General features: G+C 46.9%; 4 protein-coding genes and 2 non-coding genes across 27 annotated transcripts; 1 reads left to right on the top strand and 5 right to left on the bottom strand.

Annotated features, from left to right (window-relative positions):
* The first annotated feature begins 22,816 nt into the window (after positions 1 to 22,816).
* On the top strand, positions 22,817 to 54,006 carry OPRD1 (opioid receptor delta 1). Its single transcript, XM_038377961.2, is given in 4 exon segments — positions 22,817 to 23,306; positions 45,054 to 45,403; positions 49,058 to 49,555; positions 49,558 to 54,006. Coding segments are annotated over 4 exon segments (1,227 nt in total). The 5' UTR covers positions 22,817 to 22,959; the 3' UTR covers positions 49,590 to 54,006.
* Positions 54,007 to 130,354: 76,348 nt separating this feature from the next.
* On the bottom strand, positions 130,355 to 143,798 carry RCC1 (regulator of chromosome condensation 1). Of its 4 annotated transcripts, none has more exons than XM_038377915.2 (10): positions 143,666 to 143,798; positions 141,172 to 141,256; positions 139,153 to 139,340; positions 137,753 to 137,932; positions 137,577 to 137,673; positions 136,714 to 136,836; positions 135,748 to 135,903; positions 134,466 to 134,585; positions 133,152 to 133,304; positions 130,355 to 132,164 (listed from the first exon to the last, which is right to left on the bottom strand). In XM_038377915.2, the coding sequence occupies exons 1-10, from the start codon at positions 143,741 to 143,743 to the stop codon at positions 131,989 to 131,991; spliced, it is 1,356 nt and encodes a 451-aa protein (XP_038233843.2). In that variant the 5' UTR covers positions 143,744 to 143,798; the 3' UTR covers positions 130,355 to 131,988. The 4 variants fall into 4 exon arrangements, with proteins under 4 accessions (XP_038233843.2, XP_038233841.1, XP_038233844.1 ...); XM_038377913.2 differs by lacking the exon at positions 143,666 to 143,798 and adding an exon at positions 143,011 to 143,037; XM_038377916.2 differs by lacking the exon at positions 143,666 to 143,798 and adding an exon at positions 142,777 to 142,985.
* Positions 143,799 to 149,085: 5,287 nt separating this feature from the next.
* On the bottom strand, positions 149,086 to 160,209 carry LOC122458284. Of its 12 annotated transcripts, none has more exons than XR_006278260.1 (6): positions 159,897 to 159,911; positions 159,542 to 159,574; positions 158,402 to 158,434; positions 157,354 to 157,384; positions 155,208 to 156,384; positions 154,987 to 155,001 (listed from the first exon to the last, which is right to left on the bottom strand). XR_006278260.1 is itself a non-coding variant. In XM_043506130.1 (5 exons), the coding sequence occupies exons 1-5, from the start codon at positions 160,198 to 160,200 to the stop codon at positions 149,249 to 149,251; spliced, it is 1,695 nt and encodes a 564-aa protein (XP_043362065.1). In that variant the 5' UTR covers positions 160,201 to 160,209; the 3' UTR covers positions 149,086 to 149,248. The 12 variants fall into 12 exon arrangements, 10 of the variants coding, with proteins under 10 accessions (XP_043362065.1, XP_043362067.1, XP_043362066.1 ...); XR_006278259.1 differs by having other exon boundaries at positions 159,542 to 159,571; XM_043506130.1 differs by lacking the exons at positions 154,987 to 155,001; positions 155,208 to 156,384; positions 159,897 to 159,911 and adding exons at positions 149,086 to 150,578; positions 159,933 to 160,209.
* Positions 157,520 to 157,726, bottom strand: LOC119845587. The gene has a single exon (XR_005289641.1). It is a non-coding gene; the product is annotated as a small nucleolar RNA SNORA73 family (small nucleolar RNA).
* On the bottom strand, positions 158,556 to 158,762 carry LOC119845586. The gene has a single exon (XR_005289640.1). It is a non-coding gene; the product is annotated as a small nucleolar RNA SNORA73 family (small nucleolar RNA).
* A 2,998-nt stretch (positions 160,210 to 163,207) lies between the features above and the next one.
* PHACTR4 (phosphatase and actin regulator 4) lies at positions 163,208 to 263,704 on the bottom strand. Of its 8 annotated transcripts, XM_038377773.2 has the most exons (15): positions 263,569 to 263,621; positions 224,708 to 224,781; positions 222,445 to 222,491; positions 184,232 to 184,408; positions 183,577 to 183,657; positions 179,980 to 180,144; positions 179,493 to 179,861; positions 173,643 to 174,225; positions 171,882 to 172,099; positions 170,346 to 170,502; positions 168,795 to 168,850; positions 167,759 to 167,820; positions 166,580 to 166,717; positions 165,686 to 165,762; positions 163,208 to 164,955 (listed from the first exon to the last, which is right to left on the bottom strand). In XM_038377773.2, exons 3-15 carry the CDS (start codon positions 222,458 to 222,460, stop codon positions 164,940 to 164,942), a joined length of 2,115 nt encoding a protein of 704 aa, XP_038233701.1. In that variant the 5' UTR covers positions 222,461 to 222,491; positions 224,708 to 224,781; positions 263,569 to 263,621; the 3' UTR covers positions 163,208 to 164,939. The 8 variants fall into 8 exon arrangements, with proteins under 8 accessions (XP_038233701.1, XP_038233700.1, XP_043362061.1 ...); XM_038377772.2 differs by lacking the exon at positions 224,708 to 224,781 and having other exon boundaries at positions 263,569 to 263,704; XM_043506126.1 differs by lacking the exon at positions 183,577 to 183,657 and having other exon boundaries at positions 263,569 to 263,654.
* Positions 263,705 to 288,358: the final 24,654 nt, after the last annotated feature.

Raw genomic sequence — 288,358 nt, 5'->3', positions numbered from 1 at the left:
GGGATGTTGCACTAGATACCTCCTGAGGTCCCTTCCAACCCTGATATTCTATGATTCTTACGCCACACTGGTCACTGGGTCAGTTCTGACTCACGAGAGAACGTGCTGCCTTCTGAATCATCAACCACAGCTGGATTTTCCTGCCAAATCACTTCCGAGATCTAACAGCGATCGCAGCCAAAGCCTTCGCTTTCCCAGTGAAATACAAAACGACATGTAATGAACTGGGCATTAAGCGATGCGGTTCCCATCCTGCCTGAACCCAGGTCTCACAACGAGAAGCAAGGCCAGAGAGAGTTAAAGCATCGTGATAGGTATCAATGCACAGACTTTAATGGCCTATTGCCTTTAAAATGGTTCTGAGCAGAAAGCCGACCATATGAAAAATCAGCAGTGACTTCCTGCTCAAGTTTGTCCCAATCTTTTTAGCTGCATGCTCAGCATGATAACAAGCTCCATATGATTGATGGATAGATGGATGTTCTTTCTGATTCATATATCATCACCATCTGTAAAGATTCTGGAGCCACAGCTGAGTGCTCATGGGGCATGGGACAGACTAAAATACTGCTCCCTCTTCTGCAGCTGCCATAAATCAGGTGTGAGGGGTTGGCCGTAAGGGGGAAAAAAGCCCCAAACCTTTCCGGCCTGGTTGTTAAGGTGCCGAGCACACAGACGCCAATAGGAAGTCTGGGCGCTTAGCAGCTCGACTAAGCAGGGCCTTTGGGGCTTTGGCAGTAAACTAGGCAGCTGTGACTCAGAAAACATATGGGATGAAATTTTCTGCTCGAGTCAGGGGTGAAGCTCCATTAACTTCTGTGGAGTTTTGCTGATTTGCACCAGCGGGGAGTTTTCCCCATGGGGAGTGAATATGTGCTACAGAAAGGAGCATTTTAACAGTCAGGACCATACTCCAGGACTCGGCTATTCCCTATAAGAAGATGCAAGCTCAACAAGTTCCCAGGTGGGTCGGGGAAGCCAGAGAACTCCAAGGTGCCACAGAACTTTTCGGGACAATATTTCAAAGCAGAAAGCCCCAGATTCAGGGCCCAGACCCCGCCTTTCAATGGCTGAGTTAGTCACACAATGCTGTGTGGGAGGCAAATGTAATCTCTACTGCCTTGGTCCCCTCTCTCCTTCCCTGGTGTGGAATTTGAAACATGCAGAGGGCTCAACCATGACTTGGGCTACAGATGGGCCTATGTAGGGGAATAAAAACCCCTTCTACTTCCGTTCAGCTTCCCTGCATCTTGCGTCCAGCCAGGTAGATATAAAAGGGACGACACCCATCTAAGGTACTTATCTGGCCCTCTTTACCATTGGATGTGAGGACTTCCCAATCTGCCATGTATGTACCCTCACCGCCCCCATGGGAGGGAGGGCTGGGCTATTATCCTCACTGCACAAAAGAGGAACTGAGGCACATAAAGTCTAAATGATATGCCCAAGGTCATGCAAAGAGTCAGTAGCAGGGCAGGGAAATGAACCCAGATCTCAGCTACAGCCCTTACCATTGGATAATCCTTCCCCTCTTACCTGCTTACACCCTCCCAGGAGGTGGGTGGGAAATGGGCAGTGTCTCGGCTCCACCTCTCTGCTTACTGAGTCCCTGCATGCGGGAGGTGGGAACTTGCTGCCATAGCAAGTCTGAGGTCACTCCCTGAAACTGTAGCTCCAAGATGTGTGAACTACCATATTCATCTCGGTGGACTGTTAACGCTGAAACCTGCTGGCTGCCCCCCAGTTGACACCAGCCCAGCAGAGGATTTTGTTTGCAGGGGCCCCATGCTGCTACTGCTCTAATTTGGCTGCGCTGGGGTGATGTCAGCACAGACCCCCAACACATATTGAGTCCTCTGTTTGGTGGACGTAGAGTCCTCCCTTCTCTGAGAAAAACCCCAGTCTGCTTGAGGAAAGGCCATGGTAGCATGGGGAATTGAGGGAGGGGTCCCCAACAGCCTAGCAGACAGTTCTTGCATGGGTGACTCCCGCCACTAACACCCCCAGGAGAGGCACAGCCACAGCACAGGGGCAGAGCCATGGGTCTGTGCCCAGGGTTTTGGTTTGCCTGAATCTGGCTTGGGTATAAAGTACCAGAGAAATCTGGTCAGATGGTATTTCCTTCCCGTCGTGACTAGAAGAGTTTGCTACGGTCCCAGCAAGTATCTGAGCAGGTGCTGAATTTGCTGTCGAGCTGAGCCCCAAGCCTGGGCTGCTCGATAGCCTGCAGTCAGCGTGCAGATTTATAGCACTGCCATGAGGAGGGCTAGATGCTAAACCGTGCTCCCAGGAGTCTCATTGATCATAGGGAATTAATATGGCATTAACAAGGGCTAGGGATTATATGGAAATTCAGCTGCAATTCAGCATTAGTTCTCGTATCATCATTTTAACGTGCTGTCACCCTCTGTTTAGTTAGAGGTGGCAGGCAGGCAATAGCAGTGGATCTCGGTCTAGTGGCTAGGACTTATGTCTGGTTCTTTTCCCAACCTAATGTGTCACTTGAGCAAGTTGCTTTGCTTCCCACTCTTTGTCTGGTTGAGCATTCTGGAGTAGGGACCATCTCTCACTATGCATCTGTTTGTACAGCACCTGGCGCAATGGGGCTCTGATCCCGGATGGGGCCTCTGGGTGCTCTCATAGCTGCCTGGTGCTTTCCACGTGAACCTGTTGGTAACAGAACAGTCATGGGCCAAACCTATCCCTGCTGTAACACTAGTGAAGTCAGTGATGTTCCAGAGGCATGTTTGGCTCTGTGTCTGCAGGCGGAAGAGGATTTAGGAGCAGATCTCAAGGGCCCCAGCTTTCCCTCTGGCACCCGCAAATAATTCTGAGGGCCAATTTCAACATGCAATGATTTGTGGGGGCATTCTGAAGCCATGCCGGTGTTAAAAAACACCTCCCTGCACCCAGGTCCTTAGATCTCTGTGTGGCCTAAATTAGCAGTGGTTTGTACCTGCAAACCTGTTGGTGCAAAAAGGACTGAGCTGAAATCAGAGCCTTAGTGAGGATGAGTTAACTCTTCATTTATTTTGACTTTTATTACAGTCGTGCCTAGAGGCCTCAGCTAAGATTGAGGCCCTGTTATGCTAGGAGCTCCAAGTACACCCAGTGGGAGACAGGCAACCCCTGCCGTAGAGAGTTAGCAATCTAACCAGACCACGCACTCCCCTAAAAAGATGGAAGGGGGAACAAAGGCAAAGTAACTTGCCCAAGGGCACAGAACAGGTCAGTGGTAGAGCTGAGACTAAGACACAGGTCTCCTAACCCCCAGGTCAGGGCTGTACCCATTGGACCTTGCTATCCCACGAACTGCTGTTGTCAGAGGGAAGATCAAATGTGTGTCATTTAGCACCTTAAGCTGAACTCAGAATTGAGTCTTGGACAGAATAGACAAGTGTTTAATTCACTTAGCTACACCCTTCCCTTTGAAGTTACAACAGACATGCTGGTGACGGGTTATAATAACAGTGAATTTCATTTCTATTGCACCTTGTAATGTAGAGGCTTCCTAAAACACTTTGTAAAACTATACATAGACAAAGATCACTTCCACACACTCCTGGAATGCAGTCACCTCTGGGGTGAAGCACCGCAGCCCTTGAACAGTATACCGCAACACTGCTCAACAGACAGTAAGCAGAAATACTCATGTCAAACAGGGATAATTCCAGTGACATCAGTGCATCACTCCTGTGCACAACTGACTTAAGAGCAGAATCAGTCTTGAGGTAACCAAAGGAAACTGCGGGGAGGAAGATGGTAATTACCCACATTGGGTAATTATTAATTAGTACAGTAGTACCTAGAGATTCCAACTGAGCTCAGGGCCGCATTGTGCTGGGCTCTGTACAGACACATAGGACGAGACTGTCACTGCCCCGTAGAGCTCACAATAAGAAAAAAGGGTGAGAGGGGAAAACAGAGACACAAGCAGGTGAAGGGACTTGCCCATGGTCTCCCAGCAGAGCAGGGGCAGAGCGATGAAGAGAACCCAGCTCTCCTGACTCATCTGCTAGGCCCCAGGAACACCCCTTGTTTTACAAGAACTGCCCCCGGATCTTTAGCAAGTCAGGACTTCAGTTTGAGCCCCTATCAGAAAGGAAGCATGTCCCACAGCGAGGAGCCCTCAGGGCACCAACCTGCATGGAGCGTGCAACATACTGAGTCACCACCCCACTTCCTGCAGCACCTGGGCTCTTTTGTGCCCCATCCGAGCACTGACAAGGTAACAGCCTGCAGTGCCATGGCCACCAGCTACCTTGAGCTCTAGCTAGCAGGTACAAGCATAACAGCTTCTGTGGGAACAGGCCAAGTGTTCATTCTGATCATGTCCAGCTTGCGGACACTGGCACGACAGTAATGGCTTGCCTGCACTTCTGCCTGGAGGAGGATTTTGTACGGGAGTCATTGTCCTCCCCGAGAGAGAGGCGATAGCAAGCACTGTATGTAAGCACATCAGGAGGTTTTTATTTGAGGTGGGCAGGCTGGGAAACAAACCACACCCGCTACAATTTCACCCCCTGGGGAAGACTGGAAACATGGAAACAAAGTTCTCAACCGGCTCAGATCCTCCCCTGGTGTAAATCAGCCCTGGATCAGGCAAAGCGCCTGGTGGAATCCCGCTGCTAGAGCAAGGGCTGCGGGACTGAGCCCACCGATTTTAAGGCACGTTGCACGGGGTGCTGCACGAGCACGTGCAGAGTGCATCCTTTGCTTTCTGATGCACCCTGTGCAACGGGGCCTCTTGGGTGAGACATGAAGAAGGTCCCAGGTCCAAGGGAAGAGATGATGTTTATGGCAATGCAATCAAGGAAAAGAAAGGGAGAAAGGGCGGGAAGAGACGTTTCCTGGAGGGGAGGAGGGACAGGTTATCCCACCACCTTGCACCTTCTGTGGCATGTGATGCCGGCCCCTCTTGGAGACAGGATCCTGGACTAGATGGGCCATTGGTCTGATCCAGTCTGGAAATCTCCACATTCTCCTATGGCCGATCCTGGGAGTGATGCTATCAAACATCCCAGAACATCATTGGAGTTTTTCTAGCCTGTTCCTTTGTGCATAGGTTGCTTTCTTCCTTAGTTACCCAGTCTGTCTTCTCATTTAACCAATATCTCCTCCTGTCTCTTCCACTGTCATGTTTGCTTATTATGCTTACTTCCATTTATAGCCTTTCCTTACAGAACCTAATGATATGTTGAAGGACCCATCAGGAGAGATGGATTCCTATGACCTGAAGGGGAAAGAACTGGCGGGTTTGACATACAGCTTTCTTGTGGGTGCCACATTTGACTCCTTCCTCACAAGAGAAGATGTGTTTGCTGGAGGAAGGAAATGCACTCAAATAAAGCTCCTCTCTCTGCAGGGGGAGGATTAAAGATTCAGCAAGCTTCCCAAGTGGCTTGTTATTTTTTGCATTCACTTACTGCTACAATGAGGTTATCCCCCACACCGCCTTCCCCATTCTCCCAATGCAACCAGGCGACTGCACTCTGCTGTGTCCAACAAGGGCATTGTTACAAAACACAACACGGTCCATTCGCAGGAAAATGGGATTGCATGTGAAGACCCTGAGACAAAGGCTGTAGCAAGATGTGTTTCACATCCTTGCTAATGTCCTAATGACTACACATTACCAAAAGGCACACCAGCCTCCGCTATGATTTGATTAAGAGGTTACACAAGACAAAGAGATTGGACCCACATTTGCTGCTTGGGCTTCCAGAGATCTGTCTAAAGATGGCAGGACTGGGAGCATGGGAGGGATGTCACCCCTCTTCAAGGAGATGGGGCTGGCAGGTGGGTTGGAAAAGCCTGAAGAAGCATCGAATCAGGTTCACATTCAGGGTACGAGAGTCTGATTTGGGCACTTGGCCAAGCACTTCCTCATATGAGTTGTCCCACTGAAGGGACCAGGTCATCAGCTGGTGAAAAGGCCATTGAAGCCAATGGAGCTACACAAGTTTACACCAGCTGAGGATCCAGCCCTGTGAGACTGCTTGTGGGAGTAAAGGGCTCACTGGTGTGACTGAGAGCTTGCACATCCTGCCCCACCGTCTGGCAAACCGGGACTTGTTCTGCAACGCAGTGCGCTCGTGGGAAGGTCATGCAATGTCATTGTGATACAACCCAACCTCATGTCAGAGGCCCCAAAGAGGCCATGTCCCTGGGGTCGGTTGATAAGTTGTATCATCAGTTGCTTGACCACGCTTTGGTTCATTATGAAATATAGTCAAGAGATCAAAGAACCAGCATCAGTCAGACTTATTATTAAAAGCTAATATGAATATAGTACAAGGAAAAGGTTCAATATGATACCAGTCTCTGGGAAGCTGTCTCATGCAGTGTGGTCACATTCACCTGACAAAGACGGTGTGCTCCCAAAGCTACACTCCTAAAGCTATTGTTTTATACCCGGCCTATTTACAATTAAGAGGCACAGTGTACATCATCTGAAACTTGATTTAACCAATCAGCTTTCCACCTTTTTTTCCTGTTATCAAGGACTACCCTTTATCTTTCTGTTCTGAACACATGCATTCTGGGTACCCAGGGATGTGAAAGCACCTGGTAGGTCTGTACTAGGGTAAAACAATCATATGTCTTGTCATCTTCCTTTGGGGCATTCCAGTGCTGGCATCTGAGAATAACTCCCCCTCTGTTGCTATGGAAAAGCTCTCATCTGTCCTGATCTTGACAGCTTCCCTATTTGCTCAAGCCAAAACATGCTTCTGTGAATGCAAGAGGTTATGGGATATTTAGCATAAGTGAGCAGGATTATATGGAAAGCATAGGCCAATTTAGGCTATATAACTGCTATTATATTACTAGTATGTGCTTAATACATACTGATATATGTATGGTGCAGATAATAGTTGCTGGGAATGTGCCACACAAATATGCTGGCCCAGCATATATTAGTCAACAGGCTCGTCAAGAGGGAAAAGCTGACATTATGGTCAGGGCTCATGGTTTTACAGCCCAAAGCATTGTACAAATATTACTGACTGTACAGACCATAGGTCAGATTCCAATCTTCATTACATGCGTATAAATCCAAATTAACTCCACTGACTTCACTATGTAACTGACCCCCAGGTAGAGGAATCACACTGTCTACCACCAAAATGCAGTCACCTCTGAGCCACAATGCAGCAGCTGTTTATCAGAGCATGGAAATGCTACACACTACTCAGAGTCATAGAGTTTAAGGACAGAAGGGATCATCAACCCTAGTCTCACCTCCTGTGTATTGCAGGCCACTAAACACCACCCTGCCACCCCTACACCAAGCCAACCACCAGAATTAGACCAAGGTATTACAGCCCTCAGGAGACTAGACTGTTACATGTTACAGCAGAGAACAGAAGGGTCAGAGGTGCACCAATGCCTGAGGCCCTGCAATGGCAGGGCATTGATTTGGTGGGATATACCTAGATGAGCCTGGCAAGTGACCTGCACCCCATGAGGAAGGCAAAAAAAACCCAAGGTCCCTGCCAATCTGAACTGTGGGAAATTCCTTCCCAACCCCAAACATGGCAATCACTGAGACCCTGAGCAAGACTCACCGGTCAAGAACCTTAGAAAGAGAATGATCAGCACCACCCTAGAGCACCGGCCCACTCTGACAAGTGTCCCATCTCCAGCCACGGCCATCTCTGATGCTTCAGAGGAAGGAGGAAAAAAAGCCCAATACACAGAGGAAAGAAATTCCCTTCCTGACTTTCACAGGTGACTGACTGAAGCTTAGCACTAGCTTAGCACAGGGAGCACAACAGAAAACTGTGCAATGCAGGGCAGGATCTACATAGGCAGAAGGTCGAACAAGATGCATCTGACCAGGGCTAACATTTCTACTCTTGCAAAGAGCTCTCTGGGACCTGGAATAATGGTGTAGCCCCTCCCCTGGTGCATGGCTCAAACCTCCTCCCCAATGCCTGATAATCAAAGTGGCTTCTCCGTGCTCCTTACATGGGCTGGGGCCTTTCTTTTGGTGCCTGGTGCCTCTACGCAAGGTGACTCCTCCTCTCTGTGCTGGGAGCACAAGAGGTGCTGTCCCTTAGGAAAATGACTAATGCAGCTACTCTGGACATCAGGAATATAACCCACTACCCCAACACCAAAATACATTAATACAAACCCCAATCAATGAAATGCCATCCTCAAAAAGAGCAGTATAACACCAGGGACATTACTGGGGACAGGAAACAAAGGCTCCATTGGAAGGAAAGAGTTAAGATCAACGGAAACACTAAAACACAATTCTATAACAAATCCCCCCCCCCGACCTTCCTGCGTTCACCAGTACACACAAGCCACTGCTCACTCCCTAACACCATTCTAGGTGGAAGTGATGCTGAGGATAAGTCCTGTGAGGAGAGCTGCAGCGCTGTGAATGCTGGCTGCCTTACACACAGAAAAAGGGGGATCCCATACAGTGTCTTCACCCCTGAGTGGGGCAGAGTCCCTTTCTGGCTCCCTGCTGTATAGTCCTGAGGAGCTCTTGGCTGACTCTAGGTAACCAGCACTGGGTGGGTTCTCTGCCTTGCTGATCGCAGGTCTCCGCAGGGCTGGCCCCGATCCTACACTCAACCCCCCCACCCCATCATTCGAAGTCCCCCTTGGAGTGATTACAGACTCCCCAACCTGTGCTGCTGCTCTCCCCGCTCCGAACTGGCTCCTTGTTGGCCTAGCAACCTGTCTATGTAAGTCTCTCCATCCAGCTCCCCACCAGCTTGTGGAGGCATTGCCAGACTAGTCTGTCCCCACCCCAAACCCTAAACAGGGTGGGAAACAGTGTCCAGAGGCTCTGGAGCCATAGTCCAAAGAGTAGGACCCCGAGAAGCTCCGTTCAGCGTTCCAGGAGCTAGCAAACTCCATAGCGGTAAGAGACCAGGAGCTCAGTTTTATGGAAAGAAGTGGAGTCTGAATCTCACACCTATGCAAAGAGGGTGTCAAGTGCTGCCACACCAAATGGGCATGTTTTACACCCACCTTGTACAGGTATAAATAACTCCACAAGGTGCAGGGCAAAAGGAGAATCAAGCCCAGTTCCTCCGGCATCAGAGCACCCCCGGACGCCCTGCTGTGGCCCTGGTTCAGTACGGACCAGCACCACTTTCTGCAGCACCCACCGGTCCAGGATCTCCTGTCCACCTGCTCTTCCCTAGAGGTTTCCATCTATTAAGCTGGCCCATCTCTTGCTTTGCTTGTTTTGCTTTGTGCTCAATGCAACCCTGTGTTTTTCAGCAGCGCATGGATTCTGTCTTTCAAGTCTCTCTAGCTTTGATCTCTCATGCTGCGCTTTGTTTCTGAGTGGCATTTGCTTTAGAAACCAACCACCAGGCAGACACAATGTGTTTGCCTACCATAAAGGGAGCATGTGATGATAGCACTTATGTCCCTCTTTACCCAGACAACTTCCAGTTATTTTGAAGGCCACTATATCCAAGTGGTTTTGGGTCGCTCTTAAAAAAAGCTACATCCAGTCAGGGAGGTATTTCTCAGTAAAAATCTAAAGCGCATCACAGACCAGTGGAAGAAACGGCAGCTCCCCCTGTATATATTACTGTAACATATTGTTACAGCTGGGTCAAAAGCAGGCTGCCTCCCCAGCCCTTCCCATCACTTTCTTGATTCAGAGTCCCCGTAGGTGTTGATTCGCTGATGCAATGTTAAGCTATGGTCTGGTCAGTGCCAGGTTGATACCCCGGACAATTTGCAGCTTGATTATTTACAGCACATTATGAATTTAGCAGCACAGAAAAGATGCAGCCGTTGCAGCTCTTGGGCAGGTTTCAGACATTGCAGAACAGAGATTAAAGAATAAACCGTCTGACGGAAACGGCAGCTCCCTAGGCCACAAAATACTTCCAGCCCCTCCTGACAAATGCCCAGGGTAGCACCCAGGCTCTGCACTGAAGCTCAGTAAACTGGAGTATGGTAGGACCGTGTGTGTATATTAATGTGTGTGAATTGCTTAGTCCAGGCCAGTTTTTCTCAACCTATTTACCATCATGGGCCGCATATGCAGCTCTCTACGTGTTATGTGAGCCGCAGCCACACAGCACATAGGCTACCTGTATGGCCCTGAGGATGTCACGTGGGCCACAGCTGTGTGCTGACTGGGCTGCAAGCTGCCCGTGGGTTGAGAACCATGGGTCCAGTGCAACCCCTTTGAGACTGCCTGGTACCCGCCTCCCTCCGCTCCTACCAAGGAGACTCCTAGTTCCAGGTGCTGATTTCTAGCCATCAGCCAGAAAGAGGAGCAGTCCTGGAGAGCCCAAAGAGCCCATCTCGCTGCAGTGTTCCCAACACATCCCCAGGGAGCTGTGTAAGGGCTGAGCAACGTGCGCCTGTGGGTTTGTTTTAGCCACGGCCCGGGGCCTGCTCCTGCACTATGGACGTCAGTGAGGGTTTTGCCATTGGCTCTGATTTGCGAGTGGGGCTGAACTGTCCTCAGAGCAGGATCCAAAGGCGTGAGGAATAAAGGTGATTGCACACAGCTCTGGTTTTTGGGCTAGCCAGGGATTGGTTTGGTCCCCTGCCACCCAATGTAAATTACAGCAACCCTGAGCTCCACCCCAATGACTAGGGCCTCCAGGGGTTGGCTGGGCAGCCAGCAAAAGCAGGAACTCAAAGATGTGCTGGCCATGTCCCTTTTCTCCTGACTATTCACTCTATGCCAGCTCTACATCACCCCAGGGATTCCCCTTATGATGAAGGAAATTCCCAGGTAGCCAGTTATGCCGGCATATGGCCATTTTGCTCCATACTGACGCAGTGACAAGGGGACACAGCAGATCTGAGAACTGGCCCATTGATTTCAATGGGTGCAAGATCAGGACCTTAGTTACTGACTTATTGGGTGACCTTGGAAGAGTCATTTCAATCCTTGTTGCCTCAGTTTCCCCATATAGCAAATGAGCTTACATAGCTATTTCCTAGCGCTGATGTGAGGCTTAATTCATCAGTAATATACTTAGATAATAGGTGCTTTATAAGTACAGAGTATTATTACTGTTATTAAGATAAATTATTAAGGGCAGAGGAAATCTTTGGCGAGAAATCAACTCTCATTATGTTTCCCTCCTTATGAACATTTAGAGGTTGCTCCTGGAACTTGACTGAAATCCCTGAGTGGTATATTAATTATTGCTATATCTTAATTTCTGAGCATTTTAATTAAAGCCAATAAATTCCAGGGGGTGGGGGGAGGCGGGAGAGGATCTTTCCAGGGTGAAATAGTCTGTCTTTATCAAACATGCAACCTCTGACTAAATCAAAGTGCCACTTTTAACAACCGTGGCCATAAATTGTTTCTGGCGTAACAGCCTGGGCTGACCCATCACTCCTCTCCCAAGTACTGATCAATATGATTTTTTTCCCAGCAGCTCCAAGATGGGGTCAGAAAACATCGTTTAAGTCCATGTGGATTTCACCCAACTCAGTGGCTTCCCTACACCTTCCTCACACCCTGCGTTAGTTTCATGTGTGATGACGTGAGTGGAAGATCTAACAGAAGCCCCTAACTGAGATCAGGGCCCCATTGTGCTCAGTGTCGGACACACTTAGACAATCCATGTCCTTAAGATCTTACAATCCAATAGACAAGGGGAGCTTTATTACCCCCATATTACAGAAGGGGGATCTGAGGCAGAAGGTGATTAAGTGACTTACTCCAGGCTGCACAGGGAGTCTGTGGCAGAACCAGGAACTGAACCTAGATCACAGGAGGGAGTGTGGCCACAGCTGGCATCCTGCCATGCTCTATAGGGCACCAGATGCCTGGGCTATGGGGTTCCCTTGCCCCCACATTTCTTAAATCGGGGAGAGGCATACAGCTCCCTTTCCATCCCCACTGGTGGATCTGCCCCTTTTAGGGTGTCAGTCCACATAATGGGGAGGGAAGCATTCACACCAAGAAAAGGGAACTCTGGATTGTCAGAATGAGTAATAATCTCAGTGCCCCCTCCCTGCAGACCCACCACTCATGTTGCTGAAGAGAAGATGACAGGGGTGCTGGCTGAGGGGCATGGAGCTCAGGAGTTTGCCTTCTAGAAAGAAAAGTCAGCATGGGGCATGGGTGAGGACCGCTGGCTGGTTGGAGGCCCAGAGAGGGCTCCCTGTTAGTGGCGAAGAGGCCAGGGGTGGCAGAATGGCTCGGATGGTGAATTCAGAACTGCTGCAGCTCAACAGCTTCACCTCCAATGCTGAGCTCTCCTAGGCTGGGATGGGGGGACTCTGACCCCATCACGACTAGATGATCACAGTGGTCCCATCCGGCTTTGGAATGTGTGACTGAAGGGTCATGGGAAGAGCTGGGATTAGCCCAAGGGGTGGGGTCGGAGGAAAAGGCAGTGAAGTTTGTTCTGGGATCTAGAAAACTGCAGCTGCATCTCTCAGTTTCCTGCCAGGGTGCATATAATTTTATCCCATTGACGTGTAATTTACTGCACAGATGACAGCAAGTTAAACAAACCAATGTAAATAATTTCCATTAAAAAAAAAATCTTCAAGGGGGAAAAATGGGCTAGGAATCAGCAGGCTCCACTTCTGGTGGGTCAGAAGTTCAACCCCTCGGGGCTTGCTGGCACCGGGGGAGTTCCAGTCATTTCAATCCTGCCCTTGATATTGCAGATCCAAAACGTAACACCTCCCGCTTCTCCATCGCCATTTCTCTGAGAGGGCTTCTCCAAGGTGGGGAGGCAGCTCACAAGAGAGGTAAGGGGAAATGCAGAGAGGTTAAGGTGATCATATGGGGCCACTGGTTTAGGGTGCCTGCCTGCCTCCAAATGCATCCGATGAAGTGAGCTGTAGCTCACGAAAGCTTATGCTCTAATAAATTTGTTAGTCTCTAAGGTGCCATACGTACTCCTTTTCTTTTTGCCTGCCTCAGAAGACTTTGGCCTGATTTTCACATGGTCTGAGCACCTGCGACTCCAGAGAAAGTCAATGGGAGCTGGGGAGTGCTCACAAGCTACGGTTAAGGAGGCCCTATAAATAACATTATGGATTTATCAATGGATAGACAGATAATGGGTATGTAAAAGGGTATGTAAGAGGATAGATAGATAGATAGATAGATAGATAGATAGATAGATAGATAGATAAGGCCCTGCGTGTTTCCAGCTAGACACCCAAAAACTGTATTTTCCACTGAATGCATCCGATGAAGTGAGCTCTAGCTCACGAAAGCTTAGGCTCAAATAAATTTGTTAGTCTCTAAGGTGCCACAAGTATTCCTTTTCTTTTTGCAAATACAGACTAACACGGCTGCTACTCTGAAACCAAAAACAAAGGCTCTCAAATTGGATGCTTGTGAAAAAATAGACTCCAGGTCACACAGCAAGCCAATGGCCGAGTCTGGCAGCCTCCTGACTCCCAGTTCTATGCTCAGTCCATTCGACCACAGCAGACATTAAGCCATAAATCATGTTGCCATGTTCGCTGGGCTTCTGCAAGCTTTTGATGGCTTTTCTGTTCTGTTTTCTCTTCCTGGCTCCTACTGTGGGCTTCCCTCTCTCTGAACAGGCCCTGGCTCTGTAAATCGCTGTTCCTTCACAGACAGTCTGACCCCCGAGCTCAGCCACAACACACTGGAAATGGGCCAGAATCAAAAGTCCAGATCCAATCCCCCCACCATGCTTTGGAATTGTTTGGGTCTAGAGGCAAGCCTCCCAGCTGGCCCCCATGTCTCTAATGGGCCAATAAAATGCCCACAATTTCAATTTAGAGCCAAACTTCGTGACTCAGGCCCATAAACCCAGCAGTGCATGACACCCATGCACTGGACTATTAGACAACAAACTTGATTCACCCTTGATTTATGCCAGCTCCCATTTAGACAACAGCATGGGGCCCCGGGTGGCAGATCATCTGAAACTGGTCAGAACCTCTGCCACAGAAGGCAGACAGCCCAAGAAATGGATGGGTCTGGCTTTAAAGTGGGCACAGCCATGTCAGCCTGGGATGCATTGGTTCCTATGGGAAGGCTGTTGCATTAACACCTCCTACCTTCTCCTGGGATTGCTGCCAAGCCGGTGCAGGGAGATTCACCCTGACCCTAGGAAGAGAAGTATCAACAGCTCACATCCATCTCTCACAGGTGCTGCTCTTGAGACAGTTTTTTCAGCCTACCCAGCACTTTAGTAGCCGCATGACTCATTTACTCCGGGTCCGACGTGTCAAAATCGGCAGGGTGCACAAGTCTTATGCCCATCGACTGCCCTTTTCATTTCCCGAGGTGCCGCAGCAAGCCCACCCCTACGCCACTTCCTTGGCTCAAATGCAACTCCCTTTCAAAGGAACCCAGCACAGACAGCAGGAGCAGCCTTCAGAAATGAAAGGGCTTATCTGAGTGGGGAAAGAGAAGCTGCCTTGTACTGCTCTCCGGAGCAGAAATGAGAAAATAAAAGCTCATAAGAAGCCGAGCTGAGCTGCTGGAAAGGATTTCCCCCCAGACTTTGTATTTCATTATAAATAAAATACGGGGAGCATTTGACAATAATGGAGGCAAATGCAATGACTTATCAATGCTGGCTGACGATGGCCTTTAAATGAGTGGCTCTCCCTCAAAGGAGCAGACCGCACAGATGCATCCTGGTGGTATCCCCTCCTGTGTGAGAAGCCCTCAATCCAAGCCTTTTGCAGCAGCTGAGCCGGTGTTGTACACAACGAGGCAGCAACTTTACAGCCTGCTACATTATCCTCCCTGGCATACTCCACTGCGTGAATGGAAATCACTCACCCGGGCTGAATGAAAGAGCAGGGGTTTGTTGTCTTGCCTTCCTTTTTTGCAAAGAAGGCTCCATTAAAATACCAAGGCCATTTATACCTTGGCAGGTATAAATCAGTGCAGATCCAGTGAAGCCAACAACCATCTCTGCCAGCGGAGGATATGGCCCTTTAAAGGCCTGACACTGAGGCCTTGAGCACCCTGGATTCTCACTGAAGTCATTGGAGAGGTGCCCAGCATCTTGCAGGATCAGACCCAAATGGAGTCAATGATTCAAAGGCAAGGAGAAGCAGGGTGGTGCAGTGGAAACAGGCCCAGGAGGTACAAGACCTGGGGTCCATCCCAGGCTCTGCTTCCAAGCTGCTGTGTGAATTTGGGCACTTGGCCATCTCTGTGCTGCTGCAAAGTGGAGATAAATGGCACATGTGCTCCTGCAGACAGTGCTTTGAAATCTCCAGATGGGAAAGGGCTGAGTATTACACTCTGCAAGTCATCGGTCTGCTATACAGATAAATTGCCATCAGCTGCAACAGATGAAACAACAACCTGGAATTTAAGGCACAGGACCGGCAGATCGGAGGCTTTTGTGTTCTTAGCCAAGCCCCTTCATCTCTCTATGCTGCCATTTTCTCCCTAATGAAAAGGGGATGGTGACACTTACCCACCTGCTGATGGGGTGTTGCAAGGTCAAATTCATGCGTGCGTTCCATGTGCTCTGAGGTCCTTGAAGGGGCTATCCCCAGAGGGCAGTGTTGTCTAGTGGATTAGGCAGTGGGCGAGGAGTCAGGAGAGCTTGCTTCTATTTCTGGCTTTACCGGCTGGGGGACCATGGGCAAGTCCCCTCCCCTCTTGACTGGTTAGATCACGAGGTCTCTGTCTCCGGCTATGCACATGCACAGTTCCTAGCATAATGGAGTCTCAGGCTTGGTTGGGACCTCTAAGGGTACGTCTACACTGCAAAAAAAAACAAACCAAAACCAAACCCCGGCAGCAGGTCTCAGAGCCCGGGGCTCCAGATTCAGACCCGTGGGGCTCACACTACAGCACTAAAAATAGCCATGTCAGCGTTCCCATTCAGAGTGGAGCCTGGTTCTGGAGCCCTGGACTTCAGAGCCCGAGCAGGAACATCTACACGGCTATTTTAAGCACTGTCGTGCGAGCCCCAGACTGTAGACCTGAGCTCTGAGAGTCACTGCTGCAGGTTGGTTGGTTGGTTTTTGCAGCGTAGACATACCATAACGCAACTGCAAAACAAATAATAATAATAATAATAATAATTAATAATAGAAGTGCTTAACCGTGCTATTGTGCCATGAAAACGTGTCCTTTGGGTTTATTTTTTAACAATCAAGCTCCAGTAAAAGGTCAAGGAGAGCTGAGAATAAGTCCCTGCAGGAAACAGCAGGCATTATGATTACTCTTATAATCTTTTATTCAGGAGTGCCCAGAGGCACCAATCAAGAATGGGTTGTGGTCAGAGCTGTGTGAACGAATAGGAAGAGATGATCCCTTTCTCAAAGAGCTTGAGATGCAGTTTAAGCATAAGAACATCAGAAGCCAGACTGGGTCAGACCAAAGGGCCATCTAGCCCAGTATCCTGGCTTCTGACAGTGGCCAATGCCAGGAGCCCCAGAGGAATTGAACAGATCCATCCCCTGTTGCCCATTCCCAGCTTCTGGCCAAACGAACAGAAACCTTCATTGTTTATCTTCCACAGAGGGTCAGATCCTTACCTGGGGAGAATCCGAGATGTGCCAATTGACACCAGCTGCAGATTTTACCTAGTGTCCATTTTCATCCTATTAAGGGGAGATGACTATCCACATTGCTTGTCCGGGCTAGCTGTGCCTCTGACCCCGCTCTGGTCTTTGAGTGCACCCCCTTGGGTGTCAGGCTCATGCCTTTCCTGGGCTGGAAACCCCTGATCCTCCCATGCTTAGATCTGGCCCTGGGCTAAAATATCTTGTGTCTCCGCTGGGCTTACCCTGCAGGTCTGATTGGGTTCCGCACTTCCGGTTCTTCCCTTTGGGAGGTTGTGAGCAGTGACCACAATTGCCTCATTAAACTGAAGCATTGTTAACTCTTCACAGTAGGAACGAAGTGCAACAAAAGAGAAAAGTTTCAGAGTAGCAGCCGTGTTAGTCTGTATTCGCAAAAAGAAAAGGAGTACTTGTGGCACCTTAGAGACTAACAAATTTATTAGTGCATAAGCTTTCGTGAGCTACAGCTCACTTCATCGGATGCATTTGATGGAAAAAACCTAATGAAGTTGACAGATTTCCACTCTATACGGCTAAATTCAGTGCCTTGCATAATGACAAGTTTCAGAGTAGCAGCCGTGTTAGTCTGTATTCGCAAAAAGAAAAGGAATACTTGTGGCACCTTAGAGACTAACAAATTTATTAGTGCATAAGCTTTCGTGAGCTATAGCTCACTTCATCGGATGCATTTGGTGGAAAAAAACCAAATGTTTTTTTCCACCAAATGCATCCGATGAAGTGGGCTGTAGCTCACGAAAGAAGAGAAAAGGGATTTTCAAACAACAATAGGTCTCCCTGCGTGTCTATCTCACCTGGGCTCTAACCACCCTCCTTGGGGACCCCAGTAGGGGCGACTTCCCAGACACCCCCAACCTCTGAAATCTGGGTTCTCAGTCTCAACAACCCCTCTCTCTTCTCTGTAAAACCTCCTGGATCCTTGTTCTTCCCCACTGGGACTGAGTCACTCCGGGCAAATGGGTCAGGCAGGCCCAGCAGGAGACTGAGCCAGGGCAACCTGAATAGCTCTTGCATTGGCTCTCAAGTGTTTGCTTGAGAAGTGTCTATCGGAATCCACCTCCCGCTTCCTGGGTACATTTCCCACACCCCTGCTACTGAATTCACTCAATATATGCACAAAGTAGACATCACAATAACCAGGTCAGCATACGGTATTCCTAAACTATTACAGGCAGTTTCAAATGCATAACAGTGGGGTTCAGCATGCCTGCATGATGAATGCATGCTGGGATTTCAGAGGAGCCTAAGATTTGGGCACCTAACTCCCTCAGACTCCTTGGAAAATCACATCCTAAACTATTCATCTGCTAGGAGAACAAGGCATTCTCCAGACCATTGACTGCTGTGCTCTCTGTGATGCTGAAGTGAAAGACTTACTAGCAGCAAAGCTCTGAATCAGCTCTTCATTAGAACATTATGCTCTGGAGGGGGAAGGCAGTTTTGTTTACTTGAGGCACTGAAGTTCCCAACCTGAAGTGCTTGACTGGGTGTTTTGCCTTGGGCAAAGCGCTTCACCTCTCTGTGCTTCAATTTCCTCAGCTGTAAAATTGTAGGCAATCATGTTTATTTGCCCATTTCTGTAAAGCCCTTGGAGATCTGCAGATGGAAAGTGCAATCTGTATGCAAAGTATATAAATTATAATTGTAGTACACACCAGCCCCAAAAAAGCTACATTATCATGTTGCAAATTCAAGCACTTGAAAGTTGGGAAACGCCAGAAGGCAACATGTACAACCTTAATTCAGCCCCCTTGCATGTATGCATGGTGATACAGTCTTTAATCACCTAGTATTATTTCAACAGGACTACTGCCTCATTCAGTGAATGGGTAGTTGTTCAATATTTCTTATCCCTCCTTTTCAATGTGTGGTCCCAGGCCTTATTTACCACACACCATCCAAACCCTGCACTGAATACAAAATGGTTAATTTTCTTCTGGGTATTTCTAGGATAGTCTCACCATAGTACCTGAGTGCTTCACCACCATTATTGAATTTAGACACACAACACCCCTGATTAAGAAGCATTCTTATCCCCATTTTACTGAGGGGAACTGAGGCACAGAGCAATTCAAGCCAAAATTGCTGAAAGTGTCCATTGATTTTGAGTGCCCAACTTTGGGTGCCTAATTTTTCAGAGTATGGAGCCTCTTGAATGCATTTCATATGTTCAAAGCTCAGATCCAATTGACTTCAGTTGCACTTCTGAATGCTTAGCACTACTATAAACCTGGCTCCATATATCTCAAGTTGGGTGCCCAGAAAATGAGGAACATGCAATCAGTGACCAACTGTAAACCTTTTGGTTCAACGACTTGCCCAGCATCAAATAGAAATGCTGCGGCAGAGGCAGGGGTTTCAGAATCCATTTATCCAGGGAAGCATTCAGCTGCCTAAGCCACAAGCTCATCCTGTCTCTTCCTGAAATCCCCCGCTTTATGTACCACACAACTTCCAGCTTCTGCAACAAATGAAGCCATGGTCCTTAAGACAACTGGCTTATTTATAAGACAACTACACAGCCCTGATGCATCCTCAGAGCAGGTGAATCTTGTGGCAGGGGTCCTGTGGAAAAAACAGTATGTGATCATGTAAGTCAAGACTGTATCATAAGGCATATGCATAAGGGGCCAAACTAATATTGCACAGGCAAGATTTTCAGAAGTGACTAGTAGATGCTTCCACTTTTGGCTGCCCAATGTGACATGATATGGAGTTGGACATGCAAACACTGAGGTGCACAAAATCACTAGTCCCTTTTGAAAATCTTGGCCCACGTGACTGCACTCTTGTCTTTGTTGCAAAAGGCTTCTGTGTTTATATCCTGTCAAGGTTCCTTCCCCACTCTGAACTCTAGGTTACAGATGTGGGGACTTGCATGAAAGACCCCCTAAGATTATTCTTACCAGCTTAGGTTTAAAACTTCCCCAAGGTACAAACTTTGCCTTGTCCTTGAACTTATGCTGCCACCTCCAAGCGTTTTAAACAAAGAACAGGGAAAGAGCCCACTTGGAGACGTCTTCCTGCAAAATATCCCCCCAAACCCTACACCTCCTTTCCTGGGGAAGGCTTGATAAGAATCCTCAACAATTTGTACAGGTGAACACAGACCCAAACCCTTGGATCTTAAGAACAATGAAAAATCAATCAGGTTCTTAAAAGAAGAATTTTAATTAAAGAAAAGGTAAAAGAATCACCTCTATAAAATCAGGATGGTAAATACCTTACAGGGTAATCAGATTCAAAACATAGAGAATCCCTCTAGGCAAAACCTTAAATTACAAAAAGACACAAAAACAGGAATATACATTCCATCCAGCACAGCTTATTTTACCAGCCATTAAACAAAAGGAAATCTAACGCATTTCTAGCTAGATTACTTACTAACTTAACAGGAGTTGTAAGGCTGCATTCCTGATCTGTTCCCGGCAAAAGCATCACACACACAGACAAACCCTTTGTTCCCCCCCCCCCCGCTCCAGATTTGGAAGTATCTTGTCCCCTCATTGGTCATTTTGAGTCAGATGCCAGCGAGGTTATCTTAGCTTCTTAACCCTTTACAGGTAAAAAGGTTTTGCCTCTGGCCAGGAGGGATTTTATAGCACTATATACAGAAAGGTGGTTACCCTTCCCTTTATATTTATGACATACCCTTTATTGGCTTCTGGTTTATAGACGGTCTCTGCTGTCATTAGACCACAATTGACAAAGAAAGCCATGCATGGCAAGCTTGCAATGCAATCCTCCATGAAAAGAAACCACAGATCTAAAAATACCATACTCGACAGGGACCACATCCCAAAAGAAATCTTTCCTGAACCCCCTTTTTTGGCCTTCAAACCACTCCCCAACCTTGCCAAGCTCATCATCAGAAGCAAGCTCCCCACAGACCAGGACACATCAACTCAAAGCAGCACCAGACACTGCCACAACCTACAGATGTATCTCCATTGCTACAATGATAAACACCACCCCCAACACACCTTGCGAGATCCATTGCTCCCATACATGCCTATCACAACATGTGGGGTACCTCATCCAGTGCACTAAATGCCCCAATAACAACTACGTGGGTGAAACCAGACAAACACTGCGCTCTCGAATGAACACACAGAGAAAAATTATAAAAGCCAAAGCACTGTCTCACCTATGACAACAGAGGTGTTAACTACCCACTTCACCCTGAATGGTCTCTTTCAATGTGTGCCAACTCCTTATGTTTAACCATCTGTTCCACCTTGTATTTAGCTGTGGTACTCTGGTTACCTTTCCCAACCTGAAGAAGAGCTCTGTGTAAACTCAAAAGTTTGTCTCTTCCACCAACAGAAGTTCGTCCACTAAAATATATCACCTCACCCATCTTGTCTCTCTCAAAAATATCAACGTATCCGATAAGTTAGAAAGAACAGGAATACTTGTGGCACCTTAGAGACTAACACATTTATTAGAGCATAAGCTTTCGTGGGCTACAGCTCACTTCATCAGATACATAGAATGGAACATACAGTAAGAAGATAGAGATATAGATATAGATACAGAGAAATTAGAAGTTGCCATACAAACTGTAAGAGGCTAATTAGTTAAGATGAGGTAGGTCTTCTCCGCCAACAATGTAAAAACAATTCTCTCCTAGCCTGTCTACTAATGAAAGTTCTGCAAAGCAGAGAGTGGGGAATCATCCCTTTATTATATTTCCCAGTTCCCTAGCGACTTTAAAGAAATCTAATTTAGAACATGCTGTTTCATCTTGACTTCCCTGATCTGTAGGCCTCGAACATTCTGGAGCCCCTTGTGGCAAGGTAGAGAGTAATCACGTCTCTTTTCATGAGGCTTAACCAAACAAAGGTTACCCCTAGCTTAGCTAGATGGAAAGATAGGGAGGGGTGCCTTTGCGTGTGTCAGAGAGCAAAAGAAAGAGAAAGGTGCCAGGTCTATAGGAAAACTGATGTCTATCAAGGGATCTAGGCAGAGAAAAAGCTTCACAATCCTACCAAGATACAGTTGAGAAAGCCCTGTTTTGCCTGACTGTGAGGTATAAGCAACCACACAGTGTGGTGGGAAGCAATGAGCATCCATCTTTCTGTCTCTAAGAACATTTCTGTGGATGTGAAAGTAAATATCCCACTGAGCAGCCACATCTGCTTCCCTTGGGGGCGGGGGGGGGGGGGGAGGAGAATGCTGCAAAAGGAAAAAATAAAAATCCAACCCCTTATTCCCCCTCCCCTTAAGACAAGAAGGCCTAACATCTGTTTTGTCCTGTGTCCTAGTGCAGGGGTCTCTTGTTTAATGAGCACAGGTCTTTGCACATTCTCAGCTTATGAATTTTTATGGCCATTACATAACCAGCTGGGGATGGGAAAATATCTTGCCCTCTTCTAGGAGATGAGCTCTGCCTTTGGTGAAAACTGTCTCTGTTACCACTGGCCTCTCTGCTTGGAGCAATGAGGTGAATAAGGGGGGGGGGGGCAGGATCCCAATGTCTATGAAGAGAGGTGGTTGAGGAGTAGAAAAAAGGGAGAAAAATTAAATAAAAGGTGCAAATGTAAATGGAGCTGAACCGGGGGTGGGGGGATTGCAATTGGTGAAATGAGGATAGCCTAGAAAGGGATGTAATATAGAATCAGTCAAGTCTCAGCAGGACTGTGGTGGCTGACTGGTCACTGGGATGTGGGTGGAGGTGGTGTGGTTAACTTCCCCTTTACAGACTTAATTTATTTCCCCAATGATGTTAAATTCACACACATCCCTTTACACCCCCACTCCCACCGATGGCATTCTGAGGGCACTTGCTGGGGCCGGGAAAGGCAATGCTTCCTTGCATGACTCCAGCCCCACCGGTTCTCAAGCAAGGGCCTCAATCGCTGGCACAGCAGCCTCCCTAGACCGGACAGGACCTCCAGCCCACCTTTCCCCTCCATCCCGCGGCTACCCAGGGAAAAGGGACCTAATGTGCCACTGAATTCCCCCTCTCCCCATCGATTGCCCAGCTGGGCTGCAATCCTGGCTCCTATCCTACTTGGAGCTCCTTGGCTCAGCTCCAGGGACGACCCCCTCCAAGGCTGGGGTGGGGGCACTTGTTGGCAAAGGGGAACATTTCACCGCACATCCTCCCCCCCCCCACCCCCCGCCCATGGGTTTTGATTGACAGGCACGCCTTTTGGATTCCCTGCCACCACGTGGGTGCCGGCGGCCAAGGGAGTTGTCAGGTTTGACACGAAATCACTCTGGCCCCAGAGGCGGCACGGTACCCGCTCTCCGCTCCCGAGCCGAGCCGGAGGAGGAGCAGCCGTCGCGGCGGGTGCGCAGGCGAGCGGGGATCGGCGTCGGAAGCGACTTCCCCGGGGCCGGAGCCCGAGCCAGGCTCCCGGTCAGGTGCAGCCCCCCTGTCTCGGGTGCAGCCCCCCCCCCTCGCCCCGCGGGTCTAGGGAGGAGCCCGGGAGTCGGATGCACTTTAGGGGGCGGCGGCGGGGCCAGCCAGCAAACACGAACCCCCCCCCCCCCGCCCCTTCCAGCGGTGCAAGGAGGTGGCGGCTGCTTGGAAAGTCTCGCACCGCCATGGAGCTGTCCACACTGCCCGGGCCTGAAGCCGACGCCGAATTCTCCTCCAACGGCAGCCGCCTGCGCGACGCGCCCTGGGGTCCCTGCCCCAACCAGAGCTTCAACCCCACGGGGCTGCCCGCGGCCAAGGACCCCACCTCCATCGCCATCGCCATCGCCATCACCGCCCTCTACTCCGTGGTGTGCGTGGTGGGGCTGCTGGGGAACATCCTGGTCATGTACGGCATCGTCAGGTACGGGCAGGGCTCCCACCTGGGCCAGGTGTGTGTGTGGGGGGGGTCACCTGCACGGCTCCGGGGGGATGGGGGGACACTAGGTGACAAGCCGGTGCAGGCTGTCCAAAAGCCAGCGTAGGTGTAATGGAACGGGATATTATGTGTGTATGGGTGGGGAGGTGTTTGTGTACAGAATGAGTGTGTGTGTGTGTGAGCATGTGTGTGTACAGAATGGGGGGGGTGTACAGAATGTTGTGTGAGCATGTGCGTGACCAGAATGGTGTGTGTGTGTGTGTGTGTGTGTACAGAATGCGTGAGCATGTGTGTGAGCAGAATGGGGGGGGTGTACAGAATGTTGTGTGAGCATGTGCGTGACCAGAATGGGGTGTGTGTGTGTGTGTGTGTGTGTGTGTACAGAATGCGTGAGCATGTGTGTGAGCAGAATGGGGGGGCTGTACAAAATGTTGTGTTTGTGTGTATAGAATTTTGTGAGCGTGTGTGTGTACAGAATGTTCTGTGTGTACAGAATGTTGTGTGAGCATTTGTGTGAGTGCAAAATGTGCATGCATTTGTGTGGGAACAGAATGGTGTGTGTGTGTGTGTGTGTGTACAGAATGTTGCATGTTTGTGTGTGTAGAGAATGTTGCATAAGCATTTGTGTAGGTACAGAATGTTGCATGATCATTTGTGGGTGGATGTATAAAACCTACATATTAGAGTATGGTGGGATATATGTGAAAACTAGTATTGCATATGAGAGTGAAGCCACAATATGTGTGTGTATGTGTGTGTGTGTGTGTGTAACAGAGCACTGTGTTCAGAATAGCAGCTGTGCTAGTCTGTATCCGCAAAAAGAAAAGGAGTACTTGTGGCACCTTAGAGACTAAGCTGTAGCTCACAAAAGCTTATGCTCAAATAAATTTGTTAGTCTCCAAGGTGCCACAAGTCCTCCTTTTCTTTTTTTAGAGCACTGTGTGTATGTCTGTGAAGCACCAGAGTATTGTGTGCGAATGAAAAAAACACTTGTGTGTGTGACAGTGTGTCTGTGTGTGTACAGCATGCCCTGGGGGGGAAGGAAGGTAAGGGGAGAATACAGAACCACTAATGTAACTGGTTCCAAATGCTGCAAGTTCCTTTAGTTCCTAGTTGTGATTCATACAGTGTTAGTGTTGAAAGCTGTTTACAACAGAAGGTCTAAAGCTGACCATGCTGTATTTCAGAAAAGGTGATGGTTGGAGGTTAGCAGAACGTCAATGCAATCGTAATGTCCTGCTGTAAAAACCAATCCTACCAAATCAGTGCCATCAAATGTCAATGTGATAAAATCAGTTGCTCTCAAATCTTAAAGTTGCAGAAGGAGCTCTGCGTAAGAACTGTGTCTGGTATATCTGTGGGTTGAAAGCTTAATCACCAGCGAAGAGGAGAGGGCAGAGGGCTCAAATCCTCAGCTGGTGTAAACTAGCGTCGCTTCATTGAAGTCAATGGAACTACTCTGAGGGTCTGGACCAGTGGGCATATTTATTTCCCACCCATGAAAATCTGACACAGCCTCATAAACGCATTGTTAGCCTAGAGGCTATGAGTCACCACTCACGTGTGTCTATGCACAATCTGGAAATAAGCAAGGTGCCCATGTGTTTTTCCTCGTTATTTTTGACACATCTGAAATATACAATGCCTAGCTTTGTTAGCAGGGAATTGATCTGTGCATGCAGTGAATTTCAGAATCCTCATCAAGTTACTGAGTCTCACAGCTAGGCTGAGTGCCCTGGCTGTATATTGCAGTTATCGACTAAAACACCTTACAGATAACTGAATGGAGATTTTCCTTATCAGTGGACAGTCACTCTGATCACCGCAGATCTCAGCCTAATGATTCTGGCCTCAGGTACAATCTATTACCTGAATAGAGACATGTGCTATTGCTTGCTATAACAGGTGAATAGCTGTGCTTTTCCCATGTAGGAGCCTGATCCAAAGCCCGTCAATGTCAATGGGAGTCTTTTCATTGCTTTCAGTGAGCTTTGGATCAGGCCCTTAGCCTGGCTCACTAGAATTCATAGCAAATTGGGCCCTGGAAATGTAGAGCCAGATCCTCAGCTGCTGTTGGTGTATCTGTGGCTTTCAGTGGAATCATACCTGTTTACACCACCTGAGGATCTGGCCCTTAGCCTGTAGAATCTCTTTTGAGATCACATTCTTCATGGTTCTCATTCATCTCCTTATCAGTCTTATAGCACACCCTCACTCCTGATCTGTCACAAGGATCAGGAGTTCTGGGGACTCCTGGATGTCCACACCGTAATGCTAACTCCCTGTCTATTCTCTTACAACAGTCTGTGTTGGCTCAAGAGCACAAGGGGCTGTAGCCACAAAATGAATGCCTTCACTCTAGGTTTCTAACTCCTGTTGGAAGGGCAAGGACAATAATCTCGCTGGCTTGGCATAGGGAGCTTAGAAGTTCCTTTACTCAAGACAGCAATTCTGTCATCAGCTGTTTGTTCTGTAGGATGGTAGACAGTGTGCTTAAAACAAAAGCCATGTTCTTTTTGTACCCCCCACTGCTCACCATAACCCTTGCTGCACTGCATCACTGGGGCTGTCACTCATCTGGTACCAAATTTACCTCTCTCCCACACAAACCTACCAGCACTTCCTGGGTGATGCCTGTAAATTATTGATACTGGGCATGCAGAATCATCAAACTTGGGGCCAGATGCTGATGCCCTTACTCCATTGGCCTCACTGAAAATGTCTGTGAAGTAATGCACTCTTCAGGGCTCGGGTAGCAGCATCTGGCCCTGAGGTTATAGAAAACTCAGTATATTTTAGTAGATAAATCCTGCATCATCTCCAGCTTCTCTCTTGGCTACTATTGATTAATTATATTAGCTGTAGTAATATTACTGTAGCATCTAGGAGCCCTGGTCATGGACAAGGAGCTTTTGTGCAAGGTGATGTACACGTTTGCTTGTGTCTTTTCCTCATTTGGGGGTCTTTATCTCACCTTTTAACAGTCAGTTTCACACATTTAGAACCTGGGGGGTCGTGAGTTGTGTACTTTGCTCTTATATAGAGTTTTGCTTCTGTGGATCTCAAAGCACTTTACCAAAGTAAGTATTATCCCCATTTTACAGGTAGGGAAACTGAAGTATGGAGAGGTGAAATTATTTGCCCGAGGTCACACAGTGATTCAGTGGCAGAACTGGGACTAGAACCCCAATCTTCAGACCCTGAGGCAACATTGCCTCAGATTTAAGAGGCAGCCATCCGCTTGAAACTTTCACTGTGCATTTTTCAGTTGCAATGTAAAAGACCTACAAGTCTGTCATCATTGCTCAATCGCCAACTCCAGTATAACCAGACCTTTGATTGGGACTTGGACACAGTCTTGGGTAACCTCGACAAGTAACTTAGAACATAATTTTCAAAAGTGCCTAAGGGACTTAGAAGCCTATATTGGGACTTAGCTCCCTACGGCACTAAGGGCCAGATTTTCAAAGGTATTTAGGTGCCCAAAGATACAAATAGGCGCCCGGGAGGAGTTAAATATCTGAAAAACTAGTCCTTGAAAGTGTTGCCCTTCAACTCTAAGGGCCTGGTTTTCAGGTGCTGAGCCCCCCTGCAGCTGAATATTCTCAGGCACCTCTGAAAATCAGGTCCAGGATGCCCCAGTTTGTTATTCATTTGCAAAATGGGGCAATGGTGCCGACATCACAGAACACTGTGCGGCTCCAGTTAATGTCTGTGACATGTTTTGAGAGTCTCAGGGAAAAAAATTATCTAAGTGTTGTTATCAACATCATAACATGCACATAAGAGGCTAATGATGGATAGCAATCAGAGGTAGGAACTAAATAAGCTGCTCATTATGTGGGCTGTTGTAAAATGGCAGCTTTATTCTACATTGCTTTGATTTACAATTTCCACCACAGCTGCAGAAATTAGCAGAGATTTGTCTGGAGTGTGGGTTGGAAAAAGAAGCCCTCTTGCTCCCCCTTCAACCCACTACTCTGTTTGTCTGAAGGGCTCATCCTGCTGATGAATGGCAGTGAATGAAAGCTGCTAAGTTCCAGGAGGTTAATGATTCCCTGTGTTGTGGCATAAGTGGCTATTGCGAAATCTCTGGTTTTCAGTCCCAGAGACGAAATATACCATTTCCCCCAATCTGACCATTGGCAGGCAGCAGAACCACACTCTCGCATGCGGAGCCAAGAGACAAGTTCACAGGAATTTAGCGCAATAGGGCAAGATTGAATAAACCCCATAAAAATCCCAACTTTTAGCTATTTTCAATTTTCCTCTGCCAGCACATTCAGTACATAGCAACCAGCACACCAGGTTGTTCCAGCCTGGCTTTGGTTGTGCAGGAAATAAATGGTGTGACTCACATGAGGTAAGTTACCCCACAAAACAGACTGCATCAGGGCTGGAAGAAACTGAATGAGCTGTGCATGACCCATCCTGCCCAATTCTGCTCCCATTGAACTCAATGGGAATCACAATCCAAAAAGGCCCCTTTATAGGGAGGTTTTCATTCTGTAGTGAAATCAAATATGTCAGTGCAGGATTCCCCCCTCTCCACCCTGTCTCAGATATAGACTTGAAAAGGATTTTTTAGGACCTGATTCTGCACCACTGATTCAGCTCACATTGACTTCAATGGGAGCAGGCTGGGCCTGATCCAAAGCTCATTGCAATCAATTGAAACACTCTCCTTTGGCTTTGACAGTAGCCTTTGCAAGATTGGACCTTTACTGATTAGTTTTAGGGGGCTGGAGTAGGAAAATGTATAGCACCATGAAGCCTCGACTCTTGAAAGAAAGGTAAAGTACAGGATGGTTAAACTGCTCAAACATTAGCTATCATGGTATGTTCTCTGCAGCATCCTAGCAAGTAAAATAACAAAGGTGTGCATCAGTGCCTGTATAATCTTTAGCTTGTCTCTGTCATGTATTTTTAACCTTTGCAAGCCCCGCGAGCTGGCTCTGTGCATGGGAGGGCAGACTGTGTGACTAGCAGATCAAACCGGGCCTGATCCAAAGTCTGGGGGGGATTTTCCATTGACTCCAACAGGCTTTGCATTAAAACATCAAAACAATGCAGTGTCATTGTGAAGGATGCACGTTACTGGCTCTTTAGATACCTGAAGCTGGTTCAGGAAAGAATTGTCCAGAAGGGCTCTTTAAAAATCCATTCTGATTTAACCTATTAAGTAACCTAATTGTTACCCGCTACCTCTAAAGCTTAAAAATCTATCTAGGTTCATATCTGGAGCCTATTGCTGTGGGCTAATGACCAGCGGTCTAAAGAAAAGGAGTACTTGTGACACCTTAGAGACTAACAAATTTATTTGAGCATAAGCTTTCGTGAGCTACAGCTCACTTCATCGGATGCATTCCTTGAATGCATCCGATTGCCCCTTTCTCTGGGTTCTGCTCCCTGGCAGCATCCCCACCCTCTGGGTCTCCCCTTCCTAGGGGACCCCGAGCCCACTATCTTCACCTTGCCTCAGTCTGGGCTACTGCCAGTCATCACCAAGCCCCCACTCCCTGGGGCAGACTGCAGTGTAAAGGCCACTCATCATAAGCAAGGGGGTTCAGATCTGTTGCCTTCCAGTACCTCTATGGGCCTTGGACCAGGCCTTACAGCCTGGGGAGTTGCCAGCCTGGAGCACCCCGCTCTTTCCCCAGCACTGCATCACCCTCAATACCCTGTCAGGCAGGCCCTGCTCTCTCCCAGCTGGGAGAGAGACTCCTGGGGCCCCTGGCTCACAGCCTTTTTATACAGGCCAGCTGGGGCCTGATTGGGGCATGGCCCAGCTGCAGCTGCTTCCCCAATGAGCCATCCCCAGCCACACCCCTCTCCAGGGCTGGTTTTAACCCCTTCTATTTTGGAGCAGGGTAGCCACCCCGCTACACTCCACTTAAATCAATGGTGTCACCAGGGCCGGATTAAGACCTTAAGAGGCCTTAAGCACTGAAAAGATTCTGGTGCTCCCGCCATATGTAATTCAAAATAAAAACAATATTATACTGTAAAATAAAATTTTATTTTTCAAAATGTCACAAAACTTACATGTATGCTGAAATTAAAATAGCTTCTTTCTAGATTTTCTGATCGCAAAATTCTGGATACGTTCATTGAAGCTGACTTGACGAAGCATGTCCGCTTCCATACACAACAGGGAAAGTGAATCAAGCCTGTCCTGACACATTGTTGTTCTCTGAGGGTTTTTTATTCTTTTCAGCTAAGAAAAAGAGCAGTTAGTAATCATCAATGTTAGACAAATACGTAGTGCGATCTCCACATTTGGAAGTACACGTTGTATTCCATCTTTCAATATTGTGTCGTGAAGATCAATGTGTCTGAATTTCATTTTTCTTGTTTCATTAAATTTGCGCGCATATAACAGTGGAACTGCTGTATTTCATGTTCAAGTCAACAGGGTATGAGTCAACTAGCTTTTGGGAACCCTGTGAATATTGTTCATCAAATAAGTCCATTATCATTTAGAAAAGAAAATCTACTTGATACGTCTTTGTACACTTCATCTCTTCTCTTCATATGAGCTTCAAGTGTATCAATTACAGCATAGTAAGTAGATACGAGAAAATTTGTCTCTAGGATTCAATGCTGTTTCTGTTGCACTGCTATCATTTGCTTGTTTTTTCCTGATTCGCTTGCGGGACTGGGCTTCTTTGTAGTTAGTATCAGGCGAGATATCTTTTGATAGGTCTTCACATCTTTCGAAATCATTCCTCAAAGTGTGTAAGTGGTCTGCTAATGATTGACAGAGGTCTGCACATGTTATCAAATCCAGTTCTTTTTCTTGGAGAGCTTGACTTGTGTGGAAAAAGTGTTGTAAAATTTCATTCTACAGGGTCAACATGAATACAAACTCTTGTTTGCAATGTTTTCTGCCTCTCATATTGTTTCTCCCTTTTGTGATTGGTCTTCAGCTATAATTTCTAACGCATCCACAATCTTTGAGTAGGACTCCAGAATTGCACTTGTTGCCATTTCACATGCCTCCCAGCGAGTATTAGAAAGAGAGTTCAACACATGATCATTGCCCAAATATGTTTTAAGAACTGCCCATCAGTGTGTTGAGGCAGAGAAAAATGTATAAAGTAACTGGACTGTTGAGAAAAAAAATGTACTGCCACCGGACAACAATCAACAGCACTGCGGCCAACAAGACTGAGAGAGTGTGCAGCACATGGTATGAATATGACATATTTGTTCTGTTCTAAAAGCTTCTTCTGCATTCCTTGATATCACCCTGACATGTTGGCAGCGTTGTCATAAGATTGACCTCTGCACTTTGAGAAATTTATTTTGCAAACTTGGCACAGATAATGCAGTGCTTGATTTGCCATTTCTTCTTCTGCTTGTGGCTTTTCAAATTGAGGAATATTATAAATGACAGCATCTGATTTCCTCGCATTATTTCGATCTACGTTAGTAGGACGCCCCCCTGGTTTAGGTGGGGATAAGTAATAAAAAGAGAACAGAGAAACGGGGGAAGACTGTGTAGTGGAGTGTAAGGAAGTCTAACAATATTCTGATTTTTCCCATGATGACTGTTTCAATGCTTTTTTTGAAATATCAAATATCAAATTTTTTCAAAAAAAAAATCTCATTTTTTTGGTGCCCCCTGCTTTGCTGGTGCCCTAAGAACACACTTAGTCTGCCTACTGGTAATCCAGCCCTGGATGTCACTCCAGATTTACAGTGTGGGAGCTGAGGGCAGGATCGAGCCCATGGTGTACCTGGGACTCACCTATTGATTTCAAAGGGAATTCCACACATCCATGCAGGATAGGGCACTAAAACTGCGTCCAGCATGCCATTCACATTCAAAGCTCACTTCAAAGCTGACTAAGGGGGGCTGGGGGACGATCCTGCAGGTCTGTGCAGATGAGTGGGGGGGGCAGGAAGAAGGGCAGCAGGAAGGTGAAAAGAGCCCCTCCCGCCTTTTTCACAGATGCATGAAGCTCAGGAAGCAGGGAGGGCAGGACCTAGGCTCAGGCTGGCCAGTGGCAGGAAGGAGGCCAGGGCACACGCTGGACCATGTGAGAGAATGTAGCAAGAATTACTAAGGCTTATGCCTTGATTGCTCTCCCAGAACCATTGTCCCTGTCTCAGCCCAGGTGAGGCCGCTGCGGGAGGGGCCTGGCACCCACCTCCTCCTCACCCCCACTCTCTTGCTCCCAGTCCTTAAATCCAGGGGGCAGGACTGTGCTGGGATCCCAGCCCTGGCTGATCCAGCAGGGGGGACAGAGTACAAGGACTCTCCTCGTTTACGTCCCCTCGCAGGGGATGGAGCACCTTAGTCCTGGCATCTCAGGAGCACAACGACAACTCCTGTCTAGTGCCACCGGTGGCGGTAGAGTCCCAGGCTGGGTATTTTTAGGGCGGTCAGCAGGTCCATGGCGGATCCCTCCCACCCTGGGCTAGGGAGCAGAGCTGCAAGGGTGGGGAGGCAGCCATGCAGCCTGAGGGGTCCAAAAGGCACTGGGGTACAAAGCTCCCACTGAGCTGTTGCCCTCTGCCACTAGAACTGACCCAGGGATCTTGCCCAAAGTGGATCGCACAGAGGAAAGGAACGTCTCTGCCAAGTGCAGAATCCAGTGGCCCTCATGCGAAAATGGAGCCCAAAAGGTCCTTTGATGAGTGATTCTTGCCCAAGTTCAGAGACATGCAAAGGGGGAAGCTGGGGCTGTGTGACACGTGCCCATGGGCTTCTAGCCAAATCAGTCAATTCTAACGGGAGCACCCTTGGCCTTTTTTGTTCTGCATTTTTGACATGACCGTTGTCCTGATGTCAGATCTTTAAAATATCCCTTGAAACAACCCGGCAGCTGCATAACTGCCCCTGCGAATGCCCAGCGCGTAATGGCACTGTCTGATATAATTGCAGAAAATTAATCTTGGCGACTTCCACTCCTGCAGGAGCCATGTGTTTCCTCTACGAGTGCCTGATGCCCAATTTGCTAAGAGAACATGTGCGTTATAGAGGTGGAATTCTCAGATCCGCAGTGAAGTTCCTGGCAGTGTTTCTCTTTTAACCCCATCCGGGCATTTGAGGGTTTGTAACGCCTCCAACTAACTATTTAGAAAAGGTTTCGGGAGCGGAGCTTGCGCTGAACAAGGTAGAGCTGGGGGTAGAACTGGGGCTGGAGGCAGAGCTAGGCTGGGGTCAGAGCGGAGATGCAGCTAGGGGCGGATCTGGCCTGGAGGCGGAGCTGAGCCTGGAGGCGGAGCAGACTTGGGGGCGGAGCTGGGCTGGAAGCATGGTGCTCACTCCACGCCCCTGTGGGGACTGGCCCGGGCCCCATCACATGCCCCCCTGAACATTCCTTTGGGACACGCCCTACAGTTTGGGGGCCACTGCTGTAGTGAGCGTCTACCCTGAAGCCCTACAGCTGCTGTAGTGGTTTAAGTATAGACGTAGCCTCAGAGATGTGTGGGTGAAGGGTAGCCTCACCTCCAGAACTTCTGTTCAGAGAAACCTCCCTTCAGCAGGGAATCCAGGGACAAACCTCCAGCAGGAGAATGAACTAAACTGGAGATTAGAGAGACAAGGTGCAGGAGGGAATATCTTTTGTTGGACCAACTTCTGTTGGTGAAAGAGACGAGCTTCTGAGCTCTACAGAGCTTGTGTCTCTCTAATATCTTGGGATCAACACGGTTACAGCAACACTGAACTGGAGATGACCATAGAACTCACACAGAATAGGAGAAGGACGAGGTTAGTCCCACCCCATCCACAGCCAGATGTAAAACCCACCCTCTTCACCCAGATGGGTGCCCTCAGTCCATAACCAAACAAACCCTGAGCCTGCTTCTTGGTGTCAAGGAAGGGGGAGAAAGAGAATATAGCCACTGGAGGGGCTCAGATACCATAGAGATGAGGGTCGTGTAGACAGGACTCAGCTCCCTATTGGTACAACAGGGATAAGGGGCCTGATTGGTACCAGAGATCAATAAATCCAGGTTCAGTTCCTGACTGGGCCGCAAACTTCGTCCCTGGGCAGGTCACTTCATGTATGGTGATGCGTCGTCCTTGAACTAGCACCTGATTAAGCCCCCCTGTGGTGCTGAATCAGTCCTGTGCTAGGTTCCAGCAAATTCACAAGCCAGGAGCTGGTCTGGTGACTCTCAGGGCAGGTATATAAGCCTCACAGGAGAAAAGAGCAGCTCAGTCTGCCACAAGTCACTTCATGGCTTGGAGCTCACCTCTGCCTGGTAGTGGGGACAGAATCCACAGGTCTCAGCCTGCTCTGGCTCCTAGCCATGCTCTTGACTCCTGTTTCCAGCTCTGAGTCTTAGCTCTGACCCCTAGGACCGACTGCCATTGTTCCAATCACTAGGCCTGACCCGCCGCACCTCGTTTTCTGCTACATCACCTCCTTGTGCCTCAGTTTCCCATCGGTAAAATGGATATATTCCCCTCTCCTATCCTTTGTCTGCCAGGTCTATTTGGACTGCAAGCTCTTTGAGGCCACGACGCTGTCTCTTACGACATGTACAGACTGTGCCCAGCACAAATGAGCAGAGATTTTCATCAGGGCCTGTAGAAGCTACCGTAATTCTCCTAGTAATAATTTCACGGGATGTTGCAGGGCTGTGTCAGGTATAAGATCAAATCTGAAACTCATGCTCTAGTGGGACCTTAGCTGGAGAACTAGAGATACCAGCTGTGCTGGGGTTCCCTTCCAACCTGGCTCTTCCAATGCATGGAACCCCCTTTCCTCATTAGGCAATTGTGTGGGAAGGACAGTGTCTCCTCCTTGCCCTTCAGCATCCAGCTCTCCATCCCGGCGCGGGTGCACATGGGAAATAATCGCGTCAGTATCGTTTCATTACCAAAAACAGTTCAAGAGCAGTGTCATAGTCCATTAAACCTCTTAGCAGCTGAAATCATTAAGCAAGGGGAAGGGATTCTCAGTGGCTGGAAACCAGGATCAGTCCAGTCTTATTTTCTCTTATGAACTAGAGAATTGACATTTATAAGCTAATTAGGGAAAGGGACAAGATCATAAAGCTGGATTTTATGGGGCTGCAGAAAAACAAAAGAGTAATGAGCTAGAAGCCCAGAGTGATCTTGGCTGGGACAGATCCCCAGCCTGTGTAAATCAGGGCTGCTCTATTGACTTCAACAGACATATGCTGATTTACAGCAGCTGAGAATCTGGCCCCTTGATTATTAAGTCCATTGTATCCCACGGCTAAGGAAGCAGCTCTGAGTCTAGAACCATGTGGTGAAGACACACTGTCCCTGGTAGAACTCTTGTGAGCCACTGGGGAGCAAATTCTGCACCCCAACACTACAAAGGGAGGCTGGTGCAAGGCAACTAACCTGTCCATCAGCATTCCCCCTGTGCAATGGGGACACGGACGCAGCAGGGACATCTGACTCCACTGCTCCTCTGCAGCCTTTGGGGGAGAATTCATTCTGCCCCCCTCACTTCCTGATCCCCCCCAAAGACATCCCTAGGGCTCCATCCAGCTCCCAGCAGAAGCAAAGTTCTGGTTGCCTCTAATTGGAGTGGGAGCAGGCTCAGAAGGGAACAGCCCAGTTGCTCGGCCTAGAGTTTGCCTTTACCTGAACACTTGCCTGTGAATTCAAAGACCATGTGTTTCTGCGGAGCCCGGACTTACAAGAAGCCCCGAGCGTGTTTATTTGGAATGCGTAAAGCCTCCAAACCAATTCTGCCTTTCACTCCTAGTTTGGCAGTGACCTCTGTGCGAGGACTAACGGGGCCACCGCTGGGCTGTGCATCTTGGAAGTGCTGACTAACCCAGACCTGCTGGAAACCCTAGAACACCACGTCCGCACTGCAGTCAAACTGTGTGCAAACCCATGTTCAAATCCTGCTTCCCCTCAAGCAGGGCGCTCTGACAAGAGGCTTTAAATATTGGTGAGGACACTAATGGCCCAGTTTGCAAAGATACTCGGCAAGCCATGGAAGTTAATGGGAGCTACAGGTGCTCGGCTCCTTTGAAAGTCAGGCCATATCTGTATTAGAAACCCACACTCCTTCCCCTACCATGACTCCCAGGTTGCAGGGTGCACAGAGCCTTGGGTTTAGAATATTCTGGGGATGAGAATCAGCATCCTTGTGAATCTGACTGTGATTTTAAGAGAACGCAGCCTGAAATTATTTCCCTAAAACCTCCTTGTTCACCCCATTCTTGTATCACCCCGACGATAATCAAGGTTTCACATCCTCCTCCACATCATGAAAACTGCTCCTTGTGGGTGATCCCATAGCCTTTGCTGCAGACCGTCTCCGGTCATTGGGTGGGGGCTTTGAGTGTGACGTGCGACATACGCTAAGCCAGTTCACCAGCTTTAAATCTCCGGTGGCAAAGAGAACGTCGTGAGAACGTGCTTGTGGTCTTGCGACGGGGGCTACTGCTCTGAGGGAGTCAGCTAAGCTGGTTAAGTCTCCCATCCAGTGATTGTGCTGCAGGACTGGCCAAAGAGCGCCTTGAACACAGCCTCAGTGGGCTAATGGTCCCCAAAGTCATGGGGGAGTCAGACAGGCCAGTTAGTGCAGGTACGGGAGATGTCACTGGACATGCCTGGGAGAAAATCATTGACCCCAAAGGAAGCAGCAATCATGAAGGAGGCAAATCCACTCCCCTGCACCTAGCCCATATGGATGGCCTGGACCCTGGGAAGATGCACAGAATCCTGCGCTTTCCAGAGACCACAGAGCTGTACAGCCATGAAGTCGCTGCTATGACCCAAACCCAGCCCTTCTGCAGGGGGAGGGTGGGAGAATCCATAGAACAGCCGCTCCCCCAGCCTAGTGCAGGCCTCACCTCCACTTGATCCCTCCCCATTGCTGGTGTGAAACTCGGCACCACACAGAGGGTGTGAATCCCCCAAAATCTTGGCTCCCCCTGACTTGAATGGAACCACTGTGTGGCTGTCTGGATAGAGCCAGGCAGGCCATGGCAGGATTTGCTCCTGGATAATGTATGAAAATCCATGTACCTAGCTGTGCATATTCATAAGGCCAGTTTTGCCACCGTCCTGGCATTTAAGTTCAACAACCCAAGAAAGTTTTGGAGCAGGGTGCTGCAGTCAAACATGCCCACAGCTCCCACATGCACATACAGAAGGCATGAGTGCCTATCTATGCTCCCTTCCCGCGGGGACAGTTTTGCTGCTGGTATAATTGGACGGGGCTCTGTTGCACCTGCTTACACCAGAGCTGAGTTTGGCCCAGAGTGTTTCGCAAGGTGCTTGCAATTTGCAGAGCTACATTGATCGCCAGGTAATGAGCTAAATAACGGCTGAACAGGAAACAATAATTAACACATAGATAGAGGAAACTAAGACAGGTGTTTATAGGCATCTCCAAACACCTTGGGAATGTGTAAACAGCAGCTTTCAACTTGTCTGGATTCATGTGGTACCTAGATACAGACAGAAGATTGCCCTGGTGTCCTAGATCAAAAATTTTCCTCACCGCCCCCTGTCGGCATGGCTAGAGAGACAGGATAGTCTTTGTTGATTCTAGCTTCAGTTTCCATCTCTCCCACAGACTGTCTGTGTGACCCTGGGGGAGGTCACATGGGGCCAGATTCTCAAGGGCTGTGCACTCACAGCTGGAGCCCGATTTTCAAAATAACCAGCCTACCTGGCTCTTATCTAGCGCTTTTCCCTCTAACACAGCCACACCTCCTGAGTCCCACCCCAGCGCTCTATCCACTAGCCCACCCTGCCTCCAGAATAAACAGCACCCCAATGGTGTTGCCTAGGGGTTGAACCCGCATCAGCTACTGGGAAAGAAGTGCTGTACTCTCCACACGGTGCAAAGAGAGGAAACAAAGTAAAGCCAAATTTGCACTAGCATTGTAAAGAGCTTGCTTAGATCAACAAAGACAAATACTTTACTCGCCAGACAACAGGCTGGGAACTTGCTGCTTTAGTCCACTGCAGCCCAGTAGAGCCTGAGGGGAGAAGGGAGTACTCCCACTCACACACCAGCAAGCAAGGGAAGGGTGGAGCATAGTGCCATTCCATAAGCTCTTGGTAACCCTAGCCTGACCAGTGCAGAGCCACTGGCTTCCTTGGACTTACCCCTGATTGACATTGGCGTGTGAGAGACCAGAGCTGAGTGAAGCGGGACAGATCCTCAGCTGGATCTCTTTCTTTCACGCTCAGGGTGCTAGCATTTTACCCCAATGTTGCATAGGGATAAATGGCCGCTCAGGGCAGAGGTGGCCAGAACCAGGCCCTGCTAGTTTTTAAGCCACTGCATTTTAAACCAAAGGTAACTTTTAGAACTGCCATTCTGGGCTGGGCTCACCTGAAGCCCTTTCATTATTTACCTGTAAGAACAGGCACAAGCCATGCAAGAATCCTTCCTCCCACTTTGCCACTAACCTGTCACTCTAACCGGGAAAGACCACTTCTGTGGGAGGACGCTTAGCTTTTTTTCTGTCTCTGGGCAAGACTGAGGCTTTAATGGTGACAAAACATGCACTGGTTTGCTTTCCTCCTTCCCGTGGGATTCTGCAGCCTTTCTGTTCCCTTTTTCCCAGGCCTAAAGTCTGTTTCATTCTCACACTTCAATCCACTGCCGATTCACTGCCTCGTTAGCCCGGCTGGTTTAGCAGCTGGAGCAGTGTATGTGTGCCCCTCTCATAAATGCAGACTGGTTGTGCTTTCCATCTGGGGGATCAGGGGAGAACCCCTGACTGGATTATCCAGCCCTCTGGGGTGAGAATATGGCCCATGCCCCTGCTTTGAGTCTTTTCTGTGCTTTGACTATCCTATTGATCATGGTGGTTTCTCCCTTTGGTCTGATTTGTGGCTCACCCCTACACTTTAATTGGGTGGATGTGCAGCCGTGTCCTTGTTTTAAATGCTTTGCATATTTTTTTAACCAAAGGGTTAGTTGTCTCCACACCTAGTACGTGTGGGTTAATTAGAACGCTTGGGGCCAAATTCATTGCTGGGGTAACTCTGGGTGAAATCGGGGAAGGTACATGTGGGACTGAATGTCACAGTCCAGGCATCTCTCAGTCTGATGGTAAGGACGGGTTTGTACGTGAGACGACAGAAGCGATATTAATGTTCTAGCTTCATAGCTTGCACTTGTGTTTAATTAGCGAGGCTAGCTTTGTGTCAGCCCAGCGCAGCGGGGAGGCGTGCTGAAGAGTTGTGCTTTGCACTGGCTTGAAAGTGACTCCTGGCTGGAAGATGGTTTAGGCTCCTGTTTTATCTCTCCCTTAACTGTTTGTCATCATGGGTTTGAATAGACATGAAGGCTACTTTGTGATTCTTCGCTACACAGCAACTCCTCGGTAGGCTTAGGAAGAGCCATGTTTCTTCTGTCCCACCTAACAAAGTCACATTCATTCCCTCCCTCTTGAAAATCATGGGGAACCCAACCTTTAGTCCTTGTAATTTACCAGTGTCAGAGGGAGTCTGCTGCTTCCAGGTACCCCGCCAGAACATTATCTTTTAAAGATATGAAATGACTTGCATGGCCTGGTGTCATGCACAGATCAAGAGGAGGTGAGACACATGGTAGCTCAGGGCATATACTGGACACAGAAAGGGTTAAAAGTGAAGTGAATGGAAGCAATCTACCTGCCCCTCCACCCGGGGATCTAATCTCCTTTCCCTATGCACAGGTACTTCCCCATCCATACTACGGGAGTGATGGGAAGGTGACCAGGGTGTTTTGTGTTCTTGCACCCTCCACCCCCCACTCTATTTCAAGGGTTGGCAAGCATGGCAGTGTGGTCTCGTTGTCCAATTAGCAAGGCTGTGCTCTTGGTCTTGAACTCTCTCATTAAGCGTACGCACAAGGGCGAGCACAATAGGGCCCTCATCTTGGCTATGGCTTTTAGGCACGACAGTAATATTCAGGATCGTCCCTAGGCATACGCAGAATACACAGCTGTGGCCCAAATTGTCCCAAATTTCATGGTGCCCTAGGCAGACGTGGCAGCATGAGCTCCGGTGGGCAGCCCTATCCCCCAGCCACCTCCCACGGGCTGCACCCACTGCAAGGGGCCGGGCCGTTCCTAGGGCGGTGCGGGGACTGGGACAACTCCCTCCGCCCCGCCTCTTAGTCTTCACCCCTGGCCCGCCCCCATTCCACCTCTTTCCCCCAAGCCTCTTCCCCCAGTGATGGATGCAGCCCGGAGGATTAGCAGGGGGCCTGCGCCGGCAGCAAGGGTCAGGCCCGACCCTGCACTCACAGGCAGCGGTGGGAAGCAGAGCAACCCGGCCCCAACCCGCTCCACTCTGCCAGCTCCCAACCGTGTCCCGCTGCCAATGAGTGCGGGGGGCAATCCTTTCCCCAACACCCCCAACCCGAGCAACACGGCTGGGATGGAGGGAGCGGAGCAGGCTGGTGCTGGGTCGTTCTGCTGCTGGCGCCGGGCCTCCCCGCTAATCCCCTGGTCCACTCTGGGCCTGTGGTGCCCCCCAAAGCAGCCCCCCACAGATCCTGCCTCCCCGGCCCTTCATGGGGAGTGCAGCTGGTGCTCGGGCTGTGTAGCGCACCATAATTGGTAGGGACAGCCCCGGTAATATTAGTTATTAATCACCATTATCATCCCTGCCCAGCAGGGGCGTTGTGGAGATTAACCGGTTAACATGGCTTCTGCGCTTTGAATGTGGGTGAGGAGCGCTCAGGGTTAAGGAACGACTTTCCAATGGGAGAACACATTAGGGGCTCCCCCACCGCCACAGGGGAGCGAGGTGAGAGACTGCACAGCCCATTTCCCCCCGTTACAATTTAGTGTGAGAACAGAGTGTTTCCTTTACAAAGGAACCATCATCTTGGAATAATAATTTCTCCATGACCAGAGGCCCGTGGCTGGCATTCAGCCAAGGAAAGGTTTCTCTCGCTCTGCCCGCATGCTCAGCCAACCATAGATCAAAACCTAAATGACACATAATCTCCTCAGGCAGCGCGTCTGCAGGGATCACTGGTGTTCAGCAGTTGTAGGCAGTGCCGTAAACTCCTGCTAAGCGCCAGAGCCGCGCCCTGGGACTGAGAGAGGATTTCCAAGCCATGAATCTTGGAGGGAACACAGCCTCTTCTCTTTCAGCATGCAGCTAATGCAATGCTGCAGTCAGCCACGTGCTCGCTGAGCAATAGATGTTACACTAACTAAATCCACAGACCTCCCAGTAAAGTGCCCAGTTAGGGACAGACAGTGGCTGCCAGCGACCGGCCATGTCAGACTGGAAAAGCAGAGGGAGCCGCAGGGCAGGGCTGAGCTCTATGTGCAGGAAGGCCAGGTCTGGGATAGCTGGGTGGGGGTTGTAGGTCAAGACTGGAGGGCATGGTTGGAATTGCATGGGGAGCGGGGGAGCTCCGGGGTTCCACAGATGAGGGCTGGGCTGCGTGTTGGTGGGACAGGGCTGGGGCACAGTGTGGTGGGCGTTCCCAGCTGACTCAACCAGAATTCCCCTGGAGGCTGTAGGGGAGCAAAGGCTAGAGCATGAGCTCTGCCACTCATTTAAGGGGTTGCTGATGCCCTCCATGTGTAACACACTGGCACAGTGGGTGTCATGTCCGTCTCTAGGGTTGGTCCATATAACAACCTACTACTGCAACCAGCTGACAGAGTTACTTCTGTAGCTCACAAAGCAGAGGGGCCATGCTTTTATTGTGAATGGTACTGGGTTCAAATCCTGCTCCCACCCAGGGGGTGATCACACTTGCATTCAGGGAGAGTAAGGCTGTGGCTGGCTCCATTGAAAGTGGGTCAGGATCACTGGGCCCACTCTTGCTCTCCAGGCTTAGGGCAGCCGCAATGTCAAGTTCACTAGGGAAGAGTGTGTAGGGAGCTACTTCCTTCTGGTGGGTCTTTGCAGCAGAAGGGTACCCAGATACCAGACCTGCACCACATGACGGGGCCTAGCCGCCAGTCAGTTAGTCCCCAGGCTGAGGTGCACATCACTGATCAGAAAAGGCAGGAGCCCCATTGTTACTTTGAAACAGGAAGGGCAAGATGCTATCACGTATTGTCCCTTTCATTCCACTCCTACTACCCTGGACCACCTGGCCGTCAGATGCCAGGACAAATCATGCAGCGTAACATACACAGCAGACCCTGCCTAAGCCTCTGGTGCCTACCTGTCCATAAAACTCAATTTTCATGGTTCAGCTCATGACTGACCACAACACCTCCCAAGGCTGTGATGACCCCCTTCCTGAGCAGTCATCAGAATCGAACACCGATCACGCCTCTTCTCCACTTCAAGCAGGTCTGGTTTGCAGCATGCCCCTGTGGTGGACAGACTCCGCAGCTCTCCAACCAACTGGGGAAGTGAATTCCCAAGTCAAGAACACTTGGCCAAGACCAGACTGGGGCTATGTCCATAGATCTTTATGAATGCTGGGAGCTTCATAGATCCCACAGTTCAGAACCTTGAAGACCTTGGAACCCTTTAGAATATTCAGGGTTCTAGATTTTGACTCATGCAGGAATGCGGCCTTTTAGACCTTCTGAGGGTGGGATCCCATCATTTAAAGGGCAAAAGGAAAAAAATTAATTTAATTCATGTTCTGAACATTCTCAATGTTTCTTGAGGGACCCCTGGGTCTGATGGCCAGGGACCTCATCCCTAGTGCCGTTATGAAAATAGCTAATTGCATTTGTTTCTACATGTTTAATATGCATTGAAACATTCTGCAAATAGGAAGGAGCATCTTAGTGGTTAGTGCAGAATATGGTGAGAAGGCAAAACTCTTGAGCTCTCTTCCAGGACCTGCTAGTCATTGGCTGTATTGATTTTGTATAAACTGCTTAATCTCTTGGGCCAGATTTTCAGAAGAGCTCAGCTCCCATTTAGGCATCTAAATAAATACCCAGATTTTAGACATCCTGAACAGTGCTGTGAAATAAGCAGCTAAATTATTCTGGCATCTCAATAAGCAGACAGATATTCAAAAGAAATCAGCATGTCTGGTGCACATTGAGTGCTGAGCACTTCTGAAAAGCTAGCTGTAAGTGTCACAATAGGAGCTGCTATACACAGGGAAAACCTGGCCCTGAGCTCTTCTGGAAATGTGTCCCTGAATGCCTCAGTTTACCTGCTCCAAAATGGTTCTAATAATCATGTTGTTCTGGGCTCCATTATATAAAGTTTGTAAAGTCTTTGGGGAAGCTGAGGTGAAAAAAACTACAATTGCAAAGAAATATTATTAATCATGATATTTCAGCATGCTAGTTCCCTTAGGTAGCTGAATGGATTTCTGCAAGCAATCTGGTAGAAAAAAAAACTGAGTGGAAAGAAAGAAAGAAAGAAAGAAAGAAAGAAAGAAAGAAGGGAAACCAGCCAGCCATATGAAGAAGGTTGCCTAACTGCTTCTCTAGCTGCAGAGATAGATTAAATTGGTTTAATTTGAAACGAGGCCTTGTCTGAAAGACTTTTCATGCATTATTACTTCATCTTACTTTGAATTCTCAAAGCAATAGGTTTTCTCTCCAGTCTAGCAGAAATGATTACTACCTCCTTATTCAGCTAATGGGATTAGAACCTCGGCAGGGTCTGAACTTTATTCTACTCTTTCCTAATTAGAGCCCCAATTCAGCCAAGTATCTAAGCATGGGTGTAATTTTAAGGAAACCACTTAAGCACGTGTTTAAGGCTATGGGCTAGTCTACACTGGCAACGTTAAAGCGCTGCCGTGGCAGTGCTTTAACGAGTCTTGTGTAGTCGCGGTGCAGTGCTGGGAGAGAGCTCTTCCAGCGCTCTAAAAAAACCACCTCCACGAGCGACTCCCAATGCTGGTGCACTGTCTACACGGGCGCTTTACAGCGCTGAAACCTGCTGCACTCGGGGGGGTGTTTTTTCACAGTCTACATTACAAAGATAAATCGACCTATGTTACCTCTTGTCTACACTGGCAATTTGCAGCGCTGCAACTTTCTCGCATTAATTACTGAGGTGGCTCATGTCCACACTACCGTCCTTCTGTCAGTGGTATGCACCCTCACCATGAGTTGTTCCACCAACTGAAGTGTGGAGGACTGAGAGCCAGGGATCTCAGCTCCACGCAGATCCCCAGGCCTGCTGGGGTTTCTTGCCTTCGGCTGAGAGATCCACAACCAGAGTTCAGTCGGCTGCCCTGCTCCTGGCAGGGGGCAGTAGGGTTCACAGCAGGGAGCCCGGGCAGCAGCCCAAGCCAGAAGCCTGGGTGGCAGCCTGGCTTGGAGCGGAGGCCGGACAGCAGCCTGGCTTGTGAGCCAGCTTTCTTCTCAATTTCATGGCTTCAGCGGAGTCGTGAAATTGACAAGAATGACAGCCAACAGGGGATGTAAGGAATGGAGTGTGGACACAGACACTACATCGGCCTAACTACACCCACATAAGCCTTATGCCTCTCGTTGAGGTGGTTTTATTATGCCGACATAGCAGGGGAGTTACATCAGCGGGAGGAGCATTTCAGTGCATACACCTTCACTGTTTTGTCAACAAAAGCTGACTTTTGTCAACAAAACTGTGTAGTGTAGACAAGGCCTTGAACTGATCCTAGATGTACCAGTGTTGATGAACTATGGACCCAATCCTGTAAGGTGCTGAGCACCCTCTGGGGCTGCTCTTCACTAACGCTGTAATTCGATCTAAGTTACGCTACGACGTAACTGAAGTCGACGTAACTTAGATCAACTGATAGCGCTGTCTACACCACACTATGTCGACGGGAGATGCTCTGCAGTCAACTTAGCATATCTTCACCAGACCCGCTAAATCGACACCGCTGCATCAATCGTAGCAGTGTTGATTTAGCTGGTAGTTTAGACGTGGCCCTAGTCCTGTTGAAGCCAGGGTGCTCAGCCCATGACAGGATCTTGCTCTAATGCCCCAATTTAAGGTCAATGGGATTTAATCATGTGTTTAAAGTTAAGCAGGTGCTTAAGTGCTTTGATGAATCACATCCTGAACTGGGACAGATGCTTCATTTCTTACTTCAACAAGTAAGCCAGGAAAGATGGATTCATACCCAGTATACACCTAGGTTCTGATCCAACACCCACTCAAGTCTTGAGAAAGGCTCCCATTGGCTTCAATGAGTTTTGGATCAAGCCCTTAACCCGTACTATAGTGGATTTTGAAGTGGATATTTGCCCAGGTGATGTTTTGCATCAGTCCCATGGAAAGTTCTGTTTTGATAAAATGAGAGGTGAGGGGTGGGGAATGGGGGGGTTGCATGGAAAATTCTCAACCCATTTCTAACGGTCACCTTATAGATGAGGGACTGGAGCCCAGACCCGCAACGACATAGATGTCAACTCCATAGGTGCTCAGCAACCACCAGCCACCCACCAATTAGCTGCTTGGTGGGCCTCAACCATCAGATGCTCAGCAACCCCTCTGATCAGCTGTTCGGTGGTGGGTGGGAGGCACTGGGGGGGAGAAGGCGGAGCAGGAGCGGTAAGGGGCGGAGTGAGGGTGGGGCATGCTCAGCGGAGGGGGCGGAGTGGGGGCAGGAAGAGGTGGAGCAAGGGTGGGGCCTTGAGGCAAGGGACGGAGTGGAGGCAGGACCTTGGGGCAGAGTGGGGGGTGGAGCAGCCATCGGAAAGAAGAAAGTTGGTACCTGTGCTCAACAGTATTTAGGGGTCTTAATCCCATTGGTTTCAATACCTAAATACCTTTGAGGATCTGGGCTTTAGTTAGTCTCCACCCAGCACCCATCTCCCCTTGACACTGAATAAAACTCTGATGCACTTTAACATTTCTCCTTCACGTTGTGCCCTCAGATACACCAAGATGAAAACGGCTACCAACATTTACATCTTCAACCTGGCCCTTGCAGATGCCCTGGCGACGAGCACGCTGCCCTTCCAGAGTGCCAAATACCTGATGGAGACCTGGCCCTTCGGGGAGCTGCTCTGCAAGGTGGTCCTCTCCATCGATTACTACAACATGTTCACCAGCATTTTCACACTGACCATGATGAGCGTGGATCGCTACATTGCCGTGTGCCACCCGGTCAAGGCTCTGGACTTCCGCACCCCAGCCAAAGCCAAGATCATCAACGTCTGCATCTGGGTCCTCTCCTCTGTGATTGGCGTGCCCATCATGATCTTGGCTGTGACCAAGTCAAAAGGCAAGTGCACGTGGCCCTTTCTGGCCCTCCTGCTGCGATCCATTGACTGGAGTGTATGCCAGCGCCAATCAACCTCCTGTAACAGGAGGGCGACACCAGAGGTGAAAGGAAACCGGTACGGCATACCAGCAAGGACCAGTACACCTTGCTGGACCGGACCGGGTTCCCCAGGCTTGGCCCGCTTTAAAGGGCCCCAGGCTCCCTGCAGCGGCCGGAGCCCTGGGCTCTTTAAAGCGTCGCTGGAGCCCTGCCGCCGCTACCCCAGGGGCTCCGGCAAGCGGGGCTTAGGGCACTTTAAAGGGCCCGGGACTTCCAGCCGCCTCTGCAGTTGGTAGCTTTGGGGTGATTTAAAGTCCGGAGCTCCCAGCGCGCAGCCAGAGCCCTGGGGACCTTTACATCTCGATTTAAAGGGCCCGGCTGCATCTTCTTCTGGTTGAGGCCATGCCCCCCTGCTCAGGACTCCTGAGTACAGCGTGAAAGCCCTTAAGTTACTTTCACCCCTGACTGACACTCGGGCCCCATCTACACTTGTTGGCGGCTACGCACCCCAGTGAGAAAGAGGCTGCATCTTCGCTGCAGGGTGTAGCTATAATGCAGCAGTAGAAGGCTCTGGCCGGGGAGAGGCAGTGGCGAAAGACTCCAGCAACCTGGAGCTCCCAGAGCCTTTTCCCTCTGCCTTCACCCAGCCAGAGCTTTCCCTGTGGTGGGAAAGATTCCGGCTGCAGGGAGGCAATCGGGACACTATACTCCATAAGTAAAACTATTTCCCCTTGTTTTATTTCCCCTCCTACTGTTCTTGTAAACTGCTTGGAAATGGCCCACCTTGATTATCACTACAAAAGGTCCCCCTCTCCCCCTCCCCGCTCTCCTGCTGGTAATAGCTCACCTTTCCTGATCACTCTTGCTGCAGTCTGTATGGTAACACCCATTGTTTTCATGTTCTCTGTGTATATAAATCTCCCCACTATATTTTCCACTGAATGCCTCCAATGAAGGAGCTGTAGCTCACGAAAGCCTTATGCTCTAATAAATTTGTTCGTCTCGAAGGTGCCACAAGTCTTCCTTTTCTTTTTAGTGCTAAAAAGAGCAGTGTAGCTGGAGGAGGTGCTGCGTGGGCGTGTAGAGAGCCATTCGGGGTACATACCCTAGGGCTCTGGCATGTTTGTATTCTACTCACCTAACCAGTGTTTCACCATTCACTCTGCTGTCTATACCGTGTCAGCTGGGGATAAGTGTAAGACATACGCGTAGATGCAGCTTCAGAGAGCTGCAGGCTAGAGGGGAGGGATGGTGCAATTAAGGCTTTGGGCTAGGACAAAAAGTGCTGGCTTCCTTTCTTGCTTTGCCCCAGACTCCCACTGTGCAGATCACTGAATTCCCCCCTAAAACCATCCCACCTCCCTTACATGGCTGTTTTAATGCCCTTGATCTCCCAGTGGTTCCTCTCCTGCCCTGTCTCTTAACGAAGGTGATTAGTTCTGATCTAGAGCAGGCTGGTTGGTAGTGGGATGTCGCCATCAATGTCCATTTGGCAGCTTCTCTGCAATGAGTCCTTGGCCCCATTTTCAGAACACAGGCATCTGCATGACAGGGATCAGTGTTACAACTGGCAGTCTCAGACACCTCCGCAACTGAATGGGGCCTGGAGGCCTTTCAGAGTCGCTGACTCTAAGAACGGATTTGTGATCAGAGGAAGGGCTTTATCATTACACATCCATAGAGGCTTCTGTTTAAGAATCTCAAGGCATTTATCATTTGTACAGCAGCAAGGCCCAGAAGCCCTAACTCAGAATAAAGGTCCCACTGTGCAAGGTGCTGTACACACATCAAATGAAAAGGTGACCCCTGCCCCCAAGAGCAGTTAGACTGATTTTACAGATGAGGAAACTGAGGCACCGATAGATGAAATGTAGCACTCCAAAACTCAGACCAGACCCACCCTGAAGTTTGGAGCAGGGCTTTTGGATCTGGGTCTTTGGTTCTGTACCCAGATCTCGTAAAAAACTTGCCCACGGCCATTAATGTGTCAGTGGTAGAGTTTGGAAAGACCAGTTGTAATTGCAAACAACGATCCTTGGTTAGTTTTCATGAAGGTTACAGATCAAGTAAAAGAAAAGGAGTACTTGTGGCACCTTTGAGACTAACAAATTTAGTACAGATCAAGTACATTCTCATCTTAACACTAACACTTTTGATCTAGGTAATTTCAGGGATATACATAAAGTAATCCACAGGTTATAGATAAGTGAAGACAATACTATTAACAGTTCCTTTGAACTAAACTAACACACAAGTGAAACTGGGCTGATTATATTACAATACCTTTTGACACTCCTTGATTTCTATTAGCATGAGTGAATTAGCCTGCAGCCCTGTCCTGAGCTCACACCTGGGTAGACAGCATCACACCAAGTCACCAGCACTAACCACTAGTCTCATCCAGTCGGAGAACACTTCAATCTCTTTGGTCACTCGATTACAGACCTAAAAGAGGCAATTCTTCAACAAAAAAATTTCAAAAACAGACTCCAATGAAAGACTGCTGAATGCATCCGATGAAGTGAGCTGTAGCTCACGAAAGCTTATGCTCAAATAAATGTGTTAGTCTCTAAGGTGCCACAAGTACTCCTTTTCTTTTTGCGAATACAGACTAACACGGCTGCTATTCTGAAACCTGCTGAATTGGAATTAATTTGCAAACTGGGTACAATTAACTTAGGCTTGAATAAAGACTGGGAGTGGATGTGTCATTACACAAAGTAAACTATTTCCCTATGTTTATTTCCCCCCCTCACACACACACACACACACACACACACACACACACACACACACACTGTTCCTCAAACGTTCTTGTCAACTGCTGGAAATGGCCCACCTTGATTATCATTACAAAAGGTTATTTCCCGCTCCCCCTCCCCGTGCTGTCCTGCTGGTAATAGCTCACCTTACCTGATCACTCTCCTTACAGTGTGTATGGTAACACGCATTGTTCTCTGTGTATATAAATCTCCCCACTGTATTTTCCACTGCATGCATCCAATTAAATGAGCTGTAGCTCACGAAAGCTTATGCTCAAATAAATTTGTTAGTCTCTAAGGTGCCACAAGTCCTCCTTTTCTCCATCTCCGAAGCACTCTGTTTAGCCAGCATTAAATCAAACCAAGAGCAAATGTTAGGAATTTAGCTGGATCTGTTCGGAAACTGACAGATGCCAAGGTTGGAAGCTGCATGCACACAGACAGAGCTGTCTGCTGAAAACGGGTGCCCGGTGGGCTACATGGAGGATTGTGGGGGTGGCAACTTTGAGACAGTCTAATCATTTGAATACAATGGGAGACACAGCATGCAAATAAGGCCCTATTGTATGCAAAAGCAGGATCCTACTCTGGTGCAAATTAGGCCTGTTGAATTAAACTGCAGTTCCAATTATCCTGCAGATGTGATCCCCCTTGGTGTAAGACTGTTAAGAGTATTTAATTATGTTGATGTAGAAATACGGGAATACATTAGGAGTTCCTTGCCTATGCCATTTTAATAAGCAGAGGGGGCTGTAAATGCACACCTGGGGCAGCTGATTAAGGGGGTATTCCTCCGGCTCTGGCTCTCTCTCCCACCTATCCACCACTCTCCCTTACCTTCTCTCCCCTGCAGATGGGATCGTGCTCTGCATGCTCCAATTCCCCGATCCTGCCGTGTACTGGGACACGGTGACCAAGATCTGCGTGTTCATCTTCGCCTTCATGGTGCCCATCCTGGTCATCACCATCTGCTACGGGCTCATGATCCTACGCCTCAAGAGTGTCCGCCTCCTCTCGGGCTCCAAGGAGAAGGACCGCAATCTGCGTCGCATCACCCGCATGGTGCTGGTCGTGGTAGCAGCCTTCATCATCTGCTGGACGCCCATCCACATCTTCGTCATCGTCTGGACGCTGGTGGACATAGATAAGAAGAACCCCTACGTGGTGGCCAGCTTGCACTTCTGCATTGCCCTGGGTTACACCAACAGCAGCCTCAACCCTGTCCTCTACGCCTTCCTGGATGAGAACTTCAAGAGGTGCTTCCGGGAATTCTGCCTGCCCTTCCGGTCCCGGATCGAGCAAAACAGCTTCTCCCGGGCAAGAAACACCACCCGGGAGCGCGTCTCCACCTGCACCCTTCCGAAGCCCTCAATAAGCCAGCATGACTAGACATGGACAGCCACCAGCGGGCTCCCGTGGCCACAGAGGGGAGGAACTATTCTCGGAGGTGACTCAGGTCACCACCACGGAATTCTAGTGGAGGTGGCTGGAGGCGATGTGGGCGGGTGGGGAGGGGCTCATCAAGGACTCTTTAAAAAAAAAAAAATTTGCAAATGCTTGATTTTCCATGAAGACACCAGGGTGATGGGGAATTGGGCAGGGGGCGGGAGGATCACAAAGCAACAGATCCCTGGCTGAACATTTCTAAGAAACTGCAGAAAAACAGACCGCGGCATCGGATGGGCAATGAGGAGGATCCACAGGCTGCAAAACACGTCGTCAGATGACCACCAAAACTGCACCACAAGGCAGCCTGGAGATGGACAGGCCCCGCCATCAGGATGGGGGAACCTGCCGCTGCTTTCGTGGGGGTGGGGCCGCTTCTTTAACTCTCAGCGGATTGTAAAAGCTCAGGCGCCCTTCAACCCCGGTTGGCGCGATGCAAATTGCAAAGCTGCAACCTGTGAAGTGTTGTGCCATTCAAGCGATGGGTTTTGTTCCCCGATGCTGGCACCGGTGGCGAGAAACCTCAGCTCGCAGATGGGCAAGCTGCTGTGCCAAAGCGCATCATGCTCTGGGACCCATGCAAGGTAGAACTGGGGTTCGCCAACAGCCCAAGGCCTCTGGGGAGGAGCCCTGCGCTTTCTTTGTGCCCGTTCTGACCTTGCACACAGCAGGCCCCGGCGGATCCTGCTGACCCTTTGCTGCTGCCCTCTGGGATGGCTGCTCAGGACCCCCCTCGTAGGAGAGCAGAGCACACACTGACTGCCATGTCTTGTACATATGTACATTCCAACAGCCCACCTGTCCAGAGCGGCCTGGGACGTGTGGCTACTTGTCTCATGTGCCCGCTTCATTCCTTTCGTCGCATTGTTATTGCTCTGTACAGCCTTATGCAATGCAAAGCGGGATCTATAGGAGTCAGCCAACTCCCCTGCCTTACCCCGGGCCACGGAGCTCGGAGCGTCACGGACACTCGTGGAAGGAGTGCCAGGATCTGCCCGGTGAGGAATGCACCCCCGCCGCCCCTCGCAGAGAGGCACCCGTTGTGCGTTAAGTGTCACAGTAGGAACTGGGATTGTAGCTGTGCACCAGCAGCGGGAGGGTGACTGCGCTGGTAGAGGGGACCCTCCTCTGCCTGTCTCGGGGCAGGTTAATCACTGAAGTTAAAGATCCTTCCAGGACTTTCTAAAAGAGATCTGGGATCCCTGCCATACCTCCCGCTCTTCTCACTTAGGGCCTTTGCCAAACCACAGTCAAGTCAATGCGAGTCTTTCCCAGGACTTCAGTGGGGTTTGGATCAGCCCTTAAGTGGGCTAGAGGGGCCCACATTGTGGAGAGTCATTGGTAGGCACACAGTGGGTCTCACATTTGCCTGCCGCAGCAGTCTCAGGGCCCAACTCTCCAACCTGGGCCCAGAAGCTAGGGCTCCCACTTGCTCAAGTGGGCATTCACGGGCCCTGGTACTATCCCAGGCGATGACATGCTGATCGGCGCATCCACATGCAGAAACTAGGGGTCTCATAGTAGTTTGCAAAATCGGGTTTCTGATATCTTGCAAAGTGCATTGAGATACTCTGAGCATGACAGGCACCACCTTAAATCCAGCTCCTTCTATGCTCTCTGTGTACATATGCACATTGGAATACCAGACACGGGCTCTGTTGTTATTTTTTTTATTTCAGTGGCATCTAAATGCCTTATCTAGGTCATGGCCCCCATGTGTTTGGTGCTATATGTTGTGCTCAAGCCACTGAATTCAAACCCAGGGCCAAATCTCAAACATGCTAGCAATCGGACGCAGGATTTTCATTCTCCCGGTTCTAAGATTATCTGCATGATTCCAGGTGGGAGCCCTGTTAGGAGTTCATACAGCTGGACAGCGTGTTGGGACTTGAGCTTCTGGGCCAAGCTCAGGTCTGGTTAACAGATAAACCTGCAGAACTGGTCAGCCTGGTGGGGAATGGGCTGTGATGATTTGATGGGGAGGAAAAGTGCAGGCACGTAGCAATGAGCAGAGCTGATCCAGGCCAGAGGCAGGCCAGGGGCTGCACCAACACTGTGGGCTGGATTCGGCTTGCGGCTACACTGGTATAAATCCAACAAAGTCAACAGAGTTGTACCGGACTCACACTGGAGTAAAACAGTCCTGGGGATCTGTGTCCTCTGTCCACAAAACAGGTCACACTGCAAGCTCCCTGCCTGCCAATGTGCCTTGACTCTCATCGGGGGGGGGCACACTCCTTTCAGGGGTGAAAGGGGCTCTGTCTCCTTAGCCCATTCAATGCCAAGGCATTGCTGCTGGGAGGGCTCCCAAGGAGACCCATCAGTGCCAGTAGAAGCGGTGGGTTTTGTGATGTGTCGACCTGCCTGCTGGGAGCTGGGCGGACCTGATCCCACTCATTTCACACCAGCCTGGGGACACTTATTAGAGAGAAGCTACTTGTGGTCATTAGCTGTTTTGGATTGCAAACCTACAGGTGAAAGGCTCTTCATCATAAAAACAGACACACATATGTGTGTGTGTGTCTGTGTGTGCGTGTGAGAGAGAGAGAGAGACTTACGTATACATGTGTGTTGCTTAGTAGACATTGGCCTTTTACTACAAATTAAGAATAGTTCTGGCAACCTAGGTGTGATGCATAACACAGAGGGCTGTCCACTGCAGCTGGTCCTATTACTATTATGACCACAGCACCTACCTGCCCCATCTGAGCTCAGGGCTCCATTGTGCTAGGTGCTGCACACACCCCCAGGAAGAGATCGCCCAACTCCAAAGACCTCATAGTCTAAATAAACAAGACTGACGAACGAGGCACTATTTTTCCGGTTTCACTAATGACATGCAGGGAGTCTGCAATAAGAAATGATCCCCGATCAGCTGAGCCTTACACCACAAGACTGTCCATCCTCCTTAACGCTGGCCCCACTTTCTCTCTCACTATCCATTCGAGATGGCTGCACTACGCCTGCAATGAACCATTCCGTTCAGTGGGAAGGTGCCAGTTCAGCTGTGCATCTGGAGCTGAGCTCTGCGGTTCAGGCCAGTCTCCACTATGTCTGTAAAATCTGAGTGGCTTGTCCAATACATTATGCACCATAGGCTTATTTTCCCCCAAGGGACAAGAGCTACCCATTCTTTCTATATTTCAGCATGTAAAGGTTAATGAAGCAGCCTTAGACAACTTTCCTAAGCTGCATAATTCTTAATTTAGTTTCATAATAAGAGAGACTTGACAGTAATAATACTCTGTGCTTCTAGATAAGAACCTTGGTAGTATTTGCAAACAGGAATTAATTACCCCTGCTGGGAGAGAGGCGCATGATCCCTTTTCAACTGTTTGGGGAAACTGAGGCAAAGAGGCAGAATGATTTGCTTATGTTCACGCAGGAAGTCTGTGACACAGCTCGGAGTTCAACCCAGATTCAGTAGCATGTGCTTTAACCACTGAACCCTCCTATCTCTCTTCCCATACTTATAAAATTGAAATGAAATGTATTCCTGCACACACACAAGTATACATATATATAAACAACTCAGATTCCTTACCACTAGGAAACACTTAGCTTACAGACCAAGGCAACTATGCAAAGATTAAATCCTTCCATCTTTGCCCTTTATCTTTGCACAGATCTACCCCAGGCATGGGCTCAGACCCAATAACTAGACAAGCACTCGGGATCCCACCTGAGCACCCTATTATTATGTGTAACAACAAGATGGCAAGCCGCAAGCCCTGACTGAGTAACGTGATCCATCTCCTTCCACAATCCAGTCAGATCCAGCCACCCGGCTGGAGCCTTGAAACTCAATTGGTTAAAGATCAGACACGGGATGCCAAGAGTGAAAAGTACCAGCTCAGCCCAGAGCAGAAGAGATGCAGCAATGGGCGTATCCTCCTGAGGCCTGAGTCTCCACTGCCATGCATCCCATGCCAATATTTATGCTAGGGCAAATTGAGAGTAAAATGCTACCAGCAGCATCTTACATCCATGTGGCCAGGTGCAGGTCAATGGAGAATCAGTCCTCTAGTGGCCGTTAACTGCAGCAAGATTCATTACAGAAACAATTAATGAGGCCTTCAGGTTTCCCTGTTAGAGTTAAAACAGTTGGTATGGATTAGCACTGCCACAATACTCTGCAGTCTCTCACCAAGCAGCTGAATCCGGTTGCCTTAGTCAGTCCCAAAAGGAATGGAGAGGATTTATAAAACGGTAATTAACAAATGAGAGAATCTGGTTGATGAGTTTCATAATAGCAGCCGTGTTAGTCTGTATTCGCAAAAAGAAAAGGAGGACTTGTGGCACCTTAGAGACTAACAAATTTATTAGAGCTTAAGCTTTTGTGAGCTACAGCTCACTTCATTGGATGCATTTGGTGGAAAAAACAGAGGGGAGATTGATATACACACACAGAGAACATGAGACAATGAGTTTATCATACACACTGTAAGGAGAATGATCACTTAAGATAAGCCATCAGCAGCAGGGGGTGGGGGGGGAGGAAAACCTTTTATGGTGACAAGCAAGGTAGGCTAATTCCAGCAGTTAACAAGAATATCTGAGGAACAATGGGGGGTGGGGTGGGGGGGAGAAATAACATGGGGAAATAGTTTTACTTTGTGTAATGACTCATCCATTCCCAGTCTCTATTCAAGCCTAAGTTAATTGTATCCAGTTTGCAAATTAATTCCAATTCAGCAGTCTCTCGTTGGAGTCCATTTTTGAAGCTTTTTTGTTGAAGGATAGCCACTCTTAGGTCTGTAATCGAGTGACCAGAGAGATTGACTACGTAAAAGAATGAATGGACACAAATCAGACATCAAGAATTATAACATTCAAAAACCAGTTGGAGAACACTTCAATCTCTTGGGCTTGAATAGAGACTGGGAATGGATGAGTCATTACACAAAGTAAAACTATTTCCCCATGTTATTTCTCCCCCCCACCCCACCCCACCCCCCACTGTTCCTCTGATATTCTTGTTAACTGCTGGAATTAGCCTACCTTGCTTGTCACCATGAAAGGTTTTCCTCCTTTCCCCCCCCTGCTGCTGGTGATGGCTTATCTTAAGTGATCACTCTCCTTACAGTGTGTATGATAAACCCATTGTTTCATGTTCTCTGTGTGTGTATATAAATCTCCCCTCTGTTTTTTCCACCAAATGCATCCGATGAAGTGAGCTGTAGCTCACGAAAGCTTATGCTCTAATAAATTTGTTAGTCTCTAAGGTGCCACAAGTACTCCTTTTCTGGTTGATGAGTGAAAATGAAAAGCCCTGGAGACAAGAGGAAGAATGGCTGCTGGCCAGTTTGTTTCCATTGCTCCCCGCTGCCCCAGTGACTCAAAGAATCTGTGTAGTGCTTAGGAATTGGGTTGTGTCCCTTTAAATACTTTGTGAGCCTTCTAGTGGTGCTCACTAAGTTTCAGAAGGCATCTGAGCCCTGCCAGAGCAGCAGTGCGTATATGTAGCTGGGCCTTGCTGCATGTTGTATATAGTTAGTGAACATGGGTATTCGGACCCTACTGGGCCTGTGTGATTCCTTCACATTACACGTTCGAAACAGCTGAGTTAGGGAGCTCCTAGACTGAGCCATTTTGGAAAGAGGACCCAAAAATATTCAAGAATTTTTGGAAAACGTGAAGGGCAGGTGACAGTTCAAAAAGTCACCATGTATTCAAAATACCATTTTTTTGAACTATACCAAACTTCTCAGAAAAGCTCTACCCCATGATGAGATGGGACATGCAACATTTCAGGATGATTGGTTTTCTTGTTGGCCACTGGATAACAACCTGCTATTGCTGCCAGCTTATGTAGCTGCTCCTTTAGCTCAAGTGCTAGAGGTCTGTGTTTTGGTGCTGAAAGACAAGTCTTGATGGCTATAGTTACTCCACATGTAGTGGAGGCCAGAGAATATCTGGCAGCAGGCAGGCAAAACCAACCCAGTAAGGCCCTAGGTCAGTAAAGCATTTAAGTTTCAGCTTAACTTTGAGCTCTACTGAAGCCAAAGTTAATGGCATTGCTGACTCAGAGCCTAAATCAGGCTGAGCATCTGCGTACAACAGCAACCACTAGGTAACAACCCTACTGGATGTTTTTCTAAAACATGGGCTAGAGCTCAAACAGAAGTAATGGGCCTGATGTAGGAATTAGTGATTGAGGTTCTGTGGCCTATGTTATACAGGAAGTGAAACTTAATGATTGTGGGTGGTCTCTTCTGACCTCAAAAGCTAGGAATAGTGTATTGACTCAAACCATGTGAGGTAAACCCTATATCCTAAGCAGCCTCCACTGCAGAAGGCCTTTATGGCTGTATTGGTAAAGACAGGCTCTTTTGTTGGAATGAGCATCTGACAAGAATGTAAAAACATTATTTTCCTCCCAAGGACAAAGTGAGAAAAATTGACGTTTGGATCTCAGACACACAGTGTGAACAACCTGTCTTCTCTCCCCAATACTTGTCTCACTGGGAACAAAACTGATCTTGCCTATGTCAGTTTCACACCACCACCAACGCAGCACCCATTTCAGTTCTTCATTACCATAGGCGAGTGAGCCATACTGCGTGTGCTAGCATCTCAAATCTCCCCCCGGTCAGAGCAGCAAGCATAGGCTGTGGAGATCTGCTCTGGTGAACAGGACAGCATAGTACCCCTGAAATGTGTTGGCATAGAACTTCATGACGGCAGAGCAATAACTGCACGACTGGTGTCTATCGCCTTCCCTGGTTCTGAGCTAGACCCCGCTCACATTTATCGGCAGCAACCTGTCAGTCTTGTGGCACCAGTACAGATGCTAGTAGTGAATCCACCATCTATGAGAGCGCGAGCTGGATCCTATTGTAGCTCCATGCATCGGCAACAAAATCGCCCAAGTCCCAGTTGGAAAATCCTTATGGATGGTGAGGCTGTTAAAGTGGGCAGGAAGGACCCCAGCTGGGTTTTTCAGAGCCCAAGTGAGGTTTGCAGGGCTGGGAATACGACAAAAGGAAGCTCTGGGTAGGTCAGCATGGTTGATTTGATCCAGATGTCACCGACAGAGACTAGATGGGAAACTTTATAGTCCCACCTCGCTGAATATGATCACACTTTACAATTTTGAAGAAGAAGTAGAAACTCTTCAGATGCCTTTAAAAGCTTCCTCCATACTCAGTGCTGAGGTCGAACAAAGCAGATCATGAGGCCAGCTGGGAGTGAGGTGAAGACGCAATTTTGAGCGATTTAAGAAGCCTAAATCCTCCCAACTGACTCCTGACACAGGAAGAAAATTTGTGGGAGACTCTTTGAGAGGGACATCCATTCTACACGACACCACGGCTACTTCATAGAATCTGCTGCTGCTGCTGCTCTTATACTCCAAGCAAGAGGCCTTGGTTTCATCTCATTGTCTGTCCATATAGGGGTCTCTCTGCCTTTGATGTGCTCTTATTCATCATGTTGCCACCAAAGGCATTTCAGTGAGCCCTGCTTCACTTTGTGAGGTCGGATCCACATGCTTGTATGTTGTCTAGTGGTTAGATCTAGTATCAGGACTCCTGGGTTCAGCTCCAGGTTCTTCCACCAAGTTCATGCATGACCTTGGGCATATCACTGGTTGTCTGAAACTGGGGCCCCAAAAAGGCATTCCTCCAAAATCGTTGGCCATCCTTGAAAATTTTGGCTTCAACCTCTCTGCTTCAGTTTATCCAGGAAATATTGACCAACGTATTACGGTGATAAACCTCACTTAAATCATAGCAGCGTTTCCTGATCCCAGCAGCAGCATGAGGGTTATTCAGTGTTTGTCAAGTGCTTTGAGATGCTTGGATGAAAGGTGAGATCTGTTGTAAATGTGATGGGCCAGATGCTCAGCTGATAGAAATTGGCACAGCTCCATTCATGTAACCCCCATAGCCACTAGTGAATGGAGCGATGACGGTTTACACCAGCGGAGCAGCTGTTCTTTGCTTCTAGGTGATTATTAGAGAAGATGGAATGGCTCATTTCTTCCTCATTGTGATGGCGTGCATATACAGAGAACCTCCTGAGATGTGTATCTCACTCGGACACCCAAATCTCTTCCCACGTAACAGAAATCCTAGCTGGAGAGTAGCTATTTCACCAGACTGGTTGATGGTGTGGGAGGGCAGTAAAGCAGACCCCCTCAAAACCAGGAAAGGCCAAGAGAGAGACTGGAAAGGGAACAGGGATTAGTATGGGTAACACACCGGCCTTCCACCTCTGCAGACCTGGGTTCAAATTTTTCTTGGCAGACGGAAGTAAAACCACGAGTCTGGTGTTCATCTCTTCCTCTCTCTGAGTCTTATTCTCCAACAGGGAAACCACAGCACAGTTTGCCACAAGCGTCACTCTCTCTTCCCAGGAGATGCCCAGCATTGAGATGCCACAGGGTGCTGTAGGTCAGGGCTAAGATGCACAATGCAAGAGCTATGGATGGGGAGAACCTTTCACACATCTGCCCAGGTTATATCTCACTCTGGGCACTGCTATCAGTCCCTTGCTGTTTATAAACACCAAAAAGGCAACCTTTTTTATTGTTTGGTTTGGTTGTTGTTTTTTTTTTCCAATCAGTCTTATCACTAAGGGAGCCTGTATTGGCTTTGGCCCGAATCCGATCACTGGCAAATATAAGACTCTTGTAATGAACTAATTTCATTTGATGCTGGTGAAACACCATCTTGCCCAGGGTAAAGAAACAAACATCTGTTAGCCATTCACTTTGAACATGGACATGAATAATGTGTTTTCTGAACATTCAGGGGCCTGATCCAAAGCCGATGAAAACGGGGCAGTCTTTCACATTGACTTCAAAAGGCGTCTGATCAGGCCCCATCGGCATTGGCTATGGAAGTTTTAATTATTACTTTTTCCCCTAATCATTGAAGCAAATGGTCACATGCATAACATCCCTACTTTAATTTAAAGGGACATTGCCAATTTTCACAACACACCTAGAAATGTTTTCACTGTTTCTTGAAAATGGATTAAACAGCTGTTTTTTTTATTCACATATTCCCATATAGTGCTGAAAGCCCAAGACACAACAACAGTGGGTTAGTGCAAGAGAAAGAGAAACTGACTATAAACAGAAAGCAAAACTGACCTACCTGAATTCAGAGTGATCAAATAATATTGACAATAACATTAGAATTTGGGGGGTTGTTTATATATATTTCCATTTTAATTATGTGATGCAGCATTGCCAACTCTTGCAATTTTACTGCGAGTCTCACAATATTTGGTGTTTTTCTTAAAGCCCCAGCTTCTGGAATCCTGTGATTACATGAGAATCTCAGCTTTTCTTAACAAAACAAACAAACAAAAAAACCTATGTTTCTACCCTTTGTAGTTGTGGGGAAAAGCTTGAGAACATGACCCTAACAACTCAAAAACAGAGAGCAAGTTAAAACAACTCCCCCTAAAATGAATGTTTAATCCCAGGATTTTTAAGCAAAGCTCATGATTTTGGAGGATCCAAATCATGATTTTTGACCATTTTGGGGGGCAGCTCTCTATGCTGATTGACACCAGATAAGGACCTTGGTAGTAAGCAAGCCAATGGAGTTGTACTAATTAGCATCACTACCAATAGGACCTGTGATTTTTATTTTGACAGGGTCTCTTTAAGACCTAAGGCCTGATTCTGATTTCATTTACTCTGGGAAAAAACAGCAGGAAGTGCTAAAGACAATGGGGCTGAACCAGTGTGAGACCAGATGTCGGTCCAACGTCTGTCTGTCCAGCTGCAAACACACATGTAACTATATCAAAGCCAGGCTGAAGGCGGTTGAGAGGGAAGAACAGGGTTTTATATAAGCAGAGGCTGTTTGCTATCAGCACCACTTGCTTCATGTGGATTTGCACAGCGGAAATAAACAGTATTTATGGCTGTACAAAAATGTACGTATCTCTGTCTCTCTTTATGGACGTCAGCTGAAATTAACCCAGCCCTATCCCAGCTCTGCTGCCAGCCTGCTCTTGTGTGCAGGAGTCAGGGATCCCAAGTGAATTTTCAAGCCTGGGACAGGTGTTGAATCAGTAAGGGTGTAATGAGCGACCTTTGTCCTCTTTCAAGCACTTGAGCCAGTAGCTCTAGCCCTGGCCTCTGGGAGGGCGGCGTTTTGGTGATGTTTCTGTAAGGGACACACATTTTCCTTTCTATCTTTTTTTGTTTGTTTGAATAAGGTGAGTTGCAGTTCCAAATCCTCCCTCAACTCTGGGCTGATTGTCCCCCTTTCAGCGCTCATTTAAAAAAGAAGACGGGATATTGGCTGCCATGCAAGAGGAAGGAGAGGAGAATGAGCAGACGGTGGGCTCAATGCTCAGCACATTTGAAGGGGACGCAGCAATGCTAATTCACTTTTAGACCCAGCCCGTGTGTTGGCAGCTGTGCTCCCAGGCTGCCTTCACTTACAGCAGCTCATTCGGTCCCCATTCCACCAGCTGAGCATGAGCTGAGTGCGTCTTCCTCTTGCGCCCCCCTCTCCTGTCTCTACACTAGGACATACCTCCCCGCCCCCAGCCGGCTCTGACCCTCCTCTCAGTGCCAAAGGGGGTAGGGGGCTGATATAAATCTTTATGCCAGACCAGGATTCCCTTGCACACTACAGGAATCCCTCAGCACCCCTTTCAGGAAGGTCTGTGGTCATGTAGTGAAACCCAGCAGGGTCCAGAATCCGACCCAAAGATTCAACTGGCTTTGAGTAGCCAATGCCCAAGCACCCTTGCCATCCAGCTGCATCACCCTCACCAAGTTACGTGGAGAGCTTGAGTCCCTGCGAAGCAGACCAGACTGTACCAAACTGGGGGGTAGCCCTAGTAGTGCAAAGCTCCCCACACTGGGTGGGATCTGGCCAGTGGAGCTTTCCCCTTGCTTAAGGGAACCCCCTAGTGGGGTAAGCCCACTAATGCCACCCTTCCACCCCCAGTGGCCAATGGAAACAGGGCAGGCCTGAGATGGTCCCAGGTCCCGGCAGCCAGAGTGGTCCTCTGGGGCAGTGAGGGGCTGCTGTAGCACACAATCCTTGTTTGCAAGTACGCCCATAATTTCCCAAGATGGACGTCCCGCCACACACAGTGAGATCAGCTATCTTTTCACCATGCGGATCTTTTAACTGATCCGTGTCTTTCGATCTTCAGGTTACCAGCTTCTGTCACCAGGACTGGGGTCTCCTCTTCAAAGCAATTAACCAGATGATTGTGTTTGAGTGTTTGTTGGGATGCTCCTTATCCAGGCCATATGGGGCCTTTCTTGCTTAGTATCCTTAATTGCTCCTTTTTGCTCTAACTCCACAGCAAGCCACCCGGCTGTCACATTCTGGGGTGCGATCCAGACCAGTGAGGGCTTGTGTCACCACCTGCCCTGTAATCCTGAGTGCCTTAAATATTCTAGTGCTGTGGGTCATGGCCTGGACTCCAGCAGACAAGCATGTGCTCTGATTCTGCATGTTACACCCCAGCCACACTCTGGTATCCACCAGCCTTGGTTACTAGTAGCCAAGTGACCCCAACACACTCCCAGCCCCCAATTTTCCCAGAACCATGTGCTTTGCAATGTCCAGCACTCTCCCAGACCATTCGGAAGAATAATAAGATGTGTTTGCTCCTTTAAAGCAGCCTGCCACATTCACTGAAGTTAACAATCCCTTCAATTCAAACACAGCACTTGGTTGCTTTAGATTAAAAGTAAAACAAGTTTACTAAGAAAAGCAGATCGGATTTTAAAGTATAAGGGATAAAATTAGTGGTTACAAGCAAATAGAAGTGAAAAAATGCTTACTAGTGACTAAGTCATAACAAAACTATAGTCCTGGTTCAAAGTCAAATTCCTACCACATGTCTTCCCATCAAGATGGCTGACCACCTGCATGGTCAAGATCTCCCACAAAGTTCAATTCCTTTGTCTCCTTAGGTGAAAGATAACTCGGGGTTCCTTGGCGCTTTCTTTTATAGTCCAGTGAACCTTTGAAATGGATTCCTCTGAAGGTTACTCTACAAATAAAGGTAATTCAAGCCGTGAGGAAGGAACCATGGAGTCTGGTGGTGAAGGAAGTTCCATGCTGGTTTCTTCCCCCACTGGCATTTGCCATAACACAAATTGATTTGTTCCTGCCCCCTCCGATGAAAACGAACCATGTGATTGCAAATCGGCTCTGACAACACCTGGCTGAAGGCGTCTGCTTCTCTTTTGTCTGAGAGAAACCTGTTTACCCACTTCCCAGACTTGTCTGGAAACACATTTTAGTTCCATGTTTCTGTCACATTTGTACATTTACCAAACACACACCACACAAGAATATTAATGATCAGTATGTTATATATTTCCCAGTGACACCTTCCATGACACACATCAGATACCGGTTACAACATTAGTGAGATGGGGTACACTGAACTGGTCAGGCCAGCCGAAGCTCACTACCAGATACCACTGAGCCTCTTGCACTCTTGTGGCCATTAGGGTCACACCATCCTAAACACAGAGGCGGGCACAATAATCATAAGAAATAATACAGCTACTTCCCAGTTCTCCATGCTGAGCACCCATCTCGGAAAGGGACCACTCAGAGCAACATGAATCTGTCTACTCACAGGATTGCAGGCTGGGAAGTTGCTGCTTAATTTAACAGCATCCCAATGGGAGTGGGATTGAGGAAGAAAAGCTCCCACAGATTGCACTGGAACTGAAGGAGGAGGTGGACCATGGTTCCAATCCACAATACTGTGAGTAATCCACTTAACCCTATCATGAGCACTTCACTGCAACTCAGCACTCCAGCTGAAACAGATGTGAGCTGCAGGAGCCCAGCACCTCTGCAAACCAGCCCCTAAATGAAACATCCGAGTGTGATCAGGGCTGGGAACGCCCTCTGGCACAGTGCTGGGGTCCCAGCTCAGCCCATTACCAAGGGAAGGGTCAACTGGGAAATTCAGATCCAGACCCTAGCTTGGATTTCAACAGGATTCTGGGTTCAGATCCGGGGTTCTAGGTGACGTAACCCCAAGCTCGCCAACCCTCCATTCATGGGTCAGGATGTGGAACTCCCCCGGATGTTTGTGGTTAGCTGGGGGCAGGGTTTGTGCAGAAGGCTAGTTAATGTCCACTCAGCGCTCTGCAGATGTCAATGCCACATCAGTGCTCAGCATCCCACCCTGGGTCCCTGCTGCCAGGACGCTCCTCCTCTGACCCAGCTGGGCTTTGATCTTTTTCTTTCAATGAGCTGGGACGCTTCACCCCTTTCTCTGCAGGGATTAAAGATGAGCCCTCAATTGCATAATTAAAAATACTTCCTTGAGAGGCTCCAAACTGAGCATTAAACAATTAAATATGATCCAATTATAGCATTACAAAGTAAATGGAGTCTCATTAGCACCTTTTTGGGTGGCAATATTTATTTCCAGCCATGCAGAGAGAACAGATTCCTGACTCGATTCTCCGCTTTCCCACCTGTTTTAATTTGAAAAAAATGTTTCGGATTTTAGTTGCCAGAAACCAAAACAATTTCAGTTTCTATTTTTTCAATGAAAACCCCAACATTTTCAGCAATAATGGAATTTTTTTCACAAAAATTGCTGTTTTGACCAAAAAGGGAGCAACTTTCCCCCTGCAGGCTGGGAAGTATTATAATCCCTATGTTACAAATGGGAAACTGAGGCACAGAGACATACCTATCATCAAACAGGAAATCTGTGACAAAGGTAGATTTTCAACCCGAGCTCTTCTGATGGAGCTTTAACTGCAAGACCATCCTTCCACCTCTTGGCAGCTTCACGCGGTATTTTCTGTAACCTCTGCTTGTCATGGCATTTATGGTCAAATTCAGTTACAACCATGATAGGGAGAAAATGTTTGTATTGGGGAGGGACATAAAAACTGGAGATGGGACTGGACTACACTGTTCACATCTGGATTTCCCCAAATATCCAGGGTGTTCAGATCTGAGAGCTTTGGTTTGGCCCATGATAGAGCTCAGAGCCAATTCCCAGCTCCGCCAGGGACTCCATGTGTGAACTTGGGGAAGTCAATTCATCCCTCCGTACCTCCATTCCCCACCTGTAAAATGGGGACAATATAATTTCCTCTCTCACACCCTTTCTCTGTATCACTCTCCTGTGGCATGCCGTCTCGGTGTCTGGAACACTACCAGAGGTTGATAAGCCTGCTACAGCCTTCATTAGCCAAAAGGGGGTGTCTCTTAGCTTAGGCAGTAGAAGTTCCCGCATTTAAGATTCAGAGTCATCAGTTCAATCTCTGGTGCAGCTGACGTCCACAGGTGCATCATTACAAGCACCTTCATGTGTTCTCCAATGCTACCCCTCATGTTTAGAAGACACTCCCCATGAACTTCTGCAAAGTTATCTCATTATCCACCTTCAACACCCTCCTTATTTCTGTCCTCTGTCCTGGTGCCTACAAAGAACTAGAGAACAGCCAGGCTGCTGGTGTGCTGAGACCACTGACCAATACTGTCTCCTTGTGCTCCCCCATCCGTCTGTCTCCATCTGTTGTCTCTTTTCTTAGACTGTAAGCAGTGGCAGATTAGACACTGGACCAATGGGACCCATGCTGGGGCCCCCCAGAAAATGGGCACACTTGCACCCCGAGCCACTCCGCCTGCCTGGCACTCCTACCAGGGAAATGTGCTGGGTGGGGGAGCAGGAGAAGCCCCCGCACCCGGACCCCATTTCCCAGCCAGAGCACCAGGGGGGATGACTGCAGGCGGATGGGGAGAGGGGCCCAGGGCCCCACAAACCCCTTATTCTCCTCTGGCTGTAAGCTCCATGGGGCAGGGACCATCTTTTTGTTGTGTTTGTACAGCACCTTGCACAACAGTCCTGGTCCATGACCAGGACTCCTAGCACTACGGTAATACAAATAATCAATCATTATAAATGTCTATTTAGATTGCCACTGTCTTTCACGCTGGGTCTGTACCACACTTTGCATAATGGAGTTCTGATCTCAACTGGGGTCTCTGAGTGCTACCATCAGATTAACACCACCACCAGTAATATTAAACAAACTCAAGTCTGGATTTCACACCAGATCCAGCTCCGTCTCCCCCAGCTCTTTGGCAGTCCAGCTTTGGAGGGCATTCTGAGCCCATCTCTAATTAAAACCCATCTGGCTGGGGATCCCCATCCCACCTACCTCCTCCCTTTGGAGAGGAACAAATGTTCCAGCCAACCCAACTAATATAAACTATGCTTGCAGTTTCAATTCTCCAGAAGTTCTTTATTAACAAACTTGTTACAATGCGAGAGCAGAGGAGGGCGAGAGAGAGAGAGAGAAGCTGGTGGTTTTAATAAACACACACAAGCTCCAGGCTCATCAATTAAATCAGAGCATAAATGAGAGATAACACCACTTCAATATTGATGCAGGCTGGTTAAATACGAACCCTTCTGGCTGAGAGGATGCTGATATGTCACCTCCGACAGACATGCAGCTTGTAATTTATATGCAGGGACAGGCATATACACTGCTGGGTTTGTAAACTCATTAATAAGACACAGAAGATGTTGCAGGCTGGTGGGAACAAGCGTGGGCTAACGGGGCACTGCACTGCTCATTAAAAGTTCAAAGGAAAACATGGCTTAAAGCGCTGGCTCCTGATTAAATAATCATCCCAGATAATAATCACCAGTGTTCCTAATTGGTCTCCAATAGGAACATGCTGCCCAATTCATGGAGAACCAATGGCTGTTAGTCAAGATGGTCAGGGACAAAACCCTAACAGATAGAACAAAGATTCAGCTTTTCCTTTGGACACTGACCTTTCTGAGGCTGCTGGACACAGACAAACCTGTGGCTCCCTCTGGCTTTCCAGCTCCCAGAAGGATGGTCCCAGCCAAAGCTGCCTAGTGGCTGTTTAAATCCTGGCCTGGATTATGGATGAGATTGCAGACTGTACTAACGAGTGAAATATACCCATCTTTTCCAACCTTTCTCAAAAGCTGTGATGGGAAACGCCCATCATCCCTCCGTGGGGATCCGCCAGGTAGCCAAAAAGCTCACCTGATTTTGGGGTTGAGGGAGTAAGGAGAATAGCCATAAAAGTCACTCTTGGAGCTGGGGGTAAAGAGCCCTTTGACCTCTGTGTACCCAACAGAATCCAGCTGGAAAAGGGAGACAGAGGGCAGGAACCTCTCAGAGAACTGACACCACATCTGAACTGAACTTTCGTGTAGAAAATGAAATTACCTTTAAAACGTCTGCAACTCTTGGCCCAGGGCAGCAGCCTATTGGCATTTCCACACAAGAGGGCTCTGTGCAATCATAGAACATTAGTCTTTCCACCAGGTTTACACCATTCCCTTTGTCCTCCTCATGGCTTCTCCGGATATAGCTATACAAAGCAAAGAGCCCCAGTAAGCAGGAGCATTACCAAGGCCTGGGGCTGTTTGGTCTGCGAGTCATACAGGGATTAAAATTTTCTTCCCACAGCCCCTCAGCCAACTCAAACTGCCATGCTAAATACCTGGGTTCAGAACTTCAAGGGTAGGTAGGCTCCTAACTTCGTTTGATTTCAAAGGGAGTTAGGCACTTAAATACCTTTGAGGATCTGAGCCAGGGCTCCCAGGCTGAGAGCAGGTGAAAGCAAGGCTGAAATTAGGCTGCCCCTAAGACCTGATCCTGAGTGATGATGACCGAGGGCTTTTCTGTTCGTCAGCCAGGCTGAGGGGCCCAGCAAGGAAAGGGTGGGGTGGGGGGGTTCTCTCTAAATCAAGCATGTGGGTAGCAGGGCAGACACAGGATTGTTTGACCTCAAGGTTAAGGATTAAGGCTCAGGACCTAAACAAGACATAGTGAATCATTCAGTAACAGAAAAGAAAAGGAGTACTTGTGGCACCTTAGAGACTAACAAATTTATTTGAGCATAAGCTTTCGTGAGCAACAGCTCACTTCATCCGATGAAGTGAGCTGTAGCTCACGAAAGCTTATGCTCAAATAAATTTGTTAGTCTCTAAGGTGCCATAAGTACTCCTTTTCTTTTCTGCGAATACAGACTAACACGGTTGCCACTCTGAAACCTGCTATTCAGTGAACAGCCATTTCTCACCCCAGGGTGCTGGGGACAGTGTCTTGGCCAGACCTCTCTTTTTACAGAGTAGCTACCCTGCCACCAGGCCCACCTGACCAGAGAGTCTCCCCCAATAGCAGACCAGGCCTCCCTTAGGAACTAGCTCTTTCTACCTTCTCTGGGTATAGGGTTACCATACGTCAGGGTTTTTCCCGAATGTGACCTCTTTTTTGGTCCTCTGATCTCCATCCGGGCTGATTTTTTGAAATATGAACAAATGTCTGCATTTTTTTCCTTGCTTGTCCTTTTTCCAACATCAATTCTGGCAGAACTGCAATTACCAGCATGCCCTAGCAGTGTGTGTGTGTGTGTGTGTGTGTGTGTGTGTGTGTGTGTACACTGCCTTGCCGCCCTTGCTTCTGTGCTGCTGCTGACGGTGGCACAGCCTTCAGACCTGGGCAGCCAGAGAGCGGCGGCTGCTGGCCAGGAGCCCAGCTCTGAAGGAGCGCCGCCACCAGCAGCAGCGCAGAAGCAAGGGTGGCATGGTATTGACTGTTGAGTCACTTGAAGGGATCGTACAACTTCAGGCACATGTCTGGCAAAGACTTTCATGGCTACCCGATGAGCAATCGACCACTGCTGAGAAAGATACGCTCTACGGAGAAACGTGCTTGGGCACAACAGGAAGAAGCACTGTAGGAAAGGGCTGACTGTATGTAAAAACGTACATTTAAATTTGATTCACATTTGTTTCTGAGGCCGTTAGACTTGTTATTTATAAATGTTAGATATTCAAAGCAGAAAGAAACTGTACAGTAGGAACTGAAACACACACATTCTCAGCAGTATCTCTGTTTGGGAACTATGGTCACCCTAACTAGGTAGGACAATGGCCCCTTTTCTCCATTGCCATCTGCCCCCTGGAGAATCCCTGCAGGGAGATTTATAGTAGTCTCAAACACAGGGGACATGTTGGGGGCAGGTAGGGAGAGGGTTTGGCTAGAGCTGGGGTCAGCAACCTTTCAGAAATGGTGTGCCGAGTCTTCATTTATTCACTCTAATTTAAGGTTTCGTATGCCAGTAATACATTTCAATGTTTTTAGAAGGTCACTTTCTATAAGTCTATAATATAAAACCAAACTATTGTTGTATGTAAAGTAAATAAGGTTTTTCAAATGTTTAAGAAGCTTCATTTAAAATTAAATTAAAATGTAGAGCCCCCTGAAAATCAGTGTGCATGCTGCCTTCGGCACACGTGCCATAGGTTGCCTATCCCTGGGCTAGAGAGCTGCTGCACTGCAACTGTTTTTTGCTCCCCCAGGAGCACAGGGGCCACGGGCAGCATAGAAATAAGATAGAGCAGCCCTAAGGCTGCTCTAATTCACACCAGTGGCCAGGCAGACCATAGGAGAATGCCAGAATGCTTAAACCCACCTTTGCCCCCTGCCCCATGTCAGTTTCTGCACCAAGCACAGAGACCAATGAACAGAAAATGGGGCCAATTGTCTCCAATCTCCACTCTGAGAGCCACATCAGCATGCACTGCTGGGCTGAGGGAGCGCTGGTCCTTTTCCTCATCTCTTTATGCCCCCAGCAGAACCTGTTCCCAGCCTTAGAAGCTCCCTGCACACACAGCTCCCAGCTCCTGGGCCTGATCCTTTCCCTTTCCCTATGGCAGGCAGCATGCAGGTTCCCCCCAAGCACAGAAGGGCTCTTCTTCTGCTCTGCTTCTCCACCTCCTTCAGAGACCTCATTCGGGCAGAGGAGAAGAACACGCACTGCCTTTAATTTCAGGCAGCTGGTCTGCCAAGAAAGTGCTTTAGAGAAGATGAAACAATCCACCCAGAGGAGAGGCGGGGCTGGGTTTGTTGTTGCCCCGATCACTGCGCATTTGTTTCATCAGCAGATTAAAGAAGAAGCAGGCCTGGCTCTCAATTTAGTTACGGCTGTCCCTTTGGCAGAACTCCTCCCTGGCCCTGCACCTATTCACCCCACAGGGGCGATGCCGCTGGAGACAGGGGACCTGGAACCTGGTAAGACTCCCACAGCAAAGTGCAGCTGAGTAAAGCTCAGTAGGGCTGGAGGGTTCATCCCAACTGATTTTATGTTCCTCCTTGGGTGGGTTCACCTCTGCCGATTGCGCATGGGGACCAAAACCCAACCATCAAGTTCTGTATATCTGCTGCCACACTAGGAGCTGTGCTGGTATCACTATATCCATAAGCTATGCCCATACCAATATAGTTTAACAGGCGTAAAATCGGTGTGTATAGCAGGCAAAGTGCCTTGCCAAGGTTACCCAGATATTCCATGGCAGAGCCAGGAATAGAATCCAAGTCCTAATCCACTGTCATACCCACAAGAGCAGCTCATTGATTCCAGTGAGAGTGGAGAGGACTGAGACCCATTCTGGATTTGGCCCACTGGGTTATTTGACTCAGAAGGGCCTATCAAGAGGCATTTACAGCCACTGGTGAAACTGATGCTTCCCCCCCTCCTCAGTCCCCCCACACCTCTATATGTGGGTCTGGTTCAGATCTCTTCTTCCAGCCCTACTCAATATTTATTTTTGCCCAAGTCATCTCTTTCCACAAAGCAGCTGAAATCAGATCACCACCACTGAAATGAGAAATGTTCTCCTCTCCTTGCTCAAATATCTGCTCTGTTAATCCTCTTCCATTCCTGCCCCTTCTGCAGCCACTATTCAGGTCCCCATTGGCACCACAGATTTAGGATCACTGTCATTTTAATTTTGCTGGGCAATTGTTCTCAACAGTGGGAAAGTAATAAAAACGAAAGCTTTATCCTGCCCGGTCTCTTTGTTGGCGTAGCACACGCCTGCTGGGTTTTTTTCCTTTTGACTATAAAAATGGCTTTTGTGTCATGAATCTGCAATTGTACCGATAATAAAGCTATTTCCTGAAATGTGACATACACATTCTCCATACACATGCTGCGGTGGGCGAGTGTGCAAGGGGCACGTGTGTGGGGGATGAGCTGATGGTGTGTTTTGTGCATGGCCTCTCTTCTCTAGTCTGCAGCTGGGATTTTATTCACACTCGGCTCTTTTTTCTCTTGCACCTGGGAGGGGAGTCGAGCGTAATCTGTAAATTACACAGATGAGAATGGAACACTGCTGTGGCTTGGTCTCAAAATTACTGTATCTCCGCAGGGTCTGTACAGGGATGAGGGGCTCCCATGGGGACCCTGACATTTCCCCATGCATGGGGGAGTCGGGGACTATATATAACCAGAACATTTGGAAAAGCCTTTTGATCTCACAAGTGTTGTGGGGAGGGGGATATTTAAAGGAGCCATTGGGAATCAGACAGCTTGAATGTAGATGGGATTTTCCATTGAAAATTTCAGCCTCAAGAATGATTTTCAACCCCTCAAACACGCCTCCACAGTTGATCTTCCCTGCACAAGAGAGGTTAAGGGCTGGAGCAGCAGGATAATTGTGGGTCTAGAATGAGTCATGCTGGCCGGTCTGAGCGGGGTTTAAAGAGCAGGACTTGCAGCGGGTTGGGGTTGAGGCACGTCAGAAAAGCTATGAGGGAAATTTGCACTAATCTCTGGCTTTAATCAGGACTATTAACCCTCCCGTTTACGAGCAACAGTTGAAGATGGCTTTATGTCCCATGGGCCTGATTCTCCTCTCGCTGACACTTGAGAAATGCAAGTGACTTCCGTGGAGCCAGGCCTGATTTATATCAGTGTAAAGAAAACTCAGGCCGGACTTTCAGAAGCCACAGTCGGAAGCAGATTTTTCAAGAGTTCAGCATGTTGAGTGCTCACTCTGAGCCCTTTAGCCCATCTGGCTCCAAGTAGCCCAATGGAAGCTGAGGAGTTTTGAAAAATCTGTCCCCATTTATGGGTGCTGAGCACTTGAAATCATGGCTATAGACTCTAATAAAAAGTCCCAGAGTACACACAGAGAATTTAATAAAAATATAATAAATACTCTTGCTGGAAGGCTGCGGAGTAACACTACTTATTTCTTAGAATTCAGAATGACAACACACAAGAACCCAAGAACAGAGAGAAAGAAAACAGGCTGCTCCCTAAGGCAGCAAGGCATGACTCACCCCCCCACCTTGCTGCAGGCCGGCTCTTTTTCCAAACTGACTCTAATCACACACTTTCCTAGAGCGCTTTTTAGCCCACAAGCATGATCAGGAACCATGCCCACCCGCACCCTTAAAATGATAGCTTGCAATTCCAACACGATTGTCAATACACCCCAAAAAGCTGTCCCTTCAACTACAGCAGCCACACTCTTTACTGCAGGTCCATGACTCCTCTATTCAGATGCCTTCCCTCTGAGCCTTTTACTTTGAAAGTGTACGTGATCATTAATGTTTGCCACTGAATCGACTATACATAGACTCCCTTTGCAAACACAATGTGCTATACCCAGACTTTTTGATATGGTTTTATTTTAATAGCCTGGTTCAACTCTGGTAAAATTTAATTTGTAATTTAAATGCAAATGAGGATTTATTGAAAATGCAATAGAATAGTTCATATCAGCCTGCTCCTTTCGCTCTCTGGTTAATAAGTCTTTGGGAGTTAAGTATTTATTACTTCTACCATTTCCAAGTATAAATGTTTTTCTTTTTCTCAGGAACAATGGAAAGAGTGCCAAGGTGATGGGATTAGAGAGAGGTAGAGTTTAGATCTACAGACACTTCTGTCATGAATGAACAATTGTCTTATTCACAGAGAGAACTGATAAAATTATACCCCGAAACGTCACCAGTGAAAGGCTGAGAGCAGCAAAAGGTTTAGGGAAGAATGGGCTCTGGAGCTGGGCTAGTGCTGAGCTTGGCAGGCTTCGGATGGACATTTGGCTGGCAATTCTGTTCAGTACGGGCAAGGTTCCGTCCTGCAGGTGCTACAAGGAAAATAAAACGGAGTCTGCCAAAAGTCGGGGATGCTCTGGCTGAAATGGTAGCCCCACCCCTTTGAGACAGGCACCACCCACAAAGGCAAAAGCAGAAAACACACTGCTTGAAAATCTGGCAAGCTGCAGAAGCTTGTGCATCGTGGCAGGCTTCTTGAGCCCCATCGCTCCCTGGCACCCCCAGAGAGAGATAAGCCAGAACCTGGTGCTAACTAGGACCCCAATCTAGCAAACCATTTAAGCACGTGCTTAACTTTAAGCAGGTGAGTCAGTCACAGGGGGCCACTCACACTTGAAGCTATTCACAGGCCAACGTGCTTTGAAGGATCTGGGGCCTAGGGGAATGGAGATACAGATTAGGGCAACGGATGGCTCAGGGGATTGGTAATAGGATCTAGACGGTTTGAATCTGGCTTCAGTTGGAAGCACCTGGAATTTGGGTCTCAGTCATAGAACATCAGGGTTGGAAGGGACCTCAGGAGGTCATCTAGTCCAACCCCCTGCTCAAAGCAGGACTAATCCCCAATTTCTGCCACAGATCCCTAAATTGCCCCCTCAAGGATTGAGCTCACAACCCTGGGTTTAGCAGGCCAATGCTCAAACCACTGAGCTATCCCTCCCTACCCTTATCAGAGGAGATCAGAAAGCAGGACAGAATCAAACTGATCTCCACTGAAATATGTTCATTACCATCCAGTGTTTCCTACCCAGACTCTCACTCACTTAATCAAACCCTTAGTGAAATTCAGTAGGTGGCAAACAAAGCTGTGAGTTTAGAAACTCCGGTTAAAACAGGCAAACAAAAATCAATCTCTCACCAGTGAGGTAAGCTCGAGCAGTCCCATGGCTGCTCTAACTGTACGGGGGCCAGCACAGAATCAAGGAGCCACAATTGGCTCCTTGACAACTCCCCTCCTCACTTTTACTAAGCAGAACTCAGATGCAGAGGTTAAGCGCTGTGCTTGGTTAAAGCAGTGTTAATCTAGAGTTCCTTTATTAATTCTCAGGGGAGTTACTCTGCATTTACACACATGTAACAGCAGAATTTGGTCCTACATGAAGCTGAGCAGGGGAGTTTGCCAGGAGCCATTTTCCTTAGGGCTTTCAAGAAGGTACGGGGGAGGATGGGTGAGTGGGGAGGTGGCTGGGGCAGGGTTTGCTTCCTGTTGTATGTGGAAAAAAAGGGCACCCCTCTGCAAAGCCCTAAGTCCGGCTTCCTGGGACATGAGGGGAGAAAGGGTCAGGAGCTGTGCTGAACTGCAGGCTTCAGTTCAACATCTGGCTGAACGATGTTTGTTGGTGCATAGGACTACAACACAGGGAGCTTCCTGGGAACTGGAGGTCTATTGCTTGCTTTCATGTCACACATTAAATTCCAGTGCACACCGGCTCCCAGCCCCGGAAGTGGCAATTCCCAGAGGCAAAGCCCGTTCTAGCCTGTTGCTCTGCATCTCTCCACTAGGATCTAACAGCCTCGCTGAAAATGGAACAGAATGAAATGGAGTGACTGGTGAGAGGAGGAATGGGATGCACATGTGCCCTCAATGCAGCAGAGCCCCCAGCCAGTACTTGGGTACGTGACACCAGCTCTTTGACTGGCGGGTCTCAGAGGGGCTGTATTTTCATGCCACAGCCTCCAACGTGCCAAAAATGTTTTGCTCTTTCTCCATCAGCTGGTGTCCTCCTATCCAACTGAAATATTGCCCTCCGGGCAGATGTCAGCCTTCTGAAAGAGACACCTCCATTACAAAAGGCTAATGAAATGCTCTGGCTAATCCCTGTAAGACCCAGGGTCAGAGGGGATAGGAAAATAAATAACAGAACTCCCTCCCCCACCCCATGGCAGACTCCTTCTTCAAACCACTGAGGAGTCAGGCCACGCTTACACTACAGAGCCTGCCAGCACAGCTATGTCGTTCATGGAGGGAGGATAGGTCCATCAATGGCGGTTAGCCAAGGAGGTCAGGGACCACCCCACCCCATGCTCTAGGTGACCGTAAATCTCTGACAGCTAGAAGCTCAGACTGGATGACAGGAGATTAATCACTTGATAAATTGCCCTGTTCTGTTCACTCCCTCTGAAGCACCTGGCACTGGCCACAGTCAGAAGACAGGATACTGCGCTACATGGACCCTTGGTCTGACCCAGCATGGCCTTTCTTAGGTTCAAATTAAGCAGCGACATCTGCCATTGCCTTCAACGCCAGGGCAGACTGGATTCCTGGAGTTTGTGACACTTCTTTCCACCTGGTTTGATGAAGAACAAGTATCATTTTTGGTCCATTCAGATCACAAGCTATTCACCACATTAGCTTTCACGTGTTATGTGCGCCTGTCTCAAAACGACCAGTGCTTAAACATACTGATGCATTCGTCAAGCACGCCTCGTTCCGACGTTCGAATAACATGAGGGGGAAACAAACACTTTCCCTAAACCCCTTTTTGCTTTATGGCTTTCCGAAGGACAAAACCATGTTGGATCAGATCCTTGTGTGTACAACAGCTTTCTACCTCACGCCTGGGAGGTGTTCTGTAAACATCTGCCAAAACTTGCAGGTGCCATGGGGCCCAGAAAAAGCTTGGGAACAATTTGGTTGCTGGTGTGCAGAGATCACTGCCACCATGGGGACCAACAGCCTCGCATTGTTCCTCTGTCCACCCCCATTGGCCTGTCTGCTGTCTCGGGTCTTATACTTCGATTGTAAGCACTTTGGGGCAGGGACTGGCTTTTGAATCTGTGCTTGTGCAGTGCCTGGCACAACGGGGTCCTGGTCCGCAACTGGTGCTCCTAGGAACTACTGTAATACACCTAAGAGCAGTGGCGAATTACTGCATGGGCCAATGGGGCCCGTGCCAAGTTGCCCTGGCCCATTCGGGTGCCCCAGAAAAAATCTTCCTCCACTGTGTCCCCAGGGCTTGAGAAGCTCTCGCTCTTCGCCACAGCCCTGGCAAAGACCCTCTCTGGTCTCGGGGCCACAGTGGGGTGGCGGGAGAGGAGCAAGCGGTGGGTGGGGCAACAGGGAAAGGGTGGAATGGGGGTGGGGCCACGGGGAAAGGGGCAGATGGGGTGGGGCTGTGGACAGGGCCACAGGTGGAAGGAGCAGAACCGCAGGTAGAAGGGGTGGGGCCACAGTTCCGGCACTGGGACCCCCCCGCTTGCTCTGGCCCAGGGCCGCAGGAGACCTTAATCCACCTCTGCCTAAGAGCAATAAAAATATACCGCACCTAGTACAATGGGAGCCTGGCCCAAGACTGGTGCACCAGGGAACTACCATAATACTGTAAATATACCACGCCAAACACAAGGGGTGCCTGGCCCACAACTGGTGCGTCAGGGAACTATCATAATACCGTAAATATTCCGAGCCTAGCACAATGGGAGCCTGGCACAGGACTGGTGCGCCAGGGAACTACCATAATGTTGGATCATATTAAAGAAGTTCTGTATTAAAATCACAAATGAGTTTGATTCCCCATAGTTTACATTCCAGGGTATTACTAATTAAGAGGTCTCTTGGTTTTTGGTACTGTTTCTCTCCCTCTCTCTGTGAAACTTGCAAGCTGCTAATTGTGTTAGTATATTCTAAGATAGGTTTCAGAGTAGCAGCCGTGTTAGTCTGTATTCGCAAAAAGAAAAGGAGTACTTGTGGCACCTTAGAGACTAACAAATTTATTAGAGCATAAGCTTTCGTGAGCTACAGCTCACTTCATCGGATGCATTTGGTGGAAAATTCTATATTCTAAGATAGAGTCTGTTCTCAAAGCAATTCTTTGTAACAACAACTACTAAGAGAAAGAGAGACTCAAAGCAATACTCTGTAACAACAGAAACAGCACCCAGAGACTCCCCGCCCTTTTGTTGTATTCATCTCGCTTTGTTAACAATTGTGATTAAAATAGAGATAGAGGATGTATGTGGATGGATGCTTAATGTGGATAATAACTGAATGATCAGGGAGGTGCCAGCCTAAGAATCCAGTGTCCATCGGCTAAAGAAGGCGTCAAGTGGAAATAACCAGAGGACCCCCGGAGGGCAGACTGGAATCAACCCAACAGCCTCAAGAATGGGAGAACCAAAGAACAAGATAACATCTGGCAGCACGGAGCCGTCAGGAATGTGCCATCCGCTGATTGATTCAGCAACAGCATGATGAAGCAATTCCCACAGACTGGCACAGGAAGAAATTCCTATAAAAATGAACTCTAGAAAGTGAGAACTTTGGGGTCTGATTCTGCAAACCAACTTCCAGAAGCATCAGATGAGCATCTGACAAGGCCCTGCTCCCTCCTCACGTCCAGGCCACCTGGCCAGTGGCTTGGCATGAGCAACTCTAAGGCTGGTAACTATGATAACAACCTTGCAGTACCTGTGTGTGTGTGTGTGTGTGTGTGAATAAACATGAAATTGAATGGAATGTTATAGCTATAACTAACTGCTTACTATGATTCTTTCTGTATTCACAATAAATGTAGCATTTTGCCTTTTCCTCTTTAATAAGATCCTGCTGGTTTTTATTTTATTGATATAACAATAATACTGTAAATATACCATGCCGAACACAAGGGGGGCCTGGCCGACAACTGGTGCGCCAGGGAACTACCATAATACTGTAAATATACCACGCCTAACATAGTGGGGGCCTGGCCCAGGACTGGGGCTCCCAGGCATGATGGTAATACCACTAATAATAATAATAGCCTGCATTATATTCTTAAGCACCAAGCATCCAGAAGGGATATTTGCATATCTTCCTACAGTGCTCCCTGGGCTCGTAGCATTCAGGCCATCCTGCTGGGCATTTGAGAGGATTCCAAAGTCACATCTCCTTAATGGTCCAATTGCAACCACGTATTGACTGCAAGCAGGGGGCTACCTAGGCTAGCATTTCTAATGACAGGCCTGCGGCCCGTGTTTTGGCAGGAGAATGCATACTGGCCTTTAGAAAAGAAGCCAGCTTGTAATTACAGCTGAGCAACAAGCAGAATGTCTGCCTTGTGTCTGACTCAGGGAAAAGGAAATGTCTCTGCCCCTTGTTAATCAATAGGGCTCTCGGTAACCCCAGTAAACACAGCTGTATAGGTGACCTAGGGGCTGGTGACTGGGGAAAAGCCAAGCTTTGCCTTCGATATTTGCTTCCAAATGGCAGCCAATCTGCTGCTGCCAGAGGGCAAATATAAGCACCAAATTAAAAGGCCTCATTTTAAAAATCCACACCCGCTGATATAACCCTTCAGTCTCAGTTGAGCACATTTGCTGATTGAATTGGGGGAGGGGGAGCAGGCGGGGTGGGGAAATGATTTGCCATTGTGGGAAAGGGGGAAAAAAGATAGAAAAGCTATTCTGCATAACAAACCAGGCTGCTTTAACACTGCCTTAAAACAGGAGAAAATGGATATGAGCGCACATGGCAAGAACCGAATTCAGGCAGCTGCTTTAGACCAAACCCAGGATGGCATCTATTGATCTGTCCTCCCGTTATCATAGTCTCTGGGCCTGTTGCAACTTTACCCTCACAACACTTCTGGAAGGTAGGGAATGATGGCTATCCTCATTTTACAAAGGGAGGAAACTGAGGCACAGAGAGATTAAGATCAGCAAATTTAAAACTGATTTGAGGAAATCTTTTTACTCAGCTAGCCAGCGGCAATCATGGCCACAAGTTAGAGCTGAGGCCAAGAACTTATCAGGATTCGGAATGAATGGGACATAGCTATGGATAACATGGACAAATTGCAATAATAAGGATTAGAAACAATCCTGTAAAAATTATTCTAGGGTTTTGGAAAAGAGACAAATTCCTTATGTTTCAGGGCATACATCAACCTCCAAATAATAGGGGACAGGAAGAAACTTTCCCAGGGGCAGGTTGTCCCATAACTGTCCCCCGCAGGGTGTCTTGCGCCCTCCTCTGAAGCAGCTGGTACCAGCCATTGTTGGAGACAGGACACTGGTCTAGCTGGACCCCTTGGGCTCATGTATGGTAATTCCTATGTTTCTGTGGACTAGAGATTCATCCCATTACTGCTACACTCATTAAACTCAGAGAGATTAAAGAACCATTCACCACAGCCTATAGGATCAGGTCCGCCGCTGTTGTGAATCAGCCCATTTCCACTGGAGATATGTTGATTACCACCAGTTAGGGATCTGGCCCACGGTAGTTTTGCAGACCTGGGACATTATTTGCAGAGGTGCTGTGTGCAGCAATTCCATCTGAACTCCATGGGAGCTGCAGGGGCTCAGTACTACTACTTCTAACATCTATAATGCCTCTTCCAGATCAAGGATCTCAAAGCACTTTGCAAACACTAGTGAGCCCTCTCAACCCCATCTCCGAGACACACTCAAGTATTAATGGTCCCATTTTGCAGATGGGGAATTCAGGGCAAATGTGGATGTGCACATGCAAGTGGGCCCAATTGAGGTTGCATAGGCAAGATGGACTCTGGCATTTCCTAACTTTTGAGTGCTGGACTTTGCAACCTCAGTAATGCTCTTTTGACATAGATTGTGTGTGTGCAAAGTAGCTGGTGTTGACAAAAAGCCACTTTTGGCTACCAACTCAGGACTAATATCGGACAATCAATATATTATATACATTTAGCAGCATTTGTTAACTTGTTTGTTTAGCCATTTTTAAAGACTAATTTTTTTCTTCAAAATTCACCCAAAAGTATTGCTTGCAAAAGGTGAGTATGCACAGATGCTTTATGTATGTAAAATGCATGCACAAGCCTACCAGACAGTAATTATCCCTGGTTTTCATTTGCAAACCCAAAGTTCAGCCTCTTTGCATATACACACACACACACAGTTTAGAAAATCAGGTACCCATCATTAACAGTGAGGGTGATTAGCTACCAAGGAAAGAGGTAGATTCTCCATCTCTGGCACTTTTCATATCCGGATTGGATGCCTTCCTGAAAGATATGCTTTAGGTCAGCCAAGTTACTGGACTCAATGCAAGGGTAACTGGGTGACATTCTATGGCTTGTGTTATACAGGAGATCAGATTAAATGATCCCTTCCAACCTTCCTTTGACTTCAGTGCAGTTACACCCACACAGAATTTGGCTGAATAGTTCAAATTGTGTGCCTGTAGATGCAATTTTAATAGAGAAAGACTATATTTATACACAGATCTAGGTATATTTTTGTATATAATATTCATATTGTAGCTCAATTACTTTTGCAGGCAATTTCTGAATTATTTTTTAATTAAGCCACCAGCTAATTAACCCTAATGTAATATTCTTTATTCTTAAACATGCAATTAAATATACAGCTGCCTGTTCCTTTGTCTGAATCTCAAGTCTAGGCTGACTTCATAATTACATTATATGCATATGTAAATGGTTAGCACTGGCTTCCCTGGCCATGGCTCAGGAAATACTCTCCTCTCTTCCCCCCCACCCCCACCCCCGAGGAGCTTGAGATGTACGCAGGCTCTCAGAAAACCTGAGGAGAGGGATCTTGACTCAAGATGCATCATTTAAAAAAGCACAGATGATAATTACTGTGGCTTTGTTCACAGAGGGTGTTTTGCACGACTTGATATTTCTGTAACCTGAAGCTTGCAGAGCATGAAATGATTCCATTAAGCTAGGATGACCACACACCCACACCTGTTGGGTCACTAATGCCATCACACGACAATATGCAGGTAAGACAGCTGGATCCCCTACTGCAGAGTTAGATGCCACAGGATATTGTACTCAGGAGGGATTTTAAGTACTTACGGCTTGTCTACATCGGGAAATTGACCATCAGAACTATAGCAGTATAATTATATTGCAGTATAATTATAGCTATAACTATGCTGATATAACTCCCCATGCAGACATTGTACTTCATGTGCTTCTCCCCCGTAGGGTGAGGATAGCATATAACATGTGACGGATGTGTAGTCACATTGCTGAATGCACTACTGGAAGAAGTTCAGATACTATGGTGACGAGCGTGGTAACAGAACCTATAGAGACGAGAGAATAAAAGTGACTTTATTACAGCGTAAAATTATACAGTACGATATAATTATATTATAAAACTCTGCTTTGGCATAGAATTATACCGCTTATAGTTCTGCTTGTCAATTCCCCCTAAAGTATCTCTTGTGCAACAGATATAGATAAATATAGTTAAGCATGATTCAGAGAGATTCTTGATTTACACTGAGAATTTGATAATCCAGGAGGGATCTACTTACCAATAGCAAGGAGCTATTGTGGGTAATAAGGAAGGGTGGGGTTTCATTGCCACAAGACATTCAAATTCAATATGGTGAAGAACCGGTTAATGGAATGGATTTCAAGAGGGGAATTAAGACGTCTGATGCGTGAGGTACAAGGGCAGGAAGTTGTAAGTTCCCAAGTCTGAGAGAAGGTTGGAGCATCTTTAAAAGAGGCCAGAGAACTAATGCAAAGGCGTGGAAGGCCGGATTCTCCATTGCCCTCCATCTTACACAAGCATTTACACCAGTGCAAAGTGAGAGAAAAACCACTCCAGCGTCCAGGAAAGGAAGTTCCTTAATTATCTAGGAATGGTAAGCCCACACTTAGAGCAGTGAGTTCAGTTCTGGGAACTGCCATCCCAGAAATGTGGAGTAATTGTAGGTGTCATGACCCATAGGCCTCAAACCCAGGTCCACAAGAGCAGTCGCACGTCAACCCTCCACTTGGCAGCCTGCTGACAACTGCTGACCCAGGATCTATGGAGCCCAGTCCCAGTTTGAGGCTCTGCTTCTGAGGTCCTATTGGCAGAGTCCCAGAGCAGCCAATTGGCCCACTGGTCCTACTTAAGCCAGCAACGGGAAGCTGTCTGAACAACCGGGATCCACTCTGCTCTAGGTTATGTACCTTGGGCCTCCAGGTCCCTGGCTTGAGTTGATCCTGACCTGGGCTGGCCCTTGACCTCTGACTTGTGGTTCTGATCTCTAATTTATCTCCTGCTTCTGCTCTTGCAGAGTCCCGACCCAAGTGACTCAACTCCTGTCTCATGATTGTGGACTCTGGCTCTGACCTCTAGGTCTGGCTGCCCACAACCCAGCCGGGACCGATCGGAACTCAGAAGAGCAACAAAAGTTCCTAAGCCACTGAAGGCAACAATGTACGAAGAAAGATTACAGAAGCCAGGGGTGAGCATTTTCGTTTACCATGACCCATCATCCTGGGTAAAGTCACTTGACAGACTCAGATCTGGGTTCCATACCAGGCTCTGACTCAAACACCCAGTGTCTGTGCCAAGTCAAGCATCCCTCTTTGTGCCTCTGTTCTCTCATCTGTAAAGTGGGGATATGGATACTTCCCTACCTCACAAGGGTGCAAGGATCAATCATTAGCACTGGGGGCTATAAAAGTCCATTCATATAATTGTCTATGCATGTTTGAAGAGTGTAAATAACAAGGAGGGAGAGAGTTGGTAGAAGTGGTGCATGGGATAGGGGACAATTATGGGATATAATTAAGTAGAGGAAGATTTAGGCTGAATATCAACAGTCTCCTAACAGTGATGATGACAACAACAGTGGAGAATAATCCCCAAAGGGAAGAAACTCTATTAAATCAGGCTTGGACAGAGCACTCAGAATAATGGTACAGATCCTCATGTGTGTCCCTAAACTTCCAACTGCCAGATGCTGGAACAGGACGATGGGATGGATCTCTCAAAATTGCCCTGTTCTGTTCATTCCCTCTAATAGACAGGCTAGTGGGCTAGATGGACCATTGGTCTGACCCAGTGTGGCCGTTTTTATGTTCTTATCTGGTGTATATCAATAGAGTGACACTGATTTACACTAGCTGAGGATCCAGCCCATTTTCTGGAACAGCGCTGCATAGGGTCAGATAAGATGATCCAAGGTCTCTTCCATCTCAAATCGTATATTTCATTTGGGAAAATAAAAGAAAGCTACACCCACTTGGGGTATAATGTGACTCAAGTTTACAAGCATATTACTGCTTGTTCATCTATTTTTGCAAAAGAAAAAAAAAAGCTGCACCGTGCATCCTAGCAGATAAAGAGCTTAAACACTAGAGTGGTTTGGATTGGCTTGAAATCCTGTGATGACGTTAGAGGACAGATCACTCTTTATGGGTTAGCGCTGTGCCAGTGGTACTCATCTTTATAGGGCAAATGTCATCATTAAATCTAGGGTTAACAAAAATGTAACAATAGTTTCCACTATCAGCACAGCCTCATGTCAGATGGCCTGACTGCTGGAGCTGGAGAGGGAAGAGGTTGGAAGAGAGATGATGCGACTATGAGAAAATAATTCACAGCTCACTTCTAGTAAACACTTCATTGTCTGGCTCTCTCCACTCATTATCTACAGTCAAGGTGAACTGCACGCTTTTCCCTTAACTATTTCACTGGCACAGCTTCAATGAGTCTCTATGAACAAGGAGCCAACTGTGCACATATTGGTGCTTTTCTTTCTGTAACTTCAGCCAGTTGCATGGGATTTGGACAAAGCATTTCCCAGATGGAGGGCTTTGCTTCAAAAACCCAGCCTGCATTTTCCTGCCAAGTTCTTGGTGGTGAAGTATGCAGCCATGCAGAGAAAATACCAGGAACAGCCATGGAGGAAGCTTTAAAATGTACCACCTCAATTCTTTTCTTCAACCCAATTCTTTTGTTTTGCACTCAGGGGCTGCAACAGACCTAGGTGCTGTATATAAACATAGCTAGGACTAGGGACTGCCTCTTACTAATAATCTAAACAGGCAAAAAGAAAAGGAGTACTTGTGGCACCTTAGAGACTAACAAATTTATTAGAGAATAAGCTTTCGTGAGCTACAGCTCACTTCATTGGATGCATTTGGTGGAAATAAACAGAGGAGAGATTTATATACACACACACACAGAGAACATGAAACAATGGGTTTATCATACACACTGTAAGGAGATTTCAGAGTAGCAGCCGTGTTAGTCTGTATTCTCAAAAAGAAAAGGAGTACTTGTGGCACCTTAGAGACTAACAAATTTATTAGAGCATAAGCTTTCGTGAGCTACAGCTCACTTCCGATGCATCCGATGAAGTGAGCTGTAGCTCACGAAAGCTTATGCTCTAATAAATTTGTTAGTCTCTAAGGTGCCACAAGTACTCCTTTTCTCACTGTAAGGAGAGTGATCACTTAAGATAAGCCATCACTAGCAGCAGGGGGGGGGAAAAGGAGGAAACCTTTCATGGTGACAAGCAAGGTAGGCTAATTCCAGCAGTTAACAAGAATATCAGAGGAACAGTGGGGGGTGGGGTGGGGGGGAGAAACAACATGGGGAAAGAGTTTTACTTTGTGTAATGACTCATCCATTCCCAGTCTCTATTCAAGCCTAAGTTAATTGTATCCAGTTTGCAAATTAATTCCAATTCAGCAGTCTCTCGTTGGAGTCTGTTTTTTGAAGCTTTTTTGTTGAAGTATAGCCACTCTTAGTCTGTGATCGAGTCACCAGAGAGATTGAAGTGTTCTCCAACTGGTTTTTGAATGTTATAATTCTTGACGTCTGATTTGTGTCCATTCATTCTTTTACGTAGAGACTGTCCAGTTTGGCCAATGTACATGGCAGAGGAGCATTGCTGGCACATGATGGCATATATCACATTGGTAGATGCGCAGGTGAACGAGCCTCTGATAGTGTGGCTGATGTGATTAGGTCCTATGATGGTATCCCCTGAATAGATATGTGGACAGAGTTGGCAACGGGCTTTGTTGCAAGGATAGGTTCCTGGGTTAGTGGTTCTGTTGTGTGGTGTGTGGTTGCTGGTGAGTATTTGCTTCAGATTGGGGGGCTGTCTGTAAGCAAGGACTGGCCTGTCTCCCAAGTCTACATTAGACTCCCTCCTCAGGCCCTTCGTTACCAGCACTCCCAGCTATCTTCGAGACACCACTGACTTCCTGAGGAAACTACAGTCCATTGGTGATCTTCCTAAAAACACCATCCTAGCCACTATGGATGTAGAAGCCTCTACACCAACATTCCACACAAAGATGGTCTACAAGCCGACAGGAACAGTATCCCCGATACTGTCACGGCTAACCTGGTGGCTGAACTTTGTGACTTTATCCTCACCCATAACTATTTAACATTTGGTGACAATGTATACCTTCAAATCAGCGGCACTGCGATGGGTACCTGCATGGCCCCACAGTATGCCAACATTTTTATGACTGACTTAGAACAACGCTTCCTCAGCTCTCGTCCCCTAATGCCCCTACTCTACTTGCGCTACATTGATGACATCTTCATCATCTGGACCCATGGAAAAGAAGCTCTTGAGGAATTCCACCATGATTTCAACAATTTCCATCCCACCATCAACCTCAGCCTGGACCAGTCCACACAAGAGATCCACTTCCTGGACACTACGGTGCTAATAAGTGATGGTCACATAAACACCATCCTATATCGGAAACCTACTGACCGCTATTCCTACCTACATGCCTCTAGCTTTCATCCAGATCATACCACTCAATCCATTGTGTACAGCCAAGCGCTACGATATAACCGCATTTGCTCCAACCCCTCAGACAGAGACAAACACCTACAAGATCTCTATCGTGCATTCCTACAACTACAATACCCACCTGCTGAAGTGAAGAAACAGATTGACAGAGCCAGAAGAGTACCCAGAAGTCACCTACTACAGGACAGGCCCAACAAAGAAAAGAACAGAACGCCACTAGCCATCACCTTCAGCCCCCAACTAAAACCTCTCCAACGCATCATCAAGGATCTACAACCTATCCTGAAGGATGACCCATCACTCTCACAGATCTTGGGAGACAGGCCAGTCCTTGCTTACAGACAGCCCCCCAATCTGAAGCAAATATTCACCAGCAACCACACACCACACAACAGAACCACTAACCCAGGAACCTATCCTTGCAACAAAGCCCGTTGCCAACTCTGTCCACATATCTATTCAGGGGATACCATCATAGGGCCTAATCACATCAGCCACACTATCAGAGGCTCATTCACCTGCGCATCTACCAATGTGATAGATGCCATCATGTGCCAGCAATGCCCCTCTGCCATGTACATTGGTCAAACTGGACAGTTTCTACGTAAAAGAATGAATGGACACAAATCAGACGTCAAGAATTATAAGTTTCAGAGTAGCAGCCGTGTTAGTCTGTATTCGCAAAAAGAAAAGGAGTACTTGTGGCACCTTAGAGACTAACAAATTTATTAGAGCATAAGCTTTCGGAAAGCTTATGCTCTAATAAATTTGTTAGTCTCTAAGGTGCCACAAGTACTCCTTTTCTTTTCAAGAATTATAACATTCAAAAACCAGTTGGAGAACACTTCAATCTCTCTGGTCACTCGATCACAGACCTAAGAGTGGCTATACTTCAACAAAAAAGCTTCAAAAACAGACTCCAACGAGAGACTGCTGAATTGGAATTAATTTGCAAACTGGATACAATTAACTTAGGCTTGAATAGAGACTGGGAATGGATGAGTCATTACACAAAGTAAAACTATTTCCCGGTGTTGTTTCTCCCCCCCACCGCACCCCCCACTGTTCCTCTGATATTCTTGTTAACTGCTGGAATTAGCCTACCTTGCTTGTCACCATGAAAGGTTTTCCTCCTTTCCCCCCCTGCTGCTAGTGATGGCTTATCTTAAGTGATCACTCTCCTTACAGTGTGTATGATAAACCCATTGTTTCATGTTCTCTGTGTGTGTGTGTGTGTGTGTGTGTGTGTGTGTGTATATAAATCTCTCTGTTTATTTCCACCAAATGCATCCGATGACGTGAGCTGTAGCTCACGAAAGCTTATGCTCTAATAAATTTGTTAGTCTCTAAGGTGCCACAAGTACTCCTTTTCTTTTTGCGAATACAGACTAACACGGCTGCTACTCAAACCTAAACAGGCAAAACAGACAAAGGCTCAGAGAAGTGGTGACATTGCCATTTTACAGAACTGGGCCCTGAATGATGAAGTGACTTACTCAAGATGACATAGGAAGACTTGGTTAAAGGCAGGACTGGAACCCCCATCTCCTGAGCCTCCATTTAGTCTTTACACATAAACCATCTTTTCCCAAACCATGCTCCAGCCACAGTACGTTGTGAAGAAAGCTTGGGAAAACCGGCCAAATGATTCACCAGCCAGTTTTTATTCTGAGGGTTTAACTGATGCAGAGGCCTCATGCTGGAATTTGAATTTCATCCCATTAGAAAAGCCTGTGAACTGATGTTTCTCTCCTTGGTACTGGGTAGGAAACTTACACCGTGACTCTGCCATTAGCCACACTTCAGGACATTGAATTAAATCATTGATTTCTGAAGTCTGGAGATTTTCCTCAAAGCAGGACAACTGGCAGCTTTGTGCACCTCAGAAGGAAATTGTGAAAAATTTACAGGTGCTTTCAGTTTACTGCAGGAAAAAAATACCTGGCCAGTCCACCCAAATCATGCTTATTTCCTGGGGGGGGGGGGGGGGGGAAGGAGTGATTTTCCTGCAGATCCCTCAGGAAAACACACGTCAAGTTCCTCTCTATCCCAAAATCTCTCATTCAAACACACAAAATGCTTTTATTCTACAGACAAAAGAAACTCCCAACACGATCGTTCAAGTCTCCCTCAGATGCTAGAAGCCAAAAATCACATGTTCCAAGCATCTTTTGTCTGTAAGCAAAAACCCAATTATGTTATTTGAATAGTAGCGGATGGGGTTTTGGAGTGCAGGGATTTAATGAAGATTTTAACTGCTGATGAGGTCAGATGGGCACTGGAATAGCAACTCATAAGAGACAGCAACTGAATGGAACGACTGTGTGCATGTGAGATCTAATTGGCATTTTGTAGCAAAATATTTATCCAGATGACCGACAGCATGTTGCAGGCCCCTGTTCACTCCAAAAACACTGAAAGCAGTATGTAGGCCTGATTTGGTAAGTGCGATACACAGAGATATGGAACAATGCCTCTCCTCTCCCCCGTCCACTAAATACAATCATAGCTTGAAATGGATGGATGGATTTCCCTGCAGCCTCCTAGTACTGATACAGGAAACAGGTTTCAGAGTAGCAGCCGTGTTAGTCTGTATTCACAAAAAAGAAAAGGAGGACTTGTGGCATCCGATGAAGTGAGCTGTAGCTCACGAAAGCTTATGCTCAAATAAATTTGTTAGTCTCTAAGGTGCCACAAGTCCTCCTTTTCTTTGATACAGGAAAGAAACAGAATAGCCTTGCTATGAGCAGGGTGAATGAAACTGAGTTAGGGGTTGAGTTAAAAATCTTGCTGAGATTGATGGGTGTGAATGCAGGCTTCAATTAACATAACTGTAAGGATAAGTTAACCACAAACTCCCACCTAAGGCTATGGCAACACTTACAAGCTTACAGCGGTACGGCTGTGCCACTGTCAGAGCGCTCCTGTAGCCACCTTGTGCCGACGGGAGAGAGCTCTCCTGTTGATATCACAAAACCAGCTCAAAGACACACGAGAGCGTACGCTGACAAAACTTACGTTGCTCGGGGGAGAGGGAGGTTTTCACACCCTTGAGTGACATAATTGCTAATGACATAGCCTAAGTCAGAAGGGGTTGTGAACTCACCCAGGAGTTCTGGCGGAGCGGGTTTGCTAAGGCCAGCTCTACACAGAAAACGTACATTGGCATAATGAGGTCTCTCACAAAAATGCACACCCCTGAGAGATGTAGATGTGCTAAACTAAACCCCAGCATAGAGAGAAGACAGAATTCTTCAGTCAACCTAGCTACTGCCTCTCGGGGAGGTGGATTAACTACAGCGATGGGAAAACCCCTCCCATCCTGTAGGGAGTGAAGCATTCTGGTGGCCCAGCTGCAGCGGTGCCGCTGTAGCATTTTGAGCATAGCCATAGCCTGAGCGTTGTTTGTTTGTGTGCATGTGGGACTGGGAAGGCAGAACACACAGAAACCGAGTGAGAACACGTGCAGCGGAGAGAAAGGCAGAGGCACAAAGTAAGAAAGCCAGGCAGGAGCCTACGGGTGTGGCACACGGCCCTGGAAAAGCTAGGGCGTGTGCTTTTGGGTTTGGGTGTTGGCTAAAGAGGCTTGGGGCTCTAAGCTAAGAAACCACTCCCTTTGTTTCTGGTTCCTCCTGCATTCGGGGAAGCAGGACTTTGTACATCTCTTGTAAAACAACAAGACGACATCAAAGAAAATACCAGCCTCCATCCATTTCTGCTTCCAGCTAGAACGACATCATGGCCCAGAACTTTGACTATAACTGCTTGGGTCAACACCTACATCTTCCTTTTCCATAGACTGCTCCCCCATTCTGACCTAGAGCTTGGCACACCAGCGACGAGCACTCTAGCCCCAATCCAGCAAAGCACTTAGGCACCTGCTGAGCTTGAAGCATGTGAGTAGCCCCATTGACTTCAGTGGGGCAGCACCAGTTCATCCCGTCTGCCCTATTGAGCTTCAGTGACGTGCTAGATCGGGTCACGAAGGCCGTGGTTGTGCAGCAGAACCCACGGCTGGTCTCAGTCCAGTTCCCAGCTATCTGACAGCTACATTATAACAGCACACATCCAAAACAGCAGCTTCTCTCTGCTCCCAAGAGACAGCCCTTTCAGGTCAGGGTTAAAGTACATTGCACTCAGCAACTGCTTATACTATGGTTTAGATACTTGGAAGCTGATTTACCGAGAGCGGTGACTATCTGGCCAGGAATACTCGTCTCTGACTCTGTAGCCTCAGCTCATCAACAGAGCTCTCGGGACAGTCGCCCGAGGCAGAATAACCTCAGCACGGGTAAAATGGGACGTGGAGCTATGGCACTTTATCCCAGCCAGGCATCTGGCCAATTTCGTTTAACATCTCAGCTAAGAGACGACAGATCTGGCGGTGATGTGCAAGCCAGCTGCAAGCTTCCTATGCTGTCAGACGCGGCTCAGGGCATGAATGTGGCTCTGCCATCCCTGTTTATCGTGCTGTTTGCTGGAATGCCCACCTTGCTGTGTTTCTCTAGCTTACGACGGGAGTTGGCCTATTGTTCTACTCCCAAGCTGGAGGGCCACTGTACTGCTTTTGTCTACCCTATCCTCTGAATTGATAGAGCCACAGGAGTTAAACTCCCGCTGGCATTGGCACACACAAGCCTTCCCACTGTGTCAAAGTGCAATCCCCAAGGAAGGGGTGTCTGCAAACAATGCCTGCCCTTTGGAGAGAACTGAACCCATGAGCACCCGAGTCCCTAAACAAAAGAGCTGCCACAATGAACGCTGACCTCACCTTAAGCTTCATTACATCAGAGGGAAAAATCATCATTTAGCTGGACTCTTTCGGTCAGTGTGACCTCATGTCAGAGAAATAGAGAATATACTAGGCCGACAGTGCTCTGGGCAATTATTTAAAGTCAAGCCTGGCTCGTCTCTCTCGCTCGCTCTCTGATTGAAAAATGAACTTTTGTTCTCTCTGAAAACAGCCATTAACTCTGCCTAGAGAAGCAGCCACATGTACAAAGGTCATAACTGTGAGGACTCAGAGGCAATGCAGTGGGGACAAAGCAACAGGCAAGAAAAAGGGCAAAAATATAAATATGAGCCATGATCCGCCCCCACATCAATTAGGAAGAGTTGGGTGGTGGACTGTTTGCTGCATAGAGCCATAGGGCCTGATAAAGAGAGATGGCCAGAAAAATTTTGGCTAAATCATTTTCCATCAGAAATGCCATTTCAACAAAACTCAAAATTTATTTTTTCACAAAACTAATTGATTTCAACATTTCTGGCAGCAAAAAAAAAATGTCAAAAGCAGGAAAAGGTTTGTCATTTTGGAAAGTTCCTTTTCAGAGACATTTCAAAATTGCATTTTAAGATGAAGTGTCATTTCCATTTTTTCCCCCCACATTATTCTATTTTTAGACTATTTTAGGACAGGTCATAAGAACTTAAGACGGGGTCAGACCAATGGTCCATCTAGCCCAGTATCCTGTGGCCGGTGCCAGATGCTTCAGAGGGAATGAACAGAACAGGGCAATTATCAAGTGCTATTAATAGTGCATAATATGCCATAACGTGTGATATCAGATGGCATATCACGCACTACTACTACTACTGGCATATCATGAAATAATGGAAAACTAAACGCAATGTAAAAATTGGGTGCAGGGAGGGGAAAAACACACACACACACAGCGCCACTGGAAACAGCCTCAACCCAAAAATGAAAATAATCCAATTATGTGCATAATCATAATTGTTTCATGTCATCCTAGAGGGAGTATAATATAGAGGGTAATTACCATCCTTAATGATTTGCTGCTTATGTCATTGCCTGCTGCAGCTAATAAACCTAATTTATTCTCCCCTCCCCCATTTCTCAATGGATGGCTTTTGCTGGGAATATTTAATCACTCGATCGTGTAATGTGTTCACCAGAAAACTCCTGCCAGCCAAAGTTTAACAACTCTGCTGCCTTGCAGGGGGTTGGAAATGGTTGCGTGGGTGGATGAGCTCTAGGGGCTCCCATGAAGAGCTAAGAAGCATTTGAATTGGGGGGGATTGGTTCCCTCTATTGGGGGGGGCAGGTGAAAAATTAAAATTTGGGCTGGGATGTCCACCCACTCTGAAGCTTGGGAAGGCTGGAACCTGGCCCCCATCCACCGTGACAATGCAAAGTTAGAAATTGACCATCCTAGGGTCACTCGAAATCAGCCGGAGGTTCTTCAGATGGGGAGGGACCGACTGGATGATGGCATTTCCAGTAAAGAAACAAACAATCTCCTGAGGGGCTGAGGGATGCATTTGGAGTGGGGGGGGGGAGGGTTAGGGAGTGTGGTTTTGCTTGTGGGGGAGTGAGTGCAATTTCCACCCATTAATTCTCTGACCATTTCTTCCATAATATGAAATTTACCCCTGTGCAGAGCCTAGCTATCACTCAACTCCCACAAGGTCTAGCTCTCCCTTAAGGCCTTGGTGACACTTAAGTGGTGTCCGGGGCTTGTACTATTGCCTTTGCATGAGGGTGAATTTCACCCTCTTTGCTGTTTATCATCTTCTTTCCCCTCCCTCCAAAATAACATCATCTGCCCCCCAACCCTTGAATTGATGGCACAGATCCACAGCAAACAGAACATTTCCCTTTCCGCAATTAAAAGCGGTTTGACTTCACACACCCCCACGCCCCTCCCGCACTCATCCTTCTCACTGCACCCAGCCACTTCCCACAGAAATGTCACTCCAGCTCCTGAAACAATGAAGTCTGATTCACCAGCCACATTCATTTTAAACATTGTTTGTCCTATTGTTCTTCCCAGTCTCGTTCCCACTCCTTCCTTAAAGAGCTTCTCCCCCCACTTTTCCTTTCAACGTCAACCCAGTCTTTATTCCTCCAGGCTGCTCGCTTCCTTTTTTTTTTTTTTTTTTTTTTTTAAATGTAGGTGTTTGATGCCTGTGACAAGAAGACATTTAAACCATTCTCCATCCCCTGCAGTTTAAGATATGAAGGCCAAAAGGGATGATTCGATCTTCTAGTCTGTCCTCCTGTCTAATGCAAGACAGAGAATTTCACCCAGTTACCTCTGTAGTGAGCTCAATAACCTGCGTCCCTTCCCGAAAGCCATCCACACTTGAGAAGACATCAAGAAACAGAGAATCCACCACTTCCCTTGGGTAGCTTGATTCCAGTTCTGCCCATGCACCCTGACTCTGGCTGGCATTTTCTTCTGTTCTGCCTGTCCTAGCTTCCTGCAATAGCTCTAATGGAGTTAGTTTTAGCCCATGAAAGCTTATGCCCAAATAAATTTGTTAAGTCTCTAAAGTGCCACAAGGACTCTTCGTTGTTTTAGCTCTAATTAACTCACTTTCATCCTGACCTGCAGCACCATCATCATTAGCTTATTTCCCCCCTCCCTTGGCCTATGCCTCGCCTCCCAGCATTGAAATAGTGGCTAGGTGTGGGTTTGCATTGAGTTCACACTCCTAGCAGAGCAAAGGCACAAGAGTTTTTACATCAGTGTAACTTGGGGAAGTCAACCCTCTCCCAACCAGCTAGGGTTCACCTCTGGGCTTCGCAGCTTATTCTGTCTGCCTGGCATCTGGTTTGCTTCAAGCATAAACTCTCTGGCTCAGGGACTGTCTCCACCTCTCACACAAGGCTGAGCACATGATCAGAACTTTGTGATCATTCCCATCTCATGAGCTGAAACTGGGGTAAAACCAGTCAGTCAATGAACAGGAAGGATCACAAGTGGTTAACTGAGACTGGACCTGCAGCTGTGCCGGGAGCTAGACCCCTTTGGGAATTCGCTGGGAGAACATTCGCAGGGCACAGGATTATGGTGGCTGAGAACCGGGGCCGCACACAGAGACTGCTGCTTTCATTGTCCCACGCTGTGCAGTGCAGCTGTGAGAGGGGTCAGCTGCAGGGAGACCAGACAGCAAATGTGAAAAATTGGGACAGCGGGTGGGCGGGTAATAGGAGCCTCTATAAGAAAAAGACCCAAAAATTGGGACTCTCCCTATAAAATCAGGACATCTGGTCACCCTAGTCAGCCGTCAACTGCTCTCTCTGCATTGCCACACCAATGCTTCTGTGACCCCTTTGGAGCGGAGCAGTTGGCCAAACGTTGGGAGTTTGTAAGCTGCTCCACCTGGAAGGAGAAATCGATCATCAAGTCTGGTACCTCTGATGCAGTCAAAGAATGTACATTTGAAACTGTTTGGACCACGTGGTTCCGTTTTTTCACGTGCCTGTGTTTTGTATGCTGCTGCTTCAGCCACTTCTTTACAATTATCTTGACTACAAAGGGGTCAGTTACACCCAAAAAAACTTAATTAACACCACAGTGAAACAGGGGGGGCTTGGCGCTCTTAAGCCTCAGGTTTGAAATACAGCAGCACTGACTCAGGCCTGCAGCCTTCTGAAGTAGGTAGCATCACGTAACAGAGTATCCCAGTCCTTCTTAAACCAGGAAGCACTTATTAAATACTACAGGTTTACACACAGCTCAAATCCCTGCATTGTCTCCCTGGCTCAACAGGGAGTAAACCCTGCCTGGTATTCTACACTGCACATGAGGACACCTACTGGCCGAACAATATATCTAGGTTCAGTGGAATTTGATTTTTTTTTAAATAAATTTGACCGATAATATCAATATTTATTTAAGCATTTTTTTTTATTTTTAGCCATTTAAACTTTCATGGTTTGGGGGCATCTGACAATAATTTAATGACAGTAGATGTTGAGATTCCAAAAGTTAAAGCTTTGTAACCATTCGCACCCCAAATTGTCCAAACACACAAAGTCAACAGGCTTAAATCAAAAACTTTGCTACGTTCTCAAGCAGCCTTGTTCTCCCTTTGCCCCTGTGAATTTTGATCAGCATAGATGGGAATATTTTTTGCACTGGTTTGTGGGTGTACGATGAAATGTGTACAAATATCAACATTTCTCGATAAAAATTGATTACTTCCAACCCTAAATCTATTGCAGCAGAACTTTATTCCATGTAGATGATGGTTACCGGGAGCAGGGGCAAGATCTTTAACACCCTAAGCTCTTTCCTACACAGTGGGGATGCAAAAGAGCCGATGTGACACAAGCGACATTCCAGCAGCTGTGCTCCAGCTGGCTGCCACACCACATCCCAGAGGTGGGTGACATGTGCTCTGATGGCAGCAAAGAAGTGACAGGATATTCTGTTACCTCCAGTCTGGCTGCAGCGTGGGCAGGAGCACGGGCAACCTCATGCAGCTGCTGGTCGCTTGGCTTTAATGCCATATGAACCCATTGTACAGAGATGGCACAGGGTCGGCTCAGCCCAGGCTGCGGCTCAGCTGCTGCTGAATTTTTCAGGGCAGACATGTTGTGGCTTATTTTGAAAAGAATCCCCAGCGGGAACCATCGACGCTTGTTCCTCCCTCCCCCCCACCCCCCAAACAGCTCCCATCCACTGACTTGCTTTCTCCTCCAGTCATTCATTCCTTCCCTCCCATAAATACCTCAAAGCAGCCAGCCATCAGGGCAGAGCTCTCAAGGAAGATTTGTGTCCGGAAGGTGAGGGACAAGTTCCCAGAGCTGGAGGGAAAAGTCCAGAGCCCTGTCAGCAAACAAAGATCTCCATGTCACCTCAGCTGTGACTTTCGGGGGGGGGGGGAATTCTGTTCCAGGAGCCTCACTCTCTTCCCCGACCCCACTCTTGAAGCCATGCCCCTGCCGGTCAGGCTAATGCTTTTAACCAAGGTGTCCTGAATGAGACAGTTACTCCATTGACCCATTCCAGGCCATCATTGTCGACACACCTACACAGGGTCCCCCTAGCATATTCTAGGCACTGGCTGCGGACAACAGGACATGCAGGGCTGCAGAACTCACGGCCTGTCTATGCTACCTGGTGTAGGATGCACTGTCATGAGCTCCCAGAGTAGGCTCTGTTTGAGCCTAGCAGCCCCGGAGCTGGGGCAGCTGCTCCCTCCCACAGGCTTGTCCTGTAATTTCTTCAAGCTGGTCCAGTGTGAATTCGGGCCAGCTTGACAGCCCTGGAGCACAGAGTCATGTTTATTCTCTTACAGCATGGGCAGAAGAATGAGCTTCCCCTGCTCATGTGTCTCAGCCCTCAAGGAGGTTTCACTCCCCAGGACCTACTCAGTCATTTCTTCCGAGATCTGGACGGAGATCTCCCCCCCACCTCCAACTCATCTCACCTTATGCCAGCCATCAGCAGAAGCATAGTCAGGCCATGCAACATGTCTGGAAATAGCATCCTTATCCTGGAAAAGGGCTCAGGAACAGAGTGCGGGCCCCTCACCTAAATATAAATGTTTATCATTAATACGCTCATTTAAATCCAGAGCAGCTCCGGCAAAGTCCAGGGAGCTACTCCAGATTCACATCGGTGCAAGTGAGATCAGAATCTGGTCCCCAGACCTTAGCAGGGGCAGAACTGGGTCCTCAATGAGCAGGAGGAACTCGAAGAGCAAGTGTTAATTTCCAAGGGGAGGGGTCCGTTGGTCAGAGAGAGGCATCAGAGTTCTTAAACTACAGGCCAGTGTGTGCTGCAAGGTCACCTCTCTGAGCCACAGGGGAGTGCAATTGTCTGTCACAGGAACCCGACGCTAATTAAAGCACAGGAGAGGCTGGCAACAGGAAATAAAGCAGCTGTTTAATGGACAATTTGCTAGATGAGAATCCCACCGGATTCCATGACACAGGTATGCAGAGAGAGGAGCTTGGCGCTTTCTGGGAAAACAGGGAACTCTGTAACCCTGGGACAATGGCTGTTAGGACAACCAGGAGGTGAGTGATGCTCTCCTATAATTAATTAGCACCTTTATCATCAAGTGCCTCACTCGCTGTATCCAAGGCCTCACTGCACCCACTGTTGGAAGGCAGCCACCTCTGGAGTGGAAGGCAGCAGCTGTTCACCATCGCACTCCAGTTTAGGCTAGGAAGTGAAGATTCCGTCAGCTCTTTAGAGCAGGACGGTTGATTGTTCTGTTTGTACAGCCCCTGGCACAATGGGGTATGGTAATACAGATGAATAATCACTGAACTCTTAGAAAGGCAGGGCTAGAAGGGACCTTGAGAGATCAAATAATTCCTGTTCCAGGGTGAACTGCAGTCAGAAATTTAGAGAAACAGAATATAAAATTACCAAGCTTGGGATGTGCTTGAAAAGAGAACCGCCAGGTCACTCCCTTGAGTTAAATCTCCTCTGAAGGACGGCACACCTGGCAATGCATTGGTGTGGGCACCATTGTAGGTCCAGTGTAGTGTGGGAAGACTACCCCTTTCCAAATTACCGGTGCTCCTTCCTGCAGCACCTGATCTTTCCTCAGAGTTTCTCCGCCCCAGCTCCAACCTGTCTTATCTCAGGTGATGGCGACAAAAAGCAAAAACAACCTGGCCCACAGGATGCAATATTTCAAGTCCATTTTGAAGAGGAGCCATCATCGGGGATAAAGTTGTTAGCACAGCGAGTGGGAAAGAACGCTGAAGTCATGGTCCATGCAGGTAGAGGAAGGAGAAGACGTTTCAGGTTGTCCACATGAGAGCAAAAAGAATTAGAAACGCCTTGAGAAAAACACTACCCAGTTATGCGGCTATTTATCCTCATGCTAGCGCAGTGAGAGCTCGTGTGAGTCGGGGAATGTGAGCAGGGGACTCGCCGCCCTCGCTCGTAGAAACAGCAGCGGAGGGAGGGCTCCACAGAACTGGGCGAGAGAGCTGGTTGCATGGGAATGTCCCATGATGCTGTTCCAGCAGGAGGCGCTCCGATAGCCTCAAAGCACAGGCTTTGGGGTCAACCTTACAGCTTGGCTGCATCCATGGCACAGCTACAGAGTCAGTGCTAGGATGTGGCAACAAGCCACTGAGCCTGGGCCAACAGCCTCAGGCTCATGCCACGGTGCTTCAGATAGCTGTGTAGACAGTGCTTTTAAGTGGCAGCTTGGGGTCTGATGGCCACCTCCCTTCCTAGCCTTCAAAGCCCAAGTTCCAGCCCAAGCCACAATGTCTACACCAGATGTGAGCCATAAGTAGACTAAGCAATTGCTTAGGGCCCCGAGCAGCTCAAGGGAGCCCCCTGTTTATTAGTACGTGTTGTGTGGTGAGACCCTCAAAATATTCCTGCTCATGGCCCCCACTGAGCTAGCACCGGCACCGATCTACACAACTATCTTTAGCGTGAGCCCAAGTCTGTCAACCCAGGCTTGGAGGCTCGCTGTGACAGGCTGCGTAGACATAGACCCAGTCTCCCACTGCAGGAGTCAGAGTGTAGAGACGAGGGCAGGAGCCCTGGCCAGGGAGGAGAGCTCACAGCAAGTAGGGAACAGCATAGGGGGCTCACGTCCATCCTGCTCCCAGCATCCCTGCCGCAAGCTGCTCTCCATGCATCAGTAGCAAGAATTCCTGACCTCAAAGCTAGCAGTAAACCCACAAATGAATAAACCAGCTTTAAAAAAGAGTCAAAAGGGAACATTGATCCCATCAGGGAACCACACAGATGGGAGCCAGGCAGGCATTGTACATTAGTGCAACCTCACGTCTGCTATTGGATTCACAGCTCCCTGCAGTTGTCACAGAGTTTGCTAAGAGGAGAGAAAACCCGCCTGTTGACAAGAAACAAGGGAATGGATTCTATGCATCTTCTCATCCACTTTTCAAAAGAATGCTAGGTAGCAATCTTGGATGGGTTAGACCAGCGTTTCCCAAACTTTTTTGGCCACGGAACACCTGGTAGATATTTACAGAACACTTATATTATTTTGTAGTCATTTGGTTTTAAAATAAAAAAATTGCGTTATTTATGCTCAAATATATTTTATAAAACAGCAAAAATACAAATTTAAAATAACTTGAACTAACAATTTCGAACTGGAAAGCACATATAAAATAGTACAGAAATCAAGTGCAAGACCTTTTTTTTTTTTAAATTAAAATTTTTTCACGGAACACCTATTCACATCGTGCGGAACACCAGTGTTCTGCAAAACACAGACTGGGAAACGCTGGATTAGACAACAAATCCTGCATCTTGGCAGGGGGTAAGACTGTCTATAGGCTGGGGTACACTTACCCCTAGGGGTATGCAAGCGCTCTTCAGGGGGTACGCAAGAAAAATCCTGTAATGGTGGACAAGGCACTTTATCCAGTAAGACTTGGCAATGTAATGACAAGTACATTATGACCCTATCTCAGATGGGGGGAATGCAGTAGACGACCTTTGAAAAGGGGTACGCAGCCTAAATATAGTTTGAAAAAAGAAAAGGAGTACTTGTGGCACCTTAGAGACTAACAAATTTATTTGAGCATAAGCTTTCGTGAGCTACAGCTCACTTCATCGGATGCATCTGGTGGAAAATACAGAGGGGAGATTGATATACACACACAGAGAACATGAAACAATGGGTTTTATCATACACACTGTAAGGAGAAAAGAAAAGGAGTACCCGTGGCACCTTAGATGCATCCGATGAAGTGAGCTGTAGCTCACGAAAGCTTATGCTCTAATAAATTTGTTAGTCTCTAAGGTGCCACGGGTACTCCTTTTCTTTTTGCGAATACAGACTAACACGGCTGCTACTCTGAAAACTGTAAGGAGAGTGATCACTTAAGATGAGCCATCACCAGCAGCAGGGGGGGAGGGAGGAAAACCTTTCATGGTGACAAGCAAGGTAGGCTAATTCTAGCAGTTAACAAGAATATCAGAGGAACAGTGGGGGGGTGGGGTGGGGGGGAGAAACAACACGGGGAAAGAGTTTTACTTTGTGTAATGACTCATCCGTTGTTTCTCCTTACACATCCTTACAGTGTGTATGATAAACCCATTGTTTCATGTTCTCTGTGTGTGTGTATATCAATCTCCCCTCTGTTTTTTCCACCAAATGCATCCAATGAAGTGAGCTGTAGCTCACGAAAGCTTATGCTCAAATAAATTTGTTAGTCTCTAAGGTGCCATAAGTACTCCTTTTCTTTTTACTGTCTTATAGACAGGCGACTTGCATGGTTGTCCACACTAGGTCAGATCTCCATATGGACCCATCCCCTGCAATGATCTCACCACCACAGGATGTGAAGTTCTGGGCCACGGGGGGCAGATTTGTTTGAAGCGGCAGAGAATGGAGAGGCTGCCAATCAGCTGTGGGGATTGGGCTGGCACAGGGGACCACGTGAAAGAGATACGGAGGGTGAGTGTTATGGTGTGCGCACTAAGTACTCCTTTTCTTTTTGTGAATACAGACTAACATGGCTGCTACTCTGAAACCGGTGTGCGCACTGAAGCAGAGCTAAAGGGGAGACAAGAGCAGAGAGAGGAGTAAAAGCTACGTTGTGCCGGATCTTCAATGTCATGCAAAAGAGAAAGGGGAAGCCCAAGAAGGGACAGACTTGAGCAAGGTGTTGTTTTGAGGGCAGCCTTCAGGCTAGATGGAAAAGGAAGAAGAGAGGCAAGAGTTTGGGATGCTGCAGAAGAAGGTGAGGGGAGTAATTTGATTCCAGCGCTTCTGTTCCTAAGCAAATCCAGAAAATTCAGAGGCACTTGAAGAAATGAGCAATAATTGAGAGGAGTTAAATACTTTTAAACTCAAAAGGCGTTTGGCTGGAGGCTGGGTCCATTCTTCTTTAACCCAAGCTGGGTTTCCCACCAGTGACCCTTCCTGGGCTAGACTGGAGGCAAACGCTACAAGCATACCCATGCCGTCCCCTCCTGACAACAGATCCGTGCTTCACCATGGATTCCCGGGAACACGAGTCACAGTGGGTTGAGGAAGACGCACAGAGTCACAGTGGGTTTTTAAATTGAAAAGGAGTACTTGTGGCACCTTAGAGACTAACTCTAAGGTGCCACAAGTACTCCTTTTCTTTTTTGCGAATACAGACTAACACGGCTGCTACTCTGAAACCTTTTTAAATTGACTGTCCCAAAAAGTTGTTGACAAGGAAAGGAAGAAAACCACACACACACCACCTTGCAAATTAACATGAAACAACAAGCCACCTGGTCTCAGCCTGGGATCTGTTGTCTATTGACTGGCTCCTGGGAGCTCAGGGACTCTGACAGAGGATGACAAACAAAAAATACCTCTCTGGCACTGGGTGAAGAAGGAAGGGCAAATCTGGCCTCCAGTCCCCAGGGAGGGGAGGTAGACATGAGGCTGAAGCTCAGGGGTCAGAGAACACTTGCAGTTTCAGGCTCACCCCTCCCACTCTCCCCTACCTGTAAAGTACCTCAGGAGAGGAGTCTAGGGTGGGACAATGGCTGAATAGAACTGGAGATGGAAGCTAATCTAGTATTTCACCCCTGGCAGTTTCCTCACAGAAAGTGAAGTGTAGCAACAGAGGTGGCTCTTCCCCATGGGAACAGGCTACATAGTGTCCCGTGGTGCCCATGGGACCACTGTACAAATAAAACTTGAAATAGGCAAACAAATTCCTGGTGGGATCCACAAAGGTAGAGAGAGGCCTAATTCCCCAGACATCAATGGCAATAAGCTACTTGGGCCAGAGTTGCTCATTTGATTTCCACCTGATCTGGGGGTTAGGGAACGGAGGGAGGAAGAGAACTAACATCCAACTCATGCCTACCCCTCTGCACAGACCCCGTTAGCATGGGAACCACTCGTAGGACAAGACCCTTCTCCATCCCGCACCTCTTCATCCATATAGCCCATTATTATAGAACCTGATAATGGCAGTTCTGTGGGATGCTCATCCTCCCACCTCCCTCATTTTACACATAGAGAAACTGAGGCACAGAGTGATAAAGTGACTTGCCAAAGGTCAAACAGCCTATGGCAGAGCCAGAAATGGAACCCACAGCTCCAGAATCCTCGTCCAGTTACTTACCCCCTGGCCAAACCTTCCTCCTGTGTGCCTCCGTCACATTATTCTGGTGATCTTGAACTTGGAATGAGATAAGTTTTGGGAAAGTAACCAAAATTGGAGAAGGAGCAAGGAAGCAGTGTTTTGGCTTTGTGAAAACACGTACCACTCAGCTGGGTTCCTTCTGCCCAACCAAAACTCAAGGTTACTCCAAATCCAGGTTCCATTTAACTAGAAACCACCACAATTCAGGGGCTCGCCACAGGCAGAGGGGCCGAGTTTGTCCTGTTTCTAATTGGCAGTGCATTATACCCAAAACTCTTCTTCCGTGACCCTGGGCATGTCACTGAATCTGTCTGGCCCTGCTGGCCGGCCATCTGTAAAATAGGGATATATTTCCCATCTCCCACCCTTTGTCAGTATTGTACACACAGTCTGAAGTGTCAGGACAGGGGCCAAATCACACTACGTATCTGCACAGCACCTAGCGCAACATGGCTCTGATCTTGCTTGGGATCTCTAGGCATTACTGCAATATGAAACAACAAATACGGTCCTCTTTGCTTATCAGCCTCGCTTCAGTCCAGGAGGGTTCAAGTGTCTCCCCATTATTAAGCTTCCCTGCTTTTATCTCCTTAAACAAACACAGATGTTAGAAGAGAAGCATGAGAACGCACACACTGAACATCTCTGCTACCAGCCTCTGTCTGACCAGCACTTTGCAGAGCCGTCTGTGGCACTGTTCTGCAGGGCTACTAATGAGTTCCAGGTTTGCCTTTGAAAAAGAGTTTAGAGCACTACAAAGCAAGGCTGGCTTTTCCAGAAAGGGAGTAAAAATAACCAAGTGGCTCTTGGAAACAAGACTGCATGCCAAGTCCCTGAGAAATGGACCATTTTCCTACAAGGTATACAAATTTGAGTGATGGGGAAGAGGCATGTCCACAAGGAGTGGGGGTGTCAAATAGATGGCCACAGTCCTGGTGGAAACAATTCTCTGCAACTTTTGTGACTAGTTTCACTTCCAGCCAGCACGACTAAAAAGTTCATTCCAGCCAATCTCAACAGGGAAACTATGACTTACTGCTGAGGAAAAAAAAAACAAACAAGTCAGTCACTTTAAACAGCCAGCAGAGTCTTGCCCTTTCTGGAAAAGAGTCCCAGGGGATTATCTAGAATACAGTACCCTTTCTCTAGTGTTTTTGAACCACCCTGTAGAAGGCAGTAGAGAATTCTATCCCTGCTCTGGAACTAGATGTTGCTAATTAAAAATCTTAGAGCAAGAGTAAGATGCTTTTTTGAAAGTGGCTAGGGATTTTGGGTGCCCAACTTGACTCCTTAAAGGGATTTTTCATAAGAGGTTGAGTGCTCACCCTCTGAAAATCAGGCCCTTTAAGATGTCTTATGTTCTAAGATCACTAGATACTACTTTAAAAAAAAAAATCTCTAGGTCTCATTCCCCGGAGATTTTTAATAGTAATTTCTATAGAACTCTTCTGGGGTCCTACCCATTACACATTCTACAGCACTTCTCCATAAAGGGGCAGGACCAAGGGGAAAACCCAGGAGGCTGCATCCACTCAAGTGACAGTGGGGAGGTGCCACCTAGACCAGAGTTGTGAGTTCAACTCAAGGAAGGGCAGGCAGTGTTGATGCAGAAGCCAGCAGAGTTGGGGCTTCAGGTGACCATGCTGTTCTTTGATTTGAGTTTTCACCACATTTGTATGGAGGATAAATATCACCTAAGCGGAAAAGCTCCAGGATCCTCTCCACAGCGTATCAGGACACTACAGGAGGGTTTTGACGTCCCTCTGCAAAGAGATCAATTCTCTGCTTGCAGCTGCCACACCACCTGCCTTGCCCACAGATGCAGAGTGATAATGTATTTGCCCATCAGGAGATGCCAGTTTTAAGTCAGAGTATTTGCAGAAGCAGGAAGAGCCTAGAGCTGTTGAGGATACAGGATCATTTTATTAGGCATGACCTGGCTGCTCTTAGAGTGTAAAAGCAGTTATTGGGAAGATAAGAGTCAGACATGTGCCAAAGCCATTGAAATGGAACAGCAAGAACAGGGAGGTAGGAAGTGCTGCAGTTGATTAGACTGGGAGTTGCAGTGCTGCTTGGGGACTGGTGGGAGAACTCAATTTGGTCACACATTTTGGCATAGGCTATTAGGATGCCAGAGGTCCTAGGCAGGAATACAGTTACTCCCTCCATGCTTCTTGTTGCAAAGCAACGCCAGATAGTACCATGCTAGGGGAGGAAACAGCGGAAACAGAGCCCACACTGAATATGTAAGAGGAAAGCCGAAAAAATAACACAGCTGGCAAACCGTGTGGTCCCATATTGTCAAGGAGAAAGGGGCTTCTTGACCTTAGCAGGTCAGCCAGTTTGTGCCCTGAAGCATGAGGATTGGGAATCATTAATCTTTATCCTTGCTCAGTGTCACTGCAGTTACTATTGTAAATACATAAACCGGCGACTGCTACCAGCTGATGGAGTTACTCCTTTGCCTCAAGGGCTACTTCTGGAGCTTGAAGGCACCAGGTTCTATTCCAGGTGAGAAGCCATGTCAGGGGCATCAGGCTTCCATGGGCTCTGGACTTTAGATGCTCAGTATGAGCTTCTCCTGACATGGCAGTGCATGATGCCCTGGCTAAGTGTGTCAGACCTACTCTTCCTGTACCTGGCCCACAGAAGATAATACCTATTGCTGCTGCTAGGTTAAGAAGCCATTCCTTTAGTTCAGCCCCAAAAGCACAGCCCTCTACCACTTGAAGGTTCAGCTTCAAATCTCACTGATAACTTATGGTGAGCAGTGGGGGCACTTTTTACACCAACCCCCTTTTGGGACCTTTCCAAACAGTATTTTGTTCCATAATCCTGCATGAGTGAGTTCCACGTGTTAACTGTGCTGCATTTTCAAGCACTCATTTTCTTTGTTCTGTCCTAAATCTGCTCAGAGTGCCCTCTTCATTTTGCATCATTGAGGCAGGGTCAAGACCGGCACCCACATGACTTTCACAGACACACACCTTGTCATAATGCTTCTCAACTCACTTCTGGATGACGTAGTCCTGTCCATTTTAGTCTCCTTACTAGGGGAAGCCACCGTGATCATCAGAATTGGAGATGGGGTCCAGGTCAAGGATGTGGCACATTGGCTCGGACAGAACATGCAGGGGAAGCTCGAGGAACACCATTTGCTCCCTCTAGTAGCTGATCCACGAGAAGGAGAGCAGCCTACTGCTGCAACCAGCTAATGGAGTTATTCCTTTACCTTAAAAGGGAGGATGTCTGTACTGTGGGGCTGGAGAGCCAAGGTTCAAACCCCGCTAACAAGCCAGGCATGGCGGTCATTATACTTGCACAGCCACCCCTGCCCTGTGGATTATCAGACATGGTCAGTCCCTAGACAATCGACAGCCCTGAGGGGCTACAACTCAGACAGAACTTACAGGCTTGATGTAGGAATCACTGGATGAGGGTCTCTGATTGTATTCTACAGGTGGTCAAACTAGATTATCAGAACAGCTCCCTTCCAACCGTAAACATTTAAGGATCTGGCTCCTTCCGGTGCTGTTAAAATCTGCCCCTAAATGTGTTAAATTTTCTATTTTCTTTCAAAAAAAAAAAATCAGCCTTTTCCTTCCCTTGCCACATTACAGAGTCCACTCCCCCTAGTAATTAAGGCCAAACAGAAATGAAAGACATCACACAGGCACAACAGTTTTCTAACACACCAGAATGAATTTGCTCCCTGTAATGCCTGGTTTCCTATACACCGGGGTGAATAAATGGCTCTGGTTCGGCTCCATTTCCATTACCAAATGCTCTGCGAGGGCATGAGGGCAAAGCACTTGTTTCGTGAGGCGTCACTTTGGCCAACTCCTTCCCACCACAAAATATTTGCACCTTGGGTGTGTGACAAAGTTCCTCCTCTACTTTGGTGGGTCTTGCGCTTATTGGCGGATTTGCTCGCCTTGGAGCTTCACAACAGCCCTCAGTTTGGCCGTTTTCATGAACCCACAGTCCAGGTTGACGACTCCTGTGTCTGACCAGGAGTTGGGAGGAACCTGGGCCTAGCCTCCACTCTGGGTTCCAGCCTAGGGCCATGTGGACTGCAGCTGTCTAGAGAGCCTCCTGGAACAGCTGTGTGACAGCTGCACCTCCCTGGGCTACTTCCCCCTGGCCTCCTCCCAACACCTTCTTTATCCTCACCATAGGACCTTCCTCCTGGTGTCTGATGATGCTTGTACACCTCAGTCCTCCAACAGTCCACGTTCTCACTCTCAACTCCTAGCGCCTCTTGCTCCCAGCTCCTTACATGTGCACCACAAACTGAAGTGAGCTCCTTTTTAAAACCCAGGTGCCCTGATTAGCCTGCCTTAATTGATTCTAGCAGCTTCTTGATTGTCTGTAAGTGTTCTAATCAGCCTGTCTGTCTTAATTGTCTCCAGAAGGTTCCTGATTGTTCTGGAACCTTCCCTGTTACCTTACCCAGGGAAAAGGGACCTACTTAATCTGGGGCTAATATATCTGCCTTCAATTACGCTCCTGTAGCCATCTGGCCTGACCCTGTCACAGTGGGGAGAACGTCCCTTCCTGGGGCTAGGGCACTCTTCTGATGAAGGGGAGGGAGACAGCACATTTCACTTCCTGAAAGCATGTATCATATTTTTCCCTTTGATATTAACAAGGGTTTGGAAGCCTTGGCCCAGCCCTGCTCTCCCACTAAATTGCAACATCTACAAAGGGGCCAAGCAAATTACCCACTATTCAGGATATCCCGGTACTGCAATGTTGGCCTTGGCCACATTTTAATTAATCCTCAGAGACACGATACAACCTTTCTTCCTCCCTCCCCCTCCTCCCCCAGCTCGGGCTCAAGGGAGCAGAGGAGACGGTGCAGGGCCTACCGCTGATCCTTCTGTCTGCGCAGCCCACAAAGAGCCAAGAGGGGACCTGGCCCCTCTACGTCTGCCTGCCTGAAATCCCTGGCCCACTGGCACTTTCCTAAGGCAGCGTTTACATACCTTGGAAGAGCCAGACGCAGCCGGTGCTGTAATGACACCCAAAGTGTGCAGCTGCACTAGAAAAGAGGGGATGGAGACTGGCCTCTTTTGGAAAGCACTTCGAGATCTACAGCTGAAATGTGCTCTGTAAGAGTTGGGTATTTACTCAAGTTGTCCAAACGAGGCTTCTACCACCTGTTCTTAGGGTACATCCACACTGGAGCTGGAGGTGTAGACAGACCTATGCAATCCCTCATATCAAGCTAACATGCTAGAAATAGCGTAACGGTGGCAGAGTGAGGGGCAAGCTGCCCACGTAGTTACCTAGGCTCCCGGGAAGGATTGTACTTGGGACAACTCACCCCTCCGGCCACCCAGGCGGCCATGGCTAGACTTCTATTTTTAGTGCACTCGCTTGATCAAAGCTAGCCTGGGCATGTCTAAAGGAGGTGGCAATTACACAATCAGCTCAAGCATAGGCACACCCTATGTGAATACCAGGGCATACAAGGATGGGAACTGATAGGTCACTTCAGGTTAGCTCAACTGGGCTGAGTTGGGGCTGTTCCTGAGTGTGCCCCAGTCTAACCCCATCAGTACATCGATCCCAGCATTCATATTCTATTAGCTTTGGTTGCAGAGCAGACCACCATGGTCATCAGTTTGAGATTCATGCTGCAACCAAGGTCATGAGTGCGTCAGATTGCCAACAAAATACAAAGCATCTCCCATGTGAGATAAGAGACAGTGATGCAGTGGCTGTATGGGGATTCTTTAGTGAGGCTCATGGACACAGGCAGAGCCCGGGTTTCTCTCTGTCTAACATAGCCCACGTTGCTTAGCATCCCCACACATGGTCACCCTGTTACCCGGGGTTATCTGAACCCAAAGCTCTGGTAAAATTGCTGTTTTCCAGGCAGTGTCAGAAAATAAGTCAGTGAGGGACACAGCACCTCTGTCTGCTAAACAATTGCTACACATGAGTACTTCTGCTCAAAAAATTCTTGTTTTTAACTGAGTACAAAGCACACATCAAAACTAGCAATAGCCTAGAAGCACCCCAAAAATAGTTGCCCAAAGTCTGAGGTGGTATTGAGTGACAGCGACAGGGTTCCGGCGGCCAGCCTTGCTCCCAGCCACAGGAGAATGTGGTGCCATTCTCCTTGCTTGTACAAAATCCAGACTTCACCAAAGCACACACTCTGACAAAACTTTTACAGCACCTCAAAACAAAGCACTCACAGTAACTTCTAATAGGCTGGGCTTTCCCTAGCAACAGCAAGAAACTCAGTTTCTACTTATCAGCAAATTAGTTTGCAACAACTTACAAACAAAGGCACACAGACTCAAGTCAATTTTCCACTTCCCCTCCCCACCATGGATCTTTCCTTGTTAGTAACACACTGCAGCTGTTTTCGCCTGCCTAAATGAGGCCAGATTTTCCTGATGCTTGTGGCATCCTCACTTCTAGCTTATGGGGGCTAAGTGCACAAGATGGTCACAAATTGTATCAAATCCAGTTCTTTCATAACAACCCCAAGTCCTGACCTGGGCTACCCGGGAAGGGAGTGGTAATGGAGATAGAGGTGTCTTTCACCTTCGGGGTGCCAGCTTCTAAGCCAGCCCAGCAATCCCATGCACTGGCAGGATTGGGCCCACATGAAGCGAGTTTGAGGGGGGAGTCTCAGCCCAGCTCCCCAGTGGCTAACAAAGGCTATTATGGAGTTAAACTGAGGAACAGAATCCATTAGCAGGGAACATGGAGATGAAGCCACTTATAAGCGTGCTGAGGGACAGCATAAAGACATCATGATTGCAGCCTCCGCTGAACCCCCCAACCGATTCCACAAGCCAAGCATGCCTCCTTGGCCCGCTGATTACACCGCCAAAGGACCCAGCATGGCCGCATTCTGACTACTAGTGGTAAATGGTAGAGCTCAGCCAGCCCTGAGACCGAAAGCATGAAGAGGAGAGATGGCAGGAGACGCTCTCCTGTTGACATAGTGCATCTTCACCAGACGCACTGCATTGGTGCAGCTGCACCGCTATCGTGCAGGAGTGAAGATAAGCCCAAAACGACTCTCTCTGCACAATGGGGATAATAGCAATGCTGTGCCTCACCGGAGGCTGGGAATACAAGAGGAGAATTAAAGATTGTGAAGTGCTGAGATGGTGCCATCTAAATACCCCCAAGTAGATAGGAGCTGCAACAAACTGAACGGTCCAACGGACTGTATATCCCTCAGCACCAGGACACTGGTTGGGCGCAACTGAGGCCATCCATGAGTGGAAGAAATATCAACCCTTTAGCTCTTTGACGAGCTAGAGAAAATGAGGAGACACTAGAGTGGAAAGAAAGATCTGAAGAATTAAAAACGTCTTTCTGATGTTAAATTTAAAAATGCAAGGAAGAGCTGGAACCCTTCCCACCCACCCTTAGGTTTTAAACGGACTACAAACTGCTCAGGAAAGAGACTTGGTTTTCCAAGACAACCACTTAAGGAACACATCTTTGCAACATGCAGCAGAGGTCAGAAAAGCAAATAAAATATTAGGAAGCGTGTTGGCTGCTGGATACGGATGCTTGCCATTATAGTCATGAAGATAATGACAGAAAGGGTTTTTAAATTATATAAAACACCTAAAAGTCCTAAAAGTCTGGGTCAGCCACGAACAGATGAGGGTTCCTTTTTGGGCAGTGTATTCCAACCATAAATTGTCCCTCTCACAGCTCTGGGAGCCATTGAGGCCTTGAGTTCGTGTGAGATGGAGGGAAGACTTCAGGGTTTGGAACCGGGAAATAAACCCAAATTAGAAACCGATCCCACCAGGGACTGAGCTCTCTCGCCCCTCAATGATTTGGCATCTCTAGCCAGCCCAGCTTGCAGCAGGATGTTTCATTGCATGTCATCCTCAGTGTTGCATGAGGGCCATGAAGATCAGAGCCAAATACCCAATCAGCTGTGTTATAACAGAGCATATCTCTCACACATACGTGTCCTTGGTCACAGATGACATCAGCAGCTTAACAAACAGGCATGAGCCTGGTCATCAGTGACCTAGGGCCCAAGACAACCCTGAAGCGAGATGTAAGGCCTATCTAAAGCATCTGAGGACAAGAGCAGGAACGTCCCCTCACCCATTCCAGATTGGTCTAAATATCACCATCAGCAGAGAAATTCATCCCCATTCTAACTTTGCTCTTGATGATCCAGGGAAGAGTTAGTAGCAAGAAGCCCTGCTGAGGAGTTCATGAAGTGAAAAGACCAGATGGTCCTTTATCTATCACTGCCTGAAGTGTCTTACCGTGGGACTTCATGTAGGACAAAATCAGAGAAAAGATCCCCTGATGCTGCTTTCCTGGTTCTAGCTGCTTAGCCATCCTGCCTCTCATAGCCACCCTCATTTAGGGCTATTCATTAACAATTTATTTGGTGCCATCCTGTTTATTGACAAACAATGTTCAAAGCCTGTTTCCCTAAATGCAGCAAGGGACAACGTCTTTGCTCACACGTCCAAGCCCCATTTCAGCCAGCACTTGGCCCAAAAGCTCCCTCTAGGCTTCCCCCAGGGCTGTGCTCCTCCCCTGCTTCCCCAGTGCTTGTTCCAGCTGCATCCTTGGCTTTCTGCTGATTCTCTCTGCTGTGTTCCCTGCTATTTTCATAGAGACAGATACACCCCCTCCAAGCAATCCCCCAAATCCCTGCCGTTACATGCCTGTGTTTTCAGTGGAGACTATATTATTCCGGCTACCTGGTTCCATGCAGGAGCTTAATTGTTTCTTGCATTTATTAATGAGGAGCAGCTGTTACAGTTGTTTCAGTGAGGTTCAGTTGAAACCATAACACCATGATTACAATTTCTCAACGTCTTGACAGATCCCCACACAGACACTCAACATGCATGCTTGGCCATCACTACTCATCCAGAGAACGAGGCACGGCCATCTCATTAGCCTCATGGGTCACGATGGAGGCACTAGTGCAAAGCCACCAGGAGTCTGTGGGGGCAGATATGTACACTGCACTTGGCATTATGCCATTTATGACCACCTACGCTCACATGGGCATTACAGGGCACAGCGTGCACTGTCGGCACATAAACAATATGGATTAGATCCTGACAACTCCATGGACTTCAGCACCAACTTTCACCAGCTGAGGATCTGGCACTGTGCGTTCTGCAATATGTATCCTCCCAGGAGCCCTGCAGACAGACACACACAATCCAAATAGCAGATCGATCACTCTAGACTAGAGATTAGACCTGAGGGGTCAAATCCTGCCTGGAAGTTTTGCAGCTGACGTTAATGGAGACCAGGGTCTGGCCAACGGGGGGAAGTCAGTTCCCCAAGTGAGTGATCCACTGGTTGCTCCTTCTGTGTGTTCATGCATTTGATTTTTCAGAGTCCACATGGACTTCCCTTACAATGAACCCGCTGGTCCCCTCACTGCACAAAGACTGCAGCAGTCTCACATAAAACGGTGTTGCTGCTGCACAGAGGAAGACCATGAAGTAACAGTCCCCTCCCTACCTCCCACCACACCCCTACCTCCCTATTGTCCTGATCCAAAGCCCACTCAAGTCAAAGACTTGCAACCGATCTCAACGCGCTGTATATGGCTGCAAAGCCAGAGCCGAGATCCGTGCAATCAATGGGAACCTCTGCAATTAGAGTTGGTGGAAACAGCTTCTCCATGCATCACGTTCCCCATTCATTTTGAGTTACTGGTGCACGCTCCCACTTCTGGTGCACGCTCCCCTCCAATCACTTCCACAGCTCCTACCAGCCTGATAACTAGGAGCCAGGCCACGCCAGCTCTCACAGAAGCTGCAGTCTCCCTTCTGGCAGGCAGGGTCATATCATGCAAAGATAGGTACCAGCTCAGGCAAAAAGTTTCATTTTGCAGCTGTCAGAAAGCATCAGCGACCAGCCAGGAATTGCTGCATGTTCGGAAGGGGCTGCGCTTTGAAAAGGCCACGGAAGATCTAAATAGCATCGGCGTGTTTCCCTGCTGACTGACTCTGGGACAGTTACAGAACGAATGCAGGGAAAGAGGGGAATTCACACCAGCAGTTAATAGAGCCCAGTGATAATTGCTTTCCCCAGAAACAGCACCCAGGCCCAGATGCGCAAAGGTATTTAGGTGCCTAACTGCTACAGCTCATTGAAACCAATGAGAGTTTAGTTCCTAAACCCCTCTGAGGACAGGCCCAACTCCTGGAGCTCTCTGAGATGCCACAAGTTTCACATACTCCAGGCACCATAACCCACAGTCCCTGTCCTTTAAGATTTCCTCCTCTCATGCAGAAAGTCCCTTGGTGGACAGGAACGTGACGATATTCAATGGATTTCACTCAACAGAGGTGTGCGCCGTTTTTAAGGGGCCGGGAGCATATCAAGTTCAAATTCTCTCCCAAATGAGCATTCGTGCAAGAGGAAATTTTTGGTTACATGTTTACTAGTGACATTACAGTAGTGACTTGGGGCCTTCTATTTCAGTGGAGATCTCCTTGTGCTGGGCAGATATGGACACACAGTAAGCGACAGTTCCTGCCCAAAAGAGTCTAAACACGCAAGACAGACAAAGAGTGGGAGGGGAAACTGAGGCACAGAGCACAGCAATGACTTGCCCACAGTCATACAGCTGGTATATGGCAGAGCTGGGAATAGAAGCTAGGTCTCCTGACTTCTACTACCGTGCCCTACCCATTAGCCATGCTGCCTGTATTTAGCAATAATAGTATCTTGGTCTCTCTCGATGAGAGACAAAGCTCCCTTCCAAGGAGTGACATGGCATTGTCAGAGCAAGGCACTGGGACCTTGCCACCGACTTCCTATTCCCCATCTGTTCAATGGGGCTATGACTCTCTCCATCAATAAATACATTGGGGCAGGAACGGTTTCTGGTTATTTGTATGCACAAGCACCTAGCACAACGGGGCCCTGATCTCCGTTGGGGCCTCTCAGTGTAACTGTAAGAACAAGCAGAAAGTATTGCTAGGACACGCTTCAGGGGTGTCTATTTAAAATGGAAGCACTGCCTGGTGTGGATTAATTCCCCATGCGTTGATCCATGTTTATTTTTCCATCAGCCTTGAACAAGCAAGGCCAGAAGAACTCCGTAGGCAAGGAAGTATTACAACCAGGGGCCTATTAGGTGGAGATGGCAGAACGTGCAAGAAATTACAGGATGCAGAGCAATAACTAACCCGCTGTGGAAGTACAGGATCGAGGAGTGCGAAGGGAAGCAGGCCTGCTGGTGACCATTTTTGAGAGCGGACGACGACAGCGAGACCACATTTAATGAGACTCCTGGGATCTGCAGTTCAGATCAAAGCTATGGGTGGGGTGCTCTGCTCTGCGCCAGGCTCCTGGGCAGCAGTTTTGATAGCAGGGCTGTTTCACTGAAGAGCCAAGTTCAGCCCTGATGTCACACATTGGGCTGCTGAGTGAGTTTACACCAGGAATGGATTTTGCCCCCAGTTTTCACTGTTCAGTGCCTTTGAATATGCCAGGCAAGGGGCCTCCTCAGAGGCCAGTCACAGCTGGGACAGGGCTAGGGGCTCATCGTCCCTTCACATTCAGCTGGAGTGACCCTTTGGGAGCCTTGTGCATTACCCCTGCCGACCCACCCACAGTCCTGCACAAAGGACCTGATCCCATGCCCACTGAAGTCAGGGGAGAAGTCAAGCCAGGGACTTGGATCTGGCCCTAGGTCAGCAACACATAAGAACAGCCATCCTGGTCCATCTAACCCAGTAACCCGTCTCGGACACTGGCTGGTGCCAGATGCTTCAGAAGGAGTGAAGAGAACAGAGCAATTTATCGAGTGAGCCAACCCCTGTCGTTCAGTCTCAGCAGCTCACCTGGCAGCCTGCAGCTCTCCCCGCCCTCCGGCCACTTTCCAGCAGCAAGGCTGGAGTCGTGGAAGTGAATTAGCTCTCCCCTCCTCTTCATCAGCGCAAGGAAGTTGGCTGTGTGGCCCTGATCTCCCTTCTGGAGGAAAGGGGAGAGCTGAGGTGGAAACAACTTGCATTTGCCCACCAGTATCCCGACTTCTCCCACAGCAGACCAGAGTCCAGGCTGGTCACAGGTTTGCTTAGCCCGACTAACCAAAAACACATGCATCACCACCCCATTATCATCAGACCAGCGAATGGAGGAGTCAGACTCCTAAGGCAAAATCCTGGCTCCATTGATGCCAGAGGTAAGACTCCATTGGTTGCAATGGGCCAGGATTTGTCCTAAAGATATTAAGGCCCGACAGGACCACTAGCAACCATCTACTCTGACCTTTCTGGACAGCAAGGTCAGAAAAATCAACACAGCTAGAGAAGCATCAGCTTTCTCCATTTCCATTAACCCCTTGAAGCAATTAGGCTCCTCAGCAAAATAATAAAGAAATATAATAAACCCAGCTCTTTTGTAAGGTGCTTTGAGATCTACCGATAAGAAGCTATAGCAGATCGAGCACTCACCACCCCAGCACCTCCTGTGGGTCATCTGGGAATTAGCTCTTTCCAGCCTTTGAGCACCTCCTGCTGGCCAGTGTCTCATCTGCCTCAGGCCCCCCCCACATCCCTCCCAGACTCCAGTGCCCCTTTCCATGGGGTGCTGCCCCTCATCAGGGCCTCACCCCCTGGGTCTCCCTTCCCAAGGGAACCCCCTCCCCCTATACCCACCTTGCCCCAGTGGCTACTGCCAGTCATCCTCTAGCCCCCTTTCTCTGGGGCAAACTGCAGTCTGTAATAGCTCATCATTGGCAAGGGGGTTGGACCTGCTGCTTTTCTAGGCCCGGCTGTCTCCCTGCAGCCCCAGTACCCCCTTTGGCCTTCAGTCAGGCCTCAGCCTGGCGACTTCCCAGGCCAGAGCCCCCAGCTCTGCCTGCCTTTCCCCAGCCCAGCTTCAGGTGTCCTGTGCTCCTAGGCAGCCAGGTCCTTCCCACACCAAGGCTGGAGTGAGACTAACCCAGCTCCTCCCTGAGCCCTTATATCAGGGCCAGCTGTGGCCCGATTGGGTGTGGCCCCAGCTGTGGCTGCTCTTAACCCCTTTTCTAAGTGGCTCCCAGCTATAGCTCTCTCCAAGGCCTGCTTTTAACCCCTGCTCTCCTGGAGTGGGGCAGCCACCCCATTACAGAAGGGCTTTGCAAAAGAAGGTCAGTATCACTGTCCCCATTGTACATATGGGGAAACTGAGGCAGGGAGGTGCAGTGACTTGCCCAAGGTCACCCAGGAAGCCAGTGGCAGAGACAGGAATAAAACCCAGGTCTCCAGAGTCCCAATCCAGTGCTCTGTCCCCTAGGCCCTGTTGCATCCCCACAGAAAAGCTACCAAACCAAATCCTTTATAGCAAATTAAAATTATCTCCTTATCTAAAATCACAGGCAAGAATGATAGGCTATTTTAAATGAATGAGCAGCTTCAGATTCCTTCCCATCCCTTCCTGCTTCTGTTCTGGCTTAATTAGTGGCGGATAGGCACACAAAAAACCTATTTCTTAAATTATCAAAATGAATGAGGCAGGATCTAATTGGGAAGATAAAGATCCCTAGAACTTTGTAGCATTTCCTTTGTGCTTAAACAAAATGATTAAACTTAGGGCAGGAAGGAAGTGGCTTTTTTTAGTCAGATTTTAGCAAATCCTCATCACAGACAGCCAAGCTTTGGTTGATTTCTTCCACTCAATGCCAGCAACAACAAAAAATCATGGAGAATGAAAAGAGATTTCGCTATCTCTTCTCCTCCTGAATCTGCTCTGTAGATAAGAGGAAGAATTCAACCTATTAATTTCTCTCTCCTTGGGCGTATTTGTCCTTGCCACTGGGCAGAGCAAGTTGAAAAGGTCACCAAGTTCTCAAGTGGATACCCGCACCGGTCCCTGAGATCTCCCGATACAGTTTCAGGCAGCAGCAAGCCAGTCCCTGGTATCAAAAAGGTTGAGAAGCTGCCCTGTAATATTCATTCATTCACACACATCAGGTTAGGCCAGGCTGTGGGAATTCTTAGTGCAATTAAAATATTAGCGGCTGTTATTTTTCTTTAATTACCGTGTTAATGCTGGGGGCTGCCCACAGGGAAATCTAGTGTCAGCATGCTATAGTATATATATATATATATATATTTTTTTTTTCGCTCTGCACAGAAGATCTGGCATATGCCGCCTGAAAGAAAGGTTGGCTTCCAGCTGCGACTGCACAGACAATCTCTGCAGGAGGCAAAGCTACCTTGAGATGTAATTCTGCTCCTGTGCTTCCCTGCAGGAGGACAGCTCTTGCCTGAGCACTTGGCCTCAAGTTAAGCTCTGGATTTTCCTCCAAATTGCTCTGGATGGTGATGGGAGTGAAGGGGAAGTGGGATGGGAGCAGCCCAGGGGGAGACCAAGCCATTCAAGCCCTGCAGAACAGGGTTTGGAAGACACTTTGATCAGGCATGGACATTGCATTAAACCTTGAGTAGTCGATCCTCATGTAATGCAATGGCAGAGTGCGTCACATCCCTGCTCTAGCAGCCGGTTTCCTAGAGGATAATAGCCTACTACTACTACCAGTCAATGAAGTGACTCAATTGAGAGAGATCTGTGCTGCTGATGGTCGCTGGTTCAAGCCCATAAGACGACTGATGCAGGGGCGGGGTCATGTCACTTGCAACCACCCCATGTGATCTATTGGATAGAGCACTAGACTGGGACTCAGGTGACCTGGGCTCTAGTCCCAGACTGGTGGCTGACCTACAGGGTGACCTTAGGCAAGTCACTTCCCTTATCCATAAAATAGGGATGACAACATGCTTGACAGAGGGGTTATCAAGCCTGGGGTCAGCAGATCCAGGCCCACTTGTCCTCCAGCCAGCTGTGTGCGCTTCTCATGGCACAGCGATGGGTCTTGGCTGCCAGGTCCAATCCCATCTCAGCAGCCGAGCCCCTACAACCACCCCTCAACACAGCAAGAATCCTTTCCCTTGTGGGCCCCGCCGCTCTCCCTGTGGTGGAGGCACACGCTGGCTTGCCATATGTTCTTCTTTATTTGGAAACACAAGGCCTTGCGTGCGCACGATGAGTGGGCTGGCAGAAACGGAGTGAGGGGTTGGGGGCAGCAGAAGGAGAAGCCATGCGGAAGCTTCCCTCACAGTCTATCTATAGCCAACGTTAACAATGGGGAGTGAAAGCAGGGGACCACCCTGCTATTGTTTCTATGTTAGTATCGCTGGGTTTCTCAGGCCCCCGTCCCCCCGCATTCTTGTCCATGCTGCAGTCATCACTGCAGCCAGCCAGCCACCGGGGTCTTCTTTGATCCCACAAGCCACGCACAGGATCTGGACCCCATGCCTTCAAATGGGGCAGCACAAGCATCAGGATGGATGGATACGATGCAGGAGTCACAGAGAACCTAGCTTGACTCTCCGAGCATCTGGCAGTTCAGCAGGGCTGGCAGCTGGGAGGGGAAAAGTTTTTCTTCTTCCTCTTCACTTTTCAGCTTTGCTCTGGATTAATAAAGATGGAAGCCCTGGAGGCCTTGTTTTCTTCCCCCCAGAGTCACTTTTCAGAGCAGAGTCGCACTTCAATGAAAGTTTATGCAGCCCTTTGATACCGTTCGTCTATTTCAGCTCGAGAAGCACACACTGGGCCTCTTTCACGGCTTTCGGCAGCAGATCTCAGATCTCCTTTTGTCTGTGCCACACCCAAATTCTGTATATTCCTTTTGAAATTCCCCTGCCCTTACAAGGACACAGGCCTGCTCAAAGGAGCCGTTCCCTGCAAGAGGGCTCTGGGTCTCAAGGCTGCTCCGATCTGTTCTCTCATAGCACAAGGGGAGTTCCACAAGGCTTCGGTGCCTTGGAGTGACGAGCCATTTCCAGCGGGAGGGAGGGGAAGACGACACCGATATGGACAACCTAAATTTCCCAGTTGCCAAGTGATATCCCTCGATTGCAGCTTCAGGCTCAAAATAGTACCCCACAGCCTGTGGTGTGAGCCCCTGCCCTAGAGAGTTTATAGCCTAGATCAGGGGTCTCAAACACGCAGCCTGCGGGGTGCATGCAGCCCACGGGACTATTTCCTGCAGCCTGCCAGCTCCCCGCGGCACCCCCGCCCCCCCAGCATTTACCTAGAGCGGCTCCGGCACGCACAGGAAGCAGAGGGGACCTGGGGAAGCGGGGCACAGGGGTCTGCGTGTTGCCCTGGCCGCGCCTCCAGGCACCTCCCCCAAAGCTCCCATTGCAGATCCCCTCCTGCACCCCAACCCCCTGCCCTAGGCCGCCTGCTGCACCCTGCACCTTGCCCCGCTGCCCTGAGCCCCCTGCCACACCTGCACCCCTCCTGCACCCCCTGGGGGCAGGGAGGGGGCAGAGTTGGGGTGGGGATTTCAGGGAAGGGTTGGGAAGAGGCGGGGCCTCACGGAAGGGGTGGAGTGGGGGCAGGGCCGGGGCAGCGGGGGGGGGTGGTCAGTGGTGCGGCCTTCTGGCCAATGTACTAGTCCTCATGTGGCCCTCGTGGTCATTTGAGTTTGAGACCCATGGCCTAGATCAAGGCAAAGGGGAGGGGAAAGTGATATATAGAGGGACAGAATTCAGATCTCCTGACTCCCAGTGAAGTGCACTATCCACTAGACAACACGGTTTGTTTCCCTCGGTTTTTCCCCCTCCTTTCATTTCCTTTACACCGTGCTTCAGAACAGCTCATGGTTGGAGCTCTCTGCCGACGCTTTCCTTGCAGGTCAAACGGGGCCCAGAACAGAACCCTGCTCATGCAGTTTCCACCAACCTCCGAGCCGAGAGCAGCCAGTCACTGCTCACGCCTGCATAACGGTCAGGCCAGGTCGGCGCCAGTGTGGAGCTGTGATTGACAGGGCACAGGAAGCACCGAAGTTCTGATACCTCCATTTCCATGACGATGAATGCAACGACGGTTGGAAGCAAAGGCAGGGGAGCTCCGGCTGGTTAGTATAATTGCAGTCGTAACACTATGTCCTCCTCATACACGTCATCGCACAGCACTTGCCTGATCAGCCAACAGTCCCCCGCACACACGCAGACCTTAAAACCACTGACACCAGCTTCTTTGTTTTAGGAGCACAGAGCACAAACTAATTACTTTCTCCCTTTTGCACTGGCCCACAAAAGAGGGGGCCAAAGGAATTGATTTAGAGCAAAGCAGAGGACAATGTTGCTTCCTCCAGCATGTGGTTAAGCTGTGGAACTCATTGCTGCAGGAGGTCCAGAAGTCAAATTCTGTAGCTGAGGTTTTAAAAAGAGGGCTGGACAATTTCAAGATCACTAATGGCCAAATCTTCAGTTCTTTATTCAGGTAGAACTCCCACGGACTTTAGTGGCAGTCAGGGCCGGCTAAAGACGACACGATTTGGTCCAGCATTGGTAGCTAAGCGCCTGATCCAAAGCCCATTCAGGTGAATGGAAAGACTTGGATCAGGCCGTAGATGAGTTAGAATAGGAATATATTGTAGTGATAGGAAGACAGCGGCTGGCTGTGTCATTTGATTTTCAAGCTGCACTTTCATCCAGCCCACTTCAAGGCCGGGTCTGCACTAGAGATTGGAGGTAGCAGGATCACACTGATCTGGCTGCACATCCACACCAGCCATAATGCTTTGCTTCCCCTCTGGTTACCTGCTTCCCCTCGAGCGACCCCTCTAGGTACCCTGCCCTCTGGATACCTACCCCGGAGTTCCTGGCACTATTCCCTGAAGCAGTGGCTTATGGGAGATTTCAGAGGGCCATCTTCCAAGAGCCTTGCTGCTAAGAGGGGCGTTATTGCAGGATAACCACAATGCTGAAGACAGCTTCGGTCACTGATGTTGTTACCCGTGGATGTCAGAACCCGCATCGTAACTCTTTCACTCCAGGCAGTGTAAGGAATAAATCAAGAGGAACGCAGCGATTGTCTGATCAAGGAGTAATACAAGTCAGCATGCTCTTGTCTAACACTGCAGTTGATTAGATTTAAGCACACACGGACATAATCAACAGGTTTAGAACATCCCAGATATTGAGTATTGAGTATTCAACGACAAGTTAGCGCTAGCCAAATGCCTCCCTGCCGGGGAGTAAAGATGTCAAGAAAACGTCTCTCCCAGGATAGCTCCCCAAAGTACACTATTATCTAAACTTTTTAACCCTAACTTCTACAAAACACAGAGGCCATAATGATCCCTACTAAGTCATCACTTTTCTTAACTTCCAAGAAATTTTTACTCTCAGAGGCGTCTAGACTCAAGGCTGTTCAGCCACATATCTTCTTCCAGTCTCAGTTGTTTACCTTTTCCTCCCCTCTTCCCATACTTACTGGCAGTTTTGCTAATCGTTATGACCTTGCTTCTGAAAGCCTGTCTCCAAATTAACCCTTAACTATGCGGTGTTCTTTTTCATTCATTCACAGTGGCTGAGTGCACATAATATGGCTGCAAATAGCTTGATCACATTCTGGGGTATATACACCCCACAAATCTAGAGCAACAATGTCATAGTTCCAGGGCACACTGTGCTTTAGACCCCCTCGAGTGCACCCCTTTGGGGATAGACCTCGCTACCATCACCCCTTTCTGAGACCAGTGCAGTTCTACCACCCTGGGACTGGGTCCCTCCCAAACACTGCCCCCATTTCTCAACCAGTGAGCACAACAGCCCTGACCAGGTTTGGCTTCACTCCGGGGATCTGTGACCAGTGAGCTGATCAGAGCAACTCAGAAACAAAGCACTTGTTCTTCATTCATCCAAAGGTCCAAGACAAGTGGAGAAAGGAGGTAAAACCATTTAGGGGCTATATGCAGATTCCCCCATAATCTTTCCTTGCAAGCTTTAGTACATTTCATCCAGCTCATGGGCGGTGAGTATCGAAGGCCAAGGAGGACGGAGCCCTCCCAAACAGCCGTGTGTGGTCCTGCCCACGCTGGGGCTAATGGGGGCCGGCCTGAGCTCCAGGCTGGGGACACTTGGGCAGCCCGTGCGGGAAGGGGTGGTGGCTGCGTGCGGGGGCACTCTGGGCTCCAGCGGGAGAGGCAGGGCCTCAGGAAGAAGGGGTGGACCAGACTAGGGGCTAGCCTCCCTGAGCCCGGGGTTCACCCACTGCCCATGATCCAGCCCAGTTACCTCCATCTCTGAGTTGACCCAAGCAGAGTGCCCTCCTGCAGTGTCTGTCTGTCTCTCTCAGCTTTCACTGCCAACGCCCTCCCCTTTTCTAGGCCCGAGATGCTTTCATATCCTTGGCAAGAGTAAACTCTTCTCGCCTGGATGAAGTCAGGTAAGGAAGAGAGGGCTGGGGGAAGTCCTCTGGCCCCAGCCCGGGGGGAGCCTGCCTGCACCCCAAACTCCTCACCCGTACCCCACCCCAGAGCCCACACCCCCAGCCAGAGCCCTCACCCCACCCCTCATCCCAACCCTCTACCCAAGCCTTGAGCCCCCTGCTGCACCCTGAACTTCTCATCCCCAGCCCCACCCTAGAGCCCTCACCCCCAGACAGAGCCCTCACCCCTGCTCCCCACCCTCTACCCTACCCTTGGCCACCTCCCCCACTCCTTACCATAGGCTTACTAAGGCTAGTGTTAGTTATGTAAAGTGGGTTACACTGGAATGTACTGCAATATTATGATTTTATGAAAACTCTAGTCAAAGATATAATTATGTTGGGTCACTGACATCACCAATTTTCTTCAACTGGGTCACGAGGAAAAAAGTTTGAAAACCACTGCCTTAGGGTACATCTACATTGCATTGGAAACCCAGGACTGTGGGGCAGGTTTGTGGACTCAGTGTTTCCAAGCCCACGCTGAAGCATCCACTCTGCCTTGTAAGCCTGGGTTTACAATTGCTGGACCTGGGTCTCACAGCTGCGCGAACGTGGCTATGCTGCACCGTGCAGATTTTCTGACTCGGGTCTGCGGCTTGAATCCACACTGCAAAGTGACAGGGCTTGGGCCCGAGCCTAAGTGGGACTTGGACTCAGACCCCTCTCTCTCCTGGTGGGTCCTAGGACCCAGGTCCTGAGCGCTTCTTGACCTGAGCCAGACGGGTGTGGATGTGGACAATAGTGGGGAGGGGTTGGGCTCAAACATGAGTCTGTTTGTGCAGACACATCTTTAACCACAAAACCAGCCTTCCTGAAAGGCCTTGATTATTTCCTTTTCAGTGAACTGTGCCCGCCAGTAAATTTGCACAGCAGAATACTAGCGTGAGTTGGCCATGGAAGGCCAAAACAAGTTACTTAAATCACGTGAGCAAGTATTTATGGAAACCTAGTTAATTATTAGTAAGATTGAGTGCCTCCTAGAAGGCCCTGTCGTGATCCTATGCTACGCGCTGTACAAAATCCAGGACATTGCAATATGCCCCCCGAGCACAAGTTCGGTTTAAGCTTCAGAGAAAGCGTCACACAAAGGAAAGCAACAGAAGCATCAAGCTCTTTTTCAAACTGCTGGGCTGTGCACGTTTGATCTGACTTCCAGCGACACCATAGCGCGAGCCTGCGGAGCATCTTCCATGCCAGCACGGTCCCCCAAATGCTCTAGAGACACCGGTTTTAAAAAAGGAACCGAACACACAAAGTGAAAAGGCAGGCCCCCTCCAACGAGGAGAGCGCTGGATTCAGTTCCTGTTGGAAAGGAGATGGAGAGCCCATGAGGCAGAGAGAGACAGAGGAAGATCATTCCAGGCAGCAGGGACTGCAGAGGAGAAGGCTCTCGCACTGAAGCGCTGTGGTGAAATTGCAAGGAGGGAGGGCGGTGTGGTCAGAGGGAGCGCGCAGCAGAGATTCACCCAGCTTAGCTTTGGGCCTGTCCACTGCCTCACTGTTCACCCTGTTGGGCTCCCCAATAACTTCACGTGTCACAGGATACCCCTTTGGGGGTCTGGTTTATTAACAGAAGAACTCTTCCCAGCTCTCCTCCTCTGGTCTCTGCAGGTCCTTAGACACACTGGTCACCATGTCTCTGAGCACCAGCCACACGACTGATATTTGCTGGCTCACACCCTTGGGGTGGTGTTCTTGGCCCTGGCCCGACTGTGGTTTCCCTCCCCCAGGCTGGCTCCTCTCCCTGCAGGCCTCCCCCAGGCAGAGCAGCTCACCCAGCCCTTCTGCTCCTGGGAGTCTCCCCCTGAGCCCCAGGTTCCCTTTCTATCTCCCAGCAGGCCTGGCCCTGAGTCACATGCTGCCCTCGCCCCCCAGGGCTCATTCTCTTCACCTGGAGAAACAGGCTACACCTGAGGCAGGTGAGGCTGAGCCCCCAAACCTCTTAAAGGTCCAGTTCCCCCTGTCACACGGAGAAACCCATAAAGCGTCTCACTTAGATGCTTGCTGAGGAAGCTCAGTGTAAAGGCAGCAGCAATCAGGACCAGTGTGGCAAATCCTGGTTAATCCATCCAAGCCAGGGTAAGTGCTTCCTTTGGCCTAGGGAAAGCAGAATTGAACTGCTTTGACCCAGCACATCCGGCTGCTGCCCGCGCTCTCTTAGTGGAGCTGAGTTCTCCAAGCTCCAGGATACAGCTCTGCAATCCTAAACAGGAAACCCACCTGCCCTGCTGAGCCAAAGCAAGAATCAGAGGAGCCCAGCTACCGGCCTGTGTGTCTGGAGTGCAGCAGGCAGGGGGGTGTCCCGAACTCCGAAAGAGCCTAGGGAGACAGACATCAAGGGCCAGAGCCATCCCCGGTGTAAACCCCAGTGAAGTGGGGTGGAGTTTTTTTGGCCCAGAAAGTGAATTAAAATATTTGTACACCCAGTGCAATGTTACAAAACGAGAGGCAGACGCTGCCGTTAACATGTCGAGCCAGCCGCACTTGCCATTCCCAGGTGCTGAGTGGGAACGGTGCCTAACATAGACAAGATTTCACACTCCCACGGCAGGCATGGGCTGCGAGCCCAGAACAGTGGGGGGGCGGGGTGTGTGTGGAAGTATTGCTCATGTGGTATAGCGGGGGGAGAGGGGGGCTAGGTACTGAAAGGGGTGGCCCAGTCGCATCCCCTTGAGAATCGGGGCTGGAATCCATTCCAACCCACACCCGGCTTTGTGCGTTAGCGGCCCCAGTTAGCAGGCCTCAGTCTGTTATTCCCGGGCCAAGGGACCCCTTTCCCCATCTGACGCTAACGTAGCCTCTTCCCACCCCACACTAGCACCCGTTCCACTATTCGTAGTGGTCTTCTTCCATCTACCCCCTTTCCATTCCCACCTCCCCTTTAACGACACACCCAGGGCTGCTGGGAGCCCTTCTCCGCCTGCATGCGGCACCACCCCACACATCTCAGCCATGCTCCCCACAGGAGGGCAGGACTCCTACAGCCGGCTCCCTCCCCTTCCTGGAATCCTCATGGTGTGAACCGGGGCAGGACCGTGGGAGCTACCTCACCGCCCACCGGCTTTGGCTACAGGCTGGATGAGCTCCTAGCAGGCCCTCTTGAACAACTCAGGTGGGGGGGAGGGTTGAGCATTGGCCACATTTATGAGTTCAATCCATGTAGGGATCTGGGGCAAAAATTGGGGATTGGTCCTGATTTGAGCAGGGGGTTGGACTGGATGATCTCCTGAGATCCCTTCCAACCCTGATATTCCATGAACTCCTGCTGGTAGACTCAAGAACAAAGGGCCTCGCGGGTGAAAGCCCTCACTGCTTGATGGGCATCTGCCACAAAGGGATATCAGATAGGGGCAAGTCTAACTCTAGGCAAACTAGGCAGATACTCAGGCTAGCAGATTTCTGGGCAGCTGCCTAGGGCTCCCCTTCATCCTGACGGAGGGGCAGCTGAGCCAAATTGGAGCATGTGGTAAACTTGAGGGACCTGGTGTGCTAGCTCACAACGCCACTCAAGTTTGGCCCCCTACACCGGAGTCATATTTGGCAGACAGCCCCCTTTCCCCACAACACATCCCAGCTCCCGACCCCCCTCAAACTCGGGGGTACATCCCCCATCTGGATCATAAACTTGCTGCTTGAGCCTGTCACTACGCCCCCTTCTGCCCAGCTAAAGGAGAGGAGAAAAGAGTCGTTCTGCCTTTTCCTTAGCGTGGGCCTCAGGCAACACCCAGGAGCAGTAGGGAGGACAAGCCTGAAATCAGGGTCACACCGGGATATTACAGGATCTAGGGCTTCCCTGCCACAGAAACACCAGACACTCTAGTCAATGGCGACCATGCCCTGCCCCCTCCCAGAATGAGACATGGCTGGGGCTGCCAGCCATGGCAGTCAGGAGGGGAAAGTGTCCAGTCCACCACAGGAAACCTCCTTGCTTCAGCTTGTCAAGAAGCATCCTTGCTGCTAGCTTCTCATCTTGTCCCTGGACCTTCTGCTAGGCAATTAGCAAGTTAACAAGGGCCTGATTGTTTAACCCCGGCTTATTTGTATGACAGCGGCACGTAAAGGCCCCCGCCGAGATCAGGGCCCATTGTGCTAGGCACTCTAGGGACACAGAGCGAGGGACAGTCCCTGCCCAGAACAGACAAGGGACAGGAAACTGTGGCTTGGAGAGGGCTTGGCCAAGCTCAGTGGCTAAGCCCAAACCCAGGTCTCCTGAGTCCCTGTCCAGTGCCCTGTCCACTAGCCCACACTGGCTCCTTTTATTCAACACTGCCCATTAATTCTCCCTTCCTACCACTGGCAAGTTCCTTCCAAGTATGTTAGTTAAACATCTGTGGGCCACATTGTGTGTCTAACTTGGCTGAGCCCGGACCACGCTCATCATCGTAGGATATGAAGGCCAGTTTCTGCCCAGTTACCATGCTGAGTAACACCGTCTCGGCCGGTGGCCCTGTTGACAGTAAGGGGCTGCTGGGCGTGCAACCAGGCACACGTGCGCTGAGATTCCTCTGGGGCACGCGGACCATCCCTCGCCGCTGGTGGGAACAGTAACCGGGGCTGAGCTCCCTCCAGCTCTGGGTGCCCAGAACCAGAGCAGAGATGCCCACGGGCCACGAGGCGGGTGTGACACTGTATGGAACATGGTAGACACTTTATGTTATGGCTTGCCAGGTCTGATAATCTTGTGTATATGTTTGTATCCCCTTTGTATTATGAGTTAAAGATATGTAGGGTTTAGCTGTATTTCCAAACTTGTGCCATGTTCTGGGTGACACACTCAGACAGACTGGCATCGGCACTGTCTAGCCTGTTCGATGACCTATCACAGGTCATCAGCAGTACGATGAACCCATGGAAAGGAACCAGGGAATAATACCTTATGAGTGTGCAAGACATGTAGGGGCAGGCCTGGGCGCAGAACTCTAAGGCTTTTCCATGTTTGTGTTTGGGACACAGGAAGTACCAGCCACATGGCCAGAAGAATATCAAAGGCAGCTACGTCATGTCCATTTTGTCTTCATTCCTGCTTCTTGCCCATCGGTGGCGGGTACAATAGGCAGGGAAAGCTAAGCCTTCCCTGGTGCAGCCACCACCGACCCACCAACAGACACCTGGGTCACAGTGGCCCTGCCCCTTCCCCGAGGCCCCCACGTCTCTCCTCCTCGGGGGCACGGGAGTGAGGAGGGAACACGGCAAGCCAGGGGTGGGCAGGAGGGTCTGGCAGGGGAGTGAGGCGGCTCACTCGGCCATGTGCTGAGGCTGGCCATGGCCTGCGGTTCAGCCCAGTGGCTCGACCCCCTCAGGGCTCTGCCGTGCATGGGGGCGGGGCCTCAGGTGGAAGGGGCGCAGCCGGTGGGCATAGCCCCCCCAAAGCAGGGATTCATCCATCGCCCATGTTCTTATCTCTGGAGTAACTTTTTTAAAAACAAAGCCCTGAACAAAGGAGCGAATGACCCATCTAAGCTGTGGACGCGTTCCAGAAGGACTTTCAAGCCAGCAAACTCACCAACACTGCTAAGAACCTGATATACGGACTTTGAAATCTTATGTATGTGTCTGATTGCTTTACTATTTAACAAGTCTCTTCTGGTGCTTTCTTTTTTTTTTCTTTATAATAAACCTTTAGTTTTAGACACTAAAGGATTGGCTGGCCGCGTGGGATTTTGGGTAAGATCCAAATTAATACTGACCTGGTAACGTGGCTGACCCTTAGGGGTCAGAAGAACATTTTTTGTAATGAGCAGAGTTTCAAATAACTTCTCACGGTACTGGGCTTAGGTGCTGATTGGGAGCCAGAGAACTGGAACGTAATAAAGAGGGCTGTGTGATTTCTTTTCTTCTTCTTTTTTGCTTCTTGCTAACCAGCGTGGGGGATCAGGAGCACAGTTTGTGACTGGTTGGTGAGTCTAACTTCAGTGTTAACCACCTGTCTTTGGGACAATCTGCAGATGGTTCACCTTTTCGCAGCCTGCTCTGACCTTGGCATTTTCAGTGAGGGCTGCCCCAGACACCCCGGGCCCCAGCGGGGGCTCACCCTACACCAGTCCATGTCGCTACGTGAAGTGTCAGGTGATGCCTTGTTTGTTTTTTAAAATCACAGCGAGACAAAAAAATCCATGAACAAGACATTCATAAAGCAGCAGCCGCAATGTGGGGGGAGGAGGGGTGGTACCCTTCAAGGACAGGAGCGTCTGGGGTGAACCCATGCCCCTACACTGGGCTAAACTCTCACGGGAACAAGCCAAGCCAGACTCAGCATCTGGGGAGTAGAGCCTAAGAATCCATAGCCAGCTCCTGCCATCCCTGAACACATAGCTCTGCACGGCCTCCACTGGTATCATAGGAGCGCTAGGGGAGTCCCTGCTCCTAAATCCAAGGCCGCCAGAATTGCCAACCCATGCCAGCGTCACCCATAGGAGTAATTCCTCGCAGCTCTGGCCTTTTCTTCTGGGAACCCAGCTGCAAGACCACCCCCAGGACCAGGCTGCGTCTGGAGACGTGCAGATTGGACAACTGAGGCACCGGTCCCAGACCGGTGTCTGCCTCTCTCCAAACCTTGACGGGATCCGTGAGTCAGCGACGGGGTGAGCGTACGGCTGACAACAGCCAAATGCACCAGCTCTGAGCGAGCAGCTCCTGTAATGCCCTGGGTGCTGCGCTCTGTTCCTTTCAGTGACATATGACCAGGACCGCTGAACATCAGAGCACAGGGGAAATAGACAGGGGAGAGCAGACAATGCAAGCAGCAGGTAGCCCCCTGGGCCGTGACCCCTCACCACGAACCATCTCCCAAACCCACAGGCAAGCCTCAGAGAATCTTGTCCTTGTTCTCGACAGAGACATCTTGAGTGCATGGCTAACAGGGGCCGGGGAGGGTTTGCTGACCATAACCCGAGCAGCTAGGGGAAGGCCCTGCTACCTGCCATGACTCCTTTCAAACAGGTCCCCAGCAGGGGGAGTCCCAGAGCTAATTCCTGCCCTGCTAGAATGAGGCGACAGCTGCTGGGGGAGATCCTTGCTGTCCCAGGGGCATGTGCACCGGTGGCAGGATCGGGGAGCCATGAAATCTGGGCTCTATGCCTGGCTCTGCAGCCCCAGGCCGGTCACACTGCACCTTTCTATAGCAAGTCGCCCCATTGGGAACTATTCCCCACCTTTGTAAAACCCTGTGAGCGCCTGGGATGAGCAAATTCTGTCCAAAGGCCCAGGCTGTTCATTAGCAGCAAAGTGGATGAGCCCCTTGGGCAGCTGGGCAGCCCTGAAGAGCTCCTGCTGGCCAGGATTTTGTCAGCCTTGGCCATTTTCTGACGTGAAAGCCTCTCGCATTGCAGGAGCTCAGCCTGGGGTGCAAAGTGCAGCAATTACCTCATCACAGCCCCCTGCTGCCGCTTTGCGCCCTGTTAGCTCCTGCGTGATTAATTCCCTCCAGCTCTTTAGACGGCCCGGAAAATAGCAAATTGCCATTGATTTCAGGCGCTGGAGCTGGGACTCTCCACTCCTGTCTTGTTGCTGCCACCGTGTGGCCACATCCCAGAACTGCGGGTGAAGAAAGTGTCCCCCACGGGGAACTCCAGCGTTTTTGACCCCACAGCTGTGACTCTGGTAAGGTTAGACACCGGGGATGGAGAGTTTGAGGCCGCAGGCACTGAGGTGGCAGCCCGAGCTGCGGCTGGGCGGGAAGAGGGTTGATTCAGACCTGTAAAAGCCCAGACAGACTTAACAGCTTCGGCTGGCGTGAAAATTCTGATTCTGGGTGGTCGCCGAAGGAAAGAAAACTCGGGGGCCAGCCCCTCAGCTGGTGCAAGCCAGCGCAGCTCCATTGATTTCAAAGGAGTCACACTGATTTACACTGGCTGCAAATCTAGCCCCATAACTTCCAAGATTTCATAACTTCCAACTTCCATAACCTGCCCTTTTTCATCAGTATCTCCAAGTTTATACTCCTTGCTCCAGCCACTGCTAAGCAAAGCAAGACTGGATCTTAGCAGCCTTGGGACAGGAGGCCCAGAGAACCCAGCCTGCTCCTGACAGGTTTGCTGGCAATTCAGTAGCTTGGATGCCTCCCTGGGAGTCAGTTCTTAACCAATTCACCCAGGGCAGAAGCCCTTCAGATAAGCTACAAGCCCACGCTCTCTGCCTTTACAGAGGGGCCAATGGCAGGCCCTGACCCACGTGGCTGGGGTTCTCCGCCACTGTCTTGCACAGCAGCTGCCTGTGGCAAGATTGCTCCATTAGGCCCAATCACTCTAAGAGCATGTTCCCCCCTGTGCAACATGAGAAGTGGGGCTCTGCCACTCCTTTAGTGCTTTGAGATCCACTGATGACAGGCACTTAGAATTGCAGCTGGGCTCCCCAACCACCTGCGTTTTGCAGGGCAAACCAGCCTCATACTGTTCAGACCCATGTAAATGGCTTCCCCAGCACCTGGCCCCTAACCGCCCCGTGCCAGCAGCGTGCAAGGTGAAGCAAATCACATCAGCCACACAGCTTGGCCTTCAGCCTCGGGGAGATTAGCCCCACAGCTCCCTCAGCCTGGGGACCCGCCCTCCTTGGAAAGCGCCCAGCCCAGCATGAAGAGACAAGTCCAGCCTCGCCAGGCTGCCACGGGAGAGATGCCATTTTCATTAAAAAACTAGAACAATACATTAATGTGGCAGGCATTAATTGGTTTAAAACTGGCTAAATGATAGGCCTCAAAATGGGACAGGAACCGGGGAATTGTCTTCCAGCGGGTTTGTTTCCTGTGTGGTCCCACTGAGATCAGGTCTTGGCCCTATGGCTATTTACCATCTTTATCAATGACCTGGAAGAGAAATTAAAATCATCACTGATACAGTCTGCAGCTGACAGGCCAGTGGGAGGAGCAGTGAATGATGAAGAGGGCAGGTAACTGCCGATCATCGTGGTCCCTTCTGGCCTTGGACTCCATGAAGCGAACAGAGGAGCCCTGGAGCAGGGGCTCAGACTAGCTTAAGGGCGTGAAAGTGCCTCACACATTCACTGATCAAGAGGAAACCGCAGTTCCCAATAACCCCAAGGGTGGAGTGGCTTGATCCTTCACCACTAACTCCATCCACGCAGAGCGAAGCCTTTGGTGAACCTTTTAACTCCCAGCCGCCCCTGTGAAGTCGGCGCTAGCCCCACTTATGCACAGGTTAAACAGACAAGCCAAAGCCACAGAAATTGGGCCAGGAATAGGATCTGGGAGGCTCACCCCCCTCAGCCTTTTGGTCAAAGCTCTAGGCTTTCCTGCCATGCTTTTCAAAGCTACCCCTATTTTGGAAGCAGAGATGAGGGCTGGAGAATGGAAAGGAGCTAATAGGGCCTCAGCCTTAGCAATCAGTCAGATCCACAGCCTAACACAGACAAGGCCCCGTGTAGTCCACAATTCCTCAGCTAGGGAACGCACCCCCCCCCCCCGTCCCATGTATCTATGCTCCAGTGGAATTAAGCTTCTAGCGCTGATGGTTTGAAACACAAAGGTGAGCCTGGCCACAGCAGACAGCTCTGCAGAGACAGCAAGGGCTGGAGGCAGAGGAAGGCTATCACAGACGGCAGAGCTGCAGAGGGCAAGGCTCTTGCATCTAGCAGAGAAAGGAGGCTCATGCTTGGTGATCAGAGAGGAACGTGGCCAAGCGGATGGGCTGGTGCAAGTTTCAGGAGGGTTTTAAAAACAAGGGGAATGAAGTGGATCTGGAGGGGCCAGGGGGAGCTAGCCAAGAAGTTTGGGGTGAGGGTGACTAAAGGAGACCAACTAGAGCTTACAGAACAGTGATTCAGGGACATAATGGCAGTTTGGACTGGATTTGCTTTTTTAGTGACCGGGGCTTGCTGGGAAGGTTCGTGCTGTAGCCAACAGCTCCCAGCTTTGCCTGCCCCAGTGCCGCCAATACCCCTGCTGCACCAGACGGGAAGCAGAGATCACTGACGCCCCAGCCTAGCAGCCACACGCCTGGCTAGCAGCTCATCCTGGGGGCCACGGCGGAGCTGGCTTGCGATGCCAGGCACTCTAGTCTCTCCGGTTCATGAGGAAGTTGTTGCTTTCCCATGCTGCACTGGGCAGACTCTCCCTTGAAGCAGCCAGTTCAGAGCTGGGGTTGAGCAACTGGGGTGTGTGTGTGTGTTGGGGGAATAAAAATATGTTTTTCCTTCCACCAGCAACGAGTTCAACCTTTCAGAGAAGCAGCACCAGAAATGTGTACAGAGACCAGGCACCCCAGGGGCTTTAGGAAGCATCATTAATCCATCACTTGAAAGCAGAAAGACACTACGGCCAAGGGGGGAGAAGGGGAGGGTTCACCCCTATAAGTGGCTAGGTATTTTTCTGACACCTGTTTAAAAATAAATAACTCCCCAGCTTCCACCTGCCCTGCAGCAAGAAGTGCATTTCTTAAGCCCATTGATGGGCGGGGGCACCAGCGTTAGAAGGAGCCATAGGTCAGACTGAAAGCGAAGCGCTCGTCAAGGCGGGATTGGGTGCCTTCTCTCATGAGCACATGGGCGCTGGAGAAACTCGTGGGTTGGGGAGGAAGTGGCATCTATTGAGCTAAAGCGCAGGGCAGTGAGCATTATCCAATTACGTGCTAACACTGTCAGACCCAGACTGCAAGCTCTGAGGGAGGGACCATCTTTGTTCTGGGTCTGTACAGCGCCGAACGCAATGAAGTCCCGATCCATCATTGAGGCTCCTAGGCATTCCTGCAATACATAACCAAACTCAAAACACACAGGGCCCACGCCTGCCTTTCTGCCACGCCAGGAGTTCTGACTCCCAAGCCCTGCCCTCACCTCTAGTGCACACTACTGCTCAACCCAGGGGCAAGTTTGGATAGGAACATTTCATTCAGACCAGCTAGGAAAGGCGCAGCAGAAGGCTCGGTTTGTGGCTGAAGGAACTGGAACCGGGCCTGGTTCTCAGCTGCATGAGCACAGTTTGCACTGGGAGAGTTAGAGGAGCCCTGGTACCCAGACAGCGCCGTGATGGGCACCCTAAAGATACCCAAAGAAGAGAAAAATATTGTTAGATGTATTATTCTGTGCTACAATTTAAAAATTCATATTTGAAAAGCAGCTGCCCAGGGTAGTAAAACAAAGCCAACTGCTCTGGGTTAGTCTCCCAGCATTTCACAGGGCCCAAGAAACACAGAAAAATATTCCAAATTAAACCAAGACATCTCTCCTCTTCAGCGATGAGCCACACTAGGGGTTATCAAAACTCGATTTATTCCAAATGTTAAAAGTTTACAGTTTCCTGCCTCTCTTCCCCACTCACCCTGCAAAATATTTTTAAATTCTTTTATCCTTTAAAAAAAAAAAATCAAAACTAATATATATGAGCCATTGTACAATTTCCCTGTTCCCTCCCTGATATTGCTATAACTTAACATATAAAACAGTTCTTTGCAGAACTGCAGTTCTTATTCAAGGTGTTTGGAACGCAGCTGCAGAAGACAGAGTGGGAGAGGTGTAGATGGCCTGGCTAATTAGACACACACACACAATCATCGAGGGTACTAAATCAGGCTGGTTACCTTTGAGTGATCTAATGCATAGTTGGAATTGGTTTTTCTTCCTCTTCTTCAAGGCCTATGTAGCAAATTAAAACCCTAACCGGGGGGAGGGAAAGGCACAAAAGAGTACGAACAAAAAGCCATCAACAAAAATATTCTCTTGCTGCCAGTCTCCAAAGCCGATGGATACAGGGAGTGAAGACCGGCTGTTGCAATTCTAAAAGCAGGTGGACACAAGAGGGAGTTCAGCGATGTGAAAACATGGCTCTTCCTAGCTCTTGTCTGCATCCGCTAGGGAAATGGAACTATTTGACTAAACAAATTATTTGCTCAAAACTTCACCCACCTGCAGGGTTTAGTCTAAGACAATGTATTCAAATGCAAGTGTCTGGGGTTACTCTTCGAAAGTGGCCTGATTTGCAAAGGTCTTGAGCGCTCCCAACTTCCAAGGGAACTCCAGATCACTGAGCATTTTGCAGCTAAAAACGAGGCCAGCTACTTAGGAACTTAAACAAGGATTTCGGAGACTGACTTCAGAGATTCCCGGTTGAGGAGTTGGGCCTGAGTCACACTTCGCGTGACATTAGAAAACCTCCCAGGAGAGACCAGAATGCTACCTCCCACCCCTGTCTGCCCTACGCCCCTCCCCAGGTTAGATTCTCTGCCTCCGGACCTTACGCTGCTCTGAGAGGCACGTCCGCTGTGATCACACCGGCTAGCAAATCATGCAAGAAGTGGAGGGAAGGAGTTGGGGGAGGGATGGCCGGCCTCAGATATCTACAGTAAAAAGAGACTCGGCCAACAGATACATAAAAGTGACTCAAATCACACGAGGCCTGTGGGAGAGCGCTAAGGAAATGGGAGGAGGGGAAGACAGGGACTGGGGGATTTGGCTTTCGGGTGTTGTGGCCTTAAAAAGTTTGAGACACCCAAGTCCTGTTGCGTATAAAGGGGAATGCCAGCATGGCTGGGCCCAGAATTGTTTAAAACAGTGAGGAACCCACTTTGCCATCATGCTGGAAAATCAGCTTCGAGGGTGACCAAGCAGGGAGGAGGAAGAGGAAGAGGAGGCAGTAAGCCCTGAATACGCCAGCAAAGCCGCACACTTCCAGAGGGGAAAGGTGTCTCTGAAAAGCCACACTCCAGCCATGCAGACTCTGCCCCTGGGATTAGAGTAAGAGGCAGCTGGTGTCAGTTGGGGGGCTTCCCCCCACAACTCTGCAGACAAATCAGAAGGTCTCAGGAAACTACCAGAGGCCAGTCTCCCAAACCCCACCCCTGAGCCACTCGGGGGGCATCCCCGGCGTTACTGCTGCACAATGCTGCGTCATCAACTCTGCTCCTTTTCTCTGACCAGCAAGACGGTGTGCTGCCCCCCACTGGACACAGACAGGACCACGCGATTCTCCAGCTGCTTGCCAGTCATCTCCACAGGGCTCCAGACGTCCTCCTCTTCCCCTGTGCCCAGCTGGTAGTTGGTGCCCATGCCCCAAGAAAACGCTCGCCCTGAAGACAGACAGAGGGACAGACGCTGATTGCCCACCCAACGCTGGAGGCCGTGCTGCGTTCCCGTAGCACGGACAGATCCGAGCGGGTTCCTGGGGCAAGGAGGGGAAGTGGTTTTCGAACCCAGCACTTGGGCGCGGGCAGAGTGCTAGCTTCCTGTGAGCACTCGTGTTGCCAGGACTCAGCCTGCGGATGCTCCAGGGAACGGCGAGGCCGAGACTTCAGATTAATACTGGCTTTTCTTCACATGAAGGCTCCATTCATAAAGGGTAAATAAGTGAACCAGAGGTGGTTTCATATGTGGTTAATCAATTGCTGGGGGGGATCCAATAGGTGGCTTGGAGCCACTTCTAACACCCAGTGCGCATGTCCAGTTTCCCCATTAACCCTTTATAAACAGCGCCTTCATAGAAAGACATTTTTGCAGCGTTTGCCCAGCTCGACCTGCGTGCAAAGGGCGTGCAGTGCCAGGGTGCCCGCCACCCACCACCAGAGGCTGTTCTGCCAGGGGACTGGATCAGTAACAGGAAATGGAGTCTTTCCCCTCTAGGTCGGTGGTTCTAATCCAGGTCAGGCAGCGACAGGGTTGTTATTAACCTTGTTGGCTGACAGCTGGGGAGCCGGGGCTACGTAGCAATTCGACTGTCTCAGTCTCGGCTCCCCGCATACTGGTGTCTATCCTGCAAAGATCTGCCTTGTCCACCCTCAGCACGATGGGTCAGGATTGCGTGGGTCTCCCCACCCCACCCCCACCTTTCTCCTGGGGGCTCTGCAAATCAAGGCTGGGGCCCAGTGGGCAGGTGGGAAAGCCCACAGCTTCCCTGGCTAGAGGATTTTAGTCTGGGGGGCTGTCACAGCCCATCGCTGCTTGCCAGCCAGGTAGGAACAGGTATTAGCTGCATTCCTGGCATCCGAACGGAGGCACTAACTGACTAGGCTCGCCTGTTACTAACAAAGACATTCCCCCCTGTCACTCCTTCCACTTACCTTCCTGGGTAACAGCATAGCCAACAGATGCCCCGCAGGCGATGGAGGAGACGCTTGGCAGCTCTGGGATGGGCGTGGGCATGCTCTTCTCTTCTGCCCCTTCTCCAAGCCCTAACCGGCCATACTCTGCCCTGCCCAGGCTGTAGGCTTTCCCTGGCACAGGTGGGACACGCAAGAGATTCATTACTCCTCAGGAGCCGAGACCACCCCGGATGCATAGAATTTACATCACTCGGGTACCTACCTCGGTCACCCCACATACATCCGGCCCCCTGCCAGTCAGATCTGGCTAATCTCAGGCATTATTCCTTCCCCGAATTGCCCCATGTGGAACCCAGCAGCCTGCAGACCGCTCCCGGCCAGCAGCGTGCAAATTGAGCCATGGTGAGAGGACACAAGATGGAGACCGACATCCGCTTAGATGCCAGGGTCCAAAGCCAAGAAGTTGCTCCTGATTCCCGTATTTGCTCAGCCCCGTCCCACCCCCACTGCCTGCTTGGGAGAGACGAGCTGCGTTCTTGGGACATGTGCAACCGGAGTTAGCAGGAGGACTTCAGTCTTTGCTTGCACTGAACCTGGTCTTTTGGGGGAAGGCCAAGGGCATGAAGCACTGGGGGGGGGGGCGGGGGAGGAGGAGGAGAAGGGTCTGTGTGTCTGTATGGGCCTCAGAAGCCCCCCATCAAGCTTCTTGCTCTCTGGACACACAGATCCAGCCAAGTCAAGGCCCTCCTGCACTAGAAGCAGTTACTTACTTCTGGTTATTAGCAGCATCCATGAGCCTTTTGTGATTCTGTATGTAATGGAATCAACGTTGGGACTGCAGCATGGTGTCCTCTCATTTACCAGAGAGGTAGCTTGGTCTAGTGGATAGTGCACTGAACTGGCACTCTGGAGACCCGGACTCTATTCCTGCTGACCTGGGCAAGTCCCCCAACCCCCTCCGTCCCTCAGTTTCCCCACCTGTAAAATGGAGATAAGGACACTGACCTCCTTTGTAAAGCACTTGAGAGCTACGGGTGAAAAGTGTGACAGAAAAGCCAGGTGTGATTCCCACAATCTTGCTAGGTAAGAGACCGAGAAGTCCCCGTCACATTCCCACCTATGGACTATGCTGAACATCCCAGCGGCAGCCACAACCCACGTACCAGCTCAGCGCAGAGAGCTGCCCATGACCTCATGAATGCCAAGGATCTTAGGCTCAACCGTCACCCCAATCCCAGTGCTCTGGCACTGGGAGACAGTGGCCCAAAACCAAAGGACTGCAGATCCCTGCCCCCCTTCTCCATTTGGTTCACAAGCAGCTGCCCCACTCACCTTCCGAGTCCATGCACACCGTGTGGTGCTGGCCACCCGAAAACCCTACCCAGGACTTGGTGGAGTTCTTGAACGACGTCAGGTTCTGGGGAGCAAAGCAGGGCTCGGTGTCCTGCGTCCCTGCAAGGGGAGACAAAGAAAGCCAAGAAAGTCAGAGACAGGTGAGCAGACGCCCTGTCCCCAGCCGGCAGGTCACCCCCAAGCCTGCTGCAGGAGAACGGACACAGTACACCACGAGACTTAATCTACGGTGCTTTGCCTGGACGGAGACCATCAGGAGACAATCCAAGAATGTCCCACCTGTTCTGTATCCTGCAGCCGTTATTAAATGCACAGGCTTGTGCCATGCAAACCCTCTGCTAAAGCCAGTGGGCTTTTAGGGTGCACCTGGGAGGAAGGGGGTACTTGACAAGAGCCTGGTACAGTAAGAAATCCCCAGAGAGAGTCACCTCCATTACTTCCAAATACACGCTCCTGGAGGTCTGAGGAGCTGAGAGCATCTGTGCCCAGATATGGGAACAGGCCGTGTGTGGAGTTAATAGCGCCGGAAGGAGCCTTCTCATCTACCCCAACTGTGCCATGAAGCCCAGCTTCCAACCATGTCAGGGAGCAGGATGCAAGCAGGCACCTTGCTTTAATGGCACCTTTCTTCTGCCACCGGGACCGACCACGCACGGACGGGACAGAGCATTTAGTAGGGCACAGGACCTACCGATGCCGCCGGAGGGACCGGCCTTGAACACCTTCTCGCATTGAATTCAATGGGAGCCATGGGACAGCCTGAAAATTCAGCACTTTCTCAGCGGACAGGTCCCTCTAAGGCGAAAGACCGCCCAGCCCCGGTGTGGTCAGGGGCAGGGATACAGCCCACAGGGGAGCTATTAGAGATCCCAGCAGCCTGGCCACACCCGGGCACTTTGGAAAGCGTTAAACAAAGCCAGAGCAGTGGGCGCGCCCAGCTTGCTGGGGCCCAGCTAGTTAGTTTGGCGTTTTCCTTCATTAGCCAATTACGCTCAACTCAATGCTTGAACAGCGGGGGCAGAGAGGAAGGCTGGTCCATGGTCAAGGCGCTGGATGGGGCTTAGGAGGCCTGGATTCTTTCCCCAGTTCTGCTACACACTCCCCATGCGTGACCTTGGGGAAGTCACTTCATCTCTCTGCACCCCACTTCCCCCTCGGTGAGACACCACTCCCTTTCTCCCCTCCGCCCAGGCGTCTGCCTGGAGATTCTCTCACTGTGCACACGTACAGCACCTAGCGTGAAACACAGACAACACCTCACCCAGCTGGTGGTAGTTCGAGAGGCCGAAGCCGTAAACGTGGCCCTCCTGGGTGACGGCGAAGGTGAAGTATGCCCCGCAGAAGGCTTCCTGGAAGCGCACCCGGCCCTTGCCACTTCTCCCCTTGAGAGGGACGCGCTGAGGCACAAGCAGTCGTTCTACACGGGAGACGAGAGAGCAGGCTGCAGCGAGGAGAGCCAGGGACAGGTGCCCTCCCCACAGACACATCTGGGGGTGGCGGGGGACGACAAGCCTGGCTGGCCTTTCAAGTGCTTCAGTCAGTCAAGCACAGCGTCACTCCAAGCTGGACAGTGCCCCCTCTTGGGGCCTTAGTCTCCTGGCGCTCTGTGGGGTGGAAGTCCCCCCACGGGCTCATCCATCAGCACCCAGTCCTCCCTTGCCCTACACAAGAGATCTGGAGACTGAACAACTCAAGGCGCTTGTCTAAAAAGAAACTTGGTAGCCCTCGCAGAGCCGGGGCTGCCCAATACCCTCTCCTTGCCATCAGAGGAGTCAGCTGGTATAAGAGAGACTTGCCCACGTGTCCTGCCCTCCGGCAGCGCTGCAAACCCACCCCCTGCCTCTGATCTATCCTGTTTCATTGCCACCAAAGAGTCACTCAGCCAGCCCCCGGCAGGACAGGGCTGCCATCGAACCAGCTCATCTCCCCAACTCGGGACCGAGGGTGCCCACCTGTTACATGGGGGTTGTAGCTCCCAGAGCAGGAGGGATCATCACCAACAACACGTGCCAGGGAGCTTAGCTCCGGCAAAAGGAGCCAGCTTGGCACCCTGGAGACTGCAGTCCAGCCAGCTTCTGCGCCTCCCTACTCAGCGAGCCCATGTCCCAGCCTGGCTTGGGGAGGACATCAGTGTCTATAACCCCCCTAGCCCGTAGTGTCTTAGCAGGCACTGGCTCAAGGGGCCCCACCAGCACGTATCCCTCTCGCGGCATCAAGAGCAACTCACGTAAGCCTTTCCTTCCTCCCCGGTTGGCAAAGAGCTCCGGCACCCTTCCCAGCTGTCCCTGCTCGCCACAGCCACATGTGTACAGGTCCCCGTCCACAGTCAGCAGCACTAAGTGATCATTCCCTGCGAGGACGGAGAGAGGGTTAGCACCAGCCTTGGGACGCCAATCCCCGTGCTGTGTGCCCGCTGCTGGTACCCCTCTCCGGGGCCAGCAGCACGGCTGGATAACACTAGGAGATTGCCGGAGAACAAGCCTCGCACGTGAAGTCCCAGGCTAAAGCGTACCAAGTATGAACTTGGTAAGAGCCCCAGGAGTTTAACGCCCTGCACTAACCCTGGAACAGCAAGAGGACAGTTTCTATTGGCATCTAATGCTAACTCCCCGAGTTATTTGCTACCTTACCAACCATGGGCACCAAGCCACCTCTCCCATCTGACCCCAACCCACACATTGACATCAGCTGAGTCCTAACCACCCCCAAAATGGTGGCACTGGAAACATTACGATTAGAGGCACTGATGACTCCCCATCTACATCGTGGAAAAGTCCCTTACCTGCCCTGCCTCAGTTTCCCCACCCACAAGAGGGAAAATACTCCTACTCCGCAAGGATTCGTTAGTTCACATTTGCAAAGTACTTGCAGAGAGACTGCACCGAGAACCTATTATTATTAACAGCCAGTCAGGGGTAAGACAGGAGGTGCGCACTGGACTGGCGGAGGGGAGGGAACAGCCTTCTGCAGCTGGTAGAAAAAGATCTACTAATCCGGTTTATTCTGGGCCTGATTTTGTCATGGCTGCTGGAGCAGGGTTAGTGGCTTGTCCGTCAGCCTGAGTCACCTGCGCACCGAGCCCTCGCTCACCTGAGACTATTTTAAGGACAGGCACATCTAGCTGCAGTGGCACCGGAAGGGCACTCTTCTTCATGGGCTCCAGCAAACCGATGACTCCATTATTATCCTGGACGGAGAGAGAGACATTTAGTGGCAAAGCCCGGGAAGACGCATCAGAGCTCCCCGAGCCAGCACAGCTCGCATACCCGGAAAGAGCCCCAGAGGAAGACCCTGCCGTCCTCTGTCAGCGCTGCTGTGTGACTATCGCCGGCAGACATCTGCACCACCTTCTCCTGCAGCTCCACCAGCCCCGGGGTGGTCTCCGAGCCCTCCTCGGAGGTGTCGCGTCCCAGGGCACCTTCGTCGTTGCAGCCAAAGGAGTAGATCTGGAAATGGAAACATCTCACGGTGGGAAAGAGGCCCAGAGCAAGGAGGACAAAGCCAGTGCAGAAGAACCCACCTGGCTTTAGTGACCATACGCGTAGAGCAGCTGGCAGGGAGCTCAGCCGCCAGCTCCCAACCGAGGGGGATGCCTTAGTCTCAGAAGCCGCAGTTGGAGAGTGAGGGAGGTCGCCCCTTTCATCTCAAAGCACTTTAAAAGTTAGAGGCTTACAGGGCCAAGGAAACAGTCACTGCTAGCGGGAGGAAGTCAACACGCCACGGCATACTGGTGAGGAAGGGGGAACTCTGGGCAAGGACTCGGGGCAAGCGCCCCCTCTCCTGGAAGGTATTAGGAGACCTTTAATGTCCCTGCTGGGCAGAAAGACCGTGTGGTTTCCAAGATCTCACACAAGAGGATCTGCCTGGGGAGCACAGAGACAACTCCCTCTTGATGCTCTCTGAACCCGAGGCTTCGGTTACAGATCCGCCTCGCTCTCTGGCACAAAGCAGACCAGTTTGCCATCAACCCACAGCAGAAGTTGCACAGAGAGGCTAGGAAGCAGAGAAGTCCAATCACTGCCTTCATGGCTCATGCCCCAAACAAGGGGGAAAGAGAGCCCCACCAAGCCCAGTTTTCTCCCTTGCAAGAATTCATTAGATTGGGTCAATCACAAGGAAGGCGGCAATGGAACCAGACGGAAGGGTCCCATGATGCAGTAGTTCAGTGCTGTCACAGAGCCGTCCCATGGCGCTGATTGCCACCGGGCCACATACAGTACAATGTTAACAGCTGGAGTCGTACAGCAGCAGGATCCCCCTGCACGGTTCATTTCAAACCCAGGAATTTTACCAACTCAGAGCTCCCTCGCTGCACACCGCAATCTGCTGCTCAGAGCGAGGGACCCCAGGACAGCCCCCCCGACACTCTAAGCGTCCAGGCTCTGACCAGAAGCTACGGAAGGTCAGAAGGCTGCAGAGTGAGATCACGGTAACGTGCTGGCCCTTTAATCAGAGAGACTCTGGAGCAAGGAACCTGTTCGGGGGGGAGGTTCTGAAGGGTTTTGACCCATTGCACAACAACAGCAATTAAGACTGTGCTTACAGTCCAACAGCTCAGTCAATCTGCTCAAAGAGTCACCCAAATGAGCGCCCCCTCCCCCCATTCGATTTCATGTCCTCACTCCTTTCCCGCGATCAGACTCGGATAAAGGTGCCGCGGACTCACTTTGCCCGTCTCGCTAAGGCAGACGGTGTGCATCCCCCCTGCTTCTGCCTGGATGATCTTCTCGGGCAGCTGCACCAGGGCTGGCCTCTTCCTTTCCATCACATCCTCTCCCAGGCCCAGCTGCCCGACGTCCCCCTGTCCCAGCGTCAGCACCAGTCCAGGCTCTGTCCGGTGTGATGAATGGAAGACTGGAGCACAGGAGACAGAGGGGAAAACATTTGATAAACGAGAGGCCAGATTCACGTTCATGCAGTATCACAGCAGTCAAGACGTCCTTCCCAAAGCTCCCAGAACAAGGGGCTGGCTCAACAAAGACAGCTGTCATGCTGGCCTTTCCATTGCAACCTGCACTGAGCTCATGGGACCGACAATCCCTCGCACGAACCCCACAGGAGGGTTCATATTTAAGTAGCAGCAAGTCTGGACTCCTGGGGTTCTCCTGCATCTGACTCGCCGAAAGACCTTGGGCAAGTCAGCCCAAGCCCTGCCTTGCTTCAGAGTCATCATCCATACAATGGGAATACAACTCCCCCTCCTCAAAGAAGGACGGAAGGATTCAGAGCAAACTGCTTGCAGATCCTTGGGGGGCAAGGGCTCTAGAAGTGCTTAGCATCTTTGTTATTTAGTTTGGGGTTTCTCAACCTCTTCAGGCTGGCCACAGCTTATCCTACATCAACATTTTTACACAACTCTCCCCCCCGCTTACATCTACTATTAAAGCGAGAGTCAAAAAAAAGCCCTAGCAATGTTAAGCCTGTATTGCTTCTTGGCGTGTGAAGGAGGTGTCGACAGAAGACTTGACTTTGAAGAGAAAGGCTGCGTGGGGAGTGAAATTATCTTTGCGTTGGATTGTAATTTAGTCTATCGCATGTCTGAATGCAATAAAAAAATAAACGCCGTTCACATGTGGTTGGAGTGAAGAGTAAAGAAACCTGTCGCTTTGGGGCAGTATCACCCAGCGTTCTAGGAGGTCCTCAGTGTCCTCCACACAAACTGAACTAAACAACTCGAAAGCAAGATAACCTCTAATCACAGCCTCCCAAGGCACAGCTAAGACCCTTCTCATCCACAGAAACCTCCCAAGCATGAATGAAAATGGGACCTTTTAAAAAAAAAAATATTAAAGTCTCCCGGCGTAAAGCAGAATTGCAAAGCACAAACTGCACCCTCGCCATCTTCCCAGGTTGTTAACCGCACACACAGTACAAACCAGAAGACAACCCAAGGTGTGCAGGGAGTCAAGCTCCGGGAAAAGGGCAATTTGCAGTACTGCACGCTTCTGGAAGATGCCATTTCTGATGCTGACCAGCAGCGAACACCCACTGAATGATAGGGAGCAATCAGAACCAGAAAAACTGCAGAACAGAGAGAGGAAAAGTCACTTTAGCCTTGTTCCCGATGGAATTTGTCCTAGTTGCAGCCATTGATGTCCAGCAAAATGACACAGCTCCATCTGTTCAAACTCTAGGGTAGACAGACAAAGCCGCGATCTACATCCATGGAGCAGTGATCCTGGTTCCAAGTGGGGATAAACTGTACTGGCGCATATTGTGGCTTCAGAGTAGCAGCCGTGTTAGTCTGTATTCGCAAAAAGAAAAGAAGTACTTGTGGCACCTTAGAGACTAACAAATTTATTAGAGCATAAGCTTTCGTGAGCTACAGCTCACTTCATCGGATGCATTTGGTGGAAAAAAAATCCTGTCTCCTCTGTTTTTTCCACCAAATGCATCCGATGAAGTGAGCTGTAGCTCACGAAAGCTTATGCTCTAATAAATTTGTTAGTCTCTAAGGTGCCACAAGTACTTCTTTTCATATTGTGGCTTGAAACTGTCTACACTAGAGGTAGAACCAGTGCGGACACAGCGATGGCTGAAATTCTGGGCAAATCCTCATTGTAGACAAGGCCAAGAATTGTCAGACTGGATCAGACTGTGGTCCATCTAGTCCAGTACCCGGTTTCTCACAGGCAGCTTCAATGTTTCAGAGGAAGGTGCAAAACCCTGAAAAAAGCCACTTTACCTTTAATCTTCTTCCTCTCAGGAGACCCTTCTTCTGGTGTCGGGCTCTTCTTTGCAGCGCGCTTTCCCGGCATATTGCTATAGAGCTAAACAATTGAAAACGCTCCACGTTAAGATATGCATTAACCCAGAGTCTGGGAGAAAAGCAGGAAAATTGCAAAGCACAAGCTTTTGAAGGGACACTGTCAAGTTCTCCCCAGTCCTCTTTTTGCTAAATCACTGACACGGGAGTTTTGCAAGAGGCCGCTGGGAGATGAAAGTGAAATGGGAGTTGGGTGTCTAATTACCTTAGCCCACTGAAAATCCCACTGTTACACTAAAACCACCTGGAATTTTTAAAATCTAATTTACTTTTCTCCATTCTGCCCACTAATCCATCTCGGATGCAATTGTGAATTCCCAGAAAGTCAAAGCCCCCAACTGTTTCATGGCTCTATTTCCCAGAAACACTGTTTTCCGGTCCCTCGCTACAGGAGAGGTCAGAGACACAATTAGTCCTTAGTCCTAAAAACACCCATTAGCCCATTACAACAGTCCATGACTTGTGAAATATCGACATCTGAAAGCGTAAGAGGAGGAAAATGATGTTAAAGAAACAAACAGCCCACTACTTCAAGAGTCTACTTCTGCTTTCTAGAATCATATTTTTTGTTATAATTTTATGGCCTGATCCTACAACCCTATCTAAAATGAGTGCAATCAGTGCTTCTCAACAAGAGGTCCGGGGCCCCCTGGGGGGCAAAGAGAAGGTTTCTGGGGGTCAGCGAAAATAAACCAGAGAGCAGGGCCAGCATTAGATTCACTGGGGTCCAGGGCAGAAAGCCAAAGGCCAAACAACTTAGTTTTGTGGGGCCCCCTGTGCCGTGGGTCCCTAGGCAACTGCCGTGCTTGATAAGCCCTAACACCGGCCCTGGTATTTAATCTACTGTATATGCAGAAGAACAGTTGTGGCACAGGTGGGCTGTGGCATTTTTGTAGCATTTTGAGGGGGGGCCTCAGAACAAAAAAAAGGTTGAGAACCCCCGAGTGCAATAAGACACACACAAGCAAGGGCTGTAAGAGGGAATCACTGGACTTTAACACCTTAACAAAAGTTTAAACTGACACTTCAGGATTTTAGGCCCAACATTTCGGGTGCATTTGATGAGTTTTCCAAACCTGTATTTTTAAATTTTTCTCAAAAATATTTGTTTAAAGAGGCCCAGGCAAAGTTGACACCTGAAACATTGCAATATTGTGCTAGCAGTAAGAAACTGACTAGAAATTCAAATGAAAGTGGTTAATCAGTTTTCATTGCCCAAGTTAAGCAAAAGGTAGAATGTAAACAATGAATAAAGGGTGAAAAGGAGATTCCGTTTTTCCAGTATTCTCAGTTTTAACAAAGTAAGATGTTATTAGAAATACAGCTGAAAAACAGAAGGTTTCAGTAATATAATCATTTTATGCTGCATCCCCTTTCATATTTGTAAAGTGTTTTGAGACCCCCAAGTACAAGGTTATATGAGCAAAGTGATATACTCCAAGACACCGGCATTGCAATACAATACAGCACAATTTTAGCTCACTTGGTGTCTTCCACGTAAAATTTGTTCTCAGTTTTACTAACCTGGCTATACGAGTTCCATACACCACAAAAATCATGCCACCCACTGCTGAAATGCAGCTATACCTGGAGTGGAGCGTGGCCATAATGCTTTCTCCAGTGACCAATATTTGAAAAAAATTGCACGAAAGGACAGAGGTTCAGATGAGATATGGAGAAATGCCCGAGTAATCCAAGCTTCAAAGGTGCAAGCAGAAAGTGCAATGCAATGTGCAAACCCCTACTACCTTTGCCCACCTGCGGAGTCATTGCTGGATGACACCCTTAGGAGTAGGCAGGCGAGGCAGTGTCCCTTCCTGCACCTCACACACCTTGTCTGGCTAATATCCTGGGATCAACAAGGCCACAACAACCACCCCGCATCCAGCCCTGACAGCGCCACCCCGCAGCACGACACCCAGAGAATTACACCCCCCCCCCCGTCACAACCTGCAACCCCCAGGAATTAAGGGCCTCGTGGCCCCTTCTCCCCCACACGCTCCCCTCTGCAGGCGCTCACTAGCCCCCCGCGCAAGGCGCGCGAGCTGCCCCGGGGTTTGAAATTCCCGCGCTGGCCCGGGCCCTGCCTGTCGCAAGCTGCCGCAGCGTCGCGCCGGAGGAAGGGGGAGGGGACTGCGCGAGCGGCTCCCGGGGAACGTTCGGAGCGCGCCGGGGGGGGGGGGGCCGCGCGCGCGGGCTGACACTCGGCGTTCCACGCGTGGAACCTTCGGACACAGCCGCGCGGCGGCCACGTGGGGCCGGCCCAGGCCTCGGCCCCCCCACCGGGGAGGGGGAGCCTGAGACCCAGGGGGCGGGGATCGGTGCATCCCCCCAGCCCGGAGCCTCGCTTCTACCCTGGCTACCCCGGGGCGGGGGTAGGGGGGGGGACGGGAAGCGGCGCCGGGGCTCTCACCTCCCTGCTGCTCCGCCACCCCCGCTGGCCCGCTCGGTCCTCTGTGCGCCCCCCCCACCCCCCCCGCAGCCGGAGCATGCGCGAGGAGAGCCCCAGCGCCCGCCAGCCTCCTGGGCGAGCGACAGAAAATGGTGCTAGCGACCCCTGCTGGCCACTGCGCGGAAATGCCCCGGGGAGGGAGCTAGAAACCCCAGGCGGGGGAGAAGTCGGGGTGAATTGGGGCCAGGGCAGGGGGGCCGTGCGGGGTGCAAGGTGCGCGCTATCGGGCCCGGTCCTGCCCGCGCTCACCCCCGGTTGCAGCGTTGGGGGTCGGAGGCAATGTCAGTGGGACTCCTCGGTGTAGGCAGCTTTGCAGGATCTGGCGCTGTGCGCCCCCAATTCTGCAACTGGACCGGCCCACGGACCCGAAGGTCCGCCCCAGTGGCAGAAGCTTCTTTGTGCAGATACAGTTGCAGCAGCGCGCAAATTCTGCGCACACGCTTAACTTTAGGCTCCAGCCATTGAACTCCATGGGACTCATCGCACACATGGTATGAAGCACATGCCCAAGTGCTTACAGGGTGCACTGTGCATGTAACCAATAACCACACCTCTGCTGCAAAGGGACATTATTCAAAGGGATATACCTTAAGAATTCAATTTTTGCACCCTTGTTTTGCTTGTCAGATGTTTACCATTCTGTAACTTCTAATCAATGCCATTTGCCCAAGCCCAACGCTACTGTCCCCAGGGCCCAAACACTGAAAAGGGACATCTTTTTTTTTTTTAAATTGGAAACATTGACATTATTTTTATCGTTCACAGTGCTGTAGAAATATGAACTAGTCCACAAAACTGCCTTCTCTTGGCCCCAGTTTACTGAGAGGAAACTGGGCTATGGTGAGGTTAGATGGTGTCCCAACTCCGCTGTAAATGGCAGATCCATGAGGCAATTCCTGTTTCCTAACTCAGTGTTTTGTTCACTGACCCAACTGCTTCCTTTGAGGCAATAATGGTATGTCTTACTATACGAATGCATTGTTTACACACTACAGGTTTGCCGTGCCTGTGACTATCTATGCTTTAGGTTGGCTACAAGCAGCAATTACGATCTGTAGGCTTTAGGGTTGCCTCAATTGCTTTTTTTAGGGCAAGTACCTGTTTATTTGTTGCTTACGGATGACACAAGGGGAACAGCATGTTTCCTTCACTCTCCACACCTTATACAGAGCACACGCTTATCCTTAGCAGCTCAGGAAGTCACACATGTAACTTTCCTTGCATAATGGGTGCCCTATGTAACATCTTGTTGTGACAGTCACTCACATTAAAAAGTCATCTCCTTTACTATTCTGGTGCAAGACAAACTATAAGCCTATCCCTGCACTGAGATCTTACAGCATAAAAATGGCATCTTTGAGGAAATCACAAGTAATTTGGCTTATCATAGCCCATTTCTTTCCTAATCCTAATTCCTAAGTATTTTCCTGTCCGGATGGGGAAGAGGAAAGATGTGAAACAATTAGTGTAAGCATTTATTTCACAAGTGTTTGGGGTAAACTGTTCACCAGTTTTTGTGGCACAGCTATACACTCCCCACAGCAAGCATTGCAATTGCCAGTCGAGTTCCCTTAAGGCTGTAAAATGTACGGCTGCACTGACAGCTTTTGTATGGAGTGGACTGATGCCTAGTGCTCAGAATTGAAAACCACTAGGTCTAAACTGGTCATGAATAAATTTAGGCTGGAAATTAAGACGTCCAACCATCGGAGGAGTGAGGTTCTGCAGCAGCCTTCTAATAGAAGTGGAGCAAACAGCCTAACTAGTTTTAAGATAGATACTGATAAAGTTATTAAAGGGATTATGACAGGACAAGGACTGAACTCAGTGACCAGGAGATTCCTCCCAAACCCATGTTCCCGAGTCAAAATTCCTACCCGTTGATTACTGTGACATTGGCAAGTCATTTCTATGTCTCACTTCCCCCTAGTTCCGAAAATACGGGAACTACACATCAGTCTCACAGGAGTGTTGTGAGGATTAACTAACGCTGGTAAAATGCCTTGAGGCCTTTGGTAAGCAATAGAACAGCCCAAAGTCATATTAGTCATAATTCAATAGAAACGCAATATGTTCTAAAACTCAGCACAGAGGCTGTAGCAAGGATTGTCCAAACAGGTGTTCAGGCAACATGGCTTCATAACCTATTACACACATTTCACTGCAGAACTGAGTCATGCTTCACTTTAGGGCCATGTTTGCAGGTCTGTTGCAAAATGCCTTGCCTATTTAAAGGGAAGCCATTTTAATGCTCTGGCTGCACTGGAAATTGTGCTTCCTTAACACATTTAACATGCTGCTCTTATTTGCTGAGATGTGAAGATTGTAGCATCATGCTTAAATATTTGCAGGTTTCAGAGTAACAGCCGTGTTAGTCTGTATTCGCAAAAAGAAAAGGAGTACTTGTGGCACCTTAGAGACTAACAAATTTATTAGAGCATAAGCTTTCGTGAGCTACAGCTCACTTCATCGGATGCATTTGGTGGAAAAAACAGAAGAGAGATTTATATACGCACACACAGAGAACATGAAACAACAATTTCCCCATGGTATTTCTCCCTCCCACCCCACCCCCCACTGTTCCTCTGATATTCTTGTTAACTGCTGGAATTAGCCTACCTTGCTTGTCACCATGAAAGGTTTTCCTCCTTTCCCCCCCCTGCTGCTGGTGATGGCTTATCTTAAGTGATCACTCTCCTTACAGTGTGTATGATAAACCCATTGTTTCATGTTCTCTGTGTGTGTGTATATAAATCTCTCCTCTGTTTTTTCCACCAAATGCATCCGATGAAGTGAGCTGTAGCTCACGAAAGCTTATGCTCTAATAAATTTGTTAGTCTCTAAGGTGCCACAAGTACTCCTTTTCTTTTTGCGAATACAGACTAACACGGCTGCTACTCTGAAACCTGCAAATATTTAAGCATGATGCTACAATCTTCACATCTCAGCAAATAAGAGCAGCATGTTAAATGTGTTAAGGAAGCACAATCTAGGACTAGGGCTTGGGCCTGTTATGACATGATCAGACGCCTGCCTGCTTAAACACAGATTCTGTAATGTGGACGAATTGTCAGCACGGTTGAAAACCACTTTGCCCTATGTGATCTAAAGACAGCTACATGGCAGTGTGGAGAAAATATCGTGAGAAATGTTTCCTAGACTAGGCAGAAAAAAACAGCATAAATTGTGAGCCTTTTGGGGCAGAAATCATCTTTTTGGCCTGTTTTTGTACGGCACCTAGCGCCATGGGGGCCGTGTTCATAACTAGGGCATCTAGGCAGTATGGCACTACAAACAGAAAATCATATGCATGGAAGGAAACAGGTTTTAGACAGCAATTTAAACATGAACACAATGAACCATGTAAAGCCTGCTACACGGAAGTGGTCTTCAACTCTTTTCAGGTTTCTCCTGACAGTTCAGGTCCCCATGTAGTCAGGGCCTTTCAGCCATGGGTCCATCAGCTCCAAATCCTAGACAATCATAGTAGAGAACTTCCCCCCACTCTGCAGCTAACTTTTGAGAGCCTGACTCCATGGAACTGCTGTGCCCTGAAGGTTTAAAATACACATTGGTTGGGCTTTGTATTACGGCATTTGGATGCCGTCTCAAGCCTCATCCGCATCACACATTAGCTTGGTAGTAGGTACTTTTGAGACATTCAGAGGAACTAAAAAACGCTCAGACCTACATTACTCTTGGTTTAAGCCAATGCTTTTAGGTTCCCTTCACCTTATAAAAGTCATTCCACAGAACATTAGATTTAATAAATTCAGATATGCACAGCCCCGGTGATCAAATGACAACAAACACTAGGTCAATTTTCTGGTATATTTCACTTTGGACAATGTTACTTAGGTATCCCTACAAAATAGCCAGTTTATATTTCTGCCTCTCCTAGTAGCTTGCTAATATCTTGGAACTTTAGCCTTGAGTACAGCATGGATGTCTTACCAGAATGTAGTTTGAACTACGCTAAGCTTTTGTTCACTTCAGCTCTCCAGTGTATTCTGCGTTCCTTAACATTTGGACTGTTTTCTAAGGAACGTTTTCCTCCTTTAAAGAGTCACTATCATGACAAAAACCCTATTTTCTTCTTACCCATCAATAAAATCTCAAGCTATTAAACCTTACTTTAAAGATTTAGTTTGCCCAAGTTTCATATCATAACTACTCCTGTCGCTTATGAAGAGGATGGAAATTAGTTTCCATTGCTCATATAATGCGTCAACAATTTGGTTACTCATATAGCAGGGGGATGGTCAAACCCTCACCAAAAACTATTTCATTCGAGTCATATAATGCCATAGGTATTCATGAGAGACAAGGTGCGTGAAGACATAATTTTTCTTGGACAAATTTCTGTTGGTGAGAGAGACAAGTGTTTGATCAACACAGAGCTCTTCTTCAGGCATTCATGGCATTTTACAGAGAAATAAAAATGTAGGTCTCTGTCACTTACAATATTAGCAGAAATATTTTCATTAAATATTACTAATGCTATGTTTTGTAACAAGAAGTTGGTAAAGCCTACACTTTGGCTCTGATAATGACCCCTTAAAAGCTCATCCTGGGCAATCTGGTGGCTAGGAGCCCTATTAAGAAAGTTGCCAAGCAAGGTTGCTTCATAAATCCAACAACCACATCTGCTGGAATTTCATCAGCCAGTTTGGCATCAAGGAAGCCTCAGTTTGGTCCATTTAGTCCTGACGAGTTGATACCACTGGAGATGAAAGACTTAATCCCCAGACATCCAAGGACACAGGGAGAACCCAAGTGCATACAGCTATTTGTATGAAACACGAGAAGTCATCTGGTGTTCCTGAGTTTCACTCTGAGTGAATGGAACATTTAACCAGTCACATCACTGAACGATAGATCAAGATCCAAGCACCACTGTTTAAAACCAATTCCTTTATTGGTCATACCACTGAACCCCTCAGTCAGTGTCCATAAGATTCTTTATGAAGAAATATTGCAGACTCTCCTTAATACAGTACACATGGGACCTTACCTCCCAACCTCCCACCCTCTCCTAGTATCTAAAATGCAGTATTACCCTGGATTGGGGAGCCCACTGGAACATTTCTATTTCTTTCCAGTTAACATCTCTGACTTTTTTCCTGTTTTACTAAAGCTTTGTCTAGACTAGGAGTATGGGTATGCTGTTAGAACACATTAGCTAGTGATCTACAAGTCTAGTGTAGACATGGGCGAGCAACAGACACCACTGATTCGGTTAACTTAATGTACCATCTTGACACACACACACCCCATAAATCATTTCAAAGCTTATGTCTATTTTAAGATGAGGTATGATGTGGCGCTGCCAAGCGGTGCCACTACTACAGAAATAACACATTAAAATGATCACTTTGAAATATTCGCATGTTTCTGTTAGTTTAATGATTCTATGCATTATTTCAAGACATAAAATTGGATTTGTGACCTTAAAGCATCACAATAACCATTTAAAGGGTGAAATACACTCTAATAATAAATTTGTACAGGTATCATTGACATTTAGTAGCGCTGGTGACATTTCTAGTCAACATCACTATCTTGTTCACCATTATGATCTCTGTGGAGAGTGCATGGGTTACTATTAAACACTATGCACTCTGCAATTGAGCGGCACCTTCTTTGAATGTCTTCTGGAGGAAGATACTCATTGCTGACTGAATTATGTGCCTCTTTATCTATCAGCCGAAGGACAAATTCCTGCACCAACTGGGGCACAAAAGTAGCTGGTCTCTGAAAATTACAATCACCTGTCTTTGGATAATATTCTGAGGCTTTCACTTTGGCTATTTCAGACCGAAGGATTGAAGCAGCATTATACAAAACCACTTGTTCATTTGAAAGCCGATGATCAGCTTCACTCACCGGAAGCCCATCCAAAAAACACTTGGATGATTTAAGGGCCTGCTTCAGATTACTAGAAGCTTGGATAGCATCAGCTAAAGTTATTGTGCTGCATAGAACAATGGTAGACTTGCCTTGTCCGTGCTGAGCATGGAATGAAATTGCAGACCCATAGTGTTTTACTAATCTTGCCTGTAATTTGCTACTGGAATAGCTTGCGGTTTCTATCTCTGAGGGCAGTAGGGCTTTGTATCTTTGAAGCAGCTTGGATAGGAGGAGAGCTTTCTTGTTGTCCATAAGATCATTGTCTATCTCTTTAATCAGCTGATAAAATGCAACATCATAAGGTGACTGTATTGTTGCAGTGCAACTTGATTGTTTTGCTTTAAGATTGGTTTTACTCAAATAGGAAGAAATGCATGTTGAGTGATAAACGGCCTCTTTAGCAATCAAGTCTTCCACCGATACTCTGCACATCATGTCAGCATCTCCTCTTTGAACTGCCGCCTCCCACAGATTGGCTGCTCTCTCAGATGTTACTATTCTATGAAGTTTCTTGTCTTTCTTATGTGTTTTTCTTAGGCAAACAATGCAACAGGACCAATCACTGGAGGATGTGCTTAAACCGGTGGCTACAGACTCGGATGAGCATGCTGCTCTCTGATCAGATTCAGAGTTTGTTTTCCTCCCTGGGTTCAACATAACTCTGACATGTGCCAAATTCGACTTGCTTGTGTATTTCTGAAAGCAACCCCTGTGATAGAGTATTGGTGGCACAGCGTCTAAACTAGAAAACTCACCCAGTAGCCGCCAATACAATTCATCTCTCCTGGCTTCTGCTGCCAGCATCACAGAGTTCTGGCCAGCACTGGTGGCTTTTGACAGTTTTGCATTCTTTTGATTTTCTTGACAAACAACACATTTTTCAAAGTTTGTGGACAGTCTTTTTTTCTTTAATCTAAGCTTTAAGGGGCTTGTATCCACCATGTCTTCACATATCGTAACTGCCCTGTAGAGGTAAAATTCCCAAAGTATATTGTTAGCATTACTCACCACTACCACCATTTTTCATTTTCTATGAGTATATAGACTATGCTAACTTGGATCTACGTTAATAGAAAAATGGCCAGTTTTGCTTAGTGAGCACTTTGAGTGAAGCCCCACTGAAGCTGTGGATTGTCATCTCTAACCCTAATACTGACCTGTGCATAAGTGTCACTGAATAAAAAAAACTAATTTCTAGAATATTTCAAAGACTAGTACTGCACACATATGCAATTACAGATTAAAACCTTCTGCCAGGCAGACTAGATGCTACATTGTATGTACACAAGCTTACTAATGAAGAAGCATTAAATTATGAATTCATACACATTTATACAAGATCGGCCATATTGGGTTGGACCAATGGTCCATCTATCCCAGTATTCTGTCTCTGGCAGCAGCCAGTGCCAGATGCTTCAGAGGGAATGAACAGAACAGGGCAATTTCGAGTGATCCATCATCCTGTCCTCCAGTCCCAGCTTCGGCAGTTTGGGGTTTAGGGACAACTGAAGCATGAGGTTGTGTCCCTGACCATCTTGGATAATAGCCATTGATGGGTCTAGAACCCCCTGAACTTAACTAATTCTTTTTTGAACTGTTATACTTTTGGCCTTTACAACATCCCATGGCAATGAGTTCCACAGGTTAACTGTACGTGTGTAAAGAATTTAAGCGGGTGACTCCTAGCTCTTGTGTTATGTGAAGGGGTAAATAACACTTTCCTATTCACTTTCTCCACCCCATTTATGATTTTATAGACCTCGATTATATCCCCCCCTTAGTCATCTCTTTCCCAAGCTGAACAGGCTGTCTTTTTAATCTCTCCTCATATGGAAACTGTTCCATCCCCCTCATCATTTTTGTTGTCCTCTCCAATTCTAAAGTAGCTTTTCAGAGATGGTGTGACCAGAACTACATGAGAATGCCAATGGATTGATATAGTGGCATTACGGTATTTTCTGTTTTATTATCTATCCCTCTCATAGAATATCAGGGTTGGAAGGGACTAGTCCAACCCCCTGCTTTACCAATCCCCAATTTTTGCCCCTGCTGCCTAAATGGCCCCCTCAAGGATTGAACTCACAACCCTGGGTTTAGCAGGCCAATGCTCCAACCACTGAGCTATCCCTCCCTCCTAACAATTCCCAACATTCTGTTCGCTTTTTTGGCCGTCACTGCACATTGAGCAGATGTTTTCAAGATCTCTTTCTGGAGTAGTAAAAGCTAATTTAGATCCTATCATTTTATATGTATAGTTGGGATTATTTTTTCCAATGTGCATTACTTTGCATTTATCAACACTGTATTGCATCTGCCATTTTGTCACTCCATTTTGAAATTCTGCGTAGCCTGCTTTGGACTTACCTACGTTCAGTAATTTTGTGTCATCTACAGCTTTTGCCACCTACCTGTTCCAAATCATTTACCAATATGCTGAACAGCACAGATCCCAGAGGCAACCCCACTATTTATGTCTCACCACCGAACACTCATCATTTATTCCTACCCTTTGTTTTCTTTTAATCAGTTAAATGAAGAGGAGTCCAGTGGCACTTTAAAGACAAACAGATTTATTTGGGCTTAAGCTTTCGTGGGTAAAAAACCCCACTTATTCAGATGTATCCACAAAAGCTTATGCCCAAATAAATCTGTTTGTCTTTAAGGTGCCACTGGACTCCTCGTTGTTTTTGTGGATACAGACTAACACAGCTACCCCTCTGATACTTTTAATCGGTAACTGACCCATGAGAGGTCCTTCTCACTTATCCTATAGAACTGTAAGACTGGAAGAGGCCTCAGTTCATCTAGTACAGTCCCCTGCACTTAAGGGAGGATTACATAATAGCTACACCATTCCTGACAGGTGTTTGTCTAACGTGTTCTTAAAAACCTCCAATGATGGAGACTCCGCAACCTCCCTAGGCATTCCAGTGCTTAAACACCCTGATAAGACTGTTCCAACCTATACCCACCCTGACTGCAATTTAAGCCAATTGCTTCTTGTCCTAGCCTCAGAGATTGAAAACAATTTCTCATCCTTCCTCCTTGTAACCTTTTACATACTTGAAAACTGTTATGTTCCCCTTCAGTCTTCTCCTCTTCAGACTGAACAAACCCAATTTTTTCTGTCTTTCCTCACAGGTTGTTTCCTAGACCTTTAATCAGTGTTGCTGCTCTGGACTTTTTCCAATTTGTTCACATTTTTCCTGAACTGTGGTGCAGAGTTTGACACAATACTCCAGTTGAGATCTTATCGGTATGGAGCGGAGCAGAAAACACTCCTGCTGATATATCCCAGAATGAGGTTTGTTTTTGCAACAGTGTTATATTGTTGGCTCATGTTTAACCTGTGGTCCCCTATAACACCCCCAGTACTCCTTCCCAGGCAGTCATTTCACGTGTGTGCAATTGATTGTTCCTTCCTAACTAGAGTACTTTGCATTTTTCTTTATCGAATTTCATCTTCTATTTCAGACCATTTCTCCAGATAATTTTGAACCAAAGCACTTGCAAACCTTCCCAGTTTGGTATCATCTGGGAACGAAGATATTGATTAGAACGGGATCCAGGAGCAATCCCTGTGGGACTCCAGTCAATATGGCCTTCCAGCTTGACTGAACTACCCCTCTCTGGGAACAGTATTCCAACCACCATATGCACCCACCTCACAGGAGCTTTATCTACACTATATATGCTTAAGAGCCTTTGGTAAGGGACCTTGTCAAAGGCTTTCTGAAAGTTCAAGTACACTACAGCTACTGGATCACCTTTCTCTTTCAAAGAATTGTAAGAGTGGTGTGGCATGATTTCCCTTTAGTAAAATCCTGTTGACTCTTCCCCCGCATAACATTTGTCCTTAACCTAGTTTCAACCAACCTGCCTGGTACTGAAGTTAGGCTTGCTGACCTCTAACTGCCAGCATCACCTTTGGAGACTTTAAAAAAGTAAGTCTTTAACTATCCTCCAGTCATGTGGTACAAATCCTGATTTTAGTGATCCTTCCCTACTGACTCTTCAATCCGGGACAATTCCTCAGATGTTACCTAAAAAGGAATGGCTGGGGTGCATCGATCTCCCCTAAATCTTCTGCAGTCAAAACGAACAAAATTCATTTAGCTTCTCTGCAATGGTCTTGTCTTCCTGGAGTACTCCTTTAGCACTTCAGGCTTCCCACTTCTGTACTTAAAAGAATCTATCTATCTACTACTACTACTACTACTACTACAGGTACACAACCTTCACTGGGGGACTGGCCTGGTCAGCCAATTTCATTTGAAAAATCAGAGATATTCACCATTTTCACTTGATAAGCAGCTTCATCATTCCTGATGAAATTTGCCTATGCAAACCCAGTAAAAGTATTAATACATTAGGTAGGTTAGACCCATAAATACCACACTAAGATGTTGCAAGGAACAGTAAAAACTATAGTCAGGCCTGTTGAAGTGTTTCTGGAACTGTGCAAAATCTGACTACATTGTAGTTGTGTTAGTCCCAAGCTATTGAAACAAGGTAGATGAGGTGGTAATTTTTCTTGGACCAACTTGTTAGTGAAAGAAGCTTTTGAGCCTCACAAGCCTCTTTTCAAGACTCTGTGTAGCTCAAAACCTTGTCTGTTTCACCAAGCAGAAGCTGGACCAAGAAAAGGTTCTCACCTACCTCATCTCAAAAATTAGACTCATTTAGGGCCCATTGTTTCACTCACCTACAGGCTAACAGCACTGCTTGACAACTCTATACCTAAATATAAGCTTTCAAATGATATGATGTGGATGAGTACATTAAACTCACTTTGGAGAATTGCCACACACTTAACAAGGCATGTACTAAGCCGAATTAAAGCCTGGGCTGTAGTTAGTGCAGTTTAACATATTTAGGTAATAGTCAATGGAATTTTTAGAATGTGTTATCCCAGGGGTTATCAACCTTTTTCTTTGAGGCCTCCACAAAACGATATAAAAACTCCATGGTCCAGCTGTGCCACAACTGGTTCTGCACAAAAAAAGCCAGGGCAAGCATTAAGGGGTAGCAAGTAGAGCAATTGCCTAGGGCCCCCACAAAGGTATGTTGCTCAGGCTTTGGCTTCAGCCCCATGCAGCATGGCTTCAGCTTTCTGCCTTGGGCTCCACCCAATCAAGTATCTCTGGCACTGCTTGGTGGCCTCTCTGAAACCTGCTCACAGGCCCCCAGGAGGAATGGACCTCTGGTTGAGAACCATTGTGTTATCCAACATGCTGTAACACACCACCCATAATAATCCTTGTCTAGACAAACCTGAGTTTAAGTGTACACTGACAAAAATAAGACATGCGACTCATGAGTAGTTGTATGTATATATGTAGCAATTGTGGAAAATGTAGTGACAGCAGGTTACAGAACAGGGTGAACTGAAATGTTACAAAAAGAAAAGGAGGACTTGTGGCACCTTAGAGACAAATTTATTAGAGCATAAGCTTTCGTGAGCTACATGCATCCGATGAAGTGAGCTGTAGCTCACGAAAGCTTATGCTCTAATAAATTTGTTAGTCTAAGGTGCCACAAGTACTCCTTTTCTTTTTGCGAATACAGACTAACACGGCTGCTACTCTGAAACCTGAAATGTTACACACACTTGAGTCCTCTCTATATCAGTTTCCACCACTAATGCCACCAGTGCGATCTACACCTGGGGGTATCTGTGGCAGGATGGATTGATTTAAATCAAGGCAGTTTAAAGCATGATGTAAAACGCCCAGTGGAAAGCCTGTTTATATCACTGATTTTAATCAATCTTTAAATTTGTATTTCAGTTATTTTCTAAAGTTAAACATGTTGATTTAAAACTAAATAGAAAAGCCTTTACACCAGATTTGGTCCATCATTTTCTCTAACTAGAACAGTACACAAACATGTATTTAAGCAATTATATAGCTTAAAATTCAGATTTTTAGTAATTTATAGTCCATTTTTATGATAGCAAATGATGGGTGATAAATTGCTTATTTACTAATTAACTTTATTCATGATTTGTGTCAAGCTGCTTTAAATTGGCAACTGAAATTTTTAACACACAACAGCATACAAATTTTATTATTTTTTATTAAACAAGCCCTTACAGTACATGACCTATTGTGCCATATCTATAAAGCTTGACCTCAAAAGCAAGATTTTTCCCTGTTTCTTTCTTTACATTGGAAATCAGCCTGTAAGGTTTTTTGATAGAGACTTATGGATTCAGTATATTTATTAAAATGTTTTTAGATTATTATAAATGTAAGTCTTAACATTTTGTATTAAACTCAGATTTCATTTAACAGAGACATAATTTAAATAAAAAACATTTTTATCCACTCTGTGAATTATGAAACCCATTTTTGCCAAAGTAATCACAGCCTTATTGCATTTGTCAGGCTACTGGAGACTACACAAAGCACTATAAAGGAGTAGAACTAAAATCAGAACTCTCCTATCCAGGCAAAACATAACACATGACCACATCTACATTTTTCCTTTGCATAACCTTGTTAAACCTCTTTTCACTAACTCCTCTTGTTTTCTTTAATTTAATCATGAGATCAAATCCTGGTGTTAACATACCAGGTCATTAGAATAACTAATCCACAAAAGGGAATAAAATATAGTACTAAAATACTATCCAGTCAAAAGAATAAGAGACCAGGACATGAATGTGAAGAACTGCAGGAATCCTGCTGGAAAATGGATCCAAAAGAGAACTCAAATATGGAACCTGAAAGAGTGAACCCTGTAATCCAGCTGCTTCTTCATTTTACCTGGAGAAAGAAAAAAGCTAGAGGTCAGTGGTTTTGTTTTATGGGATTTTCCTAGGTATTTTAAACAAAATTATCAGTGTTAGTGTAAGACAGGAGAGCGCTGTGGTTAAAGCCTATGACTAGTCAAGAGACCTGGATTCTATTCCCAGTTTTGACTTGCTTCCCGTGCCTTATTTCACACACACACACACACACACCCTCCCCTCCCATCAGTAGTAGGCTAATGTTGATTCTTCACAGGGAATGTAGCAAGGTTTAATTCAAGAATAACTGCAAACCTTGATAAAAATGCATATTTGGAAGTGCAAATGATTTCCAAACAGGTAAGGCAATATTGTAGGGATTTCACTCCCTCTTGCCTTGCTATAATATGCAGACTAAATCATGGCCCTCAATCCCACAGCTATGGGAGACTATTTCATAGGTTTCAAGATTCCTGCCTTCCGCTGCTCTGATGCAGTACCCAAACTAGGCAGCCCCGTTGTCTTCTCTACTGGAAATTATGGGAGATTAGGTTACCTTAACCCAGCCTCAACAAATTTACATGGGAACCAACTGATCATACATATTGCAGGGTGTAATCAAAATAATTTAGCCCCACACTAGTGATTTATGCAGATTCTCATGCTTTTCAGCAAGGCAGGTTTTTTTGTAGTTTCAATTTCCTCATAGCAGGTTATAATCTACATTTGAGGACCACACCATGGTCACACAAGTTCAGGTCTCATCTGCCCCTTAGAAGCTACAAGGCTTGAAGGCTAACCTTGTGTTGGCCCAACAGAGCAATTCCTCTGGATAGCTACAATGAAGTGAAACTTTATGACAAACTAAGGTACTTTGCATCTGATTCCATACAGCTCTTTTATATACTAATCAACAAAGCTAAAGAGCTTGTGCTAATAAACATCAGCTATGAAATGCAAAAAATCTACATGTCTATGAACAAGTAATGGACAGTACATTACTCACCTTTTCAACTGATGCAACATAGCACCTGAAGCTAGAAGAAAACACAAAGTTTTCAGATGAGTTGATAATGCATCCCTCTTGCATCAGATTTCCTTACAGTTCACTGAAGAGTGTTTTTAACATTCACATGCACAACCCTGGCAATAAAGCAACTATCTGACTGATGCAATGTCTCCTGCATGGTTTATCTCCTCAGTCACAGTCCGAAGACTCAGAGAAGCAGTAGGAATATGCAGGCTGCAGACCAGAGGCCCAAGCTTATTCTCCAACGTCATGGAATGGGACTATACGTCATGGAGCCCGAAGGCCTACGCTCCCATATGCCACACGGGCAGAGCCAAGAGAGAGCAACTTCTCCGGATGCCCACGTTGGATTGAAATAGTGTACTCTAGCACTGTTTTACACTAGTGTATACACAATTGAACTGCCCACCCAGTTAGCTTCCCAGATGCTAAACTTTACTGAATTCCACCCCATCCATGCAGTGGCCCATAATCCACAATGCAAAGCATGGATATACATCATGCATCAGTTACACAAATGTGCTAGACAGACCTTTGACCAAATGGGCCACACAAAGGCGGTTTTATAAACACTGAAATGGCTGATGTAGGTGAACTAGAATTCATATTTGATCTATATCAAAATTTTTATGGACCTGCACAAAAATCTATAGTCAGTCACCGAAAAGGCAAAGGGACTACAGCATAGCTTCTTGATTTCAATTATACAAAACCATACATGCATTGGGAACACTGCTGTTGACACGAGATTTCAAATATACCACTCCATGCTCTCCCAAAAGCCTGATCCTGCAACCAGACAACAAAGTGCTCCTCTATTGTGAGAAAGTAGGATCACCATTTATGCTTATAACAGGGGTGGTTCAGGTTTAGTTAAACTTTGCTATCCTTGGTGAGCCTTCTCCATCTCCAGGATTCGATGTTATTTTGGGTAAACTGGGCTACTATGCAGAGCCAGCCCAAGAAAACAATACTAGGGAGTGGAAGGGTACCTTTATGTACAAAGAAAATTGTAAGTCCTCACCTTGTGGACAGGCATGTGCTGCTTGCAAAGCTGCTGAAACAGAACAAGCAAACATGTTAGAACAACTGAATGAATCCCTGCTCAGTCTGCCTTATGGAGTTTGATAGGGTTGCAGAACATGGCTTCTCAGAGCCAAGAAACAACCTGAGTAATGCAATGTCTCCTGCATGGTTTATCTCCTCAGTCACAGTCCAAGGACTCAGAGAAGCAGTAGGAATATGCAGGCTGCAGACCAGAGGCCCAAGCTTATTCTCCAACATCGTGGAATGGGACTATACGTCATGGAGCCCAAAGGCCTACGCTCCCGTATGCCACACGGGCAGAGCCAAGAGAGAGCAACTTCTCCGGATGCCCATGTTGGATTGAAATAATGTACTCTAGTCCATACACAATTGAACCACTCACCCAGTTAGCCTCCCAGATGCTAAACTTTAATGAATTCTGACCTCGTAATGCAGTGCCCAAAAACCCTCAATGCAAAACACGGGTATACACCATGCAGCAGTTACACAAATGTGTTAGACATACCATGGGTAATGCTGTGAAAACTGACCTCTGACCAAATGGACCACACAAGTCTGTTTTATAAACACTGAAGTGGGGAGATGTAGGTGAACTAGAATTCATATTTGATCTATACCAAAATGGAAATTTGTATGGACCAAAACAAAGATCTATAGTCAGTCAATGAAAAGGCACAGGGACTACAACATAGCTTCTAAATTTCAATTATTACACAAAATCATATGCATTGACTCAAAAGCATATTAGGGCTGTTAGAGATCTCAGGAAGTCATCTAGTCCAATCCCCTCCTCAAAGCAGGACCAATACCAACTAAATTGAGAATACTTGTTGACACAAGATTTCAAATGTGCCACTCCACACTCCCCCAAACGCCTGATCCTGCAACCAGACAACGGAGTGCTCCTCTACTGTGAGAAAGCAGGATCACCATCTATGCTTTCTAACAGCGGCGGTTCAGGTTTAGTTAAACTTTGCTATCCTTGGCGAGCCTTCGCCATCTCCAGGGTTAAGTGTTATTTTGGGTAAACTGGGCCACCATGCAGACCCAGCCCAAGAACACAATACCAGGGAGTGGAAAGGTAGCTTTAGGTACAGAGAAGGTTGTAAGTCCTCACCTTGCGGACAGGCATGCGCTGCTTGCAAAGCTACTACCCGGGAGCAGCACGCGGCGCCGCCTCCCCACCCGCGAGAGGCGCCGGGGGACGGGCCGCGCTTGAGGCCCAGGCTCCGGTCAGGGGAGGGCCCAGGCTGCGGCCTTGCCGCCCCTGCAGGGCCTGGGGCTCCTGCCCGGCGTGCGGGAGTGTCCCCCCCCCCCATCCATCCATCAGCGAAGCGGGCCCGCGAGCAATCACGATCCCCGCCGGCCACCGTCAGCAGCGCTAACCCGCTCGCCCCAAGCCCAGACTCCCCTTGGCCGTGGGCGAGAAAGGAATCATGACCCCCCGCGGCCACCATCCCCTTCCCCCGCACGCGCCCCGCTAGCCCGGCCCCTCTCCTGCCACCCACCTCGCTCCGAGAGAAAAGAGCGACAAAGGCGGGGCAAGGAGAATTTATAGCACCCAGGGCACGACGGGAAGAGCTGGTCCAAAGCGCATGCGCTGCAGCGGTGAGCCGGAAACGGCGGGGCGGGGCTTGCGTGGCGTCGCGTCGCTCGGGGCGGGCCCAGGCGCCAATAGCTCCGTGGGGGGGGGGGGGGCGAGACCGCCTGCGGCGCGCGCTGCGCCCTAGCTCTCTGGCCGGGGGGCGGAGGCTCCCTGAAGCGCATGCGTACCATCGATCTCGGGCGGGGCAGGGGCTCGGCCTCAGGGCGGCGGCTGCGGGGAAGCCCCGACAGCGCCCCCTGCAGGGCCGCCCGAGAGCAGCCGCGGGTGGGGGAGGGGCAGTGGAGGGCAGGCCCCGACAAAGAGGGGGAGGCTTCAGCCAAGGAACGTTTCGGGGGCCCTCGTGGCGCGGCCACCAGCCCTTGCTGAGCAACAGAGCACCCAGGCCCAGCCAAAGCGCTGCCATTAGCGTGCGGGGGGGGGTTCCGGCCTGGGGGGCCTGGATCATAAAAAGAGGGCTGGGAAAGGTGACATGTGCCTGTTTGGGGGCGCCAGGCTGGGGGGCGGCTTCTGTTAACGCCAAAAGGGGAGATAGAAGGGCAGGAAAGTAGCTCAGGTAGGCCCGCGGTGGATTCATTGCCCCCTGACCGAGAACGTTCTGGATCTTCGTAGAAGCTCCCGGAAGCCTCCAGAGGCCGAGGATGGAGAACGACGCTGTCCGTGAAGCGCCGAGAAGGGGGGGGGGGGGGCCGCCGAGCCCCCAGCGCCTCTAGAAGGGGCGAACCGGGGGGTAACGGGCGACGGCGGTCAGCTCCTGCAACGCCCGTTTAATAGCGGGCCGCCTAATGTTGACGCACGGTTCGACTTCTTGATGGCGTCGGTACATTTCAGGTTTCAGAGGAGCAGCCGTGTTAGTCTGTATTCGCAAAAAGAAAAGGAGGACCCGTGGCACCTTAGAGCCTAACAAATTTATTAGCGCATAAGCTTTCGTGAGCTACAGCTCACTTCATCGGATGCATTTGGTGGAAAAAAACCCACCAAATGCATCCGATGAAGTGAGCTGTAGCTCACGAAAGCTTATGCGCTAATAAATTTGTTAGTCTCTAAGGTGCCACCGGTACTCCTTTTCTTGGTACATTTCAGTTATCCCCAAGATGAAAAAGTTTCCGTGTCCTTGGAGCAGCGGTTCTCAACGTGTGGCCCGCGGCCCCCTCAGCCCAGAGCTGCCGCGCACGTGACATCCTCAGGGCCATGCGGGTAGGACGGGAGGTGGAGGCGCCCCCACCAGGGTCAACGGGTTGAGAACCACTGTCTTACAGCAAAAAGGAAAGGAGGACTCGTGGCACCTTAGAGACTAACAAATTTATTAGAGCATAAGCTTTCGTGAGCTACATGCATCCGATGAAGTGAGCTGTAGCTCACAAAAGCTTATGCTCCAATAAATTTGTTAGTCTCTAAGGTGCCACAAGTCCTCCTTTTCTTTTTGCAAATACAGCCTAACACGGCTGCTACTCTGAAACCTGTCTTACAGCAGCGGTCTCCAAACTTTTTTGACCACGCGCCCCCATCCGTAAAAAATGTTTGAGCACGCACCCCCACTATATGTATGTGTATAAATTATGTACATGTAGTACTGTACTATTATATTGTGTAAGTTATAAAACAAAAACGATAAGAAAAACTTTTAAATTTTTATTTATTAACAGTACAAAAAACCTTTTTGCTCTCACTAAAAAAAATTAATGTTTTTAGTGAGAGCAATGTGATTGAATACGCTTTATTTTTGAAAATCTTGTTTTAAACACTGATACAGCAGGCGCTCAGGGTGGGGTGCAGGGTCTGGGAGGAAGTTAGGGTGTGGGAGGAGGCTCAGGGCTGGGCAGGCAGAGGGTGCAGAGCACTAACCTGGGGCAGCTCCTGTTTGGTGCAGGGGGTGTGCAGGTGACTCTGCGCAGCACAGCACCCTCCCCCCCACGGCCGCAATTCTGGGAGCTGCCCCCCCCCCAGCAGGCAGGGCCACCCGGACCGCAGGGGCTTTAGGGGCCCTGGGGCACTGGCCTGCAGCTCTAAAGCCCCTTTCAGAATGCAGCCCTGCAAGCACGGGCTGGAGGACTCAGGAGGAGTAGGGGCAGCCAGCGGCCAGAGAAAAGCAGCGCTTTCCCCTTCAAAGCGCCGCTTCTCTCCGGACAGCTTTGAAGGGGAAAGTGCCGCTTCGTTCCAGCTGCTGGCTGCGCAGCTGCCCCCGCTCCTGCACAGACCAGAGGACTCAGGGCCACCCCCCCGCAGTGCTCCTCCTGCCGCACCGCCCTTTTGCTCTGGCGGCACTCCTCCTGCTGCACCCCACAATAGATAGTCTTGCACACCCCACTTTGGAGACCCCTGTCTTAGTGAAAACTAGTTTGTTGCTTACATATGGCATGAATAAATACAGGTTTAGTGTGCAAATTTATCGTCTTATATGACGACTAAAATCATGCCTGCAAATCATGCATCGAAGTCATGAAATGGGCTACAAATGCAATAAAAATAATTTATTCAGAAGTTTAACAAATGGGTGGGGGGGAGGGGTGCCGAAGACACTCCTCGCCTGGGGCACCATTTGGTATAGGGCCAGTTGGGTAAAACGGGGTAGTGTAGACCAGGCCTAAAGGTTTGGAGACATAGTCAGCAGTGGAGACCAAAGAGCAAGATGTCAGCAGACCTCAGTAAGGGCGCACTGGCAGAAATCAGTCTCTACTTCATCCCACAGAATTTCAAACAGGTCCCTAAATCCTGTGAGCAGATGGACCTCACTAACCTAATGGTTCTCCCCAGGCCCATTCATATACAAATGCACAGAACCAAGTGTACTCCAGCTCACAAGCTACCGTAATATCTATTAAAATAGCATGTCATCTTTAAGATTCAAAAGGTCTTAACCTACTATATAGCAACATGGCAGAAATGCTATTGCTCTTGAGGGTGGAGGCCAGCAGCCAGCTAGTACACAGTCTGCTGTACAATGTGGGTGAGAGGAAATTTTGGTCAGAGGCACTAGGACAACAACATTCTCTATCCTTACAAACAACATCCTGAGGATCTTCAGTCGAAGGTGGACAGGACCTTAATCATGGTCTCATCTGACAGACCTGCAAAGAATAAAACTGCACGGAACTTAATTGCTCCTTCTCAAGAGGGATTTGAAGTAGTCCCCATTATTTCTCACCTTCCTGTTAGTGACACAAAATGAAAGACAAGTTGTTTTGTTTACAAAAAAAGTCCTAAAATACTTTTATTTAATAATTAAAATTTGTCAACAGGAAGACAGATATACAATGCAATCATTTAGTCTAGAGAGATTCTGTACATCAGGGAAGCAATCTGCAAGTGTAATGCACCAGGTTCCATATTGTTTTCTATAAAAGGGAACTTCAGTCTTTGCCTCTTGCTTGTGAATCATTGTTTTTGGGGACTGTGAGGGAACCCTGAAGAAACAAGAAATTATCCCCAGTGACTCCTTGCTCTAAGAGTATGATGACTGAGATGAAACAAAGATTAACTGGATCTCCTGTGTAAAGGTAGCAGATGAGGGTGCCACATTACACCCCGTAGGACTGACCCAGCAGATACTTGGCACATCATAGAAGAAGGGCAGTACCAAGAACACGAAAAGGCCTCCACACTAGGCAGACATACATAGGATTCATGAGCACAGACCTCAAGCACACTAATGCCGATGCTAGTCGGCACAAGCTATGAGTGACCTCCAGCAAAGAGAGTGAGCAAGCAACAAACAAAACACGCCAGTGATCCAACAATACAGAACCCTCCACCCCCCTGTAAAATCCCAAATCCCCCATATTCTTGAGTAACATCTCCCCCGCCTCATTCCAAGTGTCACTTCACCCCCACGGGACAAGTGCTGTGCACATCGCTACAGTAATAGCTTAAGTCAGCATTAAAGACATTCAGTAAGAATTAATAAGAGAACTTTCTCAGAAGACTGACTGGTTTTAAGGTCACTTTTTAAAACCTCTTCCCCTCCACAGTGTAATTCTCAAAATTTCCAGGAGGTTTCGCTATGAGAATAGGAAAAGGCAAGTTTCACCCTGATCTGGGAGAGTGTTTTTAAAAAAAAAAAAAAAAAGAGGAAGCCACAATCAACGAAAAAACTTATTACATACCACAACTTCCTGAAATTAAAAACAAAACTTTAAAAGGAAATCATCATTTTCTGTGTCTGTAGCTCCCGTTAAACAAGACTTAATTGTCTCAAGACAAGGTCTGTTAGCACAGGAGCAGGTTCGTGGGTTTGGTTTTTGTAAAATAAAAAATTAAGTTTACAAGATGCAGCATATGTTGTTAAGGTCTATACATTTCCCTTCCAGGGCAACATATCATTGGTCAGTAGTGATTCAGAATATTAAGTACATTAAAAAGAAGCAAGCAAAACCAAAAAATAGTCACATGTCAGTTTCCTGCCAGGTCAGCATTTTTTAAAAAGGTTTCCTTTGTACACAGCAAATATACACACATGCTTCCCAGCTCTCTGGAACATCAGAGCTTAGATTATTTTTCCCCCCTTCCCAAAAAAGGGAAAAACAAAAAGTTCCAACAAGCTTGTAAGGACTATTTACAGCAGAGAACAGGGCTCATCGGGAGCAATAAAGGGAGCTGGGGGAGGAGTGGAAGAGCTCAGTTCCAATGCCGGTGTCGTCCTCAGGAAGGTGAGCCGGGATGCCCTGGGGAGTATTGCTGTATCATGCGAGGTATAGTGTTCAGTTCCAGCCTGATGGCACTCGAGATGCGTTTGTTCCAGTGAAATGCTACATTCATAGGATGCCCCAGCTCAGAGCCCTTTTCTAGGTATGTTTTCAAGACAAAGCTTGGATGAGCCCCAAGGTTCTCCTCCACTATATTGCTCAGGAGATGGAAATAGCACGCGCTTTCAATCCTCTCTCCTCTAGTGTCTCTCATTCCCTCTTCTGGAGGATCATGGCCGATGGAACCTAAAATAGAAGAGTAAAACCAGTGTCACACCTGGAATCTGGGTAAACTGTAAGGAAATGTTATGGATGTTAAAATATCAGGAAGTCTTTAATAAACTAGTAGTGTCCCCACACTGACAGTATGTAATCACTGGGCTGTCTGAGAATTTTAGAGCCACTTTAGGTCCCTGCATGCCAATCCACCTCAGTGGGGACTGAGAGAAAGAACTTCTTCTGCACTGCCAAGCCAACACACTCCCAACTCTAGCCTGTGGGGAGCAGCTTTTCATTCCCCATTCACTTCTATGTAGAGAGACTGTGGATCGAGTGAGTGGGAGGGAACTGTGATGATGTTTTCTGTAACATGGGCATCTGTCTCCTTGTTTCACATACTAGTTAACAGCTGGTTAGCTGTGTATCAGCTTTTGCTCACTATTGATTTACCAGGATTTGAACCCACAACGTACAGGTGACAGGCTCTCTAACCCATTACCCAGTCTCCAGGCCCACCATTTACAGGCAGGTGCACCCAAGAAGCTCCCCCACAATAGAGAAAGTGAAGACAAATATCTGTGAAAGCTGCATCTGGTTATTTCTCCCAGATGGGATTAAAGCCCATTACTCAATATTAAAGCTCAGACCTGCTCTTGGATTAAGAGGCTCAGAGCACAGTTTTATGAGCAAGACGGGAAGCAGCTATGGCCTGTATGAAGACAAAGCACATGGGCTCCTCGAGTCTTGTCTCACTCACCGTGTGAAGTGTTTGCTGTCTTCATGGACTTGCATTTCAGAGCTTTTAAACTCATTCAGTTCCTTTCGGATGGCAGCCTGCACGGAGGGGGAAAGAAATCCTTTCAGCTCACCCACACTGTGTATTCCCCCCCCCCACCGATTTACATAGACTCAGGGCGTGCTGCATGTACAGATCTGCTTGTGGCTGGTCCGCACCATCTTAATTACTTTTAAGGAATAAAATGAAGGGCACATGTAGTTTTGAAATGGACAGGACTACCCACAGCCTCCATTTCCTCACCATTGAAGAGAGCTTGCAGACAGCTATAACCCAAGTGAGGTACTGGGGATCAAACTCAGCAGCTCCCCCATTTATTCTTCAGCAACCCCATTCAAGACTCAGGTTAACCCTAAAATACTGGCTAATTCCCAGATGCTTGATACCCTGAGGTATGCCCAGTTCCTAAGGGATGATGGTGCATGGAACTGGACTGAGACTTTCCTGCAGTGATCCTGATCAGGCCAGCCTCAGCCTGCCAAGAACTTCCCCCACTGTTCCCTGGGTCTTCCCAGCATCTGTACCCTGCTTCCTCCTGCTATAGACTCCTGTCCACTCCTTCAGATCAAAGGCCAGAACAAAAAAAAGGGAGGCTGGGCTGGGAACTGGGAGAAAGCAGCATGGAGCCCAAACAGGCCTCATGTGTAGAGAACAGGAAACTCTTGGTATGCTGGTAGTGGGAGGGTGCTCAACAGGATGGGGCTAGGGAGATGGGATGAGTCATTCAGGAGACAGGAGGGAGACCAGGGGCCCACCATATGGAAGAGTTGAAGCAAAAGGAAGAAGCTCACATCCCTGAGCGTGGGGTATCCAACGTGAGGCTCCAAGGGTTGGGAAGAGTGTTCTCCACATTACCTTGTCAGCAGGTGTGAGTTTTGTCCATGGCTTATCTGCTCTCCGGTCATAGTCCTGAGCATCTGTCACTTCCACATATTCATGAAACCTCAGGATCTTCCTAGCTTGCAGTTCAGCCACTGTAGGCCTTTGACTAAGCTGAAAGCAACAGAAGACAAGTCAGCTTCGACCGTACTTGTCGCCAGTGTGCATTCTGGCCAAAGACCCCACCGTTCAATCTTTATCATGCATATAAGAGAGATCACTAGACACTGATGTGGAATCCAACAAAGCACCCCCAGTATGGTCCTTAATGAAGAGTTAATAATTGCCTCATCAGTGAAGTGAGTCTATGGCAGGGTTTATAGTGTAAAAAGCACACAGGGCCAGGATGGAATTTCAAATGAGAGCTACAGGAACTGATGGAAGGGGGGATCTCGATACAGCAATATACAGCAATTGCAGGAAACTGACTGCGTGGGATACACTCCTAACCTGATTCTAACGCATGATTCCTCCCTACTGCCCCAGGGAATGGCAACATGTACTTAAGTTCCGTATTAATATGCTCTGTACAAATTCCTTCCCAGCCACAAGTATGGGACGAGTTTAACCCTGTCCCCGTGGGCTAGACCCATCTGGGATCAACAGCTAATCCTGTTGGTATATGGGAGACAGTAGCGTTAGAATCTGGGATAGTCTGTCCATTTCACACCCCATTCTGGAAATAGTGTCCACAATTCTCGAACCTGGCTGCCTAAAGTTAGGTTCCCAAATCCACATCTAAGCACCTAAATAGAAGTGGTTTTTTTTTAATTTTATTTATTTTATTTTATTTTTATTTTTTTCCCCCGAGCTGCTTGGCACAAATCCCACTGAAGACAATGGCTGCAAGCAGTTGCGGCTCCCATCAGTTTCTCCCAGGCATTTATTTAGGAACTTGATTTCAGGCCACCCAGTTTGAAAACCATGGCCGCTGCTGTTTTAATATGGAACTCCGACACTCCAGTGATAGATGCAGTAGGAATATCTCGACTGACCAGACGGATTCCCAACTTGTGACAGTCAGAGGGCGCTCAGGATAACCACAGAGCAGCCTCACGACTCCCGCACCCCTCTATGTTCTCTTAGATTCTTACTACTGCCACCATCCACAACAGATCAGAGAGACGGAAAACACCAAATGGAGCACTGCAGTACCTTCCTGGTGAGTCGGCGTTTAATCTCCCGCTTCTCAGCCTGCCGGTCAGCCTCATTTTTTTCTGGCAAAGGGGGAAAAAAATGTTTCATTTAAAGCAGTGCCACCACCTCTCATTGAAAACCACTGCCAAGAGCTGAACACAGAGAACCAGCTTTTCATATCAGTGGAATATCTGCATCTCCTACCATCTGTCTGCAGTAACTCCAGGCATGCCGAGAGCACTAGGGTCTGAATCAGACATCCTTACTCATCAAACAGTCCATAGACTAAGGATAGCAGAATGGGCCTTACCTCAGGATGGTTCAGTAGCTAACCAGAGCCTTCTCCAGGCTAGCAGAGGACTCTGGGTAAAATATTCTAAGGCACTGAGTGACTTTGGCTCCTGTGGGCCTAAGTTACATTTTAAAATGGGTGTTAGATTTGGGGGCGAGGGGGAAAGAATTTTCAGTTATGCTAATGATTAAAGAGCAATACAGAGAAGGAAATTTCTGTTGAAAATCATCTCTAAGCTGACATTTTATTTTCTAGAGTTGATTTTTTAAGTCTTGTCTCTTTTCGCCATTTACACTGTTAACTCTAATTGCATTCATCATGGGCAATGAAGCTAGACAGACCACAGTCATCGGCTGTGTTTTATGCCATACCATGATGCAGTGATCTGTGGGCTGCACATACTGCAGTTGAATATTTACACCCAAGCAAAACACCTTTTCTTTAAAAAAAAAAATCATGGGAAGAAATCGTGTGTGTTGTTTCACAATCTTTCGGGTGTAAGTTAGTGAACAGGGGCCTTTGAACTGTGCTTGAGTGTTCATACTATTGTCCAAGAAGCTTCAGACAGGACAGCGTTTGCTGGTACCCCAGAGAAGGGATACAGATCAGTGTATTAACACTAGCTCAGGCCTAAAACTCTGCTCTAAAACTGCAGAAGGCATACATTCTGCCCTGCACCTCTCTGATGCTACAACTGAGAAACAGGAAAAAAAAACCAGCAATACTTATGTGGTTGGGAGCTTTAGAGCAGCCGTTACTCACGTTGAAGTATGTTCCTTTGCTCCAGCTCTTCTGCTGTTGGTCTCTGACTTAGTCGCCTAAACAAGAGGAGGTAAAAACCATTACACTTGCCCAGCCATATTCCTGTAGGACACACAGATGCGAATGCTGATTTGGAGGCAGGATAGAGGGAATAGAGTTAATACGATACTCACTTTAATCGTCTTCATTACTGCTCAAACCAGACAACTCTTCCCTCCACCCGCTAACACAGCTTTTCACCCAGACAGCAGAATCCACTAGACTGAACTTGGAGTAAGTGAGTGCTGCTCCCGTGGAGCTGTCTGGGCCAACCAGCAGTGGTGTAAGTAACACAGGAGGGACAAGCTGGTCAGAAGTTGGGTGTAAATGGTCTCACAGTATAACTTCTAATGCACCTGTATTTGTTGGGCGCTTCAAACATGTTAACTTGCACACGTGGGAGGGCTGGTGCATAGCAGGAAGACAGCCCGCGTGAGGATGTCAGATAAAGCAGGGCACAGCTGCCATGTGTGTCACATGGAAACAGGTCACTGTTTTCTCCTTCTCCACCCCAAGGAGTGGGGGCACAATTGGGGGGCACAAGCTGACCCCACACTTAGCGCACCTGTAACCAGGGGCCTATCTCCCCTGCCTCCTCGTGCTGTCTGGGTGCAGCAGAACACCCACATTGGCCAGGCTGGTAATGACTGCACAACTGCAGTCTGGAGCGGAGAAAGGTGAGAAGCTGCTGAGGTGGGCCAGTGGTGAGGCAGCAAGGTTGTTCAAATATCTGGCTGCCTCCTTTCTCTCCCCAGGGGCTCAGGTGAGGAGGAGGAACAGGAAGCAGTGAGTGGAAGCAAAGAAGCCTCTGAAGCATTTGGTATTGGCAGCTGTCAAACAGATACTGGGACATCGTACGCAATTCCTGTTCTTAGAACTGCCAGCCCAGAATCATCATTGCAGGGAAATCCCAACTGGACGCGAGGGAATCCAATTCAGCTGTGGACAAGACACTTTGCAGCCCTGCTTTAGTTTAATCTCTGCTTTAGTTTACGCCCACAGAACTCCCACTCCTCCCCAGGCCAAATTCAGCCCTTGGGTAAGGGACCTGTACCCTCTAACTTCAGGAAGTGCAGTACCAGCGTCACCCAGGGTCCCACCGAATGCCTACTCACAGCAAGCTAGATGATCTTGCCACTTGCACCTGTTTTCCAAATTACATCTGTCAAGTTGCTCACATCACTGCTCAGTGTGGCTCCTCAAACTTTGTTTTTAACAGCACACTTCAATCCAGGAAATGAGAAGTCTGACAGGCTATGGGGATAGGAAGAGTTGGCTCTTCCAGCTCAAATGGCTTCCCTCCTGAACAGTGGAAACTGTCCTGCATGAAATGTAAGCTTTCTTGTCTTTACATTATTTCAGAGGGAAATGACATGCAAGCCTAGCACCCCAGCCCCAACGCAGCAGAGAAAAGGCCTCCTTGTTGCTACATTTCAGGCAAGCAGATTTCTTGGCTCACCCTTAGTTATGCCGAAGACTTGGAGGATTTTTCTTTTCCTCTGCATTTTGTACCTGATCAGTGCTGTCCCAATTTGTTGCCGAATTTCATTCCACTCCTCCTTGCTCTTCCGAGGGAAAGCATTCTTTTCCTCCAGCTCCTGCTGCGTGGCCATGTTGCCCAGTTTCATGGCCAATGTATCTTTCCTCTTCACCTTGTTAGCTAGAGCACCTGTGGGAAAGGGAAGAAGGGATCCTTGTATGAGTAAAGACAGCTGTGCTCCCAACCTGTAAAAAAGCAGTTGGATCCACAAGCCAACCTGGCATCTCACACACACAATGGTCAAGTATCACAGCTCCTCTGTTGGCAACAGCTGAATGTCACTAAGGTCATGCAGCTACAGCCTGCAGCATGGTAAAACGAGTAATACCATCATGTCTAGAGAGAGGGAGCTGGAAGGATGTGTGGTTACTATTCTGGTGGCATCCCCTGCTGGAATTTTCCCCATCAGGCAGGGATGTACATGGGCTGGTTGGCAGTTGGGGTATTTGAGGGAGTGTAGGCAGGTGGGAACATAACACAAGAACGGCCATACTGGGTCAGACCAATGGTCCAGTATCCTGTGTTCCGACAGTGGCTGGTGCCAGATGCTTCAGAAGGAATGAACAGAACAGGGCAATTATCAACTGATACATCCCCTCTGTTGTCCAGTCCCAGTTTCTGGCAGTCAGACGCTTAGGGACACCCAGAGCATGGTGTTGCATCTCTGACCATCTTGGTTAATAACCATTGATGGACTGATCTTCCATGAACGTATCTAACTTTTTTTTTTTTTTTTTTTAAACCCAGTTATACTTTGGGCCTTCAAAATATCCACTTGCAACAAGTTCCACAGGTTGACTGTGTGTTGTGTGAAGAGGTACTTCTTTATGTTTGTTTTATACCTGCTGCCTATTAATTTCATTGGGTGACCCCTGATTTTTGTGTTAAGTGAAGGGCTAAACACTTCCCTATTCACTTTCTCCACACCATTCGTACTTTTATAGACCTCGATCATATTTCCCCCTCCCCCCACTTAGTTGTCTCTTTTCTAAAGTGGCTAGCACCAATCTTTTTAATCTCGTCATATGGAAGCTGTTCCACTCCCTTAATATTTTTGTTGCCTTTCTCTGTACCTTTTCCAATTCCAAATTGTATCTTTTTTGAAAAGGGGCGACCAGAACTGCACACAGTACTCAAGGTGTGGGCATACCATAAATTAGTGGGATTATGGTATTTTTTGTCTTATCTATCCCTTTCTTAATGGTTCCTAACATTGTTAACTTTTTTGACTGCCGCTGCACATTGAGTGGATGTTTTCAGAAAAGTTACGATGACTCCAAGAACTCTTCCTTGAGTGATAACAGTCCCCATCATTTTGTATGGACAGTTGGGATTATGTTTTCGAGGGTGCATTACTTCCCACATTGTGGGTAAGCAGCCTATGAGGAAGCCAAGAGGCTAACACTTTGGGACACTGTACGGACCAGACTTTTGGTGTGGCTCTTGACGTGGCTAAGTGCAGTTGTGTGTGTAGGAATAAAACTGACCTCCCAACAGTGAAACCTTACTGTTATGGCTTTCATCATCCTCTTCATCTTCCTCATCCTTATACAGGATGGGTCCCTCCGAGTCCGAATCACTCATCCCCTCCTCTTCCTCCTGCAGGGGCTGTGGCATTAGCCTAGGAATGATCGTGACAGATGGTGCATCTCCAATGTAAACGTGAGGACCTGAACTCCGTTCGCCCTCCTGGTCAGCTTCCTCCTCCTCTTCATCATCATCTGGACTAACAAAACGCGCACAATTATTATTTCTTTTAACAATGACAATGATTCACTTTGAGGTCAGGCCAGCCCCAATGACAATTTAAACTGAAGCCTCTCTATGGAAGGCAGGTCACTAGGGCTGTAACCCTTTCCTTGCCAATGGCAGTTTGCCTGGGGCTGCTGCCCCCCTTTTACCCCACACTCTCTCGTGGAAGCCCTGCTGAACTACGAGCAAGAGTATTCAGATTTCCTTACCCTCCTGTAGCACCTTCCCTCCAGGGATGTCAACGTGCTTTAAACATTCATGAATTGCAGCAACTGAGACAGAGATTACAGGTGGGATTTTCAAATGAATTTTAAGGGGTTAAGGAGCCCAAGTCAAGAAGCTTCCTTGGGTGCTTTGTGGCAGGTTGAAGGAGCTCTGCTTGCAGGCCTGTGCTGCAATCCCTGCCTCATCCCTCCTTCCTGAAAAGTTGGAAGGACTCTGGGCTCAGCAAGCACCAATTCAAGGAGATGCATTGTCTGAGACACTTGGGGCTAACCCCTTCACCCCCTATCACCAGCCAACCCCATTTGGGGTTTCAGGATTCAAACCTGCTGCCGAACGCAAGCAGAGTGCGTGTGTGTGAGGGGGGGGAGGGTGGAGGGATGGGAATGACCACATCAAATCTCAAGCAGTCTTTCTAGGCCAGGGGTGGGCAAACTTTTTGGCCCGAGGGCCACATCTGGGTGGGGAAATCGCATGCAGGGCCATGAATGTAGGGCTGGGGCAGGGGGTTAGGGTGCAGGACAGGTGCGGCAGGGCACTCAGGGCAGGGGGTTGGGGTGTGAGGTGCAGGAGGGGTTCGGGCTGCGGGCTCCGGCCCCCGGCCCAGCACCGCTTACCTGGAATGGCTCTGGGGTGGCAATAGCGTGCAGCAGGGCTGAGAGAGGCTCCCTGCCTGCACTGGCCCCGCGCCGCTCCTGGAAGCGGCTGGCACTATGTCTCTGCGGCCCCTGGGAGAGGGGCAGAGGGCTCCGTGCACTGCCCTCACCTATGGGTTCCAAACCCGAAGCTCCCATCGGCCAGGAACAGGGAACCGCGGCCAATGGGAGCTTCGGGTGTGGAACCCAAAGGTGAAGGAAGCACGCAGAGCCCTCTGTCCCCCTTCCCCACCCCGGGCCGCAGGGACATGGTGCCGGCCACGCCATGGGGGTGGCAATCCCATGGGCCAGATCCAAAGCCCTGAGGGGCCAGTTCCAGCCTGTGGGCCGTAGTTTGTCCACCCCTACTCTAGGTCATCAGAAGCAGGTCATGGATGAATGAAGAAACTGAGGATCTCACTTTGTCTCATTGGTGAAATTAAATACCTAGATTCCTCTGAACTGTTTTTGCTTTTCCTGCCTAGCGTACCAAGGTGACCCCCACTTCTCCGAACACTCAATTCCTGTGGCACTTTCCACAATCATAGGTCTTGCACAAGGACATGGAGCGCAGCGTTCCCACACCATAGTGCAGGCTGCTGTGTGCCCGGCTGTCCCCCTACCCGTCAGTGCTCCTGCATGCACAGAGTCTGCACTCACACTTTCAGCATCTCGATGGTGACTGGCAGTGATCTGGCCCGGCCCAGGGTGCTGTTGTCCTCGTAGAGGCTGTCATTTTCGAAGAGCAGCGAGTGAGCCCTGTGCGACCCCTCTGCAGGTGGAGTAACTGGCAGGGGGCTTGTCAGCGCCTGCTGGATCCGGATGTGCAGTGGGACTTGGAGCAGCCGCGTTGGCACGTGAGGTTCTCCGAACCCCTGCTCTGCCGCCCGCTTGGGCGCTTCCAGTGACCTGAGATCTTCCTGTGGAGAGGTCTCCTTGAGCAGTTCCAGGGAGAGCTGGGGTTCCGTCACAGGGCTGGAGGCAGGCAGGGGCGTGCGCGGGGGCTCAGGAGGTATGTGGCTGGGCAATGGTGGAGAAGGCGACGGTGGCGGGTGAGACACGGTGATATGCACTGGTATCGATGCGGGACGAGTAGCTGTCACTACCCTATCACTTGGTGGTTTCGAGGCAGCAGTTGACTCCAGCGAGGGTGCCATGTTAGATGGAATGCCTCTCTTGGGTGGTAGGGGCGGGGAAGGCTTTGATAAGCCCATACCACTGTTCACTGCTTGAGACAGTTCAGCTGGAAGAGAAGAGAGATCCCACATTTTATTAGGGCTTTGCCATAGCCCTGGACCCCTCACTCATCCATTGGCTGAGCACAGAAAGCCTCCTGATCAGGATCCAGTGGTTAGAAGCAGGCAGATTCTGACCCACTGAGACCTTGATCAGTTCATATGACCTCCTGCAGTCTAAGCTGCTTGCTCCCTAAAGCCAGATGCCAGAGGTAACTGGGCAGGGTGGATAAAAATCAATTATTTAAAAATAAAATCAGATTTTTTTATTTAAATAATTTTTTTTTATAAAATGCTTTTTGAGGAAAAACCTATCTAAAGATAGTTTTAATTAAGATACATTATAGCTCAAAAGATATTTCATCATGGAATAGGGATTATAAATTCTAATTCTATAGTATGAGACAATACATTCATGTAATGTTTAAGAAAAGTTTTGTAGATGTGTTCCAATAGTTCATGGATTAGGGACCCAATTTTATGGGGTTCCAGGGGCTTCTGTACAGATTATTTAGGTTAATCTTTCTACCTACCCAATGGGACTCAGAACTCAGTCTAGAAGATACCATCAGAGATGCTTAATTTTGCAGTTTTCAAACTGTGGATTTGTGTCTCCAAAGGTAACATGCTTGTTAACAGCAAAAAGGCTTTTTAAAATAAATAAATAATATATAGAGATGAGAAATAACAGACCTCAACTCTATTGTTCCTCTGCAAATTTGTGTACACAGAGTCAATTTCTTACCTCTCTAAAAGTGCAAAGTTTAAAAAAGTTCAATGAATAGAAGATTATTGGGGGCAGAATAGATCTGGACAAGAAGAAGTCTGGAGATAAATGTGAGAAGCAAGGGACATATGCTTTTTTGTTAAACTATTATATGTTTGCTGTTGAAGAAAAAAATCCAGAATACTTAACATTGTTGTTTTAGTTAAATAAAACAATTTAAATGTCTGTCTAGTGATGTTCTCCTCCTAATACAGTATGGCAAGAAAATCCTCCAAATATTAATGATTAATCTGTTGAATTGGAGATAGTTCACCTCCCAATGACTTCATAAATATCTGCTTCAATTACCTCTGGTAAATGAAATAACCAAACAATAATTCATTTTCTGATATAGATGTAAAACTAATCTGAAAAGTTTTCAAAATAAATCACTTTAAAAATGTATAGTGTGTATCTTCTAAAAATGAAACCTACAGCTATTTCTGAGTTGTGAAGAATATGTATTAAGGTTATAACAACCAACAAGAATGCACTTTTATGTAGAAAACCATGATTAAATCGAGTCTTCCTGACTAGTGATTTAAATCAAATCCATCCTGTAACTGGGTGGCAAAGCTTCTCACTTGCTCTTCTAGGTACTAAGGTCAGAAGTCAGGACAGCAGCCAAGAGTGAGCAGGCTGGAAGAGCTCCTGCTTGTCTTGCTGCTTTGCATGAAAGGTTGGCTTGGCGAGAGTGCAACAGTAGGGCCAGCTCCAGGAACAACAGCATTCCTTGGGCAGGTGCAGGACATGCGGATCAGTATGCTGCTCACTTAAAGGAATGAATGCAACCAGGGCACTTTGTGCCTGTATTTACAGCCATCACCCAACAATGGAATTTGATACAACATCCCCAACAAAACCCTGGACTTAAAGCTTTTCCTTTCATACAACACTTTTTAGAGTACCGCTATTTGAAGATAAAAGTCGGTGGGAGTGAAACGCCAACATGCTCACACTCAGTTTAGCTGCCAGACTTAGCCACAGAGAACATTACTGTTAGCCACTCCTCTCCAGCATGAAAGTGCTTTCCCTGTTCCATATGGACTCAACACTGGGGGTCACCATAAATCCTGTTACCAGCTTACCCCGCATCTATGGTTCTACTGTGGTCACTAGTATCCAAGGCAGAGCTGACATAAATCATCATGTGTCCAGAGGGGTTTATAGGACCCATAAAATCTAGAGCTGGGAAAGTCCCTTCCCGATTTGTGGGGCAGGCCTGAATTTAACACAGGGGTCTGTGCTGTTTGATGCTGATCAAGAAGAGAATGACGAGAACAATGTGACTAGGGGAAGAGGGCTGGGGCCCAAATGTAATGTACCCCATCCAGAAAATATAGTCTTCAGTAGTGGCTCCCAAAATTGGAGACCTCACACTTGGTATATCACTTCTGTCCTACAGGAGAACACCCAGTGTTTAAAAAGGACATTGGACTCTTGCTACAGTGCAGAGCCCTGCACGGGACTAGTGCAGAGCCCTGCAGTGGGACTGGGATCCCGTGGGTCCCTTGGGACCCACTGCCATAATAGCAGGAGCAGGCGGGAGTGGGATTAAAAAAGTCACGCACTGAGCTCTTCGGCAGTGGCTTTTTGGCCTTTAATATTTATGCAGTAGCAGCTTCTTAGGGTTGAAAGATCAATTTCCCTCCTACCAAATTGCTTGGAAAACATCCGTTTTCTTCTGTGTCTGCTTGTTTTCACCGCCACAATCACATCTGTATCAACACATTCCCCAGATCTGGAACAAGAGCTCCCAGTCCAGTGGTGCTGCAGAACCACAAACAGCAGCAAGAGATGAGATTGTGCTTTCTGGGAAGACTGCAGTAATACAGAAGTGGACACATTTTTCAGATGTTTCGAATACACAGACTTTTCCCTTACAGATTAAGGCCAGGATCCTGTCTAGTGCTGAGTGTCTTCAGCTCCCACTGGCTTCTGCTTTCAGTGCTGCTCAAAGCCACATAGGATCAGCCCTAAGAGGTCACGTTTGGGTATTAAGAGCCTGATTCTGAGAGGAGCCAAGTAGCCAGCACCTCCCATAAATGGGGGTTAGAAAAGTAGAGCACCCACAGGACTAGGCCCTATTGCAAGTGTCCTGTGAATCCAATCCGTCTCCGGTCATGAGTAAGGCAAAGGGGTCTTTCTCACTGGGCTAAAAATCAGTTTCACTGCACCCAGGACAGTACAAACTCCTCTGACCCAACACAGAAGCCAACAGATTGCTCTAGTAAAAGCTAAATTAGCCACTTTGCTGTGAACGACAGCTGCCCCTGTACCTGGCGTGGCCTTGACAGAATCCATGCATACACTGTGAACTACTGTTGGGTACAAGTTAAGTTATGTGAAAGTTTGCATTTCTTGAGCCTATCCTGCTGCAAAGTGTCATTTAAGAGGCCAGCAGCATAGGAGCCTAGCGTATGGAATGAGAAAGCAGAGATGAAAGAGACTGGTTATGTTAGCCATGGTCACTTTTTTCCAGTGCGGGGCTGTTCCCTTCCATTTTGTGCTCTGTTACCTAGTTTTTATTCTGTCAGTCAATGGGGCTTTCACCAGTTCCTATGGGAGCCTATTCCCCAATCTCACCATTGGGTAACACTTCTTGACATTCAGGCTGTATATTCCTTTGCCTAATTCAAATCCATTGTTCCTAGTTATACCTTTACTATCCGTTAAATATTTTCTTCCCCTCCTTGGTGTTTACACCATCCAAACACACGTCCCTTCAATTTCACCCATTAGTGAAACTATGCAGGTTTGATACTGCAAAAGGACTAACTCCAATCTTGCTTTCAGTACTTTTGTATCAGAAACAGCAGCATTGTGTTGAGTATTTAAATGCAGGTCTGTACAGAGTACAATTGTGAAATTGGTCCCTGTTTGAATGGGGATTCTCAACAGGCAAAGCAAGCAAAACAGGTGCAGAGCTCTTCAGCTCTACTTACATGTAACTCCTCACTCCCTCCACACCCTCTGCCAGAGGTGTCTAAGGCCCTACCCTGGGGATAGCAGCAGTAGGACACTTTGCTGTCTTTCATTACATTTTTTTCCTCAGCACTGCCTGCAATTAGTGCTGGTGCATTTCAAATACCACCCATGTTGTGTTGCTTAAGCAAGCAAAGAAGGTATTTCCTTGCGTGCACAACAGGAACAGTCAGACTTTTATTATCTGGCAAACAGCAGTTTAATGCCATGCAAAGTTCAACTATAAAACCTGCTAGAGCAGAGCGCATCCCAGAGCAGAAAAACTGAACTATTTGGTTCGTATTTATTTTTTAGTCTGGAGAAGTAGCGTTATTTGCTTGTGGAAACAAAAGCACTGACCTACTGCAAGTAGGTCCTGCGCTGGCTTTCTCGACACAGCTCTGCCAATGCCTCCCAAACAAGACCTGCATAAGCCCAGCCACCACTAGTGATGGATTCATTTCACAGCTCTGCCCATACATCTCAGTCCTGATCTGTGGCACTCCCTGCTACTCCTGTCCAAAGACTAGCTGTGCAGTGCATTGTCCTTTAACGGCTTCATTCAGTCCACTTAACACATTTCACTTGTGACTTACTCAAGATTTAACCAAGGCATCTAAGAGACCAATACTTAATATTGGGCTAACTGCATGGCAAGAAACTCCCCCCAACACGTTCTGTTAAAATAGGTTTGGAAATAGATGCATTTAATTCTTTACTTAACCAGGACTGGGAAGAATCAGCTCTTAAATTTACAATGTAGTGCTATACGATTTGCCAGATGGGCAGCCCTGCAGCCTGAATTTCTCAGTTTATCCATAGCAGCAAGGGGGGCATGCTTCCTCAACATCCCTGCTTTGCCAATGCACTTTGAGGAAGCACTTCAAGAAGCAAAGGGGCAGTTCAGACTCCATGGTCCACTCCGAGTCCTTTGCCTTGCTGCTGCAACTGGCAGCAAGGGCACCAATCCGTGCCAAATACCATAGTGATTTGTCATGTGGAATTTCCCACTGGGACTTACCAGTTCATTAGGACACCAAACAGCTGTAACCATCAACTTCCACTGACTATATAAACTGGTGATTTAGAGGTGAAAGCTTTCTAACACCCACTAACAATCCCAAGCCTTCCAGTCCAGCACAGCTGATAAGTTCCCGTATTGGTGGAAGATTAAAGACGCTTTATTACAACAGTGATTTTTAATCTCAATCACTACCCTTAACAGAAAAACTAGAGACTGCCTCCCTTGATCAGCTGCTGGATACATCTGTGCTAGGCAGATTGTTCAATTTGTAGAGCCACTTGAAAGTAATTAACATTTGCCCTGTGCTGATGGAACCAGCATCAACAGAGCTCACCCAGTTTCCACACCTGTCCAGTGGTCAAGCTTTGAAGATCCTTGATTAGCTCACAGACATTCAAGACATGCTACTGTATGAACACAGCAACACAAATCTTCCCTTCCAAACAGAGTTTGCAATCTCAAAGAACGAAAGAGCATCCTAGGTTTGACTGACAGACACTTGCAAAGAAGACGACACTTACCTATTAAAGGGTTGCTATTTCTGTTCACAGGCTTCGGGGGCGGGATGGGGGGCTGTTTGGCAGGCACCACACTGGTTGTATTTGTGGTAGCAGTAGTGTTAGTGCTGGCAAGAGCAGGGGGCACAGTCCTGGGGGCTGGGCAAGGGGCGACTGTGGAATTGATCGTCTTTGATATGCTGGTGGCGGCAGTAACAGAAGAGGAGGATGCAGTCCTTGTAGTGCGGCTGGCAGGGACAGGATCCCTCACCTGCACATCACTTGCCTCCTGAGAAGAGGACAAGGGTCTCTTCGGAGGAAGCAAAGGCTGTTTGGGTGCATGCGGCTCATGAGGAGGCTCCATTTCTGAACTGGGATTGCTACTGGATGAGCCTGCAAAGTGAAACACAAAACAAGTGCTTATAGAGATTGGTGAATGAGGGGACCCAAGAGAAGAGACTTCAAAACAGATATTTCTTTGTGAGAAACTGAAGAGAGCCTGATTTCCTACCTGGTCTTTTCTTTGGTTCCTCAACTGGAACAGACTTTCTAAGACTTGATTTCTTCCCAACCTCTTCCTCCAGGTGGGCCAAGTTTGACACCCCAGAACCACCAATGGGGACTGTATGCCCATTCTTCAATGCAGTATGGCTGAGTTTCTCTGGTTCCTCTCCATCTGTGAGGGGGTGGGGAATGAACAGAAAACCATCAGAAAAGGCAAAGGATACGGAATACTTAGTCCTACCATGAGAGCAGGGGACTGGACTAGATGACCTCTCAAGGTCCCTTCCAGTCCTACGATTCTATGATCTGAAGTCTGAGAAGATACACACCTATCGATAGGCAGTGAACTGACAATAGATTGCTAATGACTGTCTATTTAAAAATATGCAAGTATCCACAACACTCCTTTTACTTCTGGAATATCTGGTCCTAGAATTACTTTCTGCATAAAATAGCACATGGTAACATCAGCACCAAGTTAGTTTGGAGCTCTTGATTTCAACAATGTGCTAAAAGACAGTATAGGGCCTAATCTCCTGTAACTCCAGTGTGCAGTATCATTTATTCCAACAATCTGTTTATTCCCCCATCAGTCTCCTATACAATGGACTCATTTACAAAGAAACATATTTACAAGGTTCAAAGTTAGGATCCCCCTCAAGGCCAGCACTATCCCATGATCAGCAGTCCAGGACCAGTTGCAATCAAGCTCTGGGTAGCCTTCTAGATCAGCTTACTTTAAGGGCTTTCTAATAAACCCCTATACTCTGCTGCATTACAGAACTCAAAATGCTGGCCAGGTTTCCACTGTATGTACAATAGATTTGTTCTGACAACAAGATTCAGTCAGTGTTCCCGGGGCACTGACACCTTCCATATTGGTTTGTACATGGCGCTCCTGTAGCATTTGCCCTGGAGAATGATGAGCAGTCCGAAACACTTAAACAATGGGGATGAGGAGTTTCCTTAAAGTCCCATCTCGCCTACCTTCCTTTTTGATTGAGGTCCAGCACACGTTTCCAAACCCTTTGTCAACCTCAAAACTCACTACTTCTTACCATGTCTCCTAGAGCAGTGTTCCCTAAACTCTGAAAGTTGAGCATTTCTTTAGGAAAACAAAGCCAGCCACACACCCCTTCAGCCCTGCCATATAGTATTACAGAAGCTCTCCCCACTGACATAGCGCTGTGCACACAAGCGCTTGTGTCGGTGGAATTTGTGTCACTCCAGGGGGTGATTTATTCACACCTGAGTGACAAATTTTGCTGACATAAGCTGTAGTGTAGACATAGCCTTAGTTGTCACCTTGATGGGACATATTTTTTTTCACTCTCAGCTATGGTTTCAACCTCTCCGAGAACTCAGGCAGATATTGCTGTGTTCGTTAAATTTGCTTAAGCTTGGTCTACACTTAAAAGTTAGGTTGACATAGCTACGGTTCTTCACACCTCTGAGCACAGTAAAGACAAGTTAACCCCCAGCGTAGGCATGGCTAAATCAATGGAAGAATTCTTCCGTCAACCTAACCACCACTACTCAGAGGTGGATTACCTATGCTGATGGAGAAACCTTTTCCGTCTTTGTAGGAATGGTCTGCAGTATGGCACTACAGCAACATAGCTGTGCCACTGTTGCGCCAGTAGTGCAGACATGGCCTTAGTGTTTTTATTGTTTTCTTTGTAAACATGAGACTTCAGTTTTAAAATTAAAGCCAGGACTCTGGAGGACAATCCAGAGGCCCATCTGACTAGTCCTTCATGCCCTCCGTACGAGTTCCCTCACACAGGGAAACACTGCCCTAAGAATCTGTCAATCTGCCCATCATCCCCCTCAGACCATTCCCTAGATATTACACCCCTCTGCCCCTCCTCAGCTATTCAAACTCTCTCCTAATGCCTTCCCATATTCTCCAGGTTCCGGCATTTACAGAATGCTGCGCTGCTGGCTTTCTCATTCCCTCACCCCCAGCCATTTCAATTCCAGAGGCTTTCCATAATCTAGTTCAAAACGGTCGTCTTTGCTTTTAAAGCCCTCCATGAGCTTGGGCCAGCCTGCCTCAGGGACTTTGTTTGCTGCCCTTGCTCATCTGGTTCTCACTCCCTATGTCCCCAGTGTGGATAAACCACCTTCTCTACCTCTTCCCCACACGGCCCTCCTGTATCTGCCACGACTCCACCTACCTTCACATCCTCGCTACCCCGGCCAGCTGCTCTCCTTTATTTATGTTACAATTTAGAGTTTTGCCTGCACTATTTGCAATTTGTAATGTGAATACTAGACACAAGGCAGTTGTATAGAACTGAATAAAGGACAGCAAAGAAGTTTATTAAAATGAGCCACTAAGACCTGACTGTCAGAACCCAGAAGCCAGCAGAGGGTATGCAAGTGGGTAAAAACTCTCTCTCTCCTCTCCCCAACACTTATCTTTCAGAAAATACACTGATCTTCTGAGTGCAGGATTTAAAAGTGCAACCAATTGTAGAAACCTTCCACTGATTTGCAACAAAAATATTAAAGAGTCCATCTCTAATTTCTGTGCTTTAAAAAAAAAAAAAATCTATCCACCTGACAGTGCTCGCCTGGTCCCACACTTTATTTCTAGCACTTTGTTTAATCTTATTGTAACTGTCTCCTCCACTTCCTAACCCAGGTCATGTGACTGCTGCCAAAACACAAAATTCTATATCTTACCAACACTCCTGCATGCCACCCCCTTGTTACACCTTGGAACACTCTCCCCATCTGCCATCTCTCTCTGTCTTGGGAAATTTATATCAAGCCTATGTTTTCGCTTCCTCAGTTTCATCCCATGATCTCTCATTACACACCTTTGAACACAAAATTCCTCCCTTAACTTGGTGTTTACAAGGTTCAAATACTCATGGACTACTTCAGTCATATTTCACCCTATTTCGCTAGAATGTTTCCTCATGGATTGTTTTAATCATTTTTGCTGCTTTTCCTACAGTTTGGCTACAATTTTCTGACAAAGGAGGAGCCCAGAAATTAATGCCCCTATTACAGGCCTGTCTCAGAGGCACGTAAAAGACACCTATCACCTCCTTGATGGAATGCCTCTAAACAAGCAGCTCAAAAGCCGTACTGAATTTTTGTTTCCTTTCATTTGGCCTTGCAGTCCTAGAAACAAATCAAATTCAATATTATAGATAGCCTATTTTTCACTGGGGCTAGAATATAAACTGAAACACGATCAGAACAACCTGGAGATTATAGTGAGCATGAATGTGAAGGAGAGGAGCATAGAGGAATGGTACCAAAGGCTGGGTGGAGATACAAATATGACAAACTCGACAGGAAGTGACACAGAATTTCCTTGCCAGCAGCAGACAGGAAGATGCATAAGAACACTGAATGCTTATCTTAGGAATTTCTTCCTCGTTACACTGCTTTCCTAGCTAGGTGCAGGAGCCAGACAGGGAGTGTGTGCAAAGGACAGACAAGGGATGGGAGGTCATGTTTAGCAAACAGCCTTTAAACTTATTTTATTTTTTAAAAGGTACAATAACAAGGATGGGATTATGTCAGCAGCAGACCAGCTACACAGAACACAGATAGGCGGATGACAGTTCATTTCCAAACTCACCCTGCTCAGGGTCTTCCAACAGAACCCCTCTTTTAACCAGCTCCTCTCTTGGCTTTCGCATAGAAATCTTTCGTTCTAAAACTGATATTAAATTGAAAAAAAGCACTCAGAAAACAGGGCAAGAGGAGGGTTTCAAAAGAATTGTTTTTAAATGTATTGGCTCTGTGGATGAAATAAAAATGGCTCAAGTTGCTGCATTTTGCATGAAGGAAGAAGAGGGAGGGGGTTAAAAAGTAACCTATCTGGGGCCTGTATTTACACACCAGAATATAGTGCTAGAGCAGTGAACAGTCATTCCTCCAGCCTAAGCCTCGTTGGAGAAGTTCCTTTCAGCAAAGGAATCTTACATCTTTAACACTCTTCAGAATATTGTTTTCTACAGTTAAAAGATCTTTAAGCGGCGGTTTTAAGGAGCCAAGTAGCTGAGCCCTCTGATCAGTGAATTTGTTGTTCCATCACTGGCAAAGAATTAAGCTTTGATCCCAGTCATACCAGCACTGGGACACAAGGCTTCAGCCAGCCTCTGCAGCTCACCCAAAGCCGCTACTGCTCTGATGGCCAATAGCAAAGGATGAAACAACTTGGCATGTGCTTCCCCAGTGGGGAAAAGTGTTTAAACCAAACTTCAAGACCAGCACTAAGCCCGATGCTTTACCTTCTGAAGTCTCCTTGAATTTTTCACTGCTTTTCTTTTTCCTCCACTTCCAAGGTTTGAAGATCTTGCCAAAGCCCGAGAACTTGCTTTTCCTCTTGGTGGGGGGCGTGGTGTCTCCAGATTCCAGAACGTCAGCCCCCATCCCCATGTCAGATGGTGGATGATCCACTTCCTCAGCTACACAGAAAGAAAAAAGCAAAGTCAGGGGCCTGTTCCAGTGAGCTCTCTCCTTTCCCACCCAGTCAGTCCCTGCCAACCCACCCTGTGGATATTGGGAAAGTGATGAGCAGTGAGTGATGCAAATTCATGCAGAGGAGATAGCAAGACTCCATGCCTTCACATAACCAGTCAGTATTGAACAGGAGTAGGGAAGCAATCAAGTGAAGTTTTCAGTGCTAACAGGCTAAAGACATACTGTGATGTGTTAAAAATCCCTCAAGTGTAACTGTGACTTAGTTAATATTTGTACAGTGCTATAATTTAGCCCTAGGAGCACAAACAAAAAGCTTTACTGCAGTCTCTTGATCTCAGCTGGAAGCAACTGCTCCAGACACAAGTAGTTACATGAATAAAATACCTTCTGTACTATAAACTTCCATGACTGTATTTAGACAGAACCTACAGAAGTTCTCAGCCCATCTCAACGGTTGTATACAATAGAAATAAGCCAGTCTGATTTCCACTCCCCACCCCCATAACAAGCTAACAGTACCGGGCCAAGAGTAACAAAAACTCAGGAAAGCAACACAATGCAACCTTGCACTCCACCTAGTTTACTAGAATTCCCAGGAGATCGCAGCAGGAGAGGATATACTTATGAAACATAGTTCTGTATCAAAAAAGCCTCCTTATGAGGCAAGTTGTGAAGAGCGATTTGAACACAAAACATCAAGATATGCCAGTCACCTTTTTTGCTTGCCTGGAGTTTGCAATTTTGCTGGAACTAGGAAGGGGGAATTCACAATCCACAAAAGCCAGCAGGGACCTACAGCAGCAGTGCTTCGTATTGAAGATTTATAGTGACCCACTTCATCGTCATAATTTATAGGCTGAGAATCCCTGGCCTCTAGCTATATGTGACTTGGGAGCACCCAAGTTGCTCTACAGGACACCAGGATGGTACCCAGCATTGGGAATAGAGAGCCTTACTGAGGGCTTGTCTACACTTAAAAGCGTAGACCTACCTATGCTGACAGGAGGGGTTCTCCCATCAGCCTACAGAATCCACCTCCACAAGAGGCAGTAGCTAGGTCGAGGGAAGATTTCTTCTCTCAACATGGCACTGTCTCCATGGGGAATTAGATTGGCTTAACTACACTGCTCAGTGCTGTGGATTTTTCACCCCTCTGTGCAATGTAGTTATGTAGACCTAATGTACTAGTATAGACCAGGAAGGCTTTTTGTAATACTAGAATGAACCACATACCCTAATACACTGGGGACTCTATTGTGTATGCACTGGGCTATAAATCACACTTGTGGGCCTTATTTTTCTGAGCAATTGTAAATAAAAACACTTTTTGGGAGCTTGATGCAAACTTTTTGGACTCATGAAGCTATACAGTCTCAAACTAGGCTACATAATAGGTCTCCAAAAAAGGCAGCACCACTGACCCACGATGACAACTCACTCACCTGCTATTCACATGCAGGAAGCTCAAACCAAGAATCCCATAACCCAGGGCTATAGGGTTTTGGAAAGAGCCAACTTCTAAGTCCAGCACACCCCAAATAGAGTATCATACATTTAATCATAACATTTATGTAACACCGATCAGAAGACGGAGTACCAGATGTCAGAACTTGATATGTTTTAACAATATGTGGGAGATCAAATCTGAAAAGAAAGAGAAAAAAATAGGAAAGGCCTACGTGTTGTATTTCACTAGGGTTTCATTGACAGACACTTGGATCTTCATGTCATGACACTGTTCATCAGGTACGTCTGCACTGCAGCCGGGGTGTGAGATTTACAGTTCATGTACACAGACCTGCGCTAGCTTTAATGTAGCTAGCTCACTAAACAGCAGTGATGACATGGCAGCAAGGACTGCATAAGCTTAAGTGATCCCTGGATCCATACCTTCTTGTGTAACCTGTGGCACCGCATGCCCACTGCTATTTTTAGTGAGCTAATTAGATTAAAGCTAGCACAGGTATGTGTACATGGACTGCAAATCACTCCCACCTCCACACATCCACCTGCAGTGTAGACATACTCATAGAAAAAGATTAGGTAAACAGTCCGAATCTTTTGCTCCCCAGTCAGCTACAGGCAAAGAATGCTGTGTATGCCACTCAGTAGTTACTATTTGATGCAATATTGCTCATAAAGAGCAGCACTGATGGGCCGCTGGTAACTACTTCTTGGGTGAAGAAGTGACAGCATGCAAAACCAGGCCCCCCAATGGGAGAAGGGAACAACAGAAGGCGTTTTAATAATGCAGAGGGAACAGGAATAGTATTCCAGTGAGTCCAACAGGAACATGCAGGACTCTATGTAAAGACAGGATGCTCTTTAATGGCTGCTAATAGTGGGGTCATGGAATAAATGATCAGAAAGCAAACTGACAAAAATAGTCTGATGTGAAATGATAGAACAGGAGGAGTTTTGCATAGAAGTCAATTTCATGAAGGTCTGCGGTGGCAGCGATAGGAAAGGGAGGAAAGGGAATCAATCAACATAAAGGCATTTTCCAACATTTCATTGCCTGAACTAGTTGGAATATATTTTAGAACCTGACATCCTAGGCCCAAACATGGGTCAATTTGATTTTGCCTATAAGGCATGTTTCTTCCGGCTCTATAAAGATTTTTCTCCTGACTCACTGGAGACCAGCTTCGATGCAGTAATGATCTACCTTCTCAGTTAGAAAAGTTTGATTCACTCAGCCTCAGTGAAGAGCTGAGGCCATAGCCACAGCTAGGAACCATTTCAGAAAGGAAGGCAAGTTCAAAACTTGATTCAGTTACAAACAAAACTGATGAATTATTGCAAGTATGTAAACAAACTAGGGTAGTCCCACACCTGTGTGAAAAGCAAGCACAAAAGATACCTCTTAGTTTAATTCATGTTCACCTGGGTTAGTCACAGGAAAATCAGACTGGACTTTTAAACTTAACACCAAAGATAGATTGCCTAGATGTTTCAAGGCAGTTTCTTCAGAGAGTGAAGCATTAGTCCTGGAGTCATGAGTGTAGTTTTAAAGAGCTGCATTCACTTTGCTCAGCAGAGCGTTTTGAAAGTTCATAGGGCAAGCAGAAATTCTTGCCAGGAACAAACTGTGAATTGAATTTGGAACTGAAGTGCCATGAAGGCATTTGAGCCTAGGGTTGGTGACCATTGCTATACTGAAGGTGCAACACCAGCATTACGGAAGACCTGTGTCAAACTCATTTCAAATACATCTCCAGTCAGGTCCGGTATAAGAAATGTAAGCTTGAGCACTTTCTGCCACCTGAGGTTTCAGAGTGCTGCACTAAGCAAAATGGAATCAGTTTTCTTTTAATAAGCTAACTGTCAGGTTCACAGATTAATTAACTGAGACCACAGCTCAACAAGCTGCAATTTCTCCATTTCCAATTAGGAGGAGGACCGTATCTGCTCTCCTTCTACAGCCACCTCTGGGGGGGGATCAGAGGGAGGATACGGCGAAGCAAGCAGACGGACCAAAATCCTAGATGCAGACAAGATTCCAAACTTGACACTGAGCAGCCAAAAAAAGTTAAATCAGCACAAATCCAAACAGGTTTAAGCACGGAGGTAGAATTTATCCACTATTTAATTCTCTCACGTCGTTCAGTTCTGGCTATCACAAATACCTTAAGTCAAACTCTACACTATTTTGCCCATCAGTATCAGCTCATTGCATTGTACTGAGCAATCTCTCACTGAGAATTCCTGTCTGTCAGGAGATTATGTCATGAGAGCAGCTCCCTTCCTCCTTTGTCGGAAACATGACGAATCATACAGGCTCAAAGTTAGATTGCAAGCATCACCACTTACACTTGGGTTTGTAAAGTGCCATGCTCCCCAATAGTGCTAATTATTGACTGTGAAAGGAAGAGCATGTGCACACAGCCATTTAAAACAGCAGTCTTATGAAGCCATTATAAGTTATATTCACTTTGCACTCTTAATTACAGGGTGGATCAGCTGCTGCAGATATGCTTTAGAGTGACATGTATTTCAAGTAGTGTCATTACTCAGCAACTGTTCTGATCAGTGGGCAATCCCCTGGAAGACCAAGGAAAGACACTGGACTCATGTGAGCATTCAGTTTCAGCACATTTCCAACGGGACCAGTGAACAAATTTCTGAAAATGGCACACAAGGGGAGTAGATGTTGGCACCCACTGAGTCTTCCACCACAGGTGTCTGGAAAAGGTGGTTTCTCTCACTGCCTCTCCTTATTCTGCTGCATAATGAAGTGTAGGAGGTCTGTAGGCTGTTTTATAATGAGTTCAAGAGAACACCCCCCTCCTTATTTGAGTAATTCAGCTGGGAAACCGTGCTAAAGAACTGCAATTTAGTGCTTTGGGAAAGAGATTGGGGAAAATAGGAAAGGGAAATTAGGGGTGTGAGCTTCTAGCAGCTCCTCCAAAGTTCCCCCCAGAGCACAGTTCTCACCCACCTGTGTGGCAAGCTCAAGTCGTCCATATGGGGGTAGGTGCGAGATTTGGATCTGGATGTCCATGGACCATTTTTGCAGATTGCAGTTCAGATGTGGATACAAATGATGTATCCATGCAGGGCTCTAAGTATTGTCACTAGCCAGTCAAATAAGAACCTCTGACACATGTATACTCATCTACACCCTTCAGAAGAACCTTATTTAACCAATTTTAATGAAAAGAATAACTGTATAGATCTAGTCTAAAAGGGTTTCTATCAAATCTATCATGACAGGTTAATATGCTTCCGGGTGAGACTGCCTCGTGATGGCAAAACTGTTTTCACACCACAACTCTGAAGAAAGCTACAACTTCAAACCAGCATGTTCTCCCACCCAAGCGTTAGTGCTTCACCTCCATTAAAAAACTAGTGTCCCATTTCAGTCACACATTTTAGGCAGCTGGCCCTTCAAGTCCACACTCACCATTGTCTAATGCACACCTGTAAAGGTGCTTAGGAGGATCATGTTTTAGCCTAACAGCAATCCCAATGCTTATGTTAAAACATGGGCCAGTCTTGCCTGTTGGGCACAAAGTACATTTTAACCACTTGATAGAATTCTGTTAAGGTCAAAAGCTCTAACGATTTGCTAACATGTTTAACACACACTTTGGTCCCATCATATTTTATGCAACCACACGCCTCCCAGTGCACTTGCAAAAGCATCCTAAGCCTTCCTCCCTGAAACACACAAACATTTCCTGCTGAAATTTAGGACATTCCAATCAGAAGCACATTTAAAGAAAAGTAAAGACACGAATGAGATTCTCCAAAGTTAAAAGCAATTTTGTCGAGGGCACTTGTGATGCACAGAAGAGATCACACTGCTGTTTGCACTAAAGTCCTACAGTTTTCTTTTATTCTTGGCATTTTAAAATTGATCAAACCTTGTTTTCTCCTCCTGCATTAAAGATGAAAATGCCCTTAAGCTGCCTCCAGCACTTTTCATCCAACAGAAACCACGTCATCGACAGGAGCCAGCTTCTTATACATTCTCCAAGGCCTAGATTTCCTGACACACTCCAAGCTGATTGCCTCCAGCACAGTCAACTAGTGGCTTAATGTTTTCCTGTAGACGTGTCATTGATTCCTAAGAAGTTTGCAGGGCTTGGTGATGGAATTTCTGGGAGAGGTTTTTGCCTCAAGTTACCATGGCGAGTCAGATATCCTGATGGATGAAATCCTGCAACAGAGCAAGGATCTCTGGGTTTCAGTAAAATAGGCGTCATCCCTCAAATGGTGTAATCTGGTCATGTCCATTGCAACACACTTTTGTATTGCACTATGTACCCAACTTTCAAAAAGGTATAGGAGAGTCTTCAGGTAAAAACCTCAATAATAGAATCCTTTATTTTGTTAGCTGACATTCATAGATCCTTCCCATCCCTCTTTAAAATGGCAATGGGTACCCAGATAATCTTTTAGAACACCGGGGCCTCTGATATACGGGATGAAGAGACACCAAAAATCACAAAGCCAAGCTGAGTTAGAAAAGAGCTCTAAGCTAGGTAGAGACCTTAGGCTGGCATGGTTTTCAGTGATTTTTTTTTTAAAAAAAAAAAAACCTGTTTAAACCAGTATAGCTACTACAAATAAGTTTAAATCATGTTTTTAACTTGGTTCATCAGCACAGATTGAGTCCATGCCCACATCCACCTTAGAGCTCATTGCCAGCGTACAAGGTTGAAGAACATAAGGAAATCTTCTCAAGAAGTTTCATCCCATATGTGTAGGAGTCACACTATACTATTACATGTTCAGGAAGTTTGATGAAGCTGAGGGAGGTTACAGATATTTTCAGATTCTACTCCTGTGCTCCTGAAGAAAAATAGAAACTCTTCATAGAAATTCAGAGTCAGAACAGATTGTATACTGTTATCTCCTACTATATTTTAGATCAGTGGTTCTCAAACTTTTGTACTGGTGACCCCTTTCACATAGCAAGCCTCTGAATGTGACACCCCCCCTTATAAATTAAAACCACTTTTTAATATATTTAACACTTATAAATGCTGGAGGCAAAGCAGGGTTTGTGGTGGAGGCTGACAGCTAGTGACCCCCTCCATGTAATAACCTTGTGACCCCCTGAGGGGTGCTGACCCCCAGTTTGAGAACCCCTGTTTTAGATTAAATATAAACGACATGCTCCTTTCCCCACCCATTCTGCAGAGTAGTGTGTGAAAGAGGAACAATGCAGGTGTCTCAGACACCTCCTGACTGAGGGAGGCTCTACCAGCTCATCCTTCCTCCTGCTGAAATGTTAACGCTATGCATATTTTCTTACGACACTAGTGTTAGAGGGGAACTCGGTGAGCACACACACACTCAAGATGATCACACAGAGTGACAGGGTGGATGATGCACCCGCGATGGGAGTCATAAGAACCACCGGGGTAGATGGAATGTGTTAGAATCTTGCTTTTGTTAAGAAATAACTGTTCTTCTCCCACCTCAAACCCAAGATTTTATTTCTCAACACCGATGGTTTGTTGTGAGCTGGCATTGCATTTAGCCTTTCATGAATTTGTTGTTGGCCTGTACCACTTCATCCTAAAGGATTACCATTCATATAAAAGTGGTTCAATTTCTTTTTATTTATGGGAGTTACTGCAAGCAATCTACCAATCACCAGATAAGTTTCTGCTCTTAGAGAACTCCCCCAGTCAATTCATAGATTAGTCCTTTATTTGTGAGCCTCAGAGCCTGTCTACATGCAAAAAAGAAAAAGGAGTACTTGTGGCACCTTAGAAACTAACAAATTTATTTGAGCATAAGCTTTCGTGAGCTGTAGCTCATAAAAGCTTATGCTCAAATAAATTTGTTAGTCTCTAAGGTGCCACAAGTACTCCTTTTCTTTTTTGCGAATACAGACTAACACGGCTGCTACTCTGAAACCTGTCTACATGCAGAAATTCAATTTAAGGTGGTATTTTAAACCTATGCAAAAGGCTGTGTGGATACGTAGGTGGCAAATGAGTTTTTTGTTTGGGGAGGCCACTCCCAGGAGTGCTGGTAACTCCCTAGAATTGTGGGGCCACCAGTGACCAGATGGTGGCCCCTCCCCTGCCCCACCCCCACCCCACCTCCTTCTGCTCCGCCTCTTCCCCCAAGGCCCTGCCACTCACTCCTCTCCACCCGTCGCTTGCCCTTACGGCAGGAAAAAAAAATGATGTGTCCATGGCCAGGGGGCTTTGGCCCCATCACTTTTAGAAGTGGGAGGGCTATGCCCTCCCACTTTTTCCTGCCTTAAGGGAGAGCAACAGGGGGAAGGGGTGGAGAGGAGAAGCAGAGCGGGGGGTCTCGGGGGGGGAAGAGGCAGAGCAGGGGCAGGGCCTCCCCCACAAGGGGAGAATGGTGTGCGGGCAGGGCCTTGGAGGGGAGGGGAGGGCTAGGGGCTCGGTCCAGGTACTGGTGCCCCTCCCCCCACACTTCTAGGGAGCTTCCGGCACTCCTGCTCCCAGGGTACAAAGACATCAGGCCTGCACACCTCCAAAGGGAGGCGACCTGCATCCAGCATTTGCTCCCTGCACGGCCAGCCTTCTTTATTTTGGGGAGTCTTAGCCTCCCCAAGCCTCTTATATGTGTTGGCCATATATGGATACTTATTTCAGGTTAAACCAGGTATATTTCAGTTTATACTAAGTAGAACATATTAATCTAAAAATCAAAATAAGTGTCTACATGAAGATTTGCACTGCTTTAACTAAACCAGTGCAAGTTTATATGTAAAGAAGGCCTAATTTTATGGCATTTTCATCTTGTTCATGTCACATCCTTTAAAGAAACCAATGCACCTTGCCCTTAATTATCCTGGATGTGGCTCCAGCACTATGGTCAGTGTACTTAACCTCATAGGCTCCAATTTGTTTATATGGGACTAAAAAGACTTTAAAAAAGCCTTAAATTTGAGGGATGTATGTATTCATGCTGTAAGCTAAGGCCTTTGTCTGTCATCTTAATAAAAGTGTTTGAAAACTAGCTACAGCACTTATGCAGTAACTTCATTACTACCATCAAAAATATGCATAGTTCTACTGAAAAACTGAATAACCCCACATATTGACAGAATATTAAGTACATTTGTTCCAGGAGTGGGAAGCTTTTTGAGGCTATCAAGAGGCCTTCTGCACCTTTGAAATCCACAAGGAAAGTCTAGATGATGGAGGCAACATCTGGAACATTGGACCAACTTCTGTTAGTGAGAGAGCAGCTTTTGAGCTCTTTTTCAGATCATACAAGGAAAGAAATTCAGTCGCACCACCCTCTTGGTTAACATCACCCCCAACACACTTGAGCAAGTCAGACTGATGGGATAACCTTCCAGAGATGAACTCCCATGTGACTATAAAGCACAGCCACCAGATTGGTCTGAAGTTGAACACTTTAGGACCGGTTATAAACATTTTCATTATGCAGGAAAAAAGAAATGACAAAGGAAAAAATACATTCTGATAGCATTTTAGCCCATTCCCTATATCCACACTCCAGAAAGTCAGGCCACAAAACATCCCAGCCTTTTACAGGGGGAAAAACAAAAACAAAAAACCCTCAGAAGACAGGTCCCCTATTTATCGTCCCTCAATGACTCCAGAGTGAGGCCAGGTATACACTTGGAAGGCTATAGTGGCACTGGCAGAGCACTCCTAGTTTGAATGCTTTTTACACAGGCAAAACTGCTTCTCTGGTATATACTTCCACCCCTTCACTCCCCAAGAAAAATAAGTTATGCCGGCAAAACTGCTGGTATAACTCCATCTCCTCTAGGGGCTTTTGCTGGTACAGTGGTGTCAGTCAGGGTAAGGATTACACTTCTTCATGTCCCAGACCAACACAGCTATTCCAGCAAAAGTTCATTGTGTAGAACAGACCGAAGACCAATTAGTTTGTAAGTAAAAATATGCCAGCCTTGCAAAGTCACCCTGGAATCTAGGAGTCCTGTCTAGCATCGCGCCATCACTTAGTGATTTTGCAGCTAGGTCTTGAGTTAACAGTTCTGTTAACTCTTAACTGTTAATATCAGCCACTAATGTACAAGCCCAGAGTAAAATCTATCTCCCTCTACCCTAGATGCGGTGTCTCTGAAAGTAGCAAAACTAAGTCTTTCAGGAAAGTAAGCAGATATGACTCAAAAAAAAATTAGGAGCCATCTGTTGACTATGGAGATGCCATTTTGATGACCACTTCGGTGTTTCTACCTTCCTATTCAATTTAATTTAAACTATATAAAAATGGGGGAGGCGAGAGAGAGAGAGCAAGAACGGGGTGGGGAGAGAGTGCGCGTATGTGTATGTATCTATATTTATAGCTACAGACATATCTGAGATGGAGGGAGATGTCTTGACCTTAAAAGCAACAATAGACTCCGGTCACAACACATACTGCACTTCCCCAACCTCTTCCACCATAACAGGGCAAAGTAAGGACACAGTGAGCCTTTAACTTCCCTGGCTTTTGTGCATCTCTGTCCAATATCATCTTAACAGGATTTTTATTTGAAAGAACATCTTATCTGTGTCAATACAAGAGAGCCCATGAAAGCTGTCCCTTAAAATCTCAGGATCTATTCAATGGGTACCTTTACTCAAGTTGTGCAATAAGAGGAATTTATAGATGGCACATAATCAGATGGAGAAGACATTCTGAGGGCAGGGGATGACAGTGTCATCCTCCCTTCTCACTAAAAAGTACAGAAATCTCTGGCGCCCGGTTGAGAGGGCAGCCCAGGCAAGACCAAATAGATCTGCCTTCCAACACATCATAAATTCAAGGGGAAGGCACTATTAATCTCCACTGACGGCAGAGAAGACTCAAGTTTTACTGCCCCCCACCACCACTTATTTTTAGCAGCTCTTGAACAAGTCCAGTAAGAAGGAAAAAAATCTCTATCTTAACCTAAAGCTAATTATTCCCCTAGAAAGCACCAGAAAAGTTCAAAGTTATAAGGCTGAGAAACTGATTTAATGGAAAGGGAATGAATAATTTACACTTATATAAATGCTTTCCACCTCCAAATATCAAAGTGCTTTTTGTGAAATGTGGCAAATGCATTCACCCTATCTCACACTCAGGAAAATAAAGGCACAGAGAGCTGAAATGACTTGTCCTAGGTCACACAGCACTCTCCCAGAGCCAGGAATCGAACCCAAGGCAGACTCTCAATGCCATGCTAAATTCATTAGTCTACAGCAAAGTAATCAAATTCTGCTTTCAAAATCTAAAGTACTGGGCTGGCACTTGTGATTAATTGCTAGATATCCATAGTACATCAGGACTCTTCCACTCCATGTAGTCGGAGCATCAGTACCCCCGAATTCAAGACCACAGACGTCCCTCTGTATAAAGCAGGGAAGAAATGGCAGAGATAGAATCAAGTAGAAAGAAGACTGCCAAGCCCATTTTTCAAAATATTAAAGGTACCCCCAAAAGCTCAGTGATGCCATGCAAAACGGTCAACTTGTGTATCAGTTCCATACTGCAGCTGTATAAAATGTTTAATTGCAATCAAATGTGGGGAATTTTACTGGGCTCTATAAACCAGCGTCCCTGCACCTGACAGGCAGCAGTGAGCAAGATCAGAGAAAGTTCCTTAACTAATGCAGTACAGAACCTGACTACAGTTATCCGCAAAGGCTAATGTGTTGCATAGTAAATAAGCTTAAACAGCAAAGAGAGAAAGGAGAGACACAAAGTAATTCCCCTCTAGTTACTCTTCTCAGAGTCAGACATTTCTCCAAGTCTAATGTGATCTATGCAGATTACACAATCCTAGCATTCCATTTCTATGTACTTCCCAGCTTCACCTGCAATCCCTGCCTCGGCCCCAGCTAGAGATTGTTAGACTTCTCCTGCCCTCCATTACTCACCGAATGCAGCTGGATGTACTGGTCTCGAGAACAGTGTCTGCCCCATGCTTAGATTCTTTTCAAAGTAGCTCTCTGAAGGCGGTGCAGGGGTCGGGGGGACCACACACCACTACCCTGGGAGAGTCCGTTAGCCTTTTTCGAAAGAGAGAAATCCACACTGGAGGGTGGGGGGAAATCCAGAGCCCTGTGACCGGGAGACTGCCAGAACTCAGGAAATGGCCCGGGTGTCAGCCAAGCCACCGCAGCTCCTGTTCTTCCTGTATCCCAGGCACTTGTGATTCTCATAAATAAGCGTCCATGCCAGCTCCCTTCAAGCAGGAATGCCTGTCATTCCAGAGTGCACACTAGTCAGGGCTGAAACTCAGGCAGGGGAGGAGACTACCAACCACACTCTAGCTGCTTAGCTGCATAGTCCAAATAATCAACACCCTTTGCTCCTTACATCAAGTTTAGCAGGAAAGCACCAAGAGGCTGAGAAACAGGAAGGAGGAGAGAGGGAGGTTCTACCCGAGAACAGTTTGCACGCTGTATTTTCAGCCATTTCACTTCCCAAACAAAATCAACTAGATACTACAGTATACCTGGGCCTAAAAAAAACCAAAAATAAGCTGTTTAGCTCCATCAAGTCCCTTTTGCTAAAACAATACAGACAGAACTGATATTTGTACAAAAGCCTGGAATGTGATAAAAGTAAAGGAGCATCAGAAGGTTAAGACCATATTTAAAAAAAAAAAAACCACTATACATTTGTGTAACAAACATCCAGAACTAATGAATTGTAAAAAGCTGAGATTTTCTTTTCATTACTTATGCTGTTCGGTTACTTTTTGTAACTTCTGTTTGGGCGGAAAAACAAAATGACTCTATTCTGGTTCTCATGCACTAGAATGATGCTGTGATGTTTAGTTGCAAACGCTGCAAGGGGATATTTGCATTGCAAGAAAACAATCTGTCATTTGGAGTTTAAATACATGTATATTATAATAAATATAATTGTGTTTTTCGTTTTGTTTTTTAAACCAAAACCTAAATGTGGGGTCTGCCTGATGTGACAGGGCCCCTTGAAAGGCATCGGCTATCACCCATAATAGGAGTTAGAAGAATCTCTTTGCAGAAAAAGCTATGATTAATAGAAATGGAAACAATTTTTGTAAAACCCACAAAAATTCCCACATTGCAGCATCACAATAGTGAGCGGAAAGCAAAAAATGAAAACGATCTGCAATGCTCTGCGGTCAAAGGAAACAAAATGCCGAAGCCAAGCAGTAGAGAACGCTATTTAAAAAATTCTGTTTTAATAATCCAAAATGACATCTGTAACATAGGTAAGGGAGTGTTTTAAACACTTAATCAGACAGTGTCTCTAACACAAAATCTGCTGCAGCATCGTCTTGCAATGTAGCAATTTGCTCCAAACCCAGCTCTCTAGTCTAGCTCTAACCACCACTAAAGTCCACTATGGACAGCCCACGGGCATCACAGCTCTTCTATTTCACGGAACAGAAGTCACTCTCCATAGCGCTCTGCTTGACAAAATGATCACAATTCCCAATACACTAACTGGTCACGGGCAGCCAATTCGGGTGGCCAAAGGACGTAGCCATTTTCCAAATGAGGTCTCAGTCCATCAAACCAGTAGCTGGGTATGTACTGGATATTACAGATCAAATTAGTGCATTAGATAGCAGCAGCAGGTGTTTGCTCTGCTACCCTTGAGGGTATATTGAGCCAGTGTACTGTACAATGATTGGCTGGCATATATACATCTTGGGACATGCTTTATAATAAAAACTCACCAAGTTAGTTATATTAATGCATGTGGGAAAAAGTGGTAGCATCTCTGGTGCCTATTCTGACAAGTTACCTGTGAAATCATGTGACCTGCAGATTCACTCCTCCGCCTTTAAGCATAGCTGTAAAACATGCACAAAGCAAAGTGCTTACCCTCTGCTCTACCTGTAGATGTAACGTGCTTTGCATTAAACTGTCCCTTCTGAACAAATGGATCTTGTTTCCATGGACAGTTTCAAGGCAGCAACAAGACCAAATGGAGTAATGGATTTGCAGACAAACGTCTAACGTCCCCCCACACAGAACTGCTTCACAATCTTGAAAGCACTGTTCTTATCTTCACCCCCCACAATGCACCTTCATACTCCAATTATATGTATCATGATTATTCTCGCTGATGAGTCAGACAGGATCAGAAGTATTGTGTCTTTACAGAACTTTGGATCCATATTATGAGCAATTAAAGTCCTCTGAATTACAAAAATGCTCCACTTCACGAAAGAGCTGTTTATTTTCAAACATGCAGAAAGCCTTTTAAATACACAGCTATGTGAAGAAGACAAAGTCCAGAGGTAACAGGGCTGCATATTCTCTCTGAATCAGCAGATGAAAGTTGTCTGGCTTGGAGAAAGGTCTGGGAGGAATATCCCTGCAGCGATGGAAAAAATACTACAGGAACCAAACACTGATCTAGTCTCACATTAGCAAGCTGTGGGGTAGAGTCTGTGGCAGGACTCCCTGTGGGCTAAGGTTAAAGAACCACTGCTCCCTTCCCATTTGAAGTAAAATAAGAAAAGCCTGTACACTGAAGACAAAGGACTGGCCATATTCAGGGCACAGCTTCAGGCTTGATCTACAACACAAAGTTAGGCCAACGTAAGCCATTGACCTAATTGTGCATGTGCCTACACGTAAGTAGGTCTCCCACCTATCTAAGCACCCCATTACACCACCTCCCCAAGTGGCACTGAGCCATGGTTGATGTACTAAGGTTCATGCAATGAGTGTTGATGCCACTTAACTTATATTGACCCTAACAGTCCTCCAGCAGCTGTCCACAATGCCTGACACTGACCACTCTGGTCACAATTGTGAACTCCACTGCCTGGGGTCATGGAGACTGGAAGCCCCATTAAAGATCCATGAATTTTTGAAACACTTTTTCCCCAGATTGCCCAGCTCGGCAAGCACATCTAGATGCTCTCTCTATTGTTGTGTGCAGCTGCCCAAGCCAGCTACATGCTCCGGATGTGCTTAGGCTTGGAATAGATAAGACACGAGATCTCCTGGGCCTGTGGAGAGAAGAGGCCATGCACATGCAGCTCTGTACCAGCCATAGAAACATAGACCTCTATAAGCAGATTACATGGGGGATGCAGGAGAAGGTGGACAACCCCGATCAGCAACAGTGCTGCGTGAAAGCAAGGGAAGCGCGGCAGGCGTATCAGAAGGCCAGGGAAGCCAAGAGTCAATCCAGTGCTGAGCCATACTTGGTGGAAACCCCACCACCACCCTGCACACCACCGTGGATACTTCCGAGGAGCCCAAGTCACAGGCCCCCTAGCATGAACAGTGAGGACAAGTGGGGGAAGAAGGGGGACATGTGACCGGGGATGGTGGGGGAAGAGCTGTCCAGATGCCACAAGCCAGGACCTGTTTGAGACTCCACCAGAGAACGGTCAGTCCTAGAAGTCAAGAACAAGCAAGCCTGAGGCAGGGGAAGGAATCTTGGGTAAGCGTGTACGTGTATTTTCCATTACAGTGGTGTACTGTACTGCCATTGCCCTATACTCAGTTTCATGCAATCAAGCAATTCTCTCCTCATTTCCCTTGCCCATGGTGAGCCATACACACCATGGCTGGCTGTGAGTAGAGCCGTACACAAGCACTCCAAAGCAGAAGTGTCAATAAACAGATCTTGTGTCAATCTTTAGGGGAGCAAGGGAAGGGAGTTCTGAATCTTAGCTTTTGCTTTCTGTTGTGACTCTATTGACAATGGTACCTCTGTGTTTTATCTGTTGCTGCTGCCATGGCACTTTTGAGGGGTTCTCCCTCCACACTCGTGGAATTGCCTGAACCAGATGAGGAGAAAGAGGACGACACAGGAGGAAACGTCCAGCGAGATCATGCAAGCCAGTGCTGCATCAGACCACGAACAGAGGACTTAGAGGGTGATATCGCAGACTGCATGAAGAAGGACACAGCTGACAGAAGAAAGGTGCAGGACATAATGGGGTTTCTCCAGCAGCAAACACAGATGCTGCAGACTCTTATGGACCTACTGGTTTAACAGTCACAGGCTCACCTGCCTTTGCGAGCCATGGAGAACTCCATTACAGCACCTCCCTACACCCCCACCTTAACATTCCATGAGGCATAGGACCACACGTCCCTACCCTGACCACACCACACTGAGGGACATTAAGGACAACCACAGCTTCACAGACCCTGACCTGTGAAAGCCACGGTTGCTGCATGTGTATCTGAAACGGACATGAATGTTCTTTTCCCTTGTTAAGTTCTGTTCCATTAATTTCCCAGAGTGAACGTTTCCAACCCCAAAATGATTTCCCACTGACTGGCAGCAATCTGGCATTGCACGTTTCCATAGTGCGATCACCCCTCACTTCTCTACCGTCAGCACAGCTCTCATTCCGGCATTGCTGCGCTGGAGCAAGCTCAACACACAGATCCAGGAACGTGGGCTTGTGCATCTGAATGTTCTGCAGCCACTGCTCAGTATCCCAACCTGCGTTATCATGCAATCCCACCAGTCAATGCTAATCTCCCAGGCCCAGATGTGGCACTCCACCATTTGCAGCTGCTCCACGAACGCCACAAAACAATCTTTAATTTGTTCTCGCTATGTCCCACAGCAATCTGCCCGCCACAAAATCTACCTTTGTGCATCCTGTGTTTGCAACACTTATGACAATAGCAGAGACCTGTGCTGGCTCCATGCTTCATAAGAGATGGAGGACAGCTAGGAGGGCTGAATGGGTCAGTGGGATATAGATATACATCACACAAAAATTATGGGATATAGATGACATTATGGGATGGAGACCGTGGCATGCTGGGAAGCTGACCCCTTGCTCCCAGTCAGCCCGAGACGCTCATTTCTGCCCCACCATGTCTTGCCAAAACTCCCCAAAATATAGTGTGCTGGACAGTGGCGGGTGGCACCCTGGGATAACTACACTGTGCATCGACACAAGCACGGCTGGTGAGTATATGCAGCATCAACACAAGGAGCCAAGCACACACGCATATGAGCAACAGGCTAACTGCGATGGCTTCACGCTGAAGTCACTTCCATCAGCAAAAGTTTGCAATTTAGACATGGCCTAAGTTATAATTACTCCTGGTGACTGAGTGGGAGTTGCAGGGCTGAATTTAGTCCAATAAAGTCTCAGTGACAGAACAGCAAAAGTAGCTATGGTGCAGCAACATTCAACCGTCAAGCCCTTTTATAAACAAAACTGAGTAATGAAACTTCCAGCAAAAGTCAACTATACAATATTGGGGCGGAGGGGAGGGGGGAAGAAGAGCGATCTAGCTACATTTGGGCAATTCCCTAGTGTAGCTGCAGTTATAACAATATAAAGGTACCTCTATTGGCACAGCTTTTTCTATATAGTTTCTAAGCCAATCTAGTTAAAACAGTACAAAAATTGTGCATACAGTAGCTCTTATAAATCATAATCAAGGAGGATGACAATACTGCTCACAAAAAGAAAAGGAGTACTTGTGGCACCTTAGAGACTAACAAATTTATTAGAGCATAAGCTTTCGTGAGCTACAGCTCACTTCATCGGATGCTCACAGTAATGTTTCCCAGAGCGGAAGTGTTGATATCTGCTCCCAGACATATGAGTATATAGATTACACAGCAAAGAGCTGCAAACTGTGGCTAGGTGTGGACTGTAGAGAGGTACTAGGGACATCCTCCACAGAAAGCCTTCTATTTGGCGCTATACACAGGAAACCACCTTGACTTGAGAACTTGGTTGTTATGTACCTCTACTTTGAGACAGGTCACAGAGTTACTTTTACAGCCTGAAACCCATCATGATCACAAGCACTAGCTACTCTATGTGGACACAGACGTTCACACTCTGACTGTAATGTGAAACAGAACAGTGACTCTGACATTTCTGCTCCATACCAGAGTTAAAGAAGGGAGGATTGCATCATTCACTCCACACAAGCTTGAGTTGTCCATTCAAAACAAATGAATGATACTGGGTGTTTTCCTTCAGAACCTGTCAGCAACACAGTGACAGCATACCTTACAGGGAGATTAGGTAAAAAACAGGGCTCTTACCCCAAGGTAAATGTATTAATTTTTAAAAAGATAAGGCAACCGTACTGGATTTATAAACATTCTTTTAGGGGAAAGATCAGTAGGGGAAAAGAAAGGGGGAAGTGATAACATACTGAACATATTTTTAACAAAGTTTCTCTGTGTTTAATTCTCTCTCTCTCGCACACACTCCCCCAATCATTGCTCACTTCAATTGAAGGACAAAGTTTTCAGTGCATGCTAGACAGTCTGCAGGATTTTGTATATAGCTAGGAGAATCCATAGAAATGAACTAACTAAAAGATTCACAGAGTGCTGAGTATCTGTAAAACTTCCTCAAATGTGCTATGAAAGCCATCTGACTTGATTTCCCATTACACTTTGCACAAACATTTGGAAAAGGTATTAGCTATCACTGACCAACCAATGTAAAGTGAGTGAGTGGTTGGAAAGGTGGGTAGTAAATCTAAACCGTCACAACAGTTAATGCAGCATGTGACCTCCTCCTCTTCACCCAGATCATAAGAAAGCTTATTCACAAGTCAACTGGCATCCCGTTTAGATTTTGGATACTTTGATCATACTTTTCTGTGCTGGAGGCACACTAGGTCACTACGGTAAGCCAGTTACTAGTCACACGCTTTCCTTGTGAACTTCCTATTAAGTTTCCACTTAGGAAACTCCTATTTCCTCAAGCAGTTTGCTGGCCTTGTATCCAGTGATTACTCAATAACTCCAGCTTCTTCCTGATCTCAAAGTGAAAGGGAGGAGGAGTTATGATCCAACAAGTTGAGGATAGCCACAGTGCTGCTGCTCCCTACTTAATACATACTGGATACCAGTGCTAGGTAGGCCATACTTCTGAGAATTATACTGATCAGGTGGCTAGAGCACCAAGGATGCTTGCAAACCTCTGTCACAATCCCAGCTAAAATGCTTACAAGACACTTCTGTGCCAAGTTGGTGGTTTTATGGCCATAAGCCTGTTTCTACTTAGAGAATGAGGCTAAAGCTCAGAAATGTAATTCAAAATAAGAGCAGATTTTATGTGGAGTGATTTTCATGTCTTCTTCCATTCTTCTCCATCCATCATAGTTAAAATGTATGCTAAATAGTTTTGATTGACAATAAAGCACTCCTTCACATTCTGGAACCTATAAACAAAATTTGAGATCCAGGCACATCTTGGCTAAGTCATGATAATTTCAAGTATTCATGACTATACTGTCTCTAGGCCACGAACTCTCCTAGGCAGATTCCAACTGCTTCTCAGAGTATTCTGAAATAGTATTAAAGTAAATATTGGTCAAAAGCTGACAAAAGTACAGCAACAGGATACATTCCAACAAAGCACCAAACAAGCAGTGAAGTGATAGCATGTTCTACTGATACTCAAGCAATCAGGTATAGGGGGCCCACCTGTCACATTCAAGTTGCATTACTGGAGGGCACAACAAACTGGAATATGGAAACGTTACCTTTAAGTTTTCTATTACACACAACTTCTAGCCCCCCTGTTTTACTCATTTAAAACCACCATCTCCTCTCTCAAAGAGCAAGAGCTGTCAGAAGCAGGATATGCAGAGTGAAACGTGGGGGGGGAGGGGGGAACTCAGTGGTTTGAGCATGGGGGCCTGCTAAACCCAGGGTTGTGAGTTCAGTCCTTGACAGGGCCATTTAGGGGGCAAAAATCGGGGATTGGTCCTGCTTTGAGCAGGGGGTTGGACTAGATGACCTCCTGAGGTCCCTTCCAACCCCGAGATTCTATGATTCTATGAAACCAGGAGGTCATCTAGTTCCTCCTAATGCAAGCCACTGGATGAAGGGGAATAGTATGAGAAAAAGTTGCAGCATGTATCTAAAATACATTCTCTTTCCTTTTAAACCAAAATATATTCATATACCAAACACTCAGCTGGCAAAATACAGGAATTATTGCTGCAAAATACTGTGAACAGGTAACCAGATAGGGTTGGATCACCAGTTTATGGTAGGCACTTTATGAGCACAAAGTATGTGAGCCCTGTCCTGTCCCGAGAGCTTAAGAGTCAAATGCCGAAAAATAGCAAAACTAAAAAAGGACTCCTTTAGCAAAGCTGCATGACCTTCCTTGCAACCTTTTGGAGAGTAAAGGGACTAGTGTGGCCAGGCACTAGATATGCAGAAGTTATAAAAGCTAATTATTACTAGTAATGTTTATGGCTACAATCCATTGTAAACTTCTAAACATAATAAAAATGTAGCTTTAACCCTAGAAGTTAGTCAGCATAAATACAGTTTATGGCCCCAGCTAACAAGCCTGCTCTTGCACATCATTCTGAAATACTTAAGACACCATCCAAACTAACTTTAGTCTGGCGCACCAAGGTGGCAAACTATCAGCTTGAGTTGAATGCCTCCCCACACTGCCTATGGTAACAGAGAGAAGAATGGTGGGAAGAGCTTTCTACACAGCTAAAATTTTATTTCCTTTTCAAAGTTCCCACAAAGTCTCAGCAACTAAGTTCCCCTTTTGCTGCCGCGCCCTAGAAAGGGTCACTCCATGAAACATTACAGCATTTACTCTGCTAACAGTAAGTGCCTTTGTTATATGTATAACTCAGAAAGGGAAGCTCCACTAGCCCTCATTCCTAAAGTTACCCAGAATTTGATATACTGAAATTACACTCTTTGTAAGTTAATAAAATATGGAGAAACAGAACCAGACAATGCAAGGGAATCTTACCATCCTTCACGTACTTGGCTGACTAGGGAAATGGATAAAAGCACTTTAGTTTAAACTTTTGGGGTACAACCAACTTCCACATGGCACCTGCTCTATTTTAAATTGACTAGACTAGGAACCCCTTGTTAAAATGCAAGGCAAGTTAGGCATAAACAGTGTCTGCTTCTGATCATTTGGGGGGCACACACACACACACACACACACACACACAGTTGGAAGAGAAACCAATATTCCCCACCACAGTTTCACTCTTAAAAGGAACTGCAAATAGACTTAGCTAAACTCCATCACTTGCAAGAGTCAGAAATTCAGGGAGGAAGATACTTTTTCACCTGGGTAACTCAAAACGCCTCTAAACATTGACATTTTGTAACTACTGCACAGTATTTTAGATCCACACACAAACACAATGTTTAAAAGCTTCCTTCTGTAAGTGAAGCCTGTTTTACTAGGAATCTCCATCAGCATGAAGCTAGCACACAATTACAGGTTTGATCTCCCTGTCTATTGCACAGATATGCCTTCTGAAACAATTCATGAATAAATATTTGACTAATAGAGACACAGCTCCAAAAGGAACCATTCCAGTTTATCGACTTCGTGTGGTTCAAGTTAATACAGGTCCCACTCTATATTTACCTGAGGAACTAGATAACCCTTAAGGAGATGATCTAGCCACTCAAATTAATACAATTTATAAAACTATTAAGGACTAACTTGGACGGCGAGTGATTAGTAAGAGAGCATGAGGGATCCTCACTGAGAACACTGCTGCACAGTCACCAAGTCACTCCCGCCTAGTAGCAGGGAGGGATAAACATGCAGCCAAATGCCTCACTAACTTGATTAAAGTGCTGCTTAATCTCACATCTTCTGATATCCCCACTTTCTATATCCCCTTGGGTTAGAATTTCCAAACAGACCTAAAAGAGTGAAAGTCATATGTAAGTTGGGTGCCTCTGTCCACAATAGACTCTTCTCTTACAATTTCCTACTGCTGGCAGAAACAGTGGGAGCCTTAGGCCAGGTCTACACTACAGTCCTATATCAGTACAACTATATCGCTGAAAAATCCACCCCCCTGAGCAACGCAGCTATCCCAACCTAAGCCCGCATGTAGACAGTGCTATGTCAATGGGTTTCAGAGTGGGCTGAATTCTGACCAGTGGTGACAACTGTCAAGGATAACAAATACTACTATTGCAGTCATTTCCTGGCTTAGGTTCAGAACTTCCCCATGTATTTTAAATTGACAGAGGCAGTGTTTAGTGGCCTGCACACAGCAGTGGAAGTCAGGAGCTGCTGAGTCCAACACCATCTGACACCAAATCTTCTATATCCTTTGACAAGCCACTTAGCCTAAGGTTAACCCCCTGGAGAAAATGGAGCTGCTGCATACCAAACTCACAGAGTGAGGAGGATCAATGTTTGTGAAGCACCTTCGAGATGGAAGAATGCTATAAATGCCAAATACGATGCAGGCCTGGCTTCCACATCCAGAACTGCTTATGCATTTTGTTTGACTCGTATAGCTTCTGAGACAATGCAATGGCAATTGTTTACACTGTCAAGGCCATTCTACATAATTCAAGGAAACAGTCAAGCAACGAGATAACACTGACTGAGATCAGGAGATCTGACTGATTATATCATTGCGAAAGTAACAGCTGGCTACAAAATTACCCATTCTCCAAATGTCACCATATAGGTTTTCCCAGTAAGGTCCAGTATCCTCCCCTTCATTCCACATAAGCCTTTCCTTGCCCCCTCACATTGGAATCTAGCACCAACCACCACAATATTGGATACCAATGACATCAGACCAAAGTATTAGCCAAAAAGGATTCATGAGAATAGTACAATCCTTTCAGTCACAATGAGGAGTCACTCCTGAAGAGAGTGCACTTAGTAGACCTTGCATATGAGGCTGAGGACAAATTCAGGGCTGCTCACAGATCCTGCTAGCCAATGGAAGAAAAGATTTGAAGCACAGAAACTGCAGTGCTAGCCCTGCTGCTGTGAACATACTTTTAAGACACTGGACTGGTCAGAGCACTAGTGTTTGAATAACCTTGCCTCTGTCCAATGCACCCTTTGTAGATTTTACACTTTGCCGTTACAAGTCTGTGTGATACAGCAACTCACACAGAGATCACTTGCATTTGCATGTAGTGATTAATCTCCTGGGGAGCTTTGCATGGCACTTTGATATGAAATACATTCTACTGTACTGCAGATAGGTTCCCCACGTTCAGACAGGTCCACAATGGACTTGCCTGGCGACAGAGGACAGGAAGAGGTCAAGATGTTCCATGCCAATATATATTGTACAAAGCAACACTATGCTTCTAGCTCTGCCACCCCCCAAGGAATTTCTGTATAGGAGATCCACGATAAACTGATAGAGGAATACAACTTTGGCACAGTCAAAGTAACACGCTGACTCTTAAGGTAATTTGTTTGCTATGGCAATGTAGCCATACTTTAAACAAAAAATCATTTTCATTGAAATGTTTATAAATTCTCTATTGTAAAATCAAAACTTGGCACTAAAAGCAAGCAGCCCTTTATGGGGACTTTCCTGCATTTGGGGATATTTTTGGCTGCTATACGAAACATCTGCTCACTTACTGGGTACTCGTGTAAAGTGCCTGTGATGCTGGCAGACCAGGTGCCAGCTCATGCCAGAGCCCCAGGCCAATTCATCTGTATATTAGTTAGTATAGGTCAAAGTCACTGTTAAGTGTGTAAGAGTGTATTTGGTGTTTACCCTTCATGAAAACTAGCGGGATGTTATTTGTATTGTTTTCACTTACCTTTATTATAATCATGTAGTATATTGCACTATAATGTAGTAGCAAACATTTATATTGTGTATACCCCTGTAACTAAATAACCCATCAAACAAAGAAGATTTGTGGAATGCAAATAAAGAACTAACAGGAAAGAGCTAATTTCAAAGCAAATGGTCATTGCGTGTGATGATCAGAGATCAAAGACTCAAAATGCATTCCTCACTCCCTCTCATCAAAGGAAAAGCCTATGTGGGTCGTGACACTGTCAGCTTGTTTTCTGTGAGAAGAAGCTAGAAAGATGGATTCAAGAAAAGATCCTGCATCTCTGAACTGTTTGGACTCTTACAGGCAAGTGTCCCAGATGCAAAGGGGAGATTCCCAGCGAATCTGGGAACCCTGAAAAGACTTTTGGGAAACTGGTAGCTAATTACATCACTGCCATCATTTGGAATTACAAACAGTGCCTCACCTGTACATATATTTTACCTAGATTAAGCTCTCAATAACTCATTTCCTTTTCTTAGTCCTTTTCTAACTTTTAGTTAGTTTACTATAGAAGTGGCTACAGCATCTTTGATGTAAGATCTAGAGTACTAATGATCTGAGGCAAGTGACTGGTCTCTTGGGACTGGAAGCAACGTAAATATAATGTGATTTTTGGTATAAGTGACCTTTTATCACAAAGTCCAGTTTGTCTGGGTAGCAAGACAATCTGGAGGGTCTAGGGGGGACAGTCTGTGACTCCATGATAAGACTGGTATAGTGATCCAGGAGTTCACATTTGTCACTGGCTTGGTGAAATCTAATTATAGAACACACCACCAGTTTGGGGTGTCTGCCCTGAAGAAGGTCCTCACAGTCATTAGCCACTGCAGACAGTGTGACAGTACCATTCTACTGTAACGTCACTAAAAAACAGCCATGCCCAGGGGGGTTCCATTTTATTGCATCACAAGAGACCTAGCTCAGTTTAGAAGAACAAAAATGTTTTTTCTCACTTCCAAAGTCAATCTAGGGTCTGGTTCTTTCTGGATCCTGCTTCTTCATTGCCTGTAAGATATTTTGCTGACCAAGTTCCATCTACAGTTACATCTTTGTATCTAAGAACAGAACCAGAAGTCAGTTGGGGTTGTCCTAATGGAGGGCATAACTTGGCCATGAATCTAGAACTCCATTAAGTAATTATAAGTTATGCATTTATGTAACTAGTGCCAAAAGAAATAAGTGAAAACACACAGGGAGGATGTTGAACAAGAAGGGGGCATTTTTAGTCATTCATTAGAGTAGAACTGCAATTTGAGTTTGTGGAATATTGTAAAGCTGTGTTAAAACTTCGAGGTCTCACTTTAAGGGTAAGGAATTTCATAGTGCTGCTTTCAGGTTAGATGGCTCTGTAAGGAAACCTATGGTCTGAGTCTTCAGTCCTCCAGTCTGCAAGAGCCAGCCTAGAGCAAGGTGGGGTGAGTTATGCCTCTCTGCCTTAGGGAGTCTGTTTTCAGTTCTGGTATGTTAGGGCTCTGGATTTTAAGAAATAAAGTCATGTTACATTGCAATCTTCCAGAAATAGTATATCTAAATTTTGGTTTGCATGTTGTGAACATAACATAGCCCCTTGGGTCTTCCATGTTCCTGACAGCAGCATGTCCATTCCCAACAGATACATTTTCTCAACCCAAAAATCAGTGAAGAACTCTGCTATACAATCCATTGGGAGAATAAGCCTCTCTGTGAGGATTAGTCAAACTTGATTCCAGGCCAGGGGTGGGGGTGTTAGAGATAAGAAAATACAAATGGAGAGACAGCGCACACACCAGACTCAGTGGAACAATCCTATTACAGAGGGCACAAGCAGTTTGCTCAATATTTCAGAGAGATAATGGGATTAACTTCATGTTCAGCATCATTTGAACCTGCTAATTGCAGAACTGCACTCCCAAAGCCCTCATGTCATTGATTCAGTGGGGGATTCCCCCCACCCAACATGAAGCTTGTGTAATTCATTAGTGTCAGCATTTTCAACTTAATTAAATTCAGAGAGATATTTTTCCTTTCCTCCCCAAAGCAAAATATTACCAGGTCCCTGCAGTGCACTGGTACTTCAGCCCAATACAGTGTCTGTGTGCCCTGCACCAAGGGACTGAGTATCTACTTGCTTAATTAGCACTAATGGGAGTCTAAATTCCCCCCATATTTTAGCATTCCCTCAGTGAGAAGGGAAGAACAATCACTTTCCATGACATGATTTTTCCACCCAGCACCTCGTGCAGGCATTTAGATAAGTGCGGAGAGTATAACATGCATTCTGCGCTGGTGTAAGGGCCTGCACAGGTGCAGGGCAATGGAGGATCAGGTCCATATAATTTTTAAAAATCCTAAATAGATCATTAAAAGTGGTGGAAAGTAGAGCCCTTTATGGGTAAGATTTTAGTGAGTTTCTTCATTTTGTATTTGGTACCATGGTATGGACAGAGGAAGGAGAGAGAAAACTGGCAAAAGTTATGTCTTCAAATTGATTTTTACACAGTTTCCAGAGGAATGCAGTTATGGGGTTCACTGAAATGTCAATAACTGTGGCTTCAGTGGGTCTTTAAGGATTCACGCCAGAAGGGGAAAAAGGCTTGCCACAAGCAAAGTTAGCCGATAACCTCCCATAGCTATGCAGTTTCTGAAGGATTAAAAGGACAAACTTTGCAAATCTGAAGAAGCCCCCTGGAATTCAAATTTATTCTCAGAACCTGAAAATCAAGAAAAGCTTCCTGACATCCCTGAAGCAGATTCTCAAGGGGAGTTGAACCCACCCCATCGCTTGGAATTTGAAAGCTAAATTGGACAACCCACTACATGTTCCATAAGGAACAATCCCACATTTGCAGGTAGTAGCTGATCTAATTGGGCCTTATCCATCTGTAACTTCCAGGATTCCACCAGCCTTGTTTTGTGTATTAATTAATGCATCTGGAAAGAAAAACAGTGAATGACAGGAAGCATGCTGCCCTAGCACAAAGAAAATGGAACAGAGTACACAGGACTCATTTCCATGCTTCTAACGCCCACAAAATAAGGTTTATCTCCTTGCACTTTCAAATTCTTAGAAACGCACAATGGAATGAGCCCTTGTTATTGATATGTCTGAAGATCAGACACTGCACTGGCTGAGATTTCCATTAGACTGCCCTGTCAACATAGGTACCTCTCCCCGAGGTGGATTAACTATGCAGACGGGAGGAACTTTCCTGTCGGTGAAGTAGCATCTTCACTAAAGTGCGACAGCAGCACAGCTGCACCAATGCAGCATTGGACAGACGACAAACTCTCAGTTCTGATCTCACTGTCTTGTTCAACAAGCAGCCAAAAAAAAAAAAAAAGGACAGCACAGACTGTATTTACTCTTCCTTTAAGCCACTCCTAAGGCAGATGGCATGGCGGAAGTCTTTCACTTTTATATGAACACCTTGAAATAAACATGCAAGGCAATATTTATTGCTGCTATTAAAACATTTATCAAATTAGAGGATCCTTCAGAGAAAAAAATAAACACATCCCACACTTCCTCCATAGAAGGTAACCTGTCCTTTGTGAATCAGATTACCAGAAACTCATCTAATGGGGATCACTCCCTAACCTTCCAAACCCATTCTCCTTACCAGTTGATGACTCACTGGAAGGTAAATTAATCCCTTATTGCAGCCACGTCATAGGAGGAGAGGGAAAAAACAAACAAAGCAAACAGTGCACTGGGCTGTTTCCTAGTCAGAGGGGGGTAACCACAGTGGAAATAAAGGACTGAGCCTTGTTTTTTTCTGTAAGATTCCTATTCAGAATGTGCAGAAATTATTAAATTCCACATTTCAAAGTGCAGGGGGAGAAGGCTTTTGTTGTGGAGCACAACATGGATTATGCCTTACTCTTTCGTCCCTATCCTCAAGCAATTATAACCTGCTTTCAAACCAGACTTAAGATTTAAAACTGGCTTGCAGCCAGTAAAATTCAGCATCCATTGCCACCATTGTTTGGCTACAACTTGATTGTAGGTTTTGTTGTTTTGGATTTATTTTTTAAAATCATGCTCCAGTTTCAGCTAAACTACTTGTTCATGGAAGATGCAAACAGGCAGATCTACAAGTGAGGGCCCTGATCTTGTAGTCTGATCCATACAGGCAAAGCTTTGCACAAATGCAATATCCCAGTGAAATCAGTGGATGCTAAGCAGGGTCAAGGTCTGGGTCTGCCTGCATGGATCAAATTCCAGGACTGGGGCCAAAGTTACCAGCTTTTCTATACTAAATCCCTGATTTTGCAGGAATTGCTACAGTCTTTTGGTAAACAGATTCTGAATGGAGACTGTCCGTGACTTTACTTCTCATGAAAAGGAACAAAATCAGAAAAACAGATTTAGGAGGCAGATATTAGGCAAACCTTCACCTCGTTCAGCAGCTATTTTACAAAGCAAAGAGATGAGTCTGACTCACTGACAAGCCACTAAGGGTAAAAGTAAAACCATTACATTACAACTGGAAAGCTCATAGGAAAAGAATCAGATAAGAAAACAGTGTGGACCCCCAATTAAATATACCCATTCCATTTCTACAGCCTACAAACTAAGTAATGTCTGCCCTCTAGTGGTCCAACTGCACAACTACCAGGCTATAAAATGCACTCAAGTACACAACAGAACGTTTCCGTACAGGTTGCAGAGTAGCAGCCGTGTTAGTCTGTATTCGCAAAAAGAAACATAGCAAGTTAGCCTTGAGCATATTTGCAGAGACAACCACTGAATGGATGTTGCAGGCTTTACTCTAACTGCACAGATGTCACCACACACATCAGAGCCAAGTCATGTACGAACACTACAGTACAAGAATGAAAGGAAAGCAAACAGGCAGCACAAGATGCTCAAGAAAACTAGATCATATTGTGTCACACTTAATAGTTCTGCATTGTAAGTATTAAGGGGATGGCCAGGTGACCAGTAACAAGGATTCTTAAACTCTTTCATAGTGTGGATTACATCTTGAGTCAGTTAGTCACCCCCTCTCCCATTCACGACCACCACGTGGCAGTTACAGAAATCGCTTAGGTAGAAAAGAGTATTTGTGAATGAGGTAAGTGTTTAACTCAGCGGTTCCCAGACTATGGGCTGTGACCCCAATTGTGACCACGGCGTCAACAGGTGGGGTCATGAACCTGACTGAAGATACAAACCAACTACAAACATGTCAGGACCTGCTGTATAATATGGCATCCTCTGTACGTGCAACCTGGCACACAACGCAGAGGGTGCTGTTTTGTCAGGCACATATTCCTGTTCGGGCTCGCACAGCACTGCCTGCAGCTCAGCCTCCAGCAGCGAGTCTAGTGATATAATAAGGGGGTTGAGGGGGTCAGTAAGTCTGAAATGGGGTCATGCAGGCAAAGTTTGGGAACTGCTATTTCAGAAAGGACTGATCAGTCTCCTTTTGCTCTTCAGTTCATTTCTGCCTCCTCCTTGTACTTCACCCTTCCCTGGGGAGGATGGGGGAAGTCTTGGGATTAAGGCACTGGCCTAGGACTCAGGACATCTGAATTCTGTTCTTAGCTCTGCTAGACTCCCCTGGGCAAGTCACTTAAGCTCCGTGCCTCAGTTTCTCCTCTACAATGTGAGGATAGTGGTAATGATTTACCTCCCAGGGTACTGCCAGAATCCATTCAGTAATGCTTCAGATGTTTTGCTATTATTGTGAGGAGTGCCATGGAAAAGCAGATATGTCAAATAATGCCTGTTGCTGGTGCCTTTTTCCTTCTCCCCTCCCCCCAACATGTCCTCTTTCCTGCACATGCAGCCCAGCTGATGGGTTCCCTTCTCCCCTGGGACATGCTGTCTAGGTTCCTATTTGTCCTCCCACTACCCCATTGCACTTGCTATCTGGTGTCCTGCTCCTCTGGGACATTGTTTACTATTCAGCTAGCATTATGAATGTGCATTAATGCTTTACAGTACAGCTAGAGATCTAGCAGTCTAAAGGTAACAATCCAGAACAAACAGGAGATAACAAAGAGAAGGGTAGGAAGAGGAAGGATGCAGCTGTGCTGATCACAGAGTAGCTCCACTTTTCTTCCAGACACAGTAGCGTCTCCTCAAAGAGGCAGCTAGGCTGTCTCAAGCATCAAAGCCCACCCCATGGGACTGGCTCACTTTGCATGGACCAACCACCAGCAAGTGCTCCCAAGAAAGTTTGACAATCCCAAACTTACCGAACAGTGCTCTTCATTGTGACACAGGGCTTGTCTCCACTGCAGAGCTAAAACTCAGGCTCTTATTTGGGTGTTGCCCCTACCCCAGCTCTCGTTCACACTTAAAACCCTCTCACCCAAACATGGTGGTACTTTCAATCCAGACCAGCTGGGGGTATAGATTACAGCCAAAGTGCTGCTTACAGACCACTTTGCAGTGAGGATATAGGCTATACTACTTCAGTGCTGATAGCCCTCCAATGCCTTCCCAAAATCTCCCATGTACCTAAAAGGACATACAAGTTCTCCCACAATTCACTGGGAAAGAATCAGAGGGGGTCAGCTTACCTGCATCACTAAGAACCATGACATATGACCCAAGAAGTTCTAGCAACACACTGGAGAGTACAGCACCAGTGAGGACACAGTGACTTGAGTCTTGTTTTCCCATGTCCACTTACAACCGAGCGAGGCTAACCATGGTGCTTATCACCTAGGGTCCTCTCTACAGTGAAGACATACCCACACAAGACAGAGGACAACTTCCAGGGTAAATGTGAAATTCTGCTAAAATAGTGCATTCAGATTCAGGGAGAGGGGAGAAATGAACAAACCCAATCAACTGAAGAGCAGCACTGACCACCTCTAAGGGGAGCCCTGTGCAATCCTCAACTAAGACAACAGACAAATCACAGCACTTCAAATTGAGATGAGAGGAATGTAAAAGCCTCAGTAATCATTAACCTGCCCTATACCTCAGCTCCCTTTCTGCAATTTTCACTATCTCACAGGAGTGTTGCAAGGATGAAATCTATTTTTGACAAAGGTACTCTGATACTATGGAGGAGGGTCAGATAAATACCTAGATAGGAGTCGACAAAGGATCCAGGACCCTCTTTTGTAATAGACTTTGAAGCCCAATGTCTGAAGCTTCAGTCTTGAGACAGGCCAAAAGGTCATTTAATAAAGCTGAATTTAATCACTCAAATGAGTATATAATTGCTTTTTAGAGAGAGATTAATAAGAAACCCTTCATTATAGTCCAGCAACAAAAGTGTGTCACCTCCCATTTTCAAGGTACTTTACAGAAGACATGCTTTCTGAAGCAAGGCAGAAGCAGCCTGAACTAGACAAAAGTCACAAAAGTACTCCCTACCCTGAGCGGCGATCAAAAAAAAATCTGTCAGTGTCATGAACATTGATTATTCTTCTTTAGGTGCACACAGACCAGTAAAGTATCAGAGGAGTAGCCGTGTTAGTCTGGATCTGTAAAAGCAGCGAAGAGTCCTGTGGCACCTTATAGACTAACAGACGTATTGGAGCATAAGCTTTCGTGGGTGAATACCCACTTCGTCACCCACGAAAGCTTATGCTCCAATACGTCTGTTAGTCTATAAGGTGCCACAGGACTCTTTGCCGCTTTTACAGACCAGTAAAGAGTTTTACAGCTCCAAGGAGAGAGTGCCAGGTGCTTTCTGAAAAGCATTTAGGGAGCTAAAACCAGCTTCAGAAGTCAGGACCAGGGTTCTTTTTCAACATGCTCTCAAGAATCGGTGATAAGGAGATGACAACAGGGCGACAACCAAGAACAGTTAGAAACCAAGCAGAGTTCCTCACTGTCGATCAGCACCAACTCCGCAGCATGCTGGCACCCATAATGCAGCTTTGTTCAGCCAATGCTCTTCACAAAGCACCAGGGCGGTAACACTAAGGAGAGAAAGTTCACTTTAGTTAAAAAAAACCGAGGTCTACATGAGTTTAGCCTCAGCCACTGTTGTGGGCCATTTAAGCACAGTATTGTGCAAAACAGGAGGGAAAAGCCTTTAGGAAATCAGGGAAGATTTTTTTTTTTTTTAAAACATGGTACAAGACAATTCCACTTATCCAAAGCTCCCACTTCTCCATTTGGATGCAGGGTGTTACTCCCCCCACACAACTCGCCTAAGCTAGTTAACTTCCCCCATCTAAACCCTCCAGACAGGGAGGCAGTGGAAGCCACCAAAGGAAAAAGGCAGACCTCAAAATAGAATCCAGATCTTCTGACACCCACAATGACCTTCGCTACCGTATACCTTGTTCAAGCAAAACTGAAGGTCAGTGCCAGTACGTGTACAGCTTAGGCTCTAAACCATGAAACTAGCAAGTTTAAATTGCACTTTCTCCAACACAGGACCTTCTGTACAAACTGCTATTTGCAGATTTGGCTACGTGCTATAATAGCTTTATCAGTCACTGGCCATGGGGTATTGCAAAGTCTCTAGAGACTCAGCACATAACTTTACAATTCCCACTTACCGACCTGGAAAGTAAAGAAGCCAGAGTCCATACATCAACTTGGGATTCCTTCTATTGCCAGATCAACTGACCCAATATATTTGCAAATGTGGCAAGTAGTGATGCCTTTACTGTTTCTCATCTACCTGCCCTGAGCACACAGCCAACACTCGGTAAACAATGTCACTAAGAACTGGAATACCCACTGCAAATTTAAGAACACAAAACAAAAAGCCACCAGCTTAATACATCCCATGGCACTTTGTTAATTGGACAAGCGTAGTCAACTTAATTATTTATGATAATGCTTCCAAGTGTTCTGTACTGTATTTTGTTAAAAGGTTGTGAGGTATTATGAAATCACTTCAATTTCCTAGTAAGTTTTACTAATGATGAAATCCTGCCTTTTTGTGTGTGCCTGTAAATTAGCAAGCTTCCACTGAAATTAAAATACGCTTAATCTCTTTAATCATATACATAGTTTACATTACTCACAATTTACAATCTCCATAATGCCATGATGGAATCACAGGTGGTATGATGGGGGGGGGGGGGGAGAACCCATCCTTTGCATTGTGGAGTAGATTACAATGATATTCTTCTCATTGGCTGCTTGCCATTCTTAAGGAGATTGGTGGGGAAAGTGGGTAACAGCTGTAAGCCTTACCACTGAAGTATTCTAATATTCTGATGGTTTGTCAGTTAATTTGCTTTACAGATCAAAACAGGAGACCATTCACAACAGTGGCAGGACTTCTCCAGAGCTTTAGTCTAAAACTCAGAAGTGCATCTTCAGCTCCTTTGCACAGAAGCATGTAAAAGCTTTCAGACAGGTTTCCTCTAGAGACGTCCGTGCACGATTAGTAAAGGTCTATTCTTACATCAACCTATAGGCAGCTGACTTCTAGTTAGACTTTTAATCATCAGAAGGGAATTCCCCACTTGGATGCTGTCTAATACAGTACTAACACTAAAGCAAGTTCAAGAAACCTCTGGTTTCCAAATCAGAGGCAGTCCATTCATAAGAGTCCCCCAGCAAACGCAGAGGGTGGAGATCAATGCACAGTGCTTCCCCCTCCCCACCATTTCTTTCCATTTTAAAGTGTAATATGTTCATGTGAAAATAAGAGTGGGTGGTGAAAAGAGCCAGATAGCCCTGGAGATGGGGGTCCTCAATTTTTCTGGAGATCAGGTGACAACAAGCAGCAGAAGGACAAGTATATCCCTAGCATAATGTACTGCTCAAAATGCTTTAACCCTGAACCTGCAGTGACCATCACTAGAGCAAAGAAGGGGAATACCATCTACAAGCCCAATTAAATCCTTAGACCTTCTGCTCAAGAAGGTGCCAGTTAGTGCCACTTATCTCTGTGGTTCTTGTGGACTCCTCTCCCCACCAAATACTGGATTGACATGTCCAGCTCATTTCATATAAGACCTCAGTCACCGGGTAGTAACCTGTAGTCACTACTGACCTGGGCTGGATTCACACTGGCAAACTATCAGTCAAGAGTTATATTCTATAAACCACTCCCTCATCTTATTTTATTTATTTATTTTTTAACAGCTGCTACCACAAATGGCTTCATAAACCCATCTGAATTTTCCTTTGTTATGTGAAGGTATATACACAAAGCAAGAAAAACATTGGCAGCTCCATTTAAAGTGGGGGCAGAAAACATTTCTATTTGCTATGTTAACCGGTTTTGTTTTTTTCATAACAGACTTTACCTGTCCAGAGTGTTCTGTTCTATCCTACCAAACACCTGCCTTACCTGGAGATATCAAGCCTGGCAGGTTATGTTTAAAACAAGAAGCAGTGAGAAATCCCAGTGGGAAGCTAAAAGCCACACACCTATACCCACACCCCACCTCGCAACCGGTGACTATAGAGTATTGAAGTAAATGTTATTTTTAGCTATCTGCGGCAGAGGTCGCTGGAACACGACTGAAGCATCTGATAGAACAGGAGTTGTATCATTCTGGCCACCATAGTGTCTTTGTTACAGCACCCACCCTGTCTTTCAGCTCAATAATCTCTGGAAAAAAACAGTAATTAAGAACAGTCCTCCTGACAATCTAGTACTGAAAAACCTCATCATACTCTTTTAATCTTGGCTTCCCTGCACATAGGAGTGTTATTAAACAGCAGGAACCAGAGTTTGTGTATTTAGAGGAGTATAGCTTCTCCAAACACACCTTAAACAGATTTAAAAATACCATCATCCATACATATGGAAGAATTATATACCCCACTTACTTGCTGCTTTTCATGTGAGGCTCTCAAGGCACCTCAAGAATTATCCCCATTTGTGCAGGTGAAGACAGAGGAATTAAGTAACTTGCCCAATGCCACACAGGGAACCAGTGGCAGAACTAGGAACTGGATGTGGGTATCCTGACTACTAGCCTCCTCCTCTCACCAGATTATAGTGCCTCCCAGAGAGTTTAAACTCTGAAAAGCAATAGACGATATTTACTGTACTAGCTTCCTAACTTGTGGCCATTTAGCCCAGTAGCTACAATGGAGTCTCAAACAAATTACCCATTAGCTTGCACAGAGGAGGAGAGGGAGAGACACTGAATACTGTGGCTGCTCCAAGCACAAGACAGGAGCAATTGGAAAGAGTGGCATGGCAGGAACTGAAGGGAGAGAGGAATCAACTGAAGGGGGAAATCAATCCTGAATAATGAAATAGGACAGAACAGAAGTTTCCTCAGCAATATCTTCAGTGCCATCTCTGAAAAAGCAAGACGACTTCTTGGAAGAAGCTTGTGGGTATAGAAGAGTCTGCACTACCCCAGCATGCATTTCTGCTTGACTAACAGTACAACATGACAGCTTCCTAGCATGCCTCACCGAACACAAGATTATAGCCTGGATAGCTGGTTCACAGCCTGGACGGCTGGTAGCAATAAAATCCTTAATCAAGTTCTAGTAAAACTTCCAAGCACAGCAATTCCATCAGCATCCGCTGCTCTCAAGACAGGAGAGCTACAAAAAGGTCCTCCCAATAATTGCCAAATAAATTCCTAGTCTCAGAAGGAAGCAAAAATTCCGACATCAGAAAACCAAACATTTTCACAGGCAGCTGAAAGGACACAATGATGCTGCCCACAAACACTTCCCCATGAAAAAAAAGACAGCAAATAAATTCTGTGCGAGCGTTCAAAAATGGTTAGTTCAAGTGCTATTGAAAGCGAACTAGCAGTTTGTTTCCACATTATTTCATCCCAAGACCACAGCAGAGTTTCCAAATAGCCATGGGCTTAAGATGAAATTTCCACTGGCAAAAAGAGAAACTAAGATGCTTAAACTATTTGCTTCTTAAGATCACATCATGGAACTACTACAGGTAAAATGCTAGATCTCAATACTAGAAAAGATTTCTACATTTAAAAAAAAAAAAAACACACACCACACAGAATCCCAGACCAACTAATTTAAGAGCATCCAAGAAACGATGTTATTTTTTGGGTGGGAGGGACTGGATGCTGATGTAGCGTGGGTTAGGAATAGAACAGCAGAAATATATTCTAAAAATAGAATATGGCCGCTAGCAAAACTTCACCCTCAACGTGTTGACAGGAAGGACCTGAGAAGGGAAAAACTAAATTAGCTGAGCATTCCAACAATATTTTCCTTGACAGATCACTTGCATGGGTGGGATCTCTTCAAGGCCTCGCAAAGAAGCAGTAGGACTTTGCCCACCGTTTCCTGAGCATATTTAGGCTGTTGTGTATCACTTGTTAGCACCCATTCTCCTGCCTCACTCATGGAGTTAAACCTGGAAACTAGCAAGCTTCCCCCAACCCTGACAAATGGAAAATGAATGCATGTATGTGCCCTAACTAGGATTTAACACCACACTAGTCACCTTGGTGCCTCAGCACCTACCCAAAACCATGTTATTTCCATCCCTGCAGATTTTTCTTCCTCTTTGGTGGTTTCATTCACATCATCAATTAATAAGAATACCAGGAGGCCTGTATATTTCTTTCCCTCTAGACCTCAGTGGAAGAGCTGAGCTCAATACTATACTAAACCTCCACTATAATTGTCTACAGGGGATGCTCAGGGTAGCCTTCACTGATGATCATGAATTAAAATCTGAAGGCAACAGCAAATCTGTCATTTTTGATTAACCAAGGCAGCCAGCCAAAAGGAGTTTCCATCCCTACCCACGCACAGGTAGTGAAGCCGGGTGACTGAAAGGAATTATGATTAATTGTACAGTCCCAGTGGCCACTTGGGTGCATTGCAGTACTATTCAGAGCACACTCTGAACATGTGCCAACACAGTCAAAACCAAAGCCAGCCATGCAGTATTGTGAAGGCGGTTAATAAACAACTGGTTAAGGACAGGAATCTATCAAGTCACCAGGCTTTGAAAAAACAAAGGGAGCCAGCCTCAGCTCAGCTAGTCACACAGCACCTTCAGTTAAAAGCTCAGCCTTACCTCATCTCCAGTCAGTGCCAGGAATAGAACCCAGGAATCCTGAATTTAGTAGCACTTGGAGAATGAACCTCCTTAAAAGCAAAGTAATTTAAAAAAACAATAATAAAAGACCCATCTGTTTATTCTATCTTTTATTGTTTCCAGCAATGTTAACTATATAAACCAGTAGGTTTATAGAGTCACAACAGGCTGAAACAAAATATAGCCGCTGACCTTTTGAGTAGAAGTGCAAAATATGAACATTCTCGCACTTGTAATGCTGAGTGTTCAAATGGGGGGAGGTGGATGATTCTACATGGCTCAGGAAAATGGTAATGAGATTGAGAGCTTTCTACCTCCCGGTCACTAGGGCAGTCAAGGTCAAGAGTGAGCTAGATTTGTTGTAATCTGATGGCTGCTTGCTGGCCTCTGTAAAATGAGTTTGAAGGCAAAGTCCAGTTGCCAATGGACAGATGATGGCTTTTGTGACATGGACACAAACTGGTTCCTTGTAGTCTCAGCAGAGAGGCTCAGGATTAACTAAACAACACAATCTACATTGCAGCCACCCCCAGAAGAGTCCCTTCAGTGCCAGCTGAGGCATACTGGAGTGGTGACAGAAACTTGCACTGCTGCGGTCTGTGCTGTGGATAAATGGAAAGATTCCATCCCCATGAACATCCCTCCAGCATCTATTACCAGCACTGAAGTAATTTACTTTAAAAGTTGTCAGTTGCAAGTTAGTTTAACATGGCCCAAAGCAACTTTTTTGGAGGAAAAGGGGAACAGCATGAAAAAAGCATTCACGTTACAGGCTATCACAGTGCACAGCAGTAACTTGTTACTAGGAATTTTACCACACAGTTTCTATGCATATTCACTTTGGCACAGAAAAAAGGCTGTAACTGCTCCAGCTGAGCCATTCAGGTCCAGCAGATCAGTTTTCCACAAAGTCCTAACTTGGCCTTCACATGAAGGGCTGCTGCCATTGTTGCACTAAGACAATGCCACTGTTGAACACCACTCAATTCCCTAGATAAGGGTGATATAATTTGTCTCTGTGAGGATGGCCCACAGGCAAGATTTGTGGTCACGCAACTTTATTACTTCGCTCATGTCACAGCTCAATACAAACCACCAATCTAATAAATCTAATAAATGGCTGGCATTTAAATGTAATTTAATTAGAGAGACTTTTTAAAAAGGGGCCATTGTATATCCAGTGCCAAGCAGAGGATAATCTTTGCTATGACTTCATCTTCAGTGGTTCCTCATTTAAGATGTTAGCTGGCAGCCACAGAATGAAGTAACACCATACTTCAGTGGGATATAAGGTGAAATGTACACAAATTTGTATTTGAGGGTGGGTGAGAGAGATTGACTCCTTCTGATGAAGGGAAGATGAAATGTTTGCCAAAAAAAAAAAATAAGTAGTTTCTAGCCAGGTGGCTGCCTTTTTCTATTGCCTATTGACAATATTTTTAGCCATTCAGAAAAAGGCCATTAAAGCCCTTATTCTATGAAGGTCTCTACCACTTGAACTGAGGCTAAATCCAGTTTGCATCACAGATTAGGTTTAACTAACGTGTTGATCAGTTTGCCTCAGGGCAAGTCATGCAGTGCCTAAGGCAATTACTCTAAAATCAGCTTTTTTAAATTAAATTAAAGAACCCTACATCTTTCACATGGCAGCACAGTCTAGGGGAATAAATATGGAACTAGGAGCTACTGTATTCTAAGCCTTGTCTTTCCACAGAACTGCCGTGTGGCTTTGGACAAGCTTCAGTTTCACCATTTGTAAAACAGTAATGGCTACTTGCCTGTAAAGTGCTTTGAGGATTGCAGAATCAATTCTGATCCCTTTCACCTGTGAGATCCAGACTCTCTCTGATAAAGTTAGTCCAGATTTATAACATTTTAACTGATCAGAATCTGGTCTTTGAAGTGCTGCAAAGGTGCTAAACAGCGTTAGTTCTTATCTTTCTGGTTGTCTTTTATTCTACCATTTGGACATTTATGGTTCAAGACCCAGAAATTAAGGAAGTACCATTTTGTTATGAAAATGTAAGAGAACCAAGGCTGAAAGGAAAAAAAGACCAACAAACTGCAGTATGGGAACTCAGGAGAGTACTTACCAGCGTTTTCTTCCATTCCTGTGGTACGCTAGTTTTCTGAAAAATTCCTGCAGAGAGAAAAAACAAAATGTAAGTGCAAGTTGACAGCAGAAAAATCCTGAGTTTTACCACAGCCTTAGTCTACTTTAGCTTCCCTATAAATAGTGGCTAATCAAGTCTTTAACCAACAGGCAGGTAACTGAGCCCCAGGTTAGGGAACCTTATCTGGCAATTTTGGAACAAGACAGAAAGACACTGACATCCACCCTGTTAGCGCAAAAGTGTGACAAGTCCCACCATGGTGAACTAATTCCAGGGAGCTTAGGATTTCAGAATGCTTTGCGTTTGAACAGTTCTCTTTTGTCGCTGTTCCATTCAAACAGGCCCCACAGGCACAGCACAGAATGCACATGCATCATCTCGGCTATCCACCTCAAACATTGCAAGTCAAAAGAGGAGACAGCAGTACTAGCAGGTTCTAAATCTGCCCCAGGAGAGCGCAAGTCTGGGAAACCTCCCCCTTTCAGCACTAATGCCGGAGCATTAGCCATCCCATATACAAGAATATATTTGCAAGATAAAAATGAAAGTTATTAACACCACTTTAACCTCCAAGTGCCATGCATACGGTATGTGTTCTGCATATGGAGACTACTATGCCATGGACAAGTTAAAATATAAAACTACAACTTTATTAACAAATAAAGCGTCAAACACTTCTTCCCATGGATAAATTGTGGTTGTATCCCCAGGGCAGTATACCTTAGCCTATAAACAGGATGGATAAAAACAGATTATGTAAAACATTAAACTTGGATCTATTTAAACTGCCTTTTTAAACAAATCTATAAAACTAAATGTGAAATTGACCATTTATGTTAAGGCCTAAAATTATAGTCTATTAAAATAATTTAAATTAAATACAAAAAAATATTAAGCAGTATGTGTTTGCTGCCAAGTTTTGAAGGAAGTCAACCACTGAACTGGTGGAAGCCACTGGCTAAGTTGGAGTGCTAGACCGGATTTTGACAGAAGTAGCCTCTTCTGCAGGGGGAGAGAGAATATTTTCTTCATTTCAGTTTATTCAACTAGTTCAGTTCAATGACTAGTTCATCCAAAGTTAAGGAAGAAATACGGAATTAAAAAAGCAGGAAAGCTTGTTTTCCTCTTCCAATCAAGGAATAAAAAACTAAGTGTGAGACTATGAGATCGACAAGTTCTAAAACCTTGAACGATATGGTGACCAGAAACAATCACTTCAATTCATGACCTACAGAGAATACTTCCTTCAATAAATCAGTCAATTTCGAATGCAAAACAAGGGATTATCTTTGTTAATTTTTTCTTATGTATCCAGCACAATTAAGGGAGTTGTATTTAAATTTGAAAAAGAACCCTATTTTTCTGCATTTTTAATTATATTTGAATTTCCACCCAAATTGTGCTGGACACAAATTACAAGTAAGAAGTTAATCTAGTAAAGAAGAAAAAGGCATCATTTACCATCTTCTAACATAATAAAAATGGAAAAATTAAGAATCTAAATAAATGTAAATTAAGCTATATAATTGTTTAAATGACTGTGTAAAGATACAGTGTGTCCTCCTGGTTATCAGAAAGAAGCACCACATTTAGTGTAAGGGCAATTTTTAGTTGCAAATCAACATATTTTAATAGTTACTAACCAATCAGAATCAACCTTTCTTTAGGAAAAGAACTAAAAAGAACAAGTGCAAAATGCAATTAAAACTGATTTAAATCTAGATTTTCTGCTTGCTTATTTAAGTCATGATTAAAATTAACAATTTAAACCACTGATTTAAATCAATCCACCCTTCCTATAAAAATGAGAACATTTCAATGCTTACCTAGAGAGAATTAGAAAAGGTCATGTTCATAGGAAACTTTTAGAAACCATATGATGGTATATTTAGCTGTGACATTCTGAGTATGTTTCCTAGACCTGAAGAGGAGCTCTGTGTAAGCTCAAAAGTTTTTTTTGTCTCTCACCAAGAGAAGTTGGTCCAATAAAAGATATTACCTCATCTACCTTGTCCCTCAAGTCTGAATTTATGGTAAAATGGCTTAAAAAGAAATAGTGCACTACACTGGAAAACAGCTTTCTTACAGAGATTCTCCAAGTTCTGAACTGAGCTGCAGAGGAACTAAACAGTGCACCTTCACTGAAGTATACTTATTAATACGGAATCATAAATGTGCTTGGTGCTTTAATGCAGTTTTGTTGAAGCCATGTTGGTACAATACAAAATATTACCTCACCCACCTTGTGTCTCGGTGTTTTCAAACAATGCTGAGTTCCCGTGGAGAAGAGCTTGCAGTTGCCAACCACAACAGAAGCTGATGAAAACAGGGAGGGGTTGAGGAAGGATGCTTAGTGATATATGCCTTAAGGGTTACTTGGTGAGTTCAAGGTCTCCACTTACACAAGTGACTTCCTAAAGGGAGAGCTTTTTAACCTTGCAAGCTGCATCATCACTTCACACACTCACTTCATCAATTCAATCTATGCCTTAGCACCAAGCAACCCGAAACAGCTCTTTCAGCTCACCTTTGTCTCTGTCTTTGTTGCATCTGAAGAAGTGGTTTTTTTACCCACAAAAGCTTATGCTCTAATAAATCTGTTAGTCTTTAAGGTGCCACCGAACTCCCCCTTGTTTTTGTGGATACAGACTAACACAGCTACCCCTCCGATACTTGGTACCTTTGTCTCTGGCAGCCAGAAAGTGCTAATAGAATGTTGGCCAGGCCAGGAATTGACAAATTCCTCAATTTTAGAATATGTATTCAGTTTGTGCTACTATCCCAAGGTAGGGGAGACTAGAATCTTACCCACACCAGAGTTGGAACTGTGTTTGAACAAGCAATTGCTAGCAGAGCTTTAAACATGGTGGCCCTGAACTATATAGACAGGTTTCTTTTCTTTATATAGACAGGGTTCAGAGTAGCAGCCGTGCTAGTCTGTATCCGTAAAAAGAAAAGGAGGACTTGTGGCACCTTAGAGACTAACAAATTTATTTGAGCATAAGCTGTCGTGAGCTACAGCTCACTTCATCGGATGCATGTTATTCATGTTAGTCTCTAAGGTGCCACAAGTCCTCCTTTTCTTTTTTATATAGATAGAAACTCCTTTTGGTCAGAGAATCATGCCCTAGGCTACCAATACTTAAAGCATTCCATTCCAACACTGTTTAGACAGGGGGAGAAATTGTCCACAATGACCAGGGAAACCATGCCAGAACTTTGTTTGCACAACCATGTTTAAACTGTTCTCACCATAGTGTGGGTAGTGTCTGTTCCAAGCCCACCAGTCAGCACGCACAGAACTGGGTGCAGCAGGCCATATTAAACTTCTTGTTTAAAACCTCTTGGCACTTCCAGCCAATGGAGTCCATTAGCATTAAAATTTATAACAAACTCCTAGCTCCATGTCATATGGCTGTCCTGGAACTTCTGAAGACAGCTTCACAATAATACCATCCACATGGACTAGAATGAATGCCACACACTTCTACCTATCAGAGGTAATTTTAGCTGCTTTACAAACTCCTTAAACAAAAAAAAAAAAAAACAGATCCAGCACTTTCATCTCAAAGTGCAAATCTTCAGTTAGCAAGGGCTGGACGGTGGAGGGCATTTGTAGGTCAAGTCACCATACCTGCTGTCTCAGTAAGCCTTATAGAAAAGGGAAGGCAGGAGAGGAATGGTAACAGACACTTCAGTGCTACTTTCACCACAGCACAGTCAGATTATAGCAACCCTCCAACCACCCAGGGATTTCAATTTCATTTCCTTTTCAAGGATGTTCGCCACAGGCTGCGCTCACTGAGCTTTGCTTACTTCAAGGTGCATATTTGTGCTTGGAATATTAATCCTTTCAGTCCCCTGCTCCCGCTGGATGCAGCAAGAACATCTGTCTCAAAGCCGGAGAGCACTGGGCACTAGGATTCTCCCTAGTGTAGCTCTAAAGCCAAATTCTTCTAGTTATTACAGAACAGATACAATAAAACCAGTCATATTAGGAAAGTGAAATGTGATCTAATAGAGCAAGCAGCAGTGGAGTCAGGATTCCTAGATTCTACTGGCACTGTCACTCAACTGCATGAGCTGGAAGAGGTCACTTAACATCTATGCTTCCATTTAGGAACACAAATTGCCACAAAGGATCAGAACAGTGGTCCAGCTAGTTCCGTGTCCTGTTTCCAACAGTGGCCAAAACTAGCTACTTCAGACAAAACTTCTGCAGTAAGCAAACACAGGATAATCTGCCTCTCGTGAAAGTTTCCTCCTACCCCCAATAGTTAAAGGTTGGCTTATGAGCTGATGCCACAGGATTTGTAGCCCTCAGAAAACTCTGTTTTTATAAGAATACGTACTATAAAGGACTCTGGATATTCTTGTTATCCAGAAAAACGTTAAATTCCTTTTTAGAATCCTGTTTTGGGCCTCAATGATATTATATGGCAATGGATTGCACAAGGTGAATTGTGTTTAACGAGTTTCCTTTTTATCAGTTCTGAATACACCATCTTCCAATTTTATTGGAAGTCCCTTGTTGTGTTATAAGACAGGGAAACAGACGTGGTGTCTTCCTTATCTATATCATTCATTGTTTTGTATACTTCTAGCAAGGAGTATGGGGAATAAAAAGGAAGAATTGAAAGTATTAGTACACAAGCTAAATAATTATTTAACTGGCGTCACAGACACTTTGAGAGATAAGTCTCATGACTGGAATATTGGTATAGAGAGGTATAGCTTGAAAGACCAATATAATATATGTTACACTACATGTTAAGCCACTAATTTCCATACAGATTTAACATTCTGATAATTGGCTCCCCAAGCAAATGGTATAATAAACATCACTTTACACCACCAGCATAGCTACTGTGGGTGTGGCGTGGAAGAGTAAAGTAATGAAGACAGATTATAAAGTGGAAGGGGTTTACCATCTAAATTGTTGCTACGGTTTGGATTTTATTAGCCTTAGTCTATGTCTACGCTATGTACCTTTTAGCGACACAGCTGTGCCATTACAGCCGTGCTGCTAAAAGGTGTGCAGTGTAGCCGCTCTTTGTCAGCAGGAGAGAGCTCTCCCACCAACAAAAAAAATCCACCCCCAACAAGAGGCGGTAGCTTTGTTGGAGGGAGAGCTCTCCTGCCGACAAAGCGTGGTTTACTCCGGTAATTTTTGTCAGTAAAACTCTTGTCGTTCTGGGATGAGGTGGTTCACACCCCTGAATCACAAAAGTGAGGTGTAGACAACGCCTTATTTTCACTATACAGCCAAGACAGGCCTTAGAGAAACTAGGGGCTTGTCTACACTACTGCAAAGGGTCGATCCAGATACGCAACTTCAGCTGTGAATAGTGTAGCTGAAGTCAAAGTACTTAGACCTACTTGGCAAGGTGTCTTTACTGTGGTAAGTCGACAGCTGACTCTCTCCCGTCAACTCCACTTGCGCTTCTCATTCTGGTGGCGTACCAGAGTCGACGGGAGAGCACTCAGCGGTCAAATCGTCGCATCTATACTAGATGCGATAAATCGACCCCCGCTGGATTGATTGCTGACAGCCGATCCAGCAGGTAGTGTAGACAACCCCTATTTAAGAGCCTTTCACTAGAAGATAAGTTGTGCAGGACTGTTTCTCAACATACCGTAGCTCAGCAGTGTTGAATGGTATATTAACTGAATAAGCCGCAGCATGCACATTCTTACATACAATTCCATTTGAAACAAAATCAGATTCCTCTCCTTCCTGCCAAAAATATGACCTTTTGGATTTGTGTGTGGTGTTTTTTTGTAAGAAACATTTGCAGTATGCAGTAGTTTGTAAGTCCAGGTGTTTCAGTCTACTGAACAAGCTATATTTACAAAGCCTCAACATAAAAAGCAGTCAACAGAGTCAAAAGGAAAGTATGGCACAGAATTAAACCTTAAGCTTCTCATCACCAAACTAAGTAATCTTAACTCTAGACTATTTTATTCAGCTCTCAGTGTTGCAGGATTTATGGGCAGTTTTGTATCTCTGAGCTAGTTTTGCTGTTGGAGTTTTTGTTTGTTAGTTTTTAAGTACTTTTTGAAGTGTGTTTAAGAATTTGGTGCTGTGAACTGTGACAGACTAACCACCCTGGAAGTGGAAGTCCTGCATTTACCCACAAAACAGATGCAGCATCAACAATAGTGCAAGTTTCCCCACACACTGCAATTTAAATCTCTTCTAGGAGTGATCATCTCCAAGAGCAAGAGGTACTTTAGTCTCCAAACTCATTTAACCCTTTGTCTCTCTGCTTATAAGTCTCCAATTGCTGTGGTAATTGTACAATGCAGACCCCTGCACAAGAGAAATGACCTGATACCCCACTTCATGTCTCAGAGACTTCTAAAGAGCTGCCAGTGGCAAGTGATCCATTTGGACAGCATCACAGATCTCCATATATAGTTTTGAAAGCTAGACATCAACCTGGATTGCATTTGAACTAGTGATGTAGACATGAAAGGCTTTTATAAATCCTTGACAATCCAGAACCAACAAATCCTTTCCAACCAATATGTTTGAAACTGTTTTTTAACCCGCAGTATAAGGACCATTTAAGTCCACTGACAAAAGTGATTTCTGGTGTCCTTCTCCTCCGATAGTCTACAAGAAACTTCAAGACAACCACACAAACAAATTTTCAAGTCACCTGAACGGCTACTGCTTTCCCTAAAAGACTGCTGCAGAAGTACCTGCAGTTAGCAGGTTATTACATGTCCAAGAATAAAGATGGCATTAAGACCACATTCTCAAAGTTCTTCTTTAAGTGGTGGTAAGAAACTGTCCGTAAGCAAAAAGAAAAGGAGTACTTGTGGCACCTTAGAGACTAAAATTTATTAGAGCATAAGCTTTCGTGAGCTACAGCTCACTTCATCGGATGCATCCGATGAAGTGAGCTGTAGCTCACGAAAGCTTATGCTCTAATAAATTTGTTAGTCTCTAAGGTGCCACAAGTACTCCTTTTCTTTTTGCGAATACAGACTAACACGGCTGCTACTCTGAAACCTGTCAGTAAGCAGAAATTTTTAGGAAGAAAAAATATTTCACAGGAGACTAGACACAGCAGAGAGGTCAAAACCATATGAACAATGAAAACACATAAGCCACAATACTCAAACAAAACCCCTTACACCACAAAATTATGTTTTGCAAAATGATAATTCTATAAATTAGAGGAACATAAGACAACTGGAATGAACAAATTGGTAGCCCGACAGCAAGGATCAGCGAACAGAACACAAACTGGGCCACAGCCTCAAGTAGAAGAAAACCTGGTTAATTAATATATTAAGGTTTATTTAAGATGTAGTCTACTATTTGATGAGTTCTGTCTGTAACCATAATACTGCTACACAATAAACTAATCTGTTAGGCCTTGTAGAACATAACTACTACCCCAATATATTGTGACATTTCTAGTATTCTGAAGCAAGGTATTTCATTAGTTTCATTTACATCCTGAAAGCTTATGGCATGCCAAAAGAAAGGGAAAGAGAAAGAAGCTGTATAGTTTTTACATAATGATTCCATGCAGAAGCCCAGTTATCCTACTGTCATCCTCTCTGTTCTGTGCTGAGGCAGGTAGTGAAATGAACCAGTGACTGCCTGGCTGTACTCTAATATCAGGAAAAAAAATATTTCAGGGAAGCTTATTTTCCTGAAATCTAAGTTGTGCCTTCCATGCCACCCCTCTTCCAAAGAGCACGAATTCACACAGCCATCTCAAGAGGTCAAGGGAGTCTGAAATCGGAAATTACATCATTGTTGCTTAGGAGATGCCTCTGGGAAACGGAGTGTTAAGTTGGCAAGTCTCAGGAGTGCAGTTATGAACAGATATTTTTCTTAACATGGGCTCCACCTCTGAAAGGCAAGAACCCAGCTCTGCCCCAGACAATGGTTTGTATATATTAATGCAGGAATAGTAAGCATGAAGGAGCATTGCATACTAGCAGTAAATACCTAGAACTCAATTCACGTTCATAAATTGGTAGAAGGGAAAAGTTACTAACTGTACCCATTGTTCTGTTCTATGAAAATTCAAACCACCAAGAAGTGTCTGGAAAGTTGTTGTTTGTGGGTTTTTAAAGAAAATTTTCAAAGGTGAGCCACAACATGAAGATAACATCTCAGATTCAAACCTGAACATAACTATCCAGCCAGCTATCATACTGTTTTTTGTATGTCATTTTCCATTAATAATAATAATTATAATATTCCAACTTTCATGCACAAACAATGCAGATTTCAGTCAAACAGCACAACAAGATTTGTAAGAATTTTCTTGGAAGTTAAAATTCCGTATTTTAAATATTCAATTGCATATATAATGACTTGTCTTTATGCCACACCTTTTGGAGAATTTTAAAGTGGTTTACAAACCCATCACACCATAATCTGCTGCTATCTCTAAGGCGAGTGGAATAAATAAATAAATAAAAGCATAAAACAGCACAACAGGTAGTGAACAGGAAATGCCATCTCTAGTTCAGACTTCAGGGGGATTTTAAGTAAGCAAAATTTAGTCAGGATACTGGATCTTCAGCGACAAGTGGTCAGGCCTTTGATTTTGTATCTCCTCTGAAAGATAGCAACTACAGCTGCACAGTCCCAGAGCATCACTGGTGCACCAATTCAAAAGGAAGACCACCACCTAGTAAGATACATATTACTTCCTGTAGCACCCATCTGTTTCTGTTAGATCTCCCACCAAAACACTGACCTAGCCTGACCCTGGTTAGTGTATAGTTTGGCCTAATCATATCACAGCACCAAGTACCATGGGTGCATTTTATATACAATACATATACCAAGACCAATTTCAGAACATGGGTTGATGTGTAATTCATGGGTGTGACATCACATTTGCGAGTTTGAGACTGAAATAGACAATGCTGCCAAAGACTTTTTCTAGGCCTTGTCTACACTGGCAAGTTGTTCAGGAGTAAGGTGGGGTGTGAATTTAAAGTGCTAGAGCTATTGCAGAACAGGAGTATCCACACACCGAGTGCTATTCCAGAATAGCTATGCTGGTAAATTTCCCCTTGTAGACAAGCCCCTAGATTGGGAGTTAAAGATGAGATATTAGATCATGTTTGCTAGCTTGTTCTAATTAAAACCTTCCAAAATGCTAGTCAAGCCAAGGCAAGCTGTACTTCAGTGTGCGCTAAACTGGTCAAGTTAAAGCCTACAGGGGCCAAGGCTTTAACTTGACCAGTTTAGCACACACTAACGTACAATCTGCCTTCACTCGACTAGCATTTTTGAATATGTTAGATGGAGCTACCTAACACAAACAATACAACTTTAAATCCTTGTTCAGAGAAAGCCAAAGTTACCAAGACCAACTGAAGGAGGAAACATTGAACAGGCAGCATGACAGACCTCAGCACATCTGCCCAATTACACACACTTTTTTCTACAAAAGCCATGAGGTAATTGTAACACTGCACCCCATATTCTTCTGATATGGTTATAACATAATGATGCATTTTATGTAAGCCGGGTCACGTGAGGGGCCACTGGAAATGTTATGATTTGCTGAATATAATTTGTATGCATGTATCATTTTTGTACCTGAAGTTATGAATATTTGCTATGTATTTGTACTTCAAATACCCACTAGACAAGATGCTTTCAGCCTAGATAGTGGCTGGGAAAGGGCCTATTCAGGGCAATGGGCCATTAGGAAAAACAATAGGCCTTAGGAGAAGCTTATCCCCAACTTGGTGAGCCTTCCTGAGAACACTACAGACAGCCTGTAAGTAATGGCTCTTATGACTCTACAGTGCCATGTGACCAGACCACATGTCTCTGGACTCCATCTTGCGATGTCAGTATTCTTCCACAAACTGGTCAGGGAACCAAGCTTGGAAACAAAGGGATCCCACATTATGCTAAAGCTATATAATGCAGGAAGTGACCTCATCTGGGGTTCTTCACTCCTCACACAAGACGACTCCTGTAAACACCTGAGGAAAAAAGATTGAACTGGGGGAAGTGCTGGACCCGGCTAAAGGGATTTCTAGCCTGTGTATGAAACATCTGGGGATTCCAAGCTGCAAAGCAAGTGTAGCTTGCGCTTTAAGAATCTACAGGTCTGCCTGTCTCATCAGTTAGGATGAGAATCTGCTATTATCATCCAGTCTATAACTAACTGTATTATTTTGTTTTCAGCCATACTAAGTGAAACAGAGAGGGGCTGTCAGAGAATCAACCTTTTCATTAGCTTTCATTTACTTTTGAATATAGCACTAGGCCCATGGCAAGCTTTACTAGTCCAGAGGAGCTTTTAGCCTTTGAAACAGCAAAGGCCACTTTCACAACTCCCCAGGAGACCAAAGGCTGCATCTCATTAGCAAAATATCAGTTTTTAATGGACACACTTTTGAAATGGTAGAAGCAGCCACAATATTGACTTACCCCTGTATCTGCCTTGGTATATGAGAAGAGATAGCTTGTTTGGATTCACCAGAAAGGAAAACCTCTAGCTTATCACTGAACTCAGCCTTCAATTACATGGGGAGCAGCCACAGGAAGCATTTTTGATTGAGAGTTGCATGTATCCTTTGGCCTATGTAAAGTTCACTCGTGCACTAGAACATTCACTCAAAGTATACACAATAATAGGGCTGCAGATTTACTAACCACTCTAGCCTCAGTTCTGTGGTTTCCATTTTTGTCAAACTCTCAGTGAAAACAGAGGGGTTAAATGTATGTTCTAGTGCTGTGGTAGTGCCGCTATAGTTATGACTGGAAAGGAAATTTCATTTGAAACCACTGTTTCCAAACTGAAACTGTTCCATTCTTATTTTAAAACAAAGTGACGGTGGATTGTTTTGCCTTTTTGTTTTTTTTAAATGTGTTCAGCCATTTGAGTCACCAGAGCATTAAGAGTAAGTTGTCTCTCTCCTGCACCCGCTCAGTGCATCTCAGATCATGCAAAACGGAAAGCCTGCAGATCTGGTAAGGAGAGCAGAGAAGCATGCTGCTCCTTTAAGACCCTAGCCGTGCTATTGATTTTTGTTGAGCATTAACATAGTTGACTCCATGGAGTTCATGTCCAGATACACTATGGATAATAAATGAGTGGTACTGCACCGAAGAATATCTGGACGTGTACTGCACCATGTGAAATGAACCCACAATTCTCTGCCTCTGGCACCAGCAGCTCAGGCAAAATGGGATGCTACCAAGCTAGCCATAGCTGTACAGCATAAGAAGCCAGCATGGCCATGCCAAGAAAAGAGCTACTGTGTGGAAAAACTGAGCCCCATGTAACCACATCAGAGAAGCACAGAAGACCCTGGTTACACTTAACAGGGTTCTATTCCTAGTGTATTCCTGTCAGTCTTGGCTACCTCTCTTCTTGAGCGACAAAGTATTGAGACCAGAAGAGAATCCAGAGATGGCTGCCATGCTGAGGAGAACACCAGGCTCATGGGAAAGCTTGCACCATATCAAATCTGTCACTCACCTGAACCCCAAGGCACTCCAGAAGAGTTAAGAGCTCCTTAAATTGGTGGCTGGACCAGTTACTGTTAGGTGTGCACTTGAAACTGAACCTGCAAGTCAGCCACTTGTGCTTTATCTGGAGTATTAAGAGGCTTACCCATTCATTCCATTATTGTGTGCATGACTTCACTCTGGGATGTATAAATCCCAATCTGATACATACATTGTCTGGGACAATCTGATAAGACCCCATGATCTAATGGCTACCTAGTCAAGTACGTACAATGGCACCTTTAACTGAATTTCATGTTGAAAACAACAAAGTGCCCTCATTTTCTGAAGAGATTTCAAACACAAAAAAATTGATCAATGCAGTTACAGTTGTGAATTTGAAATGTACAAAGTCAAAATTCAACAAGTGAGCTCAGCTATTCCACATAAATCCATGCCTTAGCAGTAGCCACCCAGGAACCAACTATCGGGGCCGTGGAAACATTGATTTTTAATAATTAACTTTGGTGCTTGGAAATTGCCAATAGTTTTGTCACATTAACATAGAATCCGAGACAAAAACAAACCCTGGGTGCAAGCCAGAGCATGTTAGGCAGGGCCGTCCCTAGACATTTTGGTGCCCTACGCAGCCCCCACCCCACAGGGGGAGGGAGAGGCTGGCCCCAGGCCTCCGCAGGGGGCCAGGAAGGAAACCGCCCCCCAGCACGACCAGTGGAGCAGGTTGGGGCCGGGTGGCTCCACTTCCTGCCGCCCAGTGATTGCAGGGCAGGCCCGACCCTGCACTCATGAGGCAGCAGGAAGTGGAGCCACCTGGCCCCATCCCGCTCCGTTCTGCTCCCCTGACTCCCAGCCTTGGGGGGCAGGGAGGAACTGCCCCCCAGCACCCACTGGTGGCACAGCTGGGAGCCAGCAGAGTGGGCTGGGGCCGGGTCGCTCCACTGCCCACCACCCCGTGGGTGCAGGGCACGCTCAACCCCTTCTGCAGTCCCCCAGGATGTCGCCCAGGGGAAGGTGGAGTTGGGGCATGGCTGGGGCGGAGCAGGAGTGCGGGGGGGCAGAGCAGGGATGGGAGCTTTGGGGAAGAGGTGGAGCAGGGGCAGCTTTCCTGGCCCCATGGGATTGGGCTGGCCACTGGAGCAGCATGCAGCTGCGTAGGGCACCAGAAAATTTGGGGCAATTTGGTGCCGCAAATTTCCTGGTGCCCTATGCAGCTGCATAGTTTGTGTATGGGTAAGGATGGCCCTGATGTTAGGGTTTAAACCTCACTAGAAAAGCAGAGCTCCAGAACTAAGCTTGGTCAGTCAGTTGCAGTTCTAGCATTCTCCTCGCATTATATCACAATAACTTACAGACAAGAGTGATTAGAGTCAAGTGCTTTAACAATGTCAAAATAGTGCCACACACACTCAGGACTTGTCCACACTTGAAACACTACAGTGGCACAGCTGCTGCACTGATGGGAGAACACCTCCCGTTGGCGTAGGTAATCCACCTCCGCAAAGACAGTAGCTAGGTCAATGGAACAATTCTTCCATCGATAGCACTGTCTACACAGGGACTTAGGTCAGCTTAACTACCTCACTCATTGGTGTGAAAAATCTACACCCCTGAGTGACGTAGCTGGGTAGAACTAATTTTCTAGTGTAGACCATCCCTCAGTTGTACTTGTGTGCTGCAACTCTTGTTTTAAATAGTATCATCTATGTAAAGTGGGATGAGTAGAGAAAGAGTATGGATGGAGATCAACACCCTCAGGGTTTAACAGATTTCAGGTCTGACTACACTCCATTCTAGGGGTTTGACTGCTGCACCAGCAGACACATCCAAGCCAGCTTTTATCTAACTAGATTAAAGTGAGCTCAAGTAACAACAGCAGTGAAGTCACGGCAGCATGGACATCAGCCCAGCTCAGTGCTCCAGAACACACCCAGGGTCCTGGGTGGACTTGTACAGCCTATGTTGTAGTCTGTGCTGCTATGGCTTCATTACTACTGTTCCTCAAGCTAGTTTTGCTCTAGCTAGTTCAAGTATATCTACATGTGCTGCAGTTCGGACGTACTCTTAGTGAACAAGATTGCTACCAAAATCCACACAGTGCAGCCAATGGAATGTGCAATAGTGAAAATAAACCCATAGAAGTAACATTTCCTCTTATGAGAGTATATTTGTGGTTATCAGTTCTGTGGCCTAAATACCAGTTGAAGCAGTAAGACTTTAAATGCCAGAGTTTAGTCATTCAACCTGAAGTCTGACACCCCTTAAACCTGTTCTGATCTTATGCAGATGATGAGTCTTTCAGACTGCACTGCTGAGCAGTTAGTTTTAGGAAACCACCCAAATCCCCTGCTATTCAGAACTGATGAAAAACAGTTCTGTTCTCGCATCCCCTCTACAAGCTTTGCAGAAGCCATTGATATGCTTCCACAGCTACTTGGGCACAAATGATATTGATGGACAAAAAAAGAGCTATGATTATTTGAAGTGCCACTAGAAACAATGTTTATTACATCTTATTACACCTTCATTCTTTCATGTGGCCAGTCATTATCACACTGGAATGCCCCACAATTTAAAAGTGAGAATACAAATTACAAAATTTGCTTATATGACTAGCTCAATAAGCCATGACTGCCCCTTTTCTGCTACACAAAGGGTCATCCACCTTAGTGATTAGTCAAATGTCTGATTGGACAAGCAAGCGTTACATCATTACCCTTTAGGCAGGTAAACTGGTATGGACCAAGTGAGCAGGTTCAACATGGAAGGGCTGATCTATCGAGAATGCCTTGCCACCAGACCTGCAAAGTGAAACCTCAGAAACCACTTTCAAAAGTGCCCAGCAAACTAACCACTGAGATGGGATATGGGGGAAAGAGTCACTCTCTGCAACAGATTTTTATTTCCAAGGTCCCAGTTACATTAGTAGGCTGTGTCCCAAGCCCAAATTAAAACGTGGTTCAGCATGACCTGTTCAAACAAGATCAAATCAAGTTTTGAAAATGCAACAGGGTTGTGTTACAGCCATATGAAGTCCAAAAGATTTAGTATCACAAACAGGCAAGACCCATATTGAGGAACTACTAGGTTCTAAATGGATCAGGGAAAATTTCTAATAATGTAAACATTCAGATTTCCCATCTGTAAAATGGGGATAATGATACTGACCTCCTTTGTAAAGAGCTTTGAGATCTACAGATGAGAAGCACTAGAGAAGAGTTAAGTAGAGTGCAAGCTCTTTGGGGCAGGTGTAGAACTGATCAATGAAATTGTTTTTAATTGTTCACTTTATTAATATAACTTCATAAGCAAAGTTTTATGAATGAAACAACATTCATTCATAAAACCAGGTACTCCAATAAGGGGCTAACTGAGTTTCACTTTCAATCCAATTGCTGCTTAAATTGCTGAAACTTACACGGTTTCAACATTGTAACCTCTGCTCACTGTTTGTCATTCCTTACGCTTGTCCATATTGTAACTCAAACTCCATTTTAACTTGTCCCAAACTCCATTTTAAAATGCTCACTTCATTTTTGCAAAACCCTGCTGTAATCTTATTAGTTTAGATGTGTGAATGAGGTATGTATGGATGATGGAATCAATCTTCAGCCCCAGACTGTCCTGATGAAATAAAGCGTAAACACCAATGTCTGAAGATGCAGACAACAGCCCTGACAAAGCAAGAAGAATCCACCCTAAAAAGAAAAGAACAAAAGTACAACTGAAGAAACATCAAAGCCAGGTCCTAGGCTGAAAGTCATGTCTACAATTGAAGGGTGATCAATCACACCGAACCCAGAGGCAGCTTGACACAGCAAGACCTATAGACTCTGGATTCAAACTAAAGCCTACAAAAAGGATGGGTGAGATGGAAGACTTTGGAGGGTAACATTCTGCTGCCAACATGGAAGGGCATCGGTGCATGCCTAACAGAGACCCAGCCCTTCCTTGTACCCGGCTTTCCTGGCCAATTAGCCGCCACAAGATATGAACCCAAGCCACAAACTCAAGCTACATTCAGGACTGGTAACTATATAGCAGCTGCAGAACATTTTCGGGGGGGGGAGGGGGAGAAGAAGAGCGTGTACATAGGTATTAGGTATTAGTTATTGGTCTTAAATCAAATTGTGTTATAATAAACATGACATCTTGTCTTGTCCCCAAAACGATCGTGTGCAGTTTTGTCTGTATAACACAAGGACCATCTTTTTGTTATGTCTGTACAGCGCCTAGCACAATGGGGCCCTGGTCCATGACTGGGTCCTAGGTGCTACAGTAAAACAAATAAAATATTTATATACAATTAACAGTGTCCTTAAGGGATACAGTATTGACATTCTGCTGCATGAGACTGGAAGTCAGGACTTCTGAGCTCTATCCCCAGATCTTCCCCTGCGTGACCTTGGATGAAGTCACTTTATTTATCTGAGAATATGATTCCCATTTTACTTAACCTCCTCATAAGGCAACTGTAGAGTGAGCTATATAGTGCTTAGAGATCCTGAGGAGTAATTAATTCAAACCCAAATATGGCAAAGTAATCTTAAAGAAGTGAGTGGACTAAAACAATAGCTACGCTTTTCAACTTGCTGTCTATCCTCCTATACAGGATTCATCAATAGGCCTTTTATTCTCCTTGAATACCGTGTCCTTGGACATAAAACCAACACCAGCTTCATAATAATAAAAAAAGAGCTCAGCTGACCCATACAAGTTCTCTGTAGCAAACTTATCAACAAGGCTGAAATCTGCCCAGCAAACAAGATCATTTTATATATGCCAGGGATGGAGAGCAGTTAAATATACCCATTGCTCACAAAATAATTTTAAAACCAGAAAGCTCAAGCTACCATTAAGATCTTAAGTAGGGATTTGAACCACATCAATAAAACTTTAATACTTTAAAATGCATGAGCTATTGAGTAAAAATGATAGTTTTCCTCTCAGATTAAATATTCAAGATTTGTTTTTGGACATAAACACACATTAGGAAAAACTTAGTTTAATCTCAGTGCATATACCCATATTTAGGCACCTAAATAAGTGGCCTGATTTTCTGAGTTTCCAAGCCCCCAAAACATTAAGGAGAGCTGCAAGTGACTATGGAAATTAAGTCACTTATTTAGCTGTCTAAATATTGAAATATACCTTACTTCAGAAAACCAAATCCGAAAATTCTGATCAGTGTGTGGGCCCATAAGAGGAAAGCTGAAGTCATACTATGATGCACAGTTATCTAACTGTTGGGTAAGTAAATTCATTTTGAATAAGTAAAAGCAGGTAGCAGTCCTTCAGAAATTCAGCCCTGTTTTTCCACCACCTCCTTGTTTACTTTTTAGAAGAGGAGGCAACAGATGGTAAAAGAGGGTTCAATTTAAGAAAGAGCGAATATTCCCTGGAGTGCCGCATGAGTCAGTTTTTAAAGAGAGATTTATTGTTTGCTGCAGTGACACATTTTATATGACTCATACTCACTTTCTATTTTGGTGCTCTACATTATTAGATGCTTTAGTGATGTCCACAAAAAGCTACACAATTGACTCTGGGTGACACTTCTAGACACTCCATCCCCCATGCCCTGAACATTATGTTCTACAAGGGGACAAGCTGTGACTACCTGATTTTGATGGCAGGCACAACTGGTACTACTTGCAGTGTGACTTGACAACAAGCCGACAAGGGCTCAGACTCTCCAAGCAATTTGAATAAACTCTGCTAGTCAAGCAGACAGCTAATCTGTCATCTCCATCTCATTTGCTCCCACAACATTTAGACACCAAGTGCACTGCAATTTCTCACTCCCACACACCAACTCAGATTCCCTCCCCCAAAGAGAACAGATGTCAGGATAAAATGTCCGGACTTTTACAGCACACGAGCCCCTGATGGCTTTTTATGGAGAACTCAGAGCATGGATTAGCACACAATATTTAGATGTAAAAAGAAAAGGAGTACTTGTGGCACCTTAGAGACTAACGAATTTATTTGAGCATAAGCTTTCGTGAGCTACAGCTCATTTCATCGGATGCAGATGTATCTCTTATAACGAGGGATGGAAGCTGAAACGAGTCTGGGCCTTGGAGTTATTTTCTTCATGGAATCCCCTGCACAAATTCTCTAATCTCATAGCAACCTTTTAAATTAGGTATTTATTTCCCCATTTTACAAATGATGAAATTGAGGTAAAACAGATCTTAAGTAACTTGCTCAAGGTCATTGGAGTCCAATGACAGACAGCATTAGGGTTTGTCTACACATAGAACTATTCCCAAATACCTTTGTATGTGAACGCTCTTATTCTGGCATAAGCATGCCTGTTTCTTGTTTAGTTTAACCCACCGAGGCAACTGGCCTCAACACTATACCCCACACATGTGGTTGAGCTCTCCTATCTACAGTAAAAACTACAGTGTCTATGTCCATGAGTAATTTACATTCAGTTAGCTAACACACATTCACTGTTGATGTAAAAACACACTTTAGCCCCAGTCTGTGCTAGTCTTAAAAAAAAAACAAAAAAAAACCACTCACACACAAAACCACGCTATAAACATAAATTAACATGCCCTCCAACAAGAGATAGTTTTGCCTCATAGCAAACATCCAGTTTGCCTGTTCCATGCCAGCATCACAGATATTCCTTCAGCATAAAACCAACTGTGAACAAGTTTACTACTTAAAACAAAACTGAGGGAAGGGACTGGAGGACAGAACCAAAAGACAAAAGTGGCCTGGAGGAATTATAGCAGCAGGAAGTAGGTTCAGTGCCAATAGACAGATGAGGGCAAGCCAGATAAGTACAGACCAGGGAAGCCCTACTTCATTTATTGGGTAAATGCATTCAAAATGTCATTTAAAACAGAGAAGTAACTTACATTTCATTGAGGATGATTTACCTCTAGTTGTCCCAGAGAAGGTATGGGCTTGGTGTGGAGATGGGTGCCCAGGTGAGGATTTCTATCTTAAAGGGGCACCCTATGAAAAACTGTAAACACCCATGAAAGCTTATGCTCCAATACGTCTGCTAGTCCATAAGGTGCCACAGGACTCTCTGCCACTGTAAACACCACAGATATTAATCCCATATCAGCAGATCCTGCCAGCTTCCTCATTCACTCCTTTCTTGTAGCCAGCAAATTCAATAGTTCATTGTAATGCCATGTTTTTTAGATCCTCTTTGTCTTACAATGAGGCAGTTTTGATCCAGTGGATAAGGCACCAGAATAAGAGTCAGGATCAGGACTCTGGTAAAATGGAGACAGTGCTTACTCACCTTTGTAAGGAGTTTTGAGATCTTTAAATGGAAAGTGCAATAAAAGTACTGTTAAATATATGCGAGAACGCAAATACTTGAAAGTAAAACTGGAAGAAACACTTTCTAAGGACTTGTCTGCAATTACAGCAGTGCAGCTCACCACTGTAGCACTTAGTGAAGGCGCTAACTACAGTGACTGGAGTGCTTCTCCCATCGACGAAGCACTGTCTACAACAGGGGTTAGGTCGGCATAACTATATTGCTCAGGGGTGTGGATTTTCCATTCATGCCAACATAAATTGGTAGTCTAAACCAAGCCTCAGAAATTCCTACCACACTCTAGTTTTTTAATTTCTTCCTGATAGGATCTGGTGATTCCTCTGGGTGCCTCAAGGCCTAATGAGAGAGAGGAATTCTAATTCCACCAGTCCTACCATCTCCCGTGATTCATTCCAATTTGATGAGATTGCCAGTGTCAAGAATACATCTATGACCTGGACTGAACTAATTAAGCACAATATACTGAAATATGTGCAATGAAAAGCCACTGAAGTGAACAGCTAAGCTTAATTAGACAGCATCTCCAAATCCCAGTTCTACAGCCAAAGCTGACAGGTGGACGAGATGGACGCCCACTGCACAGAAACCCTGTTTCACTTCCAGCAAAGCATTTCTACATCAGGGCATGGAGATAGAAAGCATACGTGCCAGATCCTGTCTACACTAGCAAAACTGCTTTGTTAAGGAATCATTTTAGAACACAGTAATTCTCGAACCATAACACCATATCTTACACTTGCATGTAGGCAGATGAAACAATATTATACTTTTACTAATCATCCAATCTTTATCATGGTTATAATGCAGCCCTGAACGGTAACTTGGGCCCATGTACTCTGCCAAGACCGTACTGTTATAACTAGACTGAGAGGAACGTGGTGCTATAATATGATCCAAACCCCCATCACTGCACAGCAATTCTTACTCAGGCAATGGCTATATTACATTGGTGCAATGTAGTGTACAATGACTATAGTGCATTGGTGCTGCTGCGCCACTAGCACTGCTAGTGCAGACACTCTAAGCCGATGGGAGCAAGCTCTCCCGTCGATTTAATTATTCCAGCCCCTGAGAGCAACGTTAGCTATGTCAGCAGGAGAAGCTCTCCCTCCGACAGTGCAGCATTTAGGTCAGCGTAATTCATGTCACTCGGGGGTGGCTTATTCACACCCCTGAGAGAGATAACTTATACCAACATAAGCTGCAGTGTGTACATAGCCTCAGCAACCATCCATGAATATGCAGCAGGCTACTCACCTACAGCAGTTCTCCTACAATACTGCCTGTGCTTAAATAGCACTTTTTGTTAGATGTTCTAAAGAATCATTCTGCTTCAGTTTCCCCATTTGTAAAATAGGGATAGATAGTTTAATTGACTTGCTACGGTCAGAGAACAGGGGTAGTCAATAGGCTGACCACGAGCCATAACCAGACCACCAGATGCTTTAGAATGGACCCCCAAATCTTTATTTACTTATTATTGTTATTTTTTATTGTTTTCTCTGGGGTCTGGACTTTGCCTATACTTTGACCAAGAAATTTGGACCTTGACAAAAATAATTGACTACCCCAGTCAAAGACCAAGTTAACAGCAGAACTAGGAACAGAATCCAAGACTCCTATCTCTATTAATATGCCCTATCTGAAAGGCCAATCTGCCTCCTACAGAACTTGACTATATCTACTGCAGAGAACAATTCTGCATGGGAAGAGAAAGGATTACAACTTGATTTCCCCCCCCCCCCCCGCCCATCTGATTCTAGGAAAAGACAACTTTTCCCCCTTGTATATGTGGTCCTCCTCTAACCTGCCATAGTCTCAGCATCCCCTCAGTGAATAGTGGTCAACATTAGTGATACACGAGCACGGGGCAGCTGATCACAAAATTATTCCCCCACCCAAAGGGCTATTTATTTTATTCTGGGTGGTCAACTGGATTCCAGTAGGAAGACTTAAGTCTTCCTATAAACATGAGGCTTTTGGCTGCCTGCTTGGAAATCACTGACAATTTTCAGTTAAACAGCCTATAATGTTTGACACTTAAAAAAAAAAAAAGGCTTTTTATTCTGTAGTTGCAATGCTGGGAACATTTCTCTACAGCTCACTGTTTTACATCTTCTCCATGGCAGCTCTAAAGTGAAGCACGTGTATTAGTTTAGGAGTGACTGCTGGATTTCAGTACTTCTCCTTAGTATGCTGACAGAAACTGGGGTGTTTTACATTCTCCCACCATTGCACTACCACCAGTGGTAGCACTAGTGTAGACCAGCTTGAGAGCATTTATACATCAGCTCCCCCTTGACTTGCTCTGAGCAAGATTAGATGGTGGGAAGGCATTTAAGATCTGCCTACACTAGCAATACACCAGGCCAACACAAGTGGTAGCTGGATAACGGTAGAACTTAAAAAGGCTAACCCTGGGGAAAATCCTGGACAGTTATCTCCCAAGGGAACTACACGGTATAAGTCACTTTCATGCTCCTCTTCTCTTCCCCATCAGCAGTTACCCCAGAGCATCCTCCTCCTCAGTGGAGGGCATCAGATCTGCAATACTTCTTCTCCAGATGCAAGGTATAAAACATTCCCAAAAGCTAAGGTGGATGAGGCAATATCTTTTATTGGACCAACTTCTGTTGGTGAGAGAGACAAGCTGGAATAATCTTTAATCTTGTGCCCTAACTTGGAGACTATTTTCCTCCTAGAGTCTCCTTCTGCAGCATAATCCTAAAGGAAGTAGTGTAGGTCCAGATACTGTATAGCAGAAGGCTGCAAGATTTGAACGAACAAAGGAAACACTTAGCCACCAGATGCATTTTTGATTATTCAAACTGATAAACTTGCTGCTGTGTTTGCCAAGATAGGGAAACCAATTCAATAGGTTATCAAATTTCATGCTTCATAGTATAATCTGAACACCACAACCACCAGGAAGAATAAATTCTCCTTCTTCACTCCTGCCTGGGGTCCCTATTTCCAGAACTGCAAATCTGACCACAGGCATCAGAGTACTGGCTATTGCCAGAGGCAGATTCTGGACTTATGCATCAAATTAATTACTCCATAAAACTCCTGTGAAGAGCTAGAGCTGAAATTGGGAAAAGTAGGAAATCCAACAGTCCTTTGTAAAGGTTACAGTAGCATATTAGCCACAGCTGGAAGCAGCTCATGTCCAGCCACAGGTTCTATATATCCAAGTACTTATGTGCTCCCATCAATTTAGTCTGAGAATAGTAAAAGGGGGAAAACATGCTAGTGTAAGATTTTGCAGCTCGTTTTTCAACAGCAGGCGCTTTCAATCTATCCAAACGTATCATGAATTTTAAACAATCCACAAAGAGCAGCTTCCTACAATCACCAATCAAAAGAGTTTCCATTAATTTCCTTAACTTAAATTCTCTATGCTTCTCCATTTGCAAAGTAGTTTACGTCCTTGTAAAACCAAGAAAAATTTGCCAGCCCAAGCACAAAAGACTATTACCATGCCGATTCATAATGAAAAACAATGATATTTTACTCGGTCAAAATATCTTCACTCACCTTGGGTGAGTGGGCAACTAGAAGTTTGCAAAGCAATCTTATCTCTTTCAGTACGCAACCTGAAATCTAACCACGTTGCTAAGAAACCATCTGTGCTGAATTCGTACAATGTTTGAACAACACTCTGCTAGAAAGGTGCAAACACGATTTCCCTGGCTGGTATAAATAGGGTGAAATGGTGAGTTACAATATGGCTCACTGCAGTTCAGCCCTATTGATACCAGCCAACAAAAGTGTTCACCTCTTTCTATCATGAAATATTTTTCCAAACAGATCTGGTGAACACACTTGGAATTGAGCATAGAAGGGTCCCACTAAATATCATTCCTTTTTAAATGAAGTTTTCAGGGTCTGCAAATAAAAATGTAGACAGTCTGGTCTAAACTATTATGGCCTGAAAACAAGGACAATGCTCTATTTGTCACTCAGAGTAACAACAGGAAATTGAAGTAATCCAGGGCCTACGTATTACCTTCAAAAATTCATTAGATTCACCCTACCAAAAAGCAAAGGACCAACTGGAAGTGGGAGGGCAGTGGGAATACACATGGGGTGAGCATATGGGGGGGAAAAAAAAACAGTCTGTGTACCATTGTAAGAGAAAGCAACCAATGTACCTTTTTAAAACACGTTCAGGAGCCCTCATGCCAATTGCTAAAAGAAAGAGTGATAAACCAGTTATACAGTTAGTAGCCAGGGACAGTAGCTTTGTTTCCAAGAGAATATGACTGCAGCTCAGAGACAAAGGATGTAAGGGATGAATGGAAAGAGGACCTCAGGGTAAGTCTACACTGCAATAAAAGCCCTGCAAGAATGAATCTCAGAGCCTGAGCCATTGACTTGGGTTCGTGAGAATCAGGCTACAGGGCTAAAAATAGCAATACAAGCATTCAGGGTCAGGCTGGAACAGGCTTAGCTGGTGCTTCTCTTTGGGTTTGTCGACACTTACAGAGGTGCAGCAGTACAGCTGCGCTGCTGTAGCACATTCTAATCCGATGGGAGAGAGCTCTCCCATCGGCTTAATAACTCCACCTCTGCGAGAGGCAGTAGCTATGTCACCAAGAGAAGCTCTCCCGCCAACATAGCGCTGTCTAAACGGGGAGTTAAGGTCGGTATAACTACGTTGCTCAGGGGTGTGGATTATTCACATCCCTGAGCAACGCAGTTATATTGAAGAACGTACATAGCATAGACCATGCCTAAGCCTCTGAAACCGCAGAGGTTTAAAATGCGAACCAGACACCAGCTTTACTCTTTTTTTTTTTTTAATACACAGATGCGTGAACTATTGCTCATTAAATATGAGAAACTATTAGAATTGGATATAGCCAGGCAGAATGCTGCATACAGACTTCTTACAGACAAGCCCCCGCCCTTACTGCCACAGGCTCTCTTGAGCAGGGTCAGTCAAAAGCATTGCATTATGTATTGCTTTTGGGATATGTGCTGTCAGTGAATCCATCCACTCAGATGTTGTAAGTGTAAGTTCGGTAATATTTACCAAGTGCCACTACATCAAAGCTCTTGGGGAGACATGCAGACATTTAAAAACAAACAACAACTCTAGTGATTAGCTGTGTTTAAGATGAATCATGGTGAAGAGCTCAAGACTGAATCCTCCTTGCAGTGTCTCATGCAAACATCCAATCCACAGATTTAATAATTTTATTAAGATAATGTTGAAGTAAAAAAAAATGGTACAGAGTTTAGGCATAGAAGTTTCTGGTTATCAGGGAATAAGGTACATATCAAGGGGTGCGAAGTTCAGTTTATATTTAACTAGCCAACATTATCAGGGGCAAACCACATGCACAGAATATCAGAGTCTGGATTTTTATTATTCCCCCAAAAACCTGCACTTAGGTTTGTTTTTTTAAAAGCTTTCTAGCCATTCAGATTCAGAAGGGACTTCAGAATATACCTAGCCTGGTGCTCTGGTGTCTGTAGACAGGCAGACAGAAACAAAGGTCACGCTCTCCCCCACCACAACCTCTCACTTCACAGAGGTGGTGTTGCTGAAGTAAAATTTAATCTAGCATTCAACTGCTACCATTGTTAACCATTTCAAAATAGGTCCCTGATCAAAAACATTCAACCCCCTTCTCCCCAAAATGACTGGAAGCCCTGGGATACCACAGTAATGGACATGGCATAATAATATCAGGAATACACCATGATTTTGATAGGGCATTGCTCAGAAATAAGGCTGCAGGTTTTGAATCTGCAAACAATGTTTCAGTCAACTGATTATCTTGATTACTCTGATACACTCATTACTGTAATTAAAAATTAGGGTTAGAGTGGTCATCTAAGAAATACTTGACTTCAGAATGTAGTTTGAGGTCCCCGACACTTGATCCACCAACAGATGGTTTTTAAGTATCCCTTGAGATTTACAATGATAAAATATAAATAAGAGGCCAAGTAAATTAGACAAAAGCTGGGAAAAATTGTGATTCATGGAAAATCTCTCAGGATTAGTCAAAAGCCTCCTGATATATTTCTACTGTTTGCCAATCTTACATTGGTATAAGGAATACTACTCTATATTCTCTAGAGCAGTGCTTCTCAAGCTATCGGATGTGGGGGACCGGCAATTTTTTTCCCTCCCCCGAAGTGCGTGCAGACCTGCAGCCGATGGCTCGTCCGCGGACCACCACTTCGAAGAGCAGTGATGGGCAACCCGCGGCCCATCAAGGTAATGCGCTGACAGGCCACGAGACAGTTCGTTTCCATTGACCGTCCGCAGGCATGGCCGCCTGCAGCTTCCAGTGGCCACAGTTCACCGTTCCTGACCAATGGGAGCTACGGGAAGCAGGGGCCCGCAGGCTGCCCACCACTGCTCTAGAGTTTACTAGACTATAAAGTGCCATGCACACTAATAGCACTACATACATTTTCCAAGTAACTACTGCTCATGCTAATTAGTGGGAAAGTTAGAAATTTCTAGCAGCACTAAGGGGTGGAGTATCCCCTGGCAGATTAGAAACTCAGCACCTATGTCCCAGCCCCGCAGCCCCCCCCAGGACAGCCCTGCTCAGAAGTGTGAAAAATCCATGCCCCTGAGCAATGTAGTTATACCGACCTAACCCCTGGGGTAGATAGCACTACCAATGGGAAAGCTTCTCCATCAACATAGCTACCATCTCTCGTGGAGGAAAGCGGTGCAGCTGCACCACTGCAGCTTTTTAAGTGTATACCTACCCTTCGATATTTACAACATGAATGCGGGAAAGTTTTTGAAACCTATCCTTTATAAATGTGACTCCGATCAACACCACACATTGAGCATCTATAAATAGGCCATAAAATACTCAAAATACACTGCAATGAACTGGCAGGAAACTCCACCCTCTTGTTAAAGGTTTTGCTGCTACAGAAACTCTGATTAAACGTGCAACGCCATGCATCAGCTACCTGAAACAGAGGTGTGCCTCCGTGAACAAGGAAGAGCCTGAGAGTGACTGAACAATATTTCATGCGTATCAGATCTTAAATCAAATGTTCCCCCATACAAGCTCTGCCAAGAAACTAGTCTTGCTCTCGTACAGCAGAGTTGTAGGGGAACTCCTTGCAGAAAACCAATGGAGTTTAGCACCTTAATTAGTTTTTAAGATCTAATAAACAACCCAGGAACAGGTGCACCCAAAGTCACATGCACCCACTACAATAATGCAAAAAGAAAAGGAGTACTTGTGGCACCTTAGAGACTAACAAATTTATTAGAGCATAAGCTTTCGTAAAGCTTGTGCTCTAATAAATTTGTTAGTCTCTAAGGTGCCACAAGTACTCCTTTTCTTTTTGCGAATACAATAATGCAGGAAGAGTAAACAGGAGTAAATTTCTGTTTGCAAGCACAGCCAACTGGATTGCTAGAATCTATATAGCACTCTCTCAAACCACCTGTTCTGCCACCTAGCAGCAGCCAGCACACAGACATCATTATATTGATGGCAAACTAGGAGATCTAGATTGTTAAAGAAACACCACCACTACTAGCACCAAGTGTCAACAGATCACAATTTCTCTTTCCTACTTAATTCAGGCCATGTCTACACTAGAAAGTTTCAGTGTCAGAATCTTTGCTGACATTTAGCTGCCGCATTCTCACCATGAAAAGCTGCGTCAGCAAAAGACACTGCTCTCTGTTAGTAGGCATTCCAGCATATCCCACCACCATTGTGTGCAAAACTGCCTTGAGGGACACCACCACTCTACTATAAGCAAGTCTTGTAATGATATCTTGACCGATATTTCAATCAAGTTGCCTTCAGAGAGCACAACACACTTACAAAAAGGTTATTTTTGTTTATGTGACCTAGGAAATTAGGTTGGTATAACTGTCGCTCACGATTGTGAAATACCTACACCTCTGAAAGCCACATTTAAACCAACGTAAACCCCGGTACAGACAGCAATAGGTTGACAGGAGAATTCTCCTGTAGACTGAACTACCGCCTCTCAGAGAAGTGGAGTACATATGCCAATGGGAGAACCCCTCCCCATCAGCGTAGGTAGTGTCTTCCCAAAACTGAATCACTGCTGTGTTTTAAGTGTTGACAAGCCCTCAAGTCACATTAAAAAAAAGAACAGTCACTCAATAACTTACAAGAGGCTGCTGCAATAGAGTCAAGTCTGACTTTAATGACCATCTGCAATCAAATGTGTCTGCTAGTTAATAATTTTCACAACTGCAAACATTAGAAACAGAAATTATAAATTAAACAGAATGATTTTCAATACCTGGTACTAATTATGCTTTCCTTTCATACACTGGAAGCCTTTCTGCAGCTATAGTTCAGCCTTGTATGGAGATTAAATTTATCAAACAGAAAAAAAAATAATACAATCTAAACATTTAAGGGTCCTTTACTGCCATGAATCACTCTATAAGAGCTTTGAGCAAAGACCCTTTTCCACCCTTTTAACTGCCAACAGAACTGCAGATTGCCAACTTTCCAACTCCATTTTGCCATGCCATTGGGCAAAAGGATCCACAGACAAGAGCACAATACACTTTGGTCCAGCTGATGCTCAGCATGGACCAATCAAGTAAGGCAAGGGGTGGGGAGGCACTCACCAAAACTTGCCAGAACAGCAGTAAAGTGAGTTTTAAAAAAAGTTTAATTTTTCCAGACTAATGCTCTCAAATCAGAATAAATCCTTCAACTGAGATCATCCACAATTCATTTACTAGTTAGAAATGTTAACATATCCAGTTTTTATGCTAGAATCTTTGTTCTCTCTACCTATGTTCCTCTTAAATGTTTCAATTTCAGCGGCGGTGAAAGAGGAAATTTCTCTGCAGTTTCTTTTTCTTTTCACACGGAGATGTTAAGATTGTTCAATAAGTCTCACTTTGCAAGAATGTCACTATGTAATAAAAACCTAATGGTAAACATGTTCCCATCACAGTATGTCTCAAACAGAAAGCCTCCCCACGGCAGAGACTGAAACTATTAAATGAAGATATGTTTCATGACAAAGAAAGGATGACCCAAGGGAAGCAGAAAAACCAAGAATGAAACCTGACCAAAATTCAAACTGGTGAATATTAAGAAATATTTTAGAACTAAATACATGGTTATTTCACGTGTCACAGGGATTTAAGACTTAGAATATTAATCACTGACATTATAAAAGCCTATGATACATGATGGGGCCCATGATGCATGAGAAGCAGCTACTCTCTTATTAAGACAGACAGGGCAAGAGAGGAAACAAAGACATGGAGTAAAGTGACTTGCCTCATGTCACAGGGTATGTCAGCATCAGAACTATTAATAGAACGCAGGCCTAATGGATCCTACAGCATTCTTTCACTTTACCTTCCAAATCCATGATGTGTTTGCAAAGATTATTTCCTTCCTTATGACAAGTGATAAGTAACACTCAGCATGGATTTGTCAAAAACAAATTGTGTCAAACCAACCTGACAGCTTTCTTTGACAGGGTAACAAGCCTGGGGTGGAGGGGGGGTGGGGGGGGAGAGAGAGAAGCGATAGATGTGGTATATCTTGACTTTAGTAAAGCTTTTGATACTGTCTTGCATGACCTTCTCATAAACAAACTAGGGAAATGCAACCTAGATGGAGCTACTATAAGGTGGGAGCAAAACTGGCTGAAAAAGCATTCCCAGAGAGTAGTTATCAGTGGTTCACGGTCATGCTGAAAGGACATAACGAGTGGGGTCCCGCAGGGATCAGTTCTGGGTCCGGTTCTGTTCAATATTTTCATCAATGATTTAGATAATGACATACAGAGTACACTTATAAAATCTGAAGACAATACCAAGCTCGGAGGGATTGCAAGTGCTTTGGAGGATAAGATTAAAATTCAAAATAATCAGGACAAACAGGTGAAATGGTCTAAAGTAAATAGGATGAAATTCAATAAGGACAAATGCAAACTACTCCATTTAGGAAGGAACAATCAGTTGCACATGTACAAAATGGGAAATGACTGCCTAGGAAGGAGTACTGTGGAAAGGGATCTGTGGGTCATAGCGGACCAAGAGCTAAATATGAGTCAACAGTGTAATGCAAAAAAAAAAACCAAACATCATTCTGGAATGTATTAGCAGGAGTCTGGTAAGCAGGACACGACAAGTAATTCTTCTGCTCTACTCTGCGCTGATTAGGCCTCAACTGGAGTACTGTGTCCAGTTCTGGGCGCCACATTTCAGGAAGGATGTGGACAAATTGGAGAGAGTCCACAGAAGAGCGGCAAAAATGATTAAAGGTCTAGAAAACATGACTTATGAGGAAAGATTGGAAAAATTGGGTTTGTTCAGTCTGGAAAAGAGAAGACAGAGGGGACATGATAACAGTTTTCAATTATGTAAAAGCTAGTTCCCAAGGAGAAGGAAGAAAAATGGTTTTTCTTAGCCTCTGAGATAGGACAAGAAGCAACGGGCTTAAACTGCAACAAGGGAATACTATACTGAAATGGTGAATAGTAATTAAGATTCTATGGCCACATCCACTTTTGGCATAGCCATGTTAGCAGAACAGCTTTAAAAAACAAGTTAATAGTTCTGGCAAAAAATGGTTTAACACTCTACCCAGCAAAGAACAGTTCTAGCCTTGAAGAATAATTTTTCTCCAACCAGTTTTTTTGCTGGTGTAACTCCACTGAAGCCATGTCTACACTAAAAAAATTTTCCGGTATAACTATACCAGCCAACCCTCAGTGTAACACAGCTTATACCAGCAAAACACTAACTGTACCTTTGCCAGTAAAGCTTATACCGGTTTGGAGAGTAAAATAAGCTATACCAGCAAAAGCATTTTGATGTCAGTATAATCGAGTCTACACTAGGGCTTTTGCTGATATAGTTCGTTTTTTGTTTTCAATTATCACACTTCTAACATATTGCTATACTGTACTAGCAAAGCTTTCTAGTGCAGACCTGCCTGGACTTTGATGGAATTATTCCTGATTTATAGCAGCAAAAAATATATAAAAAGAGAGGAGAATCAGACACTAGAGGTAAAATCTGCAAATAAGCCTAAATGGATTAGGAGCCTGGGTCCCATTTCAAAAGTGACTTAGGCACTTAAGAGCCTAAGGCTTGGTCTACCCTACCAATTTGTGTCAGTATAACTATGTTGCTCAGGGGGGTGGAAAATAATAATGTGCTATAACCCCCAGCACAGGCAGTGCTGTCAACGGGAGGGCCTCTCCTATCAACATGGCTACCGCCTCTCGGGGAGGTGGAGTACCTATGCAGCAAGGGAGGTTTAAGTTGGACATTAGGAAAAAACTTCCTAACTGTCAGGGTGATTAAGCACTGGAATAAATTGCCTAGAGGTACTATGGAATCTCCATCATTGGAGATTTTTAAGAGCAGGTTAGACAAACACCTGGTCTAGATAATACTTAGTCCTGCCACGAGTGCAGAGGACTGGACTAAATGACCTCGAGGTCCCTTCCAGTTCTATGATTAACTTTCTATAACCAATGACTGGATTGTGCTCATAGGGTCTTTTAAAAAAGCCAACTAAATACATCACAGTGATGAAATTCACTGCTTTGTCTGTATTAGTAATTATTGAAGTCCACCAGATATGTTCTGTATAAGCCCCATATTCTCCACAGGGAAGCTGGATACTTCAGTATTCCAGAATAGCTGTCAGTATTCACTGAATGCAGTATAAAAAGAGGCAGTCAGAACTGAGCTATCAGACATGTAATACCAATGAATGAGCTAAATTTTCCACTTCCTCCTAATACTAGTAATCCTGCATATTCAGCAAAAATAAGTACGTACATATCAGGCAGAAGTAAAAGAATAGCACTTCTAAAGTTAATGATAAATTTACTGCAAATCCTGGACTCAGGCCATAAAGAGCAATCAAACTGAGTTAGCAAGTATGAACTTTCCCCAAAGTAAGTCTGCTAGCATTACGTGTTCTTGCCTTTGCTGCCACTCCAGCACAAAGTGCAGAACGTTAATAAAAAAGCCAGTGGCCTGAAGCCACAGCTAATTTCAAAACTCTACTGTAAAACACAGCTGCCAAGAAAAATATTACATACATTGCTCATTGGGTAATTCCATACAGAAAGCCTGATATTACATGTCCAAGGCCTCAATGAACCCAGAAGAGAATTCAGGAATCATGATTAAGCATGCCAGCTACACTGGCTTCCTCACCATTTCGCTGGCCAATATGCATGGGACCACACTATGCCAGAACCATGTTTGAAACACGTTTCAGCATCTTTTTAAAATATGTTTCCAATATGACTGTGACAGTCTGTATCCCTATGTTCACCCTTTTTATAAAACTATAATGGATTTTGTACAAAGTATGCCTTGTGAGGTATCATTTGAGAGCTCATAATATGCTGATCATTATTGTCCTGATAAAATATATGGGTCAACATTGCATGTAAAGTTATAAAATTCTACTGTATGACATTGCTGAGACATGCTCCAAATTTAGAAAAGAAGGCACAAACCAGTTTCTCAGAGACAAAAAGGCAAACTGGCATTTCAGCCATGTGTCAACAAAATCAAATGGACTATCACCTGGTTAAGCAGCCATTCTTTAGAGGAAAAAGGGTGAGAGTGAGAAATTTACATGTTGGCATAGGAACAGCTAGAAGTTTCCAGTCTCACAGACGTTCTGTCACCTGAACCCCAGATGGAAATGATTCTTATAGCAATTCTTTTCTTTGAGAAAGGGGAGCAAACTCCCTAGATTATTCGTCCCTTCACCTGTACACATGGCATAGACAACACTGGAAAGATAAAGGAAGCATCACCGAACTGGGGAGAGATTCTGGCTGAAAGAGTTAGCCAGTAATACTGCTAGAACATGTGGTGAAAGACCCCCTTTTGCTTTAAATTCACTTAGCTTGTTAAGTTTGGTATTATTTTGCATTTTACCTTTTATTTCTTTGTAATCAATTCTGACGTTTATGCCTCATAATCACTTCTAATCACTTAAAATCTATCTTCCTGTAGTTAATAAACTTGTTTTATTGTTTTATCTAATCCACTGTTTGTTTGAATTGAAGTGTTTGGGAAACTTCATTTGGAACAACAAGATTCGTGAATATCATTTTCTATTATATAAATGATAGACTTTATATGAGCCTGTATTGCCACGAGGGACTGGGTAGTACAAGATGTACATTGCTGGAGGAAAGTCTGAGACTGGGAGTTTGCTATTGTTGCCCTGCTCGTGTAATTCATGGGTGGCTGGCCACAGCACTTGTACAGTATAACAGGGACTGATTTACAGCCTGAAGACTGTGTGGGCAGACCAGAAGTGGTAGCTCTCACAGTGAAGCAGTGTAAAAGGCAACACAGCTGTTCCAGATTGTATCCTGGGTAATGTCACAACGATGTGATCCTGTCAACATGGCCAAACAATGGGCGTGATTTTACCACCACTGTCACTGATGGGACTAGAATAGGGCCCATGTTAGAAAGAGGATTTAAACACTAATTTGGCCCACAGCCCAGGGTACATGAAGCTTAGGACACCCAGAAGAATGTGGAACCTCTCATGTATAGACAGTGAAAACTTTTCAAATAGGAAAAAAAAAAAGCTGTGTTTCTATTTCATTCAAATATTTCTTTTGGCTCTGTGCAAGAATCCCTTATAAGGAAGTGAACCCAAAGTGACTAACACGATCTCTTCCACCTCTGAATCTTTCTGTGAAACACTTAATTAAACACTGTTTACAGGAGATGAAACGTGCTTACATCTATGACAGTGAGAGACCAACCTTGTTTGCATAAGCCAGTTGGCCCCATTAAGCGTATTCCAGCAATCATCATCCTGTTATATGTCCCAGCTGGAAATGACGGTACACCTAAAATGCAAGGCCATTCATACTTTTGAATCCCTATACTGAAACGGTGAATAGTAATTAAGATTCTATGGCCACATCCACTTTTGGCATAGCCATGTTAGCAGAACAGCTTTAAAAAACAAGTTAATAGTTCTGGCAAAAAATGGTTTAACACTCTACCCTGCCAGCAAAGAACAGTTCTAGCCTTGAAGAATAATTTTTCTCCAACCAGTTTTTTTTTGCTGGTGTAACTCCACTGAAGCCATGTCTAAACTAGAAAAAGTTTTCCAGTATATACCGGCCAACCCGCAGTGTAACAGCTTATACCAGCAAAACACTAACTGTACCTTTGCCAGTAAAGCTTATACCGGTTTGGAGAGTAAAATAAGCTATACCAGCAAAAGCATTTTGATGTCAGTATAATCGAGTCTACACTAGGGCTTTTGCTGATATAGTTCGTTTTTTGTTTTCAATTATCACACTTCTAACATATTGCTATACTGTACTAGCAAAGCTTTCTAGTGCAGACCTGCCTGGACTTTGATGGAATTATTCCTGATTTATAGCAGCAAAAAATATATAAAAAGAGAGGAGAATCAGACACTAGAGGTAAAATCTGCAAATAAGCCTAAATGGATTAGGAGCCTGGGTCCCATTTCAAAAGTGACTTAGGCACTTAAGAGCCTAAGGCTTGGTCTACCCTACCAATTTGTGTCAGTATAACTATGTTGCTCAGGGGGGTGGAAATAATAATGTGCTATAACCCCCAGCATAGGCAGTGCTGTCAACAGGAGGGCCTCTCCTGTCAACATGGCTACTGCCTCTCCGGGAGATGGAGTACCTATGCTGATGACAGCAACTCTCCTCTCAGCATAGGTAGTGTCTTCACTAAGCTGTACAGCAATGCAGCTGCACCACCGCAGCGTTCTTAGGGCTCGTCTACCCTGGCACGTTACAGCGCTGCAACTTTCTTGCTCAAGGGGGTGAAAAAACACCCGCCTGAGCGCAGCAAGTTTCAGCGCTGTAACATACCAGTGTAGACAGTGCACCAGCGCTGGGAGCCGCACCCCTTGTGGAGGCGGGTTTTTCAGAGCACTGGGAGAGCTCTCCCCCAGCGCTCTGCCAGGACTACAGCAGCACTTTAACATTGCCAGGGTAAACAAGTCCTAAGTGTACACAAGCACTTTGTCTCATTGAAAGCCAATGAAGCTGTTAGGTAAGAAGTTCTTAACTGTGTTTTATAATCAGCATATCAAAGGCACAAATACAAAAGAATGAAGTTAGAGCTGGGTAAATAGTTTGCTTTCTCCTCCACATGATGATAAAAAGCCAAGTGGTTTTCTAAAAAACAGCAATACATTAGGTTCCTGTTTGCAAGGAAGGACTTCTTTTCCCTACTGTCATCCTTTTCACATCTTTGCCACTGATGTTTTCTATTGTTTCACATAAATATACCATTCAGTTAAGAGATGAAGTATGTTCCTTAAAATAACAACATCAGGGAACAATTAGTTTCTCTAATGTGGTTTGGAAAGGGCTTGAAGTCCTAAGTAAATAGATTCAAATAAGCATTATTGTGCCAACGAAGATTTCACTGGGTACAGAAAGTGCCTATCATCTTGGTATCCTAACCCCAATCAGGTCAAATTAAAGTCAACAAAGTCTGTGTGCAGAACAGCATCTTTCGATTTAAAAATATTTTGAAAAAATAATCAGAAGTGTAGGGCTGGAAAAGACCTCAAGAGGTCATCTAGTCCATCCCCACTCACAAAGGCAGGATTAAAGTATACCTAAACCATCCCTGACAGGTGTTTGTCTAACCTGTTCTTTAGAACCACCAATGACCAGGATTCTACAACCTCTCCAGGTAACTTGTTCCAGTGCTTACCTGTCCTTATAGTTTGAAAGATTTTCCTAATATCTAACTTAAACCTCCCTTGCTCAAACTTAGCTGATTACCTCTTTGCTGGATTTTGTTAAAGCTGGGTAAGTATCTATGACCTAGACCTAGTAGAATAGCAGTTCCTGATGTGGATGGGGCTGAAGTAACTGTCATTCCAGCCATATCACTTGGCTTGCAAGTTTGCTTCCTCATCTCCGTCCCAAGCATTCCTTTGAATATTTACTCAGTCACTTGTAAATTAATCCTCAGATACCAGGAGCACATCATGAACCAAAAAGTCAGACAAGATAGCACAGTGGCTTAATGCACAGGGCTGAGAGTCAGAAGTTCTGGGTTCTCTCTTGCCCAGTTCCCCACCAGCTTGCCACGTGACCATCAATTAGTCACTTCTAATTTGCCTCTACCTCAGCTTCTTATGGGAATATTTCCATGCCTCATAGGCATGGAGCAATTTATGCATGTTTTTAGAGAACTTTGAGATCATCCAATTGAAGGCATTATGGAAATCCCAAGCGCTTGTATATCTACATATTTTTTTTATATGCTGAAGCCTGAGAAGCCTCTTGAGAGGGCAGCATGAAGGATTTGTAGAGCAAGTTTGTGAGCAGCTGGTTTAAAGGGCACTATCTGGAAAGAGTTAAGAAACACCTGCACTGGATCAATCACAAAGGTGCGACTGCTAGTCTGCCTATTCACTGATTGACAATTGTGTGATTCCCCCAGTGTGCAGAAAAGAACTAGTTACAACTAGTTCTCATCACAGAGCACTGACAAATCAGCAAGAACTACTAATTAACTGATACAAATAGACATCTGAAAACGCTTTTTTCTTTACACAAAGCCAAGCACTGAGCTACTCCAGCCATATAGTGTTCCGTTTTCCAAGTACTCTAAAACCCACCCACAAAAGAACATTCTCAAAGCCACAAAAAACACGAGATACAGAATGTCAGAACCTCTCTCATCACAAAGAGAAATTAGGACCTCAATCCTAACAAATGCTGAGCACCTCTAACTAAGCACCCTCTACTCCACAGACTTCAGTGGGATTAGCAAGCAATCAGCCCCCTCACAGGATAAACCCTATTCAGTTTCCTAATTAATTCATAGGACCTTCCTCTCATTGCGAACCAGTCCCTACCTATTGTTTTGCTTGAAATAAATGGTTGAATGCATTATCCATGTGCCCACAGGGGTGGGCAACAGATTGCTTAGCACATGGCAGCATTTATGTCAATAACAATGGACTGTAATATCTGAACATCAATTTTCATCACCACATGGGTTTTCCTTGAGCACTTTTTTGCTTACTGAATGAGTTTTTATAGCTAGTGAATAATAATCACTAACTAAAATGCCTGAAGCAACTTCAATATTTCCTAATTTTTAAAATTTTAAAATATAATGCCCTAAACGTGTCTAAAGCAATGAAGTTTGATCAAAATACAAGTGGCTTGTTTCAATACAAATGATTTGGCTCCTGAGATTATCATCAAATTAAACTGAAGATCAAATTAACCAGTGATTGAATGAAGTGGAAGGCTGTGTAATCACAGATTACTGATTCAGCAGCAGGGAAACAAGGATGCAATCACATTTTACCCATCTGTGTCAGTCCCTCCACAGGGGATCTACATTCCCACTAATAAGAAAGGAGTACTTGTGGCACCTTAGAGACTAACAAATTTATTAGAGCATAAGCTTTCGTGAGCTACAGCTCACTTCATCGGATGCTCACGAAAGCTTATGCTCTAATAAATTTGTTAGTCTCTAAGGTGCCACAAGTACTCCTTTTCTTTTTGCGAATACAGACTAACACGGCTGCTACTCTGATTCCCACTAATGTTACCCTCCCTTCCCCCGCCCTCTCAAGAAAGACTCAAGTTTGCTCCAGGGCTCACAGCAAATAAACTGGGTATGTCTTGATGGGGAAAATGTGCATTCTTTTTAATAATATTAGCTCACCATGATAGCTTATATTTTAACAGGGCTTTTCTAACAAGTCCAAAACTGTGTTAGACTGCCACATTTCAGCCTCCGAGGGGGCAGCTTAAATAGCATTGAATATGTTAGGAAAGCCTTGTTAAAAGGTCTTCTCTACACAGGAAAGTTTTTTGGTATAACCCAAGGTGTGCATTTCAACCAGTATAGTGATAAGTATAACTCTGGCATGTAGACACACTTATTCTGGTATAAGAGTGCTTTTTGTCAGTTTAACTCAAGCTTTGGAAGGAGGTTGAGATAAACCAAAAACAACACCTCTCTTATACTAGAATATAGTATATTGAGGGGAGAAGGAGGTGTTATATCAATTTAACCATAACAGTGTATATAACCAGCAAAACTTTCCCATGTAGACAAGCCCCAAAATGCAGGCTATCACCTGCCACATTGAGCTAACCAAACTCAGTTAACAAGACTGCTCATCAAGACAGGGTCCCAGGAAGCTTTGCCCTTCACCACCCACGCCAAACAAACTAGAGTATATAAAGATCTACCAGTGATAAGTCTGTTTATATTTTTAAAAAGTGAATTCAACATTTAAAATCCATGAGCTGTCTATTTTAGGAGGTTTCTGTTCACTGTCTAGCAGAGGATTGAGACTCACTTCCTAGTCTATATTTTTCTCATAGATACTAAGGTCAGAAGGGACCATTCTGATCATCTAGTCCGACCTCCTGCACAACGCAGGCCACAGAATCTCACTCACCCACTCCTATGAAAAACCTCACCTATTTTGTTGGAGAGATTTTTTTTTCAAATGGCTATACCTCCACATTTCTGTAAATATTTGCACAGCTGCTTTCATACAATTGAAAATAAACATTTAAACTAAAAAGAAAGTTTGAGAAAGGGAATATTAAGACCTTCAGTGTAAGGACTGTGATCATGAGTGCCCCTGTCCCCTTCTGGGCACTACTAAAATACTTTATAGCAATACCAAATACCAATAGGTAAGCTCATCAATACATTTTCAACTAATGTGGCAAGCCTACATACAGGCACTTCAAGACCTCACCCTCCTCCACTTGGACAAATACAATACAAGGCACTAGTGTTAAATAATTCAGTTACATAGATAAACGATAAAGGGAAAGAGAAATTTAGTTAAAAGAAAAGGAGTACTTGTGGCACCGTAGAGACTAACACATTTATTTGAGCATAAGCTTTCGTGAGCTACAGCTCACTTCATCGGAAGTGAGCTGTAGCTCACGAACGCTTATGCTCAAATACATGTGTTAGGCTCTACGGAGCCACAAGTACTCCCTTTCTTTTTGCGAATACAGACTAACACGGCTGCTACTCTGAAACCTGGAAATTTAGTTGGAAGTGAGGGAAACTGTGTTTCAGATGAGATCTGAAAGAGAACCGATCAAGCAAAGATACCAAGAAAGCCGTTCCAACTAGCAGAAGTCGCAGATACAGTCTTGCAGAGAAGGCTCCTGCACTGGACTAGATGACCTCTTGCAGTCTCTTCCAGTCCTACAATTCTATGACGACACGATAACAGTGGGGTCATACCAGGGTAGTTAAAACTGTACGACTTTTGTGTGTAGTCAAGGCCTAAGTGTTTCAAAAGAACAGTGAATTATAGCAATAAAAGCCTTGGCCAAGATTTTTTTTTTTTTTTAAAAACAGGAGGCCTAATGTTGGGGGCTCTTAAGCCTATATTCAAAGGCACTTAGGGGCCTGATTTTCAAGCATTACTCAGCAGGTCCCAAATGAAGCTGGGTGCTGCTGGATGTGCAGCATGCTTGAAAATCGGGCTACTTATTTAAGTGCTGAAATACTGATTTAGAGTTTAGGCACTCATGTCTGAATTTTTCCATACTGACTTTAAACAAACAGATGAGGTTCTCCCCTTCCTGGGACTGAGGAACTTGGACAGCAAGGCATCACCGCCCTAAACTTTGGCACCACCACAAATTCTCTTCCTTCACTCCCCTTGTTACATTGTGTTATTTACTATAAAAGAGGTTAGCATGTTAGAAAGGGAAGGCTGAAGCTCACTGGTTTAGAGAAGCAGCATATGCCATCCCTCAACAGCCGCAAACATCCAACTTGCCACAACAGCCAGGGGATAACCCATCTCCACAAGCAGTGCAGTGAAAAGCGGTGGATTAGGGTAACATGAGAGCGGCTTTGGTCCCCACACCCCTTTTGTCTTTGGATTTTGTCTTAGTATGGAGTTAGATATTATGCATGAAGTAAAGGAAGTCCTGGAGATAAAAGGAAGCTAGGGAAAAGAAGGGCAAGGGGGTGAAGTTGGGAAGACAGAAAATGTGTCTGCATGTGAAACAGGCAACAAGCAAGGAGGGAGAATCACAGCAGAGAGTGGGGGAGCAGTTGGGACACTTGGGGTGGGGAAGGGAGACAAAACGGGGCAGAGGGGAGCCAGCTCCAGACAAAAGCAGGTAAAAGGAGGACAAATGGGGGCAGCCACAGGCAAAAAGAGGCTGGGGGACAGGGGCTGGCCATAGAATGGGGAAGGGTGAGGGGAAGGGACAGCAGGCTGAGGGGACGACCCATAGGATGGGGAAGGGGCTCGGGGGCTGAGGGAGTCAAAGCCAGCACCAGGCTGTGGGTTGGGGAAGGGTCCGGAAGGGGTGGGGGCACAGGGTGTGCAGGAGCTAGCTCCAGGTGGTGGGATGGGGAAGGGTCGGGGGAGCGGGGGCATGGGGAGAGCGGAAGCCAGCCCCAGGCAGTGGGATGAGGAAGGGTCCCGGGGGGCAGAGGGAGATGGGGGGAGGGGGAGAGAGCCCCAGGCAGTGGGATGAGGAAGGGTCCCGGGGGGCAGAGGGAATGGGGGGAGGGGAGAGAGCCCCAGGCAGTGGGATGAGGAAGGGTCCCGGGGGGCAGAGAGAGAGCCCCAGGCAGTGGGATGAGGAAGGGTCCCGGGGGGCAGAGGGGATGGGGGGAGGGGGCAGAGAGCCCCAGGCAGTGGGATGAGGAAGGGTCCCGGGGGGCAGAGGGATGGGGGGAGGGGAGAGAGCCAGGCAGTGGGATGAGGAAGGGTCCCGGGGGCAGAGGGAATGGGGGGAGGGGAGAGAGCCCCAGGCAGTGGGATGAGGAAGGGTCCCGGGGGGCAGAGGGAATGGGGGGAGGGGGAGGAGCCCCCAGGCAGTGGGATGAGGAAGGGGGGGGGCAGAGGGAATGGGGGGAGGGGAGAGAGCCCAGGCAGTGGGATGAGGAAGGGTCCCGGGGGGCAGAGGGAATGGGGGGGAGGGGAGAGAGCCCCAGGCAGTGGGATGAGGAAGGGTCCCGGGGGGCAGAGGGAATGGGGGGAGGGGGAGAGAGCCCCAGGCCAGTGGGTATGAGGAAGGGTCCCGGGGGGCAGAGGGAATGGGGGGAGGGGGAGAGAGCCCCAGGCAGTGGGATGAGGAAGGGTCCCGGGGGGCAGAGGGAATGGGGGGAGGGGAGAGAGCCCCAGGCAGTGGGATGAGGAAGGGTCCCGGGGGGCAGAGGGAATGGGGGGAGGGGAGAGAGCCCCAGGCAGTGGGATGAGGAAGGGTCCCGGGGGGCAGAGGGAATGGGGGGAGGGGGAGAGAGCCCCAGGCAGTGGGATGAGGAAGGGTCCCGGGGGGCAGAGGGAATGGGGGGAGGGGGAGAGAGCCCCAGGCAGTGGGATGAGGAAGGGTCCCGGGGGGCAGAGGAATGGGGGAGGGGAGAGAGCCCCAGGCAGTGGGATGAGGAAGGGTCCCGGGGGGCAGAGGGAATGGGGGGAGGGGAGAGAGCCCCAGGCAGTGGGATGAGGAAGGGTCCGGGGGGCAGAGGGAATGGGGGGAGGGAGAGCCCCAGGCAGTGGGATGAGGAAGGGTCCCGGGGGCAGAGGGAATGGGGGGAGGGGAGAGAGCCCCAGGCAGTGGGATGAGGAAGGGTCCCGGGGGGCAGAGGGTGGGGGGAGGGGAGAGAGCCCCAGGCAGTGGGATGAGGAAGGGTCCCGGGGGGCAGAGGGAATGGGGGAGGGGAGAGAGCCCCAGGCAGTGGGATGAGGAAGGGTCCCGGGGGGCAGAGAGAGAGCCCCAGGCAGTGGGATGAGGAAGGGTCCCGGGGGGCAGAGGGAATGGGGGGAGGGGAGAGAGCCCCAGGCAGTGGGATGAGGAAGGGTCCCGGGGGCAGAGGGAATGGGGGAGGGGAGAGAGCCCCAGGCAGTGGGATGAGGAAGGGTCCCGGGGGGCAGAGGGAATGGGGGGAGGGGGAGAGAGCCCCAGGCAGTGGGATGAGGAAGGGTCCCGGGGGGCAGAGGGAATGGGGGGAGGGGAGAGAGCCCCAGGCAGTGGGATGAGGAAGGGTCCCGGGGGGCAGAGGGAATGGGGGGAGGGGGAGAGAGCCCCAGGCAGTGGGATGAGGAAGGGTCCCGGGGGGCAGAGGGAATGGGGTATCGGGAAGGGCAGGAGGGCCAGGCCATAGGATGTGGAAGGGTCCTGGGGGGCAGAGGGAGGGGGACGGGGAAGGGTCCTGGGGGGCAGAGGGAGAAGGAAGGGGGATATGGGGCAGGGTCCCGGGGGGGGGCACCCGGCCACCTCCAGCCAGCAGGGGCGCGGGGCGGCATCGCCTCACCTGGCTGGGTCCCGCCCCGGCTCCGCGCTGCCCCGCGGCAGCCCCCAGCTCCGAGTGCGCTCGGCGCGTGCCCGGAAGCCCGGCAGGCTGCGGACGGGGGCGGGGCGCGCGGGGCATGCCGGGACTCGTAGGCCGTGGGGCGGGGACATTATGGGATATTAACCAAGGGAGAACGGTACTGGGAGCAGGCGCGGTTTGGGGAGAGGGAGAGGTGGGGGAGGGGCGGGGCGGTTTGGGGAGAGGTGGGGGGGAGCGGAGGGCGGGGCGGTTTGGGGAGGGGGGTGCAGAGGGGCGGTTTGGGGCGGGGCGGTTTAGGGAGAGGTGGGGGAGGGGAGAGGAGCGGAGGGCGGGGCGGTTTGGGGAGGGGGGTGCAGAGGGGGCGGTTTGGGGCGGGGCGGTTTAGGGAGAGGTGGGGGAGGGGAGAGGAGCGGAGGGCGGGGCGGTTTGGGGAGGGGGTGCAGAGGGGCGGTTTGGGAGAGGTGGGGAGGGGAGGGCGGGGTGGTTTGGGAAGGCGGGGGTGCAAGGGGGTGGTTTGGGGAGAGGTGGGGTGGGGAGGGGAGGGCGGGGCGGTTTGGGGAGAGGCGGGGGGTGGGGAGCGGAGGGCAGGGAGGTTTGGGAGAGGTGGGGAGCAGGGGGTGGGGCGGTTTGGGAGAGGTGGGGGTGGGGAGCGGAGGGCGGGGCGGTTTGGGGAGAGGCGGGGGTGGGGAGCGGAGGGCGGGGCGGTTTGGGAGAGGTGGGGAGCGGGGGGCGGGGCGGTTTGGGGAGAGGCGGGGGTGGGGAGCGGAGGGCAGGGAGGTTTGGGAGAGGTGGGGTGGGGCAGGGGCGGCGGTTTGGGAAGGGCGGGGGTGGGGAGGGGGGTGCAGAGGGGGGTTTGGGGAGAGCGGGGGTGGGGAGCGGAGGGCGGGGCTTTGGGAGAGGGGGCGGGGTGGGAGCGGAGGGCAGGGAGGTTTGGGGAGAGGCGGGGGTGGGGAGCGGAGGGCAGGGAGGTTTGGGGAGAGGCGGCGGTGGGGAGCGGAGGCGGGCTGGTTGGGAGAGGTGGGGAGGGAGGGCGGGGCGGTTTGGGGAGAGGCGGGGTGGGGAGCGGAGGGCAGGAGGTTTGGGAGAGGTGGGGGTGGGGAGCGGGGGGGCGGGCGGTTGGGAAGAGGCGGGGTGGGGAGGGGGCAGAGGGGTGGTTTGGGAGAGGCGGGGGTGGTTGGGGAGAGGCCGGGGTGGTGAGCGGAGGGCGGGGCGTTTGGGAGAGCGGGGGGGGTGGGAGCGGAGGGCGGGGCGGTTTGGGAGAGGTGGGGGTGGGGAGGGGAGGGCGGGGTGGTTTGGGAGAGGAGGGGAGGGCGGGGCGGTTTGGGGAGAGGCGGGGGTGGGGAGCGGAGGGCAGGGAGGTTTGGGGAGAGGCGGGGGTGGGGAGCGGAGGGCAGGGAGGTTTGGGAGAGGTGGGGGTGGGGAGCGGAGGGCAGGGCGGTTTGGGGTTGGAATTGGGGTAATTTGGAAACTGTGTGCTGGAGGAAGTCGAAGGTAGGAGACTAATAAGCGTACTTGGTGGTAGTGAGTTGGGGATACTTTAGGGATAGTGTGTGGGTAATTTGGGGATGTTAGAGGTAGTATGAGGGGTGAGTTTGTAGAGGGCACTTGGAGGGAGTTGAGGGTAATTTGGGGACATTATCTGCATGGAATAATTTGGGGGTGATGTGAAGGGGAATAATTTAGGGAGTCCGGGGACGGGGGGAGAGCTGCACAGGGAAAGACGTGGAGTGGTACATGTAATGGGTGGCTGAGGAAATTGCATGAGGGATAATGTAGGGGGAAATGTGGGTATCGCATGCATGTGTGAGCAGGGGCTGTGTCATGTCTGGCTCCTTTTAACTGAAATTGCCCATTGACCATAACAGGTTTTTGAGAATTTCTCTAGGGGGCATTTCAGATAGTTTATACTGCCACCAAACCTCTAAAGCATTGAAATGGAAAAGTTCAACACTTTTGATTGAAACAAAATGATTCAACATTTGAAAATGACATTCTTCATTGTAGTTCTCTTGATTAATAAAACCATTCTGACAAAAATCACATTTTTTTTTGATTGGAGGAATTTTTTTCTGTGAAAAATTTCAACCAGATTGATTACCGTAGGAAATACTTGTTATATGCAGGAAAAATCATGAAAAGTAACTCATGACTAACCATTTACTTGTCTAAAAACAAACTACACACAACAGCATAAATGAAGACCCTCAGTCCATATGGAAGTCCTCTGGTGTGGCTAAACACAGATGAAAACAATTTCCCTTAAGGCAGGTTTATTTGCTTGGTTTGTACCTTGGTAATAAATTTCCTTCTGGTTGTATCGCAAGAGGAGCTATGCAACTCCACTCCTTTCCTAGAGGACTGCCAACCCTTCCAAGTCCTTCCCACACAAAATCCTTCCACCACCTCTACTGTAAATTGGAGCATTGTCTTCACCTGAGGGCAGCCTCCAAATAAACCCTGTCATCATGCTAATGCTTAGACAGACAAGGTGGGTGAGGTAATACCTTTTATTGGACCAACTTCTACTGGTGAGAGAGACATGCTTTTGAGCCACACAGAGCTCTACAGTGATGGAGAAATCCCTTTCCAGTGCTGTATTAAGTGTCTACGCTACAATGGCGTAGCCTCAGTGTTGCAGCTAAATACCTTTGAGGATCTGGCCTGTGTGCCTCAGTTCCCCGTGTGTAAAACTTGCCTACCTTACAGGAGTCTTGTGAGGATAAATACATTCAAGATGGTGAAGTCTTCAGATACTGTGGTAATGGGAGCCAGACAAGTACTATGGATACATATCAATAAGAACATCTAGGACTAAGTTCAAGCGGATAAACAAAAGTATAATGGTTATAAACCCTGCAGCCAGTTCTGCCATAGACTTTTGGTGTCATTTCATTTCTCTGGGCCTCTCTAAAATGGGGAAAATACTATGTCCCTTCCTTCTCTTCCTACCCCTGCACATGTCCAGTATTTGAACTGCAAGCTCTTTGGGGCAGGGACTCTTATAGTGTGTGTATACAATAACCAGCACAATGGGCCCTGATCATCACTGGGAACTCCAGGGGCTCCTGTAATACAAATAATATCAATAAAAATCGTTTCTAAAATCTATCAGAGTTCTTTTACAGCCTCAGCACTGTAGTATTTCAGCCTCATAAACATTAGTGAATTTACCCTCACGGGGCACCTGTGTGGCCTGGCAGAGCTATTATCCCATTATCTAGAGGGGGAACTGAGGCACAGAAAAGTTGCATTATTTTCCCTAGGTCACCCAGGAAGACTATGCCAGAGCCAGGAATTGAACCTAGGTCTTCAGCACCTTGTGCACAAGGCCATCTTGCCTTCTTTATGAGACTTAGGTACGAAGGATGCCTTTGAAACCACAGAGGGGCCTTTCACACTATTGATTGCTCTGCAGATTTCATTTGATGCAGGAACGGAGGCTGTGCATGTACCCAATTTTTTAGTCAAGCCTGTGCTCTGTGGACGTTCCCTGTCTCATGCAGTAAACGACCTGAGGCGTAGGCTATATCTACACTTCGGCATGTAGTGTACCTACACTGCAGGCCCCACCCCACCCCCCTTGCCAGCACAGGTATAAATAGCAGAGTAGACGATGAGGCACTGCGTAGGTGAATAAAGACACGCCTGAACCTAGGGTGGCTCTCTACGTGCCCAAGCAGTGCCTACCCTGGCTACAATGCTAATTTTAGCCTGCTGCTCAAGCCACAGGGAAAGGCTCTGTTGGGGTGTGGGGGGGAGGCAGATGGGAAAAGGCTTGATCCCACTACAGGGAGCTGCTGGAACCTTTCCCCATAAGAGTGAAAGACACCAGCAGCGGGAAAGGCTCTGGCAGTTTCCCACTGCCAGAGCCTTTGTCTGCTGACTCCCACCTGCCGGAGCCTTTCCCTGCCATGTGTAGCTACACACCACAGCTTGGACGCAGCATGCTTTTCACTGCAGCATGTAACTACCCACCCTGTGCCCTGCTGCCACAGTAGACAAGGCCTTATGAAGACCTGCTCTTCCTTGTTCTAGCTGCTTTATGGAAGCAAATGATTTGAAGCTGGAAGTCCTCTGCTCTGGTGGGATTTTGCCAGAGATACATTTTTGCAAGTCAGATGTGGTTTGTTCCTTGCGGATGCATAAACAAATTGTTAGTGTAAAATGGGTGTGTGCATTGCTTCTAGATGTACATGCTTTACTCTGTGCTATTTACAGCCAGTTCCTGCTATATTAGTAAATGCGCTGGTTTTCTAGTGCTCTCTGTTTCCATCCTCTGTGACTCCTTTTTGTGGAGATTCCATTGCCCTTCTTCCCCCAACTTGCAACCTCCCCATTTACTGGGTCCCATGCCCACCAGGCACTATGGAGCACTTAAAATCCTAGAGCCCCATGCTTCATGCCACTGGAAATCTCTCTCAGAGAGCTTCTCAGTAGTGGGGGGTGAGCGGTAGGGTTATCTCTTATTAGGAACAGCCCCTCTCAAGCCTTATCTGTATGCCTAGCAGCTACAGGAATGCAGACAAAGGTGACCTATGGGGCAGTAACCATCTTGCCTGAAGATTCAGGACAGCTTTCTCTCCAGGGTAAGTCAATGAGTAACTTGCTGCTGTTAGCAGAATTAGAGGAGCTGGGCAAACAATTTGACCTTGTTCATGCCAGAGTGAGCATTGTGGCCTTCAGGACAGTAGCTTGCAGGAAGAGTGAACAAGCTGGAAGCTAAAGTAGGTGCCTCTGGGCAGGAAAGATGGGAAGCAGGTCATAGAATGCAGTCATGAAAATAGAGGAGAGCATGTCATTCGCTATTGCACAAGCTTTGTGAAAGAAATGGCCAAGCCCTTTTGTTTTGCCTGGAGTCTAGTGCAAGTTACATCAATACTTTGGCTACAAGGCCTCCCCCTTGGCTCTGAGGGAGAGCTCTTTGCAGGATTTCTAAAAGCCTGGGCTCTGCAGATCCTGCATCGTAACTATGGGTCAGTCTATGTGGTAAGTAGTGTTACCAACTCTTGTGATTTGATTGCAACTCTTGTGCCATTGTTGTTTTTTTCAAAGCTCCAGCGCCCAGAGTCATGAGACTCAGCTTTCATTAAAAAAAAAAAGTGTAAGGTTCCATCCCTCAAAGTTGCAGAGAAAAGCTTGAAAACATGACTCAAGTAGACCCTAAAGGTTCAAGAACACACGAAGGCAAATAAAAAGCCCCCCTCCCAATGTTATTTTTAAAAATCTCATGATTTTTAAAGCCAAGTTCATGATGCTTCCACCACCTGATGATTTTTGAACACTTGGGCTCAGTGATATTGGGCGGGGCGCCTTTCCACATTCATCCCAGGAGAAAGAAACAACCAACCAACGCAACCCTGAGCAGCTCAGTCCATCATCTGTGGAATACCTAGTTTGTGGGATGAGGACAGGCTCTTAACTGAAGCCAGGAAAGCCAAAGAGATGATGTACCATCATGGCCAGGTTAGGAATGTTCATGATTTAGATCCCAACAGCTCCAGCCAAAAGGAGAGTCCTTGTACCTAATGAAAAGGCATTTGCTGAAATGACAAGGAAAGCAATAATAAAGGCAATGCAGCCAGGCAGCCTTCCATCAGAGGATCTCAAGGTGCTTAATGATTTAATCCACATGCTGGTAAGGTACACATGGGGAAAATGGGGCATAGAGTGAAATCCTGGCTTGATTTAAGTCAATGGCAGAACTCCCACTGACTTCAGCGGAGCCAGGATTCTACCAGTGAGGTTAAGTGTCTTTCCCAGAGTCCCAAAGGAAAAGTCAAATGTGCAACCCAGATTTCCACACCATCCTTCCCCTCTAGCCTGTCAGTCACCATAAATGGCAAAATCCACATATTTAGGGATGCTAAGTCTGCTCTATTTTAAGTACTTAAATGACCCCCATTTCCAGAGTATTGCATACCACACACTAATTAATGCATTTACCTTCACACCCTCCCAGGAGGCAGGGCAGTGCTATCATCACCATTTACAGATAGAGAATCTGAGGCACGAGGAGGCTATGTGACTTGCCCAAGGTCACACAGAGACTATGGCAGAGCAGGGAATTGAACCTGGGTTTCTTGAGACCCAGGCTACTGTCCTGACTATCCAACTTATGCCATGAACCTTCTGGGGAAAAACGTCCATCGAGAAGCAGGAGAGAACACTGATCTAGGCTATCAACTGACTTCCTTTTCATCTAACGGAGCTTCTTCTGTATATTTAATGCCTTTCAGTCTCTTTTGTTTCCCTCTCGTGGTTTTATAGAATCTTTTTAGAGCTACAATGGACCTTTGAATGCAGGTATAATAGAGGATGTCCTTTTTAGAGTGACCTACATTCTTTTGAACTGAATACCAATTAGCTGGATAGAGGCATTCAGCATTCAAAGGAATATTTCAAAGCCCCTTTTTCTAGTAACTTTATTATCTATAAGTCACACAAGCTTTCTGGTGATACTTGGGCCAGCATGGTATATAATTACAAAGGAGCTTCCTAACACCAGCACATAAGGGCGACAATAAGGCCCATTGGGAGTTAGGTGCCCAGGGAATGCTTTTCAGGGATGTAAAGCCATATCGGTTTGGGGAAAATCCGCATAGCTAAGCAGTCTGTACATCCCATAGGTTAATGGAGGGATTGGCAACCTTTGGCACACAGCCCCCAGGGTAAGCCCCCAGGCGAGCTGGGGTGGTTTGTTTACCTGCTGCGTTCACAGGTTCGGTTGATCGCAGCTCCTACTGGCCGCGGTTCTCCGCTCCAGCCCAATGGGGGCTGCAGGAAGCGGCGTGGGCCGAGGGATGTGCTGGCCAACACTTCCCGCAGCCCCCATTGACCTGGAGCAGTGAACCAAACCAATCCCTTGGTTAATGCAATACTCATTCTTGGGGATGTTATGTATTGCAGATAATATGCTAAGTTTATTTCAAGTAGTTATACAGTAACTTTTTTAAACAGTTGTGTTTGTTTAGTGCTGTCGAGGACAAATGTTAGACTGTGCAGGAGTTTGTGAATGGTTTAGAACCAGCAAAAATCATTCATTGTGATCATCTAAAATACTGGTAACCAACTCCTCTTTGAAGGCACTCAGCTAGTACAGCAGTGGGGTCTATAAATACATATATGGAGAATAATATCCATCTAAATATGAAGAGATGAGGACAACAGCAAATACCCCACAAAGATATGCTTATTAATTTCTTGAATGATGGTAGCACTTAGAAGCCCCAATAAGGATCTCATTGTGCTAGGTTCTGCCCCCACACCTTACAAAGTCTCTTCTCCAAAGATCTTAAAGTCTAATTAAATTAACCAGATTTTGGGAGGAGGAATTTTTGCCAACATTTCCTGCAGTTTTCCATTGTCCTTGATAATTAGCCTAGGTGTGTGGTCCTAAGGGCCCCAGCACAGTCAGAACACTAGCTAGGCAGCTCCCAGGTGACCCTGTGCAAACTACTTCATCGCCTCTGTGCCTCTGTTTCCCATCTGTAAAATGCAGATAATAATAATTCTCTAAATCCATTCATATCTGTGAGCTATCTATACTCAGATAACAGGGTAATGAGATTTACAGAAGTCTTGTGGCTAAATAAAATTCTGCTCTTTCTTAGTTTCTGTTTTATAGCCCTAACGGGACAAATTCAGTCCAGATTTAAGTTGGCTCAAATCCTTTGACATCCCTAAAATTGCACCTGCTCACACACACAGCTGAGTATCGTTCAACATCCTAAGGCCATGGATGTGGAGATGAGTCAGCAAAGCTGAGCTAGATTAGTGGTTCTCAAAGGGGACCTCTGCCAAGGGGTCTGCAGAGCTGCCTGCATCACTCTGGGGAAGTCAGTGTTGTTGTTTCCTGAGAACAACAGTACAATCTAAAAAAGAAAAGGAGGTCTTGTGGCACCTTAGAGACTAACAAATTTATCTGAGCATAAGCTTTCGTGAGCTACAGCTCACTTCATCGGATGCATCGGATGAAGTGAGCTGTAGCTCACGAAAGCTTATGCTCAAATAAATTTGTTAGTCTCTAAGGTGCCACAAGTCCTCCTTTTCTTTTTTGCGAATACAGACTAACACGGCTGCTACTCTGACGCACAATCTAAGGGTTTAAATACACCAAGAAATTGATCAGAATAGCGAAAGCAGAAGACACCATTCCACAATCGCTGTTCCAGAATAGCTCCTCCTGTGCACATCGTATTAAATTGCACTAATTATTCTGGAATAAAGTAACTTTTATTCTGGAATAGTGTGTCCGCCCGGAGAGATATTCCACAATAGCTATTGCAAAATAGTGTATTTCACAACAGCTATTCTGCTCAAATTCCTGTGGAGACAAACCCTAAGACTCTCCGAAGAATCCCGAGAGGGATTTAGTTTTAAGGCCATTAAAGTAAATATGGAGCCCCTGTGTGCTCCCTGCACAGATGCTTAATATTAGCTAGTCTTTACTGGTTGCTTCTTTGGTTCAGATTCAACCATGAATGATCAAACTTATGGGTGCCACTAAAACTAAAGGAGGGAACAAACACCCAGGATGCAGGAGCAAATAATGAAGGGGCAGAATGGAGAGATTAGAGCACTGGAGGCTGAAGGCAACAAAGATGATACAGTGCTAAAAAAAATGAAAATCAACAACACTGATACAAAGTGAAAGGAGGGAAGCAATGTAGCCCCGACAGTTGAGCCTGTCACATTCAAGCAAGTGCTTGTTTCTGTGGTGCTGTCCTCAGATGACTTCTTTGTGTAACCAAGTTGCTTGCAGGGATGTTCTAGGCATCAGGACTAGGAGATAAAGCTTTCACTAGAGGATGGGTCTGGCCGTGAAAGCAGGGCACAGCACAAAAAAAGTCTGAGAATCACCGAGTCAGCTAAATCACAGATGCATTCCGTCGGTACACTAAGGACTAGTTAGGCTTGAACAGATCAATAACAACCGTCTTTTAATGAGTCATGCGGACTCCGTGCTCTTAGCGGTACCCGGTGGGTGCTTAAACTGCCAAAAAACGTTATAACAGAACATGTCAGGGCACACGTGACGCATGCCAGGCTTCCTGAATAGCCAAGTAGTGTGTACGTGTACACACCACACACCACCACACACATTTATGGTAGATCTCCCCTCCTCCTGTTTAAGAAATGCAAGAACAGCTGCACTGACACCGTCTGTACGCCGCTGCAGAAGAAGTGCCCCACCGTTTTAGCTTCTCAAATCAGAATCACTAGGATGCAACACAGAGGATTTCCAAAAATGTAGCAGTTAAAGGAACCCCACGAGCTGCCAGTGATATAAATGACACCAAGAGGGTTAAAACCAAACACGGAGAAAGGCAGACCCTTCCCTCCTCATCTGTGTAAAATGTAGCAGAAGTAGTTGATAAGACAGTGATTACTCTGGGTGATGAGCAGTAGAGGAGAGATACCTCCAGCTTCCAGCAGGTGGCTACACTGAATCAAAAAACCATAAACCTTGCTGGCTTGAGTTGACACTGACAGAAGAAATGGAAGAAAGGGAGTCAGCTGGTAATGATTTTAACCACAGCTAACCTGGAGATGGAGTCCAATCAAACTCCCCTTAAAGTGAATGGAAAGTTCCCCAGTGGCTTCAATGGGAATTGAATAGTGGGATTTTCAAAGTGCCTAAACTGATTAGATGCCTAAATCCCCCTGAAATCAATGGGAGTTAGGCACTTCTGAAAAATCCCACTTACAAGTCTAGACTTCAGCCCATCATCAGCTCCAGGATCAGAGCCCTCCTCTCAGTCCCCTGTTTGGGTCTGATATTCATGCTAGGTGTCTGGTTTCTTTCACGAGTCCCACAACTACCTAAGTGCCGGATTCATTTGTGATATGGAGTAGCACACAAACACTTATGTCTGTTTCCCCCTACCTTCTGATTGGTCCTGTATACAGTACTTTGGATTAAAAGACGCGGGTAGTGAGGTGAAGGCAGCACAGAATAGGAGTGGCAATACCACAACACCCTTGTGCCCCCCCAGACACAAAGAAGGGAGGGGGGGGTGCGATCAAATAAGTTTGAGAACCACTGATAAGAGAAGGAGTACTTGTGGCACCTTAGAGACTAACAAATTTATTTGAGCATAAGCTCATTCATCCGATGCATCCGATGAAGTGAGCTGTAGCTCACGAAAGCTTATGCTCAAATAAATTTGTTAGTCTCTAAGGTGCCACAAGTCCTCCTTTTCTTTTTGCGAATACAGACTAACATGGCTGCTACTCTGAAAACTGATAAGAGATGATCTCTCCTGGCTAGGTGCACAGGTTCAGAGCAATTTTTTTTACAGTCTTAAAGCAAAAACTCTGTAGTCCTGTGGTTCGAGCCCCCAACCTCCCAAGTGGGTGATGCTGGCTCCAGTCCCTTCCCCTGGCTCCAAACACTTCATTAGTTACCCACGGTGGAACAGCTTCAACAGGAGAGATGGAGGAGACCGAACATCCCATAGCTCTGTATTGGGAGCACCCTTCTTGAGAAGTGGGGGAGTCCCCATTCAAATCCTTTTGTCCCCTCCAGCAGAATGGGGAGAATTGACCCTTGGTCTCCCACAGCCCAGGTGAGTGCTCTCAGCACTAAGTTCTAAGGTGGGCTTCTTCTCTGGATGGGGAATGGGACCCGATCCGCTAGCCTCTGAGCACACTTGCCAGGTTAGAACCCCACAGCCGAACGCCTGCCTTCCCCCACTTTGTGACATGCTGTGGGGCTTAGGCAGGAGACAAGTGGCTGGATGCCTGGAGCGAGGCAGCGGGGCACGTGCCCAGGGACAGAAACGTAAATGTCCAGGGAACTTTCACCCTGAAAACCTAGGCACCAAGAGAGTTTAGGCACCTCTGGGGTTCAGCGGGAGTTCTGCAGAATCGCAGTGGAGCCAAAGCTGGGGTTTAGGTGCCTACATCCAAGGACTAGCCACCTAAGTACCCTTGTACACCCCAGTCGGCCATTTTGCAACCATACCAGGCACTGCTCCCTACCTAGGGTGTGGCCACCCTGTCCCTGCACGCCCCCCCTCACCACAGCACAGGATAGCAGTAGCTCCTCTTCTGTTTGCCTCCTGAGCTTTCATTGCCCTGCTCCGCTTCCGACACCTTCCAGGATGAGGGGCTTAGTCTCCGGCCAGGTGACACAAGAGGGGACATGAAATTCTTCCCTTCCCTTCGGGAGGCCCTGACAGGCAGCAGCTTTCCCTGGTCCCTGGCCCTAGCCAGCCTTCCTGACCCCACCGCGAGCTCAACCCCTACTCTCCAGCACAGCCATCCCGGGCTCTCCTTTAGCTCTGGCCTTGGTGCCAGACACCACTTCAGGTGTGATGGGGCAGGGCTGGTTGGCACCCAGCAGCTGATTAACCCTTTCCTGCTCGTGTGGGATTTGTACACCCCATCACCAGGGTTCTAAGCAATGTTTTCCTGATGTCTCCTATGGACTTCCTTGATGCATATGGACAGAACACATCTGGGACTGGCAGCGTATACAGTTTTTGTCCTCGGATATGCCAATTCCACTAATTATGCGTAGTGGAACCCCCCATTATAGCCATCCTCAAATCTAAGGCAGCTGTTATTATTACCAATTTCTGCCTGTCTAAGGCCCCATCCCACAAAGACTTAAATGCATGCCTAACTATACGCTCTGTGAGTAAACCCCTCGATATCCATCGGAACAATCGCAGTGAGTGAAGTTAAGCCCCTGCCTATGTCTGTGCAGGATCGTGATCCAAAGTATTTCCAGGGCTTGTTGGCGTAAGCTGGGATTTTAAAAGAAGCCCAATTTCATAGCCCAGCTGCAGTATCTCTGCATGAAGCATCTGGCGACTTTTCAGAGGCGTTTTTAATGTCGTAACATCATTAAGGTGCATAGTGTAGTAAACCGCAATGGCAAGCATGTGTTTACTGTGTTGGCACACACAATAGAAACTATTCAGTGACACAGCTGTGGTGCTGACTCACAGATCCAGCTCTCAAAAGATGAGGATCATGCTGATTACATAAGAAACCAGGCATATTTCTTGTATGAGGTGCAAAGGATGCTGAAAGTATATTCCGGGGCCCAACAGAACAATACATTCCATTCCTATGAAATAATTAAGCAATAACACACAAGATGTGCTCCTATTTTTGGTACTTGCCTCCAGGTGTGTTGGGAAATACACTTTGGATTGTTTGCAAATTGTTGGTATATAACCAGTATAAGAGCCCTTCTTAGTCAGTTCCTCTGGCGAGCAGCAGACGAAATCTTTATCTGTCATTCAGAGATTATAAAACCAAAAGGCATCATTGTGATTATTTAGCCTGACCTTCTGCATAACACAGGCCCTAGGACAAGGATTCTCAAACTGGGGGTCAGGACCCCTCAGGAGGTTGAGAGGTCGTTATGTGGGGGGTCATGAGCTGTCAGCCTCCACCCCAAACCCCGCTTTGCCGCCAACATTTATAATGGTGTTAAATATATTAAAAAGTGTTTTTAATTTATAAGGGGGCTCGCACGCAGAAGCTTGCTATGTGAAAGGGGTCACCAGTATAAAAGTTTGAGAATCACTGCCCTAGGACTTCTCTGAATTGATTCCTATCTGAACTAGAAAAAACATCCCATGTTGATTTAAACATTTCCAGAGCTGGAGAATGCACCACAATCCTTGGTAAGTTGTTCCAATCACTCTCACCGTTAAAAAACTGGTCCTTATTTTTAGTGTGAATTTGTCTCGCTTCTAGCCATTGGTTGCAGTCAAATGCCTGCTTAATGACACTGGCGCAAAACAAGCATCAGTGTGGCACCTAGGGATGTTCCACTCACCTTTGTAATGCTGCACAATCAACAACAGGAATAATTTACCCCAGCTCAGCTCCATATAGGGAATTCCACTGTCTACTTAAATTCCTTCTGCGGTTTCATCTTGATGCCATATGCTTCAGCGGAACTAGTCCTAAATTCTTGCGTAGTGTTGTTGTGTACTGTTAAAACAACCACAGAGGCTCCACAACACGAGGTGGATGCATCTCAGTAATGAATGAAACACTTTCTTGGTGATGGTTTGTAATATATACATTTGTAAAGGACTTTGGATCTTTCAGAGTTAAAGCAGCTATCTACAAATTTAATCTGTTAGTACCATTCCCACTGGCATTACTGACACACTAGAATTTTTAACATCATTAACATTTAAAAAAATAGGAAGAAAAGACAAGTGTAAGTATGTTCACGCTTCGTTTAAATCATATAACAAACAGCCCCAGGGTAGGGAGGTTATTAGATCTCATAGTGGTGTGAGAGAGACAATGAAAACTGTTAAGAAATTATATATGTTTATACAATTGCAGATCTTGGGATGAGGCATTTATTAATGTATAATTATGGACGTTTGAAGAAAGAGATGAATGAAGCTAACAAAATAATCCAAACAGTCAGTTAAAAGACTGCTGCAGCACCTGCTCAGTTACAAGTTGTTTGATGCTCCAAAGCTACCCAGCCCAAAACTGGAAGACAAAGGAAGCAAGGCATGCTGGAGAACTCCCAGCGGCCATCTGTTGTATTTCACTAGATCATTTACCACCAGCAGAAGACACATGAGCTAACGGTGTATGATATAGTCAGGCAACATCAAGGTGCTTAACTTTTATCAATTTATTTATTTTAAATCGGCAGTAGGAAACTCTGGGAGGTGAATTTTCAGAGTAGCAGCCGTGTTAGTCTGTATTCGCAAAAAGAAAAGGAGTACTTGTGGCACCTTAGAGACTAACAAATTTATTAGAGCATAAGCTAATAAATAATAAGATAATAATAATAAGAGGTGAATTGAGAGTGAAAATCTAGGTATTTCTCATGCTGAGATTTTGCAATGTTTGAGATCAATAGAAATGTTTCTGTGGTTTGCTTTGTTAAATGCCACTGAAAACATTTTTTTTTTAAAATGTCGTCTGCAGCATGAATGCTATTGCATTAATCTAGTATGCAAGAGCCTGAAAGTCTAGACTATTTTTATGGTCCAAGTTCAATGAAATGCAGGAAGTAAGCAGCCAGCAATGACGGTAAAAAATAAAATGACTTCTTCAAAGCTCTTTCTGATTTAAAAAAAAAATCTCAGGTTTCATTAGTAACAGAACTAAAGAAATCTGCTTTTATCATCTGAATTTTTTAAAGAGATGCTTGGAAAAATAACCCTTTATTTCCCCCTGACAAATTGTACCTGAAATTGTTACAAATAAAATGGAAGATCACTGTGATTGAAAACAGAGACAAAAGAGAGATTTCTCTCTCTTTTACAGCACCCTGTGGTCAGTCAATTCCATTGCTTTGTTGGTGCCCATAGGGAATGGCCGATTTGTCTCATGCATTTGATTAGCATGAGGACACCACTCTCAGGCTGTCAGGCATTGCTGGGGGAAGTTCACATACACGCTTTCTCCCAGGCGTTGCAAGAGGGAGCTTACCAGTAAGAGCAGCAGCAAAGATGCAACTGACAGGCAGGGGTAGAGAGAATGGGGACGGGTCCTGGGTCCAAGTGTGGCTTTGATCTTGGGACCACCCACTCTCCCCGGCTGGAAAGACCTTTGTAAATATCAGCAGGGGAGCAGAATAAACCGACAATATATATTTCCATACATGCTACTTAAAGGGGGCTCAATCAGAAACCTGAAGGGTTATACATTGGTCCCCATCAACCATTTCAAGCTGATAACGGCCCTTTCAGTTGACCAGGTCCCCTTAATTCAGTTCCGGACAAATGATCCAACTGTGAACTACTGCAGTCACAAGACAAGACACAAAAAGGACACTGGGAGTTTGATCTCCATCCGAGATGCCTCCTTCATGACCAGTGTTCAGCTATTGGAAATCAGCCTCTGAAACACAGAAAAGTTCTAGCAGCTGATGAAGGGCCCTTTTAATTCTCATTAGCCTGTTGGTGGTGTTTTCTCCCAGGGAACTAAAGGGTTCAGCTGCTCAGTGAATCCTGTCACTGGATTCATTATTTAATTTCATTCAACTTTTCAGGGGCCAAACCCAATTCCTCAGCAGCAACATTGCAGCAAGATGTGCCATCAAACCATTATTTGGCACACAGCGATGTGGTAGATAAGCAGGCAAACAAAACAAAATAGAAAGTGCCGAATTGTTATGTTCATGGTATACGTACAGAGAGTTAGATAAAAAGAAAAATACTCTTGCTGAAGGGTTGCAATGTAACACTACTTTATTTCTTAGCATTCTGAACAATAACACACAAGTATCCCAAATCAGAGAGAGACAAACAAGGCTGCTCCCCAAAAATAGAGAGACACAACTCGTCCCACTTTACTCTAGGCTGGCTATCTGAAGAATTGACTCTGATCACATACTTCCCTTTAGAGTCCTGCTACCCTGTAAGCAGGATCAGTAAAAAAAACCCTTAGGCAGCTTGCAATTTAAGTTTTCAATACACCACAAGAATGAAGTTTTCTATCCACAATGCAAGCTCCCCCCACATGCCAAGAACCTCAGACTTCACCTGGAGAGACACCTTCTGTGCACAAGAGAGGCTCTTTCAGCACATGGCCTGTTGCCTTTGTCAAGAAGGGGCATAAATATGGTGGATGATGGATTTAGGGGTTTTTTGTTTTTTTTTTTTGTTTTTTAATTTATAAAGTGTCACAGTTACTGGGCAAACTGTGCCTTGGGCCCCTTTCAGTCCCTCCTGAGTGCACCCTTTACATGACAGGCCTGGTTTCCTCCCTCACTTTGGGAAGAACCACTGTCAGCCTGGATTTCTGGGCTGCTGATCTCTGGCTCCCAATTGTATTAATGACACAGAGTCAGTCTAGTTTGGGCACCACTAGAAGTTTCCCTTCAAGAGCCTGGGATAGCTTCCATTTGCAGTGACCCAGAGCCGCTGTCTCCAAAATAGCCCATCGTTTGTTCATTTCTCAAAGGGACAATGCATGAGAGCAAAGCGCCAACCAAGGCAATAACCTTTGCAAATTCCCCTCAGCCTAGCCGAGTCCATCTCTGGCCTGGCCTGTTTACAGTCTCTATGTCTCCCTGTTCCTGGTCAGCTTTTCTCTGACACACCGGTTGGTAGCTTCTCCTAGCTCCTCTCTCCTCCCTCCCTATCACACTCCACCTCTCCCTTTTTCAGAGCCTTTAGGTCTCCTTTGATCCCAGGCATGGCCTTGGGAGGAGTAACTCAGGGGAGCTGTAGCTCACGAAAGCTTATGCTCTAATAAATTTGTTAGTCTCTAAGGTGCCACAAGTACTGCCTTTTCTTTTTGCGAATACAGACTAACACGGCTGCTACTCTGAAACCTGTATGGAGGTAGTTTGTTCCCCCCTTGATGGCCCAGCCATTGTTATGTTAGCTGCTTTCAAGGTGTGTACCTAAAGCTGTCTTATCTTTGCCATTGCTCCTGGCCTGCAGGTTTCCTGATTTCAGCCTCCTTTGCTTTAATTCCATCCTGCCTGGCCAAATACACAGAGGCCTGCACACATTCTTTAAACAACAACAGGGCTATTTCCCAGTTGGTCACATCGGGCAGCTACCCTGAACATCTTTGAATGCCAGATTTGTTACCGTGGCCAGATTGGACACCGGTTCGCTACACTGAGACTGAGAATGCCGGCCTCAGTTCACCAGTCTACAGAACCCCAGAGTGGACATTTTCAATCCACGTGTTTGAAACCACACGAGCGGAGCGGAGAAAAACTGTTGATCCCACCACAGGTGATGTGTGGGAAGGACATAAAGGGGGGGCGCCAGGTAAAGGGGGGAGCAGGTGACCTGCTCCTGATCTTCTGAGTCATCGAGGCCTGCCTGTCTGACACCTAGTTTCCATGCTGACTGAAGGAGATTACTGTGCACTGTAACAGACTATGCAAACTAGTTAATCGCTATAATCCTGCAGGAGAACAAAGGTGTTGAAAGACACCTGACTCAAAGAGGATGTTATTTACTCATTTGTTTTGCTCCCCAGGGCCTCTGAAGATCCATCTTGTGTACAAGGCGGGAGGGTCCCCCTGAGCACTTGGATACAATAGCTAACATATTACACACGCATGGTGGAGGATTAAAGATTAGCCTGCTATACATTTGCCGAACTGTCACAGGGCATCAGCTGTTGTGGGTTCTTTGCTTTCCAGCCTGGCAGTGTGTCATCTCTATAGTCCACAGGGTGGCAGTGGCTCCCAGGCTTCACTGGGTGTTGTGGTCTGTTAGCAAAGGTTTGTTTTTGTAAAGCTCTGGTCTATTTGCCACCGGTGGAAACCAGGAAAGGGCCAAGACTGACTTGAACCAATGCTAGAGAGGGCAGGGGCCAAAAGCAACACTAAAACCCTGGACGCCTCTGTGGGGCCTGGGGAATTGGTTCAATGATTGTGTTTCTTACTGAAGTGGCTAGGAACCAGCCAGCCTTAGAGCCCTGCTGAACTGACACAGGCTAGTAGCAGACCCTGCTCCAAAGAGTTAATAGTCTAAAGACAGACAGAGCCTAGGGGACAGTGACAGACCACACAGCTGATCAATATGATGGTGGCAAACTCCGCTGTTGGGGTGGATTTAGTTAGAGGGGATGACGTCACAAGCGATAAAAGACCAACAGATTATGTGCAGCAGGTTTAAAACAAATAAAAGGAAGTTCTTCTTCACTCAGTGCACAGTCAACTTGAGGAATTCCTTGTCTGAGGAGGTTGTGAAGGCTAGGACTATAACAGGGTTTAAAAGAGAACTGGATAAATTCATGGCGGTTAAGTCCATTAATGGCTATTAGCTAGGATGGGTAAGGAATGGTGTCCCTAGCCTCTGTTTGTCAGAGGGTGGAGATGGATGGCAGGAGAGAGATCACTTAATCATTACCTGTTAGGTTCACTCCCTCTGGGGTACCTGGCATTGGCCACTGGTGGTAGACAGGATACTGGGCTGGATGGACCTTTGGTCTGACCCAGTATGGTCATTCTTATGTTCTTAACAGCTGAGAAGGGAAGGAAATCATAGTCAGCCTGTTTATAGCCCTTTGGCCAAGACTTTCAAAAGTGCTAGTGATTCTGGGGCACGACCTAAGCGCCTTTAAAAAGAGCCTGATTTTCAGAGGGCAGGTGAAAATGCCCTCTTCTTACAACTGCTTTAAGGTGTCTCACATTGGGTCTCCACAAGTGGAAGTGCCCCCAATCTCACATAGTCACTTTTGAAAATCTCGGTACCCCTTTTTGTTAGTGCCGGTTTTCACTCTGATGTCTAGTGAAGCCTTAGGCAACAGGACATCTTGTTAAAGACTCAAATTCCCACCCCCTTTAACTGAGGTGGGAGAGGTTATAATACATTTCTCCAAGGCAGACCAAAAGTCCTCCCATGAATCCGGGGGAGATGAAGTCTGACAATATTAATATATCTAAGGTAATTAACAAGCAAGAGAAAAAAAACCCTTTAGGTTCCAGAACTGTACCCCACTAACATACAGGGGATTGTGGGAAGAGGGATGGGGAATTTTTATACATCATAAAGAAGCAAAAACAGACTTGGACAAATAATTTCCTGTCTCCATGCCTCAGTTTCCCCATTTGTAAAACGGAGGGATGCTGTTTACTCTCTTGATGAGGTCCTTGCAGTTTACAGATGCGAAGTGCTAGGTAAGAATGAAGTATTAGGGAGATGAACATTATTTAATTATTAATAAAATCAGGCACAAACCCAGTGCTTGTAAGTCACAGCTCATCAGAGTGATGAAGAAAGAGACTATGGCCAGTCTAAAGCATCCCTTATCACGCCCATGGCACAATAAGCTTCACCTAATGCATTAAAACTCAGAACACCTTAACAACCTGCCCTGACAGCTCCCATTTATATTTGAATGTGCACAGGTGTTGAGATAAGGTGTTCTGCTATCTGCTCGCTGCCTCAGTGCTATCAAGTACAATCGGAGCAATGAAGTGATTTATCGCTCGGTGTTTTCTCTCCCTGCTAGGGCATAAACAAAGGTCTCTGTCTATCCCTCGTGATACAATCAGCTATTAAGGTATGTTTGGCTGAGCCCGAATTAGAAAACAGGTTGGGAAATACTTGGGGACTGTGAGTCAACCCACTAAGAGCTCTGCTCTTCTGTGGGGCTGCGCCCTAGACACCCCCTAGCCTGAACGTGACAGTTCGCTAGGCTCTGGCACCTGCTGAAGGAAGGTGCCGGTATAGAGTCCAGTCCCCCCAGTGCGGGTACAGAGTGGGGAGAGCACACTGGAGCCCTTTGCACACTTGGACAGAGGGACAGTGAGAACCCTGATGCTTCCTCTACCCGTGGGACATTCTGGTACCACGAGCCCCTCCACCGTGGGTGTGGCAAAGCACACAGCTGGCAGTGCAGGGATGGTGTTAGGGTGAGAGCTTGCTGCACCTCCAAGCAATGCTCAGCCCCAGTTCATACCCTCAGCCGGCAGCAGCTTTTGCATCGTGAAGGTTCCCAGTGCACATGGCAGGCTATATCCGGGAATCCTTTCACCCAGCTCGGAAATGCAGCCACTTTTGCGGAGGGACGTCATAGCCACACAGCAATACCACACGCCTCCCTTTTTCACCACGTCCTCTTGGGGAACTCCTTGTTGTGGTGTAGTGAACAAGGGGGGCTTAGCACAGCAGCCTGGAGGCAAGCCAGAGCTGACTGCTAGGAGACCATGTACTACAAGCAGGGTGACAGGGGAGAAGAACGCAGTTATGCTTGTTCAGTCATTATGGGAATGTAAAGACCAAGGCCTAGATCCTCAAAGGCACCTAATTACCACTGAGGGGCTGGCCTACCAGCCTAATTCTGCTTGGGTGGGGGACACACGTATATGTTAAGAAGCTGCAGCTGCTTACACTGGGGCTAAATGTGACCTCCGGGCTCTGACCGGCCTCTCCCTAGCTCTTTGTCCCCCTGTGTCCCTCCCCGCTCATTCTGCACATGGGGTAAGTAACGCCAGAGGGTCGGGGCAGGGAGGAATCTGTCCCCACCTCTCACCACCTTCCACTTAGAGATAGCCTCGGGGTGGAGAGTTAATATCAGCAGCGTCGCCAACACCAAGCGTTCAAACGGCGTCCATCAGAAATGACCCAACTGGCTTAAAAAGTCACGTGTGTGGCTTCAAGACGTCGGAGGAGAGACGTTACCAGTTGGACCCGCTGACCCATCAAACCCCTCATCCCCGCAGTACCTGGTGACAAAAAGGAAAAGAAACCCTTTCGATTTATGCTCAGCCACCTTTCATCCCAGGCTCTCAGAGCAATCACAAGACCGTGGTCTTCAGCCATCATGGCCTGGTCCTATCCCATAAATAAATAATTATTTCCTGCTGAGGTCAGGTGATCCCACGCAGTGCCCTGTCCTCAGTCCACCCAGGTCTGCGTCTTTCCCAGCTGCTGAGGTGTCGTCTGAGCAGAGGCAGGCAAAGGCCACCTGCTGTGAAGGACAACAGAAGCAGTAGTTCTTATGCTGGTGCATCAGACCAGGGTTTCTCTACCTTTCCCATATTGCCACCCCCGGGATCCACCCCACCAGCCAGCTGGAACCCTAGCTCCTATTTAGCAATATGACAAGGACAGGGCAGTATTAACCCCCAAAACCCTGTAGGGGTCACAACCCCTGGGAGTGGCTATGCACCGGGAGGGGGGGGCCGGTTCCACCCCTGCAGATGGAAACGATGGCACCGGCTCCCCCCTCGGAGCAGAGTGAGCCAGTAACTGGAGTGTGACCTTCAGCTCCACCCGCCCCAGGCCTGGGCGGGGCCTCCTTTGCCTCTGAGTATGGCCATAAACCTCCCTCGTTTCCAGCACAAGACAACCCAGCAGCTCTGAGTCCCGGCTCTAAAGGCAGCGACGGTGGCACTTTAACACTCAGGAGCTGAATGGCTGGTGCTAGCGCCAGACAGGGCCTTCGTCAGCAGAGGTATAATCGCCGCGCTCTAGGACTTTGGCCTTGGCAAGAGCCGCCGGCACACTCTCCCCAGCTTCAGCACAGAGGGAGGGCAATCTCCAGCGGCACCTTGGATTCTCCAATTAGCCGAGCCATGCAATTTCTTATCTGCTGCGGAGAGTCCCAAAGCCCCTGCCAGGTGCCGAAATCGCCTGCAAAGCTTCCTGCAGCGGAGGAAACGAGCACAAAAACCAGCCTCCGGCTGCGTCTAGCCCAAGGATAGGCAGGTGGGGGTTGTGCTACAGCTCCTCCCATGCCAGGCAGGGTCCCTGCTCTAGCCAGGTGCAATCAGAGCTAGTACTTCAAGTCTGGCCAGATTCTCTCCAGGTGAAGAAACACTTGAGCCAGCACTGGTCTTCAGGATGCAATATAGCAGGGCCCCCGCCCAGCCCCGGGCTTCCTTGGTGGCTGGTAACGCTGCGTGGACAATCAAAAGTCTAGTATGTCACCCAGATGCTGTGGTGATGGGCACCAAACAGATACTCGTAGTAATAATACAGGTATTTAATCTGCACTGAGAGTGGCTGGGTTTTAACCGCGGCAGGTGACAATCAGGTGGTAGCTAGGTTTCTCTCTGTCTGTGGTAGCCTGACCCCTGGTACGATAGTCTCTGAGCATGTCTCAATTCCTGGAGGTAGGGCAGTGCTGCTAGCCCCATCTTGCAGATCGGGAATAGAGGCCCAGAGAGCTTAAGGCTCAGATCTGCAAAAAGATTAGGGTCCTGACACCCGTGGATTTCAACAGAATTTAGGAACTTAAATGCCTTGGTGTACCTGGGCTACAGCGAGTCACTCCAAGTCACACAGGAAGCCTTTGGCAGAGCAGGGACGTGAATCCGTGTCTCCAATGTGCCCATGCTACCATCCTACTCCCCCTAGCCAGCCATACTCACTTTCCCAGTGCAGCCCGAGATGCGTCTGCCCACAGCCTGGTTTTATAACAACCTTCCTGTTCCCAGTGGTCAGGAAGGCTCAGATGGGCTTGAATTCAAGCTCCAGCCCCAAACAGCTGGGCTCTGGATCAGAACAGAGTAGTTTGTGCCTGTTTTCCAGTTAGAACCCTATTAGGTTTTGGCCAGAAAGGTTTTCCCCCCCGCACCTCCCAAGGGTGTGTCTGCTTGGAAGTAAGGAACAGGATGTTAAGTATCCAGCTTAGATAGGGGCATGTTGTGTTTAATGTTATACCAGCTGGTCATGGGTAAACCCTTCGGGAACCACAGGGTAACCCCCAACCAGCTGGCATGAAGTTTAACCTGACATTTCCCTGTCTATGCTGTTAACATGACTCCTCATGGTCATGTTCTAACATGATCTCATTGTCTAGTGAGGAGAAGTCGCTAGGGTGCCCAGGGCCTTGCAAACGGTTGTCCTTGAAAGCTACACGGCTGGCTCAAAGGTTTAGATTAGAGCCCTGGCCAGCATCTCAGCCCTTTGCTGGGAAGCAGCACCTTCTGAGCTGCTCCTAGGTAGCACCAATTCCCTGGAGTGCAGATGGGGCTTTAGCATTCCTGGGTGGGCAGAGTTTTCAGTGGAGACACAAGCAGTTCATAGAATCATAGAATCATAGAATATCAGGGTTGGAAGGGACCCCAGAAGGTCATCTAGTCCAACCCCCTGCTCAAAGCAGGACCAAGTCCCAGTTAAATCATCCTAGCCAGGGCTTTGTCAGCCTGACCTTAAAAACCTCTAAGGAAGGAGATTCTACCACCTCCTAGGTAACGCATTCCAGTGTTTCACCACCCTCTTAGTGAAAAAGTTTTTCCTAATATCCAATCTAAACCTCCCCCATTGCAACTTGAGACCATTACTCCTCGTTCTGTCATCTGCTACCATTGAGAACAGTCTAGAGCCATCCTCTTTGAAACCCCCTTTCAGGTAGTTGAAAGCAGCTATCAAATCCCCCCTCATTCTTCTCTTCTGCAGACTAAACAATCCCAGCTCCCTCAGCCTCTCCTCATAAGTCATGTGCTCTAGACCCCTAATCATTTTCGTTGCCCTTCGTTGTACTCTTTCCAATTTATCCACATCCTTCCTGTAGTGTGGGGCCCAAAACTGGACACAGTACTCCAGATGAGGCCTCACCAGTGTCGAATAGAGGGGAACGATCACGTCCCTCGATCTGCTCGCTATGCCCCTACTTATACAACCCAAAATGCCATTGGCCTTCTTGGCAACAAGGGCACACTGCTGACTCATATCCAGCTTCTCGTCCACTGTCACCCCTAGGTCCTTTTCCGCAGAACTGCTGCCGAGCCATTCGGTCCCTAGTCTGTAGCGGTGCATTGGATTCTTCCATCCTAAGTGCAGGACCCTGCACTTATCCTTATTGAACTCATTAGATTTCTTTTGGCCCAATCCTCCAATTTGTCTAGGTCCTTCTGTATCCTATCCCTCCCCTCCAGCGTATCTACCACTCCTCCCAGTTAGTATCATCCGCAAATTTGCTGAGAGTGCAATCCACACCATCCTCCAGATCATTTATGAAGATATTGAACAAACGGGCCCCAGGACCGACCCCTGGGGCACTCCACTTGACACCGGCTGCCAACTAGACATGGAGCCATTGATCACTACCCGTTGAGCCTGACAATCTAGCCAGCTTTCTACCCACCTTATAGTGCATTCATCCAGCCCATACTTCCTTAACTTGCTGACAAGAATGCTGTGGGAGACCGTGTCAAAAGCTTTGCTAAAGTCAAGGAACAATACATCCACATGCTTTCCCTTCATCCACAGAACCAGTAACTCATCATAAAAGGCGATTAGATTAGTCAGGGCATGACCTTCCCTTGGTGAATCCATGCTGACTGTTCCTGATCACTTTCCTCTCCTCTAAGTGCTTCAGGATTGATTCTTTGAGGACCTGCTCCATGATTTTTCCAGGGACTGAGGTGAGGCTGACCGCCTGTAGTTCCCAGGATCCTCCTTCTTCCCTTTTTTAAAGATGGGCACTACATTAGCCTTTTTCCAGTCATCCGGGACTTCCCCCGTTCGCCACTAGTTTTCAAAGATAATGGCCAAGGGCTCTGCAATCACAGCCGCCAATTCCCTCAGCACTCTCGGATGCAATTCGTCCGGCCCCATGGACTTGTGCACGTCCAGCTTTTCTAAATAGTCCCTAACCACCTCTATCTCTACAGAGGGCTGGCCATCTCTTCCCCATTTTGTGATGCCCAGCACAGCAGTCTGGGAGCTGACCTTGTTAGTGAAAACAGAGGCAAAAAAAGCATTGAGTACATTAGCTTTTTCCACATCCTCTGTCACTAGCTTGCCTCCTCATTCAGTAAGGGGCCCACACTTTCCTTGGCTTTCTTCTTGTTGCCAACATACCTGAAGAAACCCTTCTTGTTACTCTTGACATCTCTTGCTAGCTGCAGCTCCAGGTGCGATTTGGCCCTCCTGATATCTTTCCTACATGCCCGAGCAATATTTTTATACTCTTCCCTGGTCATATGTCCAACCTTCCACTTCTTGTAAGCTTCTTTTTATGTTTAAGATCCGCTAAGATTTCACCATAAAGCCAAGCTGGTCGCCTGCCATATTTACTATTCTTTCGACTCATCGGGATGGTTTGTCCCTGTAACCTCAACAGGGATTCCTTGAAATACAGCCAGCTCTCCTGGACTCCCTTCCCTTTCATGTTAGTCCCCCAGGGGATCCTGGCCATCTGTTCCCTGAGGGAGTCAAAGTCTGCTTTCCTGAAGTCCAGGTCCGTATCCTGCTGCTTACCTTTCTTCCCTGCGTCAGGATCCTGAACTCAACCAACTCATGGTCACTGCCTCCCAGATTCCCATCCACTTTTGCTTCCCCCACTAATTCTACCCGGTTTGTGAGCAGCAGGTCAAGAAAAGCGCTCCCCTAGTTGGCTC

This window comes from Dermochelys coriacea, chromosome 19 (genome assembly GCF_009764565.3).
Source record: "Dermochelys coriacea isolate rDerCor1 chromosome 19, rDerCor1.pri.v4, whole genome shotgun sequence".
Taxonomy (NCBI): Eukaryota; Metazoa; Chordata; order Testudines; family Dermochelyidae; genus Dermochelys; species Dermochelys coriacea.
Note: the sequence above shows the minus strand (reverse complement) of the source record. Positions and strands in the feature narration are given on the sequence as shown.

Coding starts and splice junctions, on each gene's coding strand:
- RCC1 (XM_038377915.2), bottom strand. CDS start 143,743: ATGCTCCGGCTGCGGGGGGGGTGGGGGGGGCGCACAGAGGACCGAGCG. Junction 141,257..143,665: donor GGTGGCGGAGCAGCAGGGAG/GTGAGAGCCCCG, acceptor TCAATTGTTTAG/CTCTATAGCAATATGCCGGG. Junction 133,305..134,465: donor GGTGTGCATGGACTCGGAAG/GTGAGTGGGGCA, acceptor CACCTGTGCCAG/GGAAAGCCTACAGCCTGGGC.
- LOC122458284 (XM_043506130.1), bottom strand. CDS start 160,200: ATGGTACGCATGCGCTTCAGGGAGCCTCCGCCCCCCGGCCAGAGAGCT. Junction 159,575..159,932: donor CTCTTTTCTCTCGGAGCGAG/GTGGGTGGCAGG, acceptor GCTCCCGGGTAG/TAGCTTTGCAAGCAGCGCAT. Junction 158,435..159,541: donor AGCGCATGCCTGTCCGCAAG/GTGAGGACTTAC, acceptor GTTCTGTTTCAG/CAGCTTTGCAAGCAGCACAT.
- PHACTR4 (XM_038377771.2), bottom strand. CDS start 195,815: ATGGGGCAGACACTGTTCTCGAGACCAGTACATCCAGCTGCATTCG. Junction 184,409..195,769: donor AGTACATCCAGCTGCATTCG/GTGAGTAATGGA, acceptor CTTTCTGTGTAG/CTGAGGAAGTGGATCATCCA. Junction 174,226..179,492: donor AAATAGCAACCCTTTAATAG/GTAAGTGTCGTC, acceptor CTTCTCTTCCAG/CTGAACTGTCTCAAGCAGTG.